This window comes from Suncus etruscus, chromosome 2 (assembly GCF_024139225.1).
Source record: "Suncus etruscus isolate mSunEtr1 chromosome 2, mSunEtr1.pri.cur, whole genome shotgun sequence".
Taxonomy (NCBI): Eukaryota; Metazoa; Chordata; class Mammalia; order Eulipotyphla; family Soricidae; genus Suncus; species Suncus etruscus.
The window spans coordinates 12,775,588-13,007,231 of NC_064849.1; the positions used below are offsets into that span (position 1 = coordinate 12,775,588).

General features: G+C 45.4%; 5 protein-coding genes, 2 non-coding genes and 1 pseudogene across 8 annotated transcripts; 5 read left to right on the top strand and 3 right to left on the bottom strand.

The window, feature by feature from the left end:
* Positions 1-9,312: 9,312 nt before the first annotated feature.
* LOC126001612 (group 10 secretory phospholipase A2-like) lies at positions 9,313-27,571 on the bottom strand. The gene is made up of 4 exons (XM_049768892.1): positions 27,535-27,571; positions 26,628-26,778; positions 25,531-25,637; positions 9,313-9,455 (listed from the first exon to the last, which is right to left on the bottom strand). Exons 1-4 carry the CDS (start codon positions 27,569-27,571, stop codon positions 9,313-9,315), a joined length of 438 nt encoding a protein of 145 aa, XP_049624849.1.
* On the bottom strand, positions 21,713-21,877 carry LOC126002853 (U1 spliceosomal RNA). The gene has a single exon (XR_007493469.1). It is a non-coding gene; the product is annotated as a U1 spliceosomal RNA (small nuclear RNA).
* A 56,646-nt stretch (positions 27,572-84,217) lies between the features above and the next one.
* On the top strand, positions 84,218-117,945 carry RRN3 (RRN3 homolog, RNA polymerase I transcription factor). The gene is made up of 18 exons (XM_049768284.1): positions 84,218-84,336; positions 86,321-86,426; positions 88,561-88,617; positions 95,114-95,203; positions 95,308-95,437; positions 96,482-96,541; positions 97,264-97,327; positions 99,667-99,736; positions 102,327-102,425; positions 102,839-102,931; positions 103,860-103,992; positions 107,410-107,540; positions 108,812-108,942; positions 110,647-110,831; positions 112,030-112,138; positions 112,781-112,933; positions 114,228-114,315; positions 116,457-117,945. The coding sequence occupies exons 1-18, from the start codon at positions 84,248-84,250 to the stop codon at positions 116,616-116,618; spliced, it is 1,950 nt and encodes a 649-aa protein (XP_049624241.1). The 5' UTR covers positions 84,218-84,247; the 3' UTR covers positions 116,619-117,945.
* LOC126002338 (uncharacterized) lies at positions 97,923-98,022 on the top strand (annotated as a pseudogene).
* Positions 117,946-120,782: 2,837 nt separating the features above from the next.
* On the top strand, positions 120,783-133,323 carry NTAN1 (N-terminal asparagine amidase). The gene is made up of 10 exons (XM_049768285.1): positions 120,783-120,873; positions 125,382-125,484; positions 125,566-125,631; positions 125,890-125,998; positions 128,238-128,311; positions 128,808-128,861; positions 129,495-129,548; positions 130,580-130,677; positions 132,128-132,241; positions 132,978-133,323. Exons 1-10 carry the CDS (start codon positions 120,793-120,795, stop codon positions 133,155-133,157), a joined length of 933 nt encoding a protein of 310 aa, XP_049624242.1. The 5' UTR covers positions 120,783-120,792; the 3' UTR covers positions 133,158-133,323.
* On the bottom strand, positions 131,977-175,787 carry PDXDC1 (pyridoxal dependent decarboxylase domain containing 1). 2 transcript variants are annotated; one of them, XM_049768282.1, is made up of 24 exons: positions 175,663-175,787; positions 163,199-163,272; positions 162,655-162,720; positions 160,559-160,639; positions 158,304-158,450; positions 156,398-156,587; positions 152,656-152,724; positions 151,179-151,257; positions 149,289-149,373; positions 148,523-148,571; positions 148,268-148,369; positions 146,499-146,624; positions 144,633-144,683; positions 142,723-142,786; positions 141,376-141,464; positions 140,738-140,843; positions 139,997-140,168; positions 139,395-139,513; positions 138,683-138,804; positions 137,270-137,362; positions 137,019-137,115; positions 136,411-136,515; positions 135,517-135,773; positions 131,977-132,295 (listed from the first exon to the last, which is right to left on the bottom strand). In XM_049768282.1, exons 1-24 carry the CDS (start codon positions 175,687-175,689, stop codon positions 132,236-132,238), a joined length of 2,430 nt encoding a protein of 809 aa, XP_049624239.1. In that variant the 5' UTR covers positions 175,690-175,787; the 3' UTR covers positions 131,977-132,235. The 2 variants fall into 2 exon arrangements, with proteins under 2 accessions (XP_049624239.1, XP_049624238.1); XM_049768281.1 differs by having other exon boundaries at positions 158,304-158,456.
* Positions 155,673-155,779, top strand: LOC126003071 (U6 spliceosomal RNA). The gene has a single exon (XR_007493614.1). It is a non-coding gene; the product is annotated as a U6 spliceosomal RNA (small nuclear RNA).
* Positions 175,788-192,054: 16,267 nt separating the features above from the next.
* MPV17L (MPV17 mitochondrial inner membrane protein like) lies at positions 192,055-202,374 on the top strand. The gene is made up of 4 exons (XM_049768286.1): positions 192,055-192,416; positions 197,251-197,321; positions 201,471-201,500; positions 201,579-202,374. Exons 1-4 carry the CDS (start codon positions 192,107-192,109, stop codon positions 201,759-201,761), a joined length of 594 nt encoding a protein of 197 aa, XP_049624243.1. The 5' UTR covers positions 192,055-192,106; the 3' UTR covers positions 201,762-202,374.
* The last annotated feature ends 29,270 nt before the right edge of the window (positions 202,375-231,644 follow it).

Consider the following 231,644-nt stretch of genomic DNA (forward strand, 5'->3'; position numbering starts at 1 on the left):
GCCTAAGAGACTCCGTGCTGTCCTCAGTCTCTGCCTCTGCTCTGAGGGTTGGGTACTACAGTGATTGATGAGCAGAGTCTGGGCCGCTGCCTGCTTTCTTCTGGCTGGGCATCACCTTCGACCTGGTGTGCGCTGTAGAGTCACGATCTCTTCTAGGTTGGTTGAGCTTGATCCCCCAAAAGCTCCCGAAACAGGAAAGTGATTCCCATTCTCCTGTCCCCCAGGACTGGGAAGCAATTCTGATAGAATCTATCCACAGCAAATAATCCACACAGACAGGAGGGTAAAAAAGGAGAGAAGGAAGCACACAGAATCCTTTGTCAGCCTGCCAGCAGCTCCAAAACCAAGAGCCTGCTAGAACCAAGAGCCAACTGCAGAAGGGACCCTGACTTCCCAACTCATCACCTATTTATTCGTATCTGAACAACATCCCCCACCTGGAAGGTCAAGTGGGAAAGTAGACAGGGAAACAAATATCGAAGAGAAATATTATGAAAGCCTCTATATACTTAACTATTCCCCCTTATATGGTATATGCAACATAATAGGATGAGAAAAATAAGTACTGGGTTCTATAAGTACAAAGGAAAAACTATGCTAATAAAAGGCAGCAGTTTGCATAGACACAACATACGGAAGATGTAAAGTAAAACTTCTAAGCCTAAAAATGGGGTGTCCAAAACAAGAAACATGGGTCAAGGAATCAGCCATAAGCTCCAGAGACGAAAATTTCAAATTCCACAAAGTACCAGAAGAAGAGTTCGATTACACTCGGCTGTGGGCTGAGGAGCCTTCCTGGGCTCCATTGTCCCTCTTCTGGTCCAGGGCTATGGACCCACAAGCTCCAGGGCAGGGTTTTGTGGGATTCTTTTTGTAATGGAACAAGAAGAAGCCCGAGCATTGCCTTTGGCCTATCCTTCCATTACTGTGGATTATGTCCCTCTTTTCCTGGGCACTAACATGAGTGAGTGTAACAATCCATACATTTTTTTCTGCTGCTGAGTGGTGTCTCCCCTTTTCCCCCACTCTAAGAATCAGTGCTGCTATGGAAATTCTTTTGTTGTTGTTTGGGGAGACCACACCCAGTGATACTCAGCTGTAAGTACTGTCTCTACACCAGTAGTGCTCCAGCGACCATATAGGATGCTGGGGATTAAATTTGGGTCAGCCATGTGCAAGGCAAGTGTCCTCTCCACTGTAATTTCTGTCACTCTGGTCCCTCAAGTTTATTATGAAGAGCAAATAACAAACTACACAAAAGGGCCAGAGTGATCCTGCAGCAGATAAGGTACTTTTGCCTTGCAATGGTTGACCTGGGTTCGATCCTCTGAATCCCATATAGTCCCCTGAACCACCAGGAGTGATTCCTGATTGCAGAACCAGGAGTAATGCCTGAATACATCCAGGTGTGGCTTCAAAACAAAAACAACAAAAGATTCTCTACACAGTATGCAGAGATATTACAAGAGTATTAACAAGAGTACATGGTTGGGGCCAGAGAGATAGTATGGAGTTAGGACAATTGCCTGGCATGCAGAAGGATGGTGGTTTGAATCCCAGCATCCCATATGGTTCCCTGAGTCTGCCAGGAGTGATTTCTTTTTGTTTTTTTTTTTGTTTGTTTTTGGGTCATACCTGGCAGTGCTGAGGAGTTACTCCTGGCTCTAGGCTCAGAAATAGCCCTTGGCAGGCACAGGAGACCATATGGGATGCCAGGATTTGAACCACCGTCCTTCTGCATGAAAGGCAAATGCCTTACCTCCATGCTATCTCTCCTGCCCTGCCAAGAGTAATTTATGTGCTTAGAGCCAAGAGTAACCCCTGAGCAATGCCGGGTGTGACAAAAAAGAAAAAAAGAAAAAAGAAAAAAAGAGTGCATGATTCCCAGAGCTCCTCCAGGAGTGGCCCAACCCTCCCATCAGAGCAAGCAAACAAATCCCTGATCACATTATGGAAAATTGCTTTTCAGTATAATTTTCCTTGCAGCCAGTACTAGAAATCTGCTATCAGATCGTATTTACTCGGTAGATCCATTGCCTTCTCTTGCATTTTTGTTCACTGGACATTTGTGTGAGTCAAACCTACAGAATAAGATTCAGTAAATAGAGTAGTCAGGAAAGCCAGCTGCTGTAATTTTTTGTGTGTTTTTCTTTTGGGGGGGGGGGGCCCACACCCAGTGACACTCAGGGGTTATGCACTCAGAAATCGCTCCTGGTTGGGGGACCATATGGTACACTAGCGATGGAATCACGGTCCGTCCTGGGTCAGCTGCATGCTAGGCAAACACCCTACCACTGCGACATCACTCCAGCCCCTGAAATACTTTTTATTTTATTATTGTTGTTGTTGTTGTTGTTTGGGCCACACTTGGTGACATTCAGGGTTTAGTCCTGGCTATGCACTCAAAAATCGCTCCTGGCTTGGAGGACCATATGAGACGCCAGGGGATTGAACCTTGGTTAGCCTGTGCAATGCAAATGCCCTACCACTTGTGTCACTGCTTGCACCAACACTCCGGCCCCTAGATACTGTAGTTTTAAACATGTTGCCCCCCTCCCCAAAGGCAGTAAATCCAGGCAGGTCCTTGTTCTTGCTCTATGCCCTGAAGAGTTCCCTGAGGCTTGGCCTGCTGTACTTCTACCTGTTCGACTACACAGACACCTTCCTGCCCTTCATCCACACCATCTGCAGGAGGACCAATGGCAGGAGGACAACTTGAGCGAGGACCTCATCACCAAGCTCCTGATAGGCCTGTGAATGGCCTGGGATGGCAAATGGCCCTCTCTGTGTGTTGTTGTATGAACTTTTCCATAGTGAGAAAACAAAACTAGGAGACCTTTGCCCTCCCCATCCCACTCCAAGAGACTCCTCTTTCCCTAGCTCCTTCCGGACTTGAAATCTTAAAGAAAACAAAAAGAGCATAGCTTTTGTTTTGGATTTTTTGGGGGGGGCGATAACCCAAAAATCAACCCTGGCAATCCTCAAGGGTTACTCCTGGCACTACACTCAGGAGTTAGTCCTGGTGGTGCTCAGAAGACCATATGGGATGCCAGGAACTGAACCTGGGTCAGCCACATGCGAGACAAATGCCCTCCATGCTGTGCTATGGCTCTAGCACCTGCTCCTATTACAAGAGTTTACATAGACTGAGGTCATCCAAGGACTAGGTTTCTGGCAAGCTGCCTGGCTGGTTGCCAGGATCTCAGCAAAATCCCCAAAGGACAAATATTTGTTCTGACTCAGCAAATTAGTATCAACATAGTAGCTTTATGGACCTGAAAGATAGTACTACAAGGAAGGAGCTTGACTTGCACACTGCCAATCCGGATTTGATCCCCAGCACTCTATAGGGTCCTCCAAGCCCAGGAATGATTTCTGAGCACAGAGCCAAGAGTCAACTCTGAGTTCCAACCATAGAAAAGTGACTGTCAAGGAGGCAGGCTGTGGAATGAAAGAGGGCACCCTAGGAACCTGGTGAAGGGGAAGTTGGCACTGGTGGTGGGACTGTACACCTAAAACCCAACTATAAATAACAAAGTACGGTGCCTTGATAATTAAAAGTAAAGACAAATAGGACTGGGGAGATAGTACAGCAGGTAGAGCACTTGCCTTGCAAGTGGCCGACCCAGGTTAGACCCTGGCATCCCATATGGTCCCCCCAAGCACAGACAGGAGTGATACTTAGCACAGAATTAGGAATAGCTCCTGAGTACAGGACCAGGAATAAGCCCTGAGCATTGCCAGGTGTGACCTAAAACCAAATAAACTAATAAATATATAAGTTCCCGGCTGATCACAGCATGTGGAAGTCATCCCCAAGGGTGGGTGTGTCCCTTCCGTCATTCTCACAGGTGTGTTGTTATGACAGGATCTCCGGGAGCCCACATGGAAGCAGTGGAGAGAATTCCTGGTCAAGTACTCCTTCCTCCCATACCAGCTCATTGCCAAGTTCGCCTGGGACTGGCTGGAGGTCCATTACTGGACGTCCTGGTCCATTACTGGATGTCCCGGTTCCTCATTGTCAATGCCATGCTGCTCTCGGTTCTGGAGTTATTCTCCTTTTGGAGGATCTGGTCAAGAAGTGAGCTGAAGTGTGTTTTTTACTTCGTGGCAGCCACAGGGATTGAGGAACAGAGATTCACACACACACACACACACACACACACACACACACACACACAAAATTCTTTTTGTTTGGGATTGGGGAATAGAGACCCCCCTCTCCTTTACACACACACACACATGAACACACACGAAATTCCTTTTGGGTTGGGTTGGGTTTTTTTTTTTTTTTTTGCCTGGGGGGGGGGGAGAGTGAGGTGCATTAGGACATACCTACCGGTTCCCAGAAGTTACTACTTGGACTGCAACTCAAGAATCAGTCCTGCATAGGGTGTTTGCCTTGCAGGCGGAAGACCTGGGATGGATCTGGGTTCGATCCAGAAATGATCTCTGAGCACAGAGCTAGGAGTAACCCCTGAGCATAGCCAGGTGTGGCCCCAAAACAAACAAACAAACAAAAAAAAAAAAAACAAGAAAAGAATTACTCCTGACTGTGCTCTGGGGACCATATAGGATGCCAAGGATAAAACCCACATTTGCTGCATACAAGACAAGTGCCCTCCCTGCTGTCCTATCTCTGGCACCGATAAAGACCAGGGAGAGGGAGAATGTAGGCCTGACCTGTGCAGGGCTCCAGGTTGACTATTCCACAGGAACCCTTCAGTACCAATGAATGGCTCTGGCACCAATACCTCACACTGGACCCAGTTCTTCCAAGGGTGACCGGGGTGCATATATGGTGCATATATGGTGCAAGGATCAAACTGACTCAGCCACATACAAGACAAGCAGCTTGACCCCTGTGCTAACTCTTGGCCTGAAGTCCTTTAAACAAAGGGAAAATTCAGAGTGTGATGTGTGCTAAAGTAGACAGATGGGGGCACCCTCACCTGTCCAAGGCCCCCCCCCCCCAAAAAAAAGACTGACCTGGTCTTACTAAGACAGGTGCCAGGCACGGGAATGGCAGAGAAGAGGCCTCTGTCCGCCAGGCTGTCAGACACTGCACTGGGTAGAGCCTTGGGACCGTGCACCCCACTTCTTCCTCTCAGCCTCCCTCTCCCCTCTGCAGGACAGTGCCTCAGCGAATGTGGAGCCATTTCTGGAAAGTGTGGACACAAGGCCTCTTTGTGGCTATGTTCTGACCCCTCATTCCTCAGTCTGTTTGCAATTGTCTCTTCTACTGGGCCCTGTACTTCCAGGTGCTGTGACCATCCCAGCCTCATCCTGCCCAGCTGAAGTCTGAGTGAGTGGAAGCCAACTCCCCATTTTCTGCCCTGGAGAGTGAGGAGGCCTCAGCTCCTCCCCTGTCCTCTTCCTGGGCCCCAGAGCGCAGCCAGGTGCAGTCTCTCCCTCCGCCTTTCTCATGGGGGCTTAGGTTGTGGGGACTTTCCAGGAGCCTTTGGAGACACGGTGTGGCCGACATGAAGGTGACAGTTACATTGGCAACTGTGATCCTGATCATTGACCAACCAGACTCCTGGAACTAGTTGGACCCCAGGCCTGTCCTCAGTCATGGTCAAGTTTAGAGAGATGGAATATTGCCATATGCACATCACAAAGCATATGGACAACCCAGAACTCTTACAGGAGCACTGCCAGAAGAGTCCCCAGCAAAAGCGCTAAAGAGTATTCCATTCACCACTAGAATGATGCTGAACCTCATGGTCCCTGTTTTGTGCTCATTTCTAGAACATGGGAGTCACTGTTTTGGGAAGGGAATGTATGGGGAGACAGTGACTCCTATCAGGCCAATCTTTCTCTGCACTACTATTGGGAGTAGGGGGCTGGGGAGGTCAGGCGAGGGCCATGAATGTTTTGGTTTTAATCTGTAAAATAAACTCTGGAAGAGCCCTTACATTTGGGGAAATGTTTCGTACGTTGACATCACACTGTATTCCCTTATTGTTCTGTGGTGATGTCTGTGGATGCCCAGTGCTGCCTATAGGAGGGAGCCAGACTCTGGCCTTCGGAGTGGAAGGAACATGTGTGGTAACCAAGGCTCCCGCCATCACCCTCGTGCCTAGGCCCCACAGAACAGAGCTTCACATCCAAAGGGATTTGGTGACTTCATGAAATTTTTTGTGAATCCTTTGTATCTCTGAAGATTTCAAACTTTGCACCTGAAAGTTGGGAGATGTTACTTGAAATAAAAATAAAGATTTTTTTAAATGCAGTTGAAGTTTCTATCTGGAGCTCTATTAATTTCTTAGAATATATTGAGAAAACTGTCGTAGGTACAATTGACTTATGTCTCAGCCCAGTGAGGACAGGGCCAAGGAACAACACTGAGGGATCCTGAGTTATAGAGGGAGAAGATTTTATTTCCATTTGCTCCTTGACCTGCAAGGTTTTACCCAATGGACACTCAGAACCTAGCCCTGATGCTATTTTCTTAAGCTGAGGTGGGGCTGGGTGAAGATTGGCCTATCACCCCCGAACCCCCCACAGACACACATCCTGCTTCCCAGTGGAGTAATATCACATCTCAGGGAAGGCTGGGACTTGGCACAGGCACAGAACAAAGAACTCTTGTACCTTATCTCCAGCAGGAAATGGGGATATATTCTGAGGGGTGCCACCCAGATTGACTGTCCCCACCAACCTCAATCAGAAAATCCTTATTGGTTTTTTTTAAATAGCCTAAAATTGGAGCTGGAGTCAGATAGTACAATGGTCAAGGTCATAGTACTTTGCACACAGCTGACCCAGGTTTGATCCCGGCATCCCAAGCCTGCCTGCCAGTAGAAACCCCTGAGCACCTCTATAGGTGGTCCCAAAACAAAAAACTTCAAAAGGAAAAGCCAGAAATGGGACCTGGGGAGATAGTGCAGCGAGCAAAGGTGTTGGCTTTGCACTTAGCCAACCTGGATTTGATCCCCGATATCTGGTGTGGTCCCCCTGAGCCTTGCCAGGAGTGATTCCTGAGCACCACCGGGTATGGTCCAAAAACAAGCAAAAATAGCCCAAACTTCAGGGGCCAGGGAGATGGTCCAAGGGGTTGGAGCACAAGCTTTGCTGGTAAATGAAGGCCTGGGTTTCAACCCAACCTTGGATGATTCCCTGAGCACCATCAGGAGTTAACCCGAACGAAAGTTGGGAGTGCCCCTGAGCACTGCTGAGTGTAACCACAAATGACCCTTTAGGGGGAGCAGCATACCCTGCGACACTTGGTCACTCCTGACTCTGCACTTAGAAATCACTACTGGCAGGCTGCATGTAAGGCAAATGCCCTACCTCTTTGCTATCGATCCGGCCCTACTAAAGAACTTTTGATACCAGAATTTTTTTGTTTTTGTTTTTAGGTCACACCCGGCAGTGCTCAAGGGTTACTCCTTGCTCCACACTCAGAAAATGCTCCTGGCAGGCTCGGGGGACCATATGGGATGTCGGGATTTGAACCAATGACCTTCTGCATGAAAGGCAAATGCCTTACCTCCATGCTATTTCTCCGGCCCGATACCAGAACTTTTGTGTCTACAAACCAGTGTTAAAGATTTGTAGGTGAAGGCTGGGATAGACAGGAGAATACTATCAGGTTTGATCCTCAGCTCCACTTAACTGGCCCCTAAGCACTACTGGGAATCATCCCTGAGCACAGCCAGCAGTAGCTTCAAGACCAAAATAATTATAAAGCAGGGATAGGGGACAGAAGAGATCTCTCAGTGGACTGAACAATGGTCTTGTCTGATCCATGGCACTGATGATCCCTGAACACCACCAGATGTGGCCCCAAATCAAAGTGCCAGTGGCCACAAGGATTGATTCACAAACTACAAAGCTGGAAAATACTTGCAGCAGGTAAAAAATCAGACTTATAAAATGACATCTAAATCTATGTTGAAATCTCTCCCAATTTTGGGGTGGGAGCACAGCCAGCAGTGCTCAAGAGCTACTCCTGGCTTTGTACTCAGGAATCACTCCTGGTGGCCATGCAGGGCCATATGCGATGCTGGGGATCAAATTTGAGTCGGCTGCATGTAATGCAAACAGTTTGCCTACCATGTCCTCTCTCTGCCCCCTGGCCACATTATTTTCAATGTATGAAGAAAATCCACAAAATGTGCAGTTTCAACAAAATTGTGCACAGCTTGCTCAGATTCTGAAAGAGGGGTGTCAGTGTTAGCCAGTTAGGAAAGATGTTTTTCCTTCCTCTGTATTTTTCTTGGCTTTTTATTTAGGGAATTCATATGGCTAACTTTGGGAATCAGGAAATCAATGTAAACTGCTAAATGGCTATATGGTCTTAGGGGGTTCCTGGACACTAGATTTGAGCCACAGAGGATGGGCACCATGTGGCCAATTGTGGGGTTTCTTTGGGGGGGGCACACCTGCTCAGAGATTACTCCTGACTATGTGCTCAGAAATCGGTCCTGATTGGGGACCATATGGGATGCAGGGGTTGGGGGTGAGGACTCAAACCTCCATCTCTCCTGGGACAGCCACGTGCAAGGCAAAAGACATACTGCTACACCATTGCTCCTACCTTGGATTCTGTTTTGTTGTTATTTTTTTTTGGAGGACCACACCCTGTGATGCTCAGGGGTTACACCTGGCTATGTGCATAGAAATCGCTCCTGGCTTAGGGGACCATATGGGATGCTGGGATAAAACCACTGTCCATCCTGGGTCAGCCACATGAAAGGTAGACACCCTAATGCTGTGCCATCACTCCAGGTTCCTGATCATGTTTTTTTGTGTCAATGTAGAATTAGGCCTGATACATAGTAGGTGTTCATATACCAATAACCCTCTCAGAAATAGATAGGAGCAGTATTTGCCCACTGATGGCTATATGGTGGGTCCTCAGGATATTCCAAGAGAGCCCCCCAGGTGAAAAATCATATCAATTGGGGAAGGGACACAGTACAAGATTAGGGGGGTTTTCTCAGTAGAATGGGGTAAAAGATCAGTTTAGGAAGGACACAAAGAACAAAGTAGAGAAACACTGAGTCAGAGACAAAACTTGAGCCCTCATCATAAAACTAAGCCTCAAAAGAAGCATTGACTCCATTTCATAAAGGCAGCTAAGGTTTGATAAGACAAGCTTGAGACTTTTGACTCGAATCTACCCAGAAAACCAAACAGACTCCAGCTCTGGAGCCTTTGCTCGGGACTGGAGCAAAGCAAACACTGGGCCGGCAGCTTGAAGACTCAGCCTTGGATCCGTGCAGCAAATGACAACACTGTGGGTGATTTGCAAAAGTGGACTTTTAATGTCATGGTGCTAAGTACCAGGTCAGGTAGGCATCATCAGACACAAGGTGGCGATTCTTGCAAGCAGAAGAGCTGGGAGTAGAAGTAGTACTTGGTGCTGTATGAGGCTTGGACTAAGCATTGACCAAACTCCTGGTCACATTTGCACAGCATTTCTTGGCATTTGTCCTCTGTGGGGGCTGGAAGAAGCAGAAAAAAAGGTTAGCAGAGGCAGCTGCAGAGAGGGAAGGAAAGTTCCAGAGAAACCTGCAGGGAGGGCATAGGTCATTGGTGCTGGCCTGGCCTTCCAGATCAGGGACAACCCCAGGAGGGACGGTGCTGATGTCATAGGGAACTTCAGTTGCCAGTGAAAGGATGCCACAGCATACAAAAGCTTTTAGGGGAGATCAGCCCATCATATGTATCCTCAGGTTTTCCTGGTGGGGAGAACTAAAATAACCCCTGCGGGTTCCTCAAAAGGCCTGCTGTGGACACTTTTTTCCCCTGCGTGAATGGTTGAGTGTAGCAGGTCAGCCCCTGAAGAGGTTGACTGATGGAGGGATGGAGAATGAGGCCCTTTTCTTCCAGCTCGGAGCACGCGTCTGCCACCCTGTCTAGCCCACGGTTCTGAGGTGAAACGGCGGGTAAACAGCTGCAGACAATCAGGCTCGTGGAAATATTTGCTTTATTCGGATGGATAAAACTGAAGTCCAAAGACTTAGATTCAGTTCCAGCCAGCCAAAAGCTCTCGCCTTCCACAGACCCTTGCTCTTATAGTCCAGAGTCAGGTCCCACCCAATGGTGGGATCAGATACCAACCAATGGTGGAAGCAGAATCAGGTCCTACCCTAGGGTGGGGGCAGAATGCCAGATCACACCCTAGGGTAGGGCACAATCACCTAATCAGATTAGGGTGAGCAACATAGTAATCCCCCAAAATATTTACATACACAACAATTCCCCCTTTTGTTTTTAGTAAACAAACAATATTGTCTACAATTATTAAAAGAAAAATTAGTCACTAATAAAAGAGCGGCTGTTTGCATAAGCGCATCACAGGAAAATGTAAAGAAAAACTTCTAACCTAAGCACAGGGTGTCTAAAACCAGAAACATGTATCAAGGAATCAACTACAAGCTCCTGACAAGATAAATCTAAGATGTACATAGATCTTTCGAAGAGACACCAGAAAGGTTGTGTAGCAGGCAAGGAGAAGCACCTTTTCTTTATTTGTTGTTGTTGTTGTTGGTTTTTGGGTCACACCTGGCAGTGCTCAGGAGTTACTCCTGACTCCACGTTCAGAAATCGCTCCTGGCAGATACCGGCATTTGAACCAATGACCTTCTGCATGAAAGGCCAACGCCTCACCTCCATGCTATATCTCCAGCTCCATTTTCATTCAAGTTCAGGTAGACCAGAAAGCCCATCTTTGAGGGCATTGAACTAGGCCTTTATTTCAGAAGAAGAGGCTCATACACCCTCTGCACAGTGGGGAGCCACTGCAATGATGATCAATAGGTATCTGAACTTAGTCCAAGTTCTTAATCCAGTCTGAAGTCCATAAGATGTCTGAAATTGATGTCGACTATTTATAGATGGGAGCTTAAGTCACAAACCAAAACAAAATGTTTAAGGCAGAGACCCTCCCTGTGTAAATAAACAACTTGAGGGCCCATCCAAAATGGATGGAACCTTCTATAAACCTAGTATTTTGCCTATGATGCGCCCACGCAAAAAACCCTGAGAACAGACAAAAATATCATTTGGGAAATTATAGACAATAATATATAACTCACAAACCTAAAGTCAAGAAAGCAAAACCTAGGGGCCGGGCGGTGGCGCTAAAGGTAAGGTGCCTGCCTTGCCTGCGCTAGCCTTGAACGGACCGCGGTTCGATCCCCCGGTGTCCCATATGGTCCCCCAAACCAGGAGCGACTTCTGAGCTCATAGCCAGGAGTAACCCCTGAGTGTTACCGGGTGTGGCCCAAAAACCAAAAAAAAAAAAAAAAAAAAAAAAAAAAAAGAAAGCAAAACCTTAATGTAATACAACATCGATTCCTAATATTAAAAACTAAAATAGAAAAACATTAATTACGATAGTCAAAAGAAGTGTAGTACCAAACATAACTTCAAAGGATTACAGTTATAGGAAAAACAACAGATGTAATTTCTACAGAGTTCAATACCAATCTGTAAATATGAGGGGTCTGGAACTCCAAAAGGACCGGCAGAAGACACTTGATGGGTCTGGAAAAGCGGGTTGAAGCCTTGTACAGGAGATAACATCAAGCTGAATGAAGAAGGAAGGCCAGTACAGTCATCCATGTGTCGGGGCATCCCCAAGCGTTACATCATTACATCATAAGTTGGTTGGGCTTCTGTATTTCCTTTGGGATCGGTGCAATCTTGGGGTAGCCATTGTAGAAACAGTCAACAATAGCATTTTGTATGTGAATGGAAAACCAGAAATTCAGATAGCACAGTTTAACTGGGATCCAGAGACTGTGGGTCTTGTCCATGGATCTTTTCTCTGGTGTTACATTGTGACACAAATCCCAGGTGGCTTCATTTCCAACAAGTTTGCAGCATATATGGTGTAAAACTCCAACAGTCATGGATTTCTTCTTCCCGCCGAGATCACGAAGCTTGTAGTTGTGGGTGAAGGAGATGGGTTGCACATGTGAAATCCTGAAAATTAAAATGTTAAGGACTAGGAAGAGAGAAGGAAGGATAAGGAAGACTAATTTGGGGAAGATAAAATTAGGAAAAAGGAAACTATATACAAAATATGCAGAACAGACAGACACTAAACAAGACATACACACACAGACTTCACAAAAAATATGGCCATAACACTCACTCATACTAAAAAATATTTGTTGGAAAGGATCCAAAATAGAGCAAAAGAAAAGAGAATTCAGCTGAATCAACTAAAAGCTCCTTAAAATGTAATAGCCGGCAATTGTTTAGATAAATCATTTCAAATTCACACAAAAAAATTTTTTTTTTATGGTTTTGCCTAGCAGATCTAAAAGAGAATTTCATGCATAATACAAACATGGACAACTCTACTATACGTGTATATCAGTATATATACAAAGTTATTGTATAACAGTAACTTTATGATAATCAATCATAGGCAAGAAGCACTGTGAAGAAAGTCCACCTAAAATTATCATTATGTAAGCGTCTTAAAACCTAAATTGAGGGAAATAAAGCAATGATGTTAAAATAAAAAGAGTGAAAGTCGTTAAATGAGTATACCTAGAAAGAAAAACTACATTAATATGATGAGAAATTTTTCTTTCAGGTGAACCTTGACTAAATTAATTTGTAAAATTTCATGATTAACTGAGACCTAGAGCAATAATGAAATTAAGACATAAATCCATCCTACAAGGAGACACATTGGGGATTCATGATTTTCAATCTATATTCATTGATCATGCCTGTGGAAAGAATCCTAGAGCATTAATAGCAACTGATAAGGAAGTAAAATGATTATCTGGTGTTCATTGTAGATCTCTAAGAAGTATAAAACAGGATGTATGCTGCTGTGGATTTCACCAATGTATTAGGGACTTTTTTGATCTTCTTGTCATCAAAATTGATCCAGTGTTGTTTTGCAGCAATTTTACAGTATGAAGTACAGTGTCCATAGTGAACTTTACCATAATGGTTTGACACCGATGATAAGTTGTATTTCTTAATCTTGCTTTTATTCTCTGAAGTGAATTCCTCTAAATTGAGGTCTTCTAAAGGAAAATCTACATAAGTATGCAATTTTTTTTATTTGTTTGCCATCAAAAGCAAAACGTTTCAAGTGTATTATAAGTACTGGTGGCAGTTTCCATAAATACGTTTTCTTTGAAAAATCCCTTCTATTTTTGCAACTGTTGCACAGAACTTTGTTGTCATTTCTTCACCTCAGGAAGCTCACCACAAAGAGTGATGAGTTTAGTTAGAGAAATAACTACATTTTGAACTGTCCTAATATTGAGAATGTATGAGGGAAATGTAGAGCCTGTTTAGGGTACAGGCGGGGGTTGGGTGGGGAGGAGGGAGATTTGGGACTTGGGTGATGGGAATGTTGCACTGGTGATGGGTGGTGTTCCTTTTATCACTGAAACCCAAACACAATCATGTATGTAATCAAGGTGTTTAAATAAAAAAAATTATGCATTAAAAAAAATTCAGAGAGGCATTCCTGTAATGAACATTTATCTGTAGATGTAACAGCCAAAGACAAATGAACAAATGTCTCATAAACCTCAGACTTTTGGTGGCAAGTGAGACACTGGAGTATAGATTTGAATTGTCCTTGAAAGAGATCATAAATAATAGATTTATGAGCCTTTTGGTGTTCTGGACTAAATTGTTCATAATTTTCATTTCCCATGAGATGTGTAGTTTTGTCTGTCATTAGATTTACAGTAAGCAAGTCCTGATGTAATCCCTCTATTAGGAACATCAGTAGTTCGTGAGGATCCTGCTGATTGTGTCCAGCAAACTGGTCATTAAGTAAACCAATTGTTACTTTGAAGCTTTCAGGGTTAATATATCTATGAAATCCATTTCCCATGGTTTTGATGAGCCGACCAAATTCTTCGGCTAATTTACCTTCATGCCCTATCGGATTTTTCTTGTTAATATCCTTTTTATAATGATCTTTATAAAAATACTGAGTTAAGTCTGAAATATTATACAAGCATTGCAATATTGAGTTCATGTAGCAAGAGTTTCCTATATTTTGGAGCCCAGTTAAGACAGGTTCCTGTCTTTCCTTTTGCATCTCGGAGTGTAAGGGTTTATCACTACCATCAGTCTCACTCATTGTATGGTGTGTGACAGCTAAATCGTTCCCTGCCCCAGAGACCTTAGTAATATTACTGCTGTTAGTGTCTGAAGTATTCTGTTTTTTCTCTGAAGGGGAGTTTGTAGTCTGAACCTGATCATTTGTGCTAGCCCGATTTCTAACAAGACGTAATGGAACCCAAAATTTCTTGGGAGGGTCATCATTTATAGAAACATAGGCATAACCCCTTCCTCTTAGGAGAAGATAGCCAGCTATCCATTTTTCATCCTCCTTGATCCAAATAGGTTTATGGGTTGTTTCTTGTCTCTGAATATCTTCTTTAAAATGTCTTTCCGCTGCAGTGTAGCTTTCCCCTTGGGGTAAGTTAAAGTAATTTAGTGTGATAAGAGTCAAAGATAGCAAATCCGTTGGTGGTAAACCTCTTTTTCTATTTTTTTGCAATTGAGTTTTTAAGGTTCTGTGAGTCCTTTCTACAATGGCCTGTCCCCTACAATTGTAAGGAATTCCTCTGAGATGTCTTATCTGCCATTCCTTACAAAAAAATTCAAAAGTTTTGCTAACATAGGCTGGCCCATTATCAGTTTTTATAGAATATGGAATACCCATCACAGAGAAACATTGTAAAAGAAAACTACAAGCAGCCTTAGATTTTTGAGAAGACATGGGAATTGCCCACATAAACCGAGAATAAGTGTCCACCACAACATGAAGATAAGGTTTCCTTGGAAATAAATCTGTTTGAGTTATATCCATTTGCCAAAGTTCGTTAGACTGTAAGCCTCTTGGGTTTGCTCCTGCTATGTGAGTCTTTTTTGTTAACGGTGCACATACGTTGCAGTTTTCTACGATTTCTCTAGCTTGCCTCCATGGAATTTGGTAATTCACATGTAAACGGCGAGCATTTGTGTGTAGGGCTGAATGTTCCTCTACAGGTGATTTAAATATAGGCATTGCTAGCAAGTCAGCAGTTTTATTTCCTTGAGCCACAGGTCCTGGAAGACCTGAGTGGGCTCTAATATGCGTGATGAAGATGGGCTCAGTTCGTTTTTGAAGAAGCTGCTGTAATTGTTTAAGTAAGTCCTGTATGATCGGGTTATTAGCATTAAGGGATGCAGTGGCTATCACATGACATAAATTTACCACATACAAAGAATCAGAAACTATATTCATGGCTTCAGATACATTTTCTAATAGGTAAATTAACGTTGCTAATTCAACTTTCTGTGCAGATTTATATTTGGTATCTATGGTCATATTAATGTTGTCTCCAGTTATTCCTCCTTTTCCATTTTGGGATCCATCAATGTAAAAAACCTTGGCATTGGGGATAGGGGAATCCCGAACAATTGAAGAAATAACAAACTGAGTTTTTTTTAAAAAGTCCCAAATTTTTCCTGCTGGATAATGGGAGGATATTTCTCCTGTGAAATCTGAGAGGGCCCTTTGTAGAGATTCATTAATTGGCAATATTGACTCAATTTCCTTTTTTGGTACTGGCAAAACTATTATATCTGGGTCAAAACCTAGTAAAGATATAGATCTGAGTCTTGCCTTGATAATAATCTCTGAAATCAGTTGCAAGTAGGGGACAACTGAGCGAGGTTGTTTGTTATGTAAATACACCCATTCCAAAGGTCCTGACTGTTGCATCAAGGCCCCTGTGGGGGTTTCTATAGTAGGGAAGATTAACAGTAATACCTTTTCTCCTGGGATGAATCTTGAGAGAAACGATTTTTGTAATCTGCTCAAGAAGATGTCCAATTCATTTTTTGCAGCTGTTGTTAAATTTCTCGGGCTATCTAAAGCAGGATCACCCTCCAACGTTTTAAACAGATTAGATAACTCTGCATTTGGGATTCCTAGTGCAGGGCGGAGCCAATTTACGTCACCTAAAAGTCTCTGAAAATCATTAAGCGTTCTGAGGTTTTCTTTTTTGATAGAAAATTTTTGTGGACGTATAGACGTCCGGTCCAAAATAAAACCCAAATATTGATACGGTGGCATTATCTGTATTTTTTCTAAAGCTATTTTCAGTCCTGATGTTTGTAAACAGTCAGTAACATAAGAGTATAATTCCTGTAAATCTGTTTCGTTGTTCACTGTGAGCAAGATATCATCTGTATAATGAAATATCATGGCTTGAGGAAATTTTTCACGAGCAGGGCTCAAAACCTTATCTACAAAAAACTGACACATGGTTGGGGAATTCAGCATGCCTTGGGGGAGAACAGTCCATTGGAAACGTCTGCAGGGATGGGTATTATTGAGAGAAGGAACTGAGAATGCAAAACGTTTTTTATCATCTGGGTGGATAGGAATATGGTAGAAGCAGTCTTTCAGATCAATTATAATTAGTGGCCATTCCTTTGGAATAACTACAGGTGATGGTAAACCAGTCTGCAATTTGCCCATAGGTATCATGGATAAATTTATAGCTCTAAGATCCATCAAAAGTCTCCATTTACCGGATTTCTTTTTTATAGTGAATATAGGTGAATTCCATTGAGAAAAAGATGGTTCAATATGTCCTAAACTTAGCTGTTCCTCCACTAATTCTGTCAGCACCTTTAATTTATCAGTTTTAAGGGGCCACTGACCTGTCCAAATTGGTTCATCAGATTTCCATTTTATTTTTATTGGTGCTGGTGTTTTTACGGTAGTGGCCCCCACTAAAAATTTTGGGTTTTTAAATCAAAAGAAGGTTCGGGCTCTTCTGGAGCTAATGGGATGTGGAATTCTGCTTTCCACTGTTTGTGTAGGTCACGGCCCCACAGGGATGGTGAAAATGGGCCCACGTGAGGTCTGATTATTGCTTTTTGATTTTCTGGGCCGTAAAATAGTATAGTCCTCGTACTCAACAGACAGGAACTCAGGCCTCCTATTCCTTCTAGGGAATACGGGATTTCCTGAAGAGGCCAATTATCTGGCCATTCTTTCTCAGAAATTACGGTAACCTGAGCACCCGTATCTATCATTCCATCAAAGGGTTTGCCTTCCAAGTGAAGTTTGATCATTGGGTGTTCATCTTTACATTTAGTAACCAGAGCCACGATTGGGTTTTGAGCAGCACCCGGATCTGTGCTTCCAAAACCTCCAATTCTAGTCTTATCTGAAGTCCCAAATTTGACATAAGGCACTATTACTATCTGGGCAATCGCTTCTCCTTTTTTAAAGGTCCATGTAACTGGTACAGTAATAACTACAATGATTTCTCCCATAGAATCTGAGTCAATGACACCAGTGATTACTGATATACCCTTTATGTTGAGGGAATTTCTGCCAAGGATCAAACCCATGGTATCTGGGGGTGGCGGGCCCACAATGCCAGTTTCTAACATGTAAGGGCATGCTCCTGGGTAAATTGTAATGTCCTCTGGGCATAATATGTCTAATCCGGCACTCCCTGAAGTAGAGTGGATTAATTCCCTTATCGTGATGAATTTTCTTGGGCTGGGCTTGGAAGGATTATTGTCTGTGAACTTTGCCCCTGATTTGGAAGGGCCTGGGGGGAGGCCCTGTAGGCGTTTCCCTGCATCTTGTATGTGTGTTCTTGGGGAGCTGAATTTATAAGGAGACGACAATTTCTTTTGATATGTCCCTGTTTTCCACAATGGTAGCAGGTGATTTGCCTCCTGGGGACTGTGTTAAAACCTCTACTTAGGTTATTATTAATGAGGTTTCTGGATCTGCAATCTTTCGCCCAGTGGCGACCCCTTTTGCATTTTGGGCAAAGACCTGGTTTCCGGAAAGTGTTCTGTCCCCGAGGGGAGTAAGACATTGTTCCCTTGGTAACTGGGAAGGTTTGTACTGAGTCTGAGTGGGGTGGGGGTTGGGGTTCCACATAGACATTCCGGCAGGCATAAAGGTAATCATTCAGATCTGACTTTTCATTTAATGTATTCAATACTAATCTACAGGCTGAATTTGCATTATGATAGGCCACAGATTTTACTAGGAAGTTTCTTATCTCCTCATCTTCGACTTGTAACTTCAGAGCATCTTTAATCTTACCTACAAACTCTGCAAATGACTCATAAGGCCCTTGGGTAATTTTTAAAAAGTTTCCTCTACCAATGCTGTTAGAATCAATTTTTTCCCATGCTGACAATGCAATCTCCCTGATTAAATTTAAGATTTCCTTAGGTAAAGCTGCTTGTGTCTGAATATTTGCAAATTGATTTTCTGCCATCAATAATTCATACGATAGAGTAACACCTGCCACTTGCTTTTTCATACCATCCGGACTATATAATTTAGCTTTTACGCCTTCTGAATAGTACATTTCCCATTCAGTTCGCTGTTTAGACGACAGGCATATTTCAGCGATTCTTTTAAAATCATACAAAGTCCAAGATGAGTTATGACTCCAAAGTCTTAATAACTCCACACTGTATGGCGATTTTGGCCCATTTTCTTTACATGATCTTTTAAACCGATCTAATTCTTCCATCTGATAGGGTACATAGTTAGAAACATTTACCCCGTCTATAGGAGATAAGGCCTGATTAGCAAAATTACTCTGAATAGAGCTCTGAGACCGAGCATGTGGTTCATTTTTTGAATCTGCTCTGCGATTCAATTTTGTGACTAGAAGGAGGCATACTTCGTGGAGTTAGCACTGGAGGTAGATCATTATCTGAGTCACTACTGTCAAGCAATTCACTAGAATCAGGCTTAACATTCTGAGTTGTTTTTCTTCCAGCAAAAATTTCTATATTGTTGATGGTGGGGCTGGATTCGTCAGCCTGCACCTTGGTCTGAGTTTTCGTCAGATAAATTTCCTTATTATCTATACTGGTTTTAGCCTCACCATTTCTACACTTTCTATTTCCTAAATAGAAATAACAGCAAATAACTATGCTCATAATAATAACGTTAGTCAACACAGAAATTCCACAAACTATGATGGCTAGAGACACTACACTTTTCATTTGAAATATAGACCACAACCATCCAACTGCAGTGATTGTCCTTAGATCAAAACCAATTAGTTTTAAACAAAATGGAATGATCCACTTGTATACTAGAGCACCAATGCGTAAGACTAAGGGTGGTAAAATCCACATGACTAACCACAGAAACCATTTGATGGTCAGCATAGGAAATTTCCAATGAAATATTTCACTTACAGTTCTGAGGGTCCAGGGTTCAGGTCCCTGTCCGGGCGTCATTATGTAGCAGGTCAGCCCCTGAAGAGGTTGACTGATGGAGGGATGGAGAATGAGGCCCTTTTCTTCCAGCTCGGAGCACGCGTCTGCCACCCTGTCTAGCCCACGGTTCTGAGGTGAAACGGCGGGTAAACAGCTCGCAGACAATCAGGCTCGTGGAAATATTTGCTTTATTCGGATGGATAAAACTGAAGTCCAAAGACTCAGATTCAGTTCCAGCCAGCCAAAAGCTCTCGCCTTCCACAGACCCTTGCTCTTATAGTCCAGAGTCAGGTCCCACCCAATGGTGGGATCAGATACCAACCAATGGTGGAAGCAGAATCAGGTCCTACCCTAGGGTGGGGGCAGAATGCCAGGTCACACCCTAGGGTAGGGCACAATCACCTAATCAGATTAGGGTGAGCAACATAGTAATCCCCCAAAATATTTACATACACAACAGTTGAGGAATTTCCAAAGAGATGCTTAGCATTACATTTTTGGTCATTATTTGGCTATTTCTCCTTTGTAAAAATTACAGACCAAAATAGGGCCTCTATCAAATTTCTTTTCCCAGAGAAATTTCTCCACCAAATAAGACAGGCTTGGTCTCTTTCTGTCAGCCTATTTACTTCTATAGGCCAAGTCAAAACATAGCATCTTCAAGACAATGTCTCCACTCCTTTTCTTTGAGCACCACAGCAGGATGACTTTGCCAGGGACTTTCCCTGTCACTTTGAATACCTGCTAACACACAGGTTTGGCCAGGGTAGAATTAGGCTATTTACTAGGTATAATTCAATACTCATTTCATATAAGTTTTATCTCTTTCTATTACCAGTCCATAGGAAGTTGGCCTTAGCCCCTAGCTAGAAAACTATTCCCTCAGGTTAAGGATATTTGTTATTAGGAAGAAAAACCAGGATTCCTGCTATTCTTTTATTTACATCAGTAATGACACCTAGGGCCAGAACTACTTTGATATGTAAGAAATTAGCCTTCCTTTTATCCTCTTGCTCCTAACTGAAATCTTTTCTATTCTAAGATTACAGACCACCTAAAGCCATGTGTATTTGTTTTAAATCAAACAATGTACATGGATAGTTCCTGTACTTTGTAAGAAACAAATGTGGGCATTCCTTTTATGATATGACTGTCTCTTTACCCTTTATATACTCCCAGCCTGGAGAGTAAAATTGTATCTCGTCTATTGCAGATGCGAGTCCCCATACAATGTATTTTGTGCAATCTCATTATTTTATATTCGTCCGTTTTGTGCTCCTGCTTTCTTTCGTGAAGGAATTTTCGTCCCCACTAGAAGATGCTGAGACACAAGACACCTGCAGCAAAAGGAGCCATGTCCTTGGAATCTCCTGGCTCCTCTTCTTCATCAGTATTAAACTATTTTTGTTTTGTTTTGGTTTGATTTGGTTTTGGGTCCCACCTGGCAGCACTCAGAAGTCGCTCCTGGCAGGCTCGGGGGTCCAGATGGGATACCGGGATTCAACCCAGGGTCTGTCCTGTGCTGGCCGTGTGCAAGGTAAACGCTTTACCGCTGTCTTTTCGCTCCAGCCCCATATTAGACTATTTCTGTTGATTGGTTGCGCACCAAGAAATACTCTAGGCCTAGAGTCTAGGACCTTATGCTGTAGAAGATGGAAGCCTGCTCTTTAACCTGCTGAGCCATCTCCCCAGTCCAGAACAGATTCTTGGAGAATCTAGAATCTGTTAGACAATGTGGTAGGTTCCAGAACAATTGAGCTCCGGGGCTTAGTTGGGGGGATAGAAGCAGGTGGTCCTTGCCCCACTCTGCTCCTTCCTAGCTATGTGACCTAGTCTAACTGTCAGGGAATCATTTGGGGTGCTGGGTATGAAACCCAGGTTAGTCTTATACAAGATAAACATCCTATAGGCTGTACTTTTTTTTAAAATTACATTGACTATTAACATAATGTCACCTGGTATATTAACTTAAATCTACTCATGCATAGAACTGACTCATAAGAAAAAAGTCAAACCCTTAACAAACTCAAAGCTGAAATGTAGTGAGCACGATAAAAGAAAATAAAAAAATATGGGGCCGGAGAGAAGCATAGAGGTAAGGCATTTGCCTTGCATGCAGAAGGATGGTGGTTTGAATCCCGGCATCCCATATAGTCCCTTGTGCCTGTCAGGAGCAATTTCTGAGTGTAGAGTTAGGAGTAACCCCTGAGTGCTACTGGGTGTGACCCAAAAACCAAAAAAAAAATAAAATTAAAAATAAAAATAAAAAAATTAAAATGGAGCTGGAGCAATAGCACAGGGGTTAGGATGTTTGCCTTGCACACAGCCAACCGAGTTTCAATCCCCAGCTTCCCATATGATCCCCCGAGCCTGTCAGGAGTGATTTCTGAGCACAGAGCCAAGAGTACCCCTGAGATTTGCTGTGTGTGGCCCCAAAACCAAATAAAATAAAATAAAATAAAATGATCCTAATCTTTGAACTCAAGTAACCAGGGGAGAGTGCAAACTCAGTCCCCACTACCACAAATTATGCAGTTTAGTTTCCCACATTTGGGGAAATCACAGGGTCAGCACAATCCGAGTGCAATGGACAACCCTAACCCTGGGAAAACCACCTTTGTGATTATGCTATCGCCCCTTCCTTACGGGTAAGTATGGCTGTTACTATTGCTCTAGGCCCCCTCATTTCCCATTTCAAATGGGGGTGCTAGGCACAATAAACACATATTATATTTAAATCTGAAAAAGAGAGGCCAAAGCGATAGTACAGCAGGAAGGGATCTTGCTTTGTTCAGGGCCGACTTGAGTTCCATTCCCACCTGTCTCATCGCAGCTTTCCAAATGGTCTCTTTATTGTATTTATTTTTATTTTTATTTTATTTTTTGGTTTTGGGCCACACCCAGTAATGCTCAGGGGTTACTCTTGGCTCTGTGCTCAGAAATCTCTCCTGGCTTGAGAGACCATATGGGACGCTGGGGAGTAGAACCGTGTTTGGTCATAGGTTAGCAGCATGCAAGGCAAACACCCTACCTATGTGGCACCACACCAGCCCCCCCATTTGGCCTCTTAAGCCCCACTAGGAGTCATTCCTGAGCACAGAGCCAGGAGAAAGCCCTGAGCACAACTTGGTATGGCTCTGGGTCAGAAACAGAAAAAATTTTTTAAAAAGCATATGAAAGGGCCTGGAGAGATAGCACAGCGGCGTTTGCCTTGCAAGCAGCCGATCCAGGACCAAAGGTGGTTGGTTCGAATCCCGGTGTCCCATATGGTCCCCCGTGCCTGCCAGCAGCTATTTCTGAGCAGACAGCCAGGAGTAACCCCTGAGCACCGCCGGGTGTGGCCCAAAAACCAAAAAAAAAAAAAAAAAAAAAAGCATATGAAAGCCAAAAAGAGATTTTATTTCTTTTTGAGGGTCACACCGGCAGAGTTCAGGGATTCTGGCTCTGCACCCAGGAATCACTTTTGGCAGGCTTAAGCTACCATATGAGATGCGGGGGATCAAACCCAGGCCTGCCATGTGCAAGGCAGATAGATGTTCTCCATGCTATGTTATTGCTCGGGCCCCATGAGAGTCAAAAAGATGGTACAGGAGGAGGTAAGGTAATGCTTATCTTGCCTGTGGTGGGTTCCTGTTTAAATCCCCGGCACTGCATATAGTCACTCAATCACTCTCAGGAGTCATATCTGACCTGAGCAGAGAGCCAAGAAGTGCACCTGAATAGCATTAGGTATACCCCCAAATTTTCCCCCAAAAGAAAAAAGCATGTGAATAAAGTCGGGCAAATAGAAATCCCCTTTTAGATACAGTACCTTAATGCAACAGCTTGCAAAAATCTAGCAAAGAGGACCAAGGATATAGATCAATGGGTTGAGCACAGACTTTGTACCCCAGAGACCCAGATATTATCCTTAGCACCACAAGGTTCTGTGAACACTGCTGGAAGTGACCCCAAGCACTGAACTTGGTGTAGTTCCTGAGCACTATTGGATGTAGCCCAAAATAAGAACACCCAAAAAAATAAAAAGGAGAAGGAAAAAGATCTAGTAAGTACTGTGTTTTGAGCATAGTGTAGACTTTCAGTAATGTTTGTCAAAAGAAAACAGAAAAGCCAAGCGCTGGTTCGAATGATCGGCTCAAACCCAGCACTTGGGTTTTATTATTGTATTTTCCAGATGAGAAAAGTGAGGTTCCAGGAAATCAGTAGCTTCTCCAAGATCACAGACCTGGGAAGGGAGAATCTCTGCCTTATCATTTCTTGGTTCCCAAGTTTTACCAGGAAAAGAAAGCTTCATTCTATGCAAGATCAAATCTCCCTCCCATGATGGATGACCAACAAAGTCATTGGTACTGTTTGAGTCAATAATAATAATAATAATAATAATAATAATAATAATAATAATAATAATAATAATGAGGCTGGAGCAATAGCCCAGTAGTAGGTCGGGCATTTGCTCTTGCAAGCAACCAACCTGGGTTTGATATCTCGATACCTGCCATCCTACATGATTTTCCGAGCCTGCCTGGAGGGATTTATTTTTTTTAACTTTGTTTATTTATTTATTAATTGATTGATTGGCTGTTGGACCACACCAAACAGTGCTCAGGGGTCACTCCTGGTTCTGCACTCAGAAATTGCTTGAGGCAGGCTGTGGGGCCATATGAATGCTGTAATTAAATCTGGTCCCTCCCAGGTCAGCTGCCCAAGACAAATGCCCTACCACTGTGCTATCTCTCCAGCTCAGGAGTGATTTCTGAGTACAGGACCAGGAAAAGGACTTGAGCACTGCTGAGTGTGTCCACCCTCCTCCCCCAAAAGAGACTACTAATAAAGGTGCTAGGCCGGAGCAATAGCACAGTGGTAAGGTGACCTGAGCCACATGTGGCTGACCTGGGATGGACCCCAGTTCAATTTCTGCCATTGCACATGGTGCCCCAAGCCTTCCAGAAGCGATTTCTGAGTGTAGATCCAGGAGTAATCCCTGAGTGCTGCCAATTGTGCCCCACCCCCCAAAAAAACAAACAAAATAATAATAATAATAATAATAATAATAGAAACTTAAAATATGAATATCTTAAAAGTTACCATTGGGAAGGTGGCGCTAGAGGTAAGGTGTCTGCCTTGCAAGCGCTAGCATAGGATGGACCGAGGTTCGATCACCCGGCGTCCCATATGGTCCCCCCAAGCCAGGGGTGATTTCTGAGCACATAGCCAGGAGTAACTCCTGAGCATCAAACGGGTGTGCCCAAAAACCAAAAAAAAAAAAAAAAAAAGTTACCATTGGGGCTAAGTTTTAAAGTTGAGGGTCTTACAGAAAATATTATCACAGGTTTAAAAATTTTTTGAATATATTTAAGACAGGCTATAAACAAGAAATGGGCCATACCTATAATTTAAGGCAAACAAGAATATGCAAACACAGTGAGTTATCAGAAATATATATGACAAGTATTTTGAGGTTGGTTGTTTGGTTTTCTCTTTTAGTTTTTTGGGTCACACCAGCAGTGCCCACAGGATACTCCTGACCCCTTGCTAAGGACTCAGTCCTGCCTGTGCCTGGTGTGCTACGCGTTACCGGGATTTAACCCAGGACTCCCATATGCAAAACTTGCATTCCAGTGCATTGATCTATCTCCCTGGTCCCATGTTGCTGACCCAGGTTGGATTTTCAGCATCTCATATGATCCCACAATCCCCACCAGGAGTGATACCTGAGTGCAGAGTCAGATTGCTAAAGCCCTCTGTTCGTTTCCCACCCCCTCCCAAAAAAGGAACAAACAGGAGGAACCAGAGATAATACTACAGTTATGTCACTTACATACAGATAACCTCTGTCGGACTCACCACATGATTCCCAATCTCTATTGTGCATAGCCCAAGTGATCCCCAAATTCTCCTCAGTGGCCCAGGAAATCCTTTATACTGAAGGGCTGAGCTATGTCACATTCCTGACCCTTGTGCGGAACTGCACACTCAAGTGACCAAGAATCCCTGGGAATGATGCCTGGTACCCCCTACCAAAAACAAAACAGATAGGGTTAGAGTTATAGTACAGCAGGTGGCCTTGCATGTGTCAAACTGGGTTTAATTCTCAGCATCCCATATTGACCCTTGAGAAAGGAGCAAGCTCTGAGCAACACCCCTGCAACAACAAGCAACAAAGTGGAAGCTTCCAATACTGCCCTTGCCTATAGAACTCTGCTCTGAAACAAGGAGCCTTTGGGGGCCAACCACCTCCGAGCTTTTCTGGTGCCCTGACACTTCTGCAGGATGGGGCGAGGGTGGGGTAGTGGCTGGGCAGAGACTCACTGCATTGCACGGTCTGGTCCACACACTCCCAAGAATAGGGGGTCAGGTTCGGAATGGTACATGCCGAGGAGGCATTTTTGTAGCAGCAGTCATGGAGTCGGCAGCACCTGTTGGGAAGGATTTTTGGTTGCAGACAGCAGGCCAGTGGCCAGTAGGTGGGGAAGGGGGCAAGATCTGAAGGAGCCAGAAGCATATATTTTTTGTTTGTTTGGGGGCTACACCTGGTGGTGCTCAGGATCACTCCTAGCTCTGAGCTCAGGAATTATTTCTGGCAGTGCTCAGGGGACCAAATGGGTTGGCAGGAACTGAACCCAGGTCTGCTGCATGTCAGGCCATCACTATACTGTCTCTTTGGCCACCGGGTCTTTTCTAAATTTTTTTCTTCCTTTTTGTTTAAAATTTTTTTTACTTTTGGGAGCCACACCCAGATGTGTTCAGAGGTTACTCCTGACTGCACTCAGAAATCACTCCTGGCAGACTTGGGGAGCCATAGGGGATGCTGGGGATCACCCTGATTTGGCCCTACCTGCTGCGCTATCACTCCAGCCCACTTTCTTCTCTTTCTTTCTTGATTCTTCTTCTTTCTCTTCTTCTTCTTCCTCTTCTTCTTCTTCTTCTTCTTCTATTTCTTCTTCTTTCTTCTTTTTCTTCTTTCTTCTTCTTCTTCTTCTTCTTCTTCCTTCTTCTTCTTCTTCTTCTTCTTCTTCTTCTTCTTCTTCTTCTTCTTCTTCTTCTTCTTCTTCTTCTTCTTCTTCTTCTTCTTCTTCTTCTTCTTCTACTTCATCTATTTTTTCTTAAAGGATGCTTGGGCTACACCCTGTGAGGGCTCAAGGGCTACTCCTGGCTCAGTGCTCCAGGGACCATGAGCAGTGCTAAGTACTGAAACAGGGCTGGATGCACATCAAGTAAATGTCTTAACCCCCTGTGCTACCACTGCAGTCTTTGACTTGTTGGTCTTTTTCAGCCCTAACCAATGTAGGGTCTAGGATAGCTGGCACCAAAGTTTGCCTCATGGGCCCCATGTTCCCTGATAGGTCCAATCCCTGTTGGGTCTTACCAGCAGGTTAATCATCCAGCCCAGCCCAGTCTGCACTCACCAGTCAGTCTCATCCTTGGGCTCTCCAAAGCCTCCCTTGCCACAGTAGCAGCCGTAGTCCAGGTAAGCCAAGGGGTTTTGGATCCCTACGCACTCCATGGTGCTTGCCAGCTCTACGAGTCCTCGCCGGTGTACATGAGACCTCTTGGGGCCTACAGGGGAGCAAAAGCACAAGATATGTGGGTCAGAAATGTGCTGATCTGGGGAAAGCCTGAAAAGGGCCTGAACAAAAATCTGAGCTTGGTTATTATTATTAGGGGTTAAGTTCACACAGGTTGGACTTACTCCTACCGGTCTCAGGGATCACTCTGGTGGTCTCAGGGATGCTGGGAATCAAACCTGGGTCAGACATGTGAAAGGAAGGCTTGCTGCACCCAGACCTGCTGAACTATCACTCTACCCCTATTAATATTATTACTGTTAGAGTTTACTTGGTTTGGGGTCCAGTGGTATACCAGATTTCTCCTAGCTTGTCTTTTGGGGTGCTAACACTGATATTCAGGGGACCATGAGATGTTGGGAATCAAACCTAGGCCTCCTTTGTACAAATATGTGCTTCATGGGGCTAGGAAGATAGTCCAACAGGTAAGGCTTTTGTTTTGTTTTTGGACCACACCCAGCAATGCTCAGGAATCACTCCTGGCGGTGCTCTGGGGATCATATGGGATGCCAGGAATTGAACTTGGGTTGGCTGTATGCAAGGCAAAAGTGCAGCCCTACCTGCTGTACTATCTCTCCAGCCCACAGCAGTTAAGGCTTTCATTTTGTTTGTGGCCAACCCAGTTCAATCTTTGCCATTTGAAATTGGACCCCCTGAGTCCTTCCTGGGTGGTTTCCAAGCACAGAGCCAGGAATAAGTCCTCAGCACTGCCATGTGTAGCCTGAAGGTGGAAGAAAACCAATTTTACCTTCCTCTCTAGTTGACCAAGGATTTGGAAAGTTCATGCCTGAATTTCTCATGGCTTCCCCCACTTGTGGGTTAAAGACTTCACGGAATCCTCACAGGGCCTGCCTCCTGTCCTTCTCTGGGTCTGCTCTCAATACAGGCAGTTCAGAGTCAAGCCATCATTATTTTTTGTCCCACAGAGCCTCTGCCAGGTACTGAGAGCCACTCTCTCGGGGGACAAGACTTTGCCCAATCACCAGCCCATGCAGAAAATGTCCTGTCCCCCCAATCTCCGGGTCCCCAGATGTACTTCAATCAGAATAGAGACCCTGGGGAGGACATAGTTCAGCAGGGAAGGGGAAATTTGCCCTGCCCAGGTGAGATCCAGCGCCAAAGAACCCCTTGCTTCCACCTAACCACACCGGAGCCCTGGCACTGGGCAGACAATGCCCAACAGTGAGTTTGGAAGCAAAGGAGTTATTTTCTTTGTGGCACAGGCAGGGCTGGCCATCTGAGGTGAGTTTACTCTGTCTGTCTACTGTGGCTAGGGGTGTTGAGAAGCCTCAGGCTTCACTCCTTTGGTTCTAGGTGATATGGTTCCTCTGGAGTATCTGGACCAAGACTGGGGGCTCCTGGGTGAGCTTGCCTTGGGTCTATTCCTGAATGACCCTAGAAATGGTCAGTCTCTGAGGGGACCTTACCAAAGGTGGATCAGGTAACATGAGGATCTCCCTGAACCCTCTCTAGTTGGGTTCAAGATCAGGTAACATGAGGATCTCCCTGAACCCTCTCTAGTTGGGTTCAAGCTCTCCTTCTCCTGTTTTTCTCCCCCGCTAATGTCAATCTCAGGTTGGTTCCCTGGACCTGAATTGGGCTGTGGGGTGGGGGGGGGGATATGCCTGGCAGCTAGAGATAACTTTGGAAGGAGGGGGTCCTGAGAAGGTCCCCGAATGCCGGAATGGATGAATAAGAAAGAAGGAGGACACCCAGAAACTGAGAAGCAATGAGAACAATAGTAGTTAGGGGCCAAAGCAGTAGCACTGTGTAGGGCATTTGCCTTAAACACAGCAGACTGGGGACAGACCAGGGTTCGATTCCTGACATCCCATATACTCTCTTGAGCCTGCCAGGAGAGATTTCTAAGTGAAGAGCCAGGAGTAACCCCTGAGCACTCCAGGTGTGGCCCAAAACTCAAAAATAAATAAACAAACAAACAAACAAATAAATAAATAAAAATTAGTTGTTAGTTAAAGGGCAGGTGTGCTCTGCGGTTCCATGCGGGTGCTGGAAAGTTGGAATCATTGCAGAAGGTGGGGACACAGAGCTTCTGGGTCTCTAGAGAGGTTTCAGGGAGATTGAGGAGCCACAGGATCCTCCCGGGGGGCCCAGACCTCACTCACCAGCTTGGCATCCCAGTCCTGAGACCAGGAGCAGCAACAGCAGTGGCAACATAACTGGCTGGCACTTGGATGTTGATGGCTTTGGACGGCGACAGGAGTGTTCTGGCCTGGCGGGTCAGTGGAACCAGCTAGTTTTAGAGCCCTCTCCCTCCCTCAGCGCCCGCCCCTAGGCCAAGGGCCATACCCTTGGGCAGGGTCTGTTGGAGCGAAGCAGCAGCAGCCCCAGGGGGCCAAATATCACAGAACAGAGCCACCCAACTTCCCTGCCCTTCCTGTGAGCCCCAGACCAAGATGAAAGATGGGGGAGAAGTGTGCATGGTAATCTCAGGGCAAACATGCCATAAAGCTGTAGCCCTCCTGAGTGAAGAGTTGGGGAGGGCTGAAGGACTCTAGGGACCTTAAACATTTCAAATGTGGAGGATTGGAGAGATAGTACAGGCAATAAAGTGCTTGCCTTACATGCTGTCATCTAGGGTTCTATTCCCGGCATCCCATATGGTCCCCCTAGCACCACTTAGCATGATGTGGAGCCCTAAAGCACAGGTGAGCTTTCCTAGGAGTGCTCCCAAATCCCCACTCCCAGCTTCTTGAGTAATCTCTATAATATTAAATAAGAGTTACAACTGAACTTCGCTGGATCTCAGATGCCAGCACCCTTCTGCCTCTCTACTCTGCTGTCCTGCATTTTCGGCCTGATTTCACCCTTGGTGCGGCTCATCAGCCAGCCTGCCTTCCTGTGAACTTTCCGGGGAGTCTGCCTTCCCGTGAGCCTTCCGTGGAGGTGAGTCGACACGCCCAGAAAGGGAGGAGCCACTGAACTTTGCTGGATCTCAGATGCCAGCACCGTTCTGCCTCTCTACTCTGCTGTCCTGCATTTTTGGCCTGATTTCATCCTGGGTGCGGCCCATCTGCCAGCCTGCCTTCCTGTGAGCCTTCCGTGGAGGTGAGTCGACACGCCCAGAAAGGGAGAAGCCAGAGGAGCACGGTTGCTCCGCTCCCCTTCGCGACGGTGCACAGCATTTAGCCAATGAATACAATCACAACACGTAGAAAAACACGCAGTACTAGTGTGACAATGGGGAAACAACATGGGCCAGTGCCAGACATAGAGAATGAAGATGGCAACTCTGATGACTTGAACATGATCAACCACCTAGTCAGTCTCTCAGATAAGGAGTTTAGAGTTGCAATATGAAACATGTTCAAAGAACTCAAACAAAGTATAGAAGAGAAAACTAAAAAGAATCAGGAGAATATGAAGATAGAAATGAGAAAACTCCAAACGGAAATTTCAGATCAAATAACAGGTCTGAGAAACTCAGTAGATGAATTGAAGAAAAACATGTTTGAGATTTCCCACAGGTTAACAGCAGCTGAGGATAGAATCAGTACACTGGAAGATGAGATACATAACAATTACATACAGCAGAAGAAATTGGAAAAAAGCCTCAAAGCAAATGATCAAACAATGGAAAAATTACTCAAAGAATGGGAACAGATGAAAATAGAAGTCTATGATAAGCTCAACAGAAACAACTTAAGAATCATTGGAGTCCCAGAGACTCAGGAAGAAAATCTCCGGGAAGAATCAACAGTCAAGAACATCATTAAAGAGAAACTACCAGAGATAATGAATACATGTGATCAAATCCTGCATGCCCGAAGAGTGCCAACTAAAAGAGACCCCAGAAAAAACACCCCAAGACACATCCTAGTCACAATGACGAATCCCATAGATAGAGACAGAATTCTGAAAGCAGCAAGATCGAAAAGAGAAATTACATTTAAGGGAACATCCTTGAGATTTACTGCAGACCTGTCACCAGAAACACTCAAGGCCAGAAGGCAGTGGTGGGACATAGTGACAAAACTCAATGAAATAAATGCTTCGCCTAGAATACTGCACCCAGCAAAACTCACTTTTAGGTTTGAAGGAACAATACATAGTTTCACAGACAAACAACAGCTCAAAAACTTCACAGACTCAAAACCATTCTTAAAAGAAAAACTGAACGGCATACTTTAAGACAAGGCTTACCAACAGACACACCAAACTTTAATATAAAGATGGCACTAACTCCCAGGACAATTCTTTCTCTCAATGTCAATGGACTAAATGCACCAGTTAAGAGACACAGAGTGGCTAAATGGATCAAAAAACTCAATCCAACCTTCTGCTGCCTACAAGAAACGCACCTGAATAGTCAGAACAAACATAGACTCAAAATAAAAGGCTGGAGGAAAATCATCCAAGCAAACAACACCCAAAAAAAAGCAGGAGTGGCCATATTAATATCAGATGATGCAAACTTTATACTTAGGAAAGTAGTAAGGGACAAAGATGGACATTTTGTATTAATCAAGGGATATGTACAGCAGGAAGAAATCACCCTCCTAAACATATATGCACCGAATGAGGGGCCAGCAAAATATTTAATACAACTGTTGACAAATCTGAAAAATAATATCAATAACAACACAATAATTGTGGGAGACCTCAACACGGCATTGTCAACACTAGACAGGTCAACCAGACTGAAACCCAACAAGAATATACTAGACCTGAGGAGAGAAATGGAAGTAAGAGGCCTAGTAGATATATACAGAACACTCCACCCCCAGAAGCCTGGATACACATTTTTCTCTAATGTACATGGGACATTCTCTAGGATAGACTACATGTTAGCACACAAAACATATCTCCATAATATCAAGAGGATAGAAATTTTGCAGGCTGCCTTTGCTGACCACAAAGCCCTGAAATTATATATAAACTACAAAGGGACACAGAAGAAAAATTTTAACACCTGGAAGTTAAATAGCCTCATACTGAATAATCAGTGGGTCCGAGATGAAATCAAAGAGGAAATCAAAACCTTCCTGAAAACAAATGACAATGGAGACACAATTTATCAGAACCTATAGGACACAGCAAAAGCAGTACTGAGAGGAAAATTTATAGCTTTGCAAGCACACATCAGGAAAGAAGAAGGGGCATACCTGAATAGCTTAATGACGCAGCTCATAGAATTAGAAAGTGCTCAACAAAAGGATCCAAAAATAGGGAGGCAGAAGGAAATAACAAAGCTGAGAGCAGAAATCAATGAAGTGGAAACCAGAAAAACCATCCAAAAGATCAACGAAAGCAGAAGTTGGTTCTTTGAAAAAATAAACAAGATTGATAGACCACTGGCAAAACTAACAAAGAAAGAAAGAGAGAGAAACTTGATAACTCGTATTAGGAATGAAAAAGGAGAGATCAGTACTGATATGGTAGAGATTCAAAGGGTAATCAGAAACTACTTTGAGAAACTCTATGCCACTAAAAATGAAAACCTGGAAGAAATGGATAAATTTTTGGAATCTTATAATCTTCCACGATTGAATGAAGAGGATGTAGCATATCTAAACACACCCATTACTATTGAGGAAATTAAGAAAGTAATCAAATGTCTGCCCAAAAACAAAAGCCCAGGCCCAGATGGATTTACTAATGAATTCTTTCAAACCTTTCAAGAGGAACTACTACCAATCCTGGCAAGACTCTTTCATGAAATTGAAAAAACAGGAAAACTTCCAAATAGCTTTTATGAAGCCAACATTACCTTGATACCTAAACCAGACAGAGATGCTACGAAAAAAGAAAATTACAGACCAATATCGCTGATGAATGCAGATGCAAAGATCTTCAACAAAATCCTGGCAAATAGGATTCAATGCCTCATTAAGAAGATCATCCACTACGATCAAGTAGGTTTCATTCCAGGAATGCAAGGCTGGTTTAACATCCGTAAATCTATCAACATAATACACAACATCAACAGCAAGAAAAATAAAAATCACATGATCATATCAATCGACGCAGAGAAAGCATTTGACAAGGTCCAACACCCATTCTTGATCAAAACTCTCAGCAAGATGGGAATGGAGGGAACCTTTCTCAATATAGTTAAGGCCATCTACCACAAGCCAGAGGCAAATATTGTCCTCAATGGAGAAAAACTGAAAGCCTTTCCTCTAAATTCTGGCACAAGACAAGGCTGTCCTCTCTCACCACTCCTATTCAACATAGCACTGGAAGTACTCGCTATAGCGATTAGGCAAGAAAAGGATATCAAGGGAATCCAGATAGGAAAGGAAGAAGTCAAGCTCTCACTGTTTGCAGATGACATGATACTCTACTTAGAAAACCCCAAAGACTCTATCAAAAAGCTTCTAGAAACAATAGACTCATATAGCAAGGTGGCAGGCTACAAAATTAACACACAAAAATCAATGGCCTTCCTATACACCAATACTAATAAGGAAGAAATGGACATTAAGAAAACAGCTCCATTCACTATAGTGTCACACAAACTCAAATATCTTGGACTTGACTAAAAATGTGAAGGACCTATACAAGGAAAACTATAAAACTCTGCTCCAAGAAATAAGAGAGGACACGAGGAAATGGAAGCATATACCCTGCTCATGGATTGGCAGGATTAACATCATTAAAATGGCAATACTCCCCAAAGCACTGTACAGATTTAATGCGATCCCCCTAAAGATACCCATGACATTCTTCAAAGAAGTGGACCAGGCACTTTTGAAATTTATTTGGAACAATAAACACCCTCGAATAGCTAAAGCAATCATTGGGAAAAAGAATATGGGAGGAATTACTTTCCCCAACTTTAAACTTTACTACAAAGCAATAGTTATCAAAACAGCATGGTATTGGAATAAAGACAGGCCCTCAGATCAGTGGAATAAGCTTGAATACTCAGAGAATGTTCCCCAGACATACAATCATCTAATTTTTGATAAAGGAGCAAAAAATCCTAAATGGAACAAAGAAAGCCTCTTCAACAAGTGGTGTTGGCAAAACTGGGTAGCCACTTGCAAAAAATTGAACTTAGACCCCCAGCTAACATCATGTACGAAGGTAAAATCCAAATGGATTAAAGACCTCGATATCAGCCCCAAAACCATAAGATATATAGAACAATACGTAGGTAAAACACTCCAGGACATTGAGGCTAAAGGCATCTTCAAGGAAGAAACTGCACTCTCCAAGCAAGTGAAAGCAGAAATTAACAGATGGGAATATATTAAGCTGAGAAGCTTCTGCACCTCAAAGAAAATAGTGCCCAAGATACAAGAGCCACCCACTGAGTGGGAGAAACTATTCACCCAATACCCATCAGATAAGGGGCTAATCTCCAAAATATACAAGGCACTGACAGAACTTTACAAGAAAAAAACATCTAATCCCATCAAAAAATGGGGAGAAGAAATGAACAGACACTTTGACAAAGAAGAAATACAGATGGCCAAAAGACACATGAAAAAGTGCTCCACATCACTAATCATCAGGGAGATGCAAATCAAAACAACGATGAGATACCACCTCACACCACAGAGAATGGCACACATCACAAAGAATGAGAATAAACAGTGTTGGCGGGGATGTGGGGAGAAAGAAACTCTTATCCACTGCTGGTGGGAATGTCGTCTAGTTCAACCTTTATGGAAAGCGATATGGAGATTCCTCCAAAAACTGGAAATCGAGCTCCCATACGATCCAGCTATACCACTCCTAGGAATATACCCTAGGAACACAAAAATACAATACAAAAACCCCTTCCTTACACCTATATTCATTGCAGCACTATTTACCATAGCAAGACTCTGGAAACAACCAAGATGCCCTTCAACAGACGAATGGCTAAAGAAACTGTGGTACATATACACAATGGAATATTATGCAGCTGTCAGGAGAGATGAAGTCATGAAATTTTCCTATACATGGATGTACACGGAATCTATTATGCTGAGTGAAATAAGTCAGAGAGAGAGAGAGAGAGAGAGAGACGCAGAATGGTCTCACTCATCTATGGGTTTTAAGAAAAATGAAAGACATTCTTGCAATAATAACTTTCAGACACAAAAGAGAAAAGAGCTGGAAGTTCCAGCTCACCTCAGGAAGCTCATCACAAAGAGTGATGAGTTTAGTTGGATAAATAACTACATTTTGAACTGTCCTAATAATGAGAATGTATGAGGGAAATTGAGAACCTGTTTAGAGTACAGGCGGGGGTCGGGTGGGGAGGAGGGAGACTTGGGACATTGGTGATGGGAATGTTGCACTGGTGATGGGTGGTGTTAAAAAAAAAAAAGAAAAAGTATAAAAGATGCACTACAATTTAGGATTAACTGGAAAAAAAAGAAATTGTCATAATATATAATAGAAAATATTCTTTCAATTTTATAAAGTCCACCATGAGGTATTAGAAAAATATATCAGGTGTGTAGAAAAAAAATAAATTTTAAATCCACACATGCACGCTTTAAATATAATAGAGAAGATCTTCATATTGTTTCCCTCATGGTAACCAATTTAAAGAGAAATTCCAGATTAAAGCCAGAACAACATTGAAAGTGACCTTGTGAAAGTTGGTTGGGATCTGGTCAAACATTTTTTTTTACCTTATTATCCAGAACCAGGGCAAAGTTCAGTTAATAAGTCAAATCTTGGGGCCAGAGTGGTGGCACAAGCAGTAGGGCATTTGCCTTGCACGTGCTGACCTAGGACAAACCGCGGTTCAATTCCCCCGTGTCCCACATTGTCCCCCAAGCCAGGAGCAATTTCTGACTGCATAGCCAATAGTAACCCCTGAGCATCACCAGTGTGGCCCAAAAAACAAAAAAAAAAAAAAAGAGTTACAAGATTTCCCTCCCCCCCCCCCTGGCTTTTGGGTCTCACCTGGTGGAGTTCAGGGATTTCTCCTGGCCCTGCACTCAGAAATTGCTCCCGGCAGGCTCAGGGGACCAGCATATGGGATGCCGGGTCTGCCCAAGGCCTGCAGCATGCAAGGCAAATGCCCTTCTGCTGTGCTATCATTCTGGCCCAACTAATGGTTTTTTAAATTTTCTTTTCTTTCATCTTTATTTTGGACCTACCAAGCAGTACTCAGTCACTCAGCCTTGAAGGAGTGATTTCAGGGTCAGAGAGAAGAGTAACCCCTGCCTGCCTCTGGGGGTGACCCAAAACCAAAACAACAACAACAACAAAAAGGCAAGAGACAAATATCACCCAAGCTTGAGCCTCCACCTAGCCTGCTTTTCCACTTCCCAGAACTTAACACAGAGTTCTATAGAACTGCAGCAAAGATTTAATCAGACTTAAATCGTGTACACAGCCTCTTTATAAAATTTCTTTATTAGACCAGAGCAATAGTACAGTGGGTAGGGCACTTGCCTTGGACAAAATCAACCTGGATATGACCCTTGTCATTCCACATCATTTCCAAACCTACCAGAAGTATCCCAGAGCACAGAGCCAGGAGTAAGCCCTGAGCACCACCAGTATAGCTCCCAACAAACCTTTTTTTCTTTATTGTTTGCTAAATCAGCCAACATTTATTTTATTTTTCCCACTACCACTTCTCAACCTTTATTTTTTTTAGCAAAGTTGTTTATGCTTGAGATTAAGCCATACAATGATCTATTAACTATCCCTTCACTCATTAGCAAACATTATTATTTACTTTTGCGATAAACAAATGGGAACACTTACCCTAAATGACTCCCATACAGAGTTCAATTCAAGTCTTGTGGGTAACGGATGACACAATCTTGGGCCACATCCCTGGCATCACTCTGGAATTACTCTGTGCTCAGAAGTCACTGCTGGCAGGACTCTGGGGGAGCATATGCAATGCTGGCCATTAACCCAGGTCTGCCTGTCACCCCAAGGAAGTGAATTGCCCACTGCCCAGAACCCAAGTCGTGAAGTAAACCGGTACTCATGATACCTGTCTGTCTTCCAATCACTCATGTCATGAGCCTGTTGATCTATCCCTTCATATGAAAATTTTAGTGAATGCAATGCTTTTTTTTTTCAACTAGCTATCTATCTATCTTATTTTTCAATTTTCTTTCTTTTTTTGTCTTTTTTTTTTGGGGGGGGGGTCACACCTGCCAGTGTTCAGGGTTTATTCCTGGCTCTGCACTCAGAAATTGTACTGGAAGGCTAGTCAAAGCTGAAGATTGAGCCAAAGTTCATTCTGGGTTGGCCTTATGCAAGATAAAAACACCCTACAACTTTGATATCACTTCAGCCACCAATGAGATATCTTTAAAGCTGGTATGTCAAAAGTGAAGAAACACAAAAATTACAGGAATAGGGACACAGCAATAGTTGGGCAGATAGGCCTTTCACATGGCTGACAAGGTTTGATCTTGGCACCCCATATGATCAGCCAACTACCTGAGTGTAGAACCAGGAGTAACCCCTGAGCATCACCTGATGTGTACCCAGTCCAAAAATAACCTTATAGGCACTGGGGAACTGTAAGAAAACTAAGAGACACACCAGGCAGGGTCTTCATGGCCGGCCCTGGCAACTTGGGCCCTGGGGGGTGGGTGGAGGAGGGAAACCACTCCCTTATGTATATTCGACCCCCTGTTTTGTTTGCTAGTAGTACCATTTTTCAAACCCGTGTGGCGCGAAATGTACTTTTTAAGTATTATCCAAAAACGTTCCTGATACTAGACTGTTCCTAGGAATAGAATCAGGATGCCCAAGATTCTGATTAAACACTCAAATTGACTTTTATTGTCTAGTCTTTTATGTATTGCCTCTCCCCTCACCCCTTTGTCTCTCCTACCTCCTCATACCCAAACCCTGAACCATTATCTTCCCCTTACTCAACCCTCCTTATCCTCAGTTCCTGATTGGGTAGACACCAAGACTGACCTTCTGCTCCAACACCACCATCCAGCTCCTCATTGAATGACACCCTCTTGGTCCTCAGCTCATGCCTATACAAACAACTACAACCAACACGCCTGTTGACCCATGCTTGGTGGCCCCTCATGCCCCCAGCAAACTATGGACTGTTGCATGATACCAGAATCAGCTTCAAAGACAATATAGGGTTCTGTAATGCCGCAAAACATGTCTCAAACTCAACTATCACCTGTTGTCTTCAAATACCCTTGTTTTCTTTCTTTTTTCTTTCTTTTTAAAACATAAAAGGGTCACATGCATCTCTTTTGTATATCTCAGATGTATTCCCTTACATCTATAACTCTTTTCAAATATCCTCATATAGTGACAATTTTGCCCACTAGATTAGTTATTTGATTGTTTGATTTTCCCCCTGTGAGATCTGCTTTATAAGCAATACTGGTAGAAGAGTAACTCTGTATAGATTTCACATTTATACCAAGTTACGGGAAATGTTGGACTTTATTCGTTGACCCCAAGATGCACCAACAATATCTTGTGGCATTGCTTCTCTTTTGCATAGGCACATTAAAATGGGAAAATAATACATATGCAAACAAGTTTTTATCTAATAGAGATGGGAACACAAATTTGGTAATGTAATCAGGCCTTTTACCCTGAACATTGGCATAATGATTTGGCTCAGGTCTCAGAAGAATGGGCATCGCCCACACACACCTGATCTATGGAAACAACCACAATTGTCTTTAACATTCCCAGGATCCAAGCCTCTACCATAGAAGACCTACCACTGCTTTGGCATTGACTTACTCCAAAGAGTACTCCCAACACCCAGGCGACTCAGCAACAGTCTGCATGCAGGGCAGATCGCTCTGCATTTAATGATATGCTGAAACTAGAGGATGCTCCACATCAGCCTGACATCAACGAAAGAAATGCACAGAATCCAGAGTCTTTAAATATAAAAGTCTGATACCAACTATAGCTAAAGTGTGCAAAAGTTTCACCGGGACCTTGAGAATGACTGGAGTTGGATAGACTGGTATGCCTGGAACCCAGAGTCTGTCTTATGCCAATAAACTTCTGGGGTGAGGCCTTTTTGTAATCAGGTCAAGGACTTTTTTTTCCATTTTCTCCATTTTTCTGGACCTATGCAAACATTGGTGATTGCCAATATCACACCTTTACTATATTTTTTTTACTCTTATCCTTTAAGGAAAAAAAAATACAACTTACTGAACTTAAAAACAAATTACTGTAGTAGAATGCCTGTCTCGAATACAGGCAGGGGATGGGAAGGGGGGAGAGGGTAATGTTGCACTGGTGAAGGGGGATGTTCTGGTTATGACTGTAACCCAAATATGATCATGTTACTTAAATAAAAATATATATTTAATTAAAAAATGAAAAAAAAGGGGCCGGAGAGATAGCATGGAGGTAAAGCGTTTGCCTTTCATGCAGGAGGTCATCGGTTCGAATCCCGGCGTCCCATATGGTCCCCCGTGCCTGCCAGGAGCAATTTCTGAGCCTGGAGCCAGGAATAACCCCTGAGCACTGCCGGGTGTGACCCAAAAACCACAAAAAAAAAAAAAAAATGAAAAAAAAACTTATTTAAACTAAAAAAAAAAAGAAAACTAAGAGACAGATACTAGAGCTGGTTGGTATTGCCTTGCATGTGCCAACTGGGTTTGCCATCCAGCAGAAGTGAGACCTGAACAAAAAAATTGCAACTTCTGTAGCCACAGAAATAGTACAGTGGGAGGGTTGTTTACTTGCACATGGCTGACCTGGGTTTGATTTTTGATCTTGTGGGAACTGCCACAAGATTATTCCTATGTGCAGAGCCAGGAGTAATCCCTCAAGCAGTGTCAGGCATGGTCCAAAACAAATAAAAATCACAAATCCTGAAATTATACATAATTCTAATGTACATCAATGCAATATATAATGGCAAATCAATATAATTTATTATTAAAATTCTAGTGTTAACAGTTGGGAAAATAGGGTCAAGCATTGTTTTTTGTTTTTATTTTTAACAGGTAGCCTGAAAAAAAACTTGTTTTACTTTTGCCCGTTCCAAGTTTCAAACTTGAAAATGAATAAATTTTAAAGTGATTGGGGCTATCTGGCTTGGGAAAGTCTTTCTTGTGCTGCCCAGACCTGTTCAGGAGCCCTGGGACCAATTCAGAGACTGTCTGCTAGAAGGTTGAGTATGCCCACCCTGAACTGTAAGATCTCATGAAAACCAGGTTTGATTTCATTTTTTTTTCTTTTTTTGGTTTTGAGGCTAAACCTGCCTGTGCTCAGAGCTTACTTGTAGCTTCTGTCTGTACTCAGGGATCACTCCTGGCAGACTATGAGGCTATAAGAGGTGCCAAGCATTGAACACGGGTCAGCTGCATGCAAGAAATGCACTCTTATATGCTGACCTAGTCTGAATTTCTTTGGAAATCATCTTTCCATTGGTGAATGAAAAGGGAATAACAACTACAAAACAACGACAAAAAGAAAAGATATATGATAGGATAACCCAGTTGGGGAACTCACATCTAGCTCTGCTAGTGATTTGCTATTAGAATGGTATTTCTGCATGCACACTCAGGATGTGACCAGGATGCAGGGTTTTGTGGTGGAGGTCTCAACCTGGAGATGCCTGAGATCAAACTTGGACGCAGTCACACAAAGCAAGTGCTCAGCCCTTTGACCTATCTTCCTGCAAGAGTACATGAAATATGGGGCGGGATAGAAAGCACAGTGGTAGGGTCTTTGCCTTGCAGGTGTCCTACCTGGGACAGAATTGGGCTCAACCCTGAGTATCCCATATGGTCCACAGAGCACCACAGGAGCTATTTCTGAGTACAGAGCCAGGAGTAACCTCAGATGCTGCCTGGTGTTGTCCAAAGAAACAAAAACAAACACCCAAACAAAAGAGTCCATATAATAAGGCCCCGTCATATATGCGATGGGGCATAAGATCAACCACCAAGAGATCTCCAGGAACCCCAAAAAGCAAAACTAGGCACTGGGCAGGTGACCTTGCTTCTGGGCCAAGTCCCCCTGATGGTTGATAAGGAGCTAGGAGAAACGGGGCCTAAGTGACTTGATTCTCTTCCAGAATACTGCCAGGGCGAAGGGGTAGGATTAGGCCAGAGATCCTCCCTCTCTGGGTGTCCAGAACACAGCACCAAGCCCGGGAGATGCGGACAGGCTTCAGAATGCCCAGCCTTGGCTCAGCAGAGCAGGCACGACCCTAGTGGACTATGGAACCTGCTGCTTGGTGGCCCCGCACCTCATCCTCGCCCCTCCTATTGTGAGCTGTCGGCCAAGCCCCTGTTGCCTACGAGACGCCTTGCTGTCCTCTGCCTCGGCTCTGGCGGTTGGGTACCACAGAGATGATGGAGAGCCTGGACGCAGCCAACCTGGAGCCCAAGCAGCTGAAGGGCCTGGGCCTTGGCCTGCTTGTCTCTGGATGGGTGTCATCCTCGACATGGTGGGCAACTCGATGCTACTGACTTTGTGCCAGATGCTGCTTCCTGAGCATGCTCTCGTGGGTCTACTGATAAAGCGGCAACACTGAGCTAGGCCCCCAGAATGCCAGTAGGACGCCCTTCTCCCTGGGCCCTTCCATCATCAGCATGGTAGGCACCATCAGCCAGTCCCTCACCTTCTGCCAGCAGAGTTTCTGGGCCTTGCTACAAGGCCTGCAGTCTTTTCTGCCCACCTGAATGTGGGCTTTGCTCAGTCAGACGGTCAAGAGCAAACTCAAGGGCAGTAGTGACCAGCTGCAGGGACACCAGCACAGCTAAGCCCGTCAGGTCTTGGACCTCAACAGCAAGAATCTGCAAGAAGGTCCCCACCACCTGAAAGGGGTGATGTGTCCCTGTTTACTAACTGTCCTTACTACCACCCTGGGAAGGAGGCAGTGCAGCTGCTACCCTCCTTGTCTCTCAGAAGCGACTCCTGTTCATGCTCCCTCTTCAGAGTCTGGGCTGTGCTTTCACCAGCAATTCTTGGGTGCTGCCTCTGCAGATCAGCGTGGCAGGGCTAGGCCAGCGTTTGTGTATTATGCCCTCCACCAGCATACCCACACTCTTGGTTTGTTCTGCCTCCAGGAGACACCCTTTTCACCTGACACATTCCACTTGACTGGTGGCTGCCCAGAGACCCCTAAACAGTCCTCTGTCCTTCAGAGTCTGCACTGCCACCTCCAGCTCTTCAAAAACCATCCTGGGTGGGGGCCAGATTTCTGCAGAACCACCTTGAGACAACCTGTTGTAATTCACATCTATTGGTGAACCCGACTGCGGGGACCATCTGGTCTCCTCTATAATGTGCTGCATTAGTAGGGACTGAGATTAATCTGAACCCTAAGGCCACCACAGCACAGTAGTTCCAGAAGTCCAGGGTCCCCCAGTTTCCAGGATACTCAAGGGCCAAAAGTTTCTCTCCATTTCTCAGTAGCCCAATCTGATGACAGTGCTTGACTTCAAGCATGGGGCCCCCAATCCACACTTTACTAACGGAGTGCAGAAGTAGAGCCCAGTCAAAGCAGTGGCTGCTCATGAACGGCTTTCTCTGGCTTCATTTCTTAGGTTTGAGGCCTTGAAAGTGTTCTCCAATTCTGTGGCTAGAAAAATGATAAATCATACAACTGGAACCATCTTCCATGAGGACATAATCTGTTGGGACTCAATTGCAGGTTTCTGGAACCGTGGGCTCTGATGGATGGTGGCCATGAAGGCTGTGCCTGCTGAGACCACAGGGTGATATTGTTTCCTTTACTTAGGTAAAGTATGGAGGGTTGCTGGGGTGATATTATTTTTTCCCATGTTTTAGTACCTGAGTCTAGGTGTCTTATGATTTGTTTTTTAGCTTCTGGTCACACCTGGCAGTGCTCTACAGTTACTCCTGGCTCTACACTAAGAAATACCTTCTGGCAGTGCTGAGGGAACATAGGGGATGCCAGGGATTTGACCTCATTTGAGGTGGCTGTAAGGTCTTACCTGTATAGCAGTTCCAACTGTGAAGTTCTTTTTTTTTTTTTTTTTTTTTTTGTGGTTTTTGGGTCACACCCGGCAGTGCTCAGGGGTTATTCCTGGCTCCAGGCTCAGAAATTGCTCCTGGCAGGCACGGGAGGACCATATATGGGACGCTGGGATTCGAACCGATGACCTCCTGCATGAGAGGCAAACGCCTTACCTCCATGCTATCTCTCCGGCCCCGAAGTTCTTTTTTTTTAAGTTATTTTTATTTATTATTTTTTGTTTGGGGGCCACACTGTGCAGCTCTCAGTGTTCTCCTATGTTCCTATGTTCAGAAATTGTTATTGGCAGCCTTGAGATATGAGATTCTGGTAATCAAATTGGAATCTGTCCTAGGTGGGCAAAATACAAGGTATATACCCTACTGATATGCTATCACTCCGGGCCCTTTTAAGATGTTGTTATTATTTTTTGCAGAAACAGCTTCTGTCCTACAGTGTCTGTGAGATTTCAATGAAACCACTTTAGGGAGAGTCGGTTACACGAGTGGCGAAATAGGAAGTATGAAATAATGAAACCACACACTAGCAAGTGAGGTCAACACATCTTCTGGCAGGAGTGCGACAAGTTTAATTTTTAAGCAGGGGTGTATAAGGGGTAAAGCCAGTCATAGGTATAGAGAAGAATGTTTACATTCACAAAGCAAAGTTTAACAGTAGATAACACTTAAGCTATAGGTGTGAGCTGTAAGAATTCCGAGTCACAAAGGAAAAGGTCACAACTCAGGGCAGCTTTACAAACTAATTTCAACTGCAAAATAAGGGACTATTAACAAGTAGAAAAAAATCTAGGAACTTGAACTTCACTGAGGTGAGCTCTGTTGTTTTAGTGGTCAAGGAAGGAGCCAAATCCCCTAAGGTGTAGTTTCCATTTCCTGAGAAGAGTCAATAGCCCAGAATCTGTATTCTGGCTACACACTCAATTACCAGTGACTAAGGACATATTTGAAAAAGAGAAAAAATATTGTCTTTGATTTTTGTGCTAAATATTACTCAGAAAATGGGATCACTTAGTAAACTTTGGTGCTCGGATTTCAGAAAAGATTTTGATTGAGGCCATATTTTTGACTGAGATTTTACAAAGGACAGATAGCCAAATAATGACAGGAAATATAATACCAAGCATAGATTTATCTCTTCGGGAATCCCTCAACTATCCACACAGGAGAAGAAGCATCCACAGCAGGCCTTTTGAGAAATCCGAAGGGGTTATTTCAATTCTACACACCAAGGATATCCGGGAAATTTTGATTTTTTTGAAGACTATTTTAAAATGTCATAAGGCCACAGCTATTACACAGCAGGCAGTGCATTTGCCTTGCATGCGGCCAACCAGGATTGGATCCCTAACATCCAATATGGTCCCCAAGGCTATAAGAAGTGATTTTAGGCACAGAGCAGGAGTAACCCCTGATCACTGCTGGGGTTTGCCAAAAACAAAAGAAAATAAATGGCAAGAGACAAATATCACCCTAGCTTGATTCTCCACATAGCCTCATTCCCTCTTACCAAAACTTATCGCAGAATTCTCCAGAGAATTAATAACACTTAAACTGTGTACACAGTTTCTGCTCTATAAAATTTATTAGACCAGAGCATTAGAATAAATGGTAGGACACTTGGCTTGGATACAGCCAATATGGATGTGATCCTTGTCATCCTATATTGTTCCCAAGCCTATCAGGTGTGTACCAGAACATAGAGTCAAGAGTAAACCCTTAGCACCACCAACGTAGCTCCCACCAAACAATTTTTTATTGTTTGCTAATTCAGCAAACTTTTATTTTTTTTAATTTTTTAATTTTTTTTATTTTAATTATGACAACAAAGATGCAAAGAAAGAGGACAGGGTAAAGTTACAGTGGAAGCCCAATCACCCTTAAACAGAATTCTCGGTAGTCCCATCGATGATATCCCAGCCTTGAACTTTCAGCCAAAGAATATTAAGGAAAACAAAACTGAACCCATGTACAATACAATTACTTTGTCCCTCAAATCCCCAGTTGTAGTACAAACTATTTCTTAGCCGCACACAATATAATCTAAAGACATTAGACTTATGTAACTCCTTAAACATTGAGGGCAAAGTACATGTATCTGGTTCCATGCACATGTTTACTAGTTTAAGTTAACCTCAAAAGTTTTAGTGGGTTGTTTTTCTTAAGGATTGGAGTCAAGGGAACATAGTAAAAAACGGTATTAAAGTGGCATTTGTTTGCATAGGCCCACCAAAATTTAAGGGACTTGGAAAGACAAATTATGGTCTAAATACAAGGAGACCCTACCCCTGAAGTTTCCTGGCACAGGACTGACTCTAGGCTCCAGGCAAACTAGTTTGTCCAATTCAAGTCATCGTCTGTAGTGGCAGTACACCTCCATTCCTCACATAGTCTCTGTTGTTGGTATCATGCTTCTGTATTAAAGATCCTGGAGTCTGCATGTCCCATATTGCAGTCAGGATGGTGCAGAGCATCCTCTCGTTTCACCTCACACTTAAGGGGCAATAGAGAGAACCATGTCCTGTAGAGCAGGTCATTGTTGTTGTCAAGTCTTCTCAGTGTAAACGGAAGTCTGTTTTTAGGAGGTCGATGTCAGACCCTTGGTAGTGTCTTTCCTGGTAGAGGACTGCTTCCAGCTGTTGCTATGTAAGACCTTGGATGTTTCGTAGATAGCTTGCCTGGTTCTGGCGTGAATGGAGGATGCCCATTCTTCTGAGGCCTGTGCCAGGTCATTATATCAATGTTCAGGGTGTAAGGTACATTGTACTGAGATTTATTAAATAAGAACTTATCTGTATGTATGGTGTTTTCCCATTTTAATGTGTCTATGCAAACAAGGATCAATGCCATGAAGCGTTATTGGTGCATCTGGAGGCAATAGGAACAAGACCAGCAATTTCCATGACATAGTTCAATCATAGGCTACAAACTGAGGGACAGTTCCAACAACAATCCTTACTGAACAGCTTACAAAGAAAAGACAAGATGAAAAGTGGATAGAAACATCATGGTAGAAGAATATATAGAGAGTTATATCAGTTAAAGAAAATACCCATACAATATACCAAAGATATATGTGTACAATATGTGTTCAATTTGTGTCCTTCTAAATAGTTCTAGGATTTGTTAGATCTACTGTATGTCTTAGGTCAGAGATTAGAACTGTGTGTTACTGAAGTTAAGAAGGGTAAATCTGGGGTACTGATGGTTGGGAGGGGCATATGTTCGAGCGGGGGCGCTAGCCCCCCCGCGCGGTTTGCAAAATGTAGACTGGTATGAAATTACCAGTGACAGCCTGAGAATAGCTGAGCAGCTATCTGCCACCCACCAGATCAAACTCCACCCCCTCAGCCCCACCCTAGGCCAGTCTCCGGACAGACCCGGCCTGGGAGTGGGGAAAACCCAGGGTGCCCCATCAACTCCTTCCAGGAACCCACCTGGAGATCCAGAGGAGTGGGGGAGAGGGGGGTCGGCTGACCCAGGTCCGGGCCCCCCTACCCTAAGCTGGGCCATCAGGCCGCTGGCACATGCGGAGGCCTGCCAGCTGCCCACCCGTGCAGGCTAAAAATCCTGCTCCAGGAAGGGAGAGAGACCCGCCCAAGCCCGAAGGACAGGGATTTAAGCCCCACCCTTGGCCAGTCTCCGGACAGACCCGGCCTGGGAGTGGGGAAAACCCAGGGTGCCCCGTCAACTCCTTCCAGGAACCCACCTGGAGATCCGGAGGAGTGGGGGAGAGGGGGGTCGGCTGACCCGGGTCCGGGCCCCCCTACCCTAAGCCGGGCCATCAGGCCGCTGGCACATGCAGAGGCCTGCCAGCTGCCCACCCGTGCTGGCTAAAAATCGCAAACTTTTATTTTTAACAAAGTTGTTCATGCTTGAGTTTCAGCCATACAATGTTCCAGTAACTATCCCTTCACCCATCAGCAAAAGTTTTTATTTACTTTTATATCAACCAAATAGGAACACTTACCCTAAATGACTCCTCTATTGTGTTCACAAATCAAGTCCTGTGGATAAGGGGTGAAACAATCTTGGGCTATATCCCTGGTATCACTCTCAAATTACTCTGTGGACAGGGGTCACTCCTGGAAGAGCTCAGGGGAGCATATGCAATGCCAGTGATTAAACCCAGGTCTGTCTGTCACACCCAAAGAAGTGAATTACCCACTGTACTATATCTTCATCCCAGAACCCAAGTCGTGAAGTAAACAGGTGATGGGATTGGGGATCAGTCCCCCTCTCTCGAGCAGCATCTCAAGCTTTTCAAGGAGATACAGAGCCATGCAAATTTGTAAAAATGATTTATTTCTGATGCCCAGGGCCAGTGCACACCTATGAACCTCAGAGCAAAAGACTCTGAACCACAATTCTCCAAATTTGTATACAGCAAAGGTACAGCATTAGTATTTTCTCACCCCCTGCAACAGACACAGCTGTTGTCCTTATCTAAAACAAACAAACAAACAAACAAAAAACAAAAAAACATTTAAACTAACTCAGTTAGGAGAAAGGAACATTTATTACAAAAAAAGAAACAACCATAAGATTTAACAGTGGGTCATACAACCTAAGGAAGGTGTTTATATCCTTTATATGCAGGCTAAAGGATGGGGGGGGGGTTGCTTAACGGGATCTTAAAGAAAAACAGGCCTTGAGTGAGTTGGGGGGGTATGGCCTCCTTTGGGCAGGGCCAGTCCCTTCTAGTTCTCTTACTGATGACCTGAAGCTCTGAAGGCCAGGAGGCAGGAGGGCTTTTTCCGCTTGAGACTGAGTGTCTTTGGCTTGAAACAGCCTTAGACAGGGTCACTGAGTTTTTATGAAGACCTTAAAACATAAAGCAAAGCTGCACTTAAAAAAGAACTTATAGGGAAAATTCCTTTCCTTTTCACAGGGACTCATGATATCTGTCTTCCAATCACTCATGTCATGAGCTTCTTGATCTATCTCTTTATATGGAAATTTTAGTGAATGCAATGATTTTTTTCAACTAGTTATCTTATTTTCCAATTTTCTTTCCTTTCTCTCTCTTTCTTTCTTTCCTTTCTCTCTCTCTCTCTCTTTCTTTCTTTCTTTCTTTCTTTCTTTCTTTCTCTCTTTCTCTCTCTTTCTTTCTTTCTTTTTCTTTCTTTCTTTTTCTTTTTCTTTCTTCTTTTTCTTTTCTTTTCTTTTCTTTCTTTCTTTCTTTCTTTCTTTCTTTCTTTCTTTCTTTCTTTCTTTCTTTCTTTCTTTCTTTCTTTCTTTCTTTCTTTCTTTCTTTCTTTCTTTCTTTCTTTCTTTCTTTCTTTCTTTCTTTCTTTCTTTCTTTCTTTTTTTTTTTTTACCACACCTGCCAGTGTTCAGGGGTTGATCCTGGCTCTACACTCAGAAAGTTTGTCCTGGAAGGCTAGTCACAGCTGAAGATTGAACCAAAGTTCATCCTGAGTCGGCCTTGTGCAAGATAAACACCCTACAATTTTGATATCTCTCTGGCCACCGATAAGGTATCTTTAAGGCTGGTGTGTCAAAGGTGAAGAAACATAAAAATCACAAGAATAGGAACACAGCAATAGTTGGGCAGATAGGGCCTTTCACGTGACTGATCAGGTTTGATCTTGGTACCCCATATGATCAGCCAACTACCTGAGTGCAAAACCAGAAATAACCCCTGAGTATCGCCAGATGTGCCCCCGCCCAAAGATAACCTTATAGAAACTGGGGAAATGTAAGAAAACTAAGAGATAGATACTACAGCTGGTATGGTATTGCCTTGCATGTGGCCAACCTGGGTTTGAGGTCCAGCAAAAGTGTGACTGAACAAAAAATTGCAATTCCTGGAGCCACAGCAATAGTACAACAGGAGAGTGCTTTCCTTGCACATGGCTGACCTGGGTTTGATCTTTAGCATCCCATATGGTTCCTGGGAACTGCCACAAGTTTATTCCTGAGTGCAGAGCCAGGATTAAACCCTCTAGCAGTGCCAGGCATGGTCCAAAACAAATAAAAATTACAACTCCTGAAATTATGCATAATTCTAATGTACATCAATGCAATCTATAATGGCAAATCAATATAAATTACTATTCAAATTCTAGTGATAACAGTTGGGAAAATAGGGCCAAGCATTTTTTTTGGTACATGTGGCTTGAAAGAAACTTGTTTTATGCGGGGTCCTGTAAGCCCCCCGGGGGGGGGGGGGAGCCCGGCCAGCGGGAATCGGCTGGGAGGCTCTCGGACGGCTGCACCTTTATTTGGCTGGGTCAGAAGAATAACCACACCTGTAAAAAATCTGTGAGAGGTTAGTAATAATGACCTCAGGCGATATAACCGGTCTAAGGTGGTCTTTATTGGGGTCCAGCATCTCTTATATAGAGGAGGAGAAAGGGGCAGGAAAAAAGACGGTGTCAATCATACATTTTGGCGTGAAAGCCATGAGACAAAGGCAGTAAATCATCTTCCAGAGGGGAGGGAGAAGGAGTGACAATTTTACAATCATTCCCAAGTCAGCAGCTTTCAAGAAATTGCTCTATGACCCTAAAGTAGGGTCTGCAGCTCACTATCCGGAACTATCAGCAATTTGTGATGGGGCAAGCTTTGTTGCATAGCCATTAACTCCAGAATGAAGTTAAAGGGAGTAGCCTAAATCTGGGAATGGTATCGGGGTGTTTGCTTTCTCTCCGGGGCTTCAAAGAGAATCTCCTGCAGCTGCAAATACCTTTCCTGTTAGCTCAAGGGCTCACAGCAAGGACTGCACGTAGGCAGCTTTTAGATGAAAAAGGCTGCATAAAGACAGAAGACAGAAAATTTGATCTCTGACAGGAAACTGTCTCCAACAGTTTTAATTTTGCCCATTCCAAGTGTCAAGCTTGAAAATGAATAAACTTTGAATTTATTGTGGCTGCCTGGCTTGGGAAAGTCTTTGTTGCACTACCCATTGTTGTTCATGAACCCTGTGACCCTGTAGACTGTCTGCCAGAAGGTTGAATGTACTCACCCCTGAACTGTAAGGTCTCATGGACACCAGGTTTAATGTCTCTATTTTTTTCTTTTTTTGGTTTTGAGGCCAAACCTGCCTGTGCTCAGAGCATACTCCTAGCTCTGTCTGTACTCAAGCATCACTGCTGGCAGACTATGTGGCCATAAGAGGTACCAAGAATTGAACTCGGGTCAGCTGCATGCAAGAAATGCGCTCTATATGCTGATCTAGAGCTAGTCTAAATTTCTTTTGAAATCATCTTTCCATTGGTGAATGAAAAGGGAATAACAACTACAAAAAGAAAAGGGATATGATAGGATAACCCAGTTGGAGAACTCACATCTGCTATTGATTTGCTACTAGAATGGTCTTTCCCCGTACACACCGGATGTGACCAGGATGCAGGGTATTGGGTGGGGGGAATTCAACCTGGAGATAGTCGAGATTAAATTTGGGCTCAGTCACACAAAGCAAGTGCTTCAGCCCATTGGCCTATCTTCCCGCAAGAGTATATACAATATGGAGTGATATAGATAGCAAACTGTAGCGCCTTTGCCTTGCACGTGGCCTACCTGGAACAGAATTGGGTTTGATCCCAAGCATCCCATTAGGTCCACCGAAACTGCCAGCAGCGACTTCTGAATACAGAGCCAGGAGTAACCCCAGATGCCACCTGGTGTTGTCCAAAAATAAATAAACAAACAAACAAACAAACAAACAAAAAGAGTTTATACAATAAGGCCCCGTCAGATATGCAATGGGGCATAAGATCAGTCACCCAAGATCATAAGGAGCCCCTCCAGGAACCCCTAGTGCCTAGGAAAACTAGGCACTCAGCCGGTGACCTCTTGTCTGAGCCAAATTCCCAGATGGCTGATAAGGAGTCAATAGAAAAGAGCCTTGGCCAACTTTGTTCTCCTCCAGAATACTGCCAGGGCTAATGGGTGGGACCAGGCCAGCGATCCTCCCTCTCTGGGTGTCAGGAATATAGCATCTAGCCCAGGAGATGCTGACAGGCTACAGAATACCCAGCCCCGGGCTAAGCAGAGTAGTCACAACCCAGTTGAGCTAGGGAAGATGCTGCATGGTTGGCCTCGTCCCCATCCTCACCCCACCCACTGTGAGTTGTCGGCCATGCCCCTGTTGCCTAGGAGACACCTTGCTGTCCTCAGCCTCTGCTCTGGCGGTTGGGTACCACAGAGATGATGGAGGACGGGGATGAAGACAACCTGGAGCCCAAGCTGCGGCAGGGCCTGGGCCAATGCCTGCTTTCCTTCTGGCTGGGCGTGGTCTTTGACGAGGTGGGCACCTCGGTGCTGCTGATGGGAGTCTTCCTGGCCGAGTCCACTGGCATCTGCTGATTTACTTGGGTGCCAGCTACTGCTCCCTGAGCCTGCTCTGTTGAATCTTCTGGTACAGTGGCAATATTAAACTGGGCCCCCAGGATGCCCTTCCCCCTGGGCCCTTCCCTTATTGGCCTGGTGGGCATCATCACCTAGCCCCTCGCAATCTGCCAGCCACCTAGTAGCAGCTTCTCAGCCTCACTATGCAACCTGCAGCCTTTTCTGCCAATCCGGATGTGGGCTTTGCTCAGCAAGATGGTCAAGGCCAAGTCAAGGGCAGTGATGGGCTGCAGAGACACCAGCACAGCTAAGCCACTGAGGTCTTAGACCTCAAGAGCAAGAATCTGCTAGAAGGTCCCCACCACCTGGAGTGGGTGCCCTGTTTTGGTTTTCTAAATGTCCTCATAGCCAGCCTGGGAAGGGGGCAGTGCAGCAGCTGTCTCCAACTCTCCTGGCCTCTCAGCAGCGACTGTTGTTACTGCTCCCTTTTCGGAGTCTGGCTGTGTTTTCACCAGCAGTTCTTGGGTGCTGCCTCTGCAGCTCAAGCGTGGCAGGACCAAGCCAGCCTCTGTCTATTATGCCCTCCATCAGCATACCCACACCCTTGGTTTCTCCTGACCCCCAGAGACATCCTTTTCACTTGACACCTTCAAGCCCCCTGATCAGTGCTGGTGGTTGCCCAGAGATACTTAAATAGTCCTCTGTCCTTCAGAGCCTGCACTGCCACCTCCATCTCTTCAGAAACCATCCTGGGTGGGAGCCAGTTTTTCACAGTCCCAACTTGAGACAACCTGTTGTAATTCACGTCTATTGGTGTCTCTGACTGCGGGGACCATCTGGTTTCCTCTATAATCTGCCATATTAGTAGGGACTCAGATTAATCTGAACCCTAAGGCCACCACAGCACAGCAGTTCCAGACGTCCAGTGTCCCCCAGTTTCCAAGATACTCAAGGGCTAAAAGTTTCTCTCCATTTCTCAGTAGCCCAATCTGATGACAGTCTTTGACTTCAGGCATGGGGCCCCCAATCCACACTTTACTAACGGGGTGCAGAGTAGAGCCCAGCCAAAGCAGTGGCTGCTTGTGAGGGACCTTCTCTTGTTTCATTGCTTAGGTTTGAGGCCTTGGGAATTTCCTCCAATTTTGTGGCTAAAAAAAATCATAAACCATACAAGAGAAGCGGTCTTCCATGAGGACTTGATCTGTTGGGACCGAATTGCAGGTTTCAGGAACTGTGGGCTCTGATGGATGGTGGCCACGAAGGCTTTACCTGCTGAGACCAGAGGGTGACATTTTTTGCTTAGGTATAATATGGAGGGTTGTGGGGGTGATTTCATTTTTTTCAAGTTTTGGTACCTGGGTCCAGGTGTTTTATGTTTTGTTATTTAGCTTCTGGTCACACCTGGCAATGCAGTAGGGTTACTCCTGCCTCTGTACTAAGAAATACCTCCTGTCAGTGCTGAGGGAACATAGAGTATGCCAGGGATTTGACCTCGGTTGTGTGGCTGTAAGGTCTTAACCTGTATGGCAATCCCATCTGGGAAATTTTTTTTTCTTTTTTTGGTTTTTGGGCCACATCCGTTTGACGCTCAGGGGTTACTCCTGGCTATGTGCTCAGAAATCACCCCTGGCTTGGGGGGACCATATGGGATGCTGGGGGATCGAACTGTGGTCCGTCCTATGCTAGCACTTGCAAGGCAGACACCTTACCTCTAGCGCCACCTTCCCAGCCCCAGGAAATTCTTTTTTTAGTTATTTTTATTTATTAATTATTTTTTGTTTGGTGGCCACACCATGCAGCTCTCAGGGGTTCTTCCTATGTCTATGTTTCTATGTTCAGCAATTGCTATTGGCAGGCTTGAGATGATATGAGATGCTGGCAATCAAAACAGAATTTGTCATAGGTCACACACTCTACCAATATACTATCACTCTGGCCTCTTTTAAGATGTTCTTCTTATCATTTTTTTTGCTGAAACAGCTGAAACAGCTTCTGTCCTACAGAGTCTGTGAGATTTCAATGAATCCACTTCAAAGAGAGTGGGTTGCACAGGTGGCGAAATAGGAAATATGAAATAATGAAACCACACACTAGCAAGTGAGGTCAACACATCTTCTGGCAGGAGTGCAACAAGTTTAATTTTTAAGCAGGGGTGTATAAGGGGTAAAGCCAGTCATAGGTATAGAGAAGAATATTTACAATCACAAAACAAAATTTAACAGTAGACAATGCTTAAGCTATGGGCTGTAAAAATTCTGAATTACAAAGGACAAAGTCACAACTCATGGCAGCTTTTTTTTTTTTTTTTTTTTTTTTTGGTTTTTGGGCCACACCCGTTTGACGCTCAGGGGTTACTCCTGGCTATGTGCTCAGAAATCGCCCCTGGCTTGGGGGGACCATATGGGACGCCGGGGGATCGAACCGCAGTCCTTCCTTGGCTAGCGCTTGCAAGGCAGACACCTTACCTCCAGCGCCACCTACCCGGCCCCTCATGGCAGCTTTTAACAACTAACTTCAAGTGCAAAATAAGGGATTATTAACAAGTAGAAAATATTTAGAAACTTGAACTTCACTGAGGTGAGCTCTATTGTTTTAGCGGTCAAGGAAGGAGCCAAATCCCCTAAGCTGTAGTTTCCATTTCCTGAGAAGAGTCAATAGCCCAGAATTTGTATTGACATCCTTGATTACCAGTGACTAAGGCTGCAAGGACAGATATAAAAAAGAGAAAAAATATTGTCTTTGATTTTTGTGCTAAATATTATCTCGAAAATGGGATCTCTTAGTAATCTTTGGTGCTGAGATTGCAGAAAAGAATTTGATTGCGGCCATATTTTTGCCTGAGATTTTACAAAGGAGAGATAGCCAAATAATGACAGAAAATATAATATAAGCATGGATTTATCTCTTCGGGAATTCCTCAACTATCCACACAGGGGAAGAAGCATCCACAGCAAGTCTTGTGAGGAACCCTGTGGGGGTTCTTTCAATTCTACACACCAGGGAAATCCAGAGGAATTTTTATTTTTTGAAGACGATTTTAAAATGGCGTGAGACCACAGCTATTACACAGCAGGTAGTGCATTTTCCTGAATGTGGCCAACCACGATTGGATCCCTAGCATCCAATATGGTCCCCAAGCCTACAAGAAGTGACTTCAGGCACAGAGCCAGGAGTAACCCCTGAGCACTACTGAGGTTGGCCAAAAATAAAAGGAAATAAATGGCAAGAGAGAAGTATCACCCCAGCTTGATTCTCCACATAGCCTCTTTCCCCCCTTACCAAAACTTATTCCAGAATTCTCCATCACATCAGTCAGAGAATTAATCACACTTAATCTGTGTACAGTTTCTGCTCGCTCTATAGAATTTATTGATTACGCTAGAGCAATAGAATAGTTGGCGGGGCCTGAGAGATAGCATGGAGGTAAGGCGTTTGCCTTTCATGCAGGAGGTCATTGGTTTGAATCCTGGTGTCCCATATGATCCCCCTTGCCTGCCAGGAGCAATTTCTGAGCCCAGAGCCAGGAATAACCCCTGAGCACTGCTGGGTGTGACCCAAAAACCACACACACACACACACACACACACACACACACAAAAGAATAGTTGGCAGGACATTTGACTTGGACACAGCCAATCTGGATATCATCCTTGTCATTCCATATCGTTTCCAAGCCTACCAGGTGTGTCTCAGAACACAGAGCCAGGAGTAAATCCTTAGAACAGCCAGTGTAGCTCCCACCAAACATATTTTATTGTTTGCTAAATCAGCTAACTTTTATTTTTAACAAAGTTGTTCATGCTTGAGTTTCAGCCATACAGTATTCCAGTAACTATCCCTTCACCCATCAACAAATGTTTTTATTTACTTTTACTATCAACCAAATAGGAACACTTACCCTAACTGACTCCTCTGTAGAGTTCATAAATCAAGTCTTGTGAGTATCGATGACTTAATCTTGGGCCACATCCCTGGCATCACTCTCAAATTACTCTGTGCTCAAATATCACTCCTGGCAGGGCTCAGGGGGAGCATATGCAATGCTGGCCATTAAACCCAGCTCTGTCTGTCACACTCAAGGAGTGAATTGCCCACTGTACTATATTTCTAGCCCAGAACTCAAGTCATGATTAAACAGGGACTCATGATACCTGTCTTCCTATTACTCGTGTCATGAGCCTTTTGATCTCTCTCTTCATATGGAAATTTTGGTGAATGAATTGTTTTGTTTTGATTTGGTTTGGTTTGGTTTTTGGGTCACACCCGGCAGTGCTCAGGGGTTACTCCTGGCTGTCTGCTCAGAAATAACTCCTGGCAGGCACGGGGGATCATATGGGACACCGGGATTCGAACCAACCACCTTTGATCCTGGATCGGCTGCTTGCAAGGCAAATGCTGCTGTGCTATCTCTCCGGGCCCTGCAATGTTTTTTTTTAAACTAGCTCTCTTATTTTCCAATTAACTTTCTTTTTATTTTTCTGTCTTTTCGTTTCGTTTTGTTTTGTTTTTGTTTGGCCACACCTGCCACTGTTCAGGGGTTATTCCTGGTTCTGCACTCAGAAATTGTCCAGGAAGGCTAACTGAAACTGAGGATTGAAGCCAAGTTCATCCTGGGTCGGCCTTGTGCAAGATAAATGCCTTACAACTTTGATATCACTCTGGCCACTGATTCGGTATCTTTAAGTCTGATTTGTCAAAAGTGAAGAAATATAAATATCACAGGAATAGGGACAGAGCAATATTTTGGCAGATATGGCCTTTCACATGGCTGACCAGGTTTGATCTTGTCACTCCATATGATCAGCCAACTACCTGAGTGCAGAACCAGGAGTAACCCCTGAGCATCGCCAGATGTGCCCCTGGCCCAAATTTAACTGCATAGGAACTGGGGAAATGTAAGGAAACTAATAGATAGATACTACAGTTGGTATGGTATTGTCTTGCATGTGGCCAACCTGGGTTTGACATCCCAGCAGAAGTGAGACCTGAACAAAATTTGCTACGCAACCTGCAGCCTTTTCTGCCCACCAAAGGTGGGCTTTGCTCAGCCTGATGGTCAAACTCAAGGGCAGTGACAGGCTGCAAGGACACCAGCACTGCTAAGCCACTAAATTCTTGGCCCTCAAGAGCAAGAATAAGCAAGAAGGTCTCCTTCACCTGGAGGGGGTGCCGTGTTCCAGTTTACTAAATGTTCTTTACAGCCACCCTGGGAATGGGCAGTGCAGCTGCTGTCTCCAACTCTCCTGGCCTCTCAGCAGCAACTAACATTCTGGCTCTCTGTTTAAAGTCTGAGCTGTGCTTTCACTAGCCTTTCTCTGGGTACTGCCTCTGCCACCAAGCCTGGCATCCAGCATGGCAGGGCCAAGCCAGCCTCTGTGTATTATGCCCTCTATCAGCATACCCACACTCTTGACCCTCGGGAGACATCCTTTTCACTTTCCACTTCCTGGCATCCCCTCCTGACCCTGTGCTAGTCGCTGCCCAGAAATAACCCCAACAGTTTTCCATCCTTCAGAGCCTGCACTGCCATCTCCACCTTTTCATAACCAGGCCCAGTCAGGGTCCAGGTTTCTGGAGTCTTTTGTAGTTCACGTTCATTGTTGACCCTGACTGCAGGGACCATCATGTCTCCCGTCTAATCTGCCGCACCACTCGGGACTGAGATCATTCTGAACCCTAATTCCCCCCAGATAGCAGTTCCAGAAGTCCAGGGTTCCTCGGTTTCTAGAAGGTCCAAGGGCCAAAAAGTTTCTCTCCATTTCTTAGTGCCCCAATCTAATGACCTTCTCTTGCTTCATTGCTTAGGTTTGAGGCCTTGGAAGTTCCTCCAATTCTGTGGCTAGAAAATCATAAGCCATACGAGTTAAGCAGACATCCATGAGAACTTGATCTGTTGTTACTGAATTGCAGTTTTCAGAAACTGTAGACTTTGATGGATGTTGGCCACGAAGGCTTTACCTGCTGAGACCAGAGAGTGATATTGGTTGTTTTTCTTGGGTTTAGAATGTAGGGTTGTGGGGGTTATTTTATTTTCCCAAGTTCTAGAACCTGGTCCTTGTGTTTTATATTTTATTTTTTTGTTTCTGTTCACATCTGGAGATGCTCTGGGATTACTCCTGGCTCTGCACCAAGAAATAACTCTTGACAGTGCTGAGGGAACATAAGGATTTAAATTTATTTAAAGAACATGCATTATATAGTTGACATAACTGATCATAATACATTTGTTTTAGGAAGACCAAAAGCTACATGACTTTAAAAAAATAGAAAATTGAAAGAAAAACTAAAGAGATGGAAGAGAAAGGAAAGAATATTTTTTGAAAATTATTGAATCATAATGAAGTCCTTAAAGCACCAGCAGAAAGTTTAGTAAGCTCTTCTTTTTTATAAAGAAAGGATAAAAGTTAAAAAAAAATACAATAGAGGCCGGAGAGGTGGCGCTAGAAGTAAGGTGTCTGCCTTGCAAGTGCTAGCCAAGAAAGGACCGAGGTTTGATCCCTCGGCGTCCCATATAGTCCCCCCAAATCAGGGGCGATTTCTGAGCACTTAGCCAGGAGTAACCCCTGTGCATCAAACGGGTGTGGCCCAAAAAATAAAAAAGAAAACCATACAATAATAACAGTGTGAGTGGCAATTGTTGTTTGCATAGGCCCAGCAAAATATGGGGGAAATGGAAAAAAATAAAAGGCCTTGGCCTAAACATAAGGAGACCTTATCCCTAAAGTTTTTTTGGCATAAGACTGACTCTGAGTTTCAGGCATACCAGGTTGTCCAACCCCTTAGTCATTCTCTGTGGTCCTGGTAAAAATTTTTTGCACATTAACTGTTGTTGGTGTCAGGTTTCTGTAGTTAAAGATTCTAGTTTCTGTTCATTTCCCTCATCAAAGTCAGGATGATGTGGAGCACCCTCTAGTTTCACCTCACCATTAGATGCAGAGAGTTCTGCCCTGCAAGCAGGTTGTTGCTGTTGCTGCCTCATTTGGGTGTTAAGTGAATATTCCTTGGAGTAAGTCAATGCCAGGGTATCAGTAGGGTCTTTCCTGGTAGAGGTTTGCCTCCTGGTGTTGTTGTAGACAATTGTGGTTGTTTCCATAGATGGTCAATGCTTCAAGGGTATATGGGCAATGTCCATTCTTCTGAGGCCCAAGCCAAGTCATTATGCCAGTGTTCAAGGTATAAGGCCTAACTGCAATACAGAATTTGTGTTCCTATCTCTATTAGATAAGAACTTGTTTGCATATGTAATATTTTCCCATTTTAATGTGCCTATGCAAAAGAGGAATAATGCCACAAGGTATTATTGTCCCTTTGGAAGTCAAGGGAACAAGTCCAACAATCTCCTTAACTTGGTTCTAACATGAATTCTAAAGCGGAAAAAATCTTCTACCAGAATACCTTATTGAGCAGATCACAAAGAAAAAAAAAACACAGTGGGCACAATTGTCATTGTATAAGAGGATATTTAATAAGAGTTATAGTGGTTAAGGGAATATATCTAAATATTCAAAGGAGATATGCATGTCTCTTTTAAATAATTAGAAATAGTCAAGTGCTGAATCCTGGACTCCACTTTGGTCCATGATTTGGCCTTCTGGAGTTTGCAAAATGACTCCCAGAAGTCCCATATCTGGAAATGCCTTTGGGAGGGGACTAATTAGAAACCTAGTATGGTAGCAACCACAGTTACACAGTGAAGAAAGGTGGAGCACAGGAGGTCGCTTAGAGTAGATAAATAGAAACAGAGTACTGGTTTCTGGTCAGCTTTGGAATCTATTATTTCACTTTGGTAGCTGGTTGGCAGCTGGCTTGAGTAGGAATAATGATGTGCTTCGTGGGGAGCCAAGAACTGAGGGTAAAAATGGTTAATTGTGCGGTAATAGGCAGAGGGAGTGAGGGAGTAAAGGAGTAAAAATGAGCTTCTGGGTGGTGAGCCAAGTGGGGAAGTAAAGTATACAACATAGACATTATGTATATGACAAAACCCAATGTATGTATATGATTAAACCCAATAATCTCTCCTAGCTCAGGAGATGCAAGGGATTGAACCCAGATCCATCCTGGTTCAATTGCATAAAGGCAAATGCCCTACTGCTCTCTCTCTCTCTCTCTCTCTCTCTCTCTCTCTCTCTCTCTCTCTCTCTCTCTCTCTCTCTCTCTCTCTCTCTCTCTCTCTCTCTCCTCCTTCCCTCCTTCCCTCCCTCCCACCCTCCCTCCCTCCCCAGGGTTGAGCCTCTCACTAAATGCATCCAGACAGGGCATGCCTCTTTTGTCAACTAGCATCCAGGCACCCAAACTTCAGTGCTGGGGGCGTCTTCGGTTCGGTGAATCCACTTTAGGGAGAGTGGGTTGCATGGACGGCGAAATATGAAATATGAAATGAGACACACAATAAATTGTATGGGGACCTGCATCTTCAATAGACGTGAGACAATTTTACTCTCTCCATGTTGGTAAATATATACAAGTCTCTGGTTTGAAAGGTATTTCCACATTGACAAAAGGCGGGAGTCTTGGGAGAAGGAACACTGACTGATAGCAGGTCCTAGAATATACATATCAAAAACTACCAATATAGGTGAAAAGAATCCCGAGCTGAAAGGGAGGAAGTTCTAGTTTAGAAAGGAGGTTCTTTTGACAAAAGATAAGAAACTTGTTTTGCTATGAATTTGCAGCTGGCCAGAATGGCGAAAGCAAGAACGCTAGAAAACTGTTTACCACCGAGAAGCTGAAGCAGGTTGCAGGAGGCTGGCGACTTGTCTTTGAGTTGCAAATTTACTTTGACAGGAGGGTGAGGGTGGGGAGGGGAACTCGGCAGCTTTTGGGACTGAAAATTTCCCTGAGCATACATTGACTGAGGCCAAATTTTGGCCTGTAGTTTTGCAAGGGAGATGAGGCCAAATGATATAAAAAGAGATTTTTAAAGTCACCACCATGTCATGGATATCAGAAATATTGCCAGTATCCACGTAGGGGATATGATTAACGTCCACCAATTGGCCTGCTATCTAAAATATTTCTTGGGGAAAATATCAGCTCACTGCACCAGGAAAGCCAATAGACAGACATATCTGGTGGTGTGTTTCCCCTACAATGGAAGTGTCTATGCTGCATGGCGTAGCACTTGAGAGCAAGGTTTGGAGAGCAGCAAGTGGGAAAGGGCTTGGAGAGCCAGACCCAAACCGGTGGCCGAGGAAGCACAAACTGAGCGTCAGAGCCACCTGAAGGAAAAGAAGAGAATCTGCAGAGCTTGGTCCCTGCGAGGTAGGAGCCACCTAGCACAGCACAGGTTTAAGATTCTGGCCACTGGAGGGAGCGGGAATCCCGTGGAAGGTCCAAGACGGCCTCAGACTGCTAACGAGGACAGTTGTCTTTTGGGGGTGGAGGCCACAGCCAGAGGTTTCAAAGGGTTACTCTTGGCTCTGTGCTCAGAAATCACTCCTGACAGACTCGGGGAACCGTACGGAATGTCAGAGATCTAACCTGGGTCCATCGGTGTTGGCCACGTGCAAGACAGAACGCCCTACACCTGCCCTATCACTCAAGCTCCAGACTATATGTCTTTAAGGCTGCTATGACCAAAGTGAAGAAACACAAAACTCACAGGAATAGGGACAGAGCAATAGTTTGGCAGATAGGGCTTTGCACATGGCTGACCAGGTTTGTTCTCTGGCACCCCAGATGGTCCCCCTGAGTATGAACCAGGAGTGTTGAATCAAATAATTAACGATGGGGCTGGATGGAGGTGGATGCCATCCAGGCCACGTGGCTCTGCAACCCCCATCCAGCTGGCGGGTTCCAGGCCCAGGTGATCGGTGTAATCAAGACTCACTCACAGGCATGCATCAGGAAGCATCAACTTTATTCATGCCCTATTCACCACATGTGTGTGGCCTATCTCATAACCTTTCAAGCATTCAGCCATTCTAGGCTACCCTGCATCTTAATTCCTTTCAGCCATCTTCTCTTTGGCCTCCATCCTGGTCCAAGACCAAAAGAGGCAACGACCCAAAAGCCAGAGCGCGCAGCAGGGCAGACAGACCCCGAATCCCCTCGGTTCAAGGCTTATCTAACTTTTCCAAGAACCCTCCCAGGAGTGGGCGGGGTCTTGCAGGTAAGGTCACACATAATATCTGGTTCCCAAGACCCCTCCCAGAAATGGGTGGGTCTTAGGTAGCTACACCTAAATCCAGGGTGGAGTAACACAGGAGGAACCCTTAAACATTACAGGATGGATGTGCTCCCCTTTTTAAAAAAAATATAGAATGGGGCCTGAGAAATAGCACAGTGGCAGGGTGTTTGTTTGCCTTGCAAGCAACTGATACAGGACGGACATTGGTTCAAATCCCGGCATTTCATATGGTCCCCCGAGCCTTCCAGGAGAGATTTCTGAGTGCAGAGCCAGGAGTAACCCCTGAGCACTGCTGGGTGTGACCCAAACACCAAAAACAAAACAAAAAAAAGTATAGGAATGGGGAAAAGGCAAGAAAACTAAGAGATAGTATATCAGGTATGGTATTACTTGCAGGTGGCCAACCTGGGTTTGATATCCAGCAGCAGTGAGACCTGAACAAAAAATTGCAACTCCTGGAGCCACAGCAATAGTACAGTGGAGGATGATTTTCTTGCACATGAACAACCTGGGTTTGATCTCCCAGCATTCTATATGGTCACCTAGGAACTACCAGTTTATTCCTTAGTGCAGAGTCAGGAGTAATCCCTCAAGCATTGCCAAGTGCAAAACAAATAAAAAAATAACAGCTCAAATAAAAAAAATAAAAAAAATAACAGCTCCTGAATTTATACCGAATTCTAATGTAAATCAGTGCAATGAATAATGGTAAATTAATGCAATTTATTGTTCAAATTCCAATGTTAACAGTTGTAAACCAGGGCCAATCATTGGCTTTTCATTCATGTGGCCTGAAAGAAACTTGTTTTAGTTTTCTCCAAGTCCAAGTGTCAAGCTTGAAAATGAGGGGGCTGGAGTGATATCACAATGGTAGGGCATTTGTCTTGCACGCAACTGACCTGGGACAGAACCAGGTTCGATTCCTGGCATCCCATATGGTCTCTGAGCCTGCGAGAAGCAATTTCTGAGTGCAGAGCCAGGAGTAACCCCACGAGTGTTGCTGGGTATGGCCCCAAGTAAAAAACAATACAAAACAAAAAGCTTGAAAATGATTAATTTTTCAAGTTCTTGTGGCTGTCTGGCTCTAGTCTGACTTTCTTGTGCTGCCTAGCAATGTTCAGCAGCCCTAGGAGCCAGCAAGGGGACTGTCTGCCCAAAGGTTCAATCACCCACCCACTGAACTCTAAGCTCTCACCGACTCCAGATTGGATTTGGAGTTTTTATTGTTGTGGTTGTTGTTGTTGGTTTTGATGCCAACCGTGACTGTGCTCATAGCTCTTTTTATCCTCAGGGATCATTCCTGGCAGATTATGGGGACATAAGGGGGTTGCCAGGGATTGAACCCATGTCAGCTCTTGCAAGGAAAGCACTTTACATGTTGTAGTATCTCTAGAATTAGTCTGATTTTCTTTTGAAATCATCTTTCCATTAGTGAATGAAAAAGTCAATAACAACTACCAAAAAAAAAAAAACCTACAAGAACGGGTAAGAAAGGGAAAGGGTGGGAAAAGCTGTCAGAAAACTCATATCTAGGTCTTCTATTGATTTCCTAGTAGAATGGTCTTTAGCCCAACATACCAGGGGTGTGATCAGGATGCAGGGTTTTGGGGGGTGGGTGTCAACCTCGAGATGCCCAGGATCAAATTTGGGCTCCATCATACAAAGCAAGTACTCCAGCCCTTTGACCTATTTCCCACAAGAGTATACACAATATGGGGACAGAGAGATAACATGTGGCCTACGTGGGACAGACCTATCTGGGTTTGATCTGGGCATCCCATATGTACCCTCTCAGAGCCTGCCAGGAATTATATCTGAGTGCAGAGCCAAAAGTAACCCAGGAGCGGTGTGGCAAAATACCAAAAAAGGTACATAAAATATCGCCCAGTCAGATATGCGATAGGGCATAAAATCAGCCAAGCAAAGAGCCCCTCCAGGAATCCCAAAACGCAAAACCAGGCACTCAGCAGGTGATCTCACCTTTGGGCCCAGCTCCTGGATGGCTAATAGGGATTTAACAGAAAAGGGCCTTGGCCGACTTTGTTCTCCTCCAGAATACTGCCAGGGCGAAGGGGTGGGTCGAGGCCGGCGATCCTCCCTTTCTGGGTGTCCGGAACACAGCTCGGAGCCAGGAATGAGGACAAGTGGTGGAATGCCCAGCCTTGGCTCAGCAGAGCAGGGGCGACCCAGGTGAGAGATGGAACGTGCCGCGTGGTGGCCCCGCCCCTCATCCTTGCCCCACCCACTGTGAACGGTGTGCCACGCCCCCGTTGCCTAGGAGACGCCGCGCTCTCCTCCGCCTCTGCTCTGGCGGTTGGGTACCACAGTGATTGATGATGGAGGGCGCGGATGCAGCCAACCTGGAGCCCAAGCGGCGGCGTCGCTGGCTGGGCGTCGTCTTCAACGTGGTGAGCGCCTCGGTGCTGCTGACGGGAGTCTTCCTGGCCGAGCCCTACTGGGAAATAAATGGTGCTTTATTTTGGGTGCCAGCTGCTGCTTCCTGAGACTACTCTGCTGGGTCTTGTGATAAAGTAGCAATATTGATCTGGGACCCCAGGATGCCCGCAGGACGCCCTTCTCCCTGGGTCCTCCTATCATTGGCCCTCACCATCTGCCTGCTGCCCAGCAGCAGCTTCTCGTCCTTGCTAGGCGACCCACAGCCTTTTCATTTGCCACTTTCCGACCTCCGACCCAGTGCTGGTGACTGCCCAGTGATACCTCCAACAGTTCTCCATCGTATAGAGCCTGCACTGCCACCTCCAGCCCTTCAGAACCAGGCCTGGCTGAGGGCACTTTTCTGCAGTCCCACCTTGAGACCAACTGTTTTAATTCAGGTTCATTGGTTTCCTTGATCTGCAGGGGATCATCTGGTCTCCTCTCTAATCTGCCCTATCTCCTGGGACTGAGATTGCTCTGGACACTAAGGCCCACAGGCCAGGAGTCCCGATGGCCCAGAGTCCCCCTGTTCCCAAGATGATCAAGGGCCAAGAGTTTCTCTCCATTGCTCAGTAGCCCAAGCTGATGACAGTTCTTGACTTCATGTTTGTAGCCCCAAAATCCACACCTTACTTCCAAGGCACAGAAGTAGAGTCCAGCCAAACCACTGGCTGCTCTGGAGGGACCTTCTCTCACCTCATTGCTTAGGTTTAAATCCTGGTGGTTTCATCCAGTCCTCTGGCCAGAAAACCAGAAATTGTGCAAGTGTAGCAACCTTAGCCCATGAGGAATTGATCTGTTGGGAATGACTTGCTACTTTTTGGAACTAGCTCTGATGGATGGTGGCTTCGAAGGCTTTACCTGGCTGAGACCAGAGGGTGACCTTGGTTGCCTTTCTTAGCTATAGAATGGAGGGTGGTGGTGATGACGGTCTTCTTCCCAAGTTCTAGGATTTGGGATTCCGATGTTTTTCTGTTTTTTTGTTTGTTTGTTTGTTTTTAAGTTTCTTTTTTTTGTTTGTTTGTTTTTGTTTTGCCACACCCGGCGGTGCTCAGGGGTTACTCCTGGCTGTCTGCTCAGAAATAGCTCCTGGCAGGCACGGGGAACCATATGGGACACCGGGATTCGAACCAACCACCTTTGGTCCTGGATCGGCTGCTTGCAAGGCAAACGCCGCTGTGCTATCTCTCCGGGCCCTGTTTTTAAGTTTCTAACTGGAAATGCTCTGGGTTACTCCTGGCTCTGCACTAAGAAATAAGTCCTGGCAGTGCTGAATAACCATATGGGATGCCAGGGATCTGATCCAGGTGGGGTTCCTGTAAGATCTGACCTGCTATAGCTGCCAACTTCAGTCTTATCTTGTAAATTCTTTTTTTTTTTAAAGATATCTTTTTTTTATTTATTTTGGTTTTGAGCCACACCCTTCGGCACTCAGGGATTACTCCTGGATCTGTGCTCTGAAATCACTTCTGGCTGCTGGGGACCATATGGGATGCTGGGAATCTTACCAGAGATAGTCCTGGGTCAGCAGCGTGCAAAGCAAACACACTACCTCTGTGCTATCACTCCGGCTTCATTTTAAGATGTTTATATTTTTTTTTTGTTTTAAAAAATTTTTTAAAGATGTTTTTAAAATGGTATGATGTCACAGTGATTGCACAGTGAGTATGGCATTTGCCTTGCATATGGCCAATCTGGATTGGATACCTAGCATTCAATATGGTCCCCAAGCCTGCCAGGAATGTTTTCAGGTACAGAGCCAGGAATAACCTCTGAATGCTGCTGGATATGGCCCATTAGCCAAAAGAAAAAATGGCAAGAGACAGATATCACCCCAGTTTGAACCTCCATTTAGCATCCTTCCCCACTTCCCAGAACTTACCCCCAGTGTTCTCCAGCACCACAGGTGGAGAATTAATCTGAATTAAACTGTGTACACAACTTCTCTATAAAATTTCTGTATAGGCAAAGCAATAGTACAGCAGGTAGGGCACTTGCCTTGGACACAACCAACATGGATATGATCCTTATCATCCCATATCATTTCGTGAGCCCACCACGAGTTTTCCAGAACACAGAGCCAGGAGTAAGCCCTAAGCACCAATGGTGTAGCTCCCAACAAATATTTTTATTTATCGTTTGATAAATCTGTAAACTTTTATTTTTAACAAAGTTGTTCGTGCTTGAGTTTCAGTCATACAGTGTTCCAATACCTATCCCTTCACCCACCAGCAAACTTTTTAAATTTATTTTTGCTATCATCCAAATAGGAACACTTGCCCTAATGACTTTTCTTCAGAGTTTATCAATCAAGTCTTGTGGGAAATGGAGGATATAATCTTGGGCCACATCTCTGGCATCATCATTGCAATTACCCTGTGCTCGTGAGTCACTTCTGGAAGGGCTTAGGGGGAGCATTTCTAATACATTGATGAAGTTCAGGACTGTCACACCCAAGGAAGTGAATTACCCACTGTATTATATTTCCAGCCCAGAACACAAATCATGACATAAACAGGCACTCATGATACCTGTCTTCCAAACATTCACGTTATGAGCCTTTTGATGTACCTCTTCCTGTGAAAATTTTAGTGAATGCAATGTGTACCTTTTATTTTCTTTCAACTTAGCTTTTTTCCAGTTTTCTTTTTCTTTTTCTGTTATTTTGGGCTACACTTGCCAATGTTCAGGGTTTACTTCTGGCTCTGCATTTAGAAATCGCTTCTGGCAGGCATGGGGGATCTTGTGGGAAGCAGGGGATTGAACCCAGGTCCATCCTGGATCAGCCTCATGCAAGGCAATCACTGTGCTATCACTCCAGTCCCACATTTTTTCCCCAATTTTCATTATGACTTTTGTTTTATAATGAAAAAGCATTTACAGGGCTATTGAAATAGTACAATGGGTAAGTTGTTCACTTTGTTGTTTTTTTTTTTTTTGGTTTTTGGGCCACACCCGGTAACGCTCAGGGGTTACTCCTGGCTATGCGCTCAGAAGTCGCTCCTGGCTTGGGGGACCATATGGGACGCCGGGGGATCGAACCGCGGTCCGTCTCCTAGGCTAGCGCAGGTAAGGCAGGCACCTTACCTCCAGTGCCACCGCCCGGCCCCAAGTTGTTCACTTTGTGTGTGGTGGCCCTGTTTTGATTCCCAGCACCACATACAGTTCACTTGGAGCACATTAAGTGCTAGGTGTGGCCCTCAAACCAAATCAGTAAACAAAATAACTTGGGGGGCTATACCCAGTGGTGCTCAGGGGTATTCCTGGCTCTGTGCTCAGAAATCACTCCTGGCAGGCTTATGGAGCCATATAGAATGCTGGGGATTGAACACAGGTCAGCCTCATGCAAGGCAAACCCATATCCTCTGTGCTATTGCTCTGGCCACCAAAATAATTTTAATAGAATAAAAGCAGTGAAGGGAAAATTTGAGTATTATAAGAATCCTGCTAGTCCAATATGAGGCACATTTACTTTTTAATTTGTTATTCCTGCCACACTCGGTGGTGCTCAGGGATTACTCCTGGCTTTTCATTCAGAAGTTACTCCTGTCAGGTTCAGGGGAACATATAGAATGACAGGAACCTGTGTCTGCCTCATGGAAGCTGTGCTACCACTGTGCTATCATTTTGTCCCCAAAGGAAGCACATTTATTTATTATTTGTTAATATTTTTGCCTCTCCAGGTGATTCTCAGGGCTTATTCCTGGCTCTGCTCTCAGAAATATCTCCTGGCTCGGGGAGCATATGAGATGCCAGGGATCGAACCCAAATCCATCATGGGTCAAATGTGTGCAAGGCAAACGCCCTACTGTTGTGCTTTCACTCCGGCCCACATATATTTATTTTATATATACATATAAATTTGGTTTTGTAGCTATATTAAGTGTTTTATTTTATTTTTATAATTAATATCTTTATTTAAGCACCATGGTGACAGTCACATTTGTAGTGGGTTTCAGTCATAAAAACGAGGCACATTTAGATACAGCTGAGCAGGAGGAAGGACTAGACGGCTTTTTCCCCACCCCTCTTCATCCTCCTCTAGCAAGCCCAGCTCCAGTAGGGCCAAGAAAGGTCATTCTCGTCCTGATCCTGCTACAGGGGGAGCAGGTGAGTGAGCGCCTGGCTTCCCAGGTGTGCAGACTGCCAGAGATTTTCTCTCTCTCTCTCGTCCTCTTCAGAGGACTGATGTGCAGACAGGATTCTTCGTGGGCTTGAATGGTCTGTGCCTCTCACTAAATGCATCCAGGCAGGACATGCCTCCTCTGCCAGCTAGCACTCAGGCACCCCAAGTTGAGAGCAAGGTTTGTGGAACAGCAAGTGTGAAAGGGCTTGGAGCGCCAGGCCGAAGCTGGCCGCCAGAGGGAGCCACAAACTGAGCTCAGAGCCACCTGCAGGAAAAGAAGAGAATCTGCAGAGCTTGATGTGAAATAGGAGCCACGTAACACTGAACAGGTTTAAGAATCTGGCCACTGGAGGGAGCAGAAATCCCATGGAAGGTTCGTGATAGCTTCAGACTCCTAGCTAGAACAGATGTCTTTTGGGGGGAGGGAGAGCTACCGAGCGGTTTTCAAGGGTTACTCCTTGTTCTTCGCTCCGAAATCACTCCTGGCAGTCTCAAGGAACCATATGGGATGACAGGGATATAACCTGGGTCCATCCGGTTTGGCCACATGCAAGTCAAACGATGAACAGCTGTCCTATTACTCCAGCTCCGTAAGAGGTGTCTTTAAGGCTGCTATGTCAAAAGTAAAGAAACACAATAATTACAGGAATAGGGCCAGAGCAATAGCTTGACAGATAGGGCTTTGCACGTGGATGACCAAGTTTGATCTCTGGCACCTCAGATGGTCTCCCAACCACAGGAGTACCAAACCAGGAGAAACCTCCGAGCATTGCAGGATGTGCTCCCCCCAAAACCATATAGAAACAGGGGAAAATGCAAAGAAACTAAGAGATAGTACAGCAGTTATGGTATTGCTTTGCAGGTGGCCAAACTGGGTTTGAGGTGCAGCAGTAGTGAGACCTTAACCAAAATAATGCAACTCCTGAAGCTGCAGCAGTAGTACAGTGGAGGAAGCTTTTCTTGCACATGACCAACCTGGGTTTGATCCCTAGCACCCCATATGGTCACCTGGGAACTGCCAGTTTATTCCTTAGTGCAGTCAGGAGTAAACCCTCAAGCATAGTCCAAAACAAATAAAAAATTTCAGTTCCTGATTTTATACCGAATTCTAATGTAAGTCAGTGCAATACATAATGGTAAATCAATGCAATTTATTGTTCAAATTTCAAAGTTAACAGTTGAGAAACCAGGCAGGACCAATCATTGGCTTTTCATTCATTTGGCCTGAAAGAAACATGTTTTAGTTTTCTGCATTCCAAGGGTCAAGCTTGAAAATGAGGGGGCCAGAGCAATATCACACTGGTATGGCATTTGTCTTGCATGCAGCTGACCTAGGACAGACCCAGCGGGTTTGATACCTGGCATCCCATATGGTCTCCGAGCCTGCCAGAAGCAATTTCTGAGTGCAGAGCCAGGAGTAACCCCATGAGTGCTGCCGGGTGTGGCCCCAAATAAAATACAACACAAAACAAAAAGCTTGAAAATGAGTAATTTTTCAAGGTCTTGTGGCTGTCTGGCTCTGGTCAGTCTTCCTTGTGCTGCCTAGCAATGTTCAGGATCCCTGGGAGCCAGCAAGGGGACTGTCTGCCCAAAGGTTCAGTCACCCACCTGCTGAACTCTAAGCTTTCACCGACTCCAGGTTAGATTTGGAATTTTTTTTTTGTAGGTTTTAATACCTACACCGACTGTGCTCCGGGCTTACCTAGCTCTGTCTGTGCTCAGGGATCATTTGGCCGTAAGAGGTAACAGGGATCGAACCGGGTCAGCTCTTGCAAGGAAAGCACTCTACATGCTGTGGTATCTCTAGAACTAGTCTGACTTTCTTTTGAAATAATCTTTCCTTTGGTGAATGAAAAGGTCAATAACTAAAATAAAAACCCTACAAAAATGGGTAAGAAAGGGAAAGGGTGGGAAAAGCTGTCGGAAAACTCACATCGAGGTCTTCTATTGATTTCCTAGTAGAACGATCTTTAGCCCAACATACCAGGGGTATGGATGATCAGGATGCAGGGTTTTGGGGGGTGGGTGTCAACCTCAAGATGCCCGGGATCAAACTTGGGCTCCATCACACAAAGCAAACAGTTCACCCCTTAAATCTATCTTCCCACAAGACTACATACTATATGGGGCCAGAGATAGCACGCAACCTACCTGGGACAGACCCGGGTTCGATCCTGGCATCCCTTATGTACCCCTGAGACTGCCAGAATTTATTTCTGAATGCAGAGCCTGATGTAACCCCTGAGCTTCACCAGTGTGGGCAAAAAAAGAAAGATACATAAAATAGTATGTCAGATATTCATGGGCAGAAGTTCAGATATTCGATGGGACATAAAATCAGCCACCCAAGAACTGCAGAGAGCCCCTCCAGGAACCTCAAGACTGAAAACTAGGCACTCAGCAGATGACCTTGCTGCTGGGTCAAGCACCCCATTGGCTGATAAGGAATTAGTAGAAGAGGGACCTTGGCCAACTTGGTTCTCCTCCAGAATACTGCCAGGACGAAGGGGTGGGATGAGGGCAGCGATCCTTCCTTTCTGGTGTCCGGAACACAGCTCGGAGCCAGGAGATGAGGACATGCTGCAGAATGCCCAGGCCTGGGCCCAGCAGAGCAGGCCAGATCCGGGAGGGCGGTGGAAGTTGCCTAATCCTCGCCCCGCCCATTGTGAGCATTAGGCCACGCCCCCGTTGCCTAGGAGACGCCGCGCTCTCCTCCGCCTCTGCTATGGCAGTTGGGTACCACAGAGATGATGGAGGGCGCGCAGGCAGCCAACGTGGAGCCCAAGCGGAGGCGGTACCTGGGCCGCTGCCTGCTTTTCTTCTGGCTGGGCGTCGTCTTCGACGTGGTGGGCGCCTCAGTGCTGCTGACGGGAGTCTTCCTGGCCGAGCCCTACTGGGATCTGCTGCTTTACTTGGGTGCCAGCTGCTGCTTCATGAGCCTGCTCTGGTGGGTCTTCTGGTACACTGGCAACATCGAGCTGGGACCCGAGGATGCCCGCAGGACGCCCTTCTCCCTGGGCCCTTCCATCATCGGCCTGGTGGGCACCATCAGCCAGTCCCTCGCCTTCCGCCAGCTGCCCAGCAGCAGCTTCACGGCCTTGCTACGCGGCCCGCAGCCTTTTGTGCCCACCCGAAGGTTGGCTTTGCTCAGCCAGATGGTCAAGGGCAAACTCAAGGGCAGAGATGGGCCACCTGGACATGAGCACAGCTACGCCGTTCACGACTTGGACATCAAGAGCAAGAATCTACAAGGAGATGAGCCATCCAGCCTGGAGGCCCAAGCTGGCCAGCAAGGGGGTGCGGGGTCCCGGTTTACTAAACGTCCTTACAGCCACCCTGGGAAGGAGGCAGCGCAGCCGCTGTCTGCAACCCTCCTGGCCTCTCAGCAGCGACTCCCATTCCTGCTCCCTAGTCAGAGTCTGGGCCGAGCTTTCATGAGCCGTTCTCTGGGTGCTGGCTCTGCCAGGCCAAGCCTGGCATCTAGCATAGCAGGGCCAGGCCAGCCTCTGTCTATTATGTCCTCCAACAGTCTACCCACGCTCTTGGCTCAACTTGACCCCCAAGAGACATCCTTCTCACATGCCCACCTTTTGACCTCAGGGCCCAGTGCTGGTGGCTGCCCTGAGATACCTCCAACAGTTCTCCATCCTTCAGAGCCGACTCTGCTGGCCAGCAGCCCTTCAGAACCTGGCCCAGGCAGGGGCCACTTTTCCGAGGTCCCACCTTGAGACCACTGGTTGTAACTAACATCCATTGGTGTCCCCAACTGCGGGGACCATATAGTCTCCTCTCTAATATGCACCATCTCTAGGAACTGAGATTGCTCTGGACCCCAAGGCCCCTGGCTCAGAACTCCCAGAGGCTTAAGGTCCCCCAGTTTACAGGAGGATCAGGGGCCAGAGTTTCTTTCCATTGCTCAGTAGCCCAAGCTGATAACAATCCTGGACTGCAGGCATGGGACCCCCAAATCTACACCTTACTAACGAGGTGCAGAAGTAGAGTCCAGTCAAACCAGCTCGGGAGAGACCTTCTTACGCTTTATTGCTTAGGTTTGAATCCTGATGGTTTCCACCAATTCTGATGCCAGAAAACCAGAAATTGTGCAAGTGAAGCTGCCTTTGCCCTTGAGGAATTAATCTGTTGGGACTGACTTGCAGGTTTCTGGAAACTTGGGCTCTGATTGATGGTGGCCACGTAGGCTTTACCTGCTGAGACCAGAGGGTGACATTGGCTGCTTTTCTTAGGTATGACATGGAAGGGTGGTGGTGGTGAGGGTCATTTCATTTATTCCCAAGTTCTAGCATCTGGGATCAAGGTGTCTTATGTTTTGTTTTGTTTTTTAGTTTCTGGGTCACAAGTGGTGATGCTGTGGAGTTACTCCTGACTCTACACTAAGAAATAACTTCTGGCAGTGCTGGGGGACCATATGGAATGCTAGGGATCTGACCTAGGTATGTGCCTGTAAGGCCTTACCTGCTATAGTGGCCAACTTCAGCCCCATCTCCGATATTCTTATCTAAGATTTCTTTCTTATTTTATTTATTTATTTATTGGTTTTGGGGTCACATCTGGCAGCGCTCAGGGTTACTCCTGGCACTACGCTCAGAAATCGCTCCCAGCAGGCTCGGGGGACCATATGGGATGCCGGGATTTGAACCACTATCCTTCTGCATGCAAGGCAAATGCCCTACCTCCATGCTATCTCTCTGGCCCCTATCTAAGATTTCTTTAACTTGTTTTTTCACTATAGTTATCTTCCTGTTCTTTAGGGACTTTGATGACACTTTTTTTTTTTTTTTTTTTTTTTTGGTTTTTGGGCCATACCTGTTGATGCTCAGGGGTTACTTCTGGCTATGTGCTCAGAAATTGCTCCTGGCTTGAGGGGGGCATATGGAATGCTGGGGGATCAAACGGAGGTCTGTCCTAGGCTTGCGCTGGCAAGGCAGACACCTTACCTCTAGTGCCACTGCTCCAGGCCTGACTTTGATGACTCATATATTTTTTCCCTTTAATTCATTCCATAGTTCCCAGTTTGCTATTAATTTATTTTCAGACTATTTTCCACCTTCTGCTGTTTCCTAATTGTTTTCTCCTTATCTTGGAGCACCTCAATCTTTTACTCAGCTGCTTTTATTCTATTCAGGACTTCCACTGAGGTCTTTTTGGGTTTTGAGCCACACCTGGCACTCACTACTCAGGGGTTACTTCTGGCTCTATGCTCAGAAATTGCTCCTGGCAGGCTCCTGGGACCATATGGGATGCAGGGAACCGATGCAGGGAACCGAACCTGTGTCTGTTCTGGGTCTGCACCGCCATGTGCAAGCAAATGCTCTACTGCTGTACTATTGCTCTGGCCCCGCCACTTTTTGAGGTTTCTATGAGTTCTTCATTTGTCATTTCTGACTGCAGTACTTTTTTTTCTTTTATTTCCACTCTTCTATTTTCTTGTGCTTTGCTGACTACTTGTGCCATTGTATCTTTGAGTTTGTTAAAAAGTCCTCAATATGGTGTCGTCACCAGAGACATGTTCAGAGGTTTTACTCAGCTGGTTGGTGTTGCTTGTATCTCTGGAAAGATTGTTTTAGCTCATCAAACATGGAGGTTTCTATGTAGTTTCCCCATTGGTTTTCTGGTGGTGTTGCTGTGCTGGATGATGCGGAGGGAGTATTAGGCTGGAAGTTGCTCTCTGTTTTCTCTGCCCATCTTCACCAAATGGCTGGTGAGCGGTTTTTACTTTGCTGAGTAGATCTGTTGTGCAGACACACAAACCACATCTAGGGTAGCAGAACAGCAAGCAGCCAGCAGAAAGACAGGTTTTTGACACTGCAAAGTCTGTAGAGTGAGACTTTCAGGCAACAGAACTATATAAATAGCAGCAAATCCTCCAGTGAGAAAGCTCTTCCCTTTGATTTGTTTTTGGGCCACACCCGGCGTTGCTCAGGGGTTACTCCTGGCTGTCTGCTCAGAAATAGCTCCTGGCAGGCACGGGGGACCATATGGGACACCGGGATTTGAACCAACCACCTTTGGTCCTGGATCGGCTACTTGCAAGGCAAACGCTGCTGTACTATCTCTCTGGGCCCAGCTCTTCCCTTTGAAATTATTTTCAATCCAGTTGTTTCAAGGAGAAAACCCAGAGTTTGGGACCAGTTGCTTCTAAAACTTAGTGCCAGAAAAAGGAATAATGATAACATATATAGAGATTCAAGGCTGCACACCTTACAGGAAGCTGCAAAGAGTATAGGAGGTAAGACACTTGTATTGCACCTGGCCAACCCCAATTTGATCTCTAGCAACCCATATGGTTTCCAAGCATTGCCAGGGAGGGATGATACCTGAGCACAGGGCCAGGAGTAAGACTCACGGAAAACTGGATATGCCCCTCCCCACAAACACACAAGGGAAATGAAATCTTACAGGGCTGGAAGGTTTACTCTGCATATGGAATCCTGGGGCTTAGCCCATAGCACTATATAGCAATATTCTCTCACCCCCCCCCAAGCACTTTGTCTGAGAGTAGCCCTTGATCACTGCCCTGCCTATCCAAAATCAAGAAGCAGAATTCTCCAGAAAGCTTGTAGATTTCATTCTTGAATACAGAAGAATGATTATTTTTCTTGGTCTGGAAAAACAGGCTGCCAGAAATTCAAACCAGGTTCTCAAATATGCAAAGCAAGTACTCCACAGCTGAGCCACTTTCTGGAGCCCAAATAACTTATCAAATAGAAAGTTTTAGATAGGTAACAAGGAGTAATGTGGTACCTAGCTAATTTTTTTTCTGTTTGAATTTTTGTTTTGTTTTGTTTTTGCTTTCGGGCACACCTGGTGACACTCAGGGATTACTCCTGGCTATGTGCTCAGAAATTGCTCCTGGCTCATGGGACCATATGGGATACTGGGGATTGAACCCAGGTCCATCCTGGGTCAGTTGCACGCAAGGCAAAGGCCCTACTGCTGTGCTATTGCTCCAGCTCCCTGGATTTGTTTTTGCTTTTGGCCTACATCCACTGTGCTCAGGGCTTACTACATTCAGGAATCACTTCTGCCGAGGCTCATGGGACCATGTATGGTTGCCAGGGATAGAACCTGGGCCTGTGCAAAGCAAGCGCCTGGGCTGCTGTATTATTTCTCTGGCGCCCGTATTTACTTTTTGTTTGTTTGTTTTTGGGCCACACCTGGAAGCACTCAGGAATTACTCCTGATTCTGTGCTCAGAAATTGCTCCCGGCAGGTTTGGGGACCATATGGGATGCTGGGAATCGAATCCAGGTCCATCCTGGATCAGCCACATGCAAGGTAAATGCCCCACAGTTGTGCTATCTCTCCGACCCTCTAATATTTCTTACTAGAAGAATTATTCTTTTGACAGAAGAGCTATGCAATACACTTCAAATAACACATTTATTGACCAGGCATTTAGTGCATTTTTGTTTTTGTTTTTGGGCCACACCTGGCTGTACTTGGGGGAGGGGGGTTACTCCTGGCTCTCCGCTCAGAAATGCTCTTGGCAGGTTCGGGGAATCATATGGGATGCCTGGAATTGAACCCAGGTTCCTTCTGGTGTACAAGGCAAATGCCCTACTACTGTGCTGTTGCTCTGACCCCATTTATTGAATTTCTAGTAAGTGCCAGGCCTCCTGCCCAGCACTAAGACATCCTGCCCTCCCAGAACTCCATGTCCAGAAAAACAGACAAGCATTTAGCACTATGATTACCAGGTGTCAGTCTGTGCTTTTAGGAAGGGTGTGCTGCGAAAGGGATTTTTAAATCTTTTTTTGACATATGAGACCTGTGCTTGGGACTCAGACACTTATGAAGAAGTATTATAATATTTTCGGCCACACCCGGTGAAGTTCAGGTTTATTCTGACTCTGTACTCAGGAATCACTCTCGGTGGTGCTTGGGGAACTGTATGGGATGCTGGAGGTCAATACCATGTTGATCATGTGTAAGGCAAGCACCCACCCTGCTATACTATCTCTCTGGCCCCAATGAAGGAGTTTTATGTCCATAATCCTCCTGGGCTTTGTTATAAAGTAAGGGCAATTGGCTAATAATTAGAGAATAATTGCTGAGGTCTCTACCAGTTAGTACTAAGCTGAAAACAGACCTCTCAGACATTAGCAACAGTTTCTAATGTTACCCAAAGTGTAGGCTCCATGGGTATTCATCTTGGAAACTGCTTCCAGGTGTTTATTTTCATGTACATAATATCTGTTTGTTCCAAACATGATATCATATGGGATAAAGAGCAAATGCTAATACCCATTTTTCCATATTGACCCTAAATTATCAAAAATACGGATTAACATCTTTTCTGGAAAGATGATAGGGGACCAGACCATTTGCCAGATGGGAGGCCCTGGGGGATGCAGGGGTGGAAATGAATGTGCTCCTTGGTCTTGAGGTGCACGGTAAAGAACCTCCAGGACTTGGGGTGGGGAAATAGTACAGGGATAAGGGCTTAGGCCATGGATCCTTGTTCAGTCCACAGTACCAAATGGTCCGCAAGCCTTGGGCTTCTGAGTACACCAAATGGTCCTGGTGGGCCTTAGACAAAGAACCCCTTGGGCTATCTCACACTGGACTGTGACCCACTTGGCCAGGGATGGCCTCTGGGCCCCTCAGAACCATTTGCGAGGCCTCCCCATCCTAAAGATTCACTATTAGCTCCCAATGGGAAGAGAACAGAGGTGCTATAAAATTCCCTGCCCTCTCGGTGAGGAGTGTTTTGCAAAGGAATAAGGCTAAAATTTAAATCAAGATATTGATGATGGGGCTGGAGTGGTAGGGCATTTGCTGACCTAGGATGGACTATGCTTAGATCCCCAGCATTCCGTATGGTCCCGCAAGCCAGGAATGATTTCTGAGCACATAGCCAGGAGTAATTCCTGAGCATCACTAAGTATGCCCCCCAAAAGATATTGATGAAAGGCCTCTGTGTGTGTGTGTGTGTGTGTGTGTGTGTGTGTATAATTAATAGGGGGCTGCCTATTAACATCTTTCTTAAATAGTAATGCTTACAGTTCTAGCTTTCAAAAAATCTTTATTAAAGGATTTTGAAGGGTATATAAATAATTGGGGAGTAGAGTGATAGTACAGTGGATAGAGTGCTTGCCTTGCACCTGACTGATGCAGGTTTGAACCTGACATTCCATATGGACCACTGAGCACTACCAGGAGTGATCTTTGAGTGCAGAGTCAGGAGAATACCAAGCCCTGAGCACTACCCAGTGTGGTCCCCAAACAAAAACAGAATGTAGATCTGCAAATCTCTTGAAGAATGAGATCATATCCTCACTTCGTTTTTTCCTGCAGGACTGATAAAATATACTCACGGGGGCCGGAGAGATAGCATGGAGGTAAGGCATATGCCTTGCATGCAAAAGAACAATGGTTCAAATCCTGGCACCCCATATGGTCCCCCGAGCCTGTCAGGAGCAATTTCTGAATGCAGAACTAGGAGTAATCCCTGAGCACTGCTGGGTGTGACCCAAAAACCAATATATATGTATATTAATAAATATCTGTGAATATATATGTCTATACATATATATATATATATATATATTTGGGACTTAAGTCTAGCTCTAGTTAGTAAGGTCATATTGACATCATCCCAAGAAAGAACCAATGTGGGGGCCAGAGAGAGAGCACAGAGATTAAGCACCTGCATTGCAGGTTTGGTATGTGGCCTGAAGTTTGATCTGAGCACCACCGCAATGTCTTTCTAGGGCCAATGCTACAGTGATCTTTGAATGTTTGATCTTCCCAGCACATGACAACAAAGTATGTGTGCAACACCCCCACCCCCAGGGACATGCAGCCGCAAAAGCCAAGGGAAGGGAAGGGGGAAATCTGCAAACACCCTAAGGGACACTCAGCTACAGAGAGATTGTGCACACAAACGCCCTTGTTTTCCAACAATAAAATAGTGTTTATAAACCGATTCTCCTTCAAGAATATTAAAAGTAATAATTGAAGTATTGTGACTATTTTGCGTATCTTTTTTTTTTTTTTTTTTTTTTTTTTTTTTTTTTTTTGTGGTTTTTGGGTCACACCCGGCAGTGCTCAGGGGTTACTCCTGGCTCCATGCTCAGAAATTGCTCCTGGCAGGCACGGGGGACCATATGGGACGCTGGGATTCGAACCGATGACCTCTTGCATGAAAGGCAAACGCCTTACCTCCATGCTATCTCTCCAGCCCCTATTTTGCGTATCTTTTATATCTTTCTTTTTTATCCATTTAATTGTTCTAAATGTGCTTTGTACCATCAATTGGTCTAAAGTTTTCTTTATCTTTTTTTTGTTTTGTTTTGTTTTTGTTTTGAGTACCCAGTGGTATTCAGGGTTTACTCCTGGTAGGCTGGAGACCATCTGGGATGCCAAGGATCAAAACTGGGTCTGCAAGCACCCTCCCTGCTGTGCTAGTGCTCTGACCCTGTATGAAAGCTTTCTCCAGGATGAGCTCTACGTTGGCCAACGGTTGGGAATTTCGACATTATGTTCCCAAGAGGACCACACTCAAAGTTTTTTTTCTATTGTTGATATTTTTCTGATCATAGTAGGGAAGAGCTCACTACTGTTATCTAGCGAAGATGCCAGAGGTCATACATTCTGCACCCTGCACAGAACAGCCCCCCAAGTAGCAATCATATCTCTCCATGCCTGAGATAAAACTCCAAGTCAGAGGACTCCAAAGTTATTTGCGTTAATACCTAATGCCCCTTTTCAGAAAAAAAAAATCCCTCAGTATTTGCCTGGAAATCTACTATTATAGAAAAGTACAGCGGCCAGAGAGACAGCATGGAGGTAAGGCATTTGCCTTTCATGAAGGTCTGTGGTTCAAATCCTGGTGTCCCATATGGTTCCCCGAGCCTGTCAGGAGTGATTTCTGAGCGTAGAGCCAGGAGTAACTCCTGAGCGCTGCGGGTGTGAACCAAAAACCAAAAATCAGGGGCTGGGCGGTGGCGCTAAAGGTAAGGTGCCTGCCTTGCCTGCGCTAGCCTTGGACAGACCGCGGTTCGATCCCCCGGTGTCCCATATGGTCCCCCAAGCCAGGAGCAACTTCTGAGCACATAGCCAGGAGTAACCCCTGAGCATTACCGGGTGTGGCCCAAAAATAAAACAAACAAACAAACAAACAAAAAACCAAAAAAAAAAAAGGTACAGAAAATGCCCTCTTCAATCACATCTGAGACTACTGCTGCACCTCTGAATTGTTCCAGCACCTCTGGAGAGAGGAATCACCCGCTATGGGAAATTGCTCTAAGTGAATGATTCTTAGATAAGCTCAAAAGGGGAAAGATAGCACAATGTGTAGGATACATGCCTTGCACATGGCCGACCTGAGTTCAATACCTAGCATTCCATGTTGTCCCCCAAGCCTGCTAGGAGTAATCCCTGAGAATTGCTGGGTATGGCCCAAAACCCCAAACATATTTGCATTATTTTGCATTCATGAATGGGGTTTTATATAGTCAATAGAAAATCATTGTTGACTCTTTTTGTCTTACCTTGCCTGTAGTCTACCTAGGTTCAAATGCACAAATGAAATGTGGTCCTAACTCTTGTTGACTCTTTGGAAAGGGGAAAGGAACAAATGAAGATCCACTATTGATTTTGTATGTTAGAAATCATTGATCTGAGTCTTCTCTACCACTCATTTGAAAAACATTTGTTGAATAATTTTTATGGGGTGGGGGAACAAACCGGGTTGTGATTGGAGAACCAAATGTAATGCTTGGGAGTGACCTCAAGTCTGTTGCATGCATGCAAGGGCCTAACTGTACTATCACTCAGGCCCTTGCTGAACATTTTGTTTTGTTTTGGGGCCACATCCAGAGGCACTCAGGGGTTACTCCTGGCTCTGAGCTCAGAAATTGCTCCTGGCAGGCTTGGTGGACCATATGGGATGACAGGGATAAAACCCAGATTCATCCTGGGTCAGCCACGTGCAAGGCAAATGCCCTACTGCTGTGCTATCGCTCTGACCCCATTGCTTTCTCCCCCCACCCCCATTGAGCATTTTTAAGTGACCCTCTCAGCAAGACCAAAGATTACCTGGAAGGCATTTGGTACAAAATGGTTCTCCCATTTAAACTGAGTTAAGACTTCATGACCCTAACATGAATGACAATCTTCTCTGGTGCCTTAAAATATTTGTGTATCATTCTCCTTTTCTGCCTAAGAGAGGAGAGAGAGTACAGAGGATAGAGCTCTTGCCTTGTACATGGCTGCTGATCTGGGTCCCATCCCTGGCACTGCACAGAGTCTCCGAACACCTGCTAGAAGTGATCCCTGAGCTCAGAGCCAGGAGTAACCCCTCTGAGCATTACTAAGTGTGGCCCCAAGAAGTGGTACATGGGGAGATAGCTCAATGTACTGGAGTGTAAGCTTTGCATGCAGATGACTTGGATTCAAGCCCCAGCATTGCAAGGATCCCTGAGTACCTCTAGGAAAGACCTCCAGATACCTTGCTGGACTAGCCCCAGAGCTTTGCTGGTTAAGTCCCTCATCTCCAACCCCCAGACCTAAATAAACAAGAAAGGAAAGAGAGAAGCCAACCCAGAACCACTCTTGGGATGACTGTAACATTTGTCTCCAGGGAAGACTGCTCTTTTGGAAAAAAAAAAGGAAAGTTTAATGGCTCTTCTGGGTATATGAGAATAGAGCAAAAACTCATCCTGGAATAGAGCAGCTCAGAGTAATTATAAGTGCTTGTGACTATGGTGTCAAGGATCCTCTTTGTAATGCTGGTTTGCTTTCAGCTGTCTCTTGCCCTGTGACAGGGATGAGACATAGGGCCTTGCATATGCATATCACATGTTCTATTGTTGAGTTACACCCCCAGTCTCTGCTTTTTTTTTTTTTTTTACTGCTTTTATTATGAGGGGTCCCCCTGCAGTGTTACAGGACCCGGGGCTACTTTTTGCAGTGCGGGCTTGAGAGTTGGTTGCTCTGGCTGGGTGATGTGGTTCTGCTCAGACCTTACAGTGCTCATGGTCACTAGGGAACACAAGTGGTGGTGCTAGTGAGATGGGCAAGTGATGTTGGGGGTCAAAATTGAGGCCTAATTCATGCAAGGCATAGCTCTAACCCTTTGAGCTGTCTCCTGGGCCTCTGCTTTTGTTTTCAGGAGGCACTTTTTTTTGGTTTATGGTTCATGCCTGGCAGTGCTCAGGGGTTAGTCCTGACTCTTCGCTCAGGAATCACTCCTGGCAGTGATCTGGTGAGCACCAGGGATTGAAGCCAGGTAGGCGGTGTGTAAGGCAAATGCCCTTCCCACTGTACTATCTTTCCAGCCCCTTAGAAGCCATTTTTTTTTTCTTTTGGTAACCCAGCAGTGCTCAGGGTTACTCCTGGCTCTGCACTCAGAAATTGTGCCTGGCAGGCATGGGGGAACCATATGGGATACTGGGATTTGAATGAACGATGGACTGACTGACTACTTGCAAGGCAAACGCCCTACCGCTGTGCTATCTCTCCGGATCATTAGAATGCAGTTTTAATGTTTTATTTTTTTCAGATTTTGGGCTACACCTGGTGCTCAGGCTACTCCTGGCTCAGTGCTCAAAGATTAGCACTTGGTGGTGATCTGTTGTCCATGTAGTGCTAGGATTGAAAAGCAAAGCACATATGATATTGCATAGCATGTGCTTGGCCTGCTGAATTATCTTCCAGGTCCAATTTTTTGCTTTTGCTTTTGTGTCACACCCAGCTGTTCAGGGCTTATTCCTGGCAGGCTTATTCCTGGCAGTGAGTCATATGGAGTACTGAGGATTGAACCTAGGTCAGTTGTGTATAAAGTAAATGCCCTACCCTCTGTGCTATCCATCCAGACCCCATTTTTTTTTTGTTTTTGGCCACACCCGGTGGTGCTCAGGGGTTACTCCTGGCTCTGTGCTCAGAAATCACTCTTGGTAGGTTTAGGGGACCATATGGGATAGAACCCTGGTCGCCCCCGGGTGGGTTTCATACAAGGAAAAATCCCTACCTGCTGTACTATCTCTCTACCCTGAGAGGTGCTCAGGGCTCTGCCTTAGGAATCACTCTGGGCTCTGCTGGATTGGGGTGGGAGTGTCCTTACAGGTGTCAGGGGGTCCTTAAACAGCATTCTTGAGGAGTCTTTGTAAGCTTCTAGGGCACATACCCTTTGCTCTGGTTTAGGGGACTGATGATTTCTGCCCCACAAACTGGTGCAGTTTCAAAATAGCGAGATTAGAAAGAGCAGGACCTGGGGCCTGAAAGATAGCACAGCAGTAGGGTAAGCAGCCAATGCAGGACAGATAGTGGTTTTAATCCTGGCATCCTATATGGTCCCCTGAGCCTGCCAGGGGGCAATTTCTGAGCGCAGAGCCAGGAGTAATCCCTGAGCGCTGCGCTGATATGACACAAAACCAAAACAAAGTAAAACAAAACAACAAAAAATAAGCGGAGCAATAATGCAGCAGGTACAGCGGTTTGTCCTGCATGTGAACGACCCGGGTTCGATCCCCAACATCCCAAAATATGGCCTCTTGATCATAGGAAGGAATTCCTGAGCACAGCTGGTGTGGCACCAAAACAAGAACAAACAAACAAACAAAATGAAACAGTGGAATCATCAGGAACAGGGATCACCTTTGCAGCAGACTTCACAGTTTGCTGTCACTGTTTTCACGTACTTTTGACAGTTCCACAATCTAAGGAGGGCAGCATCTCCCCACATTTCCAAGCAGAAAAGGGGCTGGAGTGGTGGTGCAAGCAGTAAGTCCAAAAACCAAGCAATTCCCATTTGCAGCTCCCAGAATCCATGGCACCAAACCAAGTCTACTCTTTGAAAGTGTCCTGGTGGCGGTGCTGGGCTGGCCCACTCTGCTCATATTTCTATTCTTTTTTCTTTTTTGGTTTTTGGGCCATACCCGGTGACACTCAGGGGTTACTTCTGACTGAGTTGGGGGACCAAATGGGACGCTGGGGATCAAACCCAGGCCCGTCCTGGGTCAGCCGCGTGCAATGCAAATGTCTTACCGCTTGTGCCACCACTCCGGCCCCTCTGCTCATATTTCTTTACAAAATTTCAAGTACATGGAGGGCAAAGTCTCTCAGGTTTCTTTGCTCAGCATCTCCACACTGTGGACACCTTTGGACGAGGAGTTTCTTAAACCACTTTTTTTCCCTCCTCGAGGATCCACAGCCCAGACTCGAGTGTGCTCGGATTCTACTTCACCAAGCTTTCCTGGCTTCCATTTGACAGATTGACTCCATTAATATATATATTTTTTTTGGGTCACACCTAGCAGGGCTCAGAAATCGCTCCTGGCAGGCTCCGGGGATCAAATGGGATGCCAGAATTCCAACCACCATCCTTCTGCATGCAAGGCTAATGCCCTACCTCCATGCTATCTCTCCAGCCCCAGGTTTTAAAGTATTTTTAAGAAAAAAATAGCCTTTTTATGCAAGAATAAACTTAAATCTGTATAACTAATTTTAGCAACTGATTTTAACTTTTCCTACTTGTGCTGCATGTAAGTCCAGCCAAGTCTTTAGAACTGTCACAGGACACTGGTTTATGTTGGGACAGACAGTGGAAATTTTTTCTCCTTGTTTTCATATTGATTTATTGTATGCATATATTCTATATATCCATAATATCCATCTTGTATTGTGACCTTGATACTGCCCTACAAAGCTCATTTCTAATATTTTACTGCCTCAGTCCCAACCCTTACTTCCCCCCATCTTCCCATGTAGGTGCAGCTAATGACATGAAGCTCACCACATAGAGTGATAAGTGCAGTTAGAGAAATAACTACACTGAAAACTATCATAACAATGTATATGAATGAGGGAAAAAGGAAGCCTGTCTCGAGTACAGGTGTGGATGGGGTGGGGAGTAGGTAGATCTGGGAAATTGGTGGTGGAAATCCTGCATTGGTGAAGGGGGGTGTTCTTTACATGACTGTAATCATACAACTACATTTATATTTGTAATCACGGTGTTTAAATAAAGATAATTAAAAAAAAAAGAACTGTCACAGGACTCCCTGAACTATTAGCTGATTTATTAATAGCGGAATATCTAATAGCTGAACTATTAAACTCACTGCTAATTGTATTTAAACTTATTTTTGTTTTTGGGTCACACCCGGCTGCGCTCAGGGTTCCTCTTGGCCCTGTGGTCACAAACCACTCCTGGTAGGCTCAGGAGGCCCTTATGGGCTGCCGGGATTCGAACCACCGTCCTTCTGCCTGCAAAGCCAACGCCCTACCTCCATGCTATCTCTCCGGCCTGACTCCATTCAATGTAACAAACAACTCGGAGGAAACTCAGCGAACGACCCAGCAAACTCTCCCAAGTGTTAGGCCTGGGCAAAAGAGAACTACCTACCTAGACCTCCAAGCGGGCCAGGGAAGACACGTGTGTGTGTGCGGCGCTCTAGCTCGCCCAACTCGCTGCTCTCCACGGAGGCGAGGCTCCTGATTGGCTGAAAGCCGCTTCTCGTCCGCGAGACTTCCGGCGCGGAGGCGGGACGAGGCGAGAGGAAGCGAGCGCGACTTCCGGCGCGAGGCGCAGATCGTCGGGTCCCTCATGGCGGCACCGTTGCTTCACACGCGCTTCCCCGGAGATGGGGCCGTTGCGGCCTCCGCGGTCCCGACGCTGGGTGCCTCGAGGCCGGGGTAAGATAAGAGACAGGCCTGTGGCCCCCTCTGCGGATCTGGGCGTAGAGAGCCTGGATGAAGCGAACGGATCCGAAGGGGCCCTTGGTTCTGGATGGAGGGGGCCGGAGAGATGGCATGGAGATAAGGCATTTGCCTTGCAGGCAGAAGGACGGTGGTTCGAATCCCGGCATCCCATATGGTCCCCCGAGCCTGCCAGGAGCGATTTCTGCGCGTAGAGCCAGGAGTAACTTAGCCTGAGCATCACCGGGTGTGACTCCCAAAACCAACACTAAATAAAATTAATTTGCCTAGTGGGTGGAAAGGGAGGCAGGGAAGACCCACTTTGGGCCCTTTGGACATGAGCCTGTGCTCCCCCAAACGGGGGGCCAAAGAACTCGAAGAAGGGTCTAGGTTGTGTTCCATTCAGATCTCCCCCTTTTTCTTTTTCCTTCCCCCCATCCCTGGCCTCCCAGTCCCCCCAATACAGAATCTGAAGTTGTAGCCAGCTCTTTCGACACATGTATTTGTTAAACAGTTGAGGAGGCCTTTTTTTGGTTTTTGTGTCACACCCGGTGGTGCTTAGGGGTTGGTTCCTCCTGGCTCTACGTTCAGAAATCGCTCCTGGCAGGCACGGGGGTTATGGGGATGACGGGATTCGAACCACCGTCCTTCTGCATGCGAGGCAAACGCTCTACGTCCATGCTATTTCTCCGGCCCCAGTTGAGGATTCTTGAGTCGGATTTTATACGTTCGCACCCAGGCCCCTTACCCAGAAAGAAGCAAGCATCTAAAATTCACGATGGCATGGGTGGGTGTTACTGACTGATCGCCCCACTTAGGCGCTAGGCTTTGGGGAATGTCATCTTGTCAGTGGAGACTGACAGGCTTGCTTTGCCCTGATATTGGTTTGAAAGTAGCGATAAGCGCTGGGAAGTACACTGGGTTATATTAAGGGTGGGAGTTAAGGACGGAGAGGTGGTGGGTGGGTACTTGAGGTTTCTGATGAAGAAGTTGGCTGTGACGTTTTGAGCTTGAGTGAACTTGGATGGAGATCAGAGTCCACCCAAGATGGGGAGGAAAGAGTGAGTGTGTCTGAGAGCAGCGAGTGAAATGGGAACCAGCCTGGTGAGTTTTCCCATCCCAAGGAACAGTGACTGATGACTAGGTGGCTGAGATGAGGTCAGCAGGGAAGGTGGGCCACATAATTGAGGACTAGGGTGGTAAGGCGTTTGGATGTTTTGATTTGTGGGGTCCAGGCCTAGACTACTCTAGCAGTGCTTGGAGGTCAGGAGGTGGCTGGGCTGGGCATGGAATGGAGGGGCTCTCACCTGCTAACCCGGTGCACCAGCCCTTTAAGCTATTTCCCCAGCTGGGGATTGTATTGTATTCAAAACAAAGTTTGGGGGAAGGTGCTGGAGTGATTAGGGTGTTTGGTTTGACACGGCCTACCTAGGTTTGACCCCTGGTGTCCCTTATGGTCCCCTAAGCACCATCAGAATTCCTGAGTGAAGACCTAGGAGTAACTCGAGTACTGCCAGGTGTACCCCCCAAACAAAAAGAAACCAAAAATCAACAAACCCAAAGTGTGATCTTTTTAGAGCATCTTAGTAGGGTAGTGCCGTATTGCATAGTAATCTGTTTTAGGATTTAAATTTTTTGTTTCTTTTTTTTTTTTTGGCGACATCCAACTGTGCTTAGGACTTATAACAATGCTCAGTGCTAGTAGATCACTCCTGGTGGGGTTTGGTGGAATATATGTGGCCTCGGGGATCAAACTTGGGTCCACCTTGTGCAAAGCAAGTGTTTGTACTCAGTCCTGTCTTAGGCATTTGAAAGAGCATTATGTCACCGGATGAAGACTGTTGGGGGTTAGAGCAGAAACACCGAAGCCAGTTAGATTTCAGTAGTGGTTCTTCTGAACCATGAGAGTTAAGTAAATGTTGGCAATTAGAAAAGTTTTATTTGTCATGCCTTTAATAGCTTGATAATCTTGGTTCCACAGGATTTCAGATATGCTTGCATTAGAAAATGATTTCTTCAATTCTCCACCGAGAAAAACTGTTCGGTTTGGTGGAACCGTGACAGAAGTCTTGCTGAAATACAAAAAGGTAAGAGGCATTAAGATATGGAGTCCTTCCTCTCTCCTTCTCAAGCTTTATTGAAAGATAATTGATATCCTGAGGTTTGATTTTGTTTGGTCCAAGTACAGTTAGAAGGTGCCTAAAGTGTTTGTCTTTTATACAGAAGGTCAGTGGTTCGAATCCTGGCATCCCATATGGTCCCTTGAGCCTGCCAGGAGGGATTTCTGAGCATAGAGCTAGGAGTAGTAACCCCTGAGCGCTGCCGGGTGTGACCCCAAAACAGAAGGTGCCTAAAGATGGCTTGGTGGCTTGAGATTTCATTGAGGTGGTAAGGACAGCCTTGCTGTTTGTGATCCCCTGGGAGAAGGTCTAGTAGCTTAGAAATTGTGCACAACAAGCATGAGGTCTAAAGGTTCCTTCCCTCTGTCACACCAGGCAGGTGCTTTTGACAGACCCTGGTCCTATTCCCCCCCAACCCCTTACAGAGCAAAGATAAAATAAGTCAAAGGCAATTATAACTTACACTAAATGAATATCAGTAGATGTAAGTAAACACATTTTAGATGTCGACTTTTTATTCAGATATTTAATAACTGCATACTGTAATCAGCTTAAAATTAGGGTAGTAATTTGTTTGGAGATTTCACCGCATCAAAAGCTTGACATAAAATCAGTTACCTGGGGCCAGTGAGGTGGCGCTAGAGGTACGGTGTCTGCCTTGCAAGCGCTAGCCAAGGAAGGACCGCAGTTCAATCCCCCGGCGTCCCATATGGTCCCCCCAAGCCAGGGGCAATTTCTGAGCGCTTAGCCAGGAGTAACCCCTGAGAATCAAACAGGTATGGCCCAAAAAGAACCAAAAAAAAAAAAAAAAGAAAAAAAAAGAAAAACCATCAGTTACCTATGCATTATTTTGGGATAATCAGGGCCTGGAATGTAGATCAGCTGTGGAGGATTAGCCTTATGTGTATTGAGTGCCTTGGTTTGATCCATAGTACCACAAAAACAAACAACACTTTGTTAATCAGGATTTTTGGGGTTTGTTTTGCATTAGTTTAGAAAGAATTCTAAGTAAATTTTGGGGGTAAAAGTGTTTATGATAAAAGGGAAATCTGAATAACTTATCTGTAATATGTATTTATGACCAAATATGTGAATAGATAGGAATATGCTTTCCTCTGCCTTGGATCCTGGTAATTATTTTTTTTCTCCCTTTGGTGGTTTTTTGTTTGTTATTTGCTCTGGGGTTCACACCTGGTGGCACTCAGAGTCAGGTGGGTTGCTCCTGGGGGACCATATGGGATGCCAGGAATCAAACGGGGCTCCGTCCTGTGTTGGCTGCATGCAAGGCAAATGCCCTACTATTGTGCTATCCCTCCAGCCTTTCTTTGGTGGGGTTTAGGGGCTACTCATAGTTTTGGGCTTGAGAGACCATATGTGGCACTGAGGATTGAACCTGGATTGGCTACATGAAAGGCAACTGCCTTACTCCCTAAATTGTCTCTTTAGATCCTCCCCTTCATACATTTTTGAGGTCTTTTGGTTTTGGTTTTGGGGCCACACCCAGTGACGCTCAAGGGTTACTCCTGGCTATGCACTCAGAAATCGCTCCTGGCTTGGAGGACCATATGGGATGCCGGGGAATCAAACCACGGTCTGTCCTAGGCTAACGTGGGCAAGACAGACGCCTTACCATTTGCGCCACTGCTCCGGCCCCCACATTTTTGAGAAATCTTTTATTTGTTTATTTTCTTTTTGAGAAATCTTAAGTGTGATTTTATTCTGGTGTCAGCATACATCTAATTACTAATGGCTTTTTAGTTGTTATTTTATCCAAGTGCTGTAGCTCAATTAAAATTAGTGTTTACATTTCTTTTAATTTTGGGCCACACCTAGTGATGCTCAGTGGTTCTCGTGGCTCTGCACTCAGTAATCACTCCCGGTAGTGCTTGGGGACCATCAGGGATGCTGGAGACTGAACCCAGGTCAGTTGTGTTAAAGGCAAGTGCCCTGCACACTGCTCTATCCCTTTAATAATCCATAATGGATGTGTGGAAGTTACAGCTATTCATTTTACCTGATGTTAAGATACAGTTAGAATCTACTGTTGACTTTTAAGAACATACCAGAGCAAGCACAACTTTACTTTTTTTCTTTTCTTAAGGGTGAAACAAGTGACTTTGAATTGTTGAAGAACCAGCTGTTAGATCCAGACATAAAGGTAATTTTTGTCTTTGATTATTGACCCAGTTGTTTCCACTTTATATATGTGGGTTATTATAGCTTGTGGTACCATCAGTCCCTAGAATCCTGTTCTCTGAGATCCCTTTGCATTCCAGTTAACCCTGATTTCAAACAGGAGCAGTGTATGGGCAGCTGGAGACAATTGGGGTTGACGCAGTTGGGGTTTGGGGGGTGGGCTGCTACTAGACTCTAGTGAGCAAATGACAGAGATTCTGCTAAAACACCAAGAGTTCATGGGACAACCCCTTCTAATGGAGAATCTTGTCCAGAATGTCAGTCCTGGGCAGTGAGATATGCTGCTTCAATTTTTCTAGTAACAATCCTCCACATTTTTTTGGGGAAGGGGGAACACACACCCGAACATGGTAGGGGATCACAGGTGCTGCACTTAGGAATTACTCTTGGCAGAACTGTGGGACCATATGGAATCCAGGGATCAAACCCTGGTAGACTGCATGCAAGGCAAATGCCCTCTTGCTATATTACTGCTCCGGGCCCTCTAGTACCTCTTTGTGCTACATGCATCTCTCTTCAGTGTCTCTTCAGTGCTTTACAAAGGATACTAGTTGGGGAGAGAGGAACTATCCCAAGCAGTGCTTAAGGGGCTTTGGGGAACTTTTTGGTGATGGAAGTCCCTTGACTTTTTTGTCTTTGAGTTAGAGCTCCCAATCTCCAGGCACTATTTTTTTTAACTCAGGATCTAGCAAACCCCTAGGTAACTATTCCATACGTTGTTGCCCTTTTTTGCCTTTATTGCTCAATTTTGGAGAATAGTACTACATTGGCCTTTGTACTTAGATTCCCCAAGACCTCAACATTGAGTACCACTATGACCCAGCGTGTGATATTAGGCAGAATATTTAATCTCTTATTTAATATTTCCTCATTGTAAAACCAGAAAATCCAGGGAGCTATTTAATTGGAGACTTTCAGAGTATCCCGTGAGGTGACATAAGAAGAGCTTAGGCCAACCAGATGTTGACTCAGGGCCTGGGTAATTAATTGTTAGCTGCTCTTTCTGCTGACGATGCTTTTTGTGTTCCCTTTTATTGGGGTTCACTGGGAAATCTGTTTCTCTGTTGCCAGTGACAGCTTCCAGTGATTTTTTTCCCCCCCTCTGGGTTGGGGTTGGGCCATACCTGCTGGTTGGTGCTCAGGGTTTACTCCTGGCTCTGTGATCAGGGGTCAGTTTTGGTGGTGATCATATGGGGTGTCAGAGATTGAGCCAGGGTCACTGTTTGCAAAGGCAAGTGCCCTCCCAGCTGTCTTATCTCAGTGGCCCTTAAATCTTTTTACTTTGCAGTGTTGGGGCCCAGGCAAGGCAGATGTGAGCAAATGTTCTCTGAGCCACTCCCCAAGCCCTTGTCAGAGCCCTTTCATTTTGATTTTTTCCAATAAACTCTCTTCATCACTGGGCTGTGATTCTCTATAAAAAGTTACCCTTGTTGGTTTGGCCTAAATGATATCCCATATGCGAAGTAAGCTCATTAGGTATGCAGAGACCCTTTGTTTGTTTGTTTGTTTTGGGGCCATACCTGGTGGTGCTCCGAAATCGCTACTGGCAGGGTTGGGGAACCATATGGGATGCCGGAAATCGAACCCCGGTCAGTCGTGGTTGGCCACTTTCAAGGCAAAGGGCCTACTGCTGTGCTATCGCTCCAGCCCCCTGCAGAAAGCCTTTGTGCCGTGGAAGAATAATGGACCTGCTTTGCAGCTATTTGCCTGTCCCATCTCTCTAGACAGCTTCTTCCCAAATCTTCGGCTTTGGTCTTTAGGCCATCGCACGGCCCTTTCTCCTGACTGGAGGAGCCCTTCGTCCCACTTCCTTACCAGGTATTCGGACATGGACTTTGGCCACATGGCCTCTTTTATTAGTTTTGTGACTCATAAAATTACTGTCCATCTGCTCCTGTGTTCCTTTCTGTCAAATGAAAGCCACTGGTAGTACCTGCCTCTGGAGTGGTTGTATTGATAAGTGAGTTACTCAAGTTGTAAAGCAGTACTAAGCGCTTATGTGAGCGCTTAGTTTTGTAGTGGAATGCTCCTGCTCTTTGAGGCTTAGCTAAAATGCTATCTTTGCTCATGGAACTTATTTTATTTTTTGGTTTTTGACTTTTAGGCCACACCCGGTGATACTCTGGGGTTACTCCTGGCTACTCTTGGAAGGCTTGGGGACCATATGGGATGTCAGGGATCAAATCTGGGTTGGCTTGTGTGCAAGGCAGACAGATACCCTACCCACTGTGCTATTGCTCTGGCCCCATATCTAACAGAACTTTCTTAAGTCCCCCCCCCCCCTTTTTTTTGTGGGTGGGGATGCACATTTGTCTGTGCACAGGGGTTACTCCTGACTGCGCTTATAAATCACTCTTGGCAGTCTCAGGGGACCATATGGGATGCCGGGTATTGAACTACCAACCGTTCTGGGTTGGTTTGCCTTGTGCAAGGTAAAGGCCCTTTGCTATCTCTCCTGCCCCTCTTAAATTCTAAGCTTGGATTATTTATCCAGTATTTTTTCCGTTCATTGTGTTCCCAGGTGTGGTTTCAGTCCATTCTGAATGTCTTTTTTTACACCTCAGAGTTATCTTATCTGTAGGGCTTTTTTTTGCCTTTTTTTTTTTTTTTAAATCATTTACCCCAGCTATACTGAAGAGCTTTTGATTTTTCTTTTTTTTTTTTTTTTTTGGTCTGGGCCACACTCAGTGGTACTTACTCCTGACTCTACACTCAAGAGGTCACTCCTGGTGGGGCCCAGAGGCCATATATATTCCATGGGATACAAGAGTCCTGCCTGCTGTACTATCTTTGGCACTGTCTAGTGCAGGGGTCTCAAACTCGTGGCCCTCTGCACATTTTGTGGCCCGCGGCCGGCCTTCAAATATCGCAGTATTCGCGATTATTCACTTACTGAATAATCGCAATAAAAATCGGATTAGTAAGAAAAAAATCACATTAAACATTCGCATACCCCCAGCAGTTCCATTCAGGGTATCAAATGTTTAATGTGATCTTTTGCGATTTTTTTCTTACTAATGCGATTTTTTTATTGCGAATATTTGGTAAGCGAAATCCCTTATGAGGCCCTGTCTCACTCCGACTTTGCCTCTTGTGGCACTCAGGTAAATTGAGTTTGAGACCCCTGGTCTAGTGTGTTCCTATAAAGACATAGTCTCTGATGCAGCGTCCCACCCTGTCGTTAGATGTCTCACTCAGCCCAAGCTGTTCTCTTGATGCTGGAAAAATCTAGGACAAGTGAGGAGTGTGGGATACAATTTGTAGGTGCTTTTTCTTTGCTCATTTAGAGAAGGCAGGTTTCCAGGAGGGTGCTGAGGAATTGTTCTGAAAAGGGGTCAGTGGACCACCAGATAAGTTTGCTTATTGTTGCTTGTTGACCATCTCAAGACACTAACTGAAGCTTGGATCAGTGACAGCAATTGTTACAGAGAAATGTTTATTCGGTTTTTCTGAACAGTTTGGAAGGTGCAGATCCCAGAGGCACTGAGATCTGTGTTTGGGTTTCCCAATGTAGGGAGCATGTGTAGGGGAGGGAGCATATACAGTGGGTGGAGCACATACTGAGGTGAAACAGTAGGAAGCTGGGAAAGCAGTCTTTGTGACGTGAGTTTGTCAATGGTGTGGAGTCCTTGGCTTGCAGCTGGGTTTCAGTTTCTTTTTCCCTGTGGACATGTCAAGGCATGCCTGAATGTGCCAGGCTCCCAGAAGATTGGTAGCTTCCAGCCCTGTCTGGTTTTTCGCTTACTTTCAGGACCCCATGATTCTTTCTGTATTAGCTGTGAAAATCAAGTACTATTTTTGTTTATTTAGGTCTCTTTCCCCCTTCTGATTCTACGTAGGCATTAGTCATTTAAAAAAACATTGGAGACTTTAGATTTTTCCTGTTACATATTGTATGTATATGTATGAATGCAAATACTTTTTACATAACTATTTATTTGTATATGGTTGCAGCTTTTTAGTGGGGTTGGGGGAGGACTTTTCTCCATGTAATTAAAACTTAGTATTAAAAGTAATTCTTTGGGGGAGGGGCATACCCAGCTATGCTCAGGGGTTCCTCCTGGCTCCTCACTCAGAAATCACTCCTGGGGAACATATAGTATGCTGGGGATTGAACCTGGGTTGGCTGTATGCAGGGAAGCACTCCACCCACTATACTATCGCTTCACCCTGTAATTTTATTGACTGATAAAATAGTGGAATCTAACCCCAATTATAAACTGAGTTGAAAACAAGTCACATTTATTGATGACTAATCTGACAATGATTAGAATGTTAGCGGTGGGGTTGCTGGTCAGCTTAAATGAAGAAATCTTTTTTACTTATTTATTTTTTGGTTTATGGGCCACACCGGTGATGCTCAGCAATTATTTCTGGCTATCTGCTCAGAAATTGCTCCTGGCTTGGGGGGGGACCATATGGGATGCTAGGGGATCGAACCGTGGTCCATCTTAGGTTAGCGCGTGCAAGGCAAGCGCCCTACTGCTTGCGCCACTGCCCCGCCCCTTAAATGAAGAATTTTATAATTTTTTTTAAAGAATCTAGATTTTTTTGTTGTGAGGCGCTAAAACCTAACATGAAGGCTACATCCTGTGTATTGCTGGGGGCAGGAGGAAGAGGGGTGGGAAATTGTGGGATGCTGAGGATTAGACCTGGAGTTCATGCATGCAAAGCCTCTACTCCAGCCCTTATGAGCTATCTCCCTGGCCCCAAATGTTGCCGTTTTAAATAAAAATGATTGATGTTTGGGGTTGGAGTGATAGCACAGTGGCAGGACGTTTGCCTTGCACGTGGCCAGCCCCGGACAGACTCTGGTTTAATTCCCAGCATCCCATATAGTCCCCCAACCCTGCCAGGAGCGACTTCTGAGTGCAGAACCAGGAGTAACCCCTGAGTGCTGCCAGGTGTGACCCCCCCAAAAATAACCAAAAAAATTATTAGAGTTTGTTAACATTTAAGGTATGTTCACTTTTATCTTGGTTTGTTTTTGGACCACACCCAGCATGTTCAATGCTTATTCCTGCTCTGTACTAAGGGATCACTACTGGTGGGCTTGGGGATTCCAGGCACTGAATTCAGTTCTGCCACGTGCAAAGCAAGCAATGCTGTACTATTACTCTGGCTCAGTATGTTCACGTTTTATGGTGTCTGATATTAAGTCCATGGTCTCATGTAAACTAAGGCATGTGATCTGCTGAGCTAGATTTCTACCCAGAATATTAATTTTTTACCTTTTTTCTTTTTGTTTTTTTGGGTCACACGGCAGCGCTCAGGGGTTACTCCTGGCTCTATGCTCAGAAATTGTTCCTGGCAGGCTTGGGGGACCAAATGGGATGCTGAGATTCGAACCACCATTCTTCTGCATGCAAGGCAAACGCTCTACCTCCATGCTATAGCTCCCGCCCCTATAATATATGTATTTGGGGGGGGGCACTCTCAGTGACACTTAGGGGTTACTCCTGGCTGTGCACTCAGAAATCGCTCATGGTAGGCTCCGGGTACCATATGGGATGCCAGGGATTGAACCAGGTCTGCTGCATTCAAGGCAAATAAATGCCCTACCGCTGTGCTTTCGCTCTGTTCTATAATTTTGCTTTTTTTTTTTTTTTTTGACTAAAGTGTGATAAGATTTAATGACTTGTCTTGTTACTATTAGTGATGACAATTCCTTATAAAATTATTATTATTTTGGGACTGTAATACAGTGGGTAGGGATCTTGCCTTGCATGCAGTAATATGGGTTTGATATCTGGCGTCCTAAATGGTTCCTTGAGCACAGCCAGGAGTAATGCTCAGCACACCTGAGCATTGCTGGTGTGACCCAGAAACCAAAACCACAACAATTTTTAGGGCTGGAGAGATAGTGTATCACTTACCTTGCACGTGGCTGCTTAGGTCCAATCTCCAGCATGTTATGTGGTTCTCCAAGTCCTACCAGGAGTGATTCCTGAGTGCAGAGCCAGGTGTAAGCCCTGAGTACTGCTAGATACGGCCCCAAAACAGAAAGAAAACCCCCTAGAAAGAAAAATGGACAAACAGGAAATTGATTCCCCCAATTTTTTTTTAGTTATGATGCAAAAATATCCTTTATTTTTTGGTTTGTTAATTGGGTTTTTGGGCCACACCTACTGGCACTCAGGCTTTACTCCTGCTATGCTATAGCTTTGGCCCTCGTCTTATTTATTGGTTTTGGGGCCACACCCGGCAGTGCTCAGGGATTACTCCTGGCTCTGCGCTCAGATATGTCTCCTCGCAGGCTGGGGGGACCACATATGGATGCTGGGAATCAAACCCAGGTCTGTCCTGGCTATTGCTCCGGCCCCCTATCTTATTTTTAACTTGATTGGGACATGCCCTTGAATACCACATGTAGTCAATGCAAGATACTATGTTCTTTGTTAATTTTGGTTAATTTGTTTTTGTGATCTTGAAAGTAACAGTTTGTATTTGACTTCAAGGATGACCAGATCATTAACTGGTTACTGGAGTTCCGCTCTTCCATCATGTACTTGACCAAAGACTTTGAGCAACTTGTCAACATTCTGTTGGTGAGTTCCCTGGTGTCTGCTGACTGTGAGACTCAGCTGAGAAGGTGGGATTGGGTGGCACAGGACCCATATGGCCTTTTCCCCCCTCTTTCTCTGGCTTCTAGCGACTGAAGTGGTTGAACCGAAGTCCCGCTGTGGTGGAGGAGTATCTGGCTTTTCTTGGCAACCTCGTGTCAGCACAGACCGTCTTCCTCAGACCCTGTCTCAGTATGATCGCTTCTCATTTTGTGCCTCGTAAGTGGATTCCCTTTTGCTTTCTTTGATTCTGTTTCTTAGCTGTACGCTTTGGAGCCTGTGCTACCGTGGAAGATACTGCGATAAATACTGGCAGCATGTTTCTGGGACAAAGTGACTTCTAGTCATTAAGACGCCATAGAATGTCCTCCAAGAGAGCATGAGTTTTTGCTGTGCCTTTTTTGATGTCAATTTTTTTTGGACACACTGGGCAAGTGCTCTAGGGCTTATTCCTGGCCCTGCATAAGAGGTCACTCCTGATACTGCTCAGGGGACCATGTTGGTTGCTGGGGATCGAACCCAGGTTGGCCACGTGCAAGGCAAATACCTTCCTTGCTGTACTAACACTCCAGTCCTGATGTTTCTTTTTCTTTTTTGTTTTTTGGACTATACCTGGCAGTGCTCAGAGGTTACTCCTGGCTCTGTGCTCAGAATTTGCTCCTGGCAGGCTCGGGAACCATATGGGATGTTGGCAATCAACCAGGGTTCGACCTGGGTTGGCCATGTGCAAGGCAAACTGCTCTACAGCTGTGTTATTGCTCAGGCCCCTGATTTTTCTATTTAAAAACTAATTGGGAGGTCACAACTGGCTTTGCTTAGACTTTTCTGGCTCTGCATTTAGGGATCACTCGTGGCAGGGCTTGGAGGATTTCAGACATACACAAACACATAGGGGGATTGAGCCTGAGTCGACTCTGTAAGGCAAGTGCCCTTACCCACTGTATTATCTCTCTGGCCCCTGGACTTCAGCCACTTGTCTGTTAGCATTAAGATAGCAGGAGCATCTTAATTGCTCCTGGCAGTCTCGGGGGACCATATGGGATGCTGGGATTCAAACCACCGACCTTCTGCATGCAAGGCAAATGCCCTACCTCCATGCTATCTTTCCGGCCCTATGTCTTTAGATCTTGATTCATAAATAGTGCTGCAGTGACCTAGGTTAATTTTTGGGTTAATCTTTTTCTGTTTTATCAGGTTGTAGTTAGTGGTTAGGTTTTTAGGTCAGTGACAGAACAACAACTTATTTTTCTTTTTCTTCCAAAGCCCGAGTGATTGTAAAGGAAGGTGATGTGGATGTCTCGGATTCTGATGATGAAGATGATAGTAAGTATAAGGAGGGTCAGAGAAGACCTCCTGTGACTCAGTGCATGCCAACTGCTGAGGGATCCTGTTAACTCTGGGTCTGGCATACTCGCCTGCAGATTGTAGCCAACAAACAGTAACCCTGGAGCGACTCCGATTAATTCCAATAAATGCTCTTCCTGTTTGGTTTCTGCAGTCCCACCTGTTCTTCCCCACAGTTGCGAGACAAAGCCTTAAAATTAGGTTTCGTTGTGTAATGATTTATTTCAGAATGATTTATAACAGAACACGTTAGTTTACTTTTTGTCTTCAGTTCTTTTTTCCTTCCTTTTGGGGTGGAGGAGTACCCAGCATTGCTCAAGGGTTACTTCTGGCTCTACACTCAGGAATCAATCCTGGTGTTGCTCGGGAACCTTATGTGATGTGGTGAAACAAATTCAGGTCAGCTGTGTGTAAGATAAGCACCCCATCCACTCACTGTACTATCGCTTCAACCCCTGAAAAGTAATTATTATTGACTAAAAAAAGTCATATGATAGTGGAATGATTATTATATTAAACACATCTTAATGCATTTAAATCCAATTATTGGCTGAATTGAGAACCAGTTACATTTTCAATGACTAATGTTCTGAAATTGATTAGAATGTTAGCAAAGGGCTTGCAGATCAGCATAAAAACAGAATTGCTCTGGCCCCTTTAGTTGGCTTTTGATGCTCAGACTTTCACTTTTCGCATTGTAGATCTTCCTGCAAATTTTGACACATGTCACAGAGCCTTGCAAATTATAGCAAGATATGTCCCATCGTAAGTATACTTTTGTTATATATTTTGAATCATGATATTTAAGTCTGAAAAACTATAATCAGTAGAAAATTCAAAATAGTAGTAGCTTTGAAAACTTAAGAGTTTATGGTTTTTATTTTATGTATGTATGTATGTATGTATGTATGTATGTATGTATGTATTTATTTATTTATTTATTTTGGTTTTTGGGTCACACCCGGCGGTGCTCAGGGGTTACTCTTGGCTGTCTGCTCAGAAATAGCTCTTGGCAGGCACGGGGGACCATATGGGACACGGGGATTCGAACCAACCACGTTAGGTTAGGTCCTGGATCGGCTGCTTGCAAGGCAAACGCTGCTGTGCTATTTCTCCGGGCCTTATGGTTTTTATTTTGATTAACATACGCTCAGTAGAAAATTTGACATTTTAATTTTGGCATTCATTGTGCTTTTCCTATTTATTTATTTTGGGGCCACATCAAGCTGTGCCCAGATCCTGGCTTTGCACTCAGGGATCAGTTCTGGTAGGCTTAGGGGATCATGTGAGATTCCGGGAATCAAGCCCTTGCAACCATTTGCTTGCCAGGCAAAATGTCCTACCTGCTGTTCTTTTGCTTCAGCCTGTGTCTGTTTTTAAAAATACGTATTTCACAGAGAAGATTAGCATGGCCCCTGCGCAAGGATGACATGCAAATTCGTGAAGCGTTCTGTATTTAAAAAAAAAAAATACATATTTCAAATTCTTCTCCAACCTTGGTATAGTGGTTGAATTCTGCTTCAGTCTCACCAAAATTTTTCACTGTGACACCTCTTTATTCCTTGGCAATTATTTGAATAAAAATTACAGTTTTGGGGGCCGAAGAAATTGCCTTGTATGCAGAAATTGCCTTGTATGCAGAAGGACGGTGGTTCGGATTCTGGCATCTATATGGTCCCCCGTGCCTGCCAGCGGCGATTTCTGAGCATAAAGCCAGGAATAAAATCTTGAAAAAAAAATTACAGTTTTGAGGGGAGCTCGCCTTGCACGTAGCTAACTTGGGTTTGATTGCCAATTGCTGTGTGGTTCCTTGAGCACTGTCAGGAGTAATCTCTAAGCATTTTTGAGTGTATTCCAAAACAAAACAAAAACTGCAGTTCTCAAAAAAACTAAACATGTGTGGCTTTGTTTTGAAGAGGTGGACTTCAGATTTCCTCTGTAAGTAATATTTTTACTAATTAAAAAATCCAGAGGCTGCAGAGATAGCACAGTGGTAGGGCGTTTGCCTTGCACACCCGCTGATTTAGGACAGATGGTGGTTCGAATCTTGGCATCCCATCTGGTCTCCCGAGACTGCCAGGGGCAATTTCTGAGCACAACCAAGAGAGGTCCCTGAATGCTGCTGGGTGTGACACTCCCCCTCCCAAATTATCCCAAGTTACTAATTGTGTTCTTTTAACACACACACACACACACACACACACACACACACACACACACACACACACACACACACACAGTGGTAAATATTTTGATTTATGTTCTAGTTGCTTTTGAGGTTAGATTTACTGTTTGCTCCATATAACACACACACACACACACACACACACACACACACACACACACACACACACACACACACAGTGGTAAATATTTTGATTTATGTTCTAGTTGCTTTTGAGGTTAGATTTACTGTTTGCTCCATATAACTGCAGTTGCATTTGGAAGGAAATATTACCTTTCAAGAAATTTAGTTCAGGGGCCGGGCGGTGGCGCTAAAGGTAAGGTGCCTGCCTTGCCTGCGCTAACCTTGGACGGACCGCGGTTCGATCCCCCGGTGTCCCATATGGTCCCCCAAGCCAGGAGCAACTTCTGAGCACATAGCCAGGAGTAACCCCTGAGCGTTACCGGGTGTGGCCCAAAAACCAAAAAAAAAAAAAAAAAGAAAAAAAAAAAAAAAGAAATTTAGTTCATAAATTTATTTATTTTTATTTTATGGGGCTACACTTGACAGTGCTCAGGGATTACTCCTTGCTCTGTGCTCAGAAATTGCTCCTGTTGCCAAAGAGATAGTACAGCGGTAGGGCGTTTGCCTTGCATGTGCCAATAAGGATGGACCCCTGTTTGATTCTGAGCCTGCCAGGAGTAACTCCTGAGCACTGGCGGGTGTGACCCTCCCCCCCCCCCCCAAAAAAAAAAAAACCCAAAACGAAAAAAATTGTTCCTGTCAGGCTCTGGGGACCATATGGGATGGATGCTTGGGATCAAACCTAAGCCTGTCCTGGGTCGGCCATGTGCAAGGCAAATACCTTACCTCTTTGCTATTATTCTGGCCGCCTAGTTCATACATTTAATTTTAAAATTTTTTATTATTTTTTAAACAGGACACCGTGGTTTCTTATGCCAATACTGGTAGAAAAATTTCCATTTGTTCGAAAATCAGAGAGAACTTTGGTAAGAAATCTTTTTATGGGGACAACAATGGCAAAGCTGTTTTGTATGACTTAGTTCTTGGTGGTGGGGAATCTTTAGCTGCTGGCTGTAGGTGCGGGAAAGTTGGAGACCATGATGATAGCTGATTATCTCTGGCTATAGCTGCTGGCTGGGGCCCAAAATGCCGACAGGTGCCACACACCCCCTCCATGTAAAGGTTGAAGAACACTATGCCAGATGCTAAATAATATAGATATGACTCAGTAAATAACTGAGGATTCTCTGAACCTTTTTTCTTCTGACAACAGAAGACTCTAGCAGGGCAATTTGTGTAGGCTTAGTTAGACCAGGAACTGACTTTTGGGGGTCAGTGCAGAGGACTGGAGTGCCTCGGGTCTGAATTCTGGAACCACCTGGTTCCCTGAGCGCTACTGGTTCTGACTCAGGAGCAAAACAGAGAAGACAGTCAACTATTCCATGTGTGTATACATTGACTGCCTGTAGAAATGACTTACTTGAGTGAAGGCAGAGAGCCTTTTACTCATGAACATCACCTGTGTGATTTGCCATAATTGAAAGTGGCTATAAAAACACATTTTTCCCCAAATCAAGGAGTTAATGCATTATGCTAATATTTTTTTTACAATTTTCTTTAATTAGAATGTTATAAATCTGTATCTCATATGAAGAGAGATGCAGAAATCCTCCAAGTAATGCTAGAAAAATCTAGGAACACTTAAAAATCTAGGAACTCATAAAAAAGAACTATGCGCCATAACCAAGTGAAATTTATTCTAGAGGTGAGTGCAAGGTTGATTTAATTCCTGAATATTGATTGCTTTAAACTTGCCATTCTAATAGAATAAGTGACCAAAGCCCCCACAGTTACTTTAATAACATTTAATATCAAAAAAACATTTGATACACTGTAAACCCTTTACCAAAAAAAAAAGAAAAGAAAGCAGGAGGGGTTGAAGTAAGAGCACAATAGATAGAGTGGACATGCCTTGCATGTGGCCCACCTTGATTACATCCCCAATACCACATGATTCCTTGAGCAACATCAATAGTGATTCCTGAGTGCAGAGCCAGGAGTAAACCGGAGTATATCTGGGTGTGGTTCCAAGACAAATGCAAAAGCAAGAAAGCAGAAGGAACTTTCCTCAGCCTGATAAGGGACAGCTGTGAGGAACTCCAGACCAACAGCCTGCTCAGAGGCACCAGACAGAGTCCTTACCTCTAGATGCAGGTGAGGCAACATCTCTATTTATTATAGAAAAGACAGTGTTCCGGCTAGAAAGGATGGAGGGAAGCTGTTTTCATTTTTTTAAATTTTGGGGGCACAAGGGACTAGGAGTGGCTCTGCTTGGGGCTCTCCCCTAGTCACGCTCAGGAACATAAGGTGCCTGGTATTGATCCTGAGTCTCCCTTATGCAAAGCATGTAGTCAGCCTGTTGAACCACCTCTCTGGCCCAAATATTTTGTGTGGAGGTGGGAGAAGGGGCTAAGGATTGGCAGAGAAGATGGGGCTTAGACCAAACCTTGTGGGACCCTGGCTCTGCTCAGATCACATATTGGGCTAGAGCAGGGGTCTCAAATTCGTGGCCGTACAACATTTTGTGGCCCTGCTCTAGAGGAATCTTTTTTGTTTTGTTTTGTTTTAGTTGTTTGGGTCACACCCCCCAATGTTCAAGGCTTACTACTGACTTTGCACTCAAGAATCACCCCGACTTTGCCTCCTGCGGCCCCCAGGTAAATTGAGTTTGAGACCCCTGGGCTAGAGTGATAGTACAGCAAATGAAACACTTATCCTGGCCTGTCACGAACCCACGTTCAATCCCAAGTTCCACTCCTGCTTCCCCACAGCCCTGCCAGAAGTGATCGATCCCTGAGCACAGCCAGATGTGGCCCAAATTTTTTAATATTTATTTTATTTTTTTTGTTTGTTTTTGTTTTTGGGTCACACCTCGCAGCACTTGGGTTACTCCTCACTCTTTACTCAGAAATTACTCCTGGCAGGCTCAGGGGACCATGGGATGCTGGAGACTGAATGCACATTTGTCATATGCAAGGCAAATACCCACCTGCTGTGCTATTGCTCCAGCCTCACCAAATTTTTTCTTAATAAAAGGAACCATTTTTAGTGCTCAGTTAACTAAATGTGTCAAGGATTGAATAATAGGCAAGGAAATGCCTTAGCCCATAATTATCTTTTTATTTTCTCATCTGGTGATACTCAGGGGTTACTCCTGGCTCTGCACTAAGGGGACGTTCCTGGTGGTACTTGAGGGACTGTATGAGATGCTAGGGATCAAACCTGGGTTGGCTGTGTGCAAGGTAAACACTCTTTAGCTCCATGTAGCTCTATTTAAAAACATTGGTAGTGGAAACCTCTCAAGTGGTCCTATGTTGTGAAAAAGATGCTAGAAAGTACAGATTATACATTTAATCATTGGTATTAATTAGAATAATAATGCCAAATACTGCACATGCAGAAAAACATAAATTTTTATCTTGGTGTCTGAATGAAAAAGTGGAGATAATATAATTGAAGCCTGGGGTTTTAGAATTTTCAAATACTAACGTTGAGCTGTTTCTCTCTCTGTTTTAGGAATGTTATGTTCATAATTTATTGAGGATTAGTGTCTATTTTCCAACCTTGAGGCATGAAATTCTGGAGCTTGTTATTGAAAAGCTACTCAAATTGGATGTAAGTATTGAATAATTGGTTTTATCCTTGATTTTTCTATTTTTTATTTTTTTGTTTTTGGTTTGTACCCAGCAGTGATTCTGTGCTTGGTCACACCTCGTGATTTCTGGGTACCATAAGGGATGCTGGGCATTAAACTGGGGTGTATCATGTGCTAGGCAAGCACCCTCCCCACAGTACTATTACTCTAACCTTAATTTTTGTTTTCAAATGTATTCTTTTATTTGAATGGTATGTGAAGCACGATAGCAACCAGATTAGTTGGTCAGTTTGTTCCTTAACTGTTTGTGGCCTACCACTAGATAGACTGTTCATCTGGAAACTGAATAAATTTATCTCAAAGGTGAATTGCCAGTGCCCAGCTACCATATCTGAACCGCACTGTTTTTCTCCTTTGCTTCTCTGTACTGCAGGTGAGTGCATCCCGGCAGGATATTGAAGATGCTGAAGAAACGGCACCCCAGGCTGGCAGCGGGACTGATGCCCCAGAAGTCCTGTTCAACATGGTCAGAATCTGCGCATGAGCCTTGCGTAGGGGATCAGGGCTGGTGTGGCTTGGTGGCAGAGCACTTGCCTGGCCCTCAAGAGGCCCACAATTCCTTCAGCTCCCAGTTCCATAGGAAATCAAGCGTGGGAGCAGGGAAAGACAGGGTGGTTTTCCGTTATTTGGGGCTTTAGGTTGAAACCAGTTCAGTGTATAGGAAAATGGACTGTGAGGACTTTTTTCTTCTAGTCTTCAAAATATTTTTCAAATTTGGGGACCACACTTGGTGGCACTTTTGGAGGGAACCATATGCTAAGCATATGTTGCAGCCCTTTTCTTTCTTTTTATGATTTTGTTTTTGGGTCACAGCTGATCAGGGATTACTCCTGGCTTTATACTCAGAAATCATTCCTGGCTGTGCTTGGTGTAACTATATGAAATGTTTGGCATTGAACCTGGATCTACCGCATGCAGGGCAAGCACCCTACCTGCTGTATAAGCATTCAAGTCCCAACATTCTAACTTTTTTTTTAATTCACTGTGGGGTGTTTTTATTTTTGGGTTTTTTTTTTCGGGCCACACCCTTTTGATGCTTAGGGGTTACTCCTGGCTAAGCGCTCACAAATTGCCCCTGGCTTGGGGGGACCATATGGGACGCCGGGGGATCGAACCACAGTCCTTCCTTGGCTAGTGCTTGCAAGGCAGACACTTTACCTCTAGCACCACCTCACCGGCCCCTGTTTTTTTTTTTTTTTTGAGGGGGGGGGTTCAAACCGGGCAGGGCACAGGGTTTACTCCTGGCTTCTGGCAGGCATGGGGGATCATATGGGATGCTGGAATTTGAACCACCGTCTATCCTGGTTTGGCTGTGTGCAAGGCAAACGCCCTACTGCTGTGCTATCTGTCCGGCCCTACTGTGTTGGGTTTTAAAATGTCCTTGATTTTTCCAGGATGAAGATGAAGAAACTGAGCACAATGCAAAGCCTGAAAGGCCTGATGAGATGCTTCACCCTGTAGCGGAGCGCTTGGACCTCCTCCTGTCTCTCCTCTTCTCCTATATTAAAGATGTCTGCTACGTAGACGGTAACAGCAACTGCTGCCTCTACTGGGCATTTTTCTGGGACTTTAGTACTTTGATTATTTAGGGAAAATAATTCTGGAACTGGAGAGATAGTACAGGGGTTACTCTTCATACAATTAAGATCTAAGATTCTAGAATGAAACTTGGCAGTCAGAATTACAGAACTTGGGCCAGAGAGATAGCATGGAGGTAGGGTTTTTGCCTTGCACATGTGAAGGACAGTGGTTCGAATCCCAGCATCTCTTATGGTCCCCCGAATCTGCCAGGAGCTATTTCTGAGCTTAGAGCCAGGAGTAACCCCTAACCTCTGCCAGGTGTGACCCAAAAAAACAAAAAGCAAACAAACAAAAAACAGGTTAGAAAGATAGCACAGCGGTAGGGCATTTGCCTTGCAAGCAGCTGATCCAGGACTAAAGGTGGTTCGAATCCTGGCATCCCATATGGTCCCCTATGTCGGCCAGGAGCGCTTTTGAGCAGAGCCAGGAGTAACCCCTGAGCACCGCCAGGTGTGACCCAAAAACAAAAACAACAAAGGGCCTGGAGAGATAGCACAGCAGTGTTTGCCTCGCAAGCAGCCGATCCAGGACCTAAGGTGGTTGGTTCGAATTCCGGTGTCCCATATGGTCCCCCGTGCCTGCCAGGAGCTGTTTCTGAGCAGACAGCCAGGAGTAACCCCTGAGCACCACTGGGTGTGGCCCAAAAACCAAACCAAACCAAACAAAATGCAGAACTTGCTCCAGTTTTGTTCTTCTAAAAGAATACTTACTTGTCAAGAGGGGCCGGCGAAGTGGCACTGGAGGTAAGTAAGCACTAGCCAAGGAGGGACTGCGGTTCTATCCCCTGGCGTCCCATATGGGCCCCCCCAAGGCAGGGGCAATTTCTGAGTGCTTAGCCAGGAGTAACCCCTGAGCATCAAACGGGTGTGGCCCGAAAAACAAAACAAAAAAGAAAGTTTGGAAATTACTGGAGAAGATAATGGCTATGAATCCCCAACATCAGCCATCTATCTTGGATTTTTTTTCTTTCCTCCTCTTTTTTTTTTTTTTTTTTTTGGTAATACCCATCGATGCTCAGGGTTCTTATGGATCTATGCTCAGGATCGCTCTTGCAAGGTTCGGGAACCATATGGGAAGCTGGAGACTGAACCCAGGTTCACTGCATTCAAGGCAAGTGCCCTACCTGCTGTACTTCGCTCTGGCCAACTTGCCCTTTTCTACCTTTTTCTGTTTTAAAAGCTTTCCTTTTTATTTTTATTTATTTTTTTAAAGCTAAGCAAAATTGTTATAATTGAAAGAAATCTAGAAAGAGGGAGATGAGGGGAGAGTGAGAGGAAAATATGTTTGTTCAGAAGTAAATACGAGCTTGTCCTGATGGGGAAATGCCTCTGCTAAAATGTTAGTTACTGAGAATATGTACTTGACTACTCTTCCCATCTCTTTCCGCTTTGACTAATTTAAGTCAGGTGAACTGAGCATCCTTGTGCGTGTATCTGCAGGGTGTGGATTATGAGACATCTCAGGCAATAGTGAAGACTGGGTCTAAGGGCTTTTGCTGCCTAGGTTATAGATTGCCTCTTCTAGGGCAGTGTCTCAGCAGAGTGGGGAATGGGCCGGCTTCCCTGCCAGCAAGGGATTAGAATATATATTTTTGGATTTTTTTTTTTTGAGTCATATCTAGCACTGTTCAGGAGTTACTACTGACCTTATTCTCAGGAATTACTCCCAAGAGTACTTAGGGGATGATATGGGATACTTGGGATCGAACCAGGGGCAGCCATGTGCAAGACAAGTCTCTTACCTGCTCGTTCTCCAGCCCCAAGGGGGTCAGTATACCTTTTGTTTGTTTGTTGATCCATAGTTAGAAGTGCTGGGGAGAGGTTGGGGGAACAACCATACGGTGCCAGGGATTGAACCCGGATGCCCACCTGCAAACTGCTCCAGCTAGTCCTTTGAGCCATCTCCCTGGCTTGGATTTTATACTCTCAAAGGGAAAGGAATGCAAGAGGGAGGTGATGTTTTGTTTGAATCATACCTTAATAGATAATGAGTTTCTTTTTTTGTTTTTTGGTCACACCCGAAGGCACCTGGGGGGTTACTCCTGGCTCTTCGTTCAGAAATTGCTCCTGGTAGGCTTGGAGGGAACCATATGGGATGCCAGGATTCGAACCACCGTCTGTCCTGGGTCAGCTGCATGCAAGGCAAATGCCCTACTGGCTGTGCTATCTCTCCAGCCCCAGATGATGTGTTTCTTTTTTTTTTTTTTCCTGCTAATGAATTTAATAGGAAGTTCAATGTAAATTCTTTAATATGGTGTAAAAAATTGTAGATTTAAACCTTCTGGATTGGATCAGAGAAATAGTATAGGACCTAAAGCATTTACCATACATGGAGAAAAATCTCATTCACAAGGCCCATCACATAAAGTCACCTTACATACTTTCAGGAGACATTGTTGAATACAGAGCTAGGAGTAAGCCCCAGTACTACTGGTGTGGTGCTAAATCTAAAAATGTAAATAAAATAATTTTTTATTTCATCATGTAAATTTGAGGTCATATATCTAAGAATTATTAAAGTGATAGTTTTAACATATAGATGATGTGTTTCTTAAAATGAAAACAGCAACAAAAGGGGGGTGGCTCAGGCGGCTTTAGTGCGTGCCCTGCACTGCTGGAGACCCAAGTTTGATCTCTGGCACTCAGCGTGGACCACCTGCCCTAGGTCTTTGGGGTGTTGCTATAGCTTAGTGGCATTGCACCTGGGTTCCATGCATGGCATCATATGAAAATATTTGGAAAATGAAGCTGCTAGGTTTTGTTTTGTTTTGGGTCACACCTGGTGGCCCTCAGGGATTAGTCCTGGCTATGCACTCAGAAATCGCTCCTGACTTGGGGGAGCATATGGGATGCTGGGGATCGAAAACAAGTTTGTCCTGGGTCAGTTGTGTGCAAGGCAAACACTCTACTGCTCTGGCCCCTAGTTTTTTTTTTTTTGTTTTTTTTTTGTATTTTTTTTTTACTTCATATTTTGGAGCCATACCAGTAGTGCTCAGGGATCATTCCTAATGGGACCCAGGGCACCAAGGGGGTACCAGGGGTCAAATCTGGGCCAGCTGTGTGCAAGGCAAGCCCTTTCCCCTATATAATGTTTTTTTCTTTACTTTTTTGGTGGTAGGGGTGGTTTGGGCCACACCTGGCAGTGCTCAGGGTTTACTCTTGGCTCTGCACTCAGAAATCACTCCAGGCAGGCTCAAGGGACCATATGGGATGTCAGGAATCAAACCCAGTTTGGCCACATGCAAGGCAAATGCCCTACCCACTGTGCTATTGCCCCGGCCCCCTATAGTGTTTCTTTACTTCTGAAGCAAGTAGCTTTATAAAAAAGTATTTATGAAACTGAAACTCCAAATTCTCTCCGTAGGAAAGATTGATGTCAAGAAAACCAAGGATTTATATCGCGACCTAATCACGATTTTCGACAAACTCTTGCTTCCCACCCACGCTTCTTGCCATGTGCAGTTCTTCATGTTTTACCTGTGTAGTTTTAAACTGGTACGTGTGCTGTGGAATCCATCTCAGCTGGTTTATCATTGCTCACACCTTTCTCTTTAAGACGGGTGGGAGCCTGGGGTGCAACCCCTTTTCCTGTCAGCTCAGGTATTCTTGAGACCGTATGTCTGCAGTGGGCAGTATCCCTGCTTTCAAATTAAGCCTTTATTTAAAAAGCGAAATCACTTTTGTTTATAAGTCAGCTCCTAATGCAAGCCAACATTTTATCCAGAAGAATTGTAGATTCTACTTTTATTTGGGGGTGAGGGGAGGGGGGAGTGAGGAAGGGAAGAAGAGAGGGTAAGGGAATGGGGATTGGGGAGAGAAAAGAGAGGAGAGAGTGCTACATTACAGAAGGTTCTCACGTCTGAATCTTGACCATGCATGGGAAGGTTTTAAATTTAGTCTGCTTCAAAGTCTTATTGTGAATAACTAGCGAGAACTGTTGGGAATAGATGAAGCCTGTACTTCTGTCAAAAAGAAGCTGTAGGGTCCGGGAGAGATAGGAGAGGGGTTAAGGTGCTTGTCTTGCATGTGGCCCACTCTGGTTTGCTCCCTGGCATCACCAGGAGTGTCGCTTGAGCACAGAGCTAGCACCAGCTTTCTGCCCTGAGCACTGTGTACTGTGGGCTGTGTGCCTGCCACTTCTCCCTTGCCCTTCAAGACTCTCCTCAAGTTGTTTTTTCCCCCATGACTTGACTAAGCTGCAAGAATCTGGCTACTTCCTAATTCTGTTTCTAGTAAGTTCTGTTTGTATAGAGACAAAAGTAGCAGTTCCTGGCGTGTCACTGGTACAGCTTTTAAAATGTGCATTCCGGCCAGAAAGATAGCACCAGTGGTAAGGCGCTGGCCTTGCAACGGCCCATACAGGATGGACCGCAGTTTGAATCCCTGTGTGACCCCCACCCCCCAAAAAAAAGTGCAGATTCAAAGCCCTGGGGAGACCCATCCATGTCTCTAGTGTTGGTTTTGATACTTAGTGGGTTGGAGGACTAATAGCAATATTTGTGTGTGTGTGTGTGTGTGTGTGTGTGTGTGTGTGTGTGTGTGTGTGTGTGTGTGTGTGTGTGTGTGTGTGTGTGTGAGAGAGAGACAGAGAGAGACAGAGACAGAGACAGAGACAGACAAATACTGAGGTGTGTATGGTATGTGTGTGTTGTATAATCAGCAACATAACTGAAATGCTAGTTTTCCGATATGGGTACTTTAAAGGCTTAAAATTCAGTATTCTGTATTGAGTATTTGAAAAGATCACAGTACACTTCTTTTTATAGGGATTTGCAGAAGCGTTTTTGGAACATCTTTGGAAGAAATTGCAGGATCCTAATAATCCTGCCATCATCAGGCAAGCAGCTGGAAATTACATTGGAAGCTTTTTGGCACGAGCTAAATTTATTCCTCTTATGTAAGTAACCTAATTTTCCAAGTGCTTTTTTTTTTTTGCACCAGGCTTTAAAAAGATGACAGTGTTGTCTTGAGTCAGAGGGATAATTTAACTGCTTCAGTTTTGGGATCAGTATTTTTAAGTGGGGATTCCCCCACTTGGTGCAAGCTGTTGTATTTCCCAGAGGCAAATGTAGAGTGAACAGGTTTTTATTTTTATTTTTTTTAGACACAAAAGCTCAGACACAAAGCTTTTGTCCTCGACTGGACAGTTACTGGTACCCGTGGCCGATTCGTATACCTCGATGGTGTTTGTTGCTCTGTGCTGATTTGCTTTTTATTGTTCTGTCATTTTTCTTTTTCCTTTTTGGTTTTTGGGTCACACCCAGCGGCACTCAGGGGTTACTCCTGGCTCTAGCTCAGAAATTGCTCCTGGCAGGCTCGGGGGACCATATGGGATACCAGGATTCCAACCACCGTCCTTCTGCATGCAAGGCAAAACTCACTACCTCTATGCTATCTCTCCGGCCCCTTGTTCTGTCATTTCTCATTTGCATTCCATGGTTACTGTTTCTAAGAAAGCTGAAGGGGTGGGGAGGAGGGGCGGAGAGATAGCACAGGGCTCTCTCTTGCACGCAGCTGATTCAGGATGGACAGTGGTTTGAATCCCAGCATCCCATATAGTCCCCCATGGCTGCCAGAAGTGGTTTCTGAGTGCAGAGCCGAGTAACCCCTTAGCACCGCCGGCTGTGACCCAAAAACAGGGAAGAAAAAAAAAAGCTGAAGAGGGGCCAGTGATAGTACTGTAGGGAGGGTGTTTTCCTTTCACACGGCCAACCCAAGCATGAAACTGGCATCCCATATGGTCCCCTGAGCACTGTCAAGAAAAATTCCTGAGTGCACAGCCAGGAGCAACACTGGGTGTGGCCACTCACAAAAACAAAAACATAAAGAAAACTTGTCTTAGAGAGTAAATTCTGTCTCAGAAATACACTCCTGAGTTGTTTCTCCTGATGATTCCTGCGACTGTCTTTGGGTAGGGATGGCTCTTACCTGTGGCTGAGCCTGGTTTGATCCCTGACACCACACTATGTCCTGAGTTGCGCCAGAGAGTGCCCTCCCCCCACCTCCAACAACATTCCATGACAGTTAGAGATTGGGCTAGTCCTAACAGTCCTGTCATTGGTCATCCTGTCCTAGTTGGATGATTGGGACCTGCATCCACCTGCCGAGAATGGTTAGTTCAAGCTGGGGACCCTTACCTTGTGCCATAGGGTGGGGAATTTGGCAGGGCAGCCAGTCTCCACCCATCCTCGGTTCTTCTTTTTTCTTGTTTGTTTTTTGGGGGCCACACCTGGCAGTGTTCAGGTGTTACTCCTGGCTCTCTGCTCAGAAATAGCTCCTGGCAGACAAGGGGGACCGTATGGGATGCTGGGATTCGAACCACCATTGGTCCTGGGTTGGCCGCTTAAAAGACAAACACCCTACCACTATGCTATCTCTCTGCCCCAACTCTCAATTCTTTAAACATATTTAGGACTCCCTGTGTGCTGTGCTCAACAGATGGAAGACTTCTCCAGGTCCCTGGCCTTTCCCGTTTCGCTCTAGCTTCTCCCTGCCTCTGAACGCCCTATAAATAAAGCAGGGCTGACTTTTTTCTTTGCTCTAATGTTTTGGATGCTTTTAGTAGACTGGCCACACTGATCGGCAGTTTTCTTGCCTCTAGAACTGTAAAGTCATGCCTGGATCTCTTGGTTAACTGGCTACATCTGTACCTAAACAACCAGGATTCTGGAACAAAGTTATTCTGCGACGTGGCACTCCATGGGCCGTTTTATTCTGCCTGCCAAGCTGTCTTCTATACATTTGTCTTTAGGCATAAGCAGCTCCTGAGTGGAAACCTGAAGGAAGGTGAGTGCGGGATGGGTGGCTGGGTGCCAGGTGGTTCCCAGTCAGTACCTTTGGGGCGGAGAAAGCACAGCAGATGCGGTGCTCACCTGAACTGGGCCCATCTGGGTTTTATCCACTGCTTGGAGTAACCCTAATGCAGAGCCATTAGGAAGCTGTAGAACTGCTGGGTGTGGCCCCCAAACCAAACCAACAACAATGATAACAACCTCCAAATTTTACCCCACCAAAAAAAAAAAAAAAAAACCCCACAAAAAACTGAAAATTCTCTCTATGGTTTTACTGGAAAACTGCACATGCATTCATGCCCCTCTTTTATGTATTTCATAGGCCCCTCAGAATCCCTGAGATCACCTCAGTTTTGTTGCTTCATCTTCTGGGTTTTGTGATTAGTGGCTGAAATCGAATCATACTCTTCCCCTGCCCTGTGTAAATTCGGTCTACACTGAGGTTATATGTGTCTTAGCTCTGGGTTTCATGTACATAACGTTAAGGCATGCTGGGAAGACATGCTTGCTTCTTACTGGGTCTTTCAGAGGTAAGCTTTTTCCTTCTGAAAAGCTGCCTCAGGAATGAATGTGGATCAGTTTAGTGGCTGCTTTTCTGGGTCTTTTCAGATCTTGTGCTCTGTCTACAGAACTTAAAACACTTCTATAAATAATCTTGATAATGCATTATTTTATAACTGGGGATGTAGCTCAGTGATATAACACTTATGTACTGTGAAACCCTGGCTTTAATTCCTACCGCCTACAAATAAGCAACACTTTTTTGGGGGGGCAGGGAATGTGTGTACATTAAAGGGCCACGTTTGCCTAGGCTCCTGGCTCTTTGCTCAGAGGCTACTCTTGGTGGTGCTTGGGATCATACACTGGGCATCAAACCTGGTTGACGAAGTGCTTTTACATGGGACTCTCTCTGGCTCCCCAAACACTTTTTTTTTTGGGGGGGGGGGGCGCACCTGGCAGTGTTCAGGGGTTACTTCTGGCTCTGCACTCAGAAAAAGCTCCTGGCAGTCTCGGGACCATATGGAATGCTGGGGATCGAACCTGGGTCAGCCATGTGGAAGGCAAACACCCTACCTGCTGTGCTATTGTTCTGTCCCCCACTTTTTTCTTTAATGTGAAATTCTATTTCTTAAAGTTATCTTTGGTTGGTTGTGTTTTCACCTTTTAAAAACATCCTTTGTTTTTTAATCAAGGTTTGCGATACCTTCAAAGTCTCAATTTTGAGCGGATAGTGATGAGCCAGCTCAACCCTCTGAAGATTTGTTTGCCCTCGGTGGTCAACTTCTTTGCTGCTATCACAAAGTGAGTCACTGGCCATCTCTTGAGGAAAATGACTTAGAGATAGATTTTTCTAATGGGAAAGTCAGTGCCGTTTCTGGGTCCGGAAGAGGAAGCTCAAAGGGCTGAGTGGACTGAGCTTGGGCTTTAGACGAACAAGGCCTGGATTTGATCCTTGGAAGTACTCCAGCCCTCCAGGCTATTGAGGATGTTCCTGAGCTCTGCTGGACATGGCCTGAAGAGAAAGCAAAAAATCAAAATCCGTTCAGTTTCTATGAACTTGTAAGTTCATCAAATTAGTGAATGACAAAACTAATCAACAGCTGAGACTGCAGATGTGAATGTTTTGGGCTCCCCTGGTTAGGAAGATGAGGATGGTTGTTTTTTGTTTTTGTTTTGTTTTTTTTTTTGGGGGGGGGCCACACCTGGTGATGCTCAGGGGTTACTCCTGGCTATCTGCTCAGAAATAGCTCCTGCCAGGTACAGGGACCATATGGGACGCCGGGATTCGAACCAACCACCTTAGGTTCTGGATCGGCTGTTTGCAAGGCAGATGCTGCTGTGCTAGCTCTCCAAGCCCCAAGGATGGTTGTGAGGGAGGTCCTATCCATGTAGTGTCAGCCTGTGTGGCAATGCCTCAACTGTGTTGGTTTTGTCTTTCCACAGTAAATACCAGCTGGTTTTCTGCTACACCATCATTGAAAGGAACAATCGCCAAATGCTGCCGGTGATCAGAAATACAGCGGGAGGGGACTCGGTGCAGACGTGCACGAACCCGCTTGACACCTTCTTCCCCTTCGACCCCTGCGTCCTGAAGAGGTGGGTGCATATGGTTGGGACCCGTAGTTCTCAGGGCCTCCTTCTGTTGGTGCTCAGTCTGCCTGGTATGCAGACCAGGGATTTGAACTAGTCTTTCCCTCCGCGCCGTCTCTCTGGCCTGCTAGGATGAATGGACACTTGATGTTCTTTCTAGGATTGGGGTTTGGGGTTTCTTTGTCCTGAGAGGCCGCTCCTAGTCATGTGTCAGTCTGGGCCTGGAGGCTACTGAGCGCCAGGACTTATTGGGCTTTTTAAAAATGATTTTCTTTGCCTTTGGGCTATAGCTCTTGGTGCTCAGGGCTCACTCTGCACTTTGGGATCATTCCTGATGGGCTCAGGGGAACAATATAGGGTGCCCAGGTTCAAACTTGGATTAAGCACGTTGCAAGGCCAGTGCCCTCCCTGCTGTGCTATTGCTCTGACACAAAGCTTTGGCATCTTTCCCTGGCAGATAGCATCTATCTGGCAATAAGGGGTTTTGTTGATTTGTTTTCTGTTGATGGTGGGGATAGACTTGCCTGGATGAGGCTGTTGTTACTTTCTTCTGGCTCATACTTTTTCTTTGGTTTGTTTTTGGGCCACACCCAGTGCTGCTGAGGTGTTACTACTGGCTATGCACTCAGAAATCGCTCCTGGCTGGGGGGACCATATGGAACACTGGGAATCGAACCAGGTCCATCGTGGGTCAGCCGCGTGCAAGGCAAATGCCCTACCACTGTGCTATCACACAAGCCCCTGGTTCATAATTTTTTGTCAGGTGACTTCTTCCTGCCTTAAAAGACCTCACATCTGCCTTGGCACTTAGGATAAACAAAAACCAAGGGATTTATCAAAATGGGTAATTCTGCAGTATTACCAACCGTTCTTAAAAGTAGCATTCAGGAAGGAATCAGGATTTTTGTCTATTATCAGTTAAACTAGTATTCAGTTTTGAGAAATTTGAGTCCTTCAAGTACTGGTTGACTGAAACTAGATGCTCCTTTAATTTTTTTTCCTCGTGGGTGGCTGGGGAGGGGGCAAATCTGTGTTGCTCAGGATTCACTCTTGGTTGAACCCGGGATTGTTTGGGGGCGGGCATGTAATCTGGGTACTGATCCCAGAGCTCCACCATCCTGGAGCAAAACAAGTGCTCTAGTCCTTCAAGTCACATCTCTGCCTGCACTGATGCTAAATTCCAGCTTCCAAGTCCTGAGTTGCAGAAGTAAGTCTTGTGCATAGAGTTGAAGGGGTAAGCCAGCTTTGACCCTCACAGGAGTATATAAACCTGACATTGAAACGTCCTTTTTGTTAACAGGTCCAAGAAATTCATTGATCCTCTTTATCAGATATGGGAAGACATAAGTGCAGAAGAACTTCAAGAATTCAAGAAGCCAATGAAGAAGGTACACTTCTGATGGATCATACATTCTAGAACTCTCCATGGGATTCCATGTTATAGTCCATAGAAACAGGCAGTGTTCAGTCTTTAGGTCAGGGGTCTCGAAATTGCGGCCCACGGGCCGTTTGCGGCTCTCCGTACAACATTTTGTGGCCCGCGCTGGCCTTCAAATATTGCAGTATTCGTGATTATTCGCTTACCGAATAATCGCAATAAAAATCGCATTAATAAGAACAAAATTGCATTAAACATTCGCATACCCCGAGCAGTTCCGTTTGGGGTATGCAAATGTTTAATGCGATTTTTTGCGATTTTTTTTTCTTACTAATGTGATTTTTTTTTTATTGCGAATATTCGGTAAGCGAAATCCCTTATGCGGCCCTGCCTCACCCCGACTTTGCCTCCTGCGGTCCCCAGGTAAATTGAGTTTGAGACCCCTGTCTTAGGTTCTGTTTTATTCTCTCTTCTTTCACAGGAGTCTAAGCTCAGGTTACGTTCTTATGAAAAGAATTTATAAAACAGGGACTTTTGAAGCAAGAGCATAGCAGTAGGGTGTTTGCCTTGCACACGGCCAACAAATGATGAACCCTGGTTCAGTTCCCAGCATCCCATATGGTTCCCCCAAGCCTCCCAGGAATGATTTCTGAGTGCAAGCCAGGAGTAACTCCTCTGAGCGCAGACGGGTATGGCCCACCCCCCACCCCCCCAAAAAAGTTTATAAAACAGACACACCTCTGTTACTCACAATTTTTTTTGGCAAGGTAGTTTAACATTTTTCTTTATTATGACGTGATTTATCAAGTTTTTTTTTTTTTATAATACAGCCATTGGCCATTCAGTGTTCCAACACCAGTCCCACCACCAGTGTGATCTTCCCTTCACCAGTGTTTCCAATTTCCTACCAGCCACTCTACCTTGCCTCATTGCCAGACAGATTTACCTCATATTGTTTGTTACTGCAGAGGCACATGGAATAATTAAAATTTAGGTTAACAAAGGCAATCGTTTGAAATGATTGTGTCTGTCTCCCGATGGTGTTGACTGGGCTGTGGTTGGTGCTAGTTGAGCTTCTCAGTTATTGTAAAGCATACCGAGCTTGGGAAATTTCTATGGAACTCGCCTATCAGATTTCCTAGACACTAGTGAGCTGATATGAACTATTGAGGTGGTGCAACTGCTCGGGGCTGTGCGGTCCTGGTTTTATAGGTCTGGAACAAATTTGTTGGCTTGGGAGTTTGGTATGGTTAAGTCATGGAGCTGGCTGTCTTTGTCAAAGGGTGTAGGGGGTGGCTCTGGGCTGGTGTGGTTCACTCAGAAAACAGGAATCTCCCACCCATTCTCAGAAGCCCAAGGAGGTATCAGCCCCAGCCCAACTGTCGGGAAGAGTCAGTGGCATCATTGTCTTTTGGAGCTTAGTAGAGGAGCTGGGCTATTTTCTGCGGTGAAGATGGCAGCTGTGAACAGTGCCTACTGGGTTTTCTGGGGACGGGTGGGTGTGGGGGTGTGGGTCTCTTGGCCCACCAGTATTCTAAGAATATCCCAGTGTCTTTAGCCCCTGGTCTGGTCCCACCCGAGAAGGCTCAGCTGCTCTTACTATTTGAGTCTCAAAACATTTTCCAGAGGGGCTGTGGGAAATAACACAGAGAGGGTGGCTGGAGTACTTGTTTGTATGCAGGATTCTTGCACATTCCCCTGGCACTGCCTTGCCCTTGAGGACTGCTGGGTGTGAAACTGGGTCAAAAGTTGAGACTTGAGGGGCCTGGAGAGATAGCACAGTGGCATTTGCCTTGCAAGCAGCCGATCCAGGACCAAAGGTGGTTGAATCCTGGTGTCCCATATGGTCCCCCGTGCCTGCCAGGAGCTATTTCTGAGCAGACAGCCAGGAGTCACCCCTGAGCACTGCCGGGTGTGGCCCAAAAACCAAAAAAAAAAAAAAAAAAAAAAGTTGAGACTTGACAGATGACAAGAGCATGGTGTGATAAGCACAGAATGAGGATGGTTCGCCATGAACCGGGCACCCTGCACCTGTCCAGTGGAGACTGTCTTCCCTTCTTTGCCAGTACTAGTGGAATTGGGCAGTCATCTCTAGGGGCATTCACCCCGTAGCTTGTGTTCTGCCTCACGATCTTTCCATTGCTCCCACAGGAGATGGTGGAAGATGAAGATGACGACTTTTTGAAAGGCGAAGTTGGCATCACGCCGAATTCCTTCGATGCTCATTTCCGGAGCCCTTCCAGTAGTGTGGGGTCCCCTCCTGTCTGGTACATGCCTGACCAGTCCCCTCGGATTGCAAGGGTTTGTGACTGAGAGCTCGCAGCCTCCTTCTGCCCTGTGCCTGTCAGCCCTTGGGTCCTGACTAAGCAAGCGTCACAGTAAACTGGCAGAGTCCGAGCTGCTGCCTCTGGTTCCAGCTAGAACTGACTCGTGCATCCAGACAGACATTCTGTGCTTCCCCACAAGCAGAAGGACTCGCATGTGCAATATTTTCCAGTGGAGTTGAGAATCAGTGTGGGAGATTGGGCTGCTTTGGCTCCTGTAAAGCTATACTTAATTACATTTTTTTATTGTTCATATTGCAAGGCTTATTGAGATGATTATTGTGAAATTTCTAACATGAAGGACTGTTTGGGAACAGCCTTTGTAACTGGTCAGAGCCATAGCCCTAGGACTTTGCAGTGAAAAACCCTTTAGCAACCTATTCTAAGACTTGGCTGTACATGTGTTGAGGAGCCGCTGGAACTGTATTTCTGTTGTTGGGATTTCCGTGGGGCAAGGGGAGTCAGGAGCTGGGGCAATGGCTGGAGCAAGGTCCAGGACACTAGAGCTCAGCTCTCCAGGGTCTTCAGAGTCAGTGGAAGCCTGGAGAGGAAGAGACAGTTCCCTGGGAAGATGGATGGGGCAGACAGTAGTTCTTCCTGTGACAGCTCCTGCTGCAGGGACCGGAGGTCAGGCTGGGTGTTATCTGCACAGCATGACTAGTTCTCTGTGAGGCCTGAGACCATGTCTTTGGAAGGTGAGGTCACACTCTGGTTTGCTTGTGAGCCACAGTTCAGTCAGCCTTACAGTTGAAGATTTTTCTTTTGTCCAGACAAGCAGGAAGGGAGCAAGCGGCACAAGGGGAGTTGGTGGTTGTTTTTTTTATTTTATTTTAGTAACTGTAGTTCAGGATCACAGCTGCCTGCTGCTCTGAGCTTAGATTCGGCTCTTTTTCTGTTTTTATAAACACAGAAAGAAGTCTAAAGTCTTCCACCACTGAACACACTGTGTAAACACCATGGGAGTCATTTTGGATCTCATGTATTTTAGTTTCATTTTTTTTTTTGTCCTTTTTTTGTGAGTCATACAAAATGGATGTCTTTAACCATATTTATTTTTTTTCTGCCACTTTATTTAAGGATAAGCAGTATTCTCTCCCACTTTCCTTGGTCATAAATATTTTGTACTGAGATACTATGTATATATGCTTGTATAACTGTTGATGGTAGCAGAGAGTTTAAATTTGTCTGTAAATATGTTTTTGGGAAAAGAGAAATTTTGCTGCTTTGCAAAATTTTGGATGGTGGTATCTTGGTGGGAAATATCTGAGAATTCAAAGGTTTTATGGTTGTGGAATTTTTAAACATCTGTGAAAAAGCTTTTTTTGTTCAGAAGGAAGTGAGCAAATGTATCCATGATGTCTGCTAAGTGGTCTTTGTGGTTTGCGAAGAAGTTTTAATGTTGAAGGATGTACTTAACAATATGTTTCTTTGAATGGAATTTGAAAGGGTTAAGTCCATTGTGAAAATAGTCACAAGGTTAATTTGAAAATTCCTTCTTATGTCAATACAAGGAGGTATCGCAATAAAGTAACTTCTCACAAATCTTTTATTATTCGTTTGTTAGATTATTTACTTTTTAAACACACACAGTGCACAAGGCTTTCTCTTCCTGGCTTCCTCCTGGGTGTGGGGGACTGAAGTGGGTGCTGGGATCTAACTGGAGTTGTCCCTTGGCTTACTGTCTGCACTCTCTCTCCAGCCCTGGTCTTTCCATGTTTCTGTAACTTTAAAGAGACAGCTGTTAGAGCAGTTCATGCAGGATTACCATCATGGAAGTGAAGCTATTGCCTATGTGATCCTGCTGCTCAGAACCAAACTGCACAGATATGAGAAGGGCTTCCAGACCATCAGTGTCTGTCATTGACCTTGACAGCATCAGGGAGAGCAAACAAGACTTGAACTCAGTACAAGGGAAACAAACAATCTGATGATGGGACGGTAGCAATAGCGAGGAGGGTGTTTGCCTTGCACGCAGCAGCCAGCCAAGTACCCCATATGGTTGTGAGCCTTGTCAGGAGTGGTTCCTAAGCACAGAGCCAGGAGTCTCCCAAAAGCATTTCAGATGCTTTGAAGACCATCTATGAGGAAAAAGCAAGTGAAATGTCTTGGCAAATGACTTGGAAACATTTTCTGCCTTTACAGAAAGTCACTGTACTGGTATGAGAATGTAGAGTTCATTCACAGCTATTTGGTTCCCTTGTGAGAAAATTGAGCAAAACAAGTTGTGACTTCCCCAGAAGGGGTCTTAAAGAGAACCTTCTTTTCCTACATTCTCTCCATCCTGGAGGTGAGCTCTGTGCCAGAATCTAGGGTACAGCTCCCCCTGACAGAAGGTGCCACTAGAAAACCCTGAATTCTACGAGAGTTGGAAGACGAAGAGCAAATGGAATATAGATGTGACTTTGTAATAGGTTTCTCCTGATGTGGCTGGCTCTGCTTCCTCACTACCACATATGGTTTGTAAAACTGCGTTTTATTTCTAGGTTGGCAAGCTGTATTTGAGTCGTTAATAGCTCTGAGTTTTAGGATGAGTACCCGAGGGGGAGTCTCCCTCGAGGCATTTCTGCCTGTGGAGTGCCATACTGCAGCTCCTGATCACTGATCAGTGGCACAGCGGTGTCACTGATGATTTCTTGGCTGTGGGACTAGCCAAGTTTGGCACTTGATTGCCCCAGTTTAGACAGTTTACTTGCTATTACTTGGCAAAAAAAAAAAAAAAAAAAAAGACGTCGGAAAGGGCCTGAGCCATAGGACAGAGGGCGGGTGCTTGTCTTGCACATGGGTGACCTGAGTTCGATGCCCATTATCCCATATGGTCCCCAAACCTGCCAGGAGTAATTCCTGAATGCAGAGCCAGAAGTAACCCCTAAGCACCACTGGCTGGGTGTGACCCCTTCCCACAAACAAAAGCAAAGGCATAGAGAGAGTGGGGAGAGGGAGAGAGAAGAGAGCCTGGGGGAGGTCCAAGGGCTGAAAGCAGTTCATTCCCAGTACGGATAGGACAGGATGGATGTTGGATATTCTAGGTCTGAAACTCAATCACGAACAACTTTGTAAACTGTATTACAGTGATTCAATTAAAATATTAAGAGGGGCTGGAGTGATAGCACGGAGGTTGGGCGTTTGCCTTGCATGCAGGACGGTGGTTCAAATCCCGGCATCCCATATGGTCCCCCAAGTGTGCCAGGAGTGTAGAGCCAGGAGTAACCCCTGAGCACTGCCGGGTGTGTGTGACACAAAAACCAAAAAATAAATAAATAGAACTTTTTTTTTAAATTAAGAATAAACATAGGGGTACCGGAGAGATAGCATGGAGTTAAGGCATTTGCCTTTCATGCAGAAGGTTGGTGGTTCGAATCCCGGCATCCCATATGGTCCCAAGTCTGTCAGGAGCGATTTCTGAGTGTAGAGCCAGGAGGAACCTCTGAGCGCTGCTGGGTGTTACCCAAAAAAAACAAAAACAAAAACAAAAAAAACATGGGGTGGAAGAGAGAGAGAGAGAGAGAGAGAGAGAGAGAGAGAGAGAGAGAGAGAGAGAGAGAGAGAGAGAGAGAGAGAGAGTAGAGAAGGAAGAAAAGGGGGAGAGGGAAGAGAGGAGAAAAGCTCTACAGAGAGAGGAGGGGAAAGAGAGAAGAGAGCAAATAAAAAAAATGGTGGTAGGAATGGGCCCTAATTCACTGTCACTAAGAGAGAAGAAAAAAGAGTGAGAGCGATTTCTGATTATAGAGCTAGGAGTAGCCCTGGGTGTGACCCAAAAACAAAAACAAAAAACAAATCCCAAAAGAACCCAACCAAACAAAAAAAATAAATCTGGTGGTAGGAATGGGCCTAATTCACTGTCACTATGTACCTGAAATACAACTGTGAAAGACATGGGTCTCAATAAAAATAAAAAAATAAAAAAAGGAATAAACATAAAACAAAACCCAGAAGTACTAGAGAAGTGGAGACCAACCACCTCAACCAACAAGCCTGGCTCTGTCCTTCCCCTTCCCCTTCCCCACCCATTCCCCACCTAGCACGCTGCCGGGACTACATTTCCCGGCGTCCTCAGCGGCGACGGCGCGCCCGGACTACATTCCCCGTGAGCCTCTGCGCCCCGCCCCTTCTTCCGACTGCGGGTCCGGGCGGCGGGGCGGGGGTGCAGGGGCGCCGCCTGGGCGATGCCGCTGCTCGTGGAGGGGCGTCGCGTGCGGCTGCCGCAGTCGGCCCGGGATCTGGTCCGCGCCCACCCGCTCTTGGAGGTGAGCAGGGCCCGCGCGTGGGGGGTTCGATGCGGGCCCGGGGTGGGGGGTACTGGGGGAGACCCCCGGCCCCGCTCGCCCCGACCCTGACTTTGGATTTGCAGCAGCTGCTGCTGCTGCTGCTGCGGTGCTTTTCCCTCCTTTGGATCTTGCAGGGCACCCTCCGGGCTCCCCCTCCTCTTTATTTTGTCCCCAAATAGACAGGGCCCAGAGAGGTTAGGCGTCTTATCTAAGGTTGCACAGCACCGCAGTGATGGATGCAAGGAACAACCAACCCTCACCCTTCCAGTCATCCTTTCCAGGTCGTGTCCCCCCTGTTTCCAGGCCCAGTCCCCATCCCCATTCGGAACTTGACTTGCAGAGGGAAATGTGGGTGCCCTCAATGGTGGGTGTCCTTTAGGCCTGTCACCCTCTAAAAGGGGGGATCCCTAACCCAGGGACGCCATCGTGGGGTTCGCCCCGCGTGGGGCAGGGCCTTTCCAGGCTGCTGTCCCAGGCGCGAGGCCCAGGGTGTGTCCCCCAGGAAAGCGCTTGGTTTTGTTTTCCTGTTTTCTGTCCTCAGCAGGACTGTTGGTAAGAGGTTCTGAAGGTCCAGATGCTCCCAGACACCTCTTGGCCCGCATGGCATGGCATGGCATGGCTGGTGCTTGTCAGGCTGCAGTTCCTTAACTGCAGGGTTGAGCTGTTGGTGGGGTCCCGGGGCCCCTTTGATTCGAGTCTCTCCCCAAGTGTGGTCCTCGTGGGCCTGAGCTTGTGAAGTTGGTTAAGAAGTGGGGTGCCAGGCCGGAAGGATAGCACAGTGGTAGGTAGGGCATTTGTCTTGCACCGGCCGACCCGGGTTCAATCCTTGGCATCCCGTCTGTCCCCCAGCCTGCCAGGGATGATTTCTGAGTGCAGAGCCAGGAGTAACCCCTGAACATTGCAGGGTGTAGCCCAACAACCAATCAATCAATTATCAATAAATAAAGTTAAAAAAATTAAAAAGAAGTGAAATGCCGCCAGTGGCTAGTTCTGAAAGCCCAGATCGGGTGTCCAGACCGGGTACCCCAAGGGCAGCCCAGGCAGGAGCCCAGCGAGAGGTGGCCAAGAGGCACTTGAGGGGTGATGTCCTGGGTACAGGATGAGCTCTGGCAAGTCAGTGTTGGCCCGAACCCAGAGTCCAGGGATTGTGCCCAGCCAACGCCTTGAGCTCTGCCTGCTCTTCTGGTGCTGCTCACTCGAGTGCTCTTATGGGACCTCACTAGGTGCTGCCAAGCTGGCCGGGTGAGCACAGAGCTAGAGAATGGTGTCAGGCGCCTCTTCGCCTCCGCTGTGGGGCCTGCAGTGTGCGCCTTCGGCCCCAGAGGGGACTCTGGTTGGGCTTGTGGCTGCAGAGAGAAATCTAAGTCATCTGTGTTCGGAGATTGAGCCTCAGTCAGACATTATTTGAAATTGTTCCTTTAAAAAAGGAAAAAGGGGGACTGGAATAATAGCACAGCAGTAGGGCGTTTGCTTTGCATGAGGTGAACCCGGGATGGACCTGGGTTCGATTCCTGGCATCCCATATGGTCCCCTGAGCCTGCCAGGAGTAACTCCTGAGTACCACGGGGTGTGGCACAAAAGCAAAAAAAAAAAAAAAAAAAAGAAAGGAAAAAGAGGGCCAGAGCCCAGCGGAGAGGGCTTTTGCCTTGCATGTGGCTGACCTGAGTTCAATCCTCAGCATCCCCATATGGTTCCCTGAGCATTGCCGGGTATTGCCCTAAACTAAAACAAAACGAAGCGAGACGGTGGTCTATTTATTAGTTGTCATACTGTTACTTGTAGACACTTAGCACCATCGTATGAAGCTCTTTCCTGGCTCAGGTCATTGTCACCCCCGGCAGTGGTGAGGTCAGGAGTGGGACCCCACCAGCTCAGCTGTCTGCTCAAGAGCAGCGAGAGAGGGACACCCTGTGTTTTTGCTGTGGGACAGTTTCTGCGATAGAAACCAGCATGATCCTTGGCCTGGTAGCCGCTGTGCAAAGGGCGTGTTAGAAAGCAAAGAAGCAACTCTCAAGGGTTCCTGCAAAGGAGCTTCAGGGGGGCAGTCCAGAGCCTCCGTTGATGTTGGGGAGCAGCCCTGTGACAGGAAAGTGCTGGGGCGGCTCCCCTTTATTTGTGGCCAACGCAGGAAAAGAGGCCAGGCTGGAGGGAAGTGGGCTGGCGAGGTGCCTGGAAAGGGTGGAAGGTTGCCTGCAGATAAAGTAGGGGAGATTCAGGCCGTTTTGGTGGGGAGTGGGGAACAGGATGTGACACCTCATAATGCCAATGAGACCCCCCCCAGCTTTTTGTGATCCAGCAGTGGGAGGAGGGGGACTTCATCCAATTCTTTCCCCTTTGTAAGGAAGAGAATGGGGCTGGCAGAGGGCCCCACCACCCCGTGGCCCCTCAGCCCTGCAAGTTCTGCCAAGGACCTTTAAGAATTTTTTGTTTTGTTTTGTTTTTGGCCCACACCTGGTGACGCTCAGGGTTACTCCTGGTTCTATGCTCAGAAATCGCTCCTGGCTTGGGGGACCAGATCGAACCACGGTCCATCCTAGGGCAGCCGCGTACAAGGCAAACGCCCTACTGCTGCGCCACCGCTCTGGACACCCTTTAAAGATTTTTAGTTATTTTATTGGCTCACACTGCAGCTTCTGGTCTGCAATGCATTTTCTCAGCCCAATGCTGTTGCCCATCCCCATGCCCTGGTCGAGCCCCTGCCTGTTCCGCCTATAGCTTAGAACCAGAGAAATGGCTGGGATAGGGCTGGAAGCACCCTGGATTGCCATCTTTGCTGGGTGTAGCCACGAGCCCCAGGCAACTGAGCACATGGGTTTCCCTCACAACCCCCCAACAATAAAATGCTGGATCTGGATTGGGCAGAGGTAGCCCTGTGTCCATCGCTATTTCCTGTTGACAGAGAAGGACTATGGGGCCCAGAGAAGTGGACTATGTTGCCAGCTCCTTAGAGGCTCCTGTGGATCGCTTCAGCCCCCAGCCACAGGCATCTGTTGACATTTCAGTGAACTCAGTAAAGTTAAAAAGCAGCAGTGGTGCCTAAAAGGAAATGATGATCAGCATTCGCACTTTTTTCCTTTGCGCGTTTTCTAGCCACACCCAGTGGTGTTCAGGGGTTACTCCTGTCTCTGCTCACAGGGATCACTCCACTATAGGGAGACCATTGGGATCACTATAGGGAGACCATTGGGATGTCGGGGATTGAACCCAGGTTGGGTGGAAGACAAGAGCCCTCCCGCTGTGCTATGGCTCCTGCCCCTGTTATGTTAGTGTAAAGGCTTTCTTTTTTTGTTTGTTTGTTTGTTTTGGGGCCACAGCCAGCAGTGCTCAGGGGTTACTCATGGCTCTGTGCTCAGAAATCACTCCTGGCCAGTTCGGGTCAGCCACAGCATGTAAGGCAAACGCCCTACCACTGTGCTATTTCTCGGGCCCTAGTGTAAAGGCTTAACACAAGGGCATCCATCTTGTCCCCAGGGCACCGTTTTGCTGTTTGTTTTCCTTGAAACAAGCTCCATAAAAAACCAGTACACATGTGCTGGGAATGTGACCAGTGATTGGCAACATCTGGAAGGTGTCAGTGAAAACCGTGACACCTGAGTAAATAATCGATCCAGACCAGAGACGGGGTTTCTCTGATACCCGGCAAGCCTCACACTTGTAACCTCGTTCCCCATTAGGTTGTGCCAATTTGTCACCTGGTGTAAATACTTGCTTCCCTGTCTGCTTCCTGCTCTAGGTTGACGTGCTTCTCTCTAAAGGCTTGGGAGAACAGATGGGGCCCCATGGTTCGGGTCTGGGACCCTGTGCAGTTAGTTGCCGGCTGATAAAACTCTGAATTTTATTTACTTATTTATTTATTTTTGCCACACCAGACAAGGCTCAGATGTGAATTAGCTCTGGTGCCACTCCTTGAAATAATTTTTATTTTGGCCACACCTGGCAGCACTCAGGGGTTACTCATGATTTCTGCGCTCAGAAATCTACTGGTGTTCGTCCTGGGTCAGCAGCGTGCAAGGCAAAATGCCCTACTTCTGTGCTATCTCTCCGTCCCCTCAGTCACATTTTCTGCCCCGGTTCCTTCCTCCAATCATCCCGAGGCTCACAGGATGTTCGAGTCGGGGGGGATTATTTCCTTAGCACCCAACCCAGCAGAGCTAGACCGAGGGAGGTAGGAGATGGGGTGTAGCTTCTGCTAGGCCCTTTTCCCAGCTCAAGATTCTGGCTGTGAAACGGGTCAGTCTCAGGCTCTGTAGGCAGGTTGCAGAGAAAGGACGATGCGCCGGACTTAGGACTTGGGAGCCACTGAAATCAGATTTTCTGTGGCTTCTCTGCATGTGACTTCCTCTGCTCGGCTCCCGCATGTCAGGCCAGCCACACACCCGTCTGTGGGTTCCGCTGGCCTCACCCACAGTGGCACTGTCTGGCCTCGCTCCAAATACACTAACGTCCATCACTATTTTTTGTTGTTGTTTTTTTTTCTAATTAAACAGGAAAGAGCCAGACTTCTCAGAGCTCAGTCTGTTCAGCAAGTGGGACCCCAGGGCCTTCTGTATGTGCAGCAAAGAGAGCTTGCAGTGACCTCCCCCAAAGATGGTAGGTTAGGAAGCCGCGAGCTGGGCGCCAAGCTCCCCGCAAGATGGCCGGCTATTTTATGTCCTTTCCTTTTCTGAACAGGCTCCGTCTCCATTCTGGGCTCTGACGATGCCACCACGTGCCACTTTGTGGTCCTGAGGCACACAGGTATGGCGAGTGGCGAAGGGGACCCTCAGTGCTCACACAGATCACACCCCTCAACATGTGCTTGGCTTGGGCTGCCTGGCACCCTGGGCCACTTAGTCATTCAGCTGCCAGCCCCGCTTCCGCCTGGCCTGAAGGGGTTGGGGGGACCATCTACCCTTTCTTGCAGGGTTGGCCATGAGGAGGAGGTGCCAGTGGACCAGCGGAGACTCAGGCGACTGCTAGGGACTAAAACGGGTCCTTCCCCCCTTTGTCCTCCAGGTAACGGGGCCACCTGCCTGACGCACTGCGACGGGTCCGACACCAAAGCTGAGATACCCCTGATCGTCAGCTCTGTGCGGGCCTTCTCCGAGCATGCCCAGTGTGGAAGGTGAGTGCCAGGCCCCATGCTGAGGGGAAGGAGGTGCCAGCTCCAGAAAGGGGGAGAGAGGCAAAGGGGGAGCTGTGGGCTGGTTCTGCAGTAGGCTGGTTCTGCAGTCTTGGGCCTGTAGGAGAACAAGTCCTGGATGTGGCTTTGTTTTGCCCCAGTGATGTTCTCTCCCCTCCTGTTCGTCTGTCTGGCTGTCCCTTCCTGTAGGAGCTCAGTTGGTGTCCTGGGCAGAGTGCCTTACCCCACTGTGTTCTCTTTCTTGCCCACTTTGCCTTTATCATTTGTGGAGGGAGTGCTTCTGGGCCACACCCAGCTGCACTCAGGGATCACTCCTGCCTGTCAAGGGACCTTTGCATTGCTGGAGTTCAACCCCCATGACTCACCATCTCTCTGCCACCAGATCTGCTTTTATTTTTAAAATATTAAAGAGGGGCTGGAACAATAACACAACAGTAGGGTGTTTACTTTGCATGCTGCTGATCCGGGATGGACCTGGGTTCGATCCCCGGCATCCCATATAGTCCCCTGAGCCTGCCAGGAGTGATTCCTGAGTGCAGAGCTAGGAATAACCTGAGCGCCGCTGGGTGGGGCCCAAAAAACAAAATAAATAAATAAATAAATAAATAGGGGCCATAGTTGGTAGAGCATTTGTCCTGCTGGGTTTGATCCCTGGCATCCCATATGGTCCCCCTGAGCACTGCTAGGAATGATCTGAGTGCAGAGCCAGGAGTAACCCTTGAATACTGTTAGGGGTGGCCCAAAACCCAAAAAATAATATATGTATATTTTAGGCACCATGACTTACATATGCATACACCGTTCTGCCCTGTACCAGGTGTCCCATCCTCTACCAATGTCCCCAATCTGTCCCTCTCCCCTCACCTGTAGGCCAGTTCTCCAGTTCTGCTGCCTTTGGGCCTTTGTCATTCCCCTAGTGTTTCTGTGTTTTTCTTTTTGTTTCTTTTTGGGTCACACCCGGTATTTAGGGGTTACTCCTGGCTGTGCTCTCAGAAATCGATCCTGGCGAGTGGGACCATATGAGACGCTGGGGATTGAACGGAGGTTCGTTCTGAGTCAGCCAAGTGCAAGGCAAACGCCCTACCACTGTGCTATCACACCAGCCCCTTGGTGTTTCTTTTTATTTTGGTTTTTGGGCCACGCTTGGCAGAGGTCAGGGCTTGCTCCTGGCTCTGAACTCAGGAATCATTCTTGGCAGAACTTGGGGGACCATATGGGATGCAGGAATTGAACCTGGTATTCAGTTGAACAAGGCAAGTGCGCTGTCCTTGTTTCCAGTCCCGTGTCTGAGAGATCATTCTGTGTCTGTCCTGCTGCCCTCCAGATCTGACACTGTAGCAGCAAACTGCATGGTTTTATTTCTGCCTTTTGCCAAACAGTTTTCTGCTATGTCTGTGCCACTGTGTTTTCGTCTACTGTGTGTCCTGGACCACTCGGAGGGTCTCCAGGCTGCAGCTGCTGGCACTGGCACTACTTTTGAGTGTTGGAGCACGAGAGATTGAGGTGGAATTGCATTTAGGAGCCAGATCTGGCTTTAAAGTGAATTTTCCCTCTGCCTGCCTGGCTGCATGACCTGGGCCAAGCTACCTCTGTCTGCACCAGGGCTGTGAGAAGCTTCGAGAAGCTACTTGATTGGGAAACTGCCAGGTTCCCTCCAGGCCAGACAGGAAGCAGAGACTGACAACCCTCCTCTCTCTCCAGTGTCAGGAATGGGGATGCCAGAGGGTCTGCTTCATTGTGCCGGAAGCCTTTTATTCTGCATGAAATGCAGCTGTGCTTTCCCAGTCCACATCCCCAGGTGGTCCAGGCCCTGGGCCCTCCCCATCTTCCTTGGAGGGAGACAGCAAGCTGGGAGGGTTGGACATGCCTGCATGTGGTATTCTCAGTGCTCCTGGGAAGGCCTGGTGGTTGGCATTTTTCCCAGGGAATTTGGCTTCCAGATGTATTTCCAGGGATAGGTGTTCAGGGGAACCCTGCTAGTGGTAGAACTGCTTGCCATTGAAATGACGCTGTCACCTTCTCTGAGTGCGGGGCCCATTGTGGGTGGACATTCCGCGTGCCCAGGCCACTTCCCTCACCTAGTATGTGTCTCTAGGGCATCTTCACTCCTTTCCCCCTCAGATATACCTTCTTCTGCATGTTCCTGAGCAGTTGTGGAGAGTGAGGGACCCAGCCTGGCCTGGCCCATGCGTCTCTGACACCCACACCTTGTCTCTCTCAGGCTGGAGGTGCACCTTGTGGGTGGCTTCAGCGATGACCGGCAACTGTCCCAGAGGCTCACTCACCAGCTGCTCTGTGAGTTATTTGCTGGACACATTGGCTGGTGTGGGCTTGAATGAAAAAATTCCCCAACTCAGCACCCGATGTGCCAGGGGCACGTGGGTGTGGGTGTGGCTGGCTCAGAGGCATGAGACTAGTGCAGGTTCCTAAGGACTGGTGCTCTGGGTAGTGGTTCGAGGGCCTCATGCTGGCTCTGTGGCAAGGCCTGGCCCTTGCTTGCCCCATTAGGCATCCTAGATGGTCCCTTGAGCCCTTCCAGGAGTGAACCCCTGAGCAGAGCCAGGAGTAAGTCCTAAGCACCACTAGGTGTGGCTTCCCCCAAAAGTTAAGTTTTTGAGTCATGCCTGGTGATGCTTAGGGGCTCCTCTGGCTCTGTTCAAGGGTCATTCCTGGCAGTGCTCAAGGGACCATGTGCCAAGCAGGGACCAAACATGGGTGGGCCACGTGCAAGACAAGAGCCTTAACCCCTAAGGAATTTCTTGACATCCATTTTTACAAATTCCAATTGCAGGTGAACTCGACAGGCAGGATGATGACATTCACTTGGTGACATTGTGTGTGACAGGTGAGCCCTGTCATTCCTCCCAGACTGAACTCGGCTGTCAGGCCACCTTATTCTTTCTTTTTTTTTTTTTTTTTGGTTTTTGGGTCACACTCGGCGGTGCTCAGGGGCTACTCCTGGCTGTCTGCTCAGAAATAGCTCCTGGCAGGCACGGGGGACCATATGGGACACCGGGGTTCGAACCAACCACCTTTGGTCCTGGATCGGCTGCTTGCAAGGCAAACACCGCTGTGCTATCTCTCCGGGCCCACCTTATTCTTTCTAAGTCAGCCTCACCCCTGTGCCTGGTCCCGACTTCATGGCTTTGCTGCTGCCACTTTTTTTGGCTTTTCCCAAAGAAACTGGCTCCCCACCCCCCTTATGTCCAAATCCTTCCGACTTTCTGTGGCACTGCGGGCTCCCTCCAGTGCCACTTGACTTTCTTGTCCCCAGGAGTCAGCTCGGGTGGCCGGTGGTGGTGGCTTAGCACAGGGGTGGTCGTAGGTGCTGACTTATGGGAGTTTATCTGCCTCTTCCCAGTGCTTAGGACTCCCCTGAGAAAAGGCCCCTTCTCTACTGCAGGGGCTGCCCCCTGCTGGCCCATGCCAGGAAGTGCAGGCAGCTGCTTACTCTGCCTTCATTTGCTTCCACTCCTAGAGTTAAACGACCGGGAGGAAAATGAGAACCACTTTCCGGTTATTTACGGCATTGGTGAGCATCGCCAGGGTGGGTGGGACGGGTATATGGGCACCTCGGAACCAGCTGCCAGCCTGTATGTAGGTGTGTGTTTGTTCCTGTGTACCCTCCATGTGTTCGTGGTTGTACCCCAAGATGGCAGTGAAAGAGCAAGGTGACAGCAAGGATGCATGGATGCTGCGGCTGCTGTCCCACTGCCAGGACCAGATGTCCTGTCTCTGCTCTTGCTTGGGGCTCGAGGGGGTCCAGGTTGGTGGGAGCTGGAATAGATGAGGCCATCAGACAGGACTGTGTCCCCCCACTGGGGGGAACCTCAAATCTTTAGGTGGTTCATGACTTATGGGCTGGGACAGAGCCACTGCCTGGGATGGCAGGAAAGACCAGTGGTTTTGTTTCTTTTTTGGGCAGTGGATGGGGGCTTTCCATCTGGTGCTCAGGAGGCCTGGGGACCCCCCTCGGTGTCAACCAACTTGGACCAGCAGTTCAGAGTCAGATGGTCTAAGCTTGGCCTGAGGATTCCATGTTGGGGACACACCCCAACCATGACCACATGGTGTCAGTCAGCTGTGGGCCGTGATTCCCTGCATCAGCTCGTCTCTATTTGTCTGCATTTTCACTTGGTGCTTTAGACATTAGGGTGGAAGGTTCCGAGTTTTCTCTTTGGACCACACCTGGAGGTACTCAGGGCTTACTCTTGGCTCTGCACTCAGGTATTACTCCTGGTAGTGCTGGGGGGGGGCGCTATGGGGTGCTGGAGATCGAACCCAGCTCAGCTTTGTGCAAGGCAAGTTCCCTCCCCATTATTTTATTTTTCTGGGTTCTGGGTTTCTTGCCTGTCTTTGTTCTCAGGTGTAGCCCTACTTGCTTCCCTAGCTTACATCAGCTTTGCCAGGCCCAGTGAGTCTGAGCGGGAAGGTGGCATTTCCCCCCTCTTCCTCCCACAGAGTCACACGTGCTCCTGTTTGTTCTTTGTGGTGGCAGAAGTGAAAGTGTGCAAGAGGCATCTCTTTCTGTCTTCTGTCAACTGAATCCTGTGTCCCTCACAGCTGTGAACATCAAAACGGCGGAGATTTTCCGAGCATCCTTCCGAGATCGAGGGCCAGAGGAGCTGCTGCGCTCTGCGCGGGCACTGACGGGAGGCCCGGTGAGTCCCCCATCACTTCTGGGTGATGGGTTCGGGGTGGGAGAGACCCCTGACTCCCTGGGCTGGGCTAATGGAGGGAAGATATGGGCAGTATCATTCAGCTTCTTCAAAGTGATGGGTGATCAGGAACACAGACAGGTACCCCAGGGAGCCCTTCCACCCTGGGGACCTGGGAAGGTAGGATGGTGCCCTCAGACGGGAAAGTGTGTTAGCTGTGCATGGCTCCGAGGGGGAGGACCCTAGCATCTCAGTCAGGAGCCTCCAGCTGGTACCATCTGACTAGCCCCCAGACGATCAAACTGGATGGTTTTTAATGAAATAAAACCTTAAATTTTAAAGTAGAAAAGGGGAGAGCACCCAGAACTTATATGCCATTTGAGGAACAGATGACTTTTTCTGGGCTGGGGCTATAGAAGGGGGGGCAGTGCCTGCTTCGAGTGTCTGAGACCCCTCGTACAACCCTGTCTGGAACGTCGAGTGTGAGGATTGAGATGTCATTTGGCACAAAGGGGCGAGAGCTACTCCCTTACAGCCTTTTCATTGAAAAAGGTTGGGATTCATAGTTTTGCTAGCCCTTTCTCTTTAAAAACATTTTTAAGGGCTTGGGAGATAGTATAGCCCCAGGGAGGGTGCTTGCTTGCACATGACAGCCCAGGTTTGATCCCTGGTACCCTATAGGGTTCCCCGAGCATCCCCAAGGGTGGTATCTGAGCACAAAGCCAGGAGTAAGCTCTGAGCATCACCAGGTGTGACCTCCACAGATAAATAGAAATAATAAAAACATTTGTAAGAGGCCAGAGCCATAGTACAGCTGGTAAAACATTTGACTTGTACGAGGCTGTCCCGGGCTCCATGTAAAAACACCTTTAAGGTCCCATTTCCTGTTTCCCATGTAGCCCAGTGGCCCGGATTCAGTTCATACTCAGAACCCATGAAACTTCATAACCAAACAATACCTAACAAGGCTTGATAAAGTGGAAAACCGGCCAGTGAATTTGTGTTGGGGACATTAATCCTTTGTCTATAGCGCTTTTTGCCACATGCCTTTTTCCTCTCTTTGAATGGGGCCACAGGCACCTCGTGCTTGCTAGATCAGTGAGGTACCAGGGGACACATGAGGCCGTTTCCGTGGCAGCGAGGTCTGCAGTCCAGCTCAGAATCTTACTGGACATGTGACTGCGGGCAGTGTGGCCCTGAGTCAAAATGGGCCAAATCCTGTCTTCCTGCAGGGCTGTTGTCAGGACTAAAGCAAACACTGTATGTTACTCACAAAGTGCAGTGCCAGACACCTCAGAAACCTTCAGTAAGTAGCAGTTTGTGTTATTTCTAAGAAGCTTGCGTCCTGATCAGTGCCTTCCGGGCTAGACTACACTGGAGCTTTTACATTAACGGGAGGGCAAAAAGCGGGTACCGTTCCTTCAGTTCTGTCCTGGAACTGTTCTTGTTCTAGATGGTTAGCATTTACGATGCAAAGACAGAACAACTCCGCATAGGACCATATTCCTGGGAGCCATTTCCACACGTGGATTTCTGGTTGCAGCAAGATGATAAGGAAATACTAGAGGTGAGAATATACAGGTTGGGCAAATCTTAACACTCTCGACCCTGGGTTCTTCATCTGTAAGAAAAAAGAGGGTTTAGGCTTGAAAATTGTCGCTTCTCCTTCTCCAGGGTAGTACTGGTTTTTGGTACCCAAAATGCAAACCTCATTTAACTCCTTATTCTACTGGGTTTTGGTTTGTTTTGGGGCCACATCCAGTGGTGCTCAAGGATTACTCCTGGCTCTGCGCTCAGGAATCATTCTCGAGGGCTTGGGAGACCCTATGGGATGCTGGGGAGCGAACCTGGGTCTGTCACATGCAAGGCAAGTGTACTTACTACCCACTGTGCTATTGCTCCAGCCACTCCTGTATCAACTGGAGACTAGGTCACAAATGTCCTAGATATCTGCTCACTCGTCCCACTGTCCTAGATAGACTCTTAGATTTTTGTTTTTTGGGTCACACCCAGCAGTGCTCAGGGTTTGGGGACCATATGGGATGTCAGGAATCGAACCATCGTCAGTCCCGCGTTGGCCACATGCAAGGCAAATGCCCTACCGCTGTGCTATTTCTCCAACTCCATGTTAGCTCTAATTCATCTAGCACCTCATTTCTTAGGAAATCTGGCTTCCATCGACTTCTACAGTGACCAGAGAACATTCTAACTGGTTATGGGACACAGACACTCCCGAGTTTTATCTAGAGAGGAAAGAGGGAGCCATAGCAAGAGCTGATGCCTGGGGTCTTGTGTCTTTCCAGAACCTCTCCACGTCACCTCTGGCAGAGCCCCCGCACTTTGTGGAACACATTAGATCCACCTTGCTGTTCCTGAAGAAGCATCCCTCTCCGACCCACGTGCTGTTCCCTGGAAACAGGGCGCTACTCTACAAGAAAAACACCGCTGGCTTGTGGGAGAAGATCTCCGCTCCCGGGAGCTAGGCAGGGGGAGCCCTGAGAAAGCAGTCTGGCTTGATGGGTCATGGTGGGGTCAGCACCCTACCCTGGGGGGATTTGGAATTGGGATCTCCCTTCATTAAGTCTTAGATTTTCATACTCACTCAGTGTCTTTCAAATTTCAGAATAAAATCTTATTTTGGCAAAGGCATTTGTTTGGGCTTATTTTTGTTTTCAGGTCACACCTGGTGGTGCTTAGGGAACCTATATGTGGAATTAGGATCAGTTATATGCAGGGTAGAAGTCTCACCCTTGGACTATTCTCTGGCCCTAAACATCCAGAAATTTTTTTGGGGGTGTTGGCAGCTGTTTCAGATATTTCTGAACTATTTCTGTTTCTACTAAATTAGTAATTGAAAGATTTAAATAGTTTGTTTTTAAAAAGGCAGAAAATTCAGTGAGAATGTCAAGAGGCTTAAAAATTTTTTCAGGGGAGGGGAATGAGAGATAGTATAGTGGGTACGGTATTTGCCTTGCACTGGTGGCTAACCCAGGTTCAATCCCCGGCATCCTGAGTGCAGAACCAGAAATAACTCCTGAGCACCACTGGGTGTGGTACACAAACCAAAAGAGAACAAAACACACACACATAAAAAATTTTTTGGCCCTCAATTACTTTAGAAGCATCAAAACTAAAACTGATGTGTACATGTACAGGCATGTATATGAATGAGCAGGAAAGTTCAGGAAATTGGACTTCATGGCTTCATAACTGCCTTAAAAATAATCTAGAAGACTAAATTTAATCTGTTATAGAAAGCCACTAATTTTTTTTTAGGTGTAAGCTTGTTAACTGGTTACTGTACACATTATATTCTACAAACCGTCCTTTTTCAGAAGCTGCTATGTCCAAAAGGAAGTTATAGCCACAATCCGTGGGGAGGGTATGGAGGTGGGCGGGTGGGTTAGGAATGGAACTTACCAGTAACAATTTCAAGAACCTTTATTGAAACCAACATTTAAATGTTATCTCAAGGGTGAAATTTTGTTTCAGCAAAACCAATTTAACAATTCCAAATATAAAAACATTTAAAAATTAATCTCGTTAAAGGTGATAATTCCTTCTCCCATTTTTATCTGTTATATACTTCATTGCACCAAATAAACAGGGAAGTCTTGGTCTGATTATCTGCAAACCTCCCCCACCCCCCTGAAAAGCAAAGCAGACACTTGTACTATGCCAAGTGTCAACAATCACATCCAGTCAGTGTAATTATAGAGGCTTTATGTGATCTAACTATAAGGCTTCTAATGCTACAAACCCAATGCGAATCCCCACCGTCTTCCCCCTAAGGCACGGGGGTGAGGAGTGGGGTCAAGACCTATGGTCCTTGAAATGATGCAGTGACTTTTGGAAGGGGAGAAACGGGCAGTAGTTTAGGGCTCACTTGAAACTCGGATAATGAAAGGTCTGGTTTGAGCAGCCAGGGGATGGTGGCCTTTCTGGTTCAGTTCTGAGGCAGGTGCCCAAGGGGGCATCTGCTATCAGGACAGCAGCACCCGTGGGGAACAGTGAGGGGAAGATGGGTTAGAACCGAAAGGTAACACGGTGCTCCACGGTGTAGGGAATATGAGGCTCTCGGGGCCAGGACGATTTTTAGTGGGTTCAGATATTAAACAGAGGAATGTGCAGTCGGTTCTGGTGCGCCGGTTTAAAAGCTTTACCAGTGTTTAAAAATAGACATACACACATATACACACACACACAAGTATGTACACATCTGTGTGTGGTCAAGAAGTGTCTGTACAGTTTGTCCTACTAGGCGAGTTCTTTGCTTTGCTTACAAATATATAGAGGGGGAGACGGCGCGCGGCGGACACGGTCCTTACTTTCTTCTCCAGGGAGAGCAGCGGCAGCGGGTGGGAGAGGGAGGGTCCGGGACACTGTCAGTCCCTCTGAGCCCTGTCCTCCTCCAAGCCAAACACCTTCTGGTTGTCTTACTGCAACCTGATCAGGCCCATCTCTGAGGGGACTATGGGGAGCTGGTTCCCCGTCTTATGTGCAAACTAGTGACTCCTTATGCTTAGGCTTAGAAAGAGCAAATGTCTCAGTGGCAGGCGCTGGAGATTAAACGAGTTCATGGGAACTTGGGCGGGGAGTGGGGGTGAGGTGGCGACCCACTTCCATACAGGTGGGAAACATCAACCGAGGTGACTAGACACCCACAGGGCAGACAAGTGAGCCGCCCCCCCAGGAAGCCTGGTGTGCGCACAGGTCCTGGGATTTCTCTTGGGTCAGCGCGTGGCACGCTCCACACTCAGTCACTGCATCTTCCCTGAACGCCGTTTTTCAGCAGTCTCAACCAAACCCTGGATTTTATCTTAAGCTCTCTGGCTCTTCTACCTGTGGGGGGTCCTCTGCGGAGAGCTGGCTCCTGTCCTGGAGGATCTTGGTCTGCTCTGCTTCCTGAGGGGGGCTGGCCCCCATTGGATGTTCCCCGGCCCCCAGGGGCTGCTCGGGGCCAGTGGCATCCGGGGTATCTTGTTCTGACCCAGACCCGGAGGGCAGCTGCTCTTTTTCCAAGTCTTCGACATGGCTGAGGGAGCTGGTCTCACTCATAGTGTCTGGGCCTCTTAGGGATTTTCTGAAGGGCTTGTGCCCTAGAGAGAAAGAGGGAGAAAGGCATGAGAGTTCTTCGGAGGGCACTCTGCGCTGTCCACAGTCAGATCTGCGGCGACTGGCTCAGCAGCAATGAGTAGGGGGCACTAGAGGGATGGAAAGAAATCGTTCCAGGTAGGCATGGGGGACCATATGGGATGCCATATGGGATTTGAACTCCCATCTGTCCTGAGTCCGCTGTATGCAAGGAAAATGCCCTACCAGTGTGTTATCTCTCCGGCCCTTCTTGTATTTCTATGTCTCCTTGCATCTCTTTTTTTCTTGAGTCTCCAAGACTCAAGGGGCCTGGGGCCATGCTCAGATTCTGTCAACCAGGATACTTGCTCTCTTGTTGCTGTGGTACTGGGGGCCACAGTGGGTGACACTAGAGGTGTTGTGCGAGCCAGGCAGAGCTAAGGGTTGAACATGGGGTCCTGAGCACACAAAGCAGGAACTTTTGGGGTGCCCATCTGAGGAGCCCAGGAGAGGAAATGCCAGAGTGAACATGATGCCATCACTTGAGACCCAAACCACCTTTTTGGCTACTGAAGCTGCTGAACAGGCGAGGAGGGAGAGGAGAAAGGAGATTCAGAGAGAGAGGGTGGGGAGGGCAGGGAGCAGCATCTCCCTCAGGGCTACCTGGAAGCTTCAGCTTCATGCGTGTTCCCGAGGGTGTTGTTGGTGGGGTCACTCCAGGGCCTTGGACTTTAGAGATGTAGGTGTGCTCCGTGGACTCCAGGGAGCCTGCAGGAAAAGGGTGAGCGGGTTTTGGGCTTGCTCTCCTACAGCATGGTTCCCGCTGAACCCCTGCACTGTGCCCATATCCCAGCCGCTATCCCCGGGGCACAGTTGAGGTGTGCAGCCTATGGTGTCCTCACAGCTCTGCTTACCTGGAGCCTCTGCCATAGGCTGCCAGGCGGACTTCTCACTAGAAGTTCTGGGAAGGGGATCTGGGGGCCCAGGCCCAGGTGGGGGAGCCCCCATCCCAGTATAAGAGGAAAGAATGAGCCTGGGAGCTGGACATCCTCAGGCCCAAATCTCAGCAGCTCAGAACCCTGAGGTGGAATCAGTGGTTAAGATGAAGCCTTCCATCTCCGGCTACATTTTCACTGGCCTCAGGCCAGGCCTTGCAGGGCCTTGCAGTGAGCTCAGTGGAAGGAGCAGAAGGCAGGAGACAGCTGTGACAAATCCCGAGCTGGGTCCCCTGAAAGGGAGTGTAGGGCCTCGGGGGCGAGCGCCCCTCTTACCTGCTGTGAGGTTAAAGGTTCTTCCCTTCTGTGAGGCTTGCACAGGAGAAAACCAGTTCAGCACGGAGCCAACCACGGGGATTTGCCGTAACACGCCCTGCAGAAACACCAGGGCTGCAGTTGGGCCCAGGCCTGCCCATCTGGCCCACAATGCCTGGGACCCCACACGGCTCGGTTTGTCCAGTGTCTGTCTGGGTTGTCCGAACTGCCCAGGACCCCACACTGCCCAGATGCTCATGCTGCTGCCTCACCTCCTCTAGGAGTCGCTCCTCATTTGCCTTCTGCAGCTGTACCTGCGCCTCCTGGATCCCTTTGCGGACGACCTCGGTCATGTTCTCCAGGAGCTGTGGGAATACAGGACAAGGTCTCCCAGGGCTCAGGAGCTGGACAGACACCAGGGAAGATTCTCAAAGTGTCACTAGTGAAGTTTCAGCCCTTCAAGAATAGTGTGAAAAGAAAACAAAACGGAAAAGAAGAGACTGCTGAAGCTGCCCTGGGTAGACGCGGCACTGACAGAGACAGGGAAACTGGAGAAATGTCCCATGGTCTGTAGAAACTGATTCAGGGTCAGAGTCTGACATCCTCTCCTTTCCACCCCACAGCTCCCACCCAGTGACTTTATTAGCAACTGGGTCTGATTAGTGAATGAGCTTTATGGCTACTTGTTCATCCACGAGGCTAAGAGCAGGGGCATGTAGCGTACCCTACTGGGCCCACCCCAGTAGCGTGGAGGGGCAACTTTCTCCACAGCCTTTTCTGGCCCTTCTTTACCCACAGGTCACTGGCAGCGGGGACTGTGCTATGCCCAGTCTGGGCAAAAAACTCAACTCAGAGAAAGCACTGAATGGGGCCGGAGAGATAGCATGGCATCCCATATGGACCCCGAGTCTGCCAGGAGCGATTTCTGAGTATAGAGCCAGGAGTAACCCCTGAGTACTGCCAGGGGTGTGACCCAAGAACAAACAAACAAACAAAATGAAACAGAAAGTCCTGGGCCCGGAGAGATAGCACAGCGGCGTTTGCCTTGCAAGCAGCCGATCCAGGACCAAAGGTGGTTGGTTCGAATCCCGGTGTCCCATATGGTCCCCCGTGCCTGCCAGGAGCAATTTCTGAGCAGACAGCCAGGAGTAACCCCTGAGCACCGTTGGGTGTGGCCCAAAAACCAAAAACCAAAAAAAAAAAAAAAAAAAAAAAAAAAAGAAACAGAAAGTCCTGAAGAATTTTGGGGGACAAAAATAAGCCAGCAGTCATTTATTTTCTTTTGTGTGTGTGTGTTTTTGGGCCACACCCAGTGATGCTCAAGAACTCCTGGTGGTGCTGGAGGACCATATGGGATTCCGGGTATCGAGCCTGGATCAGTTGTGTAAAAACTGGTGCCCTCCCCACTGTTCTATCCATCATGCTCCCAACAGCCATTTCTTTTGTTTGTTTTGGGGTCATATCCAGCGGTGCTCAGGGGTTACTCCTGGCAGGCTCCGGGGACCAGATGGGATGCTGGGATTTGAATCAATGTCTGTCCTGTGGTGGCCGTGTGCTAGACAAACACCTTTACTGCTTGCTATAGCTCTGGCCCTCCAACAGTCATTTCTGAGGGCAGTTTCCCCTTTGTAACCCAAGCCAGCTGCCTAAGCAAAGACAGAGGAAGGCCGCTGAGCCCCACAGACCTTGGAGTTCTCCTCAATCTCTCGGGCGGTGGCCGCGATGGTCTCCACAAGCTCCACAATGTCCACATCGTCGCTAGCCATGCCAACGTAGATGCAGCTTTTTCTGCTCTTGTACTCAGGACCTGTGAGGAGACATGGGAACGACCCCAGCCCTCAGCACGGGTCTCCAGGGAGGCTGCAGGAGTCACCCCAAGAACCCAGGCCTCCTCCTGAAGGGTAGACCCAAATTTGGGAAGATGACTCAGGGACTGGAGTACAAGTCCAGTGGTGGTAGACCCTGGACTGAGCCCAAGTGTCTCACACACAGGGGAATATTTTTTTCTCTTACATCCCCCAAAAGAAAGTCTGAACCTACTTCCTGTTATAAAGCATCCTTCTAAGATTCATAGCTGACTTACCCTTAAAAAAAGTTTCTTGGGCTACACCAGTGATATTCAAGGATCACTCTGGTGGTGCTGGGGGGATGTTATGAGGAACTCAGCTCAACCCACTGGATTTTCTTTCCAGCTTTCACTTATCCCCTGTCCCCCCCTTTTTTGGTTTTTGGGCTACACCTGGTGACACTCAGAGGTTACTCCTGGCTATACGCTCAGAAATTGCTCCTGGCTTGGGGGCCATATGGGATGATGGGAGATTGAACCGAGGTCCGTCCTAGGTTAGTGTGTGCAAGGCAAACAAATGCCCTACCGCTTGTGCCACAGCTCCGGCTTACCCATTTTAAATGCAAGGTCAGATTCTAGTTCATTGAGCTTTTTCAGGAGTCCAGCATGGATTTTCTCGCCCTCTGGGTCAAGCTGCAAACTGTTCTTGTCATCTCCAGCATGCTCGTACCTGTGACACCGGCCAGAACTGCAAGTCAGCCTCAAGGCTCAAGGGTCTGCAGCCCCAGGACCAAGAGGCAGTGGGGGGCAGGGAGCTATGGGTGGCTGGGAAGGAGAGATAGGCCACAGGCTCAGCATCGGGATATGGAAGAGATGATTTAAAGGCTCCAGGTCTGGACAGGTTGGAGAGGCCCGATCTTCAGAGAGAACAAGGGAACTTGGCGTCATAGTGGATGGTGGCAGGGGCAGGGGCAGTACGGGACCCTGGGGAACCAGCTTCTTTTTCCTATATCCATGTGGCATGACCACAGACTCTGTCATGCCAGCTAGCACCACAGGCTAAACTTCATGAGTCAGCACAGAAAATATGAGTTATGGACCATGGAGGGTAGCTAGAATGTCCACCAAGGAGGGATGGAGGGAGGGAAACAGGGAGGGAGAGAGAGAAAGAGAGAGGGGGTGTAGGGAGGTGGGCAGTGTCTCGATGACACACCTGACCACGCCGATGCCAGGCCAGTTGGGGTCATCGACATAGCACAGGCCTGGCGTGGCCATCACCTCCTGCCGAAACTCGGCCCGCAGCCGCAGGGTACAGGTGAGCAGCGGCAGCCTGTGCTCTATGCAGCCCACGAGCCGGTCCACATCGTCCGCCTGGGTTCCTAGAACTGAAGATGTCACATCAGGGCAGCTGTGGGGAAGAGCTGGGACCCGGCGATGAACCCTGAAATCAGGTGACTCTCTGTGGCCCTTTGCCACCTTTATTTTTTATAATTTTTGGTGGTGCCAGGGATCCAGCCGGGAACTAGCTCACCGACATGAAGGGCCTCTGCTGTGTGATCACCAGGGGCTTTAGGAACACCAGAGGGCCAGGGTGAGGCTCTGGAAACCTGTGACAAAACTTCAAAAAATGTACAGGTTGGGGGAGGGGGGCTCCATTCCAAGGGAGTCAGAATCTGCGGGTACCAGCAGGGGGCGCCGGAGGCACCACAAGTGGTGCATCGAGAACAAGCAGGGGATCTCGATCATGGGACAGAACAACAGAACTGAAAAGGGGTACACAGACTCAGACACCTAAAGTCACTCCAGAGGGGAAGGGGTACTGTGAAAGAGGAAAGGAGGGGAGGGAAGAGGAGAGAACTCCACAAGGCCTAGCAGTCTAGGGGACACACACACACACACACACACACACACGCACGCACACACGCACGCACGCACGCACGCACGCACGCCTCACCTGCAGCCGTGACCAGGGGGCTGAAGCGCATACACACGCCCTCCACCTCCAGGTCCATGATGGTGAGGCCGCTCGTTGGTACCTGCTGCTTCAGCTCCTCACCTAGCTGCAGAGAAGCAGAGTGAACCCCAGAACCTACATCCTGTTCACAACCACCCTGTCACCTGACTCGCACAGGCTGTGGATTCTCTGTGGCCTGGGGGCTAGTGTCATGATCTTCTAGAATCATCATCTTTTTTTTTTTTTTTTTTTTTTTTGGTTTTTGGGCCACACCGGGCAGTGCTCAGGGGTTACTCCTGGCTGTCTGCTCAGAAATAGCTCCTGGCAGGCACGGGGGATCATATGGGACACCGGGATTCGAACCAACCACCTTTGGTCCTGGATCGGCTGATTGCAAGGCAAACGCCGCTGTGCTATCTCTCCGGGCCCCTAGAATCATCATCTACTACAATTCCCAGCTTCATTTAGAGTGACACTTCCTATATATATTTCTTGTCAACTCACAACTGCTACTAGGTGGAGGTCACACAGGGCAGAGCTGAGATTCCAAACTAGGCCCTCATACCTGCAAGGCCCTGGCTTCCCCCTGGTGTCTCCACCCACCCCCCCACCTCCCGCCCCACACTGGCTGCTCCTACCCAGCGGTTCAGGGCGTCACAACAGGGCCTCTCCCGGCCCACAGCAGAAGGCACCGTGCTGGGCGCTGGGCTGGTCTTCAGTGCTGTGTCTGACCAGGAAACACAGAAAGGAACGTTAATCTCTCAGGACACAGCCTGTACCCCCTGGCTATAACACACCCCACACAGGGCCAATCTCAACCGGAGATTAATGGACAGAGAACAGGTCAGCTGGCAATGAACAGGTCACATAAAATGTGGTACAGATGTAGGATTCAACTTTGAAGGGAACTGAAGGGGCTGCAGAGGGCAGAGGGTAGAATGTTCACCTGGCATGTGGCTGACACAATTCGATCCCTGGCACCACATGGTCTCGACCACTGCCAGGAGCAAGCCCTGAGCACAGAGCCAGGAGTAGGCCCTGAACAGTAATGGGTGTGACTCAAACCTTCACATTCCCACCATAAAATAAGAAAGGGAATTTTGTTAGCCAGGATAAATCTGAGGACCTCCATACTTTGAATAAAATAAGCCCAGAATAAAAGGACAAATACAGTGGAATCCACTGAGAGGAAAAAGCAGTCCACTCACGAAGACAATAGTGGGGCTGGCAATGGCCCAAGGGCTGGAGTGCAGACTCTGCCCACAGGGGCTCTGGACTGACCATGGGCACCACATGTTCCCTGAGCACTTCTGGGTACAGCCACCCCCCCAAAAAAGGAGTAAAAACTAGGGATATAAATTGGTTTTTGAGTCACACCGGGCAACGCTCAGAGGTTACTCCTGACTCTGCTCAGAAATTGCCCTTGGTAGGCTCGAGGGACTATATGGGATACCAGGAATTGAATCCGGGTCCATCCCGTGTCAGCCTCGTGCAAGGCAAATGTCCTACCGCTGTGCTATCTTGCTCTGGCCCCACCAAATTTGTTTTTTAGAGCCTCTTTTTCCTCAATATACTCAATAATCTAGGTGTGGTAATGGAATCCACTTGTTTCATTTCAGGACACTACCAGTAAAAAAAAAAGTAAGACATTTAGACCTACAGTTTTCATGAAAATTAGTTGGTATTTCTGAAATAATAAGACTTTTAACAAAGGGGCAGTGATAGGACAACAGGGAGGGCATTTGCCTTGCATGAGGTCAAGACTGGTTCAATCTCCGGTATTCCATATGGTTCTATGAGTCCTGCTAGGAATGATGCCTGCGTGCAGAGCTAGGAATAAGCCCTACATACTACTGGATGTGGGCCCAAACAAACCAAAACCCTTTAAGCATAAAAAGAGTTTGGGCTAATTAACATCAAATAGTTTAAAATTTAAAGCCCATAAAACAAAGACACAAGAAGACTCCTCTTGAAAAATCACCCACCTGAGCCCGGCGGTTCCTGGCAGAACCTGAACACTACCACAGGAGAGGTTAGCTCATCCTCCACCTGAAAAACAGAAGCCCTGTTGACACACTGGCACCTATCCCCTGTTGACACACTGGCACCTATCCACAGAAGACTGTACATGCACAGGGGCCAAGAGCCAGCAGGCACGACAGAAAGGGAGACCTCTACCTCTGTCCTCCCAAGAACTGAGATAGTGAAGCAAGCTGCAGTGGAGAGTGGTGGCTATGTCTCGCCAGAGAAACAAAGGAGCAGGAGCCATGCAGGAATAAATATAAGGAAGAAAAGGAACCAAGAGCCTCATGCCATGAAAAAATCATGAGGTGAAAATGCAATGAATGGGGATAAATGGTAGATGAGCTGTAGCTCCAACACAAATGATGGAACTCAAAGAGCTGACAGAATGCTCCAGAAAACAGAAAGAGAGAGGGGGTGAGGGAGAGGAGAGAGAGGGAGGAAGAGAGAGAGAGAGAAACTGAAAGCATCCTACATGACCAATGCAAGAACCACCAGGTCAGTGTATCATATAAATACACAGGGCTGAAGATGTAGCATAGAGGGGACAACGTTTGCCTTGTACAAGGCTGACCTGAGTTCAGTCCCTAACATCCTATGTTCCCCCAAAGCCTCACCAGAAGTGATTCCTGAGGGCAGAGATAGGAGTAACCCCTGAGCTTCTCTGGATATGGTCCCCAAACCAAAAAAAAAAAAAAAAATGAAGTCAAGAAAGTATAGTTCCTAGGCAGAAGTGAACCAGAAAAACCTCCTGTCCCTATGTAATGGCAAGGATCAGATCATATGGGCAGCCATACAGTCACCAAGAAACACGAGCACTTCTGGGTGAAAGGGCAATGAAGACAGCTCTGCCTTTAGAACCCATGTGTGCAGTGAAAGACCTCTTGGTGCAGAACCTCCCCCTCTCCTGGCCTGCATTCTCCCCTCTGCTCCCCGCTTCTGTGTCCGCTCAGGTCATGCAGAATAGCCCCTACTCAAGTGTGTGCACAGAAGAAAGTGAAAACCACCAACCTGAAGCCCAGGTTGCAGGTGCAGATATATTTTTAATAGTTTATTAATAAACTAATAGTTTTATTAATTTTAATACCCTGCAGAACTGTATGGAGCTGTGCAGTCATAGGAACACCAAGTGACCCAACTGAAGTCAGCGTCTCATCTACAAATTTTCTCCAAGTCTAAAACCAGCGAATCAAAATGTAAACCATTCAGAACGAACCACTCCTACTTTGGTTGTAGGCCCCAGCGAATGCTCAGTCCTGGTCAGGCTAATGCCCCTAAGGGCAGTCTCCAAGGGCTGCAAGCATCTTTCGGAAAGGACCAGGGTTTCGTCCTCTCCTCCCACTGCAGATAAAAACTGCTGCCAGGTGGTTTCCGCGAGTGACCCAAAGAACTCTGAGATACGATTTCCAACCATTTCAGAAAGGGAGGTATCTAAATTGCTTGGGCAGATAAAGTCAATGGCATTTACCATTCACTGCCTTTCAAAATTCTCTCTCTCTATTGGTGAAGCAAGATTTTTTTTTTAATTGCTGACAGTTGCTTAGAAAGATGTGCTCACTATAAGACACAGAGAAAAGCAGCAAGCAAGATGCATGTGCAGGAGCGAGCACTGACTTGAAGAAACAGCCACCATTTCTAAAACAGATTATTGGCAAAAGCAATGTAGGGGTTCAAATGAGACATGGTGCCCATTTCTAGGCTTTATGCTAACTCCTGAATTAGGGGGTCAGTATATTCACGATTCTCTTCTCAAACATGTGCTTTCCTGTTGTGGCTACAACCCCAAGGAAATGCTCCCCACTTGACGGAAACCACTTCAAGCTAGTGAAGAACAGACATTTACTTCAAGAACAGATGAAACCCTATGCCATACCAAGACTTTGATGTGGTCCACTTTCTTCAAATTTTCTTGCAACCGCTGACTCTGTAACAACATGAGAGAGCACCTATGAGTCCCTTGGACGGACACACTGCACCTTTGCCATGGTGTGGGGTCTCTACAGGGCAGTGGCCAAGAAAGCTCCAGGGAAGGTGAGTTCTGCATCCACCTGGGCATTTCAGGCAAAACTTCCTAATGACACATGAAGTCATCAGATATCAGCACTACATTCACTGCAAAAAAAAAAAATCAACAAAAAACAAACCCACCTCCCCCCACAAACAAAACCTGTGTACAACATGAGTGGACTTGATGGGGGAGGGGAGGAGAGGAAGACATGCAGGGGAACACAGGCAAGGCACAGGTGAGTCAGAGAGTGGGCCTGAGGTTACACCTTGCTGAAAGACCCAGTGTACTGGGTACTCATGAGCTGTGACCCTGGGTAAGTTCTTTAGTTTCTCTGGGCTTTGGTTCTTTCAACCAAAAGACTGAAATGGACATCCCTACCTCACAAAGTTGTTGGGTAGAAGAGATGAACGGGACAGGCTGAGTGCCTACAAAATGGTCTGTACCAGAGAAGGGACATCAGCATGTCTGAATGTCCAAACCTGGCTCCCTGCACAGATATGGAGACTAATCATACTAGCACCCTCATGGGACCTCCCAGGAACTGTTGCTCAGAAACAGGATGGCCAGAGAAGGACACCAATCTGTTTTCAGGGAACAAGAGCTTAGGATGGGCATGAACTAATTCCAGGTAACTGTCTTGCCAGGCAGGCCCAGAGCAGCTGCAATTCCACAGAGATGCACATCCTTTGTATGGGATGTGCATCCCTCAGGAGTGTGTGTCTGCAGGAAGATGCCAGACCTGAGGCATCCAGGGGTGTGAGTTAATGCAGTGGTTCTCAAATAGTGCGCGCCCCTCAGAGGGGGGCACAATGAACCACAGAGGGGGGCGCATTTGACCTCGGCAAACAACTGTCATAACAAGCTAAGCCCCATGTTTATGTCTGTGTATGTCTCTGGACCTGAGAGTTGCTGTGTCCTTCTTCAAACTCCACTTCGAAAAGCTATGCATTGCAAAACGTGCTCATTGTAGCTATTCAGACATCACCTCTGCTTAAAAAAATCAGCTCAAATTATTTTATATATTTTCGTTTTGCAGGTTAAAGTTTTATTTAATAAAGATACTATTTAAAGTGGCGTGGGGGGTGCGAAAAATGTTTTCTTCCTGGGGGGCATGACAGAAAATAACTGAGAACATTGAGTCAATGCCAATATTTTCCTGAGCCCTAAGCCAAGGGGAATTTAGAAGCTCTCCCCTAGGTGCCCAAGCCTTCCTGCCAACTGGGGAAGAGAATAAAAATACAGGGAGGGCCACATGTCTTTAGACTAAGATAGTGCTCAAGGAGCATAGAGATATTATTCTGCATACTACACTACAGGAAAAGTACTACATATTTTCACAATTAGAACACTCCAGAATGAAGGATAATAGAAACTATCCCGAGTCTTTCAATTTGGTGGCTGAGATTGTGGGTGTTAACAGATGCCCCAACAGCCACAAAAAGCCCTGTACCACCAGGTACATCTGCCCCACTGTCTCAACAGCTTTCTCAACTCCTGACTGTTCCCTTGTGAGTGCCTTTCTCAGTCCCTGCCAACACTGCATTCCTTCTGCCCTGATGAACTGTGGGAGCAAAGGCTTGGGAGAATAAATGTATAAAACTCCAAGGGAAAATTGGTGGCCTGGTCCATGCATGAGAAATCCAGAAGGTGGTGCTGGCGGTGGGCCTTTGGGGCGCCTCTCTCCCTCTGTTCCACCTTCACACCCTGTGATGCATTCCAGTATCCACTCACCAGCTGGCAGCTGTGCTTTATCCTCTCCACAATCCCATCAAGGCCCAGGTACTGGAGCGCCAACCACAGCGGCAGGGCACGGAGTTTATCTGAAGGCTTATTTGAGGTCAGACCTGCAACTAGAGTCTGAAAGAGGCAACACAGGCTTTTTACTCCAAGCCCATCAGATACAGAGCAGAAATACTAAATTATCATTCACTACATCCCAGGATGTGCCAGATGCCATTCCAGGTCTGTGACCTGCACTCTTCACTTCATCATTCCAAAACCCCACCAATAAAGTGGGAAAAATGGGAAACTGAAGCTCGAAGACCCCACGTTAGCCAAGGTTTGCTGTTAAGGCTGGTAGGGTCAGGAATATGGCTCAGCAGTGCACAGGGAAGGTGAGAGAATGAATGAAGCCAGACAGACTGTACAAGTAGGGCACTTGCCTTGCGTGTGGCTGACCTAGGTTCAAACCCTAGCACTCAATATGGTCCCTTGAGCACTGATAGGGGTAATTCCTGAGAGGAGTATGAGAATTGTCTCATCATCAGGTATGGCCCCTAAACGAATAAAAGATGTGACAAAGTCAGGATAAGCATAGATGGGTATCTATGTATCAAGGTATCTCCTTCCAAGGTTGTTTTGAGGTCTTTGAATAAATACCTGAACATCATCTGACTAAGGCACGGTCTGTTTTAGTGAGAATCTCTTACAACCATTTTGCATGTGCCTATCACTAAAGAGACTACTATCAAGAACCACCAAAGCTTTATATTTTATAATCTTTTAGATTATAAGGATTAAAGGCATGAACTACTCTTTTTTTTTTTTTATGAACTACTCTTTTATTTATTTATTTATTTTGGTTTCTGGGCCACACCTGGCGACGCTTAGGGGTTAATCCTGGCTCTGTGTTCAGAAATTGTTCCTGGCACATTTGGGGACCCTGTGGGATGCCAGGGATCAAACCTGGGTCGGTTCTGGGTCAATCACATGCAAGACAAATGTCCTACCTGCTGTGCTATTGCTCTGGTCCCATGAACTACTCATGAGGCAGTAATTGCATCTCTGGGTAACAATTCTAAGGAACTAATTTGAAACACAGAACAATGTCTTATTTTAGTAAGCAAAACTTGACTAAGAAGTGGCGAGGTTAAGTCCTAGGAGGCTGTCACAGAAGTTCTTTACAGCCTGGCATGAAGCACAATGATAGAGGCTTATTTATATGTGTGAGGCTCTATGTTCCATCACCAGAAAGACCAAAACAAAACCAAGAAAATGCCTTCACAGCCAGGGAGAGAATTCAGAGGGCGAGTGTGCATGCTTTGCATGGAGGGGCCTCAGGTTTGATTTCTAGCACCACATGGTCATGCCCCCCAAGCACTGCCAGGTATAACCCCAAAACAGAGCTGGAAACAGAGCCAAGCACCACTGGGTGAGGCCCAAAAGACACAGAAAGAAAGAAAAGATCTTCACAGACTTGGGGAAGTATGAGGAGACAAGGAAAAAAGAACTACATGGTACTCTTACACAATGCTATTTTTTTGGCTCACAGAAGTGGCATTAAAGACATTTCATTTTTTGGTTTTTGGGTCATGCCCAGTATAGCTCAGGGCTTACTCCTGGCTCTGCACTAAGGGATCACCCTGGTGGGGAACCTGGAGAACAAAACAGGGGACTGGGGATTGACCCTAGGTGGTTCACATGCAACATTTTCTTTTCTACCTTTAGCTCCAGGCCTGGAGACAGACAACTGCCCTACACTCCCCAGAGAGGGCACTTACCAAGGCGGGGTCATCGTGCTTGTAAAGGGTCACAGCAGGCACAGCGGGCAAACCGAGCCAGGGCCCAGGACTCAGAGTCATGCTGTCACATTTGGTGGCGGCCTACCAGAAAGAGAATAAATGTTTACAACAGAGTTCCCCCCAATCCACTCAACCTGACACCCTCCTCCGTTCATCAAATCCGGGATGGGCCATTAGGGTTTAACAGTTGCCAATTTCTTCTGTAAAACACATTTAGTAAGATCAACAACGTACCAGCACTGATGAGGAGACGTAACCCAGGGCCAGCGTTGCCAGATTCACACTGGAAGAAAAATCACCAGTCTGAGAATTATTTCTATTGTACTTACTTCTTCCTTAAGTGCGCACTTTCCACGAAGCAATTTCGATGTCATTTCGATCTTTTTGAGCTTCTGCCGGCTTTTTTAGCAGCAACAGAGAACTCAGACATATAAAGTTCCAGAAAACGCATTTCCATTAAAATGTATTTCAGGAGATGCCTCCTTACTTAAATATACAGCGTGCTCTATTTCACATCTTCTGCAACTGCTACATTCTAGGCATCATTCTCTATCATGGGGACAACACACAAACTTGATCTCCCTATGTGCTGTGCGGCCTGCAGCACCCCCTCCCCTCTAATGGCTTTGGGAAGATCGAACCCAGCTTGGCTGTCAGACCATGAGCTTTAGGAGGAGGAGACCGCACCATCAGTGTCACATGGACCAGTGATGCGAACCATCCGAGAATCACTTTCCATCGGTTCCATCCCGGGTTCAGTTAGAGACAATGGCTTGTACCACTGAGCCTGAACTTGGAGAGAAGGCCAGGATTGCTTCAGTGTTAGGCATATTGAGAAAATCAACACAGGGGGCCTCACTCATCTGACTCATCTGATGGGAAGCAACATGATCTCTTTCCTTGGTCACTCTGGGCTGTTCTGTCATAATCTTGTGATAAACGTCAGGACAAAGCGAGAGCCCAAATGTGCCTTCTCTGAGAGCCCAGACTCCCCACTCACCCCTCCACATGCAGCCACATGCCATACTGCTCGCAGAGCTCCTTCAAGCGCCCAATCTTGTCGGTGTGGCCCACTGCTGCAGTTCCTGGGATCAAACACACAAAAAGAAGAAAGCAATGTCAGAAGAAAGAACAATTATTTCCTGGGACTTCACAGCTACTTTCAGGCATCATCATCCTGTCAGGAGGTACTATAGCCATTTTATCGAGATGAATGAGTGAGTGAGTGAGTGAGTGAGTGAGTGAGTGAAAGAAGAGAGAGAGAGAGAGAGAGAGAGAGAGAGAGAGAGAGAGAGAGAGAGAGAATGAATGTGTGTGTGTGTGTTTCCAAAATATTATTCAAGTTTCAAGGACTGGAACTAGTTATAGCAATTTATAGCAATGAATTAATCGTGTGTGTGTGTGTGTTTCCAACACATTATTCAAGTTTCAAGGACTGGAACTAGTTATAGCAATGAATTAATCAGAAAAGGCTAATTCTGCCACATAAATACTTTTGTTCTGAATGCCATACATGACATTTTTCTCAAGACATCTTTTTCTCACTTGCATCTTTTGTCCCTGGAGCACATGCCTGATATGCCTGAAGCTGAGCTCACACACCATAACAAGCATCAGTGGGTGAGACCATGGTGGATTCCACCACTGGCATTTTCTAACTATAAGTCAAGGATGCATCCTAACAGGGAAGTGAATTGGTGCATGAGAAGCATGGTTAGTCTCCTGGACACACGATATGCTAAGATGGGCAGAAAGAGAAGTTTTTATTTTTCTGATGAAGATAAGTCTTCCCTGTTTATTATTACAATGTATGATTAAATGAATTTGACTTGTGTATACAGCATGTAAACCCAACATTATCAAGATATTTTAGATGGGTAGCCTGACAGATGAATGAAGTTACATAAACAAGCATGCACATGTACAATGGAATAATATTTTAAAAAGGAGACCCTGCTATTTAGTGTTTATTTCTCTTTGGGGGGCCATAATTGGCGATGCTCAGGCTTACTCCTAGCTCTGCTGCACTCAGGAGACCATATGTGGTAATGACAGAAAATGAAGCAGGGCTGGCTGCTTCAAGTGCTCTACACACTGTATCATCTCTCCAGCCCTGGGCATATATGATCTTTTAGTTTGGGTCAACCTGGTGGTGATCAGAGCTTACTCCTGGCTCTTGCTAAAGATTAAACTAGTTGGCCACATGCAAAGCAAATGCCTGACCTACTGTACTATTTCTCCAGTCCCTGGGTATATGCAATCCTTTTATTTTGGGGAGGGAGAGGCATACCTAGCAGTGCTCAGGGATTACCTCTGGCTCTGAACTCCTGGGCTCCTGAGTCCACCTATTCTGGCTGCAGTGTTCATATCATATACTTTAGTCATGGTGCTTGCACATATTCGGTGGCACACTCGGCGGTGCCACAGACCCCAAATGGCAGTACCACTCAGGTCTCCCCCAGTGTGTGCAATGATGTTCGGGATGGAACTCTTGGCCTCATGACTGAAAGGCAGGTCTTTACCCTCGATTTTCCCCCAGTTCCAGATATTGTCTTCCTTTCCACCCATAGCGCATAATTTCCCTCTCCTAAGAGTCTCTAGAATGTCAAGTACAATGCTGAGTCTGATGGATAGGGCAGAAAGGGCTGACCTACCTGCTATGTGCAAGTTATACATTAGTGATGTGTACACAGCAGAAAATAGATATGCTGACGATCTACACGAACAAGTCAACACATAAATAAATCAAATTCAAAACCAACCAACAATTATAGGGTATCTGCGGACTTGCTGAACATGGTGCACAGCCAAAGACTTGGTCACTCGGTAGGACAAGACTCACACTCTTCCCTTTGAATCCAAAGCCAAGATTTCAACTCATTTAACCTACCAGCATTTGCAACAAGCAACAGGGGCAGTTTTCCTCGTTCTATATCATCTTTAATCAGTTTTTCCAGGAAGGCGACATCCTTAGGGGGAAAGAAAAATTGCAGAGTCATTAGGTATCACAGCTGCACGAGGAAGCAGGAAATGTCTAAGGTGCAGACAGATCTCATTGTGAATCGCTCAAGATGATTCCTGCCTGGCAATTTTTCTGTGCCTTTGAATCATCAAGGAATCTTTGATTTTCCTTGAGAAAGATTTTTTCCTTAAGGACTAATTAGAGATTATTTTTCCTTGAAGATTAATTAAGGGAGATTAAGTTAAAATTAGAATATACAGGACTAACATTTCTGGTTTTAAGCATCAATAATTAAAGAAAATGTTCTCTTGATTTCCTAAAAAAAAAAAAAAAAGCCAAGAATGTATCTCATAATATTATCATTTGCTGATTTATTTGAAGCAGAAAATAAAAACTACCTTAAGCAAAAGAAAGAGTCCTAAAACTCTATCTCTTTTGCTTCTGGCTTCTTATCCTTTGAATGTGTACAACTAAGCAGAATTCAATCCCAAGGTTACAATGAAGCATCTCCTTCCGTGATTAAAAAAAAAATCATTAACAGAGGCAACGATAATAACCATTTCAAAAGTCTGGACTTTAATAAGGAGTAATTACTGGTTCTTTTTTTTTTTTGGTTTTTCGGGTTACACCCATTTGATGCTCAGGGGTTACTCCTGGCTAAGTGCTCAGAAATTGTCCCTGGCTTGGGGGGACCATATGGAATGCCAGGGGATCGAACTGTGGTGTTCCTTGGCTAGCGCTTGCAAGGCAGACACCTTACCTCTAGCGCCACCTCGCCGGCTCCTAATTACTGGTTCTTTCTTGGACTCCATGATTCCACTTAGAGCAAGTGATAGTCACTGATTTTTTTGGGGGGGGGGGGGTGTCACACTGGCTCTATGCTCAGAAATCACCCCTGGCAGGCTCGGGGAACCATATGGGATGCCAGGATTCGAACCACCATCCTTCTGCATGAGAGGCAAACGCCTTACCTCCACGCTATCTCTCTGGCCCTGTTTGTTTGTTGTTTTGTATAGTCACTGTTGATATCCTCCCACCCCCCAGTTTTTGGGCCATACCTTGCGGCACTCAGGGGTTATACCTGGCAGGCTCAGGGGACTATATAGGATGCCAAATCAAATCCAGGTCCATCTTGGGTTAGCCACATGTAGGGAGAAGCCCTACCACTGTGCTATCTCTCCAGCCTCACTGTTAATATTTCTTAAGAGTCAGGCAGATCCCAATTTATATTCCAGCCACATCATGGTTATTCAAACACAGAAGCATAGATCATGTATGTAGAGGGAAGGTTAGCAACCAGCCAGCTAGTGGACATCTGGATGCCAGCACACACTGTCTGGGCTGAAGGGAGACAGCCTCGCCACACAATCCCATAGGATCTGATATTCCAAGCAGAGGAACTCACCATTTGATGCTGTGATCCAAACATAGTGTTACAGGGCACGCGGCACAGGCAGGGGAAGGGCAGGCCCAGCTGAAAGGAGAAATACATAGCTTTACACAAGACCTTTATCATCTATGACAAGTCAAAGCCACTCTATTTTTTTTAACTTTTCATTAAAAAAATTAGGCACTATAATTTATAAAACTGTTAATAATAGAATTTCAGGCAAACAGTATTCCAACTTAAAACCCACAACCCTTAAAAAAATTCCTCTCATTAGGAACTCTCTTAATATTACAAATAAATGTTAAAGAGTACATCTCAAAAAACTAGTTAGAAAAAAAAATGGTTGAATTTCCAGGAACTGAGGTGTCTTTTAGGAGAAAAGGGGCAACATAAAATCTTTTAATTGACTCAAGTAACTGTCTTTACTATATTTTGGAAAATACTAAAAAACAAACTTTTTTTTTTTGGTTTTGGGCCACACCCAGCAGCCCTCAGAAGTTACTTCTGGCTCTGTCTAGAAATCACTCCTGGCAGGCTCCGGGGACCATATGGGATGCCGGGGATTGAACCGGGTCAGCAGTGTGCAAGGCTAATGCCCTACCGCTGTAAAAAATAAACTTTCCAAATAGAATCAACTGAGCTCTAAAGAGTTGGGGAGATAACATTAACATATTAACCAGGAATACTGTGAACACCATCAGCTAGAGGCATCAAAAACCAGATCCATTTATGGACCCATCTACTTCCAAGTAAAGCAGTGACTAGAAGATGTGTGATCAGTGAAATCAACATCGATAGTGATGGCAATTGGCAAATAAATTTTGTATTTTTTATTCTTAGCTTTCTTTTTTTTTAATTTGTAAAAGTAGATTTTTAAAAAAATAGTATCTTTATTTAAGCACAATGATTTGCAAACATATTTGTAGTTGGGTTTCAAACCCTTCAGTGGTCACAGTCTTAGGACTTTTTAAAAAGCCATAGTTTATTTGTTTATAGTGCAGTAGCATTTAAAGACTTTGATGAGAGAGGCTATTTGCCTTTTATGCAGCTGACCTGGATTTGATATCATCTGGCCACTCCAAATCTATCAACAATATGTCCTGAGGAGCACTACTGTGGCCCAAAAATAAAGGAATAAAAGCAAAAGACTTTAATGAACTTCATTCACATCCTTAAACGATTAAAAAAAAAAGACAACTTATGAAATAGAAACCCAAGTAAAAGCATACACAATTAAAAAAAAGGTGACCTACTCCTGCTCTGACTTCAACCTGCTCAAAAGAGACTTCCCTTAACACTGAGAAGACTTAACAACAACAACAACCTGCTTACATGACAGTGCTCTCTGCATTGCCCTTTAATTGTGAGGTGAAACTAGAGGACGCTCCACATCCTGACTTCAAAGTAGGATATGCAGATTCCAGGATCTTTAATACAGAAACATGATACCAACAACAGAGACTGTGTGAAAAATTAAAGTGTGTTGGCACTACAGACAATGTATTGGATTGGACGATCTAGCTTGCCTGGAGCCTAGAGTTGGTTTTATGCCAGGAAACTTCAGGGGTAGGGTCTCTTTGTATTTAGGCCAAGGTTTTTCCTTTCCATGTCCCTCATATTTTGGTGGGCCTATGCAAACAATAATTGCCACTCTAACACCGTTTTTACTGTGTTCCTTTGACTCTAATCCTTAAAAAAAAATCCACTTGAACTTTTTAGGTTAACTTAAATTAATATGCATGTGCATGGAAATGTAAAAAAGAATATTATGCCTTTAATGTTTAAGGAGTTACATAAGTTTTACGGCTTTAGATTGCTTTGTGTGCTGCTAAGAAATATTATAATGTATTACAATCTGGGGACTTGAGGGACAAAGTAATTGTACACGGGTTCTGCTTTATTTTTCTTAATGTTCTTTGGCCAAAAGTTCAAAGTTAAGATATCAGCAAGGGGACTTCTGAGAATTTTGTTTATGGGTAATTATCCTTCCACTGTAACTTTACCTTGTCCTCTTTCTTTGCATCTTTGTTCTCAATTAAAAAATAAAAAATTTAAAAAAAATAAAAAAAGGTGAAAAGTGCCTATTGACCATCTTCTAGGGTGTAACTTTATGCACTAATGTGACTTTTAGATTTAAATGTCTTCAATGTTGGAGATGGAACACAGGCTTCACACAGAGGCAGGAGTGGCAATTACTGAGTCACAGCCTGGCCCAATATACATTTTTCCCCCCACACCTCTTGGTGCTTGAGGTTACTTCTGACTCTGCTCAGAAATCACTTCTGGCATGTTTGGGGGAACCATTTCAGATTTGGAATCGAAACTGGATTTGTCCTGGGTCGGCCACGTGCAAGGCAAATGCCCTACTGTTGTGCTATCACTCTAGTCCTTCAAAACACACTTTTTTTTGTTGTTGGTTTTTTTTTTGTGTGTGTTTTTTTTTTTTTTGGGGGGGGGTCACACCCGGCAGTGCTCAGGGGTTATTTCTGGCTCCAGGCTCAGAAATTGCTCCTGGCAGGCACAGGGGACCATATGGGGCGCCGGGATTCGAACCGATGACCTCCTGCATGGAAGGCAAACGCCTTACCTCCATGCTATCTCTCCGGCCCCCTCAAAACACACTTTTAATGAAAAACCTCAGGTGAAGAAATGGGCTCATACTTATAAAAACTGAACATTCCCATCAGACAGATTCCGTTTTGCCACTGTCCTTCCTCCCTTACTGGAATCCCTTTATACAGCTTTAGACTGGACTGCGGATCCAAGAGAAAGAATCCTGGGCCCAGAGTCTGGGGCCTGCAGTAGTTTGTTCACTGTGGAATAAGCAGTGATATATCCCAGGGATATTACCTGCTCCCTCCATTGTCACCTTCAAAGACAACTTTTTATTTGGTCACCAATGACTACTTTAAACTTAAGTTGCTGAGCTTTCCCCCCAAATTTCTCTCCAAACCCCTCCCCACCTTATAAAAGATAAGCTCTCGAGTTCTAAGGCGTTTGTTTTAAAATATTCTTAGTCAAGAGAGGTTTCAGTGCTCACTTCGGCAGCACATATACTAAAATTGGAACGATACAGAGAAGATTAGCATGGCCCCTGCGCAAGGATGACATGCAAATTCGTGAAGAGTTCCATATTTAAAAAAAAAAAAAAAAAAAAAAAAGAGAGGTTTCAAAATTTCTTGTCTCAAGATAGCCCCTTCAAATGAAAGGCTGCAGGCAGCATGGACTGTAAAAACAATAATGGCCGTTAGTCGAATTCTAAAGAACTTGATAAATTCTGAAAATAGTCGGAAATATAGAAAAAACTTTAAGCATAAAGACATCCATCACAGAACTGTACAAAAAGCATTAGGAGTCGCAGAGAGTTGATTCTTGGTGTCCAAAAGAGAGAAAATTAAAACACTAACAGTCACATGAAATAAAGTATGACAATGTTAAAAAGTGTGTTAAAGAAGTGTTAAAACTTCGTATGTATCTGTTACAAGTTAATAAAAAACATATACTCTGATTAAAGTCCAGGAAGGAAAAAAAATACTGACTCTGCATTGCCTTTGGGAAATTAAAATATTGTTTATATAGATATATATATGCACCTGTATGTATACATAAATTCAGTATTTATGTACAAAATATGTATGCACGCATACATTTTCTTAGAATCACAGAACTAGAACTATCTTCCACTCAGAACAGTAGTTATGGAAATGGGTCTATAGACCTTAAAAAGTCAGGACAGAATGAAGGATTGTAACACTACCTGATTACAGAGGTACTGGCCCAGGCCAGGCCTCGCAGCAGCACTAAGGTAGATGACTGGCTTCTTGTTATATAACACGTTGAATCCGTCCACCACGAAGTCATCATAGCGAGAATGAATGGCGAGTCTACAGACCTTCGCCAGCCCCTCTCTCTCTTCTTCATGGAAGTAAGCGGAACCATTTTCATACCTGTTCAAGAGATATCCCACTATCGTATCTGTATGGTTCGTACCCCACTCTCACAATTGTGGAAAGATTCCTCTCTTCAGGCTAGACACTGTCATCTAGATCAGTGCTCTCCAAACTCTTCACACCTGCACATTGGCCCCTGCCCTGCAGAGGGTTAACCACTGTAACTCACTGGCCCCAGCCTCCACACCACGGCCCAGCAGCTGACGACCACTGCCTTAGATCTATTGGAGAGGAAAGGGGATCCCCTTGTTACATGGTGGACTACTCATTCTGGCAGGAGGTTAGGAAGAATAGTAGCAGTGACCCTTTGCCTAGGCCCAAGTTCCACTAATAGCAGAAACTAGGAAGCCCAGCAGAGGAAGGAAGTTCCTCAACAATTTTGGCTTATTCTATATGAAGTCTTGGAGAAAATGGCCTGGTTCTTAGCATCTAAAAGCCTTACAGTTGTAAAAAGCATTAGCTGGCTAACTTTTGCCTTGTGATTATCTTCTTTTCCCCTTTTATTGTCAATCTCCTAAAGAAGGAAGGTGAGAGAATTTCAAATACTGCTGTTAAAATTTGGGGGGGGTGGGCTTTTGGTGGTGCTCAGGGGTTACTTCTGGCTCTGTGTTCAGAAATTGTCCCTGGCAGGCACAGGGGACCATATGGGATGCCGAGATTCGAACCACCTCTGTTCTTTGTTGGTCGCATGCAAGACAAACACTTTACTGCTGTGCTATCATTCTGGCCGAATAGCTGTTAAATTTTTAACAAATCAGAAATTTCTCCTCTACTGTTGTCCAGGCAAGCCTCTTTCACACCACCTGAAAGTAGGATTCTTCTTTTTTTTTGGGGGGGGGGGGTGGGCAGGGGCTACTCTAGGCATTGTGCTCAGAAATTGCTCATGGCAGACTTGGGGGACCATATAGGATGCCAGGGATTGAAACTATATCTGTCACGGGTTGGCTGCATGCAAGGCAAATGCCCTTACCCATTGTGCTATTGCTCAAGCCCTTGAAATTGGGATTCTCCCAAGTTAAATGTCTCAGTTAGGTAGGCAAATAGCTTTTTAAAAAGAGCATCGAGGCAAAAAAATACAAGTGGTCTTCTATTGCATCTTGAATCCCCCAGAATTCACAAATCATGCCACAGTGTGATTAATACAGCACAGCGCCGATCTCAGCTTTGTAATGCATGCTCCTCTTTCTGAAGACAGCATTTCCTTTCCAAGACAGGACACGTTGATATTTTGATATAAAAGATCTGATTGCATGTCACGGCTCTATCAACAGGTGTCAATCAGGAAGTCTACAAAGTATCCGCTGTCATTGTCCAACATGGGGCCTGTGTTCTTATCTCTCTGCATAGCCACTAGCTTATTATTGTTTTGTTTTGTTTTTTGGGCCATACCCAGCTGTGCTCAGGGGTTACTCCTGGCTGTCTGCTCAGAAATAGCTCCTGGCAGGCACGGGGGACCATATGGGATGCTGGGATTCGAACCAACCACCTTAGGTCCTGGTCCTGGATCAGCTGCTTGCAAGGCAAACAAAGCTGGTCACTAGCTTATTTAATTCTCACAATAACTGCATGAAACCTGTCTGACAGCTTGCTCCACTAATATATGGAACAATGAAGGCATTGAGAACGCACACAAACCTTCCTAGAGAAAAGCACTTGAGGACACATAGCCAAATTGTGTCTTTACCAGAAACTGAACATGTATGAGAGTTTTACCTGAAAATCCTGCAGAGCCATAGCGTAGTGTCTGAAAGTATACGAGTTGTAAGTTTTCTCAACTTTTCCTTGTCTAGAGTTGAAATATAAGCTCCCAGGCTATGCCCCAACAAAGCAATATGGCCTTGCTCTCCAATGTTCTGGGTTCTGTTCCTTAGAAAAAAACAGGATAACATAAAGAATAAATAAATAAACTTAGGAGACATTCAGTTGACTTTAGAAACTCTAAAAATTCAATTCACTGGCAGTCTGAAAAAAAATTTTAAATAAAATAAATTCTTTAATTAAATCACCATGAGATAGTTATAAAGTTGTTCACAACTGAGTTTCAGTCATATAGTGTCCAATACCTTTCACCAGTGCACATTTTCTGTCATCAATGTCCCCAGTTTCCCTCCCACCCTCCAGTCTGTCCTCTCACCTGCCTGCCTCCAGGACAGAGATTTTTTGTTTCGTTTTTTTGGGTCACACCCAGCAGTGCTCAGGGGTTACTCTTGGCTCTGTGCTCAGAAATTGCTCCTGGCAGGCCAGGGGACCATATGGGATGCTGGAGATCGAACCTGGATTGGTCCCGGGTCCGGGTCGGTTGTGTGCAAGACAAACACCCTACCCACTGTGGTATCACTTTGACTTCTATGACAGAAATTTTTTTTTGGGGGGGGGAAATACCTGGTGACACTCAGGGGTTACTCATGGCTATGTGCTTAGAAACTGCTCCTGGCTTGGGGGACCATATGGAACGCCGGGGATTGAACCCAGGTCCATCCTTGGTCAGACGCATGCAAGGTAAACACCCTACAGTTGAGCTATCACTCTGGCCCCTATGGCAGACATTTTTTGTTTGTTTGTTTGTTTTTGGCCCATACCCAGTGATACTTAAGAGTTACTCCTGGGCCCGGAGAGATAGCACAGCGGTGTTTGCCTTGCAAGCAGCCGATCCAGGACCAAAGGTGGTTGGTTCGAATCCCGGTGTCCCATATGGTCCCCTGAGCCTGCCAGGAGCTATTTCTGAGCAGACAGCCAGGAGTAACCCCTGAGCACCGCCGGGTGTGACCCAAAAAACCAAAAAAAAAAAAAAAAAAAAAAAAAAGAGTTACTCCTGGCTATGCACTCAGAAATCGCTCCTAGCTTGGGAGATCATATGGGACGCCAGGGGACCAAACTGCGGTCCATTCTATCTCAGCCGCAGGCAAAGCTGCCCTACAGTTGTGCCACTGCTCCGGCCCCCAATGGCAGCCATTTTTGAGAGAAAAAAATATTAAAAAAAAATTAAGTCCTGGAAAATAAATTCCCTTTTTAATTATAGATTTACTAAATATATAAAGTGGTTTATTGGTTTTGGAGCCAGACCTAGCTGTGCCTAGAAAAAGCCTGTTTCAGCAGATCTACAATGAGCCTTGCTGGTGATAATGTCTGCCTCAGTCTCAATAGAGAGCACTCAAAATGAAATAAAATAAAATAAGGATAGAATTCTCATATGACCCAATGATATCAGTTATTGGCATCTATCCAAAAACATACAGAAAAATTAATTTGAAGGATATATGCACACCTGTGTTCATTGCAGTGCTTAGTACAGTAGTCAAGATTTGGGTGGAAAGGGGCCGGAGTGATAGCACAGCGGTAGGTCATTTGCCTTGCATGCAGTTGATCCAGGATGGATGGTGGTTCAAATCCTTGTGTTCCATATGGAATATATTCCACATGGACCAAGCCAGAATTTTGGGTGTGGCCAAAATCCAAAAAAAAAAAAAAAGGATTTGGAACAACCCAAATGCCCAATTTCAGATGAACAGACCAAGATGCTGTGGTATGTCTATACAATTAATTGAATACTATGCAGCTCTAAGAAGGTCAAAAATCATGTACTTTGCCATGATACAGATGGAACTAGAGGACATTGTGCTGAGTGAAGTCAGTTGAAAGAAGAGAGAGAGGAAAGCATAATTAATCATGTGTGGGACTTAATGATATATACTGAGGGAACAATGAAGAACTAAAGACAACACAACAGGACAATTAATCCACACAACTGAGATGGGGAAATAAGGGGAAGGTAGAAGGCAGTTGAGAGGGACTTCGGGGGTCCTGGAGGAGGGAAGGAAGAAGATACTGGTGACCGAGGTGTGGTGTTGGAATTATGTACACAGGAAACCACAGTAACAATATCTTTAACACTACTGTTAGTAATCACAATACCTCAACCAACTAAAACAAATGCATTTTCAAAGAGAAGCCACCAGCCACTCACATACCGGGTACTCTGGGGTTCCTCATCTTCGTCTCCATGCATAAGATTCTGCACCAGCTGAAGAATGCTCACCATATCTTGTCCACTGGTGCACAGAGAAAGAAAGAGTTGACTGACTGTGGGAATAATACCCCCACCTATTTTCTAGTTCTCTCCTCCAAAGTAGTTCTAATATGCTTGTTCTGAGTAACTACAAAAGGAGGCATGATTTTGAGAGATAGTATACGCCTTAAAAAAATAAGCTCCAAAACCAGATCTCAAATTACTGAATTCTGAGTAACCTTACTTACGATTAAGTCTTTTATGTCATGAGTTAATTTCCTTTATTTTATTTATTTATTTATTTATTTTAGTTTTTGGGTCACACCCAGCAGCACTCAGGGATTACTCTTAGCTTTATGCTCAGTAATCAGACCTGGCAGGGTCGGGGTACTATATGGGATGCCAGGATTCGAACCACCATCCTTTGGCATTTAAGGCAAATGCCCTACCTCCATGCTATCTCTCCGGCTCACATGAGTTTATTTCTATTTATTTTTATCTTTTGGGCAACAAGGCCGTGCTCAGGGCTCACTCCTGGTGGGCTTGAGGGAACAATATGAGGTGCTGGGGATCAAACCCTGGTCTGCTATGTGCAAAGCGAAGCACCCTCCCCACTGGACTATCATTCTGGCCTGGGGTTCTTAGTAGAATCTCTTTTAGGGAAGCTTCTTGGGGATGAGTAGAACCCTCGAGTTGTCCCTTATAAGGGCCTGAATTGGGATCTCTAGGACTTGGTTTCTGCTCTGGGTTACAGGACACTATTTCTAGGACTATAGAGCAACACCCTTTTCTGAGAAGAGGTCATCTTCAGGAACTGGTATCTGGGTGTGTTAGGTGTGACATTTACTGGCACACCGAGATCTTCCCTCTATCATTTTCTTTTGCTAGCTTGTACATATTTATATTCGGGACAAAGGACAATTGAAGGGAGTTGTATTGTTTGCCTACTTGCAGTTTCCTGGTCATAAAACAATAGTTCTACGGGAAGCTAGGCAGGGACTTTAATTTTTTTTAAGCCAGTCAAATTGAGCAGTGGGGGGGTTATATACCAATTTTTGTGATACTAATGTTAATAAGTTCTGATAAACCACTGCCATAGGACCAGCCAGGGATTTTAATTCTATACTGACAGCCTGTAAAAGTTTTCGACAGATGGTCTCTTCCCCCCCCCCTTTTTTTTTTGGTTTTTGGGCCACACCGGGCAGTGCTCAGGGGTTACTCCTGGCTGTCTGCTCAGAAACAGCTCCTGGCAGGCACGGGGGACCATATGGGACACCGGGATTCGAACCAACCACCTTTGGTCCTGGATCGGCTGCTTGCAAGGCAAACGCCGCTGTGCTATCTCTCCGGGCCCTCTTCTTCCCCTTTCAATTACCCTGCTTATTCCAAGGTAAACTACCCGACAGATACACTTTAGCTGTAGGAAAAAGATACACTTTTCCCCTCCATATTGATGGAGGGGGAAAAAAAAACACCTAATAAAACATCCCTAATAAAACCAAATAAGTCAGCCTGCCAGTGAAGTGGTTAAATTCTTCTTTCATTTTACCATGTTTAAAAATGATGACTCTTCACAAATTACAATCTCCCATAAAAGCCCAGTCCAGGAGCCAAAGCAGGAAGGATGTTTGCCTTGCACACGGCCTACCCAAATTCTGGCATCCCAATATGGTCTCCTGAGCCTGCCAGGAGTGATTTTTGAACACAGAGTCAGGACTAACTCTAGAGTGCCACTAGGTGTGGCCCCAAATCAAAAACAAACAAACAAAAAGCCCAGTCTACCAAAAAAGAGGACCATTTTCAAGTACAGACTAAACGTGATGACAGGTTGGAACCCAAGCTTGTGAACCATGACTGTGTCATCAGACAGTGAAATTCTGTACAGAAAAGAGAAGCAGGAAAATTGGCACAGTGGTCCCACTGGTCAGTGGATTTATTTGTACACTGATGTTTCTTTGCACAAACCTCCCAACTTGCCATGTGCTATCTTCCAAACTGACCAGTAGACTGGATGTGTGAAGAAGGACACGAGACTTCATTGTCACCTATGTCACCTACCTTCCTTGGAGGGGTCCTGGGATATCTCCTGGCGGGGGTTTCTTTCCATTTTCCTCCTCGGTTCTTCTAATGGAAAGAAAAGAAATAATTCAGCTATTCAGATTTCTCACTGTTTTGAAAATGCAAACACGACCACACTATTTAGATCTTCTGGGGAAGAATGGAGTCTTGGAGCATTTATCATGCTGCCCCCTCCAAAGCTTGAACAGAAAAAAAATAATACTTCAACCTTTTTTTTTTAAAGCTAGTGAATGCCCTTAAATGGCCTGACTAGGTAAAGATACACTTACAGACTAAAATCAGTAAGATTAAGTAACTTTTACTCGTCTGCGATAGACATGATAAGCCCTACACCCTCAATTTCTAAACCTCTAATTATGAGGCATCTCCAATGTGAGGCAAATACCAATCCTGAAGTCGGCCCAAGCCACGCTGAGCACAACTTCCTAAAACCAGGAGGTGCCTTTACTGGGTCACCCAAGCCGCCCAGTTTCATAAGGGGCTGAGCGTGCTGTTTAATGGGCTTCCCTGATCCCCAGCTCACCTCTGACTGTCCTCCAGCATCTGCATAGCCTCCTTCAAGTTTTTCCCCATTTCAGCTAACGTAGGGTCTGCTATCTGGGAAACAAAAAAAGGGTAAGTTTTAGGTTACTAGGAAAGCTCTAAGGAAAAAGAAACTTTTAAAAATTGTTTTCTCCATGGGCTGGAGAGATAGCTCAGTGGGCTGGATTTGCAAAAGGCTGGGGTTGAACCCTAACATTGCAGGTTATGGCCCCCAATAAAAGACCAAATCCATGCCCACACGAGTCTGTCCACAAGTGTCTGCCCGCACACAGTCACTATTTACTTCCTTCCATTTGGTATTGGTTATGGTGCTAGGCCAGGTGGCTGGGTGATAAACAGTAATGAACATTGGCAAGACAACAGTCAGACGTAATCCTAAACAGAGCACAGGATAAAGCAGCCCACAGGTGCCACGTATTCAGCATTTAGGAGATTGTTTCCCGCTGCTGGGATACTGAGTACTGTGCAGGGACAAGCAGACACTGACGGGTTATATTGGAGGCATTCTGATCATTGGCACCCTTAGCGCATTACTCCAGTCGCATCCAGACTTAAGACACTGTATGCTTTAGATGCTGAACTTGAGCTCATGTCTGTACAGAAATCAGTCCTCTGAACCATGGAGTACTATTGCTTCTCAGTTTTATCAAAATAAGCTAATTCGGGCCAGAGCGGTGGCACAAACGATAAGGCGTCTGCCTTGCCTGCGCTAGCCTAGGACAGACCGCAGTTTGATACCCCAGCATTTCATATGGTCCCCCAAGCCAGGAGCAATTTCTGAGTGCATAGCCAGGAGTAACCCCTGAGTGTCACCAGGTATGACCCATTTTAAAAAAAAAGGGAAAGAAAGAAAATAGCCAATTCACATTTGGTAAAGGCTTTGCGGTCCAAAATCATCATCAGAGATAAGGGCGCAATTCATTAGTTACTGACTTATTTCATTCTTTTTTTTTTTTTTTTTTTTTGCCATACTCAGTCTTGCTCAAGACTTATTCCTGGCTCTGAGCTTAGGGATCACTTCTGGTGGGGCTCAGGGAAATATATGGGATGCGGGGCTCTTTTATTTATTTATTTATTTATTTATTTATTTATTTATTTATTTATTTATTTATTTTTGGTTTTTGAGCCACACCCAGCGGTGCTCAGGGGTTACTCCTGGATCTGTGCTCAGAAATTGCTTCTGGTAGGCTCAGGGGAACCACATGGATGGTGGAAATTGAACCTGGGTCCGTCCCGAGTTGGCTGTGTGCAAGGCAAATGGCCTACTGCTGTGCTATCTCTCCGGCCCCTATGGGCTCATTTCAAAGATGATCTTTGCTTAACATTTCACACAGTGAAAAGTCAGACTATGAGAAGATACAATTTCTAATCTACAACTGCTCCCTTTAGATAATCATAAACTTACTGTCCAAACCAGGATCTTTTTAGGAGCTAAAGGAAATACTATTAATGATTAAGCTGGGACTATGGGTATCAAACTGGGTGGGCCTTAGGCAAACCTTGTACAGCTTCCTGAGCCTTCACTAAAACATTTACTGAAGATCTTAAGCCACCATCCTACCTGAAAGCCAACACAAATGTTCACAGTGGAGGCTGATTCTGAGTTATAAGGGGGAAAAAAAAAGTTTCAAAGCTTGTGTACCCCAAGTCAGTCGCAACACTCAAAATTCATGCAGTATTGCTACTATACGACTGAACAGATTTTCTCAGGTGAACCTTAAATGGAATGCTATAAAAACTATAAAAAGAAAATCTAGGGCCCAAAGCAACCATACAGTGCGGAGGGCACTGCCTTGCCCTGAGTTCTATCCCTGAGGACAGAGCCAGGGGTAAGCCCTACACATACTTATGTGTGCTACACCCCAAAATCCAGTACTAGACACACTATATTAACAGAAAGGTCACAGATTCCAATCATCCCTTTGAGATGAGTTTGCATTAGTCTGATTCCACTGGCAAACTCTGTATTTAGGATTTTGTTCCATTTCCCCTTTTGACAGACTCTTGGTTATGACCTGCTAATCTGATTTGACTTTCCTTTAAAGGATGTAACCTGTAGCTTGACACATAACACACTCACACCCCACTCTAATGGAGGGAAGGCATTAATAACAAAATTTAGTCACTGGTAATGAGATAACCTGTCATTTGTTAATAAAGTTTACCAAGTAAGAAGTTACTTATGAAAGCCTTTCCAAGTTAGAAACTACAAAAAATATTTTTTCAGTCCTAAGATTTGAGATTTACTGACCTAGTCACTTTTTAGTTATTGTTTATTTTAGGCCACACCCAGTAATACTCAGGAGATATTCTTGGCTCTGCACTCAGGAATCATTCCTGGTGGGCCTGGGGGACTAGATGGTTTGCTGGGGATCCAAGCTGGTTCTGCTGCACACCAGGCAAATATTCTCTCTGCTGTCCTATCCCCTTGGGCCCCACAGATGAAGTTTTTAAGGTGAAGAAACATTCCTTATCTTGACTAGACAGTGGTTATATGACCATAGGTAACTGCCAAGACGCAAAACTATATATTCAAGTGAGGATTCTTCTTTCTGTTATGTCTGATGTCCCTCAATTCTGAGGAAAAGAAGGTAAACAACGATTAGGGCCTTTGAAGAAAACCGTAAACGAATCTCAGTCCAAGTGGTACTGACGTTACAGAAGTCATAAAGAAGAACCTGCTGTTCAAGACAAGGGAGCCAAACCTTCCAGGAAAGGGCCCTTTGCAGCCAAGGCGGAAGCAGGAAGCCTGGACGCACTGGACAACTGCATGGAGCTGTGTGCTTAGTAGAGCAGTGGGGTGCACTGGAACTTTGGGGAACTGGTTTTACAGGGCGCTGTGTCTTACTTCGGGGTGGAGCGGTCTTTCAGGACTGTTGATAATGGAAAATCTAAAACACCTGAGAATACTTGGCTGTCCAAATGCCAGAGAAGACCTGGATATTATCAAATGCTAGTTCATGATGTGCATATTAGGCATAGAAAGGGGGAAAAACACATTACTGTTTTCAAGGGAGAAGAGATTGGGCAAAACTCTATTAACATGTCAGGTATTCTCACCTTCCTTATCTTCCCATGACAGGTTAGTCCTGAACTATAATTATGCAACTATCAGCTCCCCCCAAATCATCAATTCTTCCAGCACTGGGTGATCCAGTAATCCCACTACACCACCCCAAATGACAAGAAAGACACAGTACTGGAGTCTGGGCTGAGAAAGACAGAAAATGGCAGAAAATCTCTACAACATGCTTGGCAAACTGGGCTTACTTCTATGGAACCTCATTTTCTACATTTATAAATACTTTTGCCTGATTTACTTCAGCAAAGCATTTAAGAATTAGAAAAAATTAGAAATTCCGGGCCAGAGAGATAGTACACTAAGTAAGTGTTTGCCTTGGACACAACTAACTTGGTTCAATCCCTGGTAACCCATATGATTCCCTGAGTCACACCAGGAGCTGAGCAAAGAGCCAGGCCTGAGCACTGCTGACTATAGCAAAAAGAAGGTAAGAATGGAGAGAGAAGGGGTATGGGACTTGTTTCTTTCTAAGAACTGCATATTCATGGAAAAGCTGTTTTAGGGGGTTTCTTGGGTCACACCTGACAGTGTTCAGGAACCATGCAGCATTATCAATGGAACAAGGGACTGTCATGTGCTCTTCCACTTGAGCCACATTTCTAGTCTAGAAAAAATTTATTTTCCGTGCTCCTAGAAAGTTATGGATAAGTGTGTCTATAAGAATATGAAGATATAAGCACTGACTCGCTAAGTGCCATACTTCTGACAAGTGACATGCTAGTATTTCTCTAAGTATTAGTATTCAACTTTACAAATTCCACGGAGAGGTAGGTATGAGCAGATGAATTAAAAAAGAGACAAAAAAACCTTAACAGTAAGACAAAAATGTGGTAGGAAGAAATGCAAAATATTTCTCTCTTATTGTTTTGGAGCCATATCTGCTCAGGGAATGTTGGAGATCAAACCTGGCCACTGTTCTATTGTTCTAAACCCCTACCCCATGATTTTTTGGTATGTGGTGACAAGGATCCAACCCAGGGCTTCATACATGTAAGGCAAGTGCTGATGCTAAGCCTTATGGTTGACACAAGCACAGGAAGTCCTCATCTAATGCTGTGCTGGTGGTCTTGGAAATGACAACTCGCAGCAAAGCCAATAAATCAATTTCTATTCTGAGTTCGTTGATGTAAACAACTGTTACATATCTATGGCATTATTTCTGGCTATGTAAATATCACTTAATTTGAAATTAAGATCCAAACTTCTGGGCCGGGAAGGTGGCGCTAGAGGTAAGGTGTCTGCCTTGCAAGTGGATGGACCGCGGTTCGATCCCCTGGTGTCCCATATGGTCCCCCAAGCCAGGGGCGATTTCTGAGCCGCATAGCCAGGAGTGTCCCCTGAGCGTCAAACGGGTGGTGGTCCAAAAACCAAAAAAAAAAAAAAAAAAAAAAAAGATCCAAACTTCTAATAGTCAACAATTGTTTGCATTCATTTCCGTTCACTCATTTTTCTAACCTGATTGTTCCAACAGGAGCCCAGGCTGGCAATTCAGGAGGAAGGAAGGCAGGACTGGGTCACTCACCACTAAGACCCAACTGGGACCACTAAACTCTTCCACCAAACAATAAACTACACCACATCCACGCACTGGGCTCCGCTGGAAACCAAATGTTCCTTCAGCAACAACATTCAAGAAATAATAACGCAATGGAGGAAAAGCACAATCAAACTGACCAACATTCCGAAGATATCTGGGAACACCAGGGATCCCAATATAAATTTCATATATATTACTAGAAACATAGAGAAGCAATTTGCTCAGACTTTGTATCAGAAGAAATGCCTCCTGACTTTGTATCAGAAGAAATGACCTTCACAGACAGAAAGAAAAATGTTACACAACAGCCTGTGGTCTATTTCTAAGAAATTAAATAGTTTAGGGAAACTGAGTACTTTGAGTAAAAGAAAGATAAGTGCTTATAAAGAGAAGCATCCCCCATACCTCCGGAAAAGTTGTTTTCCACTGAGATTAGCTGGTTAGAGGGGAGTGTTTCTAAGGGCTTATTAAGGGATTAAACAGGAAAAACAAAGATAACTATCACCCTTCTCAGTATAATTTCTTCCAGAATGGAAATGGAATGATGTGGGATTAATGTTTCAGGTTTCTCTGGAAAACAGTAAGTATAATTCTGGGGGAAAAACTAACCATCAATCCCTGAAGCCTCTTTGGAGTTTCATCTGTAGAGTTGTATCTTATTCTTGGAATTTCAATGTTGAATTCTGTGAACTTGCCAACATTCAACTGTTTTGGTTTGGGTGCCATATATGGCAGTGTTCAGGGATCACTGAGGGGCTCCAAGAGCCCCATGGGGTGACGAGGGGGATCAAACCGGGGCAGATGTGTGTGAGAAAACCTGTCGTACTATCTCACTGCCTCCTTCCCTTTACATTCTACCAGAAATAATGAGGCCCCATCCTATTAGAGTCTATATTACATTTACACCCGAAACAAACTCTGTAAAGGCCATGGCAGACAACCAAAGAGTAACGTCCACAAAATCTTCCTGTGTATTTTCTGTTTCTTCTATTTTCGGAGAGTGGGGTACACCAATAGTGCTGGGGTGGGGTTATTCCTGGTGTAATGTTTGTTGGAGATTCATTCCCAATGGTGCTGTGGAAACAATCCAGTGCCCTCACACACAAGATCTATGTCCCAGCCCTATGATCTGTCTCCCTGACCCTCTCTGCTCTGACCACTCACCTAAACACACACTACAAGTGAACTTTTTTATTCTCCTGTCTTTGAAGACTCAGCAATGGCCTTTTGTTTGTTCTGGTTTGGGGTCCACTGGGCAGTGTTCAGGGTTTACTTCTGGCTCTGTGCTCTGGGATTACTCCTAGTGGGTTGAAGTGTTGTGTGGTGTGGTGTGGTGTGGTGTGTGTGAACAAAGTTGGAACTTTTATTTGTGTGTGTGTGTGTGTGTGTGTGTGTGTGTGTGTGTGTGTTGCTGAGGCTTGAACTCAGGGTTTCCTACATTCACGGTAAGTATGTGGCAATGAGTCACTTCCCCATCCCAGACTACAGCTGATCCCAACTAGAAATTAAATTAGGTTTCTGTTCTTCTTTTGTTTGTTCTTGGGTCACACCCAGGGATATTCATGGGTTTCTTCTGGCAGGCTCAGGGAGCCAGATGAGATGCTGGGGATAGAACCCAAGTTGGCCTTGTATAACTGTGCCTGCACTGGCACCTAGGTAAAACTTTTGGTTAAAAAAAGCTCCTGGTAAAAACAGATGAGATGAAGCTCAAGCAACAATTTATGACTCTAACTCAAGTTTCTAGAAATATCAACAGAACAAGGGCCAGGGAACCCCAACAGCTCTGCTAACAACAGCACCTGTGATCTGAAATCAGCCAAGAGCAACAATAGCAGCCAGAACTCCTCTGGACCAGGAACTTCATGCCATGTTCCCCCAGACACACAGCACTTGCTAATGATTTACCAGGGTAACCACCATGCACAGATCTGCGGAACCTCCCAATACCGTGTCACAGGGACCAGCTTTAGATCCAAGCTAAATTTCCAGGCTACGTCTCGTCTCCTTGGAGTCCTCCCATTCAATAGAGAGAGGGGCACCTGGACATTTACCTCATTGATTTGGGGGCATCAAGGAGGTTGGCTATGAGGCTTCTTTTGGTGAACTCTGCCATACAGAACAAAATCAGAAGCTCAGTGAACTAAGTTCCATTGTCGGGCTCCTCTTGTTTCTTTCAGGGGGTGGCACCTCCCAAGCAGTGCTCAGGGAGCCTTGGGCCACTGTTATGGAATTGACTGGATGGGGCAATTAATGCCAGGGACTGAGGATCTGTAGCTCCTACTGCTCCTTACAGAAGTTAATCTGATATTTTCCCCCTAAAGGCAGGGTAAAAGAGGGGGTGGACTCAGCTAAGTATAAGTAAAGAGACTAAAAAAAAGGGGTTTGGGAGGAATGAGTTAGATGAAAGTCAAATACAGCCTTTAAAAGACCAGAATCAGGTTTATGAGGAATGAATTGGCTCCCATTGATGGTGTCCAACCAAACTTTCTGCGACGATTAAAATGTTCTTTATAATCTGGTACGGTAGCCACAAGTCATAGTGTGACTGTTCAGCACCGGAAACGGAGCTAGTATAAGGGAGAAATGGAATTTTACATTTTTTTCGCGTTGGCTAAAGTTTATGGAACCTGATGTTGTCACTTCCCACATTGGGAAGGCAGCATTAGAATATCCCAGTAGATGGGGCCGGAGTGATAGCACATTGGCTGACCCAGGACGGATCTGGGTTCAATCCCCAGCCTCCCAAAAGGTCTCCCAAGCCAGAAGCGATTTCTGAGTGCATAGCCAGAAGTAACCCCTGAGCATTACCGGGTGTGGCCCATCCCCCCCCCCCCCCAAAAAAAAAAAAAGAATCTCCTATTTGGTGCGCTCACCTGAAGGTGATTTTGTACCCTGGGAAGCAAGTACTTTAATTTAAGATCTTTCTGATTGTGACACAGAGATGGGGTGGCAATGCAACAGGAACCTAGTGGTCAGAAACACAGTTAAACAGCAAGAAATACATAGTTGAACCCCACTTTGAGTTAGTCAGTCCCAAATAACAGCACTGCTGAGGTGGGCAGCTTGCTTGAATTTACTTAGGGTCAGAATTAATGAAACACAAAATAAACAATAATAAACCTTGTGTCAATAAAATACCCAGGAAGAATGAGATTGTCGAGGCAACAGTACAAGGTCTGGACTGTTCGACTAGTTTAAAATAGCATGTTTGGGAGCTGGAGAGAGACTACTTATATTTGATCCCCAGAACCCCATCTGCCTCTGTGAGCACAGAGCCAGGAGTAGCCTTTGAGCACTGCCAGATGTGGATCCAGAACAACAGCAGCAGATCTGGGAGCCAGAGAGATAGTGTAGCACTTAAGGCACCAGGTTTGCTCCCCAGCATCACATATGGCCCCTCAAAGCACTAAAGAGATGATCACTGAGCACAAAGCCAGGAGTAACCTCTGAGCACTGCAGGTCTGTCTCAAAGATATCAAAGAGGTTTGGGGCTGCAGAGATAGCTCAGGGAGCTGAGGGAGAATGCTGCATGCAGGAGTCCAGGGTCTCACATGGTTCCTAGAGCATCAAAGAACCTTCAACCCCTCTCCCCTCTAAGCCATCTTCCTCTTTTGCTCAGCACCACGCTGAGGGTGGCCTCCAAGCACCACCACAATGGTCAAACCAACCAAATAAAAACACAGCAAGTTTGGGGTTGTAGTGACAGCACAGTGGGTTGGCAGCACAGTGGATTGGGCATTTGCCTTGCACATGGCTGATGTGGGTTCAATTCCTGGTATCCCATAGAGTTCCCTGAACGTGCCAGGAGTAATTTCTGATCTGGGAGCCAGGAATAACTCCTGAGTGACATTGGGTATGGCCCAATCCCTTCCTCAAAAAAAGCAGCAAGTTTTTATTAAAAAGTCTATGCAAGTGCGTTGGCTAAAAGAACTACATGGCTGTGACGTTTAAAAAAAAAAAACTTAAATAAATATTGTTGCACGGGGCCGGCGAGGTGGTGCTAGAGGTAAGGTGTCTGCCTTGCAAGCGCTAGCCAAGGAAGGACCGAGGTTCGATCCCCCAGAATCCCATATGATCCCCCAAACCAGGGGTAATTTCTGAGCACTTAGCCAGGAGTAACCCCTGAGCAGTAAACGGGTGTGGCCTGAAAAACAAACAAACAAACAAAAATATATATATATTGTTGTGAGTGCACCATAGGCCCTACTCCCCCAAGGATAAACAGCTGAGGTGTTTCTTAATGAGCTCACTTTCCTGGGACAGTACTAATTTCACTTATAAGAAAACAGATCCTTAAGGAAGAAGAAAAAAAAAAAGCCAGTGAGGACAAGGACACGGCTCTGTGAAAGGCGCACACACACATCCCTCCCCACGCCACTGCAAGAAAAGTCTGTGGAGAAGGCCTGCCTCGAATGTGTGATGCCCCAGTGCATCCTCAGTGCCGGTGCCCACAACTGCTCTTGCTACTGAGAGCACAAACATTTGAGAATGGGACACTCTTCATTGAAATGTTAGAGGGCGGCGATCAAATAACGTGGTCTCTGTAGCCAGTATAAATTATGCAGTTTCAATGGGATCATTTAGGACTGCTCCAAGTTCTCAAATTTATAAATCGTTGCGCGTCCCAGAAACAGAAATTATGGGCATGGTTCGAGATTTTTACTTTGACCCAAACTACATTTTGGACCATAAAAGTCCTCAACGTGCACATTTTTGCAGCATTTTTTCCATTTCCGCCCACTTAGCAACAGCAGAGATTGTTCACGAGATGTAAAACCCTCTATTGCTTCAGGAAATAAAAAAATCAAATAAGACAGTCCTAGTTGTGAAAAACTTTTGAGGTTTATTTTCCCCCCACCTCCCATATCGGCCCTAAGCAGAAGTTTCCAGCCCACATTCCTAAAGAGATCACTTTGAGTTCGAATGTGATCAGGCCCAGTGCACGATAGAGCTCGTGGGCCTCCTCAGGTTCATTCAGAGAAGTCTAAGATCTCGGTTCATCAATTAACAGTTAATGAGCAAGCACTGTAAATCTCCTAATCAGACGCCAGAAAAGCAATATTTAAAGCAGGATCCCAACCCACACTGTTCTGCAGATCTGCCCGTAAAGAACTATTCCGGGAGGCAAGAACGCCCGGTTCCTTAGGTTCCTAATTGAAGTAACACAAAGCCCAATTCAGCCTCTGAAAGGGGAAGGAGCTGGCGCAGACAGGACTTCTGAGCAGCAGTTCAGATTCCACTGCTGGTGTCACACACCAGAGGCCGAGGACTCCCAGTGTCCTGACACGACTGACCCCGGGAGCCAGAAAACGTCTATTGGTGGGTCAGGGGCAATTTCGAACAGGAGGTAAGGGTACAAGTCTGTGCCCACTTGGTACCAGGAAGGCCTCCTGCTTCCAGTTGTGATCATCCAAGATATACCTCATGAAGACCCCAAAGAACTAGGGGCAGACGAACACAAGGTTAAGGCACTTGCCAGCAGAGTCCATGGAGCCAGGACTGAGCCCAGCACCACTGGATGTGGATTCGAAATCTCCCCCCACCCACCAAAAACAAAAACCAAAAGGCAAAACACGGGGCTAATCACGAGCCAGGAAAAGCCTTGATTCCTTCTCAGCAGAAAAACCTAACCACTATTGGGAATATAAGGCGAAGGAAGCTGACACTGAAGGGGTGGGTCGGGTGCTAAAACAATTCGATGCCTAAAACTCAGCCATAATAACTTTGCAAATCATGAATCTTTATTAAAATAATAATTAAAAAAAGCTTTTAAAACAAACTATGTAACAGGACCACCGCAACTAAGAGAATGGGAAGAAACAGCTTTTCCCCTTTGGTTGGGGGCTTTCTATCCAATTTACAGGCCAGGCACCCAGGGGCCAGAGAGATAGCATGGAGGTAGGGTGTTTGCCTTGCATGCAGAAGGATGGTGATTCGAATCCCGGCAACCCATATGGTCCCCTGAGCCTGCCAGGAGCGATTTCTTGCTTTCTTTTCTTTTCTTTTCTTTTCTTTTTTTTTTTTGGTTTTTGGGTCACACCCGGTGTTGCTCAGGGGTTACTCCTGGCTGTCTGCTCAGAAATCGCCCCAGGCAGGCACAGGGGACCATATGGGATACCGGGATTTGAACCACCATCCTTCTGCATGAAAGGCAAACGCCTTACTCCATGCCATCTCTCCGGCCCCCAGGAGTGACTTCTCAGCATAGAGCCAGGAAGAACTCCTGAGTGCTGCCAGGTGTGACCCCAAAAAAACTAAAAAAAAAAAAAAAAGCAGACTCCATCCCACCACCACCACCACCACCAATTTATTTCTGGGAGTCCCACACAATTCAAACACAGCAGCGGGTGGGGTGCACAGGCCCTACTCCCCTAATTCCTGCCACACATGCATGAAAGGAGAAATAAAAAAAAAAAGGGTGTGTGTGTGTTTTCTTCAAGGCTCCAGGGCTGGGGCAAGAATGTGCAGTTGTGTAAAGAAGCAGAGCACCCATGCAGAAATCCAGACCCCTGTGTTCCCAAGGGCCAGCCCCGGGGGTGGGGGAGGAAAGTTGGGGGGGGGCAATCAGGATCCATCTGACAGGGCTGGGCAGCGCCATCCAAGCATTTCTTCCTCCAGGGCTGTTCAGTAGGGCGCCTGGTGATGCGTGGACTCCGGGTAGGTGGACAAGGCTGTCTCCTTGCCAAGGGGGCAGAGCAGGGTGAGGTGGGGTGTGTGTGTGGGAGGTCAGAAAAACGTGCAGGGTTTGGGGGAGAACTCTGCAGATTACATGCACCCCTATACAGTCCCCTTGAGCACCACTACCAGGAAGGATCCCCAAAAATCAGCCCTGAGCACAATTTTTACCCCCCCCCCCCACTAAAAATCCAGAAGGCCCAGAAGACAGAATGGAAAAGCCATATTGCCTAGATACGTTCGATCTCCCTGCACCCAATGGGGTCCCCCACCCCGAAACCCCACCAGGTGATGCTCATCCCAGAGCCAAGAGTCAGCCCTGAGCACCCAAAACGACACCCTCCTCCTCCTCCTCCTCCCCCCAGCCAAATTAAAAAAGAAAATCTCTAAGCATCCACATGTACCCCTCGAAATTCTGGAGGGAACTCCCACATTGGCAAGGGTGTGTGTGTGGGTGTGTGTGTGTGCAACACCAGGAGGGATCCCCCAAAACCAGCCTGGGCACAATTTAGGGGCCCCTTTAAAATCCAGAAGGCCTAGAAAACAGCAAAAGGGAAAAAATTTGAGCCTCCACATGCACACCCCGAAATTCTGGAAGGAACCCCGACATTGTCAAGGGTGTGTATGTATGTGTGTGTGTTGGGGGACTCAGAGTCACGTGGGGAGACCCGTGTGTGTGGGGGGGTTTGAGGTGGGAGGTCAGAAAAACGCGTAGGGTTTTGGGGAGAAGAACTCTGCAGATTCCATGCACCCCATAGAGTCCCCCTGAACACCACCACCAGGAGGGATCCCCCCCCAAAACCAGCCCTGGGGCCCCCTAAAATCCAGAAGGCCGGGAAAACAGCAGAACGGGGGGGGGAATGCACCCACATGCAAGCCCGAAATTCTGGAGGGAACCCCCGACATTGACAAGGGTGTGTGTGTTTGTGTTGGGGGGCTCAGTCACGTGGGGAGACCCTGGCCCCGCCCCCAAGGCGCCCCAGGCCCGGGCCCCGCTTCCCCCGAGACCCCCGAGGCCCCGCCCCCACCGGGCACTTCCGCCCGCCGCATCCCGACCGGCTCGCACAGGCCCGCGCGCGGCGAGGAACCGTCGCCCCGAATCGGGGATGCGCCCGGGCTGCCCCGCCCCGCCCCGTCCCCCAGGACCGACCTTCTTCTTCCCCAGGGACGCGTCCATGGCTGAGGCTGCAGCGGCGGCGGCGGCCGCTGGAGGCCCGGCGCTCCCTGGCGCTACTCCCGCCTCCCGCGCCCCGCCGCCGTTTCCACGCTGGCAACGCTGACGTGCCCCGCGCGCCCGCGCCCGCGCCGGGCCCGCGGCGGGGAGGGGCGTGGCCTGAGTGGGTGGGCGTGGTCTAGCGAGGGGCGGGGCCACTCGGGCTTCTTCCTGGCCGGCTCCAACGTTCCCAGGTAAGAGGGGGGAGAAGGCACTGTGGGCATCGGCTTAACTCCCCTCACAAGGCGAGCGAAGTCAATCCTCAAGAGAGAATGAATAGATCTCTAAATGTATTGTTCGTACATTCAGAGCCTAGATATCTGAGAATGTAGAGGGGTTTCCGGAATTTTCTTTCAAGAATTCTCCCCTTTTTCAGAAATGGAACAGTCCATTCACGGCCGAAGGGCGGGGCCCAAGTGGAGGGGCGGGGCATAATCAGGGGCGGGACCACCCGCGGGCGGAGGGGCGTGGCCTGAGCTGTGCGTGGGCGTGGCCTACAGAGGGCGGAGTTGGTCGGGCTTCTCGTCCTGGGCGGCTCCAACTTTCCTAGGTGAGAAGTGGGGAGAAGGCACTGTGGGGGCCGTACCTAACTCCCCTCACGAGGCGACAGAAGGCAGTACTCAAGTGAGAATGAATATTAACCTAAAATTGTGATTTGTACATTTAAAGCCTCGATATCTAGGAATGTACAGGGACTTTCTGAATTCTCTTTTAAGAATTCTCCCCCTTTTCGGAAATGGAACAGTCCGTTCACGGCCTGAGGGGCGGGACCTGAGTGGAGTGGGCGGTGCCTGACGAGGGGGTGGGGCGGAGACCAGGGGCGGTGGCCTAGAGGGGCGCGGTCAGTCGAGCTTCTGGCCGGTTCCAACGTTCCTAGGTGGGGGGAGAAGGCACTGTGGGGCTGCACCTATCTCCCCTCACAAGGCAACAGAAGTCAGTCCTCAAGAGGGAATAAATAGATAATAATAATATTTATTATTATAATAAATAATACAATAATATACAAAATAATAGTAAATTATAAATTTATTATTATTTGTACATTCAAAGCCCCCAGATATGCTAGGAATTCCGGAATTCTCTCTTGAGATTCCCCTTATTTTTGGAAATGGAACAGTCCCTTTACTGCCGAGGGGCGGAGCTCGCGAGCAGGGTTCTGCGCACGCGCGCCGCAAGGGTTGCCTGGGTGTTTGGAATGTTGGTGGGCGGGAGCTAAGTTTGGTGACAGCTCTGGGCGCTGGTTTCGGCAGATCTCATCTGACATTTGTTATTTGTTTGTTTCGCAGACCATAAACGCAGGCATTCAGAGAGAGAAGAAATTTGAAAGAAATCACCGCTTTCTTCTGGGCTGGCCACTGTTAGGTCTTGGCTGGATAAGGATCCTTAGTGGTAGATTTGTTAGTACCACCGCCTCAGGGTGTTCAGATCACTGTCAGCTCCATTTCACAATGCCAGTGCTGGGAGAATTTGGGCCCAAGGATCCTGACCTCGGCGCCTGTACACTACACAAAGCGAGCACTATGTTCCTCTAAAGAGGAAGGGGGAAAATAAAGGAAGCTCCCAGCACTTTCTCATTAGGAGAATAATCATCACGAGTTTCCTCCCCTTTCTGTGGTTGCATTTTTTTCCCCCTCAAAATTTGCTTGGTATTTTAACATAGTAATTCTTTATTTTGAGCCATGCAAGTTGTATTTAAAAAATTTCCCAGGGGGCCGGAGAGATAGCATGGAGGTAGAGCGTTTGCCTTGCATGCAGAAGGTCGGTGGTTCGAATCCTGGCATCCCATATGGTCCCCTGTACCTGCCAGGAGCGATTTCTGAGCGTAGAGCCAGGAGAAACCTCTGAGCGCTGCCGGGTGTGACCCAAAAACAAAACAAAAAAATTCCCACTGGTCGCTGGAGTGAGTGATAGCACAGTGGGTGAGGTGTTTGTCTTGTAAGTGGGCAACCTGGGATCAATCCTCGGCATCCCATATGGTCCCCCAAGCCTGCCAGGAGTAACTTCTGCGTGCAGAGCCAATAGTAACCCCTGAGCGCTGCTGGGTGTGACCCAAAACCAAAGCCCCCCTAAAAAGAGAATTGCTCACTTAAGTGAGTATAAGTATTCTCTACAACTAGGGCCATTTTATGTACTGTGTGTTAAGTGTATGGGGGGAAATGTTCAGATTCTCTGAAGAATGACAAAATCTTGTTTTCTCCAATAATAGTAGAGAATGATCACTTTGATCAAGAACTGGATGCTGAAAAGAGGAAAAGTGATATGTATGATACCACTTCAGTAACTATTGCAAACCAATGTATGTAAGAAAAAAACGAAGAGACACAGAGACAGAGAGACAAAGAGAGAGAAATATATGCCATAGAACATAGAAGCAGGTAGAGGGAAAGCCAGAGGAGAGGGAGGAAGCAAACTGGGGACAATGGTGTGGGGAAATGTGCACTAGTGAAGGGACAGATGTTGGACATCATAGAACTGAAATTTGGTCATGAACAACTTTGTCACTATTCATGGTAATTCAAATAAATAATGTTTACACAGAACAAAAGTTCATATGCCTCTGCTTAAGCAGAACAAGTTGACTTTCTCAACACTATGACGAAGAGTTTAGGAAAGTTGGAAGATACGATATAATGGATTTACTATTTTGATTTCATAGTCCTTATAGCAGTATAGTATATATTATGTATATAAGTATACATATATTTAAGCATATATATATTTTTTGGGGGGAGGGCTACAGCTGGCAGTGCTCAGTGCTTATTCCTGGCTCTGTGTTTACAGCAGGGGTCTCAAACTCAATTTACCTGGGGGCCGCAGGAGGCAAAGTCAGGGTGATCCTTGAGTGCAAAGTCAGTAGTAAGCCTTCAACATTGGGGGTTGTGACCCAAACAACTAAAACAAAACAAAACAAAACAAAAAAAGTTTCCTCCAGGGCAGGGCCACAAAATGTTGTACGGAGGGCTGTGGGCCACGAATTTGAGACCCCTAGTTTCAGGGTTCAGGGGACCTTATGTGGTGTTGAAGATCAAACCTTAGTGGGGTTTTGTAGGAGGCAAATACTCTACTTGCTGTATTGTTATTCAAGTCTGAGAATTTTTCCTTAGGAGATCAGGAGGTCTATAAACCTTCTGAAACATTATTCTAAATTGTGTCCAAGTATGTCCACTCCCACATCTTCCTGTAGACACTCAGCACAGGCTTTCATTTCCTTCTCCTCTTCCTCCTCCTCCAGCCATACTGTGTTCCTGGTCTTTACTCCTGTGCTACAGTGTACGATATCTTCATCCACATTTCCTACTCAAATCTGTGTATTCATCTGTCTGTCTTTTTGTGTCTCTTCTCTCTCCCACACAGCTCCTAAATGCCAAACCTATTGGCCTTTTAGATACAGAGAAACTGCAAATGAAAGTCAAGAATTTTGTGAACTAGTACAGACTTAGGAGAGGAATAATGTAGGAGCCACACATAATGTCAGGCAGCTTATTGGCCTCTCTCTCTCCCTCCCCCCCCCTCTGTTTTTGGGCCACACTTGGCAGCAGTGCTCAGGGGTTACTCCTGGCTTTGTGCTCAGAAATCACTCCTGATAGGCTTGTGGAAGAATATGGGATGCTGGGGATCCAACCTGAATTGGCTGTTTGCAAGGCAAAGGCCTTACCTGCTGTGCTATTGCTTCAGCCCCAAGGCCTCTCCCCTGATACAGACCTTTTTTGATCTGTAGGCAAACAGCAAACCAGGTTAGGACACAAAGCTTAGATTTAAGGTTATTTGGAGTTAATTTTCCTTTGGGATACTTCACATGGTTTTCGTGTGTCCTGAATCATATTAACACATCTATATCATAGGTATTGTTTCTTTTGTCTTTAGATTCAAAATAAAATAACATAGATGTATATTAGATGTATTGACTATTCACAGTGACAATATAAACCTCCCTCTGTATGTATTTGCTTACTTATGGTCATACCTGGTGGTACTTGGTGTTACTTTGGGGACTGCACTTTGAGCAGTGCTTGCTAAACCATGCCAAATTACCAGGTTACATCATGCAAAGTCTGTGATCTCTCTAGTCTGGTCCACTACTTTTGCTTGATTTTTTTCCCCTGATGATAGAGATGACACTCAGGGCAGTACACCTAGAAGGTAAGTGCTTTAAAACTGAGTTACGGGGCCGGAGAGATAGCATGGAGGTAAGGCATTTGCCTTTCATGCAGGAGGTCATCGTTCGAATCCCAGCATCCCATATGATCCCCGTGCCTGCCAGGAGCAATTTCTGAGCCTGGAGCCAGGAATAACCCCTGAGCACTGCCGGGTGTGACCAAAAAAAAAAAAAAACCCACAACAAAACTGAGTTACATACCTGGCCTTCATTTTGCTTTTGGGGACCACACCTGGCTATACTGAGGGTTTATTCTTGGCTTTCTGCTCAGAAGTCAGTTGTGATGTTTTTTCAGGCACCGGTGTCAGAGATTGAGCTTGGGTCAACTACATGGAAGGCAAGCATCTTACCCACTGTAATATCCCTTTATTTATTTATTTATTTATTTATTTATTTATTTATTTATTTATTTATTTATTTAGAGTCATACTCAGCAGGACTCAGGGATTACTCCTGGATCTAAGCTCAGAAATCGCTCCTGGCAGGCTCGGGGGACCATATGGGATGCCGGGATTCGAACCACCAACCTTCTGCACGCAAAGCAAACGCCTTACCTCCATGCTATCTCTCCGGCCCCTATAATATTTCTTCAGCCATTGAAATGTTAATTTTTTTTCAAATCCTGCATTTTGGATTTCTGTACTTTTTTTTTTTAAGTAGAGGACTATAGAGATATCACAAGAGGCTGGAGCACATGCCTTATATACAGGATGCCAGAGTTAGACTGATCCCTAGCACATTATTGGGTTTGGTTTCTGGGCTGCTCCCAGGACTTATTCTTGGCACTGCAATGGGGGGTGAAGGTATCCCTGGCATGTTTTGATCCCCTAACACCTCTTAGAGCAATATGTACCCACTGTGCCTAGAGTAAGTTCTTTTCGTTTCTTTTCTTCTTCTTTTTGTGGATCACACCTGGCAGGAGTTACTCCTGGCTCTATGCTCAGAAGTCGCTCCTGGCAGGCTTGGGGAATCATATAGGATGCCGGGTTTCAAACCAGGGTCCATCCTGTGTTGGCTGTGTGCAAGGCAAACGCCTTACCACTGTGCTATCTCTCCTGCCCTAAGACCTGAGTTGTTCTAATTATGCTGCCCACTTCCCACAGAATAAGGGAAGAATGATGAGAGAATAGGCTGTATTAGATAAGCCTCAATTTATTTTTATTTATTTGTGGCCACACCCAGTGGTGCTCACTTGGTCTACTTCTGGCTGCCTGTTGGGGACTTTCTCTGGCAATGCCACTCCCTTTATCTATCTCCCCCAAGCCATTATGATTTTGAATTTTAGTTTTTTGATGCTGGAGGGGGCTTGCACATGCAAGGTAGGTGATGATCTTTAAGCAGTATCCCTAGCCTTCATTTTGTTTTAGAAGAAAAATGATGCAAATGCTATTAAAAATCACCAACTGGCTGGGGCGGTAGCACAGCTGATAGGATGTTTGCTTTGCACTTGCCGACCTAGGTTTGATCCCTGGCATTCCATATGACCCTCCCGAGCACCATCAGGAGTAATTACTGAGAGCAGAGCCAGGAGTAACCTCTGAACGCTGCCAGGTGTGGCCCAAAAATCAAACTAAAAAAAAAAAAAAAAAGACATCAAAAACAGAAACATGGTAAACTGTAGATATTTTCTTTGTGTGTGTGTGTGTGTGTGTGTGTGTGTGTGTGTGTGTGTGTGTGTGTGTGTGTGTGTGTGTTGGGTCACACCTGGCAGCGCTCAGGGGTCACTCCTGGCTCTAGGCTCAGAAATCCCTCCTGGCAGGCTCGAGGAACCATATGGGATGCTGGGATTCAAACCACCATCCTTCTGCATGCAAGGCAAATACACTACTTCCATGCTATCTCTCCCGTCCAGCTGTAGATATTTTCATTTTCTAAACTCTTATTTTCTTGTTTGGGTTTTTCAAGAATCTCCTTTTTAAAACAAACTGGTGCTAGCACAGTGGGTAGGGCATTTGCTTTGCACGTGACTTACCTGCGTTAGGGCCCCAGCATCCCATATAGTCCCTCGAGTCTGCCAGGAGTTATTTCTCTTTTCATCTGTTCACATTCTTTGAGGACTATTCCCATTTTCTGATCATTTGTTTTGAGTCTCTTTTCTAGCCTCTTCTGTTATATGGAGTTGTTATGCATCTCATCTTCCAGCTAACTGATCCTGTCTTCCACCACTGTTACTCTGTTGGAGAGGCTTTCTAGTGAGGTTTTCATTTTGCCTACCAAGTTTTTCAGCCCTGTTATTTCAGTTTGAAATGTTCTTATTTCTACTCACAGTTCCTCTTGATTCTTATTTGTGGCACATTCAGTTTGGTCCATGCTTTCCTTGAGTTCTATGAACATCTTCCATATTTCTAAAGTCTTTATCTGAGAAAGTAAATAGGTGGTTGGTACTTTTCGGGTCATTGGCGCTACATCTTCATTCTCTAAGCATGGTGGGGCCCTGCATTGTTTCCCCATAGTCCCAGTTGTAGTGTGATGTTTGCTATGTCCAGTGCAGGCCTTCCTTGACTAGGAGGAAGTGAAGCAGCTAGGAGTAACCCCTGAGTGCTGCTGGGTGTGCCCTCCAAACAAAATAACAAAAATAGTACTTGTGCTCATTAATAATTCATAATCTCATGGCTCCAGTTATATTTTTCTTGTGTTATCTGTAAAAATGGATGGGGACCGGGGATATGGCTCAGTAGTAGAGAAAACAGTCCAAGGTCTAGGTTTAGTCCCAGGCTCTTGAGGGGAGGGTAAAATTGGTAAAATGAAGGTGCCTACCCCATCAGGCACAATGTTAATTTGGGTCAATAGAGGGCGCTAGAGGAAAGGGTTTTGCTTGCAGGTTTTTGCCACTGATTGAGCACTGTGCCCAGCAACCGGGGACATGTCCCTTGAGTGTAAGGAAAAGCTCCTCCTGTGAATCTTCTCCACTCTGGCTACCCTCTCGCACTACCTCACTTCTGATACCAAAAGGCTGAAGCCAAATAGAGATCAGTTCCCAGAGACTCAGGCCTCCAAGCCGCAAGGTTGCTCAGTCGCAAATCCAGATGGTGGACCTGCGTGCACCCAGCCAACAGCCCATTAAGTTCAAAGTTCCACGACGTGGGCCTGAGCGATAGTACAGCGTGCAGGGCATTTGCCTTGCATGTGGCCAAACTGTGTTCGATCCCTGGCATCCCATATGGTCACCCCGAGTCTGCCAGGAGTGATGTCTGAGCGCAGAGCCAGGAGAAACCCCTGAACTCTGCCAGATGTGGCCCAAAAGCAAAAAGAAAGTTCCAAGACATCCTCCTCGGATGCAATTATCTTGAGTGACTCTCAGAGCTTAGGAAAAAGTCAAGCAATGAGCTTCCTTCAACCAGCTTATAAGGAAAGGAAGTTAATTCAGGAAGAGTCATAATGAAGGAGAGGCACCAGGGAAGGGATATGGGAACAGGAATGTGATGTTTTCTTGCCTTCTGCAGAGATCCTCCCTCCCTGTGAAAATCCACCTGACCATCTACTTGGGAGCTCTCCAAACCCTGATCTAGATTTTTTAGGGAGACAAACTTGATCTAGCTGGATAAAGTAGTGAGTGGGTGGTAGCATGCTCTCAATTCAGGACACTTAACTCCTTTGCCCTTAAGTCTCTCCCACCGACTTTAGATTCACCAATGATGGTTGATTCATCTGAATCTCTGGTCTCTGGTCTCTGGCCCTTCCCTGGCAGCTACTCCCCATCCCCAGAGATTCCCCAGAAGTCCTTGCAGAAACCAAAACTCAAGTGAAATTGAAAGGGGTTGCTAGACTATGGTTCTGGTCCTAGGCATGGCATTTCTTAGCACCAGGTGGCTATGCTGTGCCTCGTGTAGGAAAGACCTCTGCAATGTGTCAACAGTAGTCAGAACTTTCATTAAGATTCAGAGGTTAATAAAAAAGATTCAGAGGTTAGAGAGCGCTCATGTATTTGTTACCCAGAAAACTCTGGGGCCCACCATATCTTGTATTAGAAAAACTATTTTCTCCTCCCTTACTAAGGAGTAGATCTTCCAGGGGTCTTTAACTGGGGTGAGGTGGGGAAGGAGATAGCCCTGAATTGGAGGCAGAAGTGCTTGCTGAATGAACTCCAATCTGCGCAGTTTGTTTGCTTCCAGATAAAGCCTGTTTGTGTTGGAGTATCACATTGCTCCTACTTGAGGTCAACAGCTGATGGCTGAGCGCTCAGCTAACAAATCGGGTACTGAAGAAGGTGTTTTCAATGGAAGCACAGCACAAAGTTATGGACTGAACCTTTAATGAGCTGTAACCATAGGCTCCCAGGCATCTCACCTTCCATGTCCCCTAAGTTTGCGCTAAATAAGTGTTCACAGATAAACTAGAGAAGCTCTAAATAATGAGACTTGAAATAGTCACATGTCCTTGTGCTAACAAGTGCAATCACTCGCTCCTGAGTGGAAACAACTGGGGTGATAGTACTGCAGGGAAGGCTGACCCGAATTCAATCCCCAGAATCTCATATACTCCCTGAATCTGCCAAGAGTGACTCCTGAGTGCAGAGCCAGGAGTAAACCCTGAGCTTGGCCAAATGTGACCTGAAGCAAAACAAAACAGAAAACTGGACACTAGGTTGGAGTGAAGAGAACATTGGCTGTGCTTACAAGGCAACCAGGGTTCAATTATCAGCATCCCATAATGATGCCCAGAGACAACCAGAGTGATCCCTGATCATGGAGCCAGAAGTAAGCCCTGGGTGTGGCTGGGTGTGGTCCCCAAATAAAACAGAAATCATAAACTGATAGGTAAATGAACCAAGAGCAGGCTTTGCATGTGAGAATCTGGGGCTTAATCCCCAAGACTGCATGGTCTCCTAAGTTTCATTGAGTACTCCCTCCAGCCCACGAGAACCATTTCTTGGTAGTAGGCATAGAATTTTCTGGAAGGTTTTTTTCAGCATGGCTGAAGGCCTAATGTTTTCCACTGCTCACTGGCATTGCTGCCGGCAGGAGAAGGAAGGTTCTGGCTGGGAGTAGCATCTACCTTTCCTCTGACTTTTCTCACACAGGACCCCCTTTCTCTCAGGGTACACAGTCGGAGTGAGAAGATGCAGGTATTTTTTCAACTCTTCCCTTCATCTAATTCAAGCCATTCAAAACTTTCCAGATAAAAGTAATTGCTGTGTTATCGCTCTGGTCCCCAGAAAGAGATTTTCTTTTCTTTCTTCTTTTTTTTTTAGAAAAATATTTTCGGGGGCCGGGCGGTGGCGCTAAAGGTAAGGTGCGCCTGCCTTGCCTGCGGTAGCCTTGGACGGACCGCGGTTCGATCCCCCGGTGTCCCATATGGTCCCCCAAGCCAGGAGCAACTTCTGAGCGCATAGCCAGGAGTAACCCCTGAGCGTTACCGGGTGTGGCCCAAAAACCAAAAAAAAAAAATATTTTCAACACAAGTGTGGGGTGGGGTGGGGATATGGGATGGGGGTGTGAGAAGTGTGTGGCCCATTTGGTAGTGCTTATGAAGCCTCTATTCATTTACATAAAATGAAATACTAACAGTGACAGTAAGCTGCCTTGCAATCCTCCTTAATGTCTTTTTAATGGGTTCCTGGGTTGGAAATTGAAGCTCAGTTCCCACATCTGTGGCGCTTGTTAACCTCTGGAAGAACTTCTAGCCAACCTCCCACCTGCACATTAACACTCAGTTTAGGTCCTTCCATTGACACCCCCAACCCCCACTGTTCAGGAAGGTTAATGTCCTGGGAATATGTAGCTGCCTTCCGGGCCCCTTCAGGCTCTGAACTTTCACTGATGAACAAGTGGGAGGTTGTGCGTTCATTTGTGCATTCCCAAGTTCCTGGGCTTAGACACTAGGCAAGTTCTTCAGCCTGGAATTGAGAAATTAATGGTCTTTCATGTCTGGCTGTTTTATGCTTGTTAATAATAGACAAGCATATGGCAGTGCCTGTGAAATCATCAGAGTTGATAAGTATTCCCTCACCTCTGATGCCCATAAAATAAAAAGGTGGAGCCACTCAAGAAGGAGCATTCTATTTGGGAAGAAAGATGTAGACTTCTACAGATGATTCCCTGGCCCTTGGCTCATTGGGTTTCTGTGGGAAGTAAATGTGTCAAGGAATGAACGAGCCCTTGAATCAGAGTTTGCCAGAGAACAGACAGGCCCCATCCTTTCTTTGGGCAGAAATGCTAGCCGAGAAAAGAAAAAAAATATTGGATGGGACCCAGGGGCCAAGTGGTCTCAGGAACATTGAGTGGAGTTGGGGGGAAAGGTCAGATCTAAATACCCAAGTCAAAGTCAACAATAGAATCAAGAGACCCAAACTATAACAAGCTAAACACAAAATGTTAGACTAGAAGTCTGTGATGCATGCTGGGAACTATGGTGGGGGAGGTCAACACTGGTAGTGGAATGGCCCTAATTCATTGTCACTATATGCTGGAAATACAGCTGTAAAAGACCTGTCATTCACAATGGTCTCAATAAAAACTTTAAAAGAAATAAAGAACTGTTAGATGAAGTCAAATGCATTTTCAAAACAGGGTGGTCAGTTAATTTAGAATTTCTGATGACTAAGAATAAATTTTTCAGGGCCAGAGTGATAGCACAGTGGTAGGGCATTTGCCTTATACATAGCAGACCCAGAATGGAACTGGGTTTGATTCCCAGCATCCCATATGGTCCCCTGAGCCTGCCAGGTGTGATTTCTGAGTGCAGAACCCCTGAGTGCTGCCAGATGTGGCCCCCAAACAAAACAAAATAAAACAAAAAGTATAATTTTTTCAGTATGTGGTTCAAATATTGCTCAAAACAGAATGAAAAGCTATTTATTACTCATCAAATTCAGTGAACTTCATTGTCTAGGTTTTATCTGGCAACTAATTCCTTCTTTCTTGCATTTTTTTTTCTTCTTGCACTTCTGGTCTCAATTTTCTTCTTTTTGACTAACAAATGTTAAGGGAACTTTGTTGGAATCATTAGAGAAAATTTCTGTCTCCCCCCCCAGTGAAGACTGTAATTTTCTCTAATTTGTTTAGAGATTAGGTTTGTTGTTTTTTTTTTCCCACATAAAGGCTTTACAATTACAAATCCTTTTCACACTACATACTTTGGTTCCTGGAACATAATAAGTGCCTAATGAATACTGATCAATTGAGGGAATGAATGCATCCCTCCCTGAACAAATTGTCCTAATCTATATGTTCTAAGAAAATGCTGCTTTAAAGACTTTTGGGGGAACAGTCACACCTTGTAGTACTCAGGGCTTACTTATTCTTGGCTCTGCCCTCAGGGATCCATACTGACGGTGCTCAGGGACTCTATACGGTGCTAGAAATTGAAAATAGCTGTGTGCAAGGCAAGTGCCCTACCTGCTCTATTATATCACTTTGACTTGAAAATCTAGTTGTTTTCAGGTAACATGATCAACTGCTTTCAAGATGGGAGGGTTGCTGGGGGAAATTTCTCATTTCTTTGAGATTTTCTTCAGGTTGATAGAGATTAATATTAAAACAGAGTAGAAGTATAAAAACATGCCATTACATAGATATGGAGAATTTACAGGGTTCTAGTTCTAGAGTAAATGAGGATAGAAAGAACTTTTATCTAAGGCTAATGAAAGTGATCCTGGAGGATCAAGAAAATGAAGACAAGAAGAGGGGTGACTCAGAAAACCAATTGCCAGGGCTTCACTCCTGAGCAAGCTCCCCACCTGAGGTGGGTCTGGGAGGTGACTCAAAAATGCTCTGTTCATGGAAGATGGCAGCCCAAGTTCTGTCCAGCACTCCAGCTTCCTAGGTAAATGGCAGGGTCTCTTCCATGAAATCCATCTTTGGGGTTTTTTTTGCTCCCCTTTCTTCCCAGTAAGATGCAGACATGGACTGCATACTGTCTTCTCCATGTGGGCTGAACTTGACCATTACAAGGGACCCTGTAAGAGGGAGGTAGACATAAGGCCCTCTAAGCTCAGAGAAGGGGAAGGAGCAGCCTTGCCTCCCCCTTCTGATCTCCAAGATAAATACATCTGTGGTGTTTTAAGCCACTAGATTTGTAGGAACTTGTTCTAGCAATGGTAGGAAAATAATACAAAGGGTATTGAATTGATCAACAAAGAGTTGCTGTGTGTGTGTGTGTGTGTGTGTGTGTGTGTGTGTGTGTGTGTGTGTGTATGTGTGTGCCAGGAGCTTGGCTGGGAGCCATACAACAGAAAGATCTGATGCACCAAGAGAGGGGAGGAATAGGAAATGAGCAGATGGGAAGAAAAAAGGGTCAATGGAGATGGAAACAGGCTTAGCTCCAAGATGAAAGGGCAGAGCCATTAGTCCACTAGAGCTGGTGTCACAGAAGATGGTAGACTAGGTTGAGTTTGGGAGTGGAGTGATATAGGGGAAGACGTTTCTCTTGCATTGAGCTGACCCAGGTTCAATATCTGGCATCCCTTATGGTTCCCTGTCTTGCCAGGAGTGATTCCTGAGCACAGGGCCGGGGTTACCTGAGCACTGCTCGATATGGCCTCAAACCAAAAAATACAAAAACAGACTAGGTTGAAAAAGCAGGAATGTATCGTCTCATAGCTCTGGAGGTTCAAGCTCAAGTTCAGTTGTGCCCCTCACCAGGCCCTCATGGTCCTTAATGCATGCACTACGCCCTAGTGTCCAAGTGTCCAAATGTCCTCTGATATGGGCACCTATTTGGAGGAGGACCTAGGAAGGGGCCAGAGATTGCTCATACAAATTTGGAAGGAGGGCATAAGATAGCTCCTCACTGAGGAACAGATTATGAAATGGGGCTTTCAGATTAAAAGTGGTCTACAGTTGAACCACCTGACAGATGGAACTATGTAGAGCAACGGTTCTGGGTAGTCTCCTTGAAACAAAAGCCTTGGAGACACCACTCCAAAACTGGGGAAGGACAGCACAAAGAGGGGCACCATCGCCCCATGATCAGTGGTAAGTTTCAGGCTAGACTCGTCTAGATCCGCCACCTTCCCTCTCAGAGAGCTCTGGTTAAGGAGATAATCCTATCAACATTGTTTGCTCGATGCTTTCCTAAACTCCAGTGTTTATGCTTATCTTCTCGTTGGCACCTCACTTTCCCTTGTCAATGCTTCTGCTATGTCCTCATACCTTGCATGTATCCCATTTCCTCTTGTCCTATATAAGCATTGTTAGAATGGAATAAAGTGTCATTTTTATTTTCAGGTCATTAGTCTTGGACCCATTCTTTCCCAGTCATCAGCTGAGAGTAATATTCTCATTCCTGAATGCACTGAGAGGACAGAAGTGGAGTCTTGCCTGTTGACAGGGTCAACACAGTCTACCAAATAAGCATGTCCAGGAAGTCAAGGTTCTGGGCGTAGGTGACTCAACTGCTATGCAAAGTGCAAATGAAGAAAGAAAGTTTTGGGGGTGTGTGTGGGACAAATGGCAACAAAGGGCTTAAGTCTGTAGACTAGGAAGGGGTGCTAGATCAGGCCTCATTTCCTTGTTTTGGCCATTGTGCTTAGGTTAGATAAATATCAATATTTTCAGAAGCTTGGGTGATGGATATATGGGAACTCTGATACTTTGAGAACTTTATTATTTATTTTTGTTTGGTTTGCAATTATTTTAAACCACAAATCTAGACTCAGTGTACAAGAAGGTGAACAAATTGGAGTGATAGACAATGGAAATGGGCAGGGGATGAGAGGGGGTAGAGAGACAGGGGCATTGGCATGGCAGGATTGTCTGATTCAAAGATTCAGGAAGTAGAATCTGCCAAAGCCCAGAATATGTCTGGGGAGGAATTATTCATAGGCATAAACTTGCAGCAGGACCCTCAGGGCCTGATTCACATTTAGGAAAAGCTCCATGTTTGACACTTTTGTGTTGTCATCAATGAATGGTCCATTTTCCACTTATCCCCCATGTGTAAAATCATTCCACGCGTCGTATCTCCAAGCCCAGGTGAACGACTCTAAAGCAGGGTCACGCATGAAATAATCCAAACCAGGCTGTGGGTGAAACATGTGTAGCCTGGCAATCTTCTACCTAGTATGGAGCCCTGAAGCCTGCTAGAACTACCATTTTTATTGAGTAAAGTGACCTCCCCAAGGTGGAGCAACTAACCTGAGCCTGTCCCACCCAGGTTTACATATAGACAATCTTTGTTTTGGGTGAAACCAAGTTGTAAACAAACAGTTACCAAGAAACTAGGGATGAACTTTGGTTTAGGTCAAATAAGGTGTAACCTAATACCCGTAAATGAGTAAATTCCCAGCATGTAAGAGAAGACCACGATTTGGACAACTAAGATTTATTATTTATTCCTTAACTCCACACTCCTTTCCCAGGATTTACTTAATCATTTTATTTGTTTTGCTTTGGATCAGTTGTGCTCGGGGCTTCTGAGGTCAAGAGTCACCCTTGGCAAGGCTATGGGGAATATATGTAGTGCCAGGAAACAAACTCAGGTCAAATGTATGCAAAACAAGACAAGGGAAGTAACAGCTCCACTATCTCTCAGACCCCAAGTAAAGCTATCATTTTATTTTTTATTTTTAAAGCTGAACAAAACTTTAATCTGCCTACCAACAGCTTCTAATTGACCAGGTCATAATTCTCTTTTGCAAGATACAAACCCTGCCCAAGGTCATGAATAGGATTATATAGGGAAGGGATATAGGGAGGTTCTAGCTTTTTGGTCATCTTTTTTTTTTTTTTTTTTTTTTGAGGTTCTTTAAAATGATTGGCAGTTGTCTAGGGGCACCTTTCTACTGCTCCCTTGTGTTCTTCCCTGATAGGGTCCCTGGTGTGGTCAGGTAGCTTGAGGCAGTGTTAATGAAATAGTCTTGAGGAAAAATAGCATGTGGCTTAGACCATGTGGACATTACAAAATGCCAAAGAGATAACACAGCGGTAGGTCATATACCTTGCATGCAGCTGATCCAGGACATCCAATGGTTCAAATCCCAGCATCCCATATTATCCCCTGTGCCTGCCAGGAGTGATTTCTGAGCACATAGCCAGAAATAATCCCTGAGCACTGCTGGGTGTGACCCAAAAACCAAACCAACAAACAAACAAACCCAAAATGGCGTCCCTTCTTGTTCAGAATCTGAAAGAAGCTTGCCACATGGCCTTTACAAAATGGCTTCCCTCCATGTTTGGAACCCAGGACCCCAAATCTTTGACTGTCCTTGTGGTTCCTAGTTCTTTGTTATGGACACATACTGGAACTTTAGAAAAAGCATCTTAAATGCACCTATGAGTGCCTAAATAAAATGGGTGAGGAAATTAATTATCTAAGTACCTACTAAGAAAATCATTTAACAAAAAAAAAAAAAAAAAGAACAATGGCCTGGGAGGTTTTTCAGGGTGATTGGGTGAACCACTATTCATACCAGGAAGCATAATCTTTCCTTCACCTTTTCCACTTCTGCAAACTAGTCTACACCTGCTGCAGTGTTTCAAGTGTTAGCATAGAAACAACATTGCTCTCCAAGAGCCTAGGTCTAGTCCACGCCTGTTCTGGAGAGCAACTTCAGCTAGGGAGGCAACTTGTTCTTCTAACATCTGGCTATCATTTTATTTTATTATTATTTTTTTAATTTGAGGGCCACACCTACTGTGCTCAGGGCTTACTCCTGGTAAGTGCTCAGGCACTTTTGGCGGGGCTCAGAGGACTTATGTGGTGCCAGGGATAAAACCCAGGTCGGTGTATGCAAGCCATGTGCTTTCCCTCTCAAGTACTATCTCTCAGGTCCTCTATGTGACCATCTTTCAGTGCACAAGTTTTGAGGTTATCAAACAAGTCTTGCTACCATCATCAATGATTGCAGAACCTCCATCTAAAAGAACCTTATACCCTGTTAGTACACACACACACACACACACACACACACACACACACACACACACACACACACACACACACACACAAGCAATCTGCGCCTGCGGCTTGGATCAGCCTGTTGTGCTTCGCTTAGTTCCTGTCCGGTGCCGGGCATCCTGTCATCCCTGGTCCAGCCACCTTTCAAAAGCGCGGCCCCGCCCACAGCATGCCGCCACCCGATTGGCCAGCGCGGGCTGGGTGTGCGCGGCGCCGGCCAATGGCGTCGGGCGGAGCAGGTGCTGGGGGCGGGCGGGGCGTGGCCAGGAGCCGGGGGCGGCCGGTGGGCGTGGCCGGGACGGAGCCGCCGGCTGAAGGCCCGGAGCCGGCCCGGGACTCCGCTTGCAAGCCAGCCAGCCGGCCGGGGCAGCGATCGCGGGCTCGGACATGGCGAGCTGGTGGCGGGCGCTGCTGGGCACGGCTCAGCGCCACCCGTGGCCCACGAACGTGCTGCTCTACACCACTCTCTTCTCTTCTGGGGACGTGCTGCAGCAGCGGATGCGGGGCGGCCCGATGGATTGGCAGCAGACGCGGTGCGTGGCCACCATGGCCGTGACCTTCCACGGCAATTTCAACTACGTGTGGATGCGCCTGCTGGAGCGCGCGCTGCCTGGCCGCTCGCCGCGCATCATCCTGGCCAAGGTGTTCTGCGACCAGACGATGGCTTTCCCCCTGGGCATCTCGGTCTTCTACACGGGTGAGGGAGGACCTGGCCTGGAGGGTGGTTGGGGGACGCGGTGGGGAAGGGAAGGGGGCCCCGGATTTGGAATTGGGGGGGATCTGGGAGGTCCAAAGTGTTGGCAGGACTGGGGTGGGGGGAACTGGAGGCCGAGGTGCAGCTCTCTCTCTCTCTCTCTCTCTCTCTCTCTCTCTCTCTCTCTCTCTCTCTCTCTCTCTCTCTCTCTCTCTCTCTCTCTCTCTCTCTCTCTCTCATTTCTCCACGTGTTTGGGGATCCAGGGAGCAGAGGACAGAGGGCAAAAGAGGATGCAAGACATGCTGGTAGGGCATGTGGTAGGATTTGGCGGAGAGACAAAAGTTCAGGGGACTGTAAAGGTCAGGATGGAGTATAAGGATCAAGGTGCAAGGGCTGGGAAGTCTAGAGGGCAGTGATTATAGAGGGAAATGGAGAGGAGGAGGCCAGAAACAGATAGGGGCAAGGTTCACTGAGTCCTTGGGGTTCTAGGTTGGAGGTTTCAGGGTTCTGGGGCCTAGTAAGAACTGGGGTGTGTGAATGTGTGTGTAGTGCCTGGGGTTCCACTTCTCCAGAAGTAACGATTCCTGGGAATTTGAAGAGACCCTAGACTTACACTGTAACAGCTGCAACCTCTGTAAGCCAGTGATATTGGGCAGGCTGGTCTATCCCCTGAAAAGCCTGATCCCCAGACTCCAGGTGCCCCTTTCCAGACAATAAACAAGAGGGGTGGTGAATCCATTGCTCAGGTTTGGTTCCCCAGACACTTCACAATTCCTGGTCCAACTCCTGCTCTGGCAGGCAAGATTTTCCTTACAGAGGTGCCATCCATATCTTAACTCACCACAGAATGTTAGGGAACTGGGGCCAGAGAGATAGTCCATCAGGTAAGGTGCTTAGCTGACCCAAGTTGGATCATCAGGGCCTCCAAGGATCCCCCAAGCCCCATCAGGATTGATTCCCTGAGCACAGATATTGTAGTAGGATGTACCTCAGTTTCTCCCCCAAAATATGAAGGGACCTGAAGGACCTCCCATGGAAGAACTCCACTTTTGTGAGTTCAGGGAAACGCCTTCTCAGAAAAAAAATATTCCTGTGTTGGGGCTGGAGAGGTGGCGCTAGAGGTAAGGTGTCTGCCTTGCAAACGCTAGCCAAGGAAGGACCGAGGTTTGATCCCCCAGCATCCCATATGGTCCCCCCAAGCCAGGGGCGATTTCTGAGCACTTAGCCAGAAGTAACCCCTGAGCATCAAACGGGTGTGGCCCAGAAAACCAAAAAAAAAAAAAAAAAAAAAAAGTATTCCTGTGTCCTGAGGAACCAATTTTGAGAGACTTCTTTGGGGGTCTTAATGAAAGGGACTCTGTGATCCCCAACCCCCTAATAAGAGGTTTTGGTAGGCTGGAAAGTACATGAGCTGGGGACATAACATCATTTCCTGGAAAATTTCAAGGATCCTGCACCTGCCTTGACTTTGGACCCAACAGATTTGCCTCATGGTTGAAGTGGTCAGGTGTTGCTGCTTTGAGGAAATCAATATGGCTTATTCGATTCTATTTTGGCGACCAAATTCAGTTCTTTCCTCAAAGGAAACCCAAAGAAAGGCAAGAGAGATAGCACAGAGGTAAGGCATTTGCCTTGCACGCGGCTGACTGGGCAGACCTGGATTTGATTCCTGGCATCCCATATAGTTGACAAGCCTACCAGGAGAGATCTTTGAGCACAGAGCTGGGAGTAACCCCTGAACGCTGCTGGATGTGGCCAGAAACTAAACACAGACAAAAAAACAAAACCCGAAGGGCCTGAATGTCTGATGACACAGCCACCCTCATGGTCAGTATGGGAGGACACAGGACCCTGAAACAGAAGCTACTGGGTTCACTTCATCTGTTGGGCCCCACGTGTGGCTTCCAGTTGAGCTTTCACAAACAAGTGCTGGTTACTAGGAGAAAGGGCTGGGCAAAGCTCCCATTCAAGAAACCAGCCTCCCCTTTCATCTTCAAAGCAGCCAGTGAGGCAGAGAGTGATAATATGATAATCACAAGACTCTTCCTGTGCTATAGACAAGGAGATCAGGGCACGAAGTGGATGACTGGCTTTGTCCAAGAAAACATCCTGTGCCACCTTCCTTAATCTTTCATGGGGAAGGGGGATTTGGTAGACTGGAAGGGGCATGAGCTGGGGACGTGACATCATTTCCTGCCTGACTATGTTTAGGATTTATTCCTGGCCCTGTGCTCAAGAGTACCTCTTGGCAGTGTTTGGGATGTAGTGCAGTGCCTGGGATCAAAATGGGGCTGCGCTGCTCTGGGGACTTCTGGTTTGGAAACTGCCTCAGTGAGATACTGGGTTGGAGATCTGACTCAGGAGCCTGAACTGGGGTTGGCTTCAGTCTACCGTTTTCATCTCTGAGCTGCCTTTCTCTTCTGTCACACTGCCAGCCTCCAGCCAAGTGTTAGGATGGAGTCTTGCAAAGGGCTTCAGTGGCCCTGGATAGGCTGACTTGGGGCCTGGGGTTTTTTGCTGGGCTGCTTTATGGGCAGAATCCTGCAATGGATTCACCCCAACCCCTCAAAATAATCACTTATTCTCCTTTCTCCTAGCTGTTGGAGAGAATTGTCAAAGCACCGACATTTTTAATTTTTTTCCTCTTTCCAAACTTAATTTTGTAATGATCATTTATAACCACAGAAGAGGATCTTAGAAGTAAAGTTTAGAGTATCTAACTTTGTTTTCCCTTTATTGATCCATCTCAAAAGTACTGAAATTTTATTTTCCCTTTCAAGGAGCACCCCCCCCCCATTTATCTCTCTTTAATTGCATGTTTATTTTTAAATGACTATTTAAACACCATGTTTTTGTTTTTAAATGACAATTTAAATATTGTGGTTATAAGGTTGTTCATATTACAGTCGGATTTTTTCTACATTTACATCTGTAAATGTAGATTTACAATTTTATTTACAAAGTTATTCTTGATTGAGTTTCAGTCATAAAATGTCCAACATTCTTCATCAGTGCACATTTCTTGCCACCATTGTCCCCAGTTTCCTTCCCATCCTCTCCCCATCTCTCTCCACTTACTGCCTTTATGCATACATTTTCTTTTTATTTATTTATTTATTTATTTATTTATTTATTTATTTATTTATTTATTTATTTATTTGGTTTTTGGGACACCCTGCGGTGCTTAGGGCTTACTCCTGGCTGTCTGCTCAGAAATAGCTCCTGGCAGGCACGGGGGACCATATGGGACACCGGGATTTGAACCAACCACCTTGGGTCCTGGATCGGCTGCTTGCAAGGCAAACACCGCTGTGCTATCTCTCCGGGCCCCTTTTTATTTTTTTGGGGGGGGGGGGTCAAACCCAGCAGCGCTCAGGGGTTACTCCTGGCTCTGTGCTCAGAAATCACTCTTGGCAGGCTTGGTAGACCATATGGGATTCCGGGAATCTAACCGAAGTCTGTCCAGGGTTGGCTGCATGCAAGGCAAATGCCTTACCACTATGCTATCTCTTGGGACCCTGGCATACGTTTTTCTTTTCTTTCTTTCTCTCTTCTTTTTTTTTAGACACTGGTTTGCAGTATTGTTACTAAGGAGTATCATGCATATAATTTTATTTCTTTTAAGTACTCAGTTCTTGTCTAGTGCTAATTTCCAACTATCATTGTCATAATGGACCCTAACTGCACCTCCCCACTCTTTTGGCAAGCTTTCTTTTTATTATTATTATTGTTTTTGGCAACTTTCTTTTAGGTTCTCCTAGCCCTCATCTCTATTGTCTCTGGATTTTATTACACACTATCTTATTTATTTTTTTTTATAGATTTCATAAGTGGCACTACCCTTTCTTATGCCCTTCTAAAAGCAGGGAGACTTTGCTTATACCTTGAACTTTTTCTCAATGTCCTTATACATCAAGGTGTTTCCAAATGTTTTTAGGGGGCCAGAGAGATAGCACGGAGGTAGGGCATTTGCCTTGCACACAGAAGGACGGTGGTTCGAATCCCAGCATCCCATATGGTCCCCTGAGCCTGCCAGGAGCAATTTCTAAGTGTAGAGTCAGGAGTAACCCCTGAGCGCTTCCAGGTGTGACCCAATACTCCCCCCCCAATGTTTTTAAATAGGTTGAATTGGTTTTTAGAAATCTGAACTTTCAGGTTTCTGATTACAATAATACTAACTAAAAATTGGTAGTTATTTGAATACTTGATCTGTCAATCCTTTAAATTAAATCAACTTTTTATTTTGTTGGAGGTTTCTGGTTATACTAGAAACAGTGCTTGGGGGACTATATATGTTGATGGGAATCAAGCTGGGGTCAGTCATGTGCAAGACAAGGGCCTTACCCACTGTATAATATCACCAGTTCCTACTATAATTACTTTTACTCTGCTAATCCTATTCTATCTTTGTCATTTTGTCAAAATTGAGCCGGTTTTGGGCCAGAGAGATAGCATGGAAGTAATGGTTTGCCATGCATGCAGAAGGACGGTGGTTTGAATCCCAGCATCCCATATGGTACTCAGAGCATGCCAGGAGTGATTTCTGAATGTTGCTGGGTGTGACACATATATATGTGTATATATATATATATATATATATATATATATATATATATATATATATATATATATATATAGCTGGTTTTGGAATTGAAATTATATTCTGTTTTCACTATTGGGTTGGAAGGACCATTTGGGTGAATGAATGGAGTGGACATTTAGCATATTAGAATAGGAAATTTTAAAGCAAATGTGAGCATTATAAGATGTTCTCCTCCCAAAAATGTTCTTCCCATGAACTTAAAAAAGACTTTCGCTGTGTGTTTGTGCCAATAGGTATGAGTATTCTCCAGGAAAAAGAGGACGTGTTTTTGGAATTGAAACAGAAATTCTGGAATACATATAAGGTAAAATAGACATCTGATAATGAAACTAAGATCTTTTGGTATCTTTTAAACATCTAATTATATTAGGGAAATATCCTTTTTGTTTGATTTGGTTTTGAGGCTGCACCCAGCAGTGCTCAAGGGTTATTTCTGGCTCTGCACTTTGGAATCACTACTGGTGGTTCTACGGGAACTTGGTGAGATGTTGGGGATCAAACCTGGATTGGCTGCATAAAACGCAAACCCACTGTGCTATTGCTCCAGCCCCAGTGAAAATATTCCTTTTTGGCGGGGAGGGTTTGGACCACACCCTGCAGTGCTCAGGGGTTACTCCTGACTCAGAAATCTCTTCTAGCAGGCTCGGGAGACCATATGAGATACTGGGAATCAAACCCTGGTTCATCCTGGGTCAGCTGTTTGCAAGGCAAATACCCTATCACTATACTATCACTCTGGCCCAGTGAAAATATTCTTGAATTAAGATTCTAGTGGATCTACACCAGGCACACTTTTCTGACAGTGAAGTCTTACTGGGTTGGGATGGACGAACGAGATGAGGCTCTAAGCATAAGCCTACTGAAGCATTGTCAGCTTCATGGCTGTGTCTACGTGATGGGCCCAAGGATAGGAAAGAAATCAGGTTTCTGTATATTAGCCACTGTTCACAATGATTTCTGACATGCTTCTATTTACTTTTCCTAGTAATTATTCCTGGGTGAATTTTGGGGGCCAATGAGGTCATGCTAGGGCCTACAGAGATGCTATAGGGGGGTAGGACACTTGCCTTCCATGCAGCAGACCTAGATTCAATTCCCAACATCCCATGTGATCCCTGAGCCTCACCAGGAATAATTTCTGAGTGCAGAGACAGGAATGATCCCTGGGCAAGTTGGATGTGGCCCCAAAACAAAAACAACAAACCAAAAAAAAATGGAAGATATTATTCCATAACAGATATTATAGGCTGTAAATGGTTTGATTGAGTCATTTTTCTCATAGGATGTAAGTGGTTTCATTGAGCCAGTGTTCTCAGGTGCACATTCTTCCAGGTACCTGGAAAAGAACCTTTTTTTTTCTGAGGGTTGAGAGCCTTCCAAGCGGTGATCAGGGCATTTTGGGGCTTACTCCTGAGTAGGAGTAGTAGGGCTTACACTGGTTCAACCAGGCTGCTGAGTTAAATACTCTCACTTCTTGATATGGTGTTTTTGGAACCAGCAGTGCAGGGTGGATAAGTGGGTAGTATTAAAAAAATCTTATCACCACAAAAGAATTAATTGAAAAAGGTGATACATCCAGGGATTATTTCCAGCCTTAAAATGAATCACCTGCAGTACTGATGGAAGGAAGAACTGCAGAAGAAGAGGGAATCATCAACATATGGCTTCAAACCATATGGCTTTCAGTTATCAAGTGAATAGAGTCAGAAAGAGGCCTATATCATTCAACAGAAGAGGCTAAACTATACAGTACAGTACAGTACAGTTTGCTCAGTTCAGATATATCCTGTCCAACAAATATTTATTCATTTATTCTACGATGATTTACTGAGTGAAGTCCTTAAAGCTTGGGAAAGTCAGAATATATTTTTTTTTTTTTTTTTTTTTGGTTTTTGGGTCTCACCCGGCAGTGCTCAGGGGTTACTCCTGGCTCCAGGCTCAGAAGTCGCTCCTGGCAAGCATGGGGGACCATATGGGACGCCGGGATTCGAACCGATGACCTTCTGCATGAGAGGCAAACGCCTTACCTCCATGCTATCTCTCCGGCCCCAGAATATATTTTTTAATCTCTGGCCTAGAGCATGTTCCAGTCTTTTGTTTGTCAAAGAATGATCATTTAGGTTTCTAGACTGGATACCAACTGGCCTAGGATTTCGCGTGTACTTAATTCCCATGAAAAGCAATGCCAAGATCATCTGATTGTAGCCTCTCACATTGAATGGTACCACTGACCTCTTTCTGATGTACCCACTTGATGACTGACCCAAGCAGGTTTGAAGCCACATGTAGCCTCTGATTCCTTCTACTTCTTCATCATTCCTCCTTCCATCAAAAACAAAATAGGCAGATGCCAGAGTGATAGCACTGCAAGGAGGGCATTTGCCTTGCACATGACAACCCAGGTTTGATTCCTGGTTGGTTTCCTGGAATGACCCTTGAATTCAGAGTCAGGAGTAACCCCTGAACACTATCAGGTATGGCCCCCAAACCAAAACCAACGAATGGGGATGGAAAGAGAAGTATTAGCAAGCAAAGCACTTGCCTTGTACATGGTTAACTTTTGTATGGTCCCATGAACACTATTTGGAGTGATCCCTGAGCACAGAGCCAGGAGAAAACCCTGAGCACAGCTGAGTATGGCCCAATCCCTCCTGCCACCCTTGACTACTCACTTCAAAAAGGAAACAGAATATTCAGAACGCTTCTATCCAAGTTAAGTATTGTCTTATTTCTATTTGTAATTAATAGTAAATCTAAGTCCTGTGCTTGCATCGGTCTACAAATCATTTATGTCTTTAACTCCTAACTTGTTCTGGTGCCTCTCATAGGTACTCAGCTGACCAGCTATGGACACTCTTTATACCAGCTATGGGTATGCAGAGTGCCCTTTATGTGATGAAATAGTATGTGTTGTTGTTTGTTAAACCACCTCCTGGCATCACAAGTTGTTCTAAGCTTATTGGACTGATGTTGGTGCTAACTTGCCATGGCTCTGGACTCAGACTTTCCCAGATGAGTCTTTGCTCTTTGTATTGAGGGAATATGTAGAAGACCAAGAGCTTTGCCTCCTAGGCCATTACCATGTAGACATTCTTATTCACACTTGGTCACTGTCATGTACTGGTGGTGCTGGGAATTGGGCCCGGAGTCACACAACCAAAGACGGTGCTTGACTATCAGGCCACATCCACCATATTTAGTTGCTTTTTCTTTTTCTTTTTGGTTTTTGGATCATGCCATGTGGTGCTCAGGCTTGACTCCTGGGTTCTGCACTCAGAAATTACTCCTGGCAGGCTCAAAGGATTGTATGGGATGTTGAGGTTAGAACCCAGTTTGGCATGTGCAAGGCAAAACAGCCTACCCATTGTGATATCATTCAACTCCCAGCTGCTTTTCTAAAAGAAAAAAAAACATTGCCTTATATAACACCATCTTTGAGTGTAATTCTCCTGATCATTTTTGCTAAAGTAGTAAAATAAAGTCTTTCTGTTGGTTGATTTGTTTTGGTTTGGCTTTATGGCCACATTTGGCAGTGTTCAAGGGCCAAGCCTGGTGGTACTAGTGACAGCATTATTTTAGGAGAACACATGTGGCTGTGCTGCGCAGGGCGAGGGGGGGAACCACATGGTGCTAAACACCAAACCTGGGGCTCCCACCTGCTTGGCTCCTTGGTTGTTATTATTATTTTTTAATTTATGCATGAGGGCTGGAGAGATAGTATATAGGTTGGGCGCTTGCCTTGCACACAGTCAAACTGGGTTTGATCTCTGGCATCTCATATGGTTGCCAAGTCCCACCAAGAGTGATTCCTATCTGCAGAGGCAGGTGTGGCCCTCAAACCAAACCAAACCAAAACAACATAAAAGCTTGATAATACCTATATCTCTGCATCATTTGCTAGGGTGCACAGGGAAGTTGCAATATCCAAAGTGTGTTATGTTGAAAGTAGATGCTCTTCTCTCCAAACTGGTTGCTTATTGGGGCCGTAGTAATAGCACAGCAGGTTGAGTGTTTGTCTTGCACACAGCCATCGTGGGTTTGATCCTCAGCATCCCATATGGTCCCCTGAGCCTTCCAGGAGCAATTTCTGAGCACAGAGCCAGGAGTTACCCCTCAGTGCTGCTTGGTGTGGCCTTAAAACAAAAACAAAAAACAAAATAACCCCAAAAAATAAAATAAAAAAAAGAAACAAACTGGTTGTTTTTCATCTTGCAAGTCTAACTTTGAAAAAAAAAAATTCCTACCTCATTCCCTTCCATCTCCAGCCTTCTCTTCCCTGGAGACCTCTGCAGTCTAATTTAAGCAGGTGTCTGAAATGCAATCCCTCCCCAGTGTTTGGTCAGCCTGATATTTCTTAATCTTTTGAAGAATGACTCTGAGTGTGTGTGTGTGTGTGTGTTGTGTGTTTGTGTGACATACACAGGCATGCTAATGAGGCTTTGCTTTTTTCCAGACCGGTTTGTTGTACTGGCCCTTTGTCCAGGTGAGTTCTGGCCCTGCAGGGGTGGTCACCACTTGGGACTGTGGCATCCACTGGGCACTGATGGACTCTCTCTTGCAGCTCACCAACTTCATCTTGATGCCCGTCCAGTGGAGAACCGCATACACGGGAGTCTGTGCTTTTCTCTGGGCCAGCTTCGTTTGTTACTCGCAGCAGACAGGCGACGGGACTCTGAAGTCTGTGTTCTCAAGCCTTTGGAAGCCTCTGGAGGCTGAGACAGCCAAAAGGCCCCAGGAGAAATGAGGTGTGAGGATTCAAGGGCTAGGCTGTCTTGTAGCAAAGTCTGCAAATCGTCCGTGAGGACAGTGGGTCATTTTTTCCCCCCAACTTTGTTATGTAGAGTCACTCTTTTGTAGAGTCAGTTGTTTCGGGGTGTCTTGTTTTATTTTGTTTAATTTATTTTTTAGTTGGGGGTCACTCGAGAGCAATTTCTGGCTCCATGCTTGGTGGACACACCTCTCAGTGTTGGGGGTACCAGGTGGTGCCACAGATGAAAAGAACCTGAGTCTTCTGAAAAGTCCACACTCCAGTGCATTCAACTAGCTCCCTGGTCTACCCTGTTTTTTGTTTGTTTGGTTTTGGTTTGGGGCCACACCCAGTGACACTCAAACCTTAATCTTGGCTCTGCACTCAGGAGTCACTCCTGGTGGTGCTAGGGGACCATATGGGATGCCAGAGACCGAACCCTGGTTGGCTGCATACAAGGCAAGCTCTTTTCCCACTTGTTATCTATCACTATGGCCTCACTATTGTTTTTAAATGGTCAATGAGAATTTAAAATTTTATTCTAAAAGCTCTTTTTTTTTTTTGTTCCTGGACTCTTTTTTTTCTTTTTTAGGTCTTTTGGCCTGACTCCTGATTCTGCACTCAGAAATTACTCTTGGCAGGCTCTAGGGACCATATGGGATGCTGAGGATAGAACCTGAATAGGCTAAGTGCAAGGCAAATGCCTTACCCACTGTGGTGTTGCTCCAGCTCCAGGGTCCTGTTTTTTTGTTTGTTTGTTTTCTTTTTTTTTTTTTTTTTTTTTTTTAGTGCCAGGATTAAATCTCAGGCTTCAGACATGCTCTTTACATTTTGGCCAGGAGCTCGACAGTATTAATTTCTAATATTGTCACTTCTGTAGGCTATTAATTAATGCAGTAGAGTTCAGTTCTCTTAGGTGAAGGGCAGCTGATTTAAAGAGCCCCACGTAGATTTTGTACATCAACAGTCTGGAATCTCAGGTGATTGCTACACTTTTGGATCAGATTCTCTTTTGTACCAGAAACTGTCCTTGTTGTAAATTTCTACTCTTAAGATCCAAAGAGCAGATAGAAAAAACAAATTCCCCCCTCCACTCCTCACAGCCCCGAATATTGCCTCATAATCTATGGTTATGCTACTAAAGTATTTTTGGTCTTTTTTAAATCAGAAGTAAACAAGCAGGTGACCTCAGTATGTCCCGTAGAGAAAGTATTTTGTTGATACTTTCTAATATTTTTATTGTTTTGAAAGCCTGTCTTAATATCTTTTAAATTGGAACATATGCAGTTGACTAAAAGCACAGCCATGTCTGAGAGATGAAATCCAAAAAACAATTGACTCTCAAAGAAAAATATTGAGCTACTTTCTGAAAGAATGAAGAATTTTAGGGCTGGGGAGAAAGTTCAGTGGGCTGGAACACAGACTTTGCATATGCTTTGCTTCCTGGGTTTGATCCCTGCCTTCATGTGGTTCCCCAAGCACCTTTGAGAATGACACAAACTCCAAGCGATGCCATCTATGACTCCCCAAAGCAAAAATAAAAAAATAATTAACAAAAAGAATAAAAAAATTCTTGTTTTTATGGTTTTTGGGCCACATTCAGCAGTGGTCAGGGCTTACTTCTGGCTCTGCTTTGTGTTGGGCTTGAAGGACCATCTAAGGTGCTGGGGACTAAACCCTAGTTGGCTGCATGCAAAGCAAACACCCTACATGTTATACTATTGTCCTGGAATCTCTGAGATATGAATATTACCTCCTCTTCTGGAGGTAAGACTTTTACTTATTAAAATTCCAGAGAAGGGCTGGAGCGATAGAATGGGGGGTGGGAATGGTGGGAGAGCATTTGTCTTGCACATGACTGGTTTAGATCTGATCCCTGCCATTCCATGTGGTGTTCTGAGCCCAGCAGGAGTGATTTCTGAGTGCAGAGTCAAGAATCAGCCCTGAGCACCACTGTGTGTGGCCCCAATAAAAAATAAAAAATAAAGTTCTAGGGGCCAGTGAGGTGGTGCTAGAGGTAAAGTATCTGCCTTGCAAGCGCTAGCTGAGGAAGGACCGCGGTTCAATCCCCAGCATCCCATATGGTCCCCCCAAGCCAGGGGCAATTTCTGAGCACTTAGCCAGGAGTAACCCTTGAGCATCAAATGGGTGTGGTCCCCCCCAAAAAATAAAGTTCTAGAGAAAATAAATACTCCAAATACCACCTTTCTTTTAAGAAAAGAAACAGTTTCCTAGACCTTTAAATTAGACAGAAGAAACATGACTCCAGCTTGTCAATATACTAAGTTTTACCTCCAATCACTGGCCTTGGGGCCAAAGCAATAGCATAGCAGGTAGGGTGCCTGCAGGTTTGTCCCCAGCATCCCATATGGTCCCCTGAGCCCCACCTGGAGTGATCCTTGAGTGCAGAGCCAGAAGTCAGCCCTAAGTACTATTGGGTATGACCCAGAAACAAAATACAAACAAACAAAAAAGGGTGTCAAGAGAGATAGCCTAGGAGGGAAGCTATTTGCCTTGCAAGTAACTGACATGGTTCAATCCCTAGTAGGTCATTGTGGAACATAGAGATAGGAAGGACCAACCATGAACAGTTTTTTGTTTTGTTTTTGGGTCACACCCAGCAGTGCTCAGGGATTACTCCTGGCTCTATGCTCAGAAATCGCACCTGGCAGGCTCGGAGGACCATATGAGATGCCGGGATTTGAACCACCATCCTTCTGCATGCAAGGCAAACAAACACCCTACCTCCATGCTATCTCTCCAAACCCCAATCATGAACAGTTTTATACCCAGGGGGAATAAAAGAAGAACACATACCTGGGGATGAGGGTGACCATTGGGAGAACTTCTGCCTTACATGTGTGAGGTCCATAGTTGGATCCCTGGCATCATTCTATATGCCAAATACAGTAAAAGCATCAGTGCCATTTGTCATTTCAGGTGCCACAATAGTATGTCTACTCCAGAAAATATGAGCACCACAAACACATGCATGATCCTCAGCAAGCTCTGGGTTGAAAGTGTGTGCTAGTGTGTGCAAACAAAATAATGAATAGTGGAGGCAAGTGAGCTGATACCACGTGTGCAACCCAAGAGAGCCATGCATGCACCATCCAGGCTATCCAAGCAACAGCCCGTCACAAGAGGAAGGGGGAATGAGAGAAGGCAAAAATGAATACTTAGTTTATTAATATCCAGCAATACTCAGGGGTTACTCCTGACTCTGTGCTCAGGAATCATTCCTAGCAGACTCGGGGGACCATATGGGGTGTTGGGGATGGAACCCAGGTCAGCTGCGTGCAAGGCAAACACCCACCCTGTACTATCACTCCGGCTCCAGAATTCTTAGTTTTTTTAAGCATATAATTGATGTGGTTTGTAATCTAAATTTATATGTCACAACAATGTAACTTCTAAATATATAATTACTTTGGAGTTCACAGATATTAATGTAGTGTATGTTGCTGTTTTAATGGGCCAATAAGGACATTTTTTTTTTTTTTTTTTTTTTTTGGTTTTTGGGCCACACCCAGTAACGCTCAGGGGTTACTCCTGGCTATGTGCTCAGAAGTTGCTCCTGGCTTGGGGGACCATATGGGACACCGGGGGATCGAACCGCGGTCCATCCAAGGTTAGCGCAGGCAAGGCAGGCACCTTACCTTTAGCGCCACCGCCCGGCCCCCAATAAGGACATTTTTAAAGTTTGATTTTAAGACAGTTTGCTACCTTTGTTGTCTTTAAAGCATTTCCTGAAACAGAGAAATTTGTGCACAATAAAGGCATTTTGTTGTAAAAAAAAAAAGAGCGTCAGTTGAGAGGGATTATTTGTCCAACCTGGTGGTAGTCTCATTATGTTTTGAGAGAAGAGTGTCTGCATTTTGAATGAAAAAAAAATGGATAAAATGGATCTGGTTTATCCTCTCAAGGAGGAAATAAGAAATCTGTGCCACAGAGACTAGTCTACCATTGAGTTTGTGGGAACTGTATTCTCTGGATGACTATTAATGCAAGAGAAATGGTAGGATTTGGTGTGAAAAATGGACTGTATTTCCGAGAATCTGGTGTTTGTTTTAGAGTGCTGTCATGCTAGAGAAAAGACTATCTTTTAGAGTTTAGAACCCTGGTGTTCCCTACCCCCACCCCATCCCTGCTTCCTTCAGTCTCTCTTAACTCCATTGTGTGCTGTTAGGAGCCTAGGGTTACTCAGCAAAGGCAAAACCTACCATTCTTCCCCAACAGAGCAGAGACTACCAAAACAAATTTACTTCCTTGTGTGGAAAACAAAAGGGAGATTTGGAGGAGATTAAAAACATTATAGAAAAAATAAACTTATAGAAGACTAATTGCTGAATTTAGGGATCACATATCTTATACTGAGTCTAAGCATTTGGGGCTACCCTCTACCCTGAACACCTCTTCTGGGCCCCCTAATCTCCCTGAATGCCACGGAATGATGAGACCATCAGTCACCCTCTCATTAGGGAGAGAATCTCTCTCTCCCCCTAATTTTTATTATAACACTGTGATTTACCAAATTGTTTAATACAGTCATTTCAGGCATTCATTGTTCCAACACCAACCCCACCATCAGTGTGACTTTCCCTTCCCAAGTATCCCCAATCTTCCACCCACCACCATAGACTGCCCCCTTGAAGGTAGAAACAAATTTCCTTCATATTGTTTGTACAACACAAAGGCAAATGGAATTATCAAAATGAGATCAACAAGGGTCCATTTGATGATGATTGTTCTGTTTCTCCATGGTGTTACTGTGTGCTCAATGATCACTTCTGACAGAACTTGAGGAACCACAATCAATGCTGGGGATTGAACCTAGGTCAACCACAAGCAAGGATAGTGCCTTTTGCCTGCTGAACTAATTAATGACTCTGACCCTTTAAAGCAACTACTCAGGCCAATTTTTTTTGGTTTTGTTTATTGTTGCATAAAGGTGTATTTATTATCTTAGTAGTGATAGTTCCATAGGTATATAAATGTCAAAATGCATCAGCTTATACTATACCTTGGGTGGTTAGGGTTCGAGTTGATACCCATGTTGGTGCTGAGAGTCAAAGATCACCTCTGATAATGCAAGGTGCTTTGGTTACCCAAGGTCCGAGCCTCATCCAACTACAGGAGTCTTGGCAAAAAACCCAGGCCAAATCTTCAAGCAGTTTATATAGAAATTGCAATCAGTAATAGCATAATCATTTCACTGATTTTTCTGGCTCAACTTTGGTTGTCTAGGGATACTCTGATTCAAACCTTGGCTGTTAAGGGATACTCTGATTCCAACCCTTGTTGTCAAGGAGCCTTTTCAGATAGAACATTCCAAGCTCACTCAACTCCTGGTTCCTTATACCCAGAGGGCACCAGCTCTGGTTTAATTCTGTCTTAGGAAGAACTACTTCATTGGGGTAAGTAATTGAACCTAGGGCATCTAGGTCTTTACAAGATGTTGTCCAGTAATTATTTCTCAAGAAAAGTTGTAAATAAAAAGAACACTGACCAGAGATATAGCACAGTTTAAGTTGCTTTTTACACGGCTGACCCCAATTTGCTCCCCATTATCCTAGCTCTTCCAAGCACACCCAGAAGTGATCCCTGAGCAGAGCCAGGAGTCAGCCTTGAGTGCTGCTAGGTGTGGCCTCAAACCCTTTAAACTGAAGAAAACAAGAAAAAGAATCACGTGAGAAAGAGAAACAAAGCAACTGCTGTTTCCACAAAAACTTTCACTATAACACCATTAAATAATGCTTTTAAGTGGTCTTTTCACCTTGATCTTTCCCCCCTAAATGTTGGCTTATTTCTCACCTATGTATGTGCCACTCTCAAAGAGTTGAAAATTAAATATGGAATCCTTTCTAAGTGGCTTCTCAAAACACCCCATTTTAGCCCAAGTGGAAGAAAATGAAGTGAGAACAAATGGGACTTGAACTTCATGTTGCTGACCGACTTTCCTTCCAACGAGACTTATTTGATTTCTCTCCTGACTTTTCTGCTTTCCTCCTGGCCTTAACTGGAACAGATTTCCCCAAACATAGTCTAAGTACTTGCTGAAGAACACTTGGGGAAGGTTCTGGAGTTGAGGTCATCAAACCACTAATGATGATGTTCTTCTAACAAGCATGCACCCTGGGTTCACCGTTGCCTCTTTTCTGTGCCTTTTCCTTCTTGTTTCACTGCTTCACTGAACTTCCCTTTTCGTTGCTTCCATGTTGCAACCGAACACGTGTGGCTAGGGAGGAAACCGGAAGAAGCTGTTTTGGAGACAAAATGATGACATTCTCCAATGCTCACTTTTTATTTCTAGAATTTGGGGATCAAAGAAGTGAAATCATGCTATATGTAGAGTTCAGATTTGTTAAAATTCATGGGCTTACTTTATTTATTTGTCTGTGTGTCATACATGGTGGTGAGCAGGAACTATTCCTGACTCGGTGCTCAGGGGACACTCCTGGTTGGATTCCCAGGTCATATGGTGCCAGGGCTTGAGCTGGGTCATCAATATGCAAGGCAAGCGTTCTACCTCTTGTACTCTTTCTAGATTAATGTAATCCTGCATTTCCTTTTGTTAAGTTCTCTAAATATTAGTAAGCATTTTGCTGACACTCAAGCCAAGCATTAAACTGATTTTTCTCCATTTTCCTTTAGTAACAAAAAAGTTAAATTGCTAGATTGGGCAAGAACCTCTGTGGACCAGCACATTTTTCCCTCATAGAGCAAGTGGGAAGAGGGGGACCACCCCCATGTGTGGAGAACAGGTAAGGGTGGGGGCCAATGCAGAAGTACTTCCTGCCCAGGAAGGACAAGCACATACAAGAAGAATTATCCTGAATTAAAAGTAAGTACTGGTTACTCCAACAGCTGGGAATTGAATCTAGGACCTCATACTTACAAGGCATGTACTCTACCTTTGGGACATATCCCCAGCCTTGTGTTTATTTAAAATTTTTTGTGGCAGGGTCATGCCTAACATTGCTTAGGGGCTACACTATACTTGGGGTGGAGAGTGACCCTGTGCAGTGTTTGGGGGACCATATAATATTGGGAATCAAGAAAGGCCAATTGCATTGCAAGGCAAGAACCTTAACCTCTGTTCTATTTCTTGGATCCACCTTTATTGATTGATAGCAGTGCCAGGGACTAGACTAGGGCCTCTTTGATATAAAGCCTGTGAGTAGGTTCCAGTGAGCCACATCTTCGCTGGGGAAGTTGATAGGAAACAAGAATGTGAAGAGGGAGTGACCCAGGAGATAGAAATACAGATCCAGGCTCCAGGCAGGAGGCAGCCATTTCTACTTGCCCTAAAGATACGGTCAGTCCTTCAGACTACATTTGGGTCCCCCTCCTTGGATGTTGTACCTTTGCCCCTTTTTCATACGAGCTTTATTGGAGAATCAAACTTTTGGCGTTGGGCTGGGGGCAACTAGGAGAGTGTTTATGAATGGCTGGGAGTAGTCAAAAGGGTCATCCAAAATTTTCTCCTCTATTTCCTGAAAATAAGGCTCATGCATTGGGGGGGGGCAGTTAGTGAGAGAGGGAAGAGTGGGGGTAGGGAGACAGGGTACGTAGGCATTGTAAGATTAAGGAAGAGAGGAATTAGAGTGATAGTAAAGCAGGGAGGGCACTTGCTTTACATGCCGCAGACCCAGGTTAATCCCCGACATCCCTTATGGTCCCCTGAGTACCTCCAGGAGTGATTCCTGAGGTCAGAGCCAAGAGAAAGCCCAGCTGTGACCATAAAACAAAACAAAACAAAAACAGATTAGGGAAGAAAATGATTCTGAGAAGGGAATGTGGAAACACATGTCATAGGCCAAGTCTGTGAGCAAGAGGCCAGGTTGCCCTGCCCACTGCTGTTTGGACATCACACTCACCTCGGGATCTGGGGAGTCCTGCTCACCCACAAAATGTCCCTTTTCTTCCAATGAAAGCCTTGAGTTCCATAGTTTACTCCCCTCCTGCAGTTTTGGGTTGCAGTTACTAACAACTCCGGTCCTCACAGTCTAGACTAGAGAAAACCTCTGGCATAGAAAATGAATATGCAGGAAGAGATGAGAACCATGGGGCTCTGGGCTTGGATTGAGGCTGAACTGGGGTAGGATGACAATTGGGCAAGGTGAGCCTGGGCCAAGATCCCCTGGAGTAAGGCTCAAAGCTCTCTCCCACAGGTAGGGTTGTGTGTGTGTGTGTGTGTGTGTGTGTGTGTGTGTGGTGTGTGTGGTGTGTGTGTGTGTGTGTGTGACTTGCTGGGCCTCTGGACCCCATGTCATCGATGCCCATCTCTGCCCATTCGGGAACTTTCTCCTTAATTTCTGGAACTTTCTCAATTCCTGACCACTTCCAGTGCTCAGAAACTCCTCTTCCAGAGCCAAGCTCCCCGACTCCATTCACTCTTCACGGATCTATTAATCATTGCAGAAATCTGATGTGTGGAGCACCCTGGAATGGGGGTAGGGAGTTGACTTTGGATATTCAGAGTGGTTTACAGACCTTAGTAGGAACTTTTTAAAAGTCATCCTTCCTGGGGCTGGAGCCATAGCACAGTAGGGAGGGTGTTTGCCTTGCACATGGCCAAACCAGGATCCAGTGCAGAGCCAGGGGTAACACCTGAGCGCTGCCAGGTGTGACCTAAAAACTGAAAAATAATTATCCTTTGTGATGCATTTCTCAAGCCGATTTGGCAATCATTAAGCTAATAATTGACTTCTTCTAGGTCATCTACTTCTTTCTCCCTTTTTTAAAAGCTCTCCTTTACTCCTCCTGTGCAACTGGTGCTGGAAAAGGGCCCTGTAGATAATACATGGTAGCAGTGCAGTCGCAAAAGAATTCAATCTAGTCCTTACACCTTCATTTATCCATTCACTCCACAAACATGTATGAAATCAAGTTCTTCTAGGAATCTCTATTTCTAGCTCAACCGGAGTTCCTTTGCTATAAAATCATCCCTACATACTTACCATTTTAGCCTTCATCTCCTTGCATAGTCTGGACTACACAGTTTAACCCTTTTTGCTTTATTTTTTTATTTGTTTGGGAGCTGTACAAGCTCTTCAGCCCCGAATTGGTCAACTTTTCCTGAGATATCAGAGAGAATGTGGTAGGCATGGAAGAAGAGACTTCAGTGTCTTGGTAAAGCAGGCAATGAATGTTGTTAGGCTGGACTAAATAGTTGCTGAAGGGTTCCATTAATAATCGGTACACCTGAAATTTTTGCTAAAGAAACAAATGAATTATATTTCCAGAATTATATTTCCAAATTATATATATTTGGGTGAGAAGAGTATAAAAACTAATATTGCTACATCTGTCCTTTTTATTTTTTGGAATCATTACAAAACCAATATTTGTCCGTCACAAGCCTGAGCAATGCTTCCAAGTAGAGCCAAGAAATGCAGGCAGGAATTCTTGTTTGAGTTTGATGAAAGGGATATGTGATTTCACACACAGTCATGGGGATGAGTCTTTCAAAAAACACCTTTTACAGGGGAACAGGCTCGAGGACTGCTGGATGGGACACTCCTGAGGTATGCAGATGCTGCGCAGAGTAACTACCTGCTTTTTCCACTTTTCAAACATTATTTTCTTCCCAAGAGATCCCAGGAGCAGGTGCTATTTTAAAAGTGTGTTTCTCTCTGCTCTGAGAGGTGTGAGGATAAACACTGCTACAAAGCCCAAGGATGTTCCAGAGAGAGCAAACTGTGTGTTCCTGAGAAGGAAAATATTAAGATTCAAAAGCAACTGTCACTTTATTCCACCATAAACTAGGCTACTTCCATTTGGAGAGGGGGTGACATTCTTTCTTCATTTCCTCCTCCTCCATGGTGAAAAGGATAAACTTGGAGACTGCCAGTTGTTTACCAACAGTTAAAGTTGGCCCTCAGAGTGCCTTTCAGGATGCACACAAGATGTGAAATCTTGGGATACCTTGGATGAAAAATCCAGGTTTTTTTGGACTCTCTGGAGCTGCGTTATTGAGACTGTTCATGCAGGCTGGGCCCAATTCCCATTTAAGCCTTCACCAAATATTCCAAACCTTGTCTCAATCCCCCCCCCCCAGACTGTTCATTTTCATCATCACCTGGGCTTGAAGGCATAAAGTTAGCAATCCCTGTTGTGAGATTATAAAGTGCTGGTGGTCTCAACTGATCCCACCAGTTATCTAGACACATAGTTGATAGATAGGGAACATCCTACACAGGAGAGACCCAAGCCAATGGCCTTTTATATCTGGCTGTTGGTATCATGACGAACTTGTGGGTCAGGGATGACCAAATGCCATTTCAGGTCACTCTTACACATGAGATATTAATAGAGGTAACATTTCACAGGAGTGACGCAGCATTTCTACCACTCTCATGGCAGCCACAGATGTCTTCCTTCTGACTCAGCATTACCTGTAACTAACTAGGATTAGACTTTTTTTTTTTTTCAAGTCCCTCCTTCCCCCGAGCCATTAAACTTTTTCTTAATTTTTTTGTGTAGGTAGATTGGGTAGTTAGCCAGTGTTCTATGATCTGAGGAAGGCAGCTTCAGAGCCAGTGTGTGTGTGGAGGGCAGGGGGATATACAAGAGCATTTTCTTTGTTATGCAAGGATCATTATATTGTAATGAATAGGTAATATTAAATCGTGCTGGTGAGTCATATTACAGTAACTCAATAGCTTCCTTGTAAAGTCCCTGAAATTGAGACAAGGAAATATTTTCTCATAACAATAAGAATGATTCTGAGGCAAGGAGCTCTCTACATTACAGCCTTTATTTATTAGTTGTGTGGTTAGTTGGGTAAAGAGCTTAAACTTTCCTAGCCCTAGTTGACTCAGGATTCAGTGTGAATGCTTGAAGGATGGGGCCTAGCACCCAGAAGTGTCCATCAGTGCAGCATAATTTAGAGGGAGAGAAAGAGAGGGAGGAAGTCAGAGGGAGAGAGAGAAAAAGGGAAAGGGAGAGAAAGGTACAGGGAGGTAGAGAGACAGAAAGAGAGAGAAAGAGAAGAGGAAGAAAGAGGGGAGGAGAGGGGAAGATAGGAGAGGAAAGGGAGGAGAGGAGTGAGGGAGAGGGGAAAGAAGAGGAAAGGAGGGGAAAAGAGGGGAGAGGTGCAGAGAAGAGAGGTGAGACTCACACATGCTAAGCATATGCTCAAGTTACCAGGGCCAAGATGGATCATTTCATTTTGGGTCACATGTAGTGGTGCCCAGGGCTTTTCTCCTGGCTCTGTGATCATGATCATTCCTGGAAGGCTTAGGGAACCATATGGGATGCTGGGGAGCAAATCTGGGTAGGCCACAGGCAAGGCAAGCATCTTACCTACTATACTATTTATATGGCTCCCCAAGATAAAATTTTTTAAACTTTATTTATTTATTTATAGATTGATTGATTGGTTGATTGATTCTTGGGTCACACTCAGTGGTGCTCAGGGGCTATTCCTGGCTCTGCTCTCAGAAATCACCCCTGGCAGGCTAGGGGACCAAATGGGATGCTGGGAATTGAACCAGGTTCCTCCTGGGTTGGCCACATGCAAGGCAAATGCCCTACTGCTGTGCTATCTCTCCAGCCCCCTAGATAAAATTTTTTTTCGAGATAAATTCTTAACATTAGCATAAAATAATCTTTTCTCTTGAAATTTGTTTTCCTATGAAATAATGGTTCTCAGTATATTTGAAGGGGGTGGGAGGGAAGAGATGGATTTAGTTCTCTTCTACTCTCAAGCCAGGCAAAACATACATGAGAGAGAGAGAGAGAGAGAGAGAGAGAGAGCGAGCTCAAATGCAAGTTCTGCTTTCTGGAGACTATGCTTGTATTCCAGCATTGTCTGATTCCCCAAGCCCTGCCAAGTGTGACCCCACACAACACAGTTGGATGTGAACAAAAATTGATCAAAAAAAAAAAAAAGAGAGACTGGTGCAATAAATAGTACAGTAGGGAGGGTATTTGCCTTGCACACAGTTGACCTGGTTCCATCTCAGGCATTCCATAGAGTCCCCAGAACCCACCAGGTGTGGTCCTTATATGGTGTGCTGCTTAAATGCAAAACCAGGAGTAAATCCTGAGCATTGCCAGATATGGCCCTCAAACAAAACAACCAAATGAGAAATTGTAGCTGTCCCTTAAAGTATGGCCTAGGAGAGTGGTCGACAACCTACGGCTCGCGAACCACATGTTACTCTTTACACTTTTTTTTTTTTTTTTTTTTTTTTTTTTGGTTTTTGGGCCACACCCAGCGGTGCTCAGGGGTTACTCCTGGCTGTCTGCTCAGAAATAGCTCCTGGCAGGCACGGGGGACCATATGGGACACCGGGATTCGAACCAACCACCTTTGGTCCTGGATGGGCTGCTTGCAAGGCAAACGCCGCTTTGCTATCTCTCCAGGCCCTCTTTACACTTTTAATTTGGCTCTTTTGTGTGCCCTTCGGCCGCTCCAGGAGTCAGGATTCTGCTCTTAGCCTCTGTCAGTGCCCGCCAGCGGCCGGCTCCACACAGCTCCAGTCGGGTCATGTGGTATGGGGGGGCGTGACTTTCTGTCTGGCGCTGCAGCGTTGAGGCAGCATCCTCTCTGCATTACAGACTGAGGAGCAACAGAGGAGAGAGCCATGTGTGGGTCAGTGGCTGCATCGTGGTGCCTGTTGAGTCACTGTCCAGCCTGGACCCCTCCTATCCCCTCCCCTGTGGGACAATATTTGTATTGGGGCCCTGTGAGCCAGAGCTTCATGCGTTTTTTTTTTTTAAACCTAGGAGCCAGCAAAATAAGTTAGTGGCCAGGTTCTGAAGTCAATATATAATAGTACCAGTGAGGACTATTTGAATGAACCTTGCTTAAAATATCCATGATGAGCCCCATTAATTTTATAATACTATTTGCACACACACACACACACACACACAAGATGTCATATATGCGTCATCCACAGACCCCCCCATAACAGTGTGTCATCCACAGATCCCCCCCATAACAGTGCGTCATCCTCAGTTTTGCTTATTATCTGAAATCAAAGCATTTTTTTCTTGAGAAGGGTGTTCACTATCTAGAATTAACAAATGAGCAGTGGATTCAAAGATTATTTCATGGTGGATGTTACTTCACATCTAAATCAGCTTAATAATAAACTACAGGGGAAAGGAAACACAGTCTTTTCGATGTTAGAAGTTATTTCGTTTGAAAACAAATTATCTGCTTTTGCTCAAGATTTTGACAGAGAAACTTTGATTCACTTTCAAACCTGTTGAAACATCGCCAAGAAAATAATTCTGATATTGACATTACCTATTTTAAAACAGCACTTTTAAATATGAGGGAAACTTTTCTCAAGAGGTTTCAGGATTTTAGAAACAGCAAAGCAACGTTGGCCTTTGTTAAAAAAAACCTCTGGATGCCACTGTAACAGAATTAAATTTTTCTCCCTTTAATATTGACATTGGCAACATTATTTTTATTTTTATTTTATTTATTTATTTATTTTGGTTTTTGGGTCACACCCGGCACCACTCAGGGGTTACTCCTGGCTCTACGCTCAGAAATCGCTCCTGGCAGGCTTGGGGGACCATATGGGATGCCGGGATTTGAACTGATGACCTTCTGCATGAAAGGCAAACTCCTTACCCGCCATGCTATCTCTCCGGCCCTTGCAACTTTATTTTTTTAATAAATTAATTTTAATTATGAGAACAAAGATGCAAAGAAAGAGGACAAGGTAAAGTTACAGTGGAAGGACAATCACTCATAAACAGAATTCTTAGAAGAAAACCACTTGCTGACACTTTAATTTTGAACTTGCAGCCAAAGAACATTAAGAAAAGTAAAATAGAACCCATGTACAATTACTTTGTCCCTCAAGTCCCCAGATTGCAGTACATTATTATTTCTTAGCAGTACACAAAGCAATCTAAGGCCATAAAACTTATGTAACTTCTTAAACTTTGAAGGCATAGTATTTTTTTTACATTTCCTTGCATATGCATATTAGTTTAAGTTAACCTCAAAAGTTTAAGTGGTTTTTTTTTTTTTAAGGACTAGAGTCAAAGGAGCACTGTAAAAACGGTGTTAGAGTTGTAGTTTTTGTTTGCATAGGCCCACCAAAATATGAGGGACATGGAAAGGAAAAGCCTTGGCCTAAATACAAGGAGAACCCTACCCCTGAAGTTTCCTGGCAGAAGAACAACTCTAGTCTCCAGGCAAACTAGTTTGTCCAATCCAAGTCATTGTCTGTAGTGCCAACACACTTTTATTTTTCACAGTCTCTGTTGTTGGTATCATGCAGATCCTGGAATCTGCATATCCTAAATTGACGTCAGGATGGTGCAGTGGTCCTCAAACTATGGCCCTCGGGCCACATATTGTATTTGTATCTGTTTTGTTTCTTCATTGCAAAATAAGATATATGCAGTATGCATAAGAATTTGTTCATAAGTTTTGTTTTTACTATAGTCAGACCCTCCAATGGTCTGAGGGACAGTGAACAGGCCCCCTGTTTAAAAAGTTTGAGGACCCCTGGAGAGCATCCTCTAGTTTCACCTCACAATAAAAGGGCAATGCAGGGGCCGGGCGGTGGCGCTGGAGGTAAGGTGCCTGCCTTGCCTGCGCTAGCCTAGGACGGACCGGACCGCGGTTCGATCCCCCGGTGTCCCATATGGTCCCCCAAGAAGCCAGGAGCAATTTCTGAGCGCATAGCCAGGAGTAACCCCTGAGCGTCACAGGGTGTGGCCCAAAAACCAAAAAAAAAAAAAAAAAAAAAAAAAGGGCAATGCAGAGAGCTCTGTCCTGTAAGCAGGTCGTTGTTGTCAAGTCTTCTTAGTTGAGGGAAGTCTCTTTTGAGCAGGTCAATGTCAGAGCAGCGGTAGGGTCTTCCCTGGTAGAGGATTGCTTCCAGATGATATTATAAATGACCTTGGATGCTTCATAGTTAGCTTCCCTGGTTCAGGGGTGAATCGAGAATGCCCATTCTTCTGAGGCCTGTGCCAGTTCATTATGGCAGAGTGTAAGGACCCATTGTTCTACAAGATTTCTGTGTTCCTACTGTTATTAGATAAGAACTTATTTGTATGTATAGTATTTTCCCATTTTAATGTGGACATTGGCAACTTTAAAATGCAATTGCTAGATTTAAAAAACAAAGAACTGTGGAGCTCGAAATTTGAACGTCTTTGTGCTAATTTAGAAAGATTGGAAAAACGCAAATGTGAACTTAGTTCACAGCACCAGTGGTCTGCTTTGAAAGACCTGGAGAAGAAAGATATGTTAATTTTTGATACCTGGAATAGTATTCCTGACTCATAATCAACTAAAAAAAGCTAGCTTTTGCTGTTCTTTCCTTGTTTGGGTCTACATATTTATGCAAACAATCATTTTCAAGCATGAATCTTATCAAGAGTAAATTGCGAAATCATCTCATCGATGAGAACCTGCAATCGTGCCTAAAATTAAAAACAACATACAAACCTGACTTACTCAAACTATCCAAGGAAATGCAGGCCAATGTTCACATTAGTGTTTGTGACTTTGTCAGTCATTGTCAGGATGTAATTTTCTCTACATTGTAAGGCAAATTTTATGGAATTAAACTTTAATCGATAAATAATATCGTTCTAAAGTTTTTGTTTTATTAGTTGTGTTATTTGTATCTTCCCACTTATGTGGATACTTGCACATTATATAATATTCTCAATAAAAACTTATTGAAACTAAAAACAGTGTAACATCCTATGTATTTTCGGTTTTAAAAATGTGGCTCTCAGGGCTGGAGAGATAGCATGGAGGTAAGGTGTTTGCTTCTCATGCAGAAGGTCGGTGGTTCGAATCCCAGCATCTCATATGGTCCCCTGAGCCTGCCAGGAGTGATTTCTGAGCATAGAGCCAGGAGTAACCCCTGAGCGCTGTTGGGTGTGTCCCCCTGCCAAAAAAAGGGGCCGGAGAGATAGCACAGCAGTAAGGCGTTTGCCTTGCATGTGGAAGGTTGCTAGTTCGAATCCTGGCATCTGATAAGGTCCCCGAGCCTGCCTGGGGCGATTTCTGAGCATAGAGCCAGGAATAACCCCTGAGCATTGCCGGGTGTGACCCAACCCCCCCCCAAATGTGGTTCTCAAAATAAATTTCAATTGTGGTTTTGGCTCAGTTGAAAAAAAAGGTTGCCGACCTTGCTGGCCTAGGATGTACATCCTCAGAGCCCACTGGGCCATGCTGACACTCTCGTAAGTTGATTTCACAGGTGGTTTATGTCCCCTCCCTGGTACCTGTACAACTGTGTGAAATAATTCAGTTTATGTTGAGAGAAACCTATATACCCTTAATTTTAGGGTGGGGTATGGTCTTCAATAGGTGCCCATGGGGTCCAGAGCTCACTCCTGACAACATTCCAACTTGACAATTACTTTTTGATTCATTGTCATAAGCTGGCCCTCATTCAAGCTATTAGGAATATTGGAAAGACATTAGGACTTCTGAAAGCTCTTCAGGAGACCTGAATAAGAAGGTGAGTTGGAAAATCTGCTCTTAACTAGTGTTCCTCTTTATTTTTTTACTCACCTCTATTGAAATGCTCTTCTAAAAGATGAGTACACCAGTGTAATTAATAAAATGAAGAAATCATATGTTCACCAATAGAAGTTGTTTTGAGACAGACGCTGGCAAAATATGGCATTTCTTCTAAAACAGATTGTGTGTGTGTGTGTGTGTGTGTGTGTGTGTGTGTGTGTGTGTGTGTGTGTGTGTGTTTTGGGCCACACCCAGAAGCATTCAGGAATTACTCCTGGCTCTTCGCTCAGAAATTACTGCTGGCAGGATCAGAGAACCTAATGGGATTCCGGGAATTGAACTCAAGTGGACCACATGCAAGGCAAACTCCCTACCTTCTGTGCTTTGGCTCTGGCCCCTAAAATTGATTCTTAGTTGAACACTTTCCATTCTTTGTCTGGAAGATTTCCCAGGATAACCTTTGTGGGAGATGATTTTAAAACCTTGTTAGCTGACGGATTCTTTGTTTAAAGACCCGAGGGAGCAACTGGGGCTATAGGGCAGAGGGCAGGGTGTTTGCCTTGCACACAGTCTAACTGGATTCTATCCCTAGCATCCCCTATGGTCCTCAGATCCTGCCAGGAGTGATTCTGAGCAAAGAGCTAAGAGTAAACACTGAGCACCACTAATGTCATTATATTCACTCCATTAATCTCAAGAGTGTTCTGTTTGCAGAGATTTCTGCCTCCTGCTGTAGCTACTTCTTCAGGCCTAAACTCTGGCCTCAAATAAGAGGGGCTAAAACCATATGGTTACCTGTGCCTGCCTGGAGCGACTTCTGAGCACAAAGCCAGAGTAACCCCTGAGTTTTTGGGTGTGGCCCAAAAACCAAAATCATCAACAACAACAAAACCCAAAAAAACAAATAACCTTTGCAGATGACTGAAAGAGTAGGTGTGAGGGGGAAGAGGGGGGCATTGGTGGTGGGAATGTTGAACTAGTGAAGGGGGTATTCTGTTTATGAATATTGACTTACCCAGAGGCACAATTAGGGTACTTTTCACCAACTTCTCTTCTGAATATACAGTTCATCCATTTCATTCTTTCTTTCTTTAATCATTTGTTGTTTTGTTTGTTTGTCTGCCAGCTTCAATCACTTGAAAGTGAATAGATTGCATTTTGATTCCAGGTGCTACTTTGTTCACTATGATTTATTCTTTTGTAAATGTGTATTGTATGCACCCTCTGGTGAGCACATGACATTTCTGGAAGACAAATTAATAATGGGCTTCAAATGCCTTTGAAAATGCCTATCTCCTTTGACTCAGCAATTTCACTTTAAATAATTCATTCTAAATAAAGAATACCTATGAGTTTGAATGGTAGAACAATTTTTTTTACTGTTTAGATGATGGTCTCAAGAAATGAGAAATAACTGTGGTCTCTCCCAAATCAAGAAGATTGGAATGATTGCAATTACAATATTGAAAATTAATATATGCATAGAAAGAAGTCAATGGCATTACTAAGAACCAAAATGGCGTGTGTGGGTTTTGTTTTATTTTATTTTTTGCTTTATGGGCCACACCCGGCGACACTCAGGGGTTACTTCTGGCTATGTCCTCAGAAATTGCTCCTGGCTTGAAGGACAATATGGGACACTGGTGGATTGAATCGTGGTCCATCCTAGGTTAGTGCCTGCAAGGCAAATGGCCTATGGCTTGCACCATCATTCCGACCCCTGGTATGTATTTTGTGTGTGTGTGTGTGTGTGTGTGTGTGTGTGTGTGTGTGTGTGTGTGTGTGTGTGTGTAAAGTGGAGAATAGTCTCTAATGGGGAAAACCCCCAGAAAACAATGTGTTTTGCATTGCTCCAGGAAAAAGAAGCTCATTAGAGAGCTAAAGTACGGCAATAGGAATTGAGAAGGACTGTTGAGTAGGACATCCTAGATCATTTGTTGACTCTGAGGGCTTGGGGCGTGGACTGAAGACTAGGTTCTGAGGACATATCTGAGAGTCATTTACATGAGGAAGAGCTATGAGGAAGTTTGATTTCAAACACTTTCAGTTTGAGGTTAATAATCCTCCCCCTATTAACATTCCTTTGGAGAAAGAAATGCCTGGCAAGGTGACATGAGAGATTATGGTTCCATGTTTGTGATGGTTGTGATTAGAGGAAAACAGAACTTATTGACTTGGTCTCTCTGAGCTCTGTCCCTGAACTCAGCACATACCTTTCCAACAGAAAATTAAGAAAGGCAAGTGTGGGTGTACCTATTTGAAACCCTGAAACCCACCCATTTCTGGGAGGGGTCTTGGGAACCGGATAGTAGGTGTAACCTTACCTGCGGGACCCTCCCATTCCTGGGAGGGGTCTTGGAAATGTGAGATAAGGCTTGGACCAAGGGAATTCGGCCCCTTTTGGCTTTTTGCCTTTTCTGCGCTGCTGTGCGCTCTGGCTTCTGGGTTTCTGTGTTCTGGTCTTTGACCAGCATGGAGCCCAAAGGGAAGATGGCTAACAGGAAATAAGATGCAGGGCTAGCAAAATATTGCTGTGCTTGAAAGGTTATGAATAGGCCACACACACGTGGTGGCTAGGGCTTGAATAAAGTTGCTTCCTGACGCCTGACTGTGAGTGAGTGATTTCACCTGGGCCTGGGACTCGCCGACTGCATGGAGGTTGCAGAGCCACGTGGACTGGAATGGCACGGAGAGAAATCCACCGCCATCCAGCCCCATCGTTAATTATTTAATGCAACAGGCAAGTCTTGCAGAGTACCTTGGACAAGGGAACCAGGCAATAAATGTTAGGTATGGTTTTTTTTTTGGGGGGGGGGCACACCAGTGAGTCCCAGGGATTACTCCTGGCTCTGTGCTCAGATTAGTTTGGGGGGACCATATGGGATGCCGGGTTCAAACCTGTGTCAGCCATGTGCAAGGCAAATGCTCTCCTTGCTACGCTATCACTCCAGTCCCAGCTGTGAGTTTTTTGTTTGTTTGATTGTTTGTTTCTGGGTCACACTCGGCAGTGTTCAGGAGTTAATCCCAGCTCTGCACTCAGGAGTCATTCCTGGAGGTCCTTGGGGGATCATATAGGGTGCCAGGAATCAAATCTGGGTTGGTCACATGTAAGGCATGCAAGCACCTTACCTGCTGTTCTATTGCTCTAGTCCCACTAAATGTCAGTTTTACAAGCCAGGAAGCGCCATCATAAAGAGAATGTTATTACATGAACTGGTTTGTGTATTTTTTTAAACACTCTTTCCCACTCATTCCAGTGGATACATCACCTTGGCTTCAGCCATGATCACTGCACAGACCATCTCCCTAATACTGTTGATTATTGCCACGGAGTTGAAAAGACACAGGAGGTTGAGAAAGAAAGGAGGTCTTGGTGGTGAAGCCACCCCATGAGAGTGTTGATCTGGGATGGGGCCCAAAGAGAAGAGAAAATGATCCAGAAGAGCAGGAATGGAAAAGGCTGAAGGATAAAGAGCTCATGCAGGAGGAGAAGCTGGGGAGAGATGTCTCCTGAAAGGCAGGAGGAGGGTGACCTTTCTTTAGTTATTTGGGGGCCATACCTTGCAATACTTATCCCTGGTGGTGCTTGGGGGACCCTATGGGATGCTAGGATCAAATCCATGTTAGCCGTGTGTAAGGCAAACACCCTCCCTGCTGTGCTCTCTCCAGCTCCAGAAGAGTGAGCATTTAGAGAAGGCTATGGTTACTATATTGCATAATGTGGAGACATTAAACAGGATGATGAGTGAAAACAGGCTGCTGGAAATAGAAGCATGTAGGCCAACCGGGACTGGTGACAGAACAATTCCATAGAACTCAGGGGGATTCCATAGAACGAAGGAGCCATGACTAACCTGAGGCCATGGAACTAGACTAGTGGGGGTGTTTGGACTCCAAACTCATGCAGTCTGTCTCCAAAGCCCATGGTCATTGTAACACAGGAGGATTTTTTTTTTTTACATGGCTGCTGGAAGGTTAGCACTGGATCTTCTGACCATGGCCAATGCAGGCTATGCTAATGTCCATTGTTAGAGAAGCCTTGTCCTAAACCCAAACTTCCCTCATCGTTCTCACATTCATGACTATCTAAACCAGATCTATCAACACATTTCAACATTTGTCTGTCTTTTCTTTAGACACTGGAAAGCAGGACCTCCTAAGCATTTGTCATGGGTTTTACCAACAGAACAAACCCATGCAATACCCCATCTTCGATGAAGAGAGAGCTATGGTAAATCCACTTTGTAGGATGCAAGTGTGCAGATATATTTTGGAGGTGACCTTGTCTGTGTAAATGGCAAGTGATGTGAGAGGCAGTTGACATGGGCAGATGGGCCCATAACCTGGCCTGATTTTGGAATTTTCTAGGTCTTTGTGCTGCTCCTCTCTCATTGCTTCTTGAGACTTCAGTCTGTCTAGAGATCATCTGATACATGCTATCTGCCTACAATCTATTCAGGAAGTTAATAATAATAATGCGAATCTCTCTTGAAGGAATAGGAAAAGCCAGGAATATTATTAAGACAACAGTAATGACTAAACAGTACTGCCATACTCTAGTGTTTGTGTAAAGATGAGTTTCATATTTTGGTAATTTTAGCAAAAAATTAAACCCACTACTATTAATTGCAGTACTAATAGGAAATTATATCTACTGAATACTTATACTTATTGTAAAAAAAAAAAGAAAATCTGACTGAAATAAATGTTCTGTAGTTGGCTGATGGTACTATAGTTCTAAAATGAGGAATCGGGACCCTTATTCCTGCAGCCTGGCTTCAGAGCTGTGGTTAGCATCTAGAATGTTCTCTTCAGAATCTTCTTTTGCTGTTGTTTTGGGGCCACACTCAAGGATGCTGGGGATTTCTCTGGACTTGGTGATTTTGCTCAGTCTTGGTGGTGCCCAGGGAAGCAAGTGCTAAGAACTGAACTTGGAGTTCTGCATGCAGAATATTCATCCTTGTCCTTTAATCAATCTCATCAATCTTCCAAACCCTGAAAAATGTTTCCTTTTATGTGAATACAGGTTCTAGAATCCCCACTTTCTGGAAGAAACCATTTTTATAATTTTTTATTTGGTTTTTAGGTCACACCCGGCAGTGCTCAGGGTTTACTCCTGGCTCTATACTTAGAAGTTGCTCCTGGCAGGCTCGAGGAACCATATGAGATGCCGGGGTTCGAACCACTGTTCGTCCTGGATTGGCTGCATGCAAGGCAAATTCCCTGCCACTGTGCTATCTCTCTGACCCCATTTTTATATAATTTTGAGTCACTTGATGATTGCTCCCTTGTATTTTTTTCCCTTGTATTTTTTTCTGAAACAGATAAATTCCTCTGGCTGCTCCCACTGTTTTTATAATCACAGACCAGGAGTGATGGCTAAGAATCGGCTGGCATGCACATGGCACAGTGCCATGCAGTGTCAGGGGTCATTTCCTTTCAACTTTGGAGTACATCTTCCTTTGAAAGGTATCTGCATCTCAGAGTGTTTCTCAGAGACAAAGCAGCTCAGTGATATGTTTTAATAAAATAACCATCTATTAGGAAAATTTGAGGATGTCAGGGAAGACAGTTTTATGAGTCAAAAATGTTTGAATAATATAAATGCATGTGTCCATTAGTCCTTTAGTCTCAATATTTTTTGCAAGGTAGTTACATTATTTTTTACTATAACATCATAATTTACCTAGCTGTTCACAATACATTCAAGAATTAACTATTTCAACACCAATCCCACCACCAGTGTGACCTTCTCCTCACCAGTGTCCCCAATCTCTCACCCACCACTCTAGTTTCCTCCCTTGTAGGCACAAACAAATTTCCTTGTTATTGTTTGTTACAACACAAAGGCAAAAGGAATTATCAAAAAAAAACCAACCCAATTAGATCAGCAAGAGTCAATTTGAAATAATTGTTATAATTTTATTTATAATGTTTTTCTAATATATTCTAAGAAGTATGTCATAATCTGGTACTAGAGAGATAGGAATCAGGTAGAGTGTTTGCTTTGTACATGACTAACTAGGGTTCAATCCCCGGCATCCCATATGATCCCCCACACTCTACCAGGAGTGATTCCTGAGCTCAGAGCAAGGAGTAACCCCTAAGTACTGCTGGATGTGGCCCTCAAACAAAAAAAATACCAAAAAAAACCCAATAAAAAGAATATTGGTGTCAGAGCAATAGCACAGTGATAAGGAGTTTGTCTTACATGTGGCCAACACAGGGCGGACCTTGGTTCAAATCCTAGCATCCCATATACCCATGCCTGCCAGGAGTGACTTCTGAGCACAGAGCCACCAGGTGTGATCCAAAAACAAAACAAAAGAATAATATTGCAACCTAACGTAGAGTATTTTCACCACCCTGAGATGAAGTCTTTGTTTGTACCTTTCAGCTGTCACTGTCCCCCTGCCCCACCCTTGTTCTTTCCATACCAGTTCTGAACTGCTGCTAATGTAAACTTTATCGCTGTTGATTTGCTGGATATTTGGTTTTTTTTTTATAAGTATAGAAACTAGGCCTTCTTTTCTTCCTTAATATTGGTTTTTAGGGGGCCGGCGTGGTGGCACTAGAGGTAAGGTGTCTGCCTTGCCAGCGCTAGCCTAGGATGGACCGCGGTTCGATCCCCTGGTATCCCATATGGTCCCCCAAGCCAGGAGCGACTTCTGAACACATAGCCAGGAGTAATTCCTGAGTGTCACTGGGTGTGGCCCAAAAACCAAAAAAAAAAAAAAAATATTGGTTTTTAGGTCATCCTAGCAATACTCAAGGATTACTTCTGGTTGGCTGAGGGGCAGGTGCCATATGGGGTTCTGAAGGTCAAATCCAGGTTAGCTGCATGCAAGGCAAACACCCTACATGCTGTAGTACCACTCCAGCCCCAAGAATTAGACCTTTCATACCATGGAGTTACAAATCTGTGATCTCTTTTTTTTTGGGGGGGTGCACACCTGGCGTTGCTCAGGGGTTACTCCTGGCTATCTGCTCAGAAATAGCTCCTGGCAGGCACGGGGGACCATATTGGACACCGGGATTTGAACCAACCACCTTGGGTCCTGGATCGGCTGCTTGCAAGGCAAACGCCGCTGTGCTATCTCTCCAGGCCCAAATCTGTGATCTCTTAATGCTGGTGTCTTTCTCTTAGTTCAGTGTTTTCCAGTTTAGCCACATTGCAGCCTGTATCTGGATTTCATGTCTTTGCTTTGGTATTTTTTTGGTCATAGTTGGTGATGCTTGGGGCTTCAAATTGAGGTTAGCTACAGCCTTTTCTTCCTGTTCTGTCTCTCTGGTCCCACACCACTGGGATTATGGAGAAGAAAAGGAATCTGAGACTGAGCCTGGCACCGAGGGTCACACAGCTGGCAGTGGGGAGAAACAATCCTGTGACTCAGAGCATCTAGATCTCAAAGCTCATAAAAAGCTTAGCGAGCATACACAAACTAGAGAGGCAGGGGCTGCACTCAGAAGACTACACATGCCAGTTCTTCTGTGTCTCTTCAGCTGGTATGTTGGGGGCTCTGGGCAGGATAGTTAGCCATAGGCCCCCTGGGCTGACCACTTAGTCCAGGAGACTGAGATTCCCCCATGCCAGACTGGTCTTCAGGGCCAGGCCTGGTAAATTGGGCCCTGGGGGGAGGTGGGGGAGAGAAATTCCTCCCCTATGCATACTGGACCCCATTCAGGAGTTCTTTTCTTACTAGTATTCATTTTCAAAAGCGCGACATATATACTTTTTAACAACAGCCAAAAATATTCTTAATTCTCGACTTTCTAGGAAAAAAAATAGAATTCTCAGGATTTGGAGGATAATATTCAAATAGGTCTCTAAAATCAGTGTATATGTAGACATGACTTCCTATACAGTGGTCCTCTCTGACTGCCAAGCCTAATCCATAAACAATTCATCTATACAATGTATATAGCCCCTCTGATATATTCCCCTCCCCCATAACAGAGCCCCTTCTACTCCCTCATCTCCCAATCCGGATTCGTTATCATCCCCTTAATTAACTCTCTTTACCCTCAGTTCTTTAACTTGTTAGGCACCAAGACCAACCTCCTGCCCCAACAGATTGTGCCCTTTCGCACACTCCTACAAAGCTCATTATTACTCCTTAACTCTCACCCCCAACCATCATTACCCCATATTTACCCTTTCTAACTTCAGTACTACACAGTCCTAATCACAAACCAAAGTCGTGCATTGGATTTAACAACCCCCAATTATTTGAAAAGACAGAAAATGGACACATATGTCTTTTGAATATTTTATGTGTATTTTCTTTAACAGCTATAACTCTTTCTAAATATTCTTTTACCGTGATGATTCTACCCACTTTTTATCTTGTCTTCTCTTTGTGAATGTTCAATAAGGAATTTTGGTGGAAGAGTTCCTCAGTTTAATGCTTATGATTGAAGCATGTCATGGGGATTGTTGGACTTGTTCTTATGGCCCCCATATGCACCAATAACGCCACGTGACATTGTTCCTGGTTTGCATAGGCACATTAAAATAGGAAAATATTACACATACAAATAAGTTCTTATCTAATAGAGATTGGAACACACAAATCTTGTAGTGCAATGGGACCTTCCTCCCTAAACATTGATATAATGACCTGGCACAGGCCTCTGAAGTATGGCCATCCTCCATTCACCCCTGAATCAGGGAAGCTATTTATGAAACATCCAAGATTTTTTATAACAACACCTGGAAGCAATCCTCTACCAGGGAAGACCCTACCACTGCTCTGACATCGACCTGCTCAAAAGAGACTTCCCTTAACACTAAGAAGACTTGGAAACAACAACAATGACCTGCTTACAGGACAGGGTTCTCTGCATTGCCCTTTAATTGTGAGGTAAAATGAGAGGACACTCTGCACCATCCTTACTGCAATGTAAGATATGCAGATTCCAGGATTTTTAATACAGAAGCATGATACCAACAACAGAGACTGTGTAAAAAATAAAAGTGTATTGGCACTACAGACAAAGACCTGAATTGGACAAACTAGTTTGCCTGGAGCCTAGTGTTGGTCTTATGCCAGGAAACTTCAGGGGTAGGGTCTCCTTGTATTTGGGCCAAGGCTTTTCCTTTCCATGTCCCTCATATTTTGGTGGGCCTATGCAAACAATAATTGCCACTCTAACACCGTTTTTACTGTGCTCCTTTGACTCTAAACCAGGGGTCTCAAACTCAATTTACCTGGGGGCCGCAGGAGGCAAAGTCAGGGTGATCCTTGAGTGCAAAGTCAGTAGTAAGCCTTGAACATTGGGTGGTGTGACCCAAACAACTAAAACAAAACAAAACAAAACAAAAAATTCCTCTAGGGCAGGGCCACAAAATGTTGTACGGAGGGCTGTTTGTGGCCTGCGAGCCGCGAGTTTGAGACCCCTGCCTAAACCTTAAGAAAAACAACCCACTTAAACTTTTGAGGTTAACTTAAAATAATATGCATGTGCATGGATATGTAAAAAAGTACTTTGCCTTCAATGTTTAAGGAGTTACATAAGTTTTATGGCTTTAGATTGCTTTGTGTGCTGCTAAGAAATATTATGTAATACAATCTGGGGACTTGAGGGACAAAGTAATTGTACATGGGTTCTGTTTTATTTTTCTTAATGTTCTTTGGCTGAAAGTTCAAAGTTAAGATATCAGCAATGGGACTGCTGAGAATTCTGTTTATGTGTGATTGTCCTTCCATTGTAACGTTACCTTGTCCTCTTTCTTTGCATCTTTGTTCTCATAATTAAAAATAAAAAATTAATAAAAAATACTTAGCTAGTCTGATCAGCACAGGAGACTGTGCAGACATAATGGTCTGCAGGCTGGAGAAGGAAGGAAGAGACTGAGATCTTTTGGGCTTGGTTAGAGTTTGCCCAAATAATAGTTAAACAGTGTCTTGCTCTGACACCTGCTGTCCTGGTTCTTGGTTCAGTGTCCCTGGGGGTTCTTGGCATTCCCAGATGAACAAGACACTGAGTCAGAATGAGAAGCCAGAGCTAGGCAACCACTTGATAATTCTACCAGACAGTTATTAATCTTGAAGCATAATCCCCCTCAACAAATGCAAACACATGAATTCTGAGCACCACAGTGGCAGGTTTGTTCTCAGGGATTATGAAATTATGCTACTTGCACATATTTCTTTGTTTTGGTGCCACACAGAGTTGTGCTCAGGCTGGGCTCTTGGTTTTTCACTCAGAAATCAGTCGTGGAGAGTTTGGGAGACCCGATGGGTTACCAGGGATCCAACGGGTTTGAGGTACTTGCAAGGCAAACATCCTACGGCTGTCTCTCTAGTTCCTGCTTGCACATTTTGAGAAACAAAATTTGTTCATCTCTAAATTATAAAATGACAAGAGGCCAGTATGGCTAGTTGGAAATTTCAGATAAAACAATGTGTTCTGTGATCTCAATTCTGTTTGTTTTTAGGCCACACCCACCAGTTCTCAGGGGTTACTCCTGGCTGTGCTCAGAAATCACTTCTGGCAGGCTACAGGGATCATATGGGATACCAGGAATTGGTATCCCATGCAAGGATTACTGGGTCAGTGCATGCAAGGCAAATGCCTACCGCTGTGCCATCGCTCTGGCCCTGATCTCAATTTTTACAAACAAGTCCTGTTAACATCTTTTTTTTTTTTTTGTATATTTACTTCTAGTCTATTTTGGGGGGAAGCTATGGTATGCTCAGGGCTTTCTCCTAATTTTATGCTCAAGGATCATTTCTGGTGGGCTCAGAGGTCCATATGGGATACTAGGAATTGAACCAAGATCAGCTGGGCTCAGAGGTCCATATGGGATACTAGGAATTGAACCAAGATCAGCTGCATGTAAGGCAAGCCCCCTACTCATTGTATAAGGGGCACTGGCCCCTTATTTATGATTTTGAACTTCACAGGAGTCATTATTATTTTTTGGGGGGGTCACACCCGGCAGTGCTCAGGGGTTACTCCTGGCTCTATGCTCAGAAATCGCTCCCAGCAGGCTCAGGGGACCATATGGGATGCCGGGATTTGAACCACCGACCTTCTGCATGAGAGGCAAATGCCTTACCTCCATGCTCTCTCTCCAGACCCAGGAGTCATTATTAATGTTTGGTGTAACAACACTTGGGTGTTTTATTGAGTATGTGAATATATATGTATATAAATACTGACAAAATAGCTATTTTTCATTTTAATTATCTATGACTAACATATAGATTGGACTCTAGGTACACTTGATCTCAATCAAAAGTCAACAATAGGGTGTCAGAGAGATAGCACAGTGGTAGGGTGTTTGCCTTGCATGCAGCCGATTCAGGATGGAAAGTGGTTCGAATTCCGGCATCCCATATGGTCCCCAGAGCCTGCCAGGAGTGATTTTTGAGTGTGGAACCAGGAATAACCCCTGAGTGCTGCCAGGTGTAACCCAAAAACCCCAGAAAAGTGCATAACAGTAGCCCAAACTCTATATCATTAATTTTACCTAATATCTCCTCTTGTTTGTTTTCCGTGTGACCTTTCAAATACTTTGCAAACACAGTTTTAAGTAAACATGGTTTTCATGTGCATACACACCAGCAGTTTGCCATCTCCATTTTGGCAGATATTAATTTTTCCTATTCAGATTGCAAAAACTACTGATGTGTCAGTAATTTTCAGTATTTTAAATATTTTTTTAGGACTGATTGACTGGACCTGAGAGAGCTATTTTTCCTTTTCTCTTTTTTCTTTGGCAGAAAGAAATGGGTCACACATGGAAGTAAGTTCAGGGCTTAATTTTTGCTCTGTGTTCAAGTGTTACTCCTGATAGTGTTGACAGACCATATGTGATGCTGGGGATGGAACTGAGATTGAGCAAGGCAAATACTATTCTCTTGACTCCTTTCTATTAATCAGTCATGATCATTTCAACTCAGAAAAATAAAGAGGACTAGAAAAATAGCTCTACCACTCAAGTCCTTGCTTTGCATGCAAGATGCCTGGGTTCAAATCTGGTATCACATGTTTCTCTGAGTACTAGAAGGAATGACTTCTAAGCACTGAGCTGGGAGTTAAATCTGAGTCAGACCTGGCTCCAAAGGAAACAAAAGGAAGAGAAAGACATGACAAAGATCTCCAACCACCTTTGTGGGGGATAATACATACTTTTGATCAGTTAAGTATTTTAATGTAAAATTATAGTCTTTATGGCATCTGAGATACATCTTCAATTGATATGTCAATGAATAACTATATCTCCATGAATGTAAAAATGTCTTTAGATACATTACATATTAACAGATGTAACAGTTAGTTATGTGAGTTAAGTAAATTATATGTAACAGATCTAACAGTGAGTTACATAAGTGAGTTAAATAAGTGAGTTAGATGTAATAGATCAAACAGATGTAAGAGTGAGTTAACTGAGTCAAGTTAAATAAGTCAGATAAATAAATTAGATATGTATGGATATACAGGTAGACTGTTGAAAGATGAGTTGATAGGTAGATAGCATGAGAAAGATATTGAAAATAGTTAAAGATATACAGGGGGTATATGATATAGAAAGATAGGCATGAATAGATAGGTATATTGAGCTAGATAAAGATACATATTGATAGACAAGTAGCATGAGTTAGATATATACATACAGGTATAGAGAGATACCATATTTTTTGCTCTATACGTCGCACCTGACCACAAGATGCACATAGTTTTTAGATACTCTGCTCCCGTGCACTTAGACTTCAACTCTAGGTGGCATTTTCTCTCTTGTTTTATTATAAAATATAAATTCTAAAGTCCATGTGTCTGGTGAGGCCTCCCTCTATATGACCTGGCACCTCTAGCCCTTTCAGTGAACAGGTCTAAAGATTGGTGGGTAACAGCGGAGAGATTAATTCACAAGCAGTCAGAGTATCTTTGGAGTCATCTTGCTTCATTCCAAGGCCCTAACCACCATATGCTTTTCCTCACATGGCTTCTATGCTAAGCTCTTTTGTCCAAGGAACTTCTTGTCTGCTGCTTCTCCTCTGGTTTTCTGTTTCTTTCTGACCCTCCTTTCCCCGAGTCTGACTCTTTTCTTTCTTCAAAATAGCCTGCCCCCAAGCCAGGTGTCGGCAGGTCTGATTATCAAGGTGGAATTGACATCAACAGGAAGTCCTGGCAAGGGTCTTGGGAGAAGGGATACCCCATATGAAGGTATGGATAGATACGTATATTGAGCTAGATAAAGATATGTATTGATAGACACATAGCATATTTTTTGCTCTATAAGACACACCTGACCATAAGATGCACATAGTTTTCTTTTAATTTTTTTTGTAATTAGTCAAAGCCTTATTTTTAAGATGAATACATTTTTGAATTATTTTTAAAATTAATATCTTTATTTAAACACCTTGCTTACAAATATGATTGTAGTTGGAGTTCAG

Bases quoted from the DNA above. Each gene is read 5' to 3' on its own strand.
- LOC126001612 (XM_049768892.1), bottom strand. From the start codon at position 27,571: ATGAACTTTCCAAATCCTTGGTCAACTAGAGAGGAAG. The intron at 26,779-27,534 runs GTAAAATTGGTT...GCTCCCCTGTAG, and splicing joins TTGGTCAACTAGAGAGGAAG to GCCCCAAGAGGTCTCATGTA. The intron at 25,638-26,627 runs GTGAGTGCAGAC...CCTTCCCAACAG, and splicing joins CCCAAGGATGAGACTGACTG to GTGCTGCCGACTCCATGACT.
- RRN3 (XM_049768284.1), top strand. From the start codon at position 84,248: ATGGCGGCACCGTTGCTTCACACGCGCTTCCCCGGAGATGGGGCCGTT. The intron at 97,328-99,666 runs GTAAGTATACTT...TTTTTTAAACAG, and splicing joins ATAGCAAGATATGTCCCATC to GACACCGTGGTTTCTTATGC. The intron at 103,993-107,409 runs GTAACAGCAACT...TTCTCTCCGTAG, and splicing joins AGATGTCTGCTACGTAGACG to GAAAGATTGATGTCAAGAAA.
- NTAN1 (XM_049768285.1), top strand. From the start codon at position 120,793: ATGCCGCTGCTCGTGGAGGGGCGTCGCGTGCGGCTGCCGCAGTCGGCC. The intron at 120,874-125,381 runs GTGAGCAGGGCC...CTAATTAAACAG, and splicing joins GCGCCCACCCGCTCTTGGAG to GAAAGAGCCAGACTTCTCAG. The intron at 129,549-130,579 runs GTGAGCATCGCC...TGTCCCTCACAG, and splicing joins TCCGGTTATTTACGGCATTG to CTGTGAACATCAAAACGGCG.
- PDXDC1 (XM_049768281.1), bottom strand. From the start codon at position 175,689: ATGGACGCGTCCCTGGGGAAGAAGAAG. The intron at 158,457-160,558 runs GTATGTGAGTGG...TTTTTTTCTAAG, and splicing joins GAGGAACCCCAGAGTACCCG to GAACAGAACCCAGAACATTG. The intron at 140,169-140,737 runs GTGAGGCGTGCG...TGACATCTTCAG, and splicing joins CCCCCTGGTCACGGCTGCAG to TTCTAGGAACCCAGGCGGAC.
- MPV17L (XM_049768286.1), top strand. From the start codon at position 192,107: ATGGCGAGCTGGTGGCGGGCGCTGCTGGGCACGGCTCAGCGCCACCCG. The intron at 192,417-197,250 runs GTGAGGGAGGAC...TTGTGCCAATAG, and splicing joins CATCTCGGTCTTCTACACGG to GTATGAGTATTCTCCAGGAA. The intron at 197,322-201,470 runs GTAAAATAGACA...GCTTTTTTCCAG, and splicing joins AATTCTGGAATACATATAAG to ACCGGTTTGTTGTACTGGCC.